This window comes from Schistocerca serialis, chromosome 9 (assembly GCF_023864345.2).
Source record: "Schistocerca serialis cubense isolate TAMUIC-IGC-003099 chromosome 9, iqSchSeri2.2, whole genome shotgun sequence".
Classification (NCBI taxonomy): Eukaryota; Metazoa; Arthropoda; class Insecta; order Orthoptera; family Acrididae; genus Schistocerca; species Schistocerca serialis.
Genome location: NC_064646.1, coordinates 411,264,064 through 411,552,421, shown reverse-complemented (window position 1 = coordinate 411,552,421; position 288,358 = coordinate 411,264,064). Strand labels below are relative to the sequence as shown.

At 39.9% G+C, this 288,358-nt stretch overlaps 1 long non-coding RNA gene across 1 annotated transcript; it reads left to right on the top strand.

Moving 5' to 3' along the window:
• The first annotated feature begins 194,597 nt into the window (after positions 1–194,597).
• On the top strand, positions 194,598–208,092 carry LOC126419871 (uncharacterized). The gene is made up of 5 exons (XR_007576015.1): positions 194,598–194,791; positions 194,902–195,099; positions 195,210–195,406; positions 195,525–195,709; positions 207,777–208,092. It is a non-coding gene; the product is annotated as an uncharacterized LOC126419871 (long non-coding RNA).
• The last annotated feature ends 80,266 nt before the right edge of the window (positions 208,093–288,358 follow it).

Here is a 288,358-nt window from a genome sequence, read left to right as displayed (position 1 = left end):
ACAACATAATCATAGCTAACACTTGGTTTAAGAATCATGAAAGAAGGTTGTATACATGGAAGAACCCTGGAAATACTAAAAGGTATCAGATAGATTATATAATGGTAAGACAGAGATTTAGGAACCAGGTTTTAAATTGTAAGACATTTCCAGGGGCAGATGTGGACTCTGACCACAATCTATTGGTTATGACCTGTAGATTAAAACTGAAGAAACTGCAAAAAGGTGGGAATTTAAGGAGATGGGACCTGGATAAACTGAAAGAACCAGAGGTTGTAGAGAGTTTCAGGGAGAGCATAAGGGAACAATTGACAGGAATGGGGGAAAGAAATACAGTAGAAGAAGAATGGGTAGCTTTGAGGGATTAAGTAGTGAAGGCAGCAGAGGATCAAGTAGGTAAAAGGACGAGGGCTAGTAGAAATCCTTGGGTAACAGAAGAAATATTGAATTTAATTGATGAAAGGAGAAAATATAAAAATGCAGTAAATGAAGCAGGCAAAAAGGAATACAAACATCTCAAAAATGATATCGACAGGAAGTGCAAAATGGCTAAGCAGGGATGGCAAGAGGACAAATGTAAGGATGTAGAGGCTTATCTCACTAGGGGTAAGATAGATACTGCCTACAGGAAAATTAAAGAGACCTTTGGAGATAAGAGAACCACTTGTATGAATATCAAGAGCTCAGATGGAAACCCAGTTCTAAGCAAAGAAGGGAAAGCAGAAAGGTGGAAGGAGTATATAGAGGGTCTATACAAGGGCGATGTACTTGAGGACAATATTATGGAAATGGAAGAGGATGTAGATGAAGATGAAATGGGAGATACGATACTGCGTGAAGAGTTTGACAGAGCACTGAAAGACCTGAGTCGAAACAAGGCCCCGGGAGTAGACAACATTCCATTGGAACTACTGACGGCCTTGGGAGAGCCAGTCCTGACAAAACTCTACCATCTGGTGTGCAAGATGTATGAAACAGGCGAAATACCCTCAGACTTCAAGAAGAATAAAGCAGGTGTTGACAGATGTGAAAATTACCGAACTATCAGTTTAATAAGCCACAGCTGCAAAATACTAACATGAATTCTTTACAGACGAATGGAAAAACTAGTAGAAGCCGACCTCGGGGAAGATCAGTTTGGATTCCGTAGAAACACTGGAACACGTGAGGCAATACTGACCTTACGACTTATCTTAGAAGAAAGATTAAGGAAAGGCAAACCTACATTTCTAGCATTTGTAGACTTAGAGAAAGCATTTGACAATGTTGACTGGAATACTCTCTTTCAAATTCTAAAGGTGGCAGGGGTAAAATACAGGGAGCGAAAGGCTATTTACAATTTGTACAGAAACAAGATGGCAGTTATAAGAGTCGAGGGACATGCAAGGGAAGCAGTGGTTGGGAAGGGAGTAAGACAGGGTTGTAGCATCTCCCTGATGTTATTCAATCTTAATATTGAGCAAGCAGTAAAGGAAACAAAAGAAAAATTCGGAGTAGGTATTAAAATCCATGGAGAAGAAATAAAAACTTTGAGGTTCGCCGATGACATTGTAATTCTGTCAGAGACAGCAAAGGACTTGGAAGAGCAGTTGAATGGAATGGACAGTGTCTTGAAAGGAGGATATAAGATGAACATCAACAAAAGCAAAACGAGGATAATGGAATGTAGTCGAATTAAATCGGGTGATGCTGAGGGAATTAGATTAGGAAATGAGACACTTAAAGTAGTAAAGGAGTTTTGCTATTTGGGGAACAAAATAACTGATGATGGTCGAAGTAGAGAGGATATAAAATGTAGACTGGCAGTGGCAAGGAAAGCGTTTCTGAAGAAGAGAAATTTGTTAACATTGAGTATAGATTTAAGTGTCAGGAAGTCATTTTGTAAAGTATTTGTATGGAGTGTAGCCATGTATGGAAGTGAAACATGGACAATAAATAGTTTGGACAAGAAGAGAATAGAAGCTTTCGAAATGTGGTGCTACAGAAGAATGCTGAAGATTAGATGGGTAGATCACATAAATAATGAGGAAGTATTGAATAGGATTTGGGGAGAAGTTTGTGGCACAACTTGACCAGAAGAAGGGATCGGTTGGTAGGACATGTTCTGAGGCATCAAGGGATCTCCAATTTAGTATTGGAGGGCAGCGTGGAGGGTAAAAATCATAGAGGGAGACCAAGAGATGAATACACTAAGCAGATTCAGAAGGATGTAGTTTGCAGTAGGTACTGGGAGATGAAGAGGCTTGCACAGGATAGAGTAGCATGGAGAGCTGCATCAAACCAGTCTCAGGACTGAAGACCACAACAACAACAACAACAATCTTGTAATCAAAATTTAGCAGATGTCTTTTAGTACCCACGTGGGTGACTTCATACTTTTTTATTATTATGAGTCAGTTACCACTTTTTACATGATATAGATGTCTTGTATAAATCATTACACATTTGGTTTTCATCAGCTGATGACCTTACTGATGGTAAATGACAGCATCAACTGCAAACAATCTAAGAGGGCTGCTCAGATTGTCTCGTACGTCATTTATGTAGATCAGGAACAGCAGAAGATCTATCACATTTCCTTGGGAAATGCCAGTTATTACTTCTGATTTACTCGATGACTTTCTGTCAGTTACTATGAACTGTTATCTTTCTGACTGGAACTCATGTACCGAGTTCACACAACGAAAGCAATACTCATTAGGCATAGAATTTGTTTAGAAGACAATTGTGAGGAATGGTGTCAAAAGCCTTCTAGAAATCTAAAATATATGTCATAAGTCTGACATCTGCTATTGATAGCACTCATTACCTCATGAGAATAAAGAGCTAATTATATTTTACAAGAACAGTATTTTCTGAATATATTGTAGCTATTTGTTAATAAGTCATGTTATTTGAGGTAATTCATAATGTTCAAACGTAGTATATGTTCCAAAATACCACTGCAGATGACTATTTTATATGCCATGCTGGATCACTCCTCTGCTAGCTAGGCTATGGAACAGCTGACAATTCTTGTTACCCTTGCTTGTACTGCTCTCACTATAACACATGCTATACAGTTGCAAATCATGGGCCTGCGATGCAAATTTTTGTTAGTGACACTGGGCGTTTTCAACCTCTATTATCATCATCTTGTGAAGTTATGATCTGAGATGTTCGTGAAGAACAACCAAAACTAGTCACTGTCCTTTAACTATGTATTGAAAATTGTGGTCTATGCGTTAAAAGATTTTACATTAAAATTTTTTATTCAGTAAATTATATTAAGACTGCCACCTCCTCCCTGACATCTAGCTTCACTAATAATTAGGTTTATTTCCAGAGTGTTTTGTTATTAGTACCTCTGAATTTCTAAAGACTTGTAACAGAGTACTTTGCTATTCAGCGTACTACTTGAGAGATCTTTTTCTCCATATTGTAATAAGAATACTTTCCAGATCACTGCAAATGGATATAATACACAATGTGTTTCACAGTACACACTGTTGACATTTTAGTTAAATAAACTCTCAGAATCTCAGGTATTAAACCAGGTGCCATCATCCAAATGGTCCAATATTTCAGGATGCTAACTGTCCATTTTCAGGTAGCCATGGCCATCCGCACCACATACTATCATCTGCCAGGAAAGCCTAAAAACACAAATGAATTCTTGCTTCTTCAGTGCCATGGTTGAACTTTAAAAAATTTAGGACGCTGTCATTTGTTCAGCAACAGGTAGAATTAACTTACTGAACAATGGTAATTGTAGTAAAAATCCAAACAATTTTATCTCTCTCTCTCTCTCTCTCTCTCTCTCTCTCTCTCTCTCTCTTTCTCTCTTTTTCTCTCTCTCTTCCCCACCCCAACCACAGCCACCTGACCACCTCTCTCTTGATACTTCCAGTTTTCCCCAGATATGATTCAGTAACCCCCATGAAACATGGAACTTGCCGTTGGTGGGGAGGCTTGCATGCCTCAGTGATGCAGATAGCCATACCGTACGTGCAACCACAATGGAACAGTATCTGTTAAGAGGCCAGACAAATGCGTGGTTCCTGAAGAGGGGCAGCAGCCTTTTCAGTAGTAGCAAGGGCAGCAGTGTGGATGATTGACTGATCTGTCCTTGTAACATCAACCAAAACAGCCTTGCTGTGCTGGTACTGTAAACAGCTGAAAGCAAGGAGAAAGTACAGTCCTAATTTTTCCAGAGGGCATGCAGCTTTACTGTGTGGTTAAATGATGACGGCATCCTATTGGGTAAAATATTCTAGAGTAAAAAAGTCTCCCATTCAGATCTCCAGGCAGGGACTACTCAAGAGGATGTCATTATCAGGAGAAACAAAACTGGCATTCTATGGATTGGAGCATGGAATGTAAGATCCCTTAATTGGGAAGGTAGGTAAGAAAATGTAAAAAGGAAAATGGATAGGTTAAAGTTAGATATAATAGGAATTAGTGAAGTTTGGTGGCTGGAGAAAAAAGACTTCAGGTTAGGTGAATACATGGTTATAAATCAAATATGGGTAATCCAGTTATATGCCAACTACCTCCACAGATGATGAAGAAATTGAAGAAATGTATGATGAGATAAAAGACATTATTCAAGTAGTTAAGGGAGATAAAAATTTAATAGTCATGGATGACTGGAATTTGACAGTAGGACAAGTTGTAGGTGAATATGGACTGAGGGTAAGGAATGAAAGAAGAAGCTGTCTAGTAGAATTTTGCACAGAGTGTAACTTAATCATTGCTAACACTTTGTTTAAGAGTCACAAAAGAAGGTTGTATATGTGGAAGAGACCTGGAGGCACTGGAAAGTGTCAGATAGATTATATAATGATAAGATAGAGATTTAGGAACCAGGTTTTAAATTGTGAGACATTTCCAGGGGCAGATGTCAACTCTGACCACAGTTTATTGGTTATAACTAAAGGTTAAAACTGAAGAGACTGCAGAAAGGTAGGAACTAGAGGTTGTATGAAGTTTCAGAGGGAGCATTAGGGAACAATTGACAAGAACAGAGGAAAGGAATACCATGAAAGAAGAATGGCTACTTTTGACAGATAAAATAGTGATGGCAGCAGAGGATGAAGTAGGTAAGAGGATGAGGGCTAGAGGTACTGAATTAAATTGATGAAAGGAGAAACTATAAAATGTAGTAAATGAAACAGGCCAAAAGGAATACAAATGTCTCTAAAATGAGATCAACAGGAAATGCTAAATGGCTAAGTGGGAATGGCTAGAGGACAAATGTAATTATGTAGAAGCATATATCACTAGGGGTAACATTGATGCTACCTATGGAGAAATTAGAGAGACCTTTAGGGAAAAGAGAACCACCTGTATGAATATCAAGAGCTCAGATGGTAAACAAGTCCTAAGCAAAAAAGGGAAAGCTGAAAAGTGGAAGAAGTACATAGAGGGTCTATACAAGGATGATGTACTTGAGGACACTATTAAGGACACAGAAGAGGACATAGATGAAGATGAGATGGGAGATATGATACTGCGTGAAGAATTTGACAGAGTACTGAAAGACCTAAGGAGAAACAAGGACCCAGGAGTGGACAGCATTCTGTTAGAACTACTGATAGCCTTGGGAGAGCCAGCCATGACCAAGCTTTTCTATCTGGTGGGCAAGATGTATGAGACAGGCGAAATACCCTCACACTTCAGGAAGAATAAAATAATTTCAATCCCAAGGAAAGCAAGTGTTGACAGGTGTGAAAATTACTGAATATCAGTTTAATAAGTCATGATTGCAAAATACTAACACAAATTCTTCACAGATGAATGGAAAAACAGTTAGAAGCCAACATAAGGGAAGATCAGTTTAGATTCCATAGAAATGTTGGAACACACAAGGCAATACTGACCCTATGACATACTTTAGAACATAAGCTAAGGAAAGCAAACTTACATTTCTAGCATTTGCTAACTTGGAGAAAGCTTTTGACAATGTTGATGAAATATACTCCCTTTCAAATTCTGAAGGTGGCAGGGGTGAAATACAGAGATCAAATGGCTATTTACAATTTGTTCAGAAATCAGATGGCAGTTATAAGAGTTGAGGAGCATGAAAACAAAATAGTGGTAGAGAAGGAGTGAGAGAGGGTTGTAGCCTATCCCTCATGTTATTCAGTCTGTATATTGAGCAAGCAGTGAAGGAAACTAAAGAAAAATTCAGAGTAGGAATTAAAATCCACGGAGAAGAAATAAAATCTTTGACGTTTACCAATGACACTGTAATTCTGTCACAGACAGAAAAGGATCTGGAAGAGCATTTGAACAAAATGGACAGTGTCTTGAAAGGAGAATGTAAGATGAACATCAGCAATAACAAAATGAGGATAATGGAATAATGTAGTTGAATTAAATCAGGTGATGCTGAGGGAATTGAATAAGGAAATGAGCCACTTAAAGTATTAGATGAGTTTTGCTATTTGTGAAGCAAAATAACTGAGGACGATCAAAGTAGAGAGGATATAAAATGTAGACTGGACATGGCAAGGAAAGCGTTCTGAAGAAGAGAAATTTGGTATAGATATAAGAGTGAGGAAGTCCTTTCTGAAAGTATTTGTATGGGGTATAGCCGTGTATGGAAGTGAAACATGGGCAATAAATAGTTTATACAAGATGAGAATAGAAGCTTTCAAAATGTAGTACTACAGAAAAATGCTGAAGGTTAGATGGGTAGATGATGTAACTAATGAAGAGGTACTGAATAGAATTGAGGATAAGAGGAATTTGTGGCACAACTTGACTAGGAGAATGGATCAGTTGGTAGGACTTGTTCTAAGGCATCAAGGTCTCCTCAATGTAGTATTGAAGGGAAGTGTGGAGGGTAAAAATCATATAGGGAGACCAAGAGATGAATATACTAAGCAGATTCAGAAGGATAGAAGGATGTAGGTTGCAGCAGTTACTTAGAGATCAAGATACTTGCACAGGATAGAGTAACATGGGGAGCCTTTAATCTCCCCCCCTGCCTCCTTCCTGATTCCAATTTATTTTCAACATTAAACAATGTCCATCAAAGTCTTTTATAATGGTTTGAGAGGAGCAAAGCTTACAATAAACTTTCTAGTTTACTTAGCTTGTCATGTTGAGTTGGCTCCAGTTGTTCTTGTCTAGGGTTCTGATTGTTGAAACTGAAAAAATCACATCAGGTCCTCAAGGTTTGTTTGAATTAAATAAATCTGAAGATTGTTGTTGCTGCTTTTTTATGTAAATATATTTTCTCATATTTTAGTATACCATACAGTATTTTTATTTTTCATGTTAACAGAGCTGGAATTACATTGTTCGCGCAAAAATACATCTGATTGCACCTCAGAGACATGTTTAGGACTCTCACACTGAGTGGAAATAAAAATATTCCAAAGGGCTTACAGTTTTTCTTATCAAATGAATTTCTATTAGTTTCTGTTACATTATTAATTTCAATTATTATATCATAAATGAATCCAGAAATAAACATACTAAACAGTACAGGATTGTGTAATTAATAATACAAATTTTAAGTGTGCCAATAATTCGTAATTTCGCATGTTTCAAAGAAAATAATTTCAACTGTACTTACAGGTTATAACATCAAAACTAAAATATTTTGTTAAGTAATTCCTTTTCTTAAATTTTATCTTGAACTATAACATATGGTATGCTACTGTGTATAAAATTATATGGAAGTTTTCAGAAAAGCAGCTGAGATATTATTGACCTGTCCAAAATTCAAAAAATAATACTTATATCAACAACTACTGTTGAGGAAAAGTATATCTACAGCAGTAGTTGCCATTACAACATCCCCCTGATATAATATGGAAATAATGTGTTTACAATATTTTGTGACCTACTGTAAGGTTTGCCAAATGGTGCGCAAAATAATGCCAAAAGGTAGAATACAGATTCTCAAAGTTAAATTCTGAAATTACAAGAAAATTTAAGGTTGAATGATCATCACTTCCCTATGAACACAAGTATAGGTTAGCTTACAAAAAACTGCAAAAGGCATCTGACAAATTTCTGCTTACAATAAACAGAGTTCTTGTTGCATACAATTTGTCTATAGTCCAAATAAGTGTGAAACCTGAGTAGTGAAATGGTAAAATTAACATATGGCGACACTTTCCAAAATTGTGTGCAAAATTCACATGAAGTTGCGCAAAACATAACAAAAATATCTACTATGCACGTTACAGTCTATACTTATGTAAGGACATAGCATTCAGATTTTCAGATCTATGGAACATTCTGTCCCATAACAAATTAAACAAAGACAAAACTACAACATTGCAACACTAAACTATAGAAATAAGTGCAGAGACAACTTGATGTACTAGAATTAAAATTTGCAAGTTTACATCTATGAAGTTACACCTTCAAAATCATCAAAAGAGAAGAAAAAATTTCAGAGTCTAAGTGTATGATGAGTGAGAGGCTCAAAAACTCTCAATGATGGGTACTGCCCAGAAAAATATACTTGATCACAAGTAGGAGTATAGCACAAAATTAATCAGCTACATAAACCAGAGTATGTAAGGATATGTTGGCTCATGAGAAGATAAAATAATGAAAAATATTAGGGCTTATGCCTACAATGTGTGGACTGACCCATGTATCCAAACCAAACCGGGTACACACCGGCAGGAATGTTACAACACTATAAAATTAATAAAGTTCATAATCATATATCAATAAGTTCAATAATATGTAAAGAATAATTAGAGGAGGCAGCTAGCCTCAATCAACAGTTGCACTGTGTGATACCACTTCTAGGCTTGATAATGTCCCCAATTCAGCACGGAAAAGAGTCAACAACTTTTCTCACTTACGGCGTGTCCAGGTGAAAGCTAAATAACTCAATCTTAGTACCACTGAAAATGCCTGGGGCTGGCTGGATAAAAAAGGTGAAACGAAGGGATCAATATCCCTGCATACCCTTGGCTCTATGGAACCTAATCCGTCAGGGGTTTCACCTGGACATGGCGTAACTGAGAAAACTTGTTGACTCTCTTCTGTGCTGAATTGAGGACATTATCAAGGCAGTATCACACAGTGTTAACATAATGTCTCCTGGGACTAGTTATCTGCCTGGTGCTCTGAAGTTCAGTTGAGCTGCACTCCACATATGTGTGTGGCTATCTCCCTTATATCATGATTGGCCTGTGACACTACACAGCTACGTTGGAAGCAATGTGCCTAGTGATTTTTGTTCTGACAATCCTGATGCCATGGTGCAATTTGTATCACAAATCTCTTCACCTTTTGTCACTTACTATATCAACACTATAGACAATACAAGGAGGGAAGAGAGTTGTAGCTGAAGGATAGTGCACCCGACTGGTCGGTGACTGTGACTGATTTTAGAATCATGTGAAGGTATACACAGTAGGAAGCACTATCAGCAGTTTCCGTCATTTTCTACAGTTTTTGTTGGAGTGAGACATGAGGCTATGTTTGAGCAGCATTTGCCAGTATTACAAGATCTGCACATTAAGGGCTGTGAAATACATTTAAGCTATTTGGAGTGTATTTTAATTAATCAGTTACATACTTTCATTGCTCGTAAAATTCAGTGTAATTTTGAAACTAGTTACGTAATGTGTAGGCAGTGAAGCCATACTTGGTCAGTCGTACACTATATAGTAAACTGAAACAGAAGAAGTTTTTCAACAATGAAACACAAAATATTTGTAAACTAGCTGAGTCCCTCTGATTTCATAACAATTTTCCCTGTCTTGAAAATGGAAATACGTTTTAACTGCCAATAGGCTCTATTTAAAATAGTTTTTGACTTGAAAATGGTTTCCGATAATACTTCTTAATTTGGTATCACTTAGTGGTTATTGGTGTACACTATAATAATAATGTAATACAAGCTATTTGTGGTGACCTTAGAAGAGTTTAATAAATTATATTACATGTCAGATCATAACAAGAGAAGTGAGCTGGATACCGTATGCAAGACAGCCTGCGTGCATCATAGAGGAGAGCTGAATGGTATATCGAGAGCAAATAATACTCCACAAAGGAGCTGCACACTATTTGCTTTTTTGAGGCTGGTCAAACACGTGAACAAGCAGAATACTTGACATCTTACCAACGGTGCAGAGGGTCATTGTCAATGGAATCGTACAGAACTTTCCACAACACGTAATGGAAGAACCTCGCGTACGATATAGAGAGACAGTCAAGAACTAAGGAGATCACATGTCATGGGAAGGTTTCAAAGGAATGATCCAGAAAGAAATTAAAGAGAGCTGTGTGCAATCAGAGTCAGTTAATAACGTTATAAAAGAGTCATGCAGCAGTGAGTAGGGAGGTTCTCAGTGTCAGTACAGAGCATTCAGGGGGCAGGGATGCTCTGTACCAGCACCGGTAAACACTTCATCAAGTGTAAGAGAAGATAGTGACAGACTCTGGTGAACACACAGCAAATATAAGTTGAGTAGCGCTGTACAACATTCATTGGAATAGTGCTGAACAGAGACACTCTCTCTCTCTCTCTGTCCCAAAAAGTTAGACTAGTGGAATTTCATCAAATACCAGGACCAAGTTATTGCTTGGTACCTGTCACTTGTACAGTGGGTGAAATGGCCTGTAAGTACTAGTGATGCAGTTCCCAGTGTTGATTAGTTAGACCGAGTGGCCAGCAGTTAGCAGACTGAGTGACAACCAAACACTTGTCTCTGAGAGAGATCCTTTCTAATAATTATTGAAAGCATCTGACATTCTGATAAGTGGTTTTGGTCCAACACCTCACTGAGCAAATGTGTTCGTTATAACAACAAATTGGTTAAAAAAGAGTAATATCTTGCCTCTGCAGCAAAAATCTCTACCAAATCCACGAGAATTATCAATCTTCTGTAACCTAGCCCCCTACAACCCAGGAGATTTTCTCCCTCTCATCTCTGCTCTAAAGGTTCATAATACAGCAAACTAACACACAATGATATTAACATTCTGATTGCACCAAGAAAGGTAAGGAACCTGTGCCAGGTTGCGATGTATTAAATTAGTACAGACAAGATTTTCTTGACTGAAAGACTATTAAATTTGAGTAGATTATTTATTCCTAGGTACATGACCATGTAGTACCTGGGAACAGATTTTCACAACTGGAGTGACCTTATTCTATGGAGTGATTTTTGTAATTTCAGAAAAAAGACTGCAACAGGCACAGGGTGAATGCCAACATACCAAAATGAAATAAGGAAATACACTGAACTTCTATTACAGTGCTGGATAGATGGGAAAATCTATAAATTGTGCCAAGGTACAACACTGTGTCTTGGATGTCTCCAGATCTGTTCCATACTGATAGCCACATGCCACACTACCTTATCATTCAGTTAGGTGAGCCAAGCCAACATGGTGCAGCCCAGTGATAAAAGTGGAGATGGGTACTATTTTCTTTTGGTTGCACTACAGTATTGCCATGATACTGCATCACGGAGATGTTGACAAGTCCTTGCAAACAATCAAAAACTTAATTGCTTAATTTTATTTGTTTTAGCTGATAATTTTCAATTTGCAACTACTGTTTGTATTAAGGGTGGCCGAATTTTTTGTGGTTCTGATTGAAACTGTATTTCATTTGTCATTTACAACTGCAGGTGACCACCTTCTAATACAAGGTTTCTTACTGTTAGCTATCTCAGAATTATCCCAAGATAGAACATTTAACTCGGTTGTGGAAGGAGCCAGATGCATTCACCAAGAAATAACATGTACAATATTTTACAAAATTTTATTTCATCAAATAGCTCTAATTAAAGTGGTCAACTTAAAAAAATAATGAGGGATAACAATTATTTCATGTTCATGATAAGCAATTCATCCATACCTGTAAAATATTTTTATTGATCAATGTCTTGCATGACAGAAGACACTAAACACTGCCATGGATTCGGGGTGTTAGCCCTACCATTAGATGTATCAGAAAATCTATCAGTAGAACAACATCATGCCCATGCCCAAAGAACTAGTAGGTGGACCATCAAATAACATCCCAAATTGTGCCTACGAAGAATTGCAGCCTGAGAAAATTCCTCTTGTCACAAAATTGTCACCAGGAATGCATGAAGCCAAATGTTGACAACAGCGCACCTGTGTGACCCATGGGGCTATGGGAAGAGTATTTCAATCTATGTTATAAATTAGTCAAATGTACGGAAACAAAGTTTAAAAAAAAATGTTTGGAATTTGAGGTCATCCCCAAGTATGTAGATGCGATGTTCAGACATTCGAAGAAACAGCAACCAGTGTATGCTAAGAGTCTGAAGGTTTGACGTTTATGTAAGGAAATCAATTAATTATACAAAAAGAAACCTTATGTCAATGTACTCTGCTTCCCGTACGCGAATGGGTCATACAAGCGCTGTGTACCTGAATTTGATTGCCTGCATTCCTGGTCGCAATTTTCCTGCAAGAGGCATTTTCCAAGGCCATGATTAAAAGTTGGGGCACTTTGCAGCCACACTTTGGGATATTATTTGGTGGTCCTCCTATAGTAGATATTTATCTACTTGTTGTATGGACATGGACATGTCCTGCTACTGCTGTATTTCAGATAGGGCTGCTGATGAAGCTAAGAGCCCAACACCATGGTAGTGTACAGTGACTTCCATCATGCAAGACTTCGATCAATAAAAATATTTTACAACTTTGACAGATTTGTTTGTCATGAACATGTTGCAGAACACTTGTGGATGTCCCAAAAATAAAAATTTATAACAGTAATTGCCCTTTAATATGTGCACAATGTAAACATTAAATTAAATACAATTCCTTTGTAAAATCTAACTGCTCATAATAGCTTCCAAATAACCTCAGATTCCAGCCTCACAAAATCACAGTGGGCTGTCTCAAACAGGTTAATTATGATACACACAGAATCTCATTCTTCAGTAATCTAAAACACATGTAAGAACCAGTTGCAATATATGTCTTAAAATGAAAGAAGTCAGTATGTGCTTTACACTACGAGGTGCATTCAAGTTCTAAGGCCTCCGATTTTTTTTCTAATTAACTACTCACCCGAAATCGATGAAACTGGCGTTACTTCTCAACGTAATCGCCCTGCAGACGTACACATTTTTCACAATGCTGACGCCATGATTCCATGGCAGCGGCAAAGGCCTTTAGGAGTCTGTTTTGACCACTGGAAAATCGCTGAGGCAATAGCAGCAAGGCTGGTGAATGTGCGGCCACGGAGAGTGTCTTTCATTGTTGGAAAAAGCCAAAAGTCACTAGGAGCCAGGTCAGGTGAGTAGGGAGCATGAGGAATCACTTCAAAGTTGTTATCACGAAGAAACTGTTGCGTAACGTTAGCTCGATGTGCGGGTGCATTGTCTTGGTGAAACAGCACACGTGCAGCCCTTCCCGGACGTTTTTGTTGCAGTGCAGGAAGGAATTTGTTCTTCAAAACATTTTCGTAGGATGCACCTGTTACCGTAGTGTCCTTTGGAACACAATGGGTAAGGATTACGCCCTCGCTGTCCCAGAACATGGACACCATCATTTTTTCAGCACTGGCGGTTACCCGAAATTTTTTTGGTGCCGGTGAATCTGTGTGCTTCCATTGAGCTGACTGGCGCTTTGTTTCTGGATTGAAAAATGGCATCCACGTCTCATCCATTGTCACAACCGACGAAAAGAAAGTCCCATTCATGCTGTCGTTGCGCATCAACATTGCTTGGCAACATGCCACACGGGCAGCCATGTGGTCGTCCGTCAGCATTCGTGGCACCGACATGGATGACACTTTTCGCATTTTCAGGTCGTCATGCAGGATTGTGTGCACAGAACCCACAGAAATGCCAACTCTGGAGGCGATCTGTTCAACAGTCATTCAGCGATCCCCCAAAACAAATCTCTCCACTTTCTCGATCATGTCGTCAGACCGGCTTGTGCGAGCCCGAGGTTGTTTCGGTTTGTTGTCACACGATGTTCTGCCTTCATTAAACTGTCGCACCCACGAACACACTTTTGACACATCCATAACTCCATCACCACGTCTCCTTCAACTGTCGATGAATTTCAATTGGTTTCACACCATGCAAATTCAGAAAACGAATGATTGCATGCTGTTCAAGTAAGGAAAACATCGCCATTTTAAGTATTTAAACAGTTCTCATTCTCGCCGCTGGCGGTAAAATTCCATCTGCTGTACGGTGCTGCCATCTCTAGGATGTATTGACAATGAATGCGGCCTCATTTTAAAACAATGCGCATGTTTCTATCTCTTTCCAGTCCGGAGAAAAAAAATCGGAGGCCTTAGAACTTGAATGCACCTCGTATAAGAAAAGGAGAACACTTTCTTAGTAATGTGATCTGAAAACCAAGTATCAGAACCAAAACATCTCTTAAATCAGATGCCCCACTGAATAAAATGCAAATCTTAACTATGACTTAAACAACAAGATTTTACCAGGCATTAAAAGATTAAAACAACTTTGTCACATCATTTCAGAAACACCTTGCTAGACTTGAATCACAGGTTAGCCAAAATCTCTTTCTTTCTGTCTCTCTCTCTAAAGGCAACAAATCACTGATCTTAACAAAGAGCAGAACTGTAAACTATATCGTCTTTCAAAACAGTTTAAAGGAGAAATGCTTAGCAAGGCAAAGAGCCTCTTCATATATGTATATTTTGTTACAAAGAGTGGACCAATGAACATCAACATTCATACACCAAACTTAACACCACCCAGCCAAAACCAAAATGCAAAAAACAGGGATTTATCTGGATATAGAACATACCACTCACAATATACAACCAAACTGAATGCTCACAAATACTTTGAGACACCTAAGGGCTAGATCAGGGTGACACTCTATTTTGGAACCTATAATCATGATTTTTTAAAAATAAAATAACAAACAGATTATATAACTTTCTTTGGACCTTTATTGTACAGCCTTAAAATTGTATAATGCATTTTTAAAGAAAACAAACTTGCACTCAGAGGACGCAGCACAACATTAGTAAAAGGTGCCCTGAATGCCACAAATTTCAACCTAGAACAAATTTTCAAAAGCTACTTTGAAACTGACATAGTATGTAATACATAGGGATATTTTTAAAAAATTTTTTTAAACTAAATGACAGCACCTTGAAATAAAAGTCAATTCTTTAAAAAAAAAGTCATTAAATGTGAACCAAAAATCAAAATTAAAAATTCTCAAATATCGTATGCACTACAGTAGAAAAAACTACTGACAAGTTACAAAAAGGTATAGTGTAATTGCATGTATATTCCATTAGTTATAGCTCCAACCAACTTGAAAAATGTTGTTTTAAAAAAAACAAGTGTTACAGTTTCAACATATCTTTTTTAATAATGAAACTGAACAAAACATCATACAAGTTGGCTTTTTTTCTGCTGATGTCGAAACAATCTCATTTTGCCAAATTATATCGATTAACTGCCATCCACTTACAAAAATCATAACTTTTTTTTTGCACTATTAGTATTACTTTTAGAACCTTTGTTATCTGTATAATTAACTTTGTTGTCATTTACAGGCACTCACATTTTACATTGTATACAAAAACAAGCAAAATGACAAGTTAAGCAGATAATAGACAAGTACGTGCTCTCAGACTTTTTACCAAAACGAACCATTTTACAAAGAAAAATCACATTGAGAACAGTATTTTAGTCGATACTAATGCCATATGTGGCACTATCTACAACTACCATGACCCCTGTTCCATCAGTAACTATTGCTGTGTTACATCAGTTGCTAAGGACTCGGATGGGCGAGACGGCCATGCAATAAATCACTGTTTTAACGTATGTTAACATTTATGATACATTTTATATGAATGAATCTTAAAAACAGACTCTCTGGGGAACATTTTAAGCAAATTGAAATTAGGCTAAAAAGAAAATTTCTACTCTTGTGTACCCCCTTAAATGAACTGAATCAGTTGCGTACTTTCATATCAAGGCTGACAAATATTTCCATATCAAACTGTAATGCTCACTGATTATTCATCTGCATGATCCTTCCATCTTCTCACTGTGAAATCCCACAGGCAATATGATGACATTCTGCCAATTTATCAGATGATATTAGCTGCACTCATTGTGCCCATTGTCCTGTAACTGAAGCAGGCAGCTCATTCAAGCGTGCGCGCACACACCTGCTCATTATCTCGATGGTGAATTAGTTGAGCCGGCAAACATAATACCTTCCAGACAATGCTCAGTTTAAACTCGAAAGTACTGCTTGAACTCCACGTCGCATGCAGATGACCTTGTGAACATCTACCATAAATGCTGCTGCCGAGCTTTAGAGGTATCACCGTGTGTCAGCTTCACATGTGAACAGTTCCCTCACTGTCCCACAAGACTCAAAGACTCACTCACCTTTGCATTCTGTGGAGGTGCCAAGACCACGAGCCAATGCACATACAGGACTTTAAAGCCTCATCACATGCCTTGCCACCCCGCCTAGAAGGCCGCTGGGGTAAACATTACCAAGCGACGCGGTCCTGATATCTTTGAATATCAGTAGTGGACAGGCTCAGTCACCACCTTTTAATACAAAACCTTTTATTTCTTTTTGTAAAGCATTCTGCACTGCACTAATCTATTCCTCGAAATACATGTTACCGCCAGAAGTTGCTTGCAGTGAACAATGCATTTTTGTCGACTACTTTCTGCAGGAAGTACCATTTTCAAGTCAACGTATGAATACATTGTAATAAAAACATCGTGGTAATTAACATTTATTTTGGTCAAGAAAATTTACATCAAGACTTTCTGTACTGTACAGAGATGAACAAAAATATGAAAATACTGAAAATACAACACATTACCACACCAGTGTCAGAAAACTGGTGGCATTCAAAAGAAATTTCCATTCATATTGCAATGGACAAACACAGGTCCTGTATGGGTATCAAGGAAATATTATAACATCCTTCCTGCAAAATTGTGGCAAATTCAGGAAATCGTTATAGCTGTGGATAGCAATCAAACTTCCTTCTCTCAAAAATCGACCCCAAAGTCTCAATAATACTGAGATCTGGTGGCTTTGAGGCAAGAGAAGTTTCATTCTCATGCTCATAAAACCAGTCCTGGACTACACAAACAGTGAGAACAGGGGCGCTGTTGTCTTGCAACACAGCATCACTCATTTTGCCATGTGATGGACCTGATCAGCTGAACGGGATTAGTTGTGCGGTCTAAGGCGCAACAGTCATGGACCTGGCGGCTGGTTCCGGCAGAGGTTCGAGTCCTCCCTCGGGCATGGGTGTGTGTGTTTGTCTGTAGGATAATTTAGGTTAAGTAGTGTGTAAGCTTAGGGACTGATGACCTTAGCAGCTAAGTCCCATAAGATTTCACACACATTTGAACATTTTTTGGACCTGATCAGCCAAACTGGTCACATAATCCATGGCAGTAACGAGACCTTGCAAAGTAATTATAGGGGTCTTGAAATACCATAATATGGCTGCTCATATCATCACCATATGCCCATCATGTTCATTCTTGGGAAGTAAACTCAGCCAAGTTGGAAAGAATGTGAAATCTGAGTCACCAGACAAAATGACATTTATCCGTTGCTCCATAATCCAGGTATTATGTCTTTGACACCAAATGTTCATGCTACGGGCATTTGCATCACTTATGAGTGGTTTTGAAATTCTAGCTTGCCCTCCAATTCCCTGCTTATGTAACTTCCATCATGTTGTTTTTATGCTGTCAGAGTTCGTGAGGGTGACATTCAGTTTTGCATTGACTTTGCAGCTGTCATCCTCTTATTTTTCTTCAAAATCCCCTTCAAAGACCACACATCATGATCACTCGCCACACACTTTTGTCCACGTTGTGACTTAGCAGAAGGCGTTTTTTCACTTTCCCTATATTCGGTACAAAATAACTTTGATACGGTGCCTCTCGAAACACCAAACACTTCACCTCCTTTGGTTATGGAAGTACCCAACATAACAGCACCAACAATGTTACCACATTTGAATTTAGTTAGCTCTGACATAATGCACCAGACTGTGAATCTTGTAATGAATGGAGGATATTGCACAGGTGCAGTTCGTGATCAAATACAGTATTGCAGTCTGCAGGCTTTACTACAATCTGCATTTGTGTTCAAATATGCATACCTTGAAGTGTTTCCATATTAAGCTCTGTACATTCTACACACCACATAGCATCAAAGGTCTGTCACAGTTGTATGATGTACATCAGTAGGAAATGTGGATGATTAGAAGACTTACAACAGTCCCAGTGATCAGACATAATACATGCTGGGCATGAGAGTGAATACCAACGTAAGATCATCACATAACAGTCTGTCAAACTGTTGTACTATTTCACTTAAGCCATACTGAAATCTTACCAAGGACTTGATTCGTCAGAAACTGTTTCTTACACAAGTGGAATAATTTTCACAGACTGTCAAAAAGGTGAAAGAATGATATGTGTGTTTGCAGTTTTTCCCAATGATACCAACATGCTACGCGCTTGCAGACCTGTACCATAAGTCATGATGTGGATGCCTTCACTTTTGTAATGTGTTACAACAGTGAAACTAAACACTTTAACAGAAATCACAGACATGAAAGATTATTTCAAAAAGATGCAGAAGCAAAGAAGTTACAAAATATATTTTAATCCAGACTCTAGTCCAGACAATTTTCATTGCCTTCACAGTAAATCCTGGTTACTCAGAAATGTAGCATCCTGTGGGATTAAAACTGGGAGGGGAGAAAGTACAGCAGTAAACATAAAAAGTTTCTGTATGGTGCATCCACTTAGTATTCGTAGTTGTCGTCCGCTAAGTACAAAAAACTCTCACTTAATGAGGTTTTCGGCCCTTCATTCATGACGATACGGTGTAAAATTATATAAGAAACACAACAGGGAGAATTGTCTCTGCATCATAGCTGTGATAAAACATAGGTACAGGCACAGTGAATATTGTAGACTGAAGAGGAATTCTATTATACTATCTGCATCATACTGCTGAACATTTTCCTAATGTGACTGAACCAGTCAGAACAGATGGTGTGCACATCCCGATCTGTGGCAGTGCTAAATGATGGCAGCACATGTTCCTCATTATCCACTCACACTGCCCACACGATTCAGAACTTTCCATGGGAAAACCAGCTGTCAGTTCACTTTAATTACATGGGGAACAAGAGTAATGTTGTTGTTGTGATCTTCAATCGAGAGACTGGTTTGATGCAGCTCTCCATGCTTCTCTATCTTGTGCAAGCTTCTTCATCTCCCAGTATGTACTGCAACCTACATCCTTCTGAATCTGTTTAGTGTATTCATCTCTTGGTCTCTCTCTATGATTTTTACCCTCCACACTGCCCTCCAGTACTAAATTGATGATCCCTTGATGCCTCAGAATACGTCCTACCAACTGATCCATTCTTCTACTCAAGTTCTTGCCACAAATTTCTCTTCTCCCCCAATACCTCCTCATTAGTTATGTGATCTACCCATCTAATCTTCAGCATTCTTCTGTAGCACCACCTTTTTAAAGCTCCTATTCTCTTCTTGTCTAAACTATTTATCATCCACATTTCACTTCCATGCATGGCTACACTCCATACAAATACGTTCTGAAACGATTTCCTGACACTTAAATCTATACTCAATGTTAACAAATTTCTCTTCTTCAGAAACACTTTCCTTTCCATTGCCAGTCTACATTTTATATCCTCCCCACCTTGACTATCATCAGTTATTTTTCTCCCCAAATAGTAAAACTCATTTACTACTTTAAGTGTCTCATTTCCTAATATAATTCCCTCAGCATCACCCGATTTAATTCGATTACATTCCATTATCCTCATTTTGCCTTTGTTGATGTTCATTTTATGTCCTCCTTTCAAGGCACTGTCCATTCTGTTCAGCTGCTCTTCCAGATCCTTTGCTGTCTCTGACAGAATTACAGTATCATCAGTGAAACTCAGAGTTTTTATTTCTTCTCCATAGATTTTAATTCCTACTCCAAATTTTTCATTTGTTTCCTTTACTGCTTGCTCAGTATACAGATTGAATAACATCAGGGATATGCTACAACCCTGTCTCACTTCCCTTCCCAACCACTGCTTCCATTTCATGCCCCTCGACTCTTATAACTGCCATCTAGTTTCTGTAAAAATTGTAAATAGCCTTTTGCTCCCTGTGTTTTACCCCTGCCACCTTCATAATTTGAAAGAGACTATTCCAGTCAACATTGTCAAAAGCTTTCCCTCAGCCTACAAATGTCAGAAATGTAGGTTTGCCTTTCCTTAATCTATTTTCTGAGATAAGTTGTAGGGTCAGTATTGCCCCACGTGTTCCAACAGTATGGCTTCTACCAGTTTCTCCATTCATCTGTAAAGAATTCATGTTAGTATTTTGCAGCCATGGCTTATTAAACGGATAGTTCAGTAATTTTCACATCTGTCAATAACTGCTTTCTTTGAGGTTGGAATTATTATATTCTTCTTGAAGTCTGAAGGTATTTCGCCTGTCTCATACATGTTGCTTACCAGATGGTAGAGGTTTGTCAGGGGTGGCTCTCCCAAGGCTATCAGTAGTTCTAATGGAATGTTGTCTACTCCCAGGGCCTTGTTTTGATTTAGGTCTTTCAGTGCTCTGTCAAATTCTTCACACAGTATCATATCTCCCATTTCATCTTCATCTACATCCTCTTCCATTTCCATAATATTGTCCTCAAGAACATCACCCTTGTATTGACCTTCTATATACTCCTTCCACCTTTCTGCTTTCCGTTCTTTGCTTAGATCTGGGTTTCCATCCGGGCTCTTGATATTCATGCAAGAGTAATAACAAAACATAAAATGTATGTGAGAGAATCTCATATTAAATCTTTATTCTGGATTTTTTGTGATATTTTCTAGACAATTGGCTCTCAAGTTTGAGACTAGACTCAAACCAACATAGCCGCTTCTAACGATAACAAAAATAAAATTTTTCACTGATCATATGAAATGGATCTATAGTTTAAAATATCATGGCAACTGATCACTTAGAATTTGCTATTGAGGTAGCATCACAAAGTCGTCAATGTGAGATTACACTTGAGATTAAAATAACATAGCATCGCAGATTTCATCAGTAAGAAAAATTGCGTTCATCAGTGTTTCAAAATTCAATAAAAGACTGCAGCAGAAACCATTAGATGGTGATGGCTTTAACACCATGAATTTTTCCGGATTTTATAAAACAATATGTAATAGAAAACTCTGATTTCTGTTTTGCAGATATTGCCTATAGTTGTGGAAAACTGAACAATCCTCCCCCCTGGCTCCTCTCTTTCAGGCGCTACCTATCAAATATAATTCAAGCTGAGGAGACAAAAGACTTTGGTGACGGAAGCTACAGGGTTTTAGTTCTCCACTAAGAATAGGTGTGTATGAATTTTAACTATATGCGTCGTCTTTATGATGTACAGGATATGAATCTGGGAGACACCGTTCTCAGTTTCAGAGTATAAGAGCTATTCCTCAGTTCCACATTTTATGAGAAACCAAGCTAGTTAATAAACTTAAAATTCTTAAAAAAGTTAAGGTTCTGAGTGTTTTGAATTCCTCTGTGGCAAGACAAGGGGTACAGTCATGTTTTCCCTTTTATTGCTTTGTACAGCCTTTCTTCACCCCCAGGTGCACCACCACTGTGTGACTCTGGATCAACATAGACCATATCTAACAACGTTACATAGAATCTATGATGGGGCATTTGGTGAGATACACGTGCTTGAAGAACTAGCCATACATTTAGCATTAAGTACCAGAGCTGGCGAGCCATCACTCTCTGCTCTTTGAAAGTTCCAACACGCTTATAATATGACGTTCCATCAGTTATTTGTATTTAATCTAGTTCCTTGAATATCAGCTGGACATGCCTTCATAGATTATGGAGCAGGAACTAGACCCTTTGAAATTCAGTCAAACAGACACCACACAAACTTAGGCATGATGGAGATGAACGTCCAAATCCAGAGATGGCATTAATAACCCCCATGGCTATTCTCTCATGGCTTTTAAAATAATTAACATTGTATTTGAATTTGACAGAGTACAACAAATATGATGTTCCACATCATGTATTTCAGTTATTTTTCAGCAACCAGACAGATTACATGCTACCATATCGTACCTCAGAAGAACTCTTTTATGCTAGCGCAAGAACGAATGATAGAGCATACAAACCAGCGAGATGCGCCAGGGGAAGACTTATTACTAGGCAATAGTGGACATCTTTCCAATCTGTCTAAGGGAATGGAATGGAACTAACATTATGCAGCATCCCATAGCACATGACCCTTTCCAGCATGAATGAGATATGCCGGTTTGTGGTGTCTGTGACATACCTGTTGCTGTGAGCAACATTTTGACAGATTCCATTCTGTATTCAGAACAAGAACACAAATTTGTCTCAATGTTATCCTACCATCTGTTTTGGGAAGCAATGAACTGAGTGTCCAATAACTCTTTTCAAGTTTTGCATCTTATCTAGTGTCCCACGTAAATAGTTAAATACAACTGATAGCTGCAATGTTTTATGGAGGAGGTGATTATTGAAACTTCTGGTTAACACAGCTTAGACACTAACTTTCCCAGGATAGCTACTATGGCACGGTGTGAAGTCCCACATGTGCACTGATCTCTCTACAGAAACATAGAGTCCTCTCTGGCAAGAGGAGTAGTTGGCACTGGGGACTACATCGAGCCATTAGTGACATCATCTTCCCAGTACGGCCGCTCCCAGGCACTGGCAAAACCACAGCCTTGCCTGTCACTTCTGTATAGTGCACTCACTTGCCAATGTGCGTGGGATCCTTTTTTGATGAGAGGGCCTGATGCCTTTGTGAGCGAACTACATGTCTTAGCTTTTTTTACAGTCCCTATTCTTGTTTTACATTTCTTTTGTAAATCCTTTAATCAAAATACTTCATACACTATTTAGCATGTGCAGGTAATACTGTATACATGTATCTCATATCATATCATATATTAAACTATAAATGCTGGCATCGCCAAATGAGATGGTGCCGTGATCAGCACATTGGACTTGCATTCTGGAGGATGACGGTCCAAATTTCCTTCGGCCATCCAGGTTTAGGCTCTCTCTCATTTCCCTAAATTGCTCCAGGAAATGCCGTGATGGTTCCTTTGAAAAGGACTTGGCTAATTTCCTTGCCATCATTTCGTGGTCCAAGCTTGTGCTCCTTCTCCAATGACCTCACTGTTGACAGGCCATTAAATTCTGATCTGCCTTCCTTTCCATTGGATTACAACAAAAACATTGGGATGGGAATGATACACTCTGATGCATCCTAAATTAAAATCCGTCATCTGCCCATGTATGTGGCAGCTGGTTTCAAGAAACAACATACAGACTTCTTACAAGAACCTTACAAATATTTTCGCACATAGAAAACTGTAAATGCTGCTAAATTTCACAGACTTATCTTGAGTGTAGTCTAGCATGCTAGTGTTGTAGAAACTCTATGGACTACACGTAAAACTTCGGCAGTTAATGCCTGCTCCTCTATGTTTTGTAAGATCATTGGATTGTTGCACCTTTTTGCCATTACTGTGTTGATAAGTCTTTGAAATTGCTTGGATCTTCTCTATCTCTTCTATCAACCCTATCTGGTATGGATCCCATACTGCTGAGCAGTATTCAAGCAGTGGGCGAACAAGCGAACTGTAACCTACTTCCTTTGTTTTCGGATTGCATTTCCTTAGGATTCTTCCAATGAATCTCAGTCTGCCATCTGCTTTACCGACGATCAATTTTATATGATCATTCCATTTTAAATCACTCCTAATGCGTACTCCCAGATAATTTATGGAATTAACTGCTTCCAGTTGCTGACCTGCTATTTTATAGCTAAATGATAAGGGATCTATCTTTCTATGTATTCGCAGTACATTACACTTGTCTACATTGAGAGATTCAATTGCCATTCCCTGCACCATGCGTCAATCCGCTGCAGATCCTCCTGTATTTCAGTACAATTTTCCTTTGTTACAACCTCTCGATACACCACAGCATCATCTGCAAAAAGCCTCAGTGAACTTCCGATGCCATCCATAAGGTCATTTTTGTATATTGTGAATAGCAACGGTCCTATGACACTCCCTTGCGGCACACCTGAATTCACTCTTACTTCGGAAGACTTCTCTCCATTGAGAATGACATGCTGCGTTCTGTTATCTAGGAACTCTTCAATCCAATCACACAATTGGTGTGATAGTCCATATGCTCTTACGTTGTTCATTAAATGACTGGGGGGAACTGTATCGAATGCCTTGTGGAAGTCAAGAAACACAGCATCTACCTGTGAACCCATGCCTATGGCCCTCTGAGTCTCGTGGGCGAATAGCGTGAGCTGGGTTTCACACGACCGTCTTTTTTGAAACCCATGCTGATTCCTACAGAGTAGATTTCTAGTCTCCAGAAAAGTCATTACACTCGAACATAGGATGTGTTCCAAAATTCCACAACTGATCGATGTTAGAGATATAGGTCTATAGTTCTATAGTTCTGCACATCTGTTCGACGTCCCTTCTTGAAAACGGGGATGACTTGCGCCCTTTTCCAATCCTTTGGAATGCTACGCTCTTCTAGAGACCTACGGTACACCGCTGCAAGAAGGGGGGCAAGTTCCTTCACGTCCTCTGTGTAAAATCGAACTGGTATCCCATCAGGTCCAGCGGCCTTTCCTCTTTTGAGCGATTTTAATTGTTTCTCTATCCCTCTGTCGTCTATTTCTATATCTACCATTTTGTCATCTGTACGACAATCTAGAGAAGGACCTACAGTGCAGTCTTCCTCTGTGAAACACCTTTGGAAAAAGACATTTAGTATTTCGGCCTTTAGTCTGTCATCCTCTGTTTCAGTACCATTTTGGTCACAGAATGTCTGGACATTTTGTTTTGATCCACCTACTGCTTTGACACAAGACCAAAATTTCTTAGGATTTTCTGCCAAGTCAGTACATAGAACTTTACTTTTGAATTCATTGAACGCCTCTCGCCATAGCCCTCATCACACTACATTTCGCTTCGCGTAATTTTTGTTTGTCTGCAAGGCTTTGGCTATGTTTATGTTTGCTGTGAAGTTCCCTTTGCTTCCGCAGCAGTTTTCTAACTTGGTTGTTGTACCACTGTGGCTCTTTTCCATCTCTTACGATCTTGCTGGGTACATACTCATCTAACGCATATTGTACGATGGTTTTGAACTTTGTCCGCTGATCCTCAACACTATCTGTACTTGAGACAAAACTTTTGTGTTGAGCCATCAGGTACAATGTAATCTGCTTTTTGTCACTTTTGCTAAACAGAAAAATCTTCCTACCTTTTTTAATATTTCCATTTACGGCTGAAATCATCGATGCTGTAACCGCTTTATGATCGCTGATTCCCTGTTCTGCGTTAACTGTTTCAAATAGTTCGGGTCTGTTTGTCACCATGAGGTCTAATATGTTATCACCACGAGTCGGTTCTCTGTTTAACTGCTCAAGTTAGTTTTCAGATATAGCACTTAAAGAAATTTCACTGGATTCTTTGTCCCTGCCACCCGTTATGAACGTTTGAGCTTCCCAGTCTATATCCCACAAATTAAAATCTCCACCCAGAACTATAACATGGTGGGGAAATCTACTCAAAATATTTTCCAAATTATCCTTCAGGTGCTCAGCTACAACAACTGTTGAGCCAGGGGGCCTATAGAGGCATCCAATTACCATGTCTGAGCCTGCTCTAACTGTGACCTTCACCCAAATCATTTCACATTTCGGATCTCCGTCAATTTCCTTCGATACTATTGCACTTCTAATCACTATAAACACGCCTCCCCCTTCACTGTCCAGCCTGTCTCTGCGGTATACATTCCAATCTGAGTTTAGGATTTCATTACTGTTTAACTATTGTGGCCCTGCAGAGACACAGAGTCCTGCCTCTCTGGCAACAGGAGGGGATTCCAGTGGGGGACTGCAATCAGCCATCAGTGCAGCTGCTCCCACGCACTGGTAAACCATGTATGGGCACTCAATTGTGTTTGAGCATGGGACCATTTTTGGGCAAGAAGGCCCATCAGTATGAGGTGCTTGTGGTTTATGGCCCTCAGTAGGCCACACTTTGGAAGAGAAAATCCGATTTGATAATGACAGGGATGTTCATAACTCAGCTTTGGGTATGCCCTTTTTATTAGCTGAGCACGCTGGTTGTGTCAACCCCTTAACATTTTCGTTCATCGATTTGACTTATTTCCAGTGTTGGGTAGGGTCATTTAACTTCAATATACAGCTGTTTTCTCCAAAATACACATTCTCATTTTAGAAGTTGTCAAATATTTCTACATGGTTGCATTTTTTCATTTCCTTCATTTGCCGGTTAATTTTCTACTCGTATGTCATGAGACCTATAATTAATTGTAATCATATAGTCTGCTGAATCAGATAAGCAACTAATGATGCTGATTCATGTCTAAAGTCTCAGTTTTCCACAAAGACAGAGGTCAACCGATGTAACTTCATGTCATTCATATAAGGAGCACGGGCTGTTGGAACCCATGTCTTGCTATGTAGACATCAGTTTCCTTAATCATAAAACCCACAAGTTTGGCCAACTTTTACAAACTCTTTGAATTTCATCCAGACTTCAGCAGCAGATGCTTTTAATAGTTCCCACAACAAAACTCAGTTTTAAAATCTGGTAGAAAATCCAAAGAGATTCTAGTCGCATTTTAAGTTCACCAATGACAATATACAATCAATACTTTCACTTTGTGATAACAATGGTAATGTTACCGATGAAAGCACCACTAAAGCTAAGTTACTAAATACAGTTTTCCAAAATTTCTTTGCCAAAGAAGATGAGGTAAATATTATAGAATTCGAATTAAGAACTGCTGCCAACATGAGTGTCTTAGAAGTAGATATCCTCGGTGTAATGAAGCAACTTAAATCATTTAATAAGTTTTCTGGTCCAGACTGTATCTCAATAAGATTTCTGCCAGAGTATGCTGATATAATAGCTCCTTACTTAACAACCATGTAAAATAGCTCACAATGCGAAAGATACATTCCTAAAAACTGGAAAGTTGTGTAGGTCACACTATTACTGAAGAAAGGAAGGAGTAATCCAATGGCTTACAGGTCCGTATCACAGACATAGATTTACAGTAGGACTCTGTAACATATACTGCATTTGAAGGTTACTGTGAGGAAAACAATCTGCTGACACACAGTGAGCACAGATTCAGAAAATACCGTTCTTGATAAACACAACTATGTCTTTATTCTCACAAAGTAATGAATGCTACCGACAGGGAATCTCAAGTGTTGTTTCCATATATCTAGATTTCCAATAGACTTTTGATACTGTTCCTCACAGGTGGCGTCTAAACAAATTGTGTCCCTATGGAGTATCGTCTCTGTTGTGTGACTGGATTTGTGAATTCCTGTCAGAAAGATTGTAGTTCAATTTAACTGATGGCAGGTCATAGTGTGAAACAGTGGTGTTTTCTGGTGTTCTCCAAGGAAGTCTCATAGGCCCTCTGCTGTTCCTAATTCTTACAAGCAGTTTAGGAGACAATCCGAGCAGCCCCTCTTGGGCTGTTTGCAGGTGATAGTGTCATTTAGTGTCTAGTAAAGTCGTCAGAAGATCAAAATCAAGTGCAGAATGGTTGAGACAAAATATCTCTACAGTGCAAAAACTAGCAATTGGCCCTAAGTAATAAAAAGTATTGACATGATTACTAAAAGAAATCAGTTAAATTTTGGTTACACTATAAAAGAGACAAAATTGAAGGCTGTCAATTTAACTAAGTACTTACAAATGACTTAAATTGTAATAATCACATAGATAATGTTGTGAGGAACAAACCAAAGACTGCATTTTATCTGCAGAGCACTTAGAGGATGCAACAGCTCTGCTAAGGAGACTGCCTAACTATGCTTGTTCATCCTCTGCTAAGAGTACTGCTGTGCAGTATAGGATCCTTACCAGATGGTATTGATGGAGGACATCAAGGAGTTCAAAGAAGAGTGGCTCCTTTTGTATTATTGCAAAATAGGGGAAAGAGTGTCATGGGTATAATATGCGAGTTGGCTTGGCAATCGTTAAAACAAAGGCATTTTTCACTGATTTGAGATCTTTTGACAAAATTTCAATCTACAACATTCTCTCCAATGTGTGAAAATATTTAGATGACACCCACCAACAGAGGGAGAAATGATCATTGTACCAAAATAAGAAAAATAGAGCTCGCATGAAAAGATTTAAGTGTTCGATTTTCCCATGCACTGTTATATAGTGAAACATTAGAGATGGCGTGTGAAAGTTGTAAACTGAACACTTTGAGCAAGTACTGAAGTGTGAATTCCAGAGTAGTCATGCATATGCAGAATATCATTTGGGGTGAATGGAGGGTTGGGTTTTTAGCAGACACCCTGGTCAGTTACTTCCTTTTTTCTGTTCATTGAAGACTGAAAGTCTTTCTTGATGCAATAGTGGAATGATGGTTGATATTTTGCGTCACTGAAACAGTAGGAGCATTGTATTCCAAATCTCAGCCTCCCCATCAGTTTCTATTCAGCTCAAAAGGAGATATTGAATGGCATTCATTCTACCTGTGGGCAAGTATCAGACTCTGAAACTGAATAAATAAATACATTTAGATTTACAGCAGGTTGACTGCTGCGACTACCATTGTTACTTTTTTAAAGAATCTGTCTGCCACATCAAACCTTTCCTCAAACTATTTCCTCAGAGGTTCTTGACAAAAATTCATTTAAAATAACTTAGCTCTGGAGAAGATGAATAAGGCTCATCCATATGGACTCGAGACTATTTTTTACACTGGATATGAAAAAAAAAAAAAAAAAAATGATATGGTGCTATCATGAAAAACTTTTAAAACAAGCAAACACAAGCCAATGTTTCTACATACATAAGCACTGCATATGAAAACTTAGCACAGTTTCTTGCTCATTTATATGGTGCTCTTGGTTTTCTCACAGCACACCGCATGTGAATCATAGCTGATTTAATTAGAGGCCTAACCTAATCAAACAATATAAACTTAATTTGGCACAGAAATATGTTGCATATCTGATTGCAAATACACTTACATGAACGGTTAGAGCACAGAGTAACACATGTTGACATTATAAGATTCTGTTCAATTTAAGTGGTTTTAATCAAATCATTGATACTCTAGACCCAGATAAGTTTCATACAAACAATGTCAATACATGTTCAATTTGCAGTTCAGCCCTTATATGACATATTGTTTATGATAGTAGTATTTTTGGTTTACCAGTAGTATAATTTAAAAAGTTTTGTAATCATTACCTATAAAGATCTAAGTCCATTAAAAATTAAAGTTTTTGCCATATCATGCAGTACTCCACTGAACTCAAGTCATCAAGATGCACAGTTTGATTTCCTCATGTACTTTATTTTTACCACTTCTGTATGTAATTTTCATAAATAATATATTGTCACTGGAAGTGACATTTCACCAGTCAGCCACATATCTATAGCTGGCTCAAACACCACAATCCTTTCAGGAATTTCAGTCCACTTCCTGTAGTAGCCTAGCTTCGTACTCAGCATCCTATAGTGATCAAGTGTATGGAACTCCACCTTGTTCCTGTGTTGGTCTTCCACACCAAGCCAGGAGGCAGTCAGGCTTCTAAACTCAAACATACTCCTTCATAACAACAAAAACCCAATTCTGTATTGTTTTAGGATTCGTGATAGTAACTCATATGATGCAGATGCTAACTTTGAGCCTCCTTTTCAAGCCAATGGGAGACAAGATTGAACCACCACTGCAAGGACTTTATCTAGGACTTATAGCATACCATCTACTAATCAAGCATGAATCTTTACACTCTAAATATGGCCAGCAATGAACTTTCAAACAGGTATTTGTTGCTATGAGTAATTTAGTAGAATGGAATACTCATCCCATGTTTGGCAACCTTCCATGTAGAATGCAGGGTGTAAATCTCTCTTTGCAGCCTGAATAATCATAATTTTTGTAATCCAGGCTTTCTAAAAATTAACACCATTTTACATCTCCTTGGTATTTATTGTGAATTTCCTCCACTCCACAACAGTAAATAACAAAACTCTCAACAACTAATATCTCTCTCCTCCTGCCTCTGCAGCTGACAGATATAAACATATTCTTAATAATCAAGTAAACAAAATAGTAATTATTGAAACAGTCAAATACAATACTTAAAGCTAAAATAATTAATTACAATAGTTCTTGCTGCAACAGTTATACATCAAACAAATTGCCAGATAGATATTCTGTGGCTGAAATTGTGAATTATTTTAATCTTTTATTTCTGACCCAATAATGCAAAATATAAAATATTGATCTTATTCTTAATTACAAATTGGCTTTTGTTAATAATGTTTTCATGAACTCCAATGTGTTGCTTGATATCCGTAAATAGTAATGATTGTTTTGGAATTTGTGATTTTCTGTACAAAATAGTGTTTTATGTTGGATACGATAACTGAAAATATATAATGATGGTTTACTTTTTAATTAAAATTCAGATGTTGTAGTTAACATTTCCTTAAGATTCAAATACATTACTTGGTATTAACGTTAAGTTGTTTCTTTATTAAATAAATAGGTTGTATCAAAATATGAAACTATGTTGTTTGTTTAAAATTTGTTCAAGAAATTACTTTCGAAGTACCACTCTGTTACTTAATTAGCTAATCAAAGCTTTACAGGTGTCATTATTGTTGCAATGATGGATATAATTTGTTGTAATACACTTACGTAAAGTATACAGTGATGTGGACATTTGGTATCAGGTCGTATGCTAATGTGTGGTGCTGTAATATTCAGTTGATGTAACTTGGTTTTTCCCAACACAGACTGAATGTGAGATTTCTATTTTGCGTCCTAATTTTAGCATGGAACTGACATTGGCACTGCTGAAATATAAATATGTTGTTGATTAACATTATTAAAAGTGCATCTTTGGTTTCGGGATTGATATACATTCTACCTGTATTCTTTCCCACTCCTCCCAAAGTGGTATTCCACCATCCACCACAGCTAGAAAATATCTTGCTCCATCATTATTCTACTTTAAATACAACCCATCTCCAAATGGATTCTGTTCCTTCAAAAAACCCAGGTGCAAGATCAGTTCTAAGTTCTTACCTAGCACATAACTTCCCATTATCTTCCCAGGCATACCTTATCCTACCTGAGGCAGAGCCACTAGTGTGGCAGTCATACACCAGCTGTACTGTAACTTTTGCACTGCCTTTGAAAAAAATTATACTCACAAAACTGCTGAGAGCTACTGATAAATAATTCATTATTTACTATCAGTTTTGACTTTCTGGTTATCTTCACATATCACATAATTAACATTTGGTAATTTTGTGGGGTGCAAATCACTGAGTGAGTCATTGCCACTGTGTAGATTAAAAACTTCTGTTCAGAACAATACTGTCATATAGAAGAAGGTGAACTTAGATGAATGATGAACTCTAACTTCTCTTAATGAAGGTTTATTCAGCACTTCCACATATAAGAGTGGGGAGAGGACTGCCTCCAGCTAGAACACATACCGTATATGTACAACTACAGAACATTCCAGTACAGTGATACTTGACATTTGTGGATACTTCTAGAATGTACTCTAACCGAATATAGAAATTAAAATGATACAGTCCAGATGAGTTATGAACTCAGCACCCTCCTTTCAGCAGTTTAGTATCATAACCACTACACCACAGTACTACTCAGCTTGTTCTGTGATATTGCTCACTCCTTAAGAGAACTGCATCTCTGTGTTACGTTGTCCTAGTCCGGGAACGAGTCATCGATACTGCACACCCCGACCTTCGATGACTGATGCTTACCCTGGCGGTGATCTTCTTAGAACTTCTTTTGCCACTCTGCTGTTCATCATGTTTCTGCTTGTTGCCTGTCACCAGAACTTTGAATTTACCCTGGGTAGCATGATCCTTGTAGGGCTTCATTTGAAGGGCCTGGACCGTATCTCTGATATTTCTTAATCTTGTGTCAGGGTCAAAATCTTCAACTTCATAAGTAACATCAGACAACTGTCTTACAACATTATAAGGTCCAAATTAGGGCCTGAGGAGCTTCTCAGAGAGACCAATCTTCTGAACCGGAGTGAAGATCCAAACGAGGTCACTAGGCTGGTAGACAACAGGGCGGTAGCTCACATCATACCTTCAGCGATCATTTTCTTGAGCCTGCAACATGCAGAGTTGAGCTAACTGCCAAGCTTCCTCAGCTCTGGTTAACACGTGGCTGATGTGGTCATCGTCCACACCATAAGATGTAATGGAAACACAGTGTCCATTGTCATAGTTGCCTCAAGCCCATGCACCAGGAAAAATGGCGTAAATCCTGTGGTGTCTTGTTTTGCGGTGTTGTAGGCAAACATCATGAAAGGTAGCACCCCCTCCCAGTTGCTCTGCTCAACATTAACAAACATTGATAGCATGTTGTCCAAGGTCTTATTAAGGCATTCAGTAAGCCCATTAGTTTGCGGATGGTAGGCAGTCATCATGTGATGATTAATGTTACTGACAGCTTATCTCTGTCACAAGATTCGATTGAAAAACTTTCCCTCGATCTGTAATTAACGACCTTGGGTCACCATGTTTTAATACAGTGTCTTCCACAATGAATTTGGCTACCTCAGATGCTTCAGCTGTTTTCACAGCTTTTGTAATGTTATAGTGTGTCAGATAATCAGTGCAAACAATAATCCATCTATTTCCACTAGCAGACGTTGGAAATCATCCAAGGAGGTCAATCCCAACATGCTGGTAAGGTGTTTCGGCTGGTGGAATTGGTATGAGTTGGCCAGATGGTTTCTGAGGAACTTCCTTTCTCCTCTGGCACTCTCTGCAATACGATACATAGTGACGGACACTCCTAAATAAATCTGGCCAGAAAAATCTCTTGCGGATTCTATCATATGTCTTAACAAATCCTAAATGTCCAGCCTCAGGTGTGTCATGGAATTTCTGTAGAACATCTGAGCACATGTGTTCAGGAACCACTGGTAGCCACCTCTTTCCAAACGGATCAAAGTTTTTCTTGCAAAGTAATCCATTAACTACCTTAAATTGTCCTTTCACATCCTCTGACTGATTTAGGGCAAGCATAATTTGAGATATATTGGCGTCCTCCTTCTGCTAAGCAGAGAGATACTGAAGTGTAGTGAGACAGTCACTATCTTCACCAAGCCTTGATGGTCTTGCACAGGGTTTCTTGAGAGGCAGTCTGCATCTTGGTGTTTTCTTCCACTTTTGTACACTGCGGTAATGTCATACTCTTGAAAACATGGTGCCAACCTGGCGAGTCGTCCTGTTCGATTCTGTCAACCAACAAAATGAATGATGGTGTGTAACAACTGTGAATGGCCTTCCATAGGGATACTGTCAAAATTTGCACATGGCCCAGATCACAGCAAGTCATTCTCTTTCTGTAGTTGAGTAGTTTCTCTCAGCTTTTGTAAGTGCCCTAGAAGTATAGGCTATAACCTTCTCTTTTCCATCCGAAATTTGCACCAGAACAACACCAAGCCCATAACCGCTGGCATCTGTGTGTAGTTCTGTAGGTGCTCTCTCATCATACAGACCAATTACAGGGTCAGTCTTCAGAGCTTTTCACAGCACATTGAAAGAATCTTGTTGAGCACCACCCCAGATAAATTTAGCATCAGCTTTTAACAACTCATGGAGTGGCCTGGCTTTGATACAAAAGTCTTTGATAAAACAATGGTAATAAGAATATAATATGAGGAAGCTTCCCACATTTCTAATACTTTTAGGAATAGGAAATTCCATTATAGATTTCACCTTTTCTGGGTCTGGCCACACCCCGTAGTTTGACACAAGATGTCCAAGTATTTTAATTTCTTTTGCTCCAAAGACAGACTTTCAGTCTGCCTTGTTGGAGACACTTACTAACAGCCCTCAGTCTTTTGATATGTTCATCACATGTCTCTGAGTACACTATAATGTCATCTAAATAACAAAGACAAATCGTCCACTTCAGGTGACGTAGAAGATTATCCATCATCCATTCAAAAGTTGCTGATGCATTACACAAACCAAATGGCATTACCTTAAACCCATACAGGCCCTCAGGGGTGATGAATGCAGTTTTCTGATGATCAGCCTCATCTACTTCAATATGCCAGTATCCCAGGTACATGTCCATGGTTGAGAAAAACTTAGCCTCCTTCAGACCATCTAGTGTATCATCAATTTGTGGAAGAGGGTAAACGTTCTTTTTAGTTATCTTATTAAGCTTCCTGTAATCAACACAAAAGCACCAACTGCCATCCTTCTTCCTGACAAGGGCCATTGGTGATGACCATGGGCTCTGCGAAGGTTGAATGAAGTCATTTTTCGTCATTTTCTCTATCTCATCGCAAATTATTTGACGTTCAGTTGCTGACACATGGTATGCTCTCTGGCTTATTGGTTGATAGTCTACAGTGCTAATCTGGCCGTTCAAACTTCTTGCATGTAATTCTTTTTTGATGCATTGTCTCAATATACTGGCACCATTTTATAAAGTCGTCTGCTGTCGAAACCTCCTTCAGGAGTAGGGCTTGATACGTGTCCTCAGCAACACCCTTCATGGTATGTGCAACCTTATCTTCCTCCTTCATTCTAGGATCCACTATTTTACACAGCTCGAAGCTGTCTTGAATGTAGGATGCAGTAGTTTCTTGTGGATGCTGTGCCCTGCACTTTAATTTATCATCAGCCTTGCCTTTCTGTCACTGTGTGTCACTGAAATACTTGCGCAGTTCCACCCGGAATACTTCGCAGCTTGTTAACTTCTCCTCATTGTTCTCATACCACTGCTTGGCAGTACCCTCCAAGTAGAAAAATACGTTAGCCAAACACACGGTGTTATCCCATTTGTTAAATTTGGCCAAACGCTCATATACCTTCAGCCACTTGTTTGGATCTTGGCCATCATCACCAGAGAACCCAGAAGGATGTCTCATGTGGTGGCACACAGTCACTGTCATTGTAATATCCTCTTCTTCTTCTGTCTCCGGTAGATTGCAATCTGTTGAATATGGCCCAAACTCAGGTTTCTCGCCACGTTAACGGTGGCTCTGTTGTGGCCTGATGGGAGCACAAGTTCCAATACCCAGCATCTCCACCAGAATAATGTCATGTAGAAGAAGGTGTAATAAAATGAATGATGGACACTTACTTCACTTAAAGAAGATTTATTCAGCACTTGCACGTACAAGAGCACAGAGTCTTTGGCCAAAACACATACGATGTAACTTACCAAATGAAAGCATTGGTATGTTGATAGAGACACTAACAAACACAAACACACACACAAAATTCAAGCTTTCACAACCCACTGTTGCTTCATCAGGAAAGAGGGAAGGAGAGGGAAAGACAAAAGGATGTGGGTTTTTAGGAAGAGAGTAAGGAGTCATTCCAATCCCGGGAGTGGAAAGACTTACCTTAGGGGGAAAAAGGGACAGGTATACACTCGCACACACACACACACATATACAGAACATTCCAGTACGATGATTCTTGACATTTGTGGATACTTCTAGAATGTACTCAAACTGAATATAGAAATTAAAATGGTATACTGCAGGTGAGTTTTGAACTCAGCACCCCCCATTCAATAGTTTAGTATAATAACCACTACACCACAGTGCAAGTCAGCTTCTTCTGCAAAAAAGTGATTAAAAGTGTTACTTGAAAGCAGACTTGTTCTGTGATAATTATAACTAGAATTCTGTAAATTCAAAGCAAGAAGCAGTAATAAGAGAACTGTGGTATTAACAGTGGTTTCTTCCCATAAAGTAGAAGCTTTCCAGCTAATCTTTAATGTTCATCTTAACCTGTGCAAGCACAAATAGAACTTAATAGTTTGATAGGTAATTTTCAATAAGTGTACAGTGTCAATTTCTCATGTACTTTTGTTGTTTATGAGCACCTCAAGTTGTTTCACAACTGTGAAAGTTTTATTTCAGTTTGATTTGATTTGATTTGATTTATTTCGTGTTCCATAGGTCAACTGTGTTGAATACACAAGGACGTGGAACGAGTCAGTTTTTTACAAATACAGTCTGATAATCTTATAGCATATACAGAAATTTGAGTACATAATTATATAAAAACTTATACAGTAAATTCTTTGGGCAGCAATATAGAAAAAGAAAATACATATTTTCTTAGAATTATTAAAACACTACAGAAAACAGATACGGAGCACACACAGATACAGATCTCAGGTTAAATAAAATTCGTAGTGGCATTATGTCAACTTATATTATATAATATTAAAATATTACAATTTATTTAGTTAAAAATTCATCTAGACTGTAAAAAGCTTTTTCTAGCAGAAATATTTTTAGTGCTTTCTTAAACTCGCTATTGTTATGAATCTTTGTCTTTATTTCGGGAGGAAGAGCATTGAAGAGTTTTGCTCCAGTGTAATGGACACCCTTTTGTGCCAAGCTCAAATTTCTGAGTTCACTGTGTATGTCATTCTTCCTCCGTGTGTTATGCTCATGATAATTACTATTTGGTTGAAATATATCTATATTTTTACAAACAAAACACATGAGAGAAAAAATATATTGGCATGTAGTTGTGTATATTTTAAGATTACGAAAACTATTTCTACAAGAGTCTCTTGGGCGCAATCTACATATAATTCTTAAAGCTCGCTTCTGTGCAATGAACACTTTCCTTGCTAATGGCTGGTTGCCCCAAAAAATAATTCCGTACTCAATGAGACAATGAAAATAGCCATAATAGGCCACTTTTGCAGTGTTAGGTTCAACACATGTAGTGACAACCCGTAAAGCATAGGTAGCAGAGCTAAGCCTCTTACAGAGATCAATAATATGTGAAGACCAGTTCATTTTCTTGTCAATGTGCACTCCAAGAAATTTTGTTGTTTCCATTCTGACTATTGGTTGATTACCACATGTCACACTTATCTCTCTCTCTTTTTCTGTTTTTGTACAGAATTGAATAAAGCTGGTCTTACTGGAATTTAATGAGAGACCATTCACCTTGAACCAATTAACCATATCTGAGAGTATGTGATTACTGAGTTCCTCAAGATTGTTGACTGTTCTACTGCTCATAAAAATTGTGGTATCATCAGCAAATAATGTAAATTTACACGGCAGGCTTGTACATGATGGTAGATCATTTATAAAAATCAGGAATAATAGTGGCCCAAGAATTGAGCCCTGGGGCACTCCACATGTAATGGAACTCCATTCAGAATCTGAGGAAGTGTCACATACTCCACCCGAGCTATTCAACACAACTTTTTGTTTTCTGTCTTGGAGGTACGACTGTAGCCAATTGCCTGCAACACCACTTATTCCTACTAATTTTGCTTTTTGCAAGAGAATCTGGTGATCAACACAGTCAAACGCTTTGGATAAATCGCAGAAGACACCAAGTGCTAGCATTTTTTCATTAAGGGTTTCTAGAACTTCATTTGCAAGTGCGTAGACTGCGTCTTCTGTTGAACGGCCCTTTTGAAAGCCAAACTGGCTTTTGCTGAGAACTCCATTCTTCATGAGATGATCAGTAATTCTTACATGTATTAGCTTTTCTAGAATTTTGGAGAAAGCTGTCAGCAAAGAGATAGGTCGATAGTTAGTTAGTTCAGCTTTATCCTCCTTTTTGAACAGGGGCTTCACAATGGCATACTTAAGTCTACTGGGAACAACACCTTTCTGAAGGGAAGCATTGAAAATATGACAGAGAATGTCCCTTATCCACACACAAGAATATTTCAATAAATTACTAGATATATTATCAACCCCTGCAGAATTCGTACTTTTTAGAGACATGATGATTTTTTGAATTCCTTCTACAGTGACAGGATTAAGGTGCATTTCTGAAATTGTGTTAGAATATACAGCTTGACAAAGAGTTACAGCTTCATCAACATCGGGCTTGCAACCAATCTGTTGAGATACTGATAGGAAGTGTTTATTAAAAATCTCAGCCACCCTTTTGGGGTTATCTATTAGGATACCTTCATATCTGATATTATTTATATCTTCTTTACTTGTTGCATCTCTTCCTGTTTCTTTTTTTACAATGCTCCAAATTGCTTTTATTTTATTATTAGAATTATCTATTTTCTTCTCATAATAAAGGGCTTTTGATTTCTGTATTAGTTTCTTCAAAATTTTACAGTATATTCTATAGTGTTCCCATTTTTCTACATCTTTACAGAATCTTATTGCAGCATAAGTTTCCCTTTTGGTTTTACATGACTGTTTTATACCTTTTGTAATCCAAGGCTTGCTTACAGAATTGGAAGCACTGTTTCTGACCCATTTCTTGGGAAATATTTCTTCAAAAAGAGCACAGAATTCATTTATAAAACAGTTAAATTTAGTATCAACATCATCATGGCTATATACTAAAGACCAATCCATTTGCTGCAACCTGTGGTTGAAAGTTCCTTTCGCCTTTTCATTAATTACTCTTATGACTTTCCATCGAGGAAATTCTTTTTTGAACAGATTAACGTCATAAATAGTGAGAATTTGTCCATCATGATCTGAAAGCCCACTTATAACCTGCCTGACAATATAATTCTGATGTCTATTTACATCTAAAAAAACGTTGTCTATCATAGTTTGGCACTCGGATGTAATTCTTGTTGGGAAATTTATTACTGAAGTCAGATTGAGTAAGTTCATCACAATCTCAAAGTCTATTTTATTCTTATTTTCTGTCAAAAAGTTTATATTAAAATCACCTAATACTACAATATCCTTCGCTTTTGAAAGTAACCATGACAGAAGGAGTTCCATTGAATGCAGAAAAGTTTTTATGTCACCTGAAGGAGCCCTGTAGACAGCCAACACTATTATTGGATAGAATGTAGTTGTTATTTCTGTGGCACATGCCTCAAATTGTTGTTCCACACAATATTTCTTGATATCTATAGCTTTGTATGCTACACTATCCTTAACATAAATTGCTACTCCACCTTTATCTTTACTTTCCCTACAGCAGTATGTTACTAAAGTATAACTTGCTATAGATGGCAAGGCACATTTATCAGTAACATGGTGCTCAGTTAAGCACAAAATCTGGGCATTATTTATACTGTCCTTTTCACTAATGTTAATAAGGAGTTGATCTATTTTGTTTAAGAGGCCCCTTATATTTTGATGAAAGAAAGAGATGCCTTCCTCTTGCTTTTTCATTCTATTAGTGCTGTTACCTGACTGAGAATCCATTGGAGTCTGCCTTGAGACAGGAGAGAGGAGACACCTGACACTACCTACTGTTGTCCCTTCTTTTTCTTCGGGCCCACACATAAAAAATCGTTGAGATGAGAAGGAGGCTCAGCATTTCTTCTGTCCAACAGCCTTCTATTTGTTGTTGTTGATGGTGGTGCTGTTTCTGACACTTCAAATGTTGGTTCTACCACTACTGCTGTGTTTCCTTGTGAACTTGGAGTCTTCTTGTTTTTGTTATTTTCGTCTAAAATAATACTTGGCTGATGAGGAACAGTAGTTCTTTTGTTGTTGAAATCGATGTCCACTGTTCTTTCTGTTAAAATTTGGTCTTTTTTTACATGTTTTGCTGATGCTGATGAAGTTTCTAATGAATTTTTTTGAAGTGTTTTCGTAATGGAGTCAGGCGATGGCAATGCAATTATCGTTTTGGTTTTGAATTTGTTTTGGTGGTTTTTTATTACCCTGGTTATCAGGCTTGTCAGATATTTTTTCCCCAAGCCATTCAGGTGAAGTCCGTGTTGCGTGTGGAATCTACGTCCAATACTGCTTATATCAACGCATTTCACGTTTTTAAAATGTTTGCAGATTTTTGCAAACTGACTGTTGGCACTTTCTATTTCCCTGTTAACACATGACCATCTTACAAGATCATAGCGATGCGGAATATTGACAAGTATTACGTTAGTGTGAGTGAGGTTCCTCAGACACTGTTTAAGATCGCGCGTTGCACTCAATGTTTCATTTTTGTAGACATCGTTTGCGCCTCCCATAAGTACAACGAAGTCTTTATCATGCAGATTTTTTGCCTCTGCGGATTCGGTCATTTTTTTAATTTCGCTAAGTGGGGCTCCCGGTTTCACTATACCACACGAAAATGTTTCAGTTGTTTCTCTTAGTTTACTAGGAAGTCCACGACCATGGCTGTCTGAAAACACAAACAGTTTCCTGTTATTGGAGTTCACAATTTGCGAATCGTTTTGTATTGTTTTACCACACACTTCGACACAATTTTTGGTCGGCACATTTATATTGACCTCCTTCACAGTTGTTTGCGTCAGTAAATTTTCTTCTCTTACCTTATTCCCCAAAGTGCCATTTTGCTTTTCCCAACGTTCATGCGAACTGTAAGTTGCATTTTCACTATCGGCGATCGAAAGTACTTGAAATGTGTTTTCGTGCACAAGGCTTGCGTAACTTTCGCAGGTTTTCCGAATTTGCACTTTGGACTTGCTGTTTTTGCACTTTACATTTGACCACTTTTCCGTAACGGACGAACTATCTCGCACAAGTTTTAGCGTGTTCAGTTCACTATTTTCTTGTTGTATTTTCGAAATGTCCGTTTTCAAACTGCCGATTATGAACTGTAAGCTCGTTATGCGTTCATTCAGTTTCTTGATTTCGTCTTTACAATTTTCACACGATTTCTTTTTTATGGCAAAATTTACGTTTTTCTGGAAGGACACTTGCTTAACTTTTACTGTAGCCGCCATCTTAATTCTTCCTACAGCATGTATAAACACAATGAAAAGAATGAATGGCCTAGTAAGCAATGACACATTCACTTCATCTGTCAACCTCAAGTAAAAGCATTTGCCTTTGTTTAAAGGTATCTTTCTTCAGCATCTAGTGTATTCTACATTGTTTTTCCATGATCTCTCTCAGCTCTGTATGTTGCATTAAGTGTTGAAAATTCCAGCACTTGCAAGTGAAATGCTACTAAGTAAACAAAATGAGTAGCAGACCAGAATCCCAAATTCCATACCCCTGATCAAAATGACACTAATAGGTTATCAACTTTATGTGACTTCACACATGAATGCATTGCTGTTACTGGGATGCATGCTGTTAGCATCGGTGTAGGGCATTAACTCTGAATGCATAACCATGTAAGAAATTTCAAAAGTCATTCAGTGCAAGACAAGCACATCTGTCTCTCAGAGAAGTGAAAGCCTTAACTAATTTCATTGTATACCACATCCAATATGACCTCTGTCTATGGCAGACACTGCATTTCTGCAAAGCCTCAGAGAAGCAGCAGTGGTGTGCATTAATAAATATCAAACAATCAATGTTTGTAAAATTGTTGATGATGCTAATTTCTGTCTCATTAAAAAAATAGTGAGCAATGAGGCTCTGAAATAATAAAAACCCATTTTGCAGAGAATAGATTCTTAATTATTATCATGGCCTCTGTGACCAGCTCTCCAATGAAACACAATTAGGTGGTTTGAATCCTGTCTATGCTGACAAGTTTCCAAAGATCAATGAGTTTTATCCAGTGAGTGTTTTGACATAAGCAATCATTGGTATCTAGTGACTCATTACAGAGTATTTTCTTTTGCATGCTGTTCCAGTTGCCTTTGTCAAATGTTCTACAATAAATACATTCACAGCAAAGCTAATGCATCTACTGTGGAAAATCTTAAAGGCTTGTAAAGAAACTGCCAAAGTTATCCTGTAGTATTTGCTGATGTCAACATGTATACATGCATTCTTGCTGTATCACCCATATGCTTTTATTGTATACTGCTCAGGTTTGTCTCATGTTTTGTTCCCAGCAACCTTAATTGTGTAAATGTAGTGACACAGTGAGATTACATTTAAAACATACAGTTGTATAATATATACCTAATATATTGGGACATGGAGTACTATTGATGAGGGGCACAATGACACAATGAAGAGCTGATCCTGCACCAATTTCTTCTTTACGTCAGCACCTATTGGTAACTATTATTTGAGGGATAGAGGTTATAGGCCTTATGACACATGTGAGAAAGGCCTGCCTTGGAGAGGACATAATGAATTCTCACTGTGCAGGAGAGCAAGAACTGATCTGAGAGTTCCTGTGGAGTAAGGCTGTGTGCCAGACCAGTACTTGAACCTGGAACTTTTGCCATTTGTGGGCAAGTGCTCTACTGACTCAGCTATGCAAGCACAACTCATGATGTCCCCTCATAGGACCATTTCCAACAGTACCTCATCTCCTACCTTCCTACATGCTATATGGATCTTGGGTGTATAGAGGCAAGAAGGCATATATGGTCAAGTTTAAAGCAGTTGGCTGCTGACAACCAGCATGCTGCACTGGCATCGCCTCCAGCGCACCATTTGGAGCCTGGCATTGTCATATCCCACTGTTATCATTTCCGCTGCCCAAAGCTTTATGACTGCTAGTTTTCAAGAAGTTAACTTTTACAAATAGGAAAATTTCGCCAGTTTCAACAAGTTTAATGTAACACTGGGTGTGTTTAAAAATAAGAACAGATTTTTACTTATTTACAGACATAAGAGAATTTACACAGTATGTGAATTAAACAAATTTTTGTTTCATGCTTGTTAAGAACTAAAAACTGACCTTCTCTCGGTTATTTTGTGAACATATTTTATCAATTTGATGTTAATACAAATAAGTACACTGGACTACACAGAGAGAAACAACCAAGGCAATACACAGTACGGTAACATAATATGGAACAACTTGCATGTGACGGTAATTGACAATCTAACAGGAGTGCAGAATTTCATTTTATCATAGACCTACGTTAAGAGACTGCATGCCTTAAGTCCAGCAACACAATCCCTACTTATGAGGCAGTTCTTTTTATGCTGCACTCCAGTCTGCACACATCACTGAATCTTGCATGACTACAATAACACTCGGAAAAGGGTCAGTGTACCAACACAGAAATAACAAACTATCTGATAAAATTAACTTTTTTGTTGAGGCCCCTTACTTGCCAATGAGGTTGACATTAAGAATGCACAACATTTATCCAAAATTGAGAACAGTACTTATCTGAATTCAGGGAGTTTGGGAGACAAACTAATGTGGATACAAAACAATCCCATTGTGTCGTATTTAGTTACTCATACATAATCCCTTTGATGTTGTGCCATGTGGCTCTTAGGAACATTTTGGACTCTGCCTTTAATAAATCACATGATTTCTTCAGAACAAAAATCACACTAACAACCTGGACTCAACCACACGGCCATCATCAACATCCTGTTACAACAATGCGCCAGTATACCAATGAAGGTCTCTACCCACTGACCGACAGTTGGTTGAGTCATGATGTATGACCTCCCATATGCTTTGTTCACTTAAACTACCTCCATCTAAGTCTGTAGATATTGCCACCAGGAAAAATAAATATTGAAACGGCAACTAAAAAGACTGCCTATGTGGATGATGTAACCAAGGCAGATTACAGTCTGAAGTAGGTCCGACATCAGCCAAGCCCCAAGACATTTTCTTCCATTCAATGGCCTGTCTGTCTTACTTAGAACATATGAGGCTGCTGTGACAGCAGACAAGCTAATTTATCAATTATTTGTCTATCAAAACTGCAGTGTCTTATATTGTTTTCTCCAGTGGATACTCTTTAGCAAAACTCACTGAAAAATTTTCGTTTCATTTTTACTGTCTTAAAATGCATTTTTCGGATGTACTATTTTTCTTTCCTTGGTTGTCCTTTCCCTGGACTCATCTGTTCACTAATTTCCAAGGGATATCTGTCCTCAGAAATTCAGTCTTACTAATTGTTTGTGCCTTAGCGAAACCTTATGTCAGCTCTCCAGAAACTTTCAGCAACTATGCTCTCCTGCCAGCCCTAATGACGTGGTGCCCTTGTCCCCCCTTCCCCCTCCCTTTCCACCCTATGCAACAATGGTAGCTTCTTGCCTTCAGGTGGTCCTACAAATTCTAATGTCAGTGCTTAGTTGAAACTGATATATCTTGAGATCTAACTCTCAAATCACAAAGCATGTTTTCACAAAACCTACTGTAATCAAATTGTATGTCCATCATCCTGTGACTGCATATACTTATCACTCTCCTTCATTATTTTAATTTATCAAGAGATTAGCTATGAGTTTGCTGAGCATGCAAAGTGGAAGATTCTACCACTGCCATGTCTCAATCTTCTCACATTGTTTTTGAAACTTCCATGAGCTCTGAATATCGGTACATGAATAACTTCTCTTTCCTTTATTTCTACATCGTGTAGGTATATTTTACTTTCTCACGTTTTCTCCTGGCCCCAACTGTTCACAGCCTTCAATTCTGGCATTTTCATTTCCTTTACCAAGTCTTACCAGTCTTTAGAACACCCCCCAACATTTAACACTATATATTTTAAGAAAACATGCACTGATAGTAACACCAGTTAATTCTAATACAACAAATTTCAGTAAGAGTATCTCTTTATGCTATGTATGTAGAGTTATCACAGTTACTTTGTCGTACCACTTAACACTTCACATCTAACTTCACCACACAGTTTCACATGCTAGTGCTGGTGTGTTAACCTATAAGATATGAGGTAAGTGATTATGCTCCTCCACCTTGAGATCTAACCCTAGGCATGGGACAAAAGAGAATATTGCTGTCCGCCATGTCTGCCATGACACCTTCTTTCTCATCAACACCATGGTCCACTTCAATTGCTACTCCAGAGCCCTCTTTCTCAAGATGTGAGCTAGGTTCATATATCTTAGAATATAAGCCTCACAATGACACCTGAATGGTACCATTTTCCACACCATGTAACAAAAGTTGTTTTCTAACTACACACAGTTTAATTTGTTATGCTGCTTTTTCCAAATATTTTCAGAATAATTTTAGTCATGACGTTAGTGATGGAAGCTTACCATTATTGCTCATTATGATTTACTCTGTCCAAGGAATACCACTCATGACTCCATAGACTTTTTTCCCTGTCCATTAATGTACTTTTTTGTTTTTCATAGACTGAAAATGATACTTTCTTGATTGCATTTGCTACACTTACTCAATCACTAGATCTTTTTATATTTACACTCCTGAGTCCACCTATTCTGGTGCTCCACACTGCTCAGTCTCTTATTTCCTTAGCCAATCACATAAAATATACAGGTCACACACCTGTCTGTGACACAAATCACTCATCTTCTTAACATCAGATCCTTGCAATCGTATATATTACACATTCCGCACTGTTACTTTAGTTCCAAGTAACATTTGTATTATATTTATTCCTCTTGTAACCTATTTTACTTAAACCATAAAAACACTGTTCATACTTGTATATCAGAGTGTTACTTCCAATGTTGTTATTTACCCAGAATTCTGTCTTGTTTTCACTTCATGTCCCCCTTGTTATTTTCTCTGTATTTCAAAACTCTATTCACACTGTTCTACTTTTGGGATTTTACGTTTATCATGATATCTTCATGACATCCTGTATCCAACCATTGACTTACTTCACATATTCTCTTGCCATTTTAATGACTTCCCCACTTCAATTGTCTATATGCACATACTGAAGATTATCAACAATATATTAAACAAAAGAGGAAGAGAATAGAACAAGGAAAGAATGCATTGTTCTACCCAGCTCAAGTTCGCACAGTCGCCTCACTGTGAAGTTTCCCATAGGGCAGGAAACCTCATACCCTTTTTAATGTGCCTCATCCACCATCCCTTCATCAACTTTCCACGGATCTGTTTCTGGTCCTCCTTCCAGAGGATAACTCTTACATCCTTTTTCTGCTTCCCTTTGATCTCCAAAACAATATAAACTTATATAACTTATATTTCATACTTCTTTTTTGGTACAACCTTTGGTCCTACTTGGAAGTTCAAAATTTCCCAGAAATGGCTCCTTTTACTAAAAAAATTGTGTTACTACTACCTTTTCCTAAGTAAACTCAGCATGAACAGGTGCTATGAAGTTCTAGTGGTACCAAAATGGGCGCCTTGTCATCCTCAGCCCACAGGCATCAATGAATATGGATGTGGAGGAGCATGTGGTCAGCACATCGCACTCCTGACCGTTAGTCAGTTTACATGACCGGAGCTGCTACTTCTCCAACAAGTAGCTCCTCAGTTAGCCTCACAAGGGCTGAATACACCCCACTTACCAACAGCGCTCAACAGACCGTCCAAGTTCTAGCTCACTCTGACAGTGTTTAACTATGCTGATCTGATGACTGCCTTTTCCTGCATGCTGATATTTTGTTAGAAAACGAATATTTGCATACTTGGAAATACACATGGTTTATTAGGTACTGGTTCAACACAAAGCACGTACAACAACAACAACATACAGAGAAACCACACACAGGTGCATATTACTAACCACTGAACATGAAATACTGACTTTAGTTATTAAAGAACACCAAAGATGTAAAATACATTAACACTCTCCCTTATTTAATAACTTGCAAAGTCTAATCTTACTACATAAATACTGATATCTAATCGAAAACAGAGGCTTTTTTAGTATATCAGCAAGTTGTTCTACAGTATCTACTTTTGCAACTATGATTTCATAAGCACTAAATAGTTCACAAACAAAGAAATGCCTTATATGAATATGCTTCATTCTTCAGTGAAACTTGGGATTCTGGGCAAGCCAGATAGCAGCTTCATTGTCAACCTCCAGAACTGGTGTTGCCTCCAATTGGTCCAATTCTGTCAGAAACTTCTTGATCCAGACAATTTCCCGAGCAGCTTCACTGGCAGCCACAACCTCAGCTTCAGTTGTGGATATGGCAGCAGAAGATTGCCTTTGACTAATCCAGGAAATAGGTGCCCCAAAGTACAAACAAAGGACACCATATGTTGAGAGCCCAGAGCCAAGATCACCTCCAATGTGGTCAGCATCACTAGAACACTCTAAAACCTGCTTCTTAGAATTTTTTTTATATAAAAGTCCATAATTTGTTGTGCCTCTCAAGTATCGTAACATTCTTTTAACTTTCACTACATCACAATCTGTTGATTTCATGATACAACACTGACAGCATATGCAATGTCAGGACGTCTCCCACACATCAGAAACATCAGTGCTCCAACAGCTTGGCTGTATGGAAATTCAGAGTTGCGAGGACTTTCTTCTGTATCATTGTCATTTATAATGGGTGTAGTTACAGCCTTGCAGTTCTTCATGTTGAAACGCTCTGGTATTTTCCTGTGTAATGAGTCTGACTTACACATACAGTTCCACGTTCTTGTTGGTCAATTTCCAGACCTAAGAAAAATGATGCAGGCACTGAAGTAATTTTAAACTCTTCTCTTAAATCACTGACAATGTCTTCAAGTTCCTGTTCACTGTGAGCTGCAATCAGACCATCATCAACATAAAGCACAAGGAATATTTTCTTACAGCCTTACGAAAAGACAAGGATCAGCTTCACTCCTCAGAAAGCCCAATTTAGTGAGATGATTACTGAACTTCTCATTCCAGCAATGCGGAGCCTGCTTCAGTCCGTATAGACTTTTCTTCAAGTGACATGCTCTCCCAGACCCATCGCCACATTCTTGAGGTTGTTGCATATAAATGGTTTCTTTTAAATCACCATAAAGAAAAGCCGTTGAAACATCAATTTGTAAAAGTTTCATGCTCTCACTTGCAGCAACACTTAGTAGTGCTCGAATGGTAGACACTCTACCTACAGGACTGAAAGTCTGGCCATAGTCAACTCCTTTCTGCTGCGAATAACCCTTAATCTCCAATCTTGCCTTGAATTTATTGACTGAGCCATCAGCATTTGTTTTGACTTTATACACCCATCTATTAGGAATGGACCTCTTTGCATATGGTAGGTCAACCACAACCCACGTTCTATTTTCTTGAAGAGCTTATATTTCAGAATCCATAGCTTCCTTCTAGAAATCGTGATGAACAAACTTCATGGCATCGCTGTCTGTTTCTGGTTCTTGGAAAGATAGTGAGAGGTTCATTACATAATCATTAAATTTTTGTGGACGTCTGAGGGTTAACCAATCACACAGACATGGTAAAGCTTCTCCACTTGTGACTTCCTGATCTTCCTCCTAAGCATCTTCATCTACATCCAAGGAACTGCCATCCTCTTCACTCTCACTATCAATGCCATTGGTCTTCAGTCTGAGGTGCTGGATCCTGATGATTGAAAACATTCACTGGAAGAGTTGAACTTTTCTCACTCTTCAGTGGCCTCTCCTTGAAGATGACATCTCGTGACCTAATGAGTTTGCACACCTCTCCACAATAAATTCTGTAACCCTCATTGTGATCATATCCAATGAGGACACCTTTCAGTGCTTTTCGGTCCATCTTCCTTCTCTGTTGTTTTGGAACATGAGCATAGCAAGTGGAGTCTATCACCTGCGGATGTTTCAATCTTGGCTTCTTTCCATACCACAATTCATATGGAGATGTTCCTGGAATACTGGAAGGACCTGTTCAGATAGAATGTAGGTTGTGGTGTTCACCATCTCCGCCCAAAGTTCCTGTGGAGTGTTTGCATGTGCATGCATTATGGCTCTGGCAGTTTCCACAACTTTGCAGTTCTCTCTTTCACTGCACCCATTTTGTTCTGGAGTGTAAGGCATTGTGAGGCGTTGAATTACACCCTCTTTGTGAAGAATCTCTTTTGCTTGTTTGTTGTCAAATTCTTTCCCATTATCACTCAGAAGTTCCTTGATGGTATGTCCAGCAGCTTTTGCTTTAGCTATTAACTGCCTTAACTTTTCTGCAACTCCAGACTTTTCTTGTATAAAATGTGTTGCCCTAAACTTTGTATAATCATCTTTGAAAAGAATAAATTACCGGTGCCCTGACACAGAAGGTACTTGAAACGGACCACATACATCAGCGTGAGTAAGTAAGCTCACCTGGTTCTGCTGTCCTCTTTCTGTTGCCAAATGGTAAACGATGAGCCTTGCCATAAATACAGCCTTCACAAAGTTCACTGTCCATTTCCACCTCAATATTTAACTCGCTACGAAGTACAGACTTCACATCGTGCTTGTATGGTTTCCAAATCTTTCGTGATAAAGCTGCAACGTATTGTCTCTGCTAGTGGTGTTAACTTCGCTGAGGGAGCTAGTTTTCACATTTCTTACAGCAAGTTTAAAAAGGCCTACAAAGCAATCACAGACAACTGCCAATCTTGTAACATTATCAATCTTAAGATGACAAATTTCTGCGCTTGATGTGAATTTACTTTCTGGACGTTTATCCTGTGCTGCAAGAACAGAGAATAAATTCTTGTGAATCTGAGGTACATACCATACATCTGTCAAGGTAATTCTGTTCCATTTTCCTCCAACTGCTGCTTCAGTGTCTATTGAGCCTTTTCCAATTGCTTCAATTATGTCCCCATTAGCTGTAGTAACTGAGTGTTTTGTTAGAAAAGGCTGAAATGTTTTGAAACAATTCCTGTCATTTGTAATATGACTTGTTGCACCATTGTCTATATACCAGTCCTCATTTCTACATTCAGAGTTCATCACAGAAGATGTCACAGAAAGAAGTAGTATATTTGTATCTGTTGTAGCTGGTTTTGGAGGTTTGCCATTTGCTGCCCACTTTCTGCACACATTAATTGTATGGTTCGGTTTCTTGCAGTAATTACATATTAATTTCTTATACTTCTTTTTCTCCATTGGATTTACTTGCTGAATGACAGCCTTGATGAGTCTGTAGTGAGGACTTCTTGTTTACTAAAATCACCCTCCTTTGTACTCAGAGCTTTTTCATGTGCACACAATTGATTTGTTAAATTATCAATTGTTCTGTCATCTCTAGATGTTAGTATCCAACTAGATATAAACGAAAAATAGTCTTCTGGTAGTGTACCTAATATTTTACAAATCAAAAACAAATAAGGCATTTCTGAATTATTTACGATATCTTTAGTAATTTCCTGTTTCAATTCACTCCACAAATTTTTCAGTTTGGAAATGTGTGTCACAATATCGTCTTCAGGAGCCTTTTTGTAACTAAAGAACTGCAAACAAAGGTTGTACATTTTGTCTTCAGAAACACCATCAAATATTTTGTGTAATTCTGTCCACACTTCACATGCTGTATTTAGACGCATTATGTTCTGCAAAGTTTTTTCTGACATATTTGTAGTCAAAACAAGTAGAGCATTGCTGTCTGCTTTGTTAAAAGTTTCTAAAGCATTTTTGTAGATCGCTCTTTGTTCAACGGTAGCACTTTCTGAAATAATACTAGGTTTCACTAACCTGCCTTCCACAAGATCAAGTGCACCAGGAATTCCTTGTAGACAAATACTTATTTTGTATTTCCAAGTGCTCCAATTTGTTTTGCCTTCCACAACTCCGATGTTGATAATTCTCATTGAATCCATCATTGGTTGCGTGTAATTAACAACTTCAAAGACTTCTTCTTGGAGATAACTTTACAAACCTTTTACACAGAGCTACGTTATTATTTTCATACAAGTGTCCTTTTAACACACACCTGGGCCCATAACCTGCTGAGATTTTGTTAGAAAACGAATATTTTCCTATTTGGAAATACACATGGAGGTACCGGTTGAACACAAAGCACATACAACAACAACAACAATATACAGAAAAACCACACACAGGTGCGTATTACCAACCACTGAACATAAAATACTGACTTTAATTATTTAGTTGTTAAAGAGCACCAAAGATGTAAAATACATTAACACTGCACGTACATTATTATACAACACCACTCGACATTTACATCACAACAATTCATATTAAAAAATCAATACCTATGATCATGTTGACACTGAGTTTCTGAATTCTCTAATGTGTGTAATTCTGTGACCACAACTTTGAACTGCAAGAGTAGTTTGAGTTCATGTTGGATCGTTTTTCCTATTCACCATTGAGCCTGGGAGTCGAAAATCACACTGCATGAGCTCGGTCCAACCTTGATGGCAGTTCATATTTGGAATCTCCATCAAATACGAATTTATAAATCATACGAATTTATAAATCATATTACTTCCGTCCGGAGGCACTCTTGCGTTTTGTAATGAACATGCTTGTTTGAATTCTCTCACTTGCAGTTCAGAAGTGCTTGCTTCCTTGCAGTCTTTTATATACTGTTCTGGAGCCTGAAGTCCCCAGACTTGCCACATCAATGAATTTTTACTTCTTATTGTTCCAGTTCCAGTCAATTGCTTTTTGTCAAACTGTCACACCATCCCTATAGTACCAGCAGTGTTTAATTCGTCACTTGTGTCATAATAATAACTGGTGTGTAAGTCAGGTGACTTTTCACACACACACTCGGTGGTGCAGGAATGTCTCCCCCACTCATCAGTGTCTCCATTCCTACCAAGTTCACTAGAACTTCCTATCAACTGCCCAACCAAGCTATTCAGCAATCTTGTTCCCTCACTGAGTGCACCTCCTTGCCACCAAGGTAATCTGTGGCAGCTGCTATCCACACTTTATTTATGTTCTTCACTCTTACTTAAAACTGTTCATCATAATGATTGATATTCTGTTGCCTGACGTGCACATCATCATAAGGGGCACCAGTCTTCCACCTTCCTGCATTTGCTGTGGTATATTTTGCACTATACTGTAAGGGCCATGAGAATATCAGACTCTTTCGAGAAAACGTTCATAATTCTCATAATTGTCATGGAGTGGTGCTACAAGTTGTCACCAAACACAGTATGGTAACAAAAGTTTTATACCCACAGCAACAACTGTACAGCCACCCCCACATCATTGCTTACAGAATGACTTCATTGTGCCCTGACCAGGTTGATACTAGTCTTCGGTCCAGAAATCTGTGAGCAGTTCTTGCTGAATTGCTGTAGACCAATATTCTTTCAAAAATTGGAGCTTGATAACTTGTAAATGATTCACCTGTCTAAAGACATCATCTTTGAACTGCTCTGCTGTAAAAGAAGCAGACAGTGAATGAGTTGTAGAAAAGGTAGTAAGAGCAACTTGACTTTCTGCAAGTTGTATTTAAGGCTGTATCCTCAAAGTCTTATGTGGATGGCCTTAGCAGCAGCTGGTTCCATGGCTAAATAAAGATGAGGACAGCAACCAGGCAACAGTCGGTTACCACTTCACAGTGGGCTAGTAGCACTTGCCCAGAAACACATGGAAGTATGACTTCTTGACATGGCTGGAAGTACGAGAAGATTGTACCGAAAGATGTTAAGCGATTAGCCAGTTTCATCCACAGCTAGTTTCACGCTCTTGGGTATTACGGTGCAACTTAATGGTATAAACAGTAACAAACACTATGAGCACATTGAAACAAACAAAAATTAACAAAATATAGGCACTAGTAACTTCACTAGGCAAAAATTACATCATATCATTACCTTTGTCAAAGTATCATTAACCACTAAGCCACATGGCAAGACTAAAATGTGAGTAAGTCCCTCATATAACTATGAAACGTAGAAACTGTAGCTTATATGTTTGAAATCTGTGGTAACAGCTAAAGAGGCGAAACTTCTAAAACATAATAATTGTTTCCAGTTTAAAATTTGTTTCAGACTTGGAAACTGACTCCTTTTGATGAACTTTTCCTTGTGATATGCACCTCCCTCTTCTCATTATGTGTAAGATCTATGTGTTTTGGCATAAAACTTGAAATTTGAGATTTCTCTCGTGTGGCATAGGCACCAACACTTAAATCAGCGCGTTTTTTTGTCCACAGGTGTGCTTGGTTGTCGTGGACAGGCCTAATGTCCCCCGTGACGGGTCAGCCAGCAGTGACTAAGTCATTAGTATTGGGGTGGACACCCACCTCCAGGCAACGGGGAAGCTCATCACCGCCGAGGATATTTTTCCTATTGTGGTGGGCATCCTCCTACTATAAGTGCAGCCAACACACTAGCAGCACCAGGTGCCGACGTCATGGACACTGACAAGACACCACCTGTTGGATGGAGACGCTGTGGCTCTGCTGCTACCACAACAGAAGCGTTACGTCATTGTGCGGCTAACATCAGTACAGTCAGTAATGTTTGCCTGGCATTTAAAACTGATTTTTGTTTACAATAAACAAATTATTTGAGCAACATGAGAATACTCATTGAGTGTAACTATTGTTGTTTAATAGTTCTCATAAAAAACCTTCACTGGGATCAGTGTAGGGCATCTGTTTTACCTTTGTACTAGAGCGTTATTTACACAATGGTACATGCATTGGCCTATTCACTTTCATTCAGCATCTTGTTTCATCAGAAATCTGTCAGCATTGTTGAACGCATTCACTGCCAACTACTTAGCCTATCTGTAGCAATGTATGTTATGCGTCACCAACCTTGCAATTTCTTCATGGCAGAACTCTCAATAGAGATCAGGTTTCCAGAGCTTCATATTTCCGAAGCTATCTTCATAGAATAACAGTCCCAGATCGAGAGATTATGCCTGAGAAAAGAAACTTATAATAGAGAAGAATTTATCTGTGGTTGTCACAGACACAGCTACAAACTAATAATCCTGACTTTTTTCCCATGGAAATCTTAACACTTAAACATCTCTCATGACATACTCTGCCTGAGAAAGGCCACACCAGTTAAGTTACCACACTGTATTCATTCGCTTAATCACAGATATTTCACATGGAAAGTCATAATAAAAAGGAAATAATTTCATGCTTGGCAGAGCGAGTGCACCAGCATACATCATTGGTTCAGGAAATAACGTGTTGCAGTCACCTGAGTGGACATCGGTCCCTATCAGCTGACTTCCATGATTGGTGGCTGGTGTCTGGTGTGACAAAGTAAACTCTAGAGCACAGTGTTTTGAGCTGGACCACAGCCAACAGCTCTTTTGCACAACATTTTTGGATCTTTTTCTATTACTAAAAGTCAGAAAGTGAAATACATCATTTTTACTCTTCCATTGTAGCAAACTGATACTTTCAGCTTACAGGGGAATGTAAACACATGTCAAGTATTGTGCATCACATAGTAGATATCGACTGCTGTACCAAAACACTATTTCTGGGAAGCTGGATCTTCCCCAATGTGGCGAGAGGTAGTAATAGGTAATGCATCCAGGAACATTGTTGAACATGATTGTTTTTGTGGTGCAGGTGTTAATGGTGGGCAAACGCATAATGTTACTTGATCAAACTGACCTCCACACCCACCTGTCGATGTTATTGCGACACTGTACTTGTTTCCCTCGTTTGCCTTTCCAGAGGTGCATTTGGCACTGGCTTCAGTTTCATTCATATATATTATTTCTCAAGTCAACATCCCTCTTCTTCAAGACATTCTTATCGTACAGAGATGAATGAGGCATCATTAGAAAATTTTGAGCTATGATAGGCAAAAGGGCATCATGGATGCCCAGCATCATACCTGTATTTTGTGAAGCTAACCTCTTACTCAGGAACAAGAGACTCGGGTTTCATATTTTCTTATTACAAATAACTTCTTATTAACTGGATAATTTGTAAACAGCCGTGTCACAGATAATAACGGTGACCACTGCAGTAGTCCATTATCTCTGCCCATCGTACAGTTGACTTTTCTAAATGAATATACGTTTCAAAACGACAAAGATATTAGTCATAGTCATCATAAATTGTGATTTACGTATTGCTGCTACGCCCCAACTTGCTTACATGAAGTAATAAATGCAATCAAAATCCCAAAATACAGTTAGAATTTATTGAGGTCTTAATGAATACCAGATAAGAAGCGAATTAAAATTGCATTCGCTGTCACTACAAGCAAATTACAGGGACAAAAGTTTAAAAACACAGGATCCTATTTACCATATCCATTCTTTACTTAGAGGCAGTAGCATGCTGCCATTTCAGGACTAACTAAACCAACTAACATTTTCGTATCCCTTAAGGAAAATCAAAAATAAAAAGTTCATGAAGCTCTAATTCTTATACGACATATCGTTTACAACGAGGTATTCTAAAGCCCTGGAAGGAATTTCGTTCAAATTTTCTGTGTGGAAATATGTAGAAAATGGTGCGTCATAAATTTATGATTATTATTTCGTTTTTTCAGTTTATTTTTAAAGATTTTTTTTTTTTAAGTTCACACAACTATTCTTATCCCAACTGCATTCTTACCCCCAATACTGTCATTATTTAAAATTATGAAAGTGCTAAAGTTTTGTACAGGGCCCCTGATGAATAATAATGTCCAGCTGCATCGAACAGCACAGTTGGAGGTTCTCTTGCAGTGAGAGGATATTTGGCGAATGGGCTGGCCTGTCCGTTCTCGTGACGTAAATCCCATCGAGCACGTGTGAGATCCATTAGGGAAATGTGTTGCAGCATATCCACATTCGCCAAGGACCATCCAACAGCAGTCAATCCTGCTGGCAGATGAATCAAACACCCTGCCACAAAAACTTATTACCAACCTTATTGTCATCAGTGGTGATCACACATTCCTTTAAGAACCATGTGCCGCCATTTGTAAACCTGGGGACCATCATGAAACGCAGACACTTTAGTGTAATTCTACTTTGAATGAAATTGTTATTTCTGTTCTTCTCATTGCACACTTGTTTCAGTGACCTTCTCCTATACAATGCAGCAATTCTTTCTATGAGTGGCCCACATTTCATTGAACCATATTACTTGGCAGAGACGTATCTAGCAAAAATTGTGAACTTTTTGTCCATAAGGTTTGCACAACAGCTATATTGCCATGATTTGATACACAAATAGCCGTGATATTGAAGATGCTGCAAAACATGATTCACAATAAGATTCTATGCAGCTATTACGTTTCTCTACTCAATCGCAATCATAAGGCCATCTGCAATTATCTACCACAACACCAAGAATAGCCCACACACAGTCATATAGTGATGATAGCTCTACGTACAAGTCCTGTTGTGAGACATGACACAGGAGTATGACATAATTTTTGTTCATCTCATCACATCTTGATCTACAGTTATTATCACCATTCAAAATTAATTTTTGTACGTAAAATACCTCCTACATGATAGTACATAATTTTATTTAGCAATGTCAGTTGAAGTCACAATAAATCATATTGCATCTCTTGAGGTAGTGTCACCTTGAGCTACACCTGCATGAATACTGTGTAAGCCACCTTTAGGTGCCTGGCAGAGGGTTCATCAAAGCACTTTCACTATTCCTCTACCATTCCACTCTGTAACAGTGAAAGGGAAAAACGAACTTAGCTGAAAAGAGATCACTGCTCTGAAAAACAGTTTTGTTTGAATGAATGGAATCATTAGTCATGTATCATGTCCATCTCTCTCTCCCATAATTTTTGATAATACCAAATGAGCTGCCCTTCTCTGAACTTTTTCAATGTCCTCTTGTCAATCCCATCTGGTAAGGGTACCATACTGCACAATCATACCCTAGCAGAGGATGGACAAGCATAATGCAGGCAATCTACTTAGTAGATCTGTTGCATCTTTTAAGTGCTCTACCAGTAAAATGAAGTCTTTGGTTTGCCGCCCCCAAAATATTATCTATGTGATCGTTCCGATTTCAGGAACATTGCAGCATAATTATGAAGAAGTCTTTGGTTTGCCGCCCCCAAAATATTATCTATGTGATCGTTCCGATTTCAGGAACATTGCAGCATAATTATGAACAACACAGGCACTTCAATATTGTAACCATCCACCGACACTTAGCAAGCGACTTTCAGTTAAAAATGTCACCCCTGTATGGCAATATACATAATTAACATACGAATGCCGGTTGTAGATGCATGGTTGACAACATATGGAAATTTGGGTCTGGCTGTGTGTGGCATAATGACAACATATGGAAATTTGGGTCTGGCTGTGGGTCACACTCAGATAGCCTAATGGTGAAGTGATCACTCCCGATAAGTGGGAAATGCTCGGGTAACCTAATGGTAAACTGACAGCTATTATTAAGACAGAAATCTGCCGCAAGTCTAAGTCCAGCACAAAAAAATTTCATTGTCACTCCATTATACAGCTAATGTTTGTCCATATTTGCAACTACAAATACATTTCATGTACTTGTCTGACTCAGTTCTGTCCTATGGTATAATCTGCAACTTGTTGAAGTTTAAATGAAAAAAAATATTATTGCCACAGAAGTTGAAATAAGAACATTTTGACAAGATGACAAGTAAATATCTTGAAGAAGCCTCTTCAGGGAGCTAAGAATTCATATACTTACATAACAGTACATGTACTCCATACTGGTATTTCTGGTTCATGGTAAAAGTGAATTTAGGGTGAATTCATAAATTCACTAACACAATTTAGAAAAAAAATGGTTCAAATGGCTCTGAGCACTATGGGACTTAACATCTGAGGTCATCAGTCCCCTAGAACCTAGAACTACTTAAACCTAACTAACCTAACGACATCACACACATCCATGCTCGAGGCAGGATTCGAACCTGTGACCGTAGTGGTTGCGCGGTCCCAGACTGAAGCGCCTAGAAACGCTCGGCCACACCGGCCAGCAACACAATTTATAATTAAATATAATTTTAATATAGATTACATACCAATTCAGAATGGAGCTTATTTATTCTGGTGCAAAAAGTTATAATTGCTTATAAATTGGCTTATGACTGGAAACTGAAAATATCCAAATATTTAAAGTCAAAATAAAAGAATTTAGTAGCCATTCTATGTGCAGTGTACTCAAGGGTACTGAGTAATATAAATTGTGTTTATGTTTGCAAATATGTAGGCAGCTGGTTGTGGTCTGCATAAAGTTGCTGAAATACTCTGGAGTGTTAAAACACCAGCTAATTAATGTATGGGAAACGTAGTTCTCCTTTTTTTTCTTTTTTCAAAATAGTTGTTTCCCTCCTAACAAAAGAAGAAGAGCATAATATTCTAATTCCAAAGAAAGCAGATGTTGATAGGTATGGATATTATCAAGCAGTACATTTAATGGGTGAAATACTAACATGAATTATTTGTCAAAGAATGAAAAAACTTGTAGAAGCTGACCTTGGGGAAGATCTGTTTGAATCCCAGACAATTGTAGGGACATGTGAGGCAATATTGACTCTGTGATATTTCTTAGAAGATAAATTAAGAAAAAGCGAACCCACTTTTACAGCATTTATAAACTTAAAGAAAGCTTTTGACACTGCTGACTGGAATAAAATTTTGACAGTAGCACAGCTAAAAAACAGGGAGCCAAAGGTTATCTACAACTTGTTCAGAAACCATATGTCGATTATGAGTCAAGGGGCATGAAAGGGAAGCGGTGGTTGAGAAGAGAGTGAGATGTGGTTGTAGCCTATCCCTGATATTGTTCAATCTGTACATTTAGTAATCAGTAAAGAAACCAAAGAAAAATTAGGAGTTGGATTAAAGACCAAGGAGAAGAAATAAAAACTTTGAGGTTTACTAGTGAGATTGTAAATCTGTCAGAGACAGCAAAGAACTTGGAAGAGCAGTTGAATAGAATGGACAGTGTCTTGAAAGGAGGTTAAAAGATGAACATTAACAAAAGCAAAACAAGGATGAGGGAATGTAGTCAGGTGATGCAGATGGAATCAGATTAGGAAATGAGGCATTTAAAGTATTACATGAGTTTTGCTGTTTGAGCAGCAAAATAACTAATGGTGGTCAAAGAGAGAGGATGTAAAAATGTGGATTGGCAGTGGCAAGAAAAGTGTTTTTAAAGAAGAGAAATTTATTAATGTTGAATATAGATTTAAATTTTAGGAAGTATTTTTCTGGAAGTATTTCTATGGAGTGTAGTTCTGTATGTATGTGGATGATAAACACTTTAGACAGGAAGAAACAGAGGCTTTTGAAATGTGGTGCTACAGAAGAATACTCAAAACTGGATGGGTAGGTCATGTAACCAATGAGGAATTACTGAATAAAATTGGAGAAAAAGAAGTTTGTGGCACTGCATGACTAGAAGAAGGTATTGGCTGATGGGACACATTCTGACACATCAAAGTATCACAAATTTAATATTAGAGGGAAGTGCGAGGGGTCCCTTTTAGAGGGAGGCCAAGAGATGAACACAGTACTCAGGTTCGAAAGTATGTAGAGTACAGTAGCTATTTAGAGATGTAGAGCCTTGTGTGAGATAGAGTAATGTGGAGAGCTGCATCAAGCCAGTCTTCAGGCTGTGTGTGGCATAATGCAGTAGATTTTCATGGTTTAACATGGACCAAGGACTGTGATGTTCCTCAGCAGGCCAGAGGCCACAGGCGATGGATTTCGGGAATTGCAACTGTCTCAATGCAAGTACATTGAACAGTGCAGCATTTTATAGACTTTTTATTTATTCTAGTACATTTTGGCACTTCTAAAGTAGTTTATATTTTAGAAAGTATGGATGATAAGACAAAGAAAATTGTGGCAGTCACTGCAGTTTGTATTCTATGTACCCATGTATTTCTTGAAAAAAAAGAAAAGAAATCACACAATACCTCTGGAATAATGGACATAACACAGTGGATAATAACCGACAATAACAAACTTAGTAGAAGCAACATTTTATTGGCAGACACGTATAATGTTGGTTTACACAACTCTTCCCCACCTTACATATTTTCTTCAAGAGGTTTACTTTTTTCTGAGGTTATTTTGGGAAATAGAGAAGGTATTTTAAATCTGTCTTGCGACTCCAGCAAAAAGCCTATTATTGTCATCAAATGTGTTTTGCTTTATTGAAGTAAAATAACATCAGTGGTCTTAACGAAACATATATACCATTTTGCTTGCTTTCTCCATCTAAAAACAGTTCATCACAAAAGATGTTGATGTTAGTACTTAACATTTTTGTTCAGAAGTTTAGAAATGCAGAAGTCCTTACATTTTTTATCAACTTACATCTGTCCTTACTCTTGAGATCAAAATTTGTCAGGGAAAAATGCAAAACCTATCTGGAAATCAGAGAAATATCAGGGAATTTCACTTGAGGAAACTTGTGGCAACCCTGGAGAGATATTAAGAAACAGTTGCCTCGATAATTCAACAGTCTACAAATGATTACAATCCACATAATTCAAACCCCCTTGGACAAAATAGGATATGGGAGGGTGATCGCTTGAGTGGGTCAGACTTCAATATAGGAGGATTCTTTTTTGAATAGATGATTAATTATGTAACATAACAATTATTTTACCATTGTCATTACACACATGCCTTGACCTTTCAGAATCATCCCCAATAACTTGGATCTTCTATCTGTCTTTAGAATGCTTAAAACAACTCACTCCAGTTTTGTAAAGCAAAACTTTACAATCCAGCAAACAGTGGTAAAATAATCAAAATTTTAAATACCCTTGTGTGGTTTGCAATGATTAGGCTCATAAATTTCAATAATACATTAAGCAAACACAGTGTTAAAATTTCTGCCCCAAGTAAGTTATCCAAAAACATCTCGTCAGAAAATACCTTCATTTACTTCCAAGTTGCAAGCATAATAGATTCAAAACCAAGAACATAATGAAACACTTAAACTAGAACACTTTGACACCAACAAACAGAATTAATTTCTTCGCCCTCCGAGGCATACCACTTGTATTGCAGTGCTCTGGAGCTTCCTTGGAGCTCAATCAACATGGCCACTGCTTTACAAGTGAAATGTTGCACAACACCACAGGATCAAAACCCAGCCCACTCCTTCACAGTCCATCATTGAGACCAGTGTTACATCAACACTGATTTAAAATCTTCTGCAACAGTGCACCGTCATGGAATAGGGCTTCCGACGATGGGGGAAGGGACCCAGGAGCGACACAATTGAGGGGGCGGACAGCTGAATTGCAGGGATGGCTTCCCACCTGCGTCCTTGAATTGCTTGTGAGGGGCAGAGGAAAATGTCCTTTGCAAAACCTGCCTGTGACGTGCACCACCATTGGGTATGCTCAGAGAAAGAGTCAGAGCAACAACTTCCATGGGCGACAGTGGCGGCATGACATCAGCCTCAGCATCCATCGACTCAGGCACCACGAAGTAACACGACAGCGATGGCAGCTGGAGGGGGGGCCATGGCGGTGACGAGAGGCACCCGCCCAGTGCCGCAGACCAGACCAGTGGTGCAGTCAGGGGCGCCAGCACCATAGGCAGGAGCAGCGGAGCCGCTGTTGGTTGAGTTGTGGGCTGTTGCAACGGAAGCTGCGGAGCATCCAATTCTGCTGGAAAAGAACCAGCAGCAAAAAACCGAGGACGTCACAAATGGATCTGGTTATGGCGTTGCTTGACAGTGCCAGAGGGACCAGAAATCACAAACAAGGCATGGCCAAGCTGACGAAGAACGCGCTCCTGCTCCCAGTGCTGCCTGACAGAGAAAACATGATAGAAAACCAAATCATGTGGCGCCCAGCCATAACAAGGCGAAGCAATCGGAGCGTGCAGCGGTGGGTGCAACACCTGCAATAGCAACCAATGTGTGCAGCCATACAGTGGTTCCACTGGGGAACAGGTGCCATGCAGCTGGGAGAGATATCAATCAAAGGAAGTCCATAGCGCAGGCTTGCAAGAACGTGTGGCACGCAACTTGTTCATCTGTGACATAAACGTATGCACAAAGTGTTCAACCTTGCCATTCAACTGGGGGTGGAATGGGGCTGAGGTCAGATGGCGAATGCCATTAGCAGCGCAGAACACTTAAAACTCAGAGGACACAAATTGCGGGCAAATGTCGGAGACAATGACTTCAGGAAGGCCCTCAATGGAAGAAATAGACGTCAAGGTCTGAATAGTACTGGCAGATGTGGTACAAGACATAGGTACAACAAAAGCAACGTTGCTGTAAGCATCAATGAGTATCAACCAGGAGGTGTCCCAAAAAGGACCCGCAAAATCAATATGCACATGCTGCCAAGGTGCAGCAGGAGTCGGCCCTGCAAAGAAGCACTGGCGGGGAGCACACTGGTTCTCTGTGCAAGAGCGACAATTAGCAAGCAAATTCTCAATTTGGTTATCAACACCGACCCAAGTGCAGTGATGATACACTAATTGCTTCGTCTGCACTATACCTCAATGACGTGCAGTAAGCACAGGATTTCCGACTGCAATGAATGAGGTACAACCACACAAGACTGATCAGTGTCAGTTCGTAACAAACTAGCACCGTGGTGTACAGACAAGTTGAGATGTTCCACAAAGTACCATTGAACAAGGGAATCACTAATCCGCATAGCAGACAGAGGCCATTGAGTTCGAATATACTGCAAAACAATCTGCAGAGAAGCATCAGCAGCTGTCATGGAAACAATGCGACGAAAATCCACTGGAAAACCATCATTGAAATCCTGCGAACCAATGAACATGCTTGGCAATTCCAAAGAATCAAACACTTTGTCAGGACGGACAGGTAGATGAGACAGAGCATTGGCCATAGGCCAAAACAAAATTTCATAATTGCAGTTTGACAAAAACAAAGACCAACGTTGCAACTTTTGTGCAGTATGGGCTGGAACTGCCTTTGACAGGTGAAACAACGATTGCAAAGGCTTATGGTCGGTGACCAAATAGAACATCATACAATAAATCGTGAAACTTGGTCACTCCATATACAATAGCTAAAGCCTCTTTCTCGATATGAGAATAGTTTTGCTGGGCAGAACTGAGCAATTTAGACGCAAAAGTGACCGGGTGATCAACAGAAGTAATATGGTGCAACAGAACTGCTCCGATGCTGTGAGAAGATGCATTGGCAGCCAAAACAACTGGTTAGTAGGGATCGGAAGGAATCAAACAGTGATCACTCAACAGAGCAGATTTGAGATTGTGGAAAGCAGCATCACAGTCTGAAGACCAAACAAAAAGAATGTTCTTACCCCGAAGGCAATGCAAAGGTGCTGCAATGTGTACTGCATTTGGTACAAACCAAACATAATATGTAATTCTACCTAACACAGACAAGTTCTTTCAAGTTCCTGGGTACTGGCAAGTCCCTAATCGCATGGAGATGTGATGGTGAGTGGTGGATACCCTGTCCGTTAATCATATGTCCTAAATACTGAATCTCGGTTTTAAAAAAATTGCACTTGTTTCTGTTACACTAGAGTCCTGCCTGCAAAAGTACAGTAAATAAGGCACGCAAATTCTGCAGATGTTCATCACGGGTGTGACCTGATATGACAATATCGTCCACATAATTGGAACAACCAGGGACACTGGTGCACAACTGCTGCAAGTACAACTGAAAAAAAGCAGGAGCTGAAGTACAACTGAACAGAAGGCAGCGAAACCTGAACTATCCAAGGTGGGTGTTGATCACAAAATATTGCCATGACTGTTTGTTGAGCGGAATTTGAAAGTATGTGTCCCGCAAGTCAATCGTGGAAAAAAATTTACCTGCACCAAGCTTAACAAAAATGTCTTCAGGGCATGATAAGGGAACTGTAGCTACCACCGTCTGGGGATTGACTGTAGACTTAAAGTCAGAACAAGTACTGAGATGACCATTTGGTTTTTTGACACACACACTATAGGCAAAGCCCATTGCAAAGCAGAAACTGGTTCAAGGACACCACTGCCTTGCAAATGCTGAAGTTTAGCAGCCACGGCGTCGCATTGTGCATGTGGTACCGGACGTGCACGCCAGAAAACAGGCATGGCATTGTCTCTAACTACAATATGCACTGCAAAGTCTGTGGCATAACCAAGGCCCTCAGAAAAGAATTCAGAAAAATCATCACATAGTGTAGCCACATTGTCTGCATGGTCACAAGCTTTGACGCAAAGTACATTGTCCTGAAATGCAAGGCCAAAAAGTTCAAATGTGTCCATGCCAAAAATGTTCGGAGCATTACTAGAGTGGAGAACATAAAAAGACACAGTTATTGTCATCGCACAATACATGGCTTGCAAACTACACACACCTAGCATTGAGATTTCCTGTTCAGGAAATGCAGTCAGTGTGGAACGCGAACGACGAAGTAGGGACAAACCAAGCAGGTCATACATTGATCAGTTGAGTATAGAAACACACACACCAGTGTCCAGCTATATACAAACAGAACGTCCACAAATGTTCAAAGCCACAAAAAGTTTATTCGCATCATGCTGAATGCGAGAGGAAGTGTCTGGCAAAACTTGTTCATGCACGCTACGAGCTGTAGAAGCATGTGAAGCAGAAGGCTGATGATGGGAACTATGATCACAGCAGTTTCCATTGCAGTGATGCCCACATGAGTCACGCGAACATGAAACATTCTGAGATTTAGTGTGTCTCTTACTACACACACCTTGCACATGTCCTTTCTTATTGCAAAAATAACACTGTGAATGACAGGATGGGCAACTGTCCTGAGGGTGGGCAAGAAAGCAATTCAGATAAGATTTCAGTTGCTTAGTGGGTGCCTGGTTGGAAAATTGTTTACTTGTGCACAAGCGGCGCGGCGTGGCTCCCTGTGCCGGGGCAGGGCGGGAGGACGTGTGTTGTGCCTCACTAACAGTACACACACCTGAGGTCATGTCGAATGTGGAAGTAGCCCTATGTAGTGTATCTTGTCTGTCTAACAAGTCTACTACTTCCTGCAAAGATGGGTTTTTAAATCTTAGGAGTTTTTCGTGGATGCGGTGACCCGCCACATTCTGCACTATAGCATCCCGAATCGTGATATTCACATAGGAGAGTCCACAGGAGCAATTAAAGTCACAGCTAACCATGAATTATTTGACTGAGTAGGACCATGCAGGAGACGGAAAAATTTGTAGAGTGCAGCCACCACATTTACACTGCTACAGAAGTGGGAGTTTAAAGCTGCTATCACTTTGGCGAAATTTTTAGTTTCTGGGAGGGTGGTGGGAAACAATTTTATGAGTGCAGGATATTACATAACACCAACATTGGCAATGAAAAAGGCAAGCTGCTCTGTACCTGGTATGTTGTATGCAGCAAGTTAAGCCTCGAGCTGGGCAATGTATTCTGGCCAACGTTCAGAGTTCGGATTGATGGCACAGAATGGCGGCACCGAAGGTATCATCTGTGGCACAGGCAGGGGCATCAGAGGTGCCAAGGCAGCTGCAGTTTGTAGTGTGACAAGTCCATTCACAGCAGCAAGCAGTGGCGTCATTTGCTGAGCCTGAAACCATACAATATCGGACAGTGAAGCCTGTTCCTGTTGCGAAGCCATCATTGACACAAAATCATTTCTTAGAGCGAAGAGTGGGACTGCACATTCACTCAGTCACACAGAGATAGCACAAAAAAGATAAAGCAGTGCCAAACAAGAAACATAGGTAAGAGGAGAAAAAAAAAAAATCCCATACTCATCGACACTTTTTTGTATCCCTCCTGGATAGGCGATGCATGGGTCTGCTCCTGTGAACTGTTTCTGTAATATAGGCTGAGAGTGAAGGAAGCGAGTAGGAGCAGGAGAGCTGAAGCACTTCGGTACTGCATGTAACTTTAACACTTTTAATAGCGTCAAAAACACAAGTAAATATCAAATGCATACATAACTTTGGACAGGGTGAGCACGTAGGTGTGAAGCCATAGTCCATGTCTAATCCTGTGAAGTTAGGATGACTGTTCTATATAATCTGAAAACTAACAAATACTCATTGCTGTCCAAACTCTAATTGAATGTAACTAATACAAAGTCTCAATAGCAAGCTAGCCCATTTGGTAGTAGATGCGATATTTCCAGCCCATCTGCTCTTGATGAAAAAGGGCCAGAAATCAAGATGGCACTCGCTGAGCTCCACAGCATCAGCCAGATGGCGCTGTGGTCAGCATAGTTAGTCTTCTCTCATAGTGCCAACTTACAAGAGCGTGCACCTATGTTGTTACGTCGTAACTATCGACGCCACATTACATAACGTCCAAAACATTGAGAATATTTGTAGTACAATACCACAACATTTCCTCATCAGTATACTAAAACTACATGATACTGTACTGTTTTGTAGACAAACATATATATTAACATAATAGAAATTTTGTAGCAAAGATGATTTATTTTATAACTGTTTTCCTTAATTTCTTGTTGACTTTTTTTAAATTTTATATGGCTTACTGTTCAGCTGAAAGCTCTTCACATGTACACTTAATTGTGAACTATGTCCACTCATTTTGAAGGCCCAAACTTTGGCTGAGGTACTGCTGTCAGTGTCCTCAGTTTCACTTTCTCTCAGCACACATATACCTGGAGAACATATCTCATACTTTGAGGTGAAGAAGACATAAGGCCACGCAGCCACCTACTTCAGTGAAGTCCTTCATCTCAAAACTGTACCAGCCTGTACAAAAGACTTGCAGTGGCAACCAGACACTGACAGCTGAACAGAGCCCAACCTACAGTTATATATGTACCCTCGAAGCTTCCACTTACAACTGAAACAATGGTGGCTGCAGAACATATTGTGGGAAGAATAATACACCTTCGTGGCAGAGAGAAACAGAAAAAAATCTGTTAAAACAGGCTTACCAATTTCCCAAAACTTGAACCTGAGGATTAAAAACAACAGGCCGGAAAAAACAGGTCCAAAACCATCAGGCTATGTGATTTTCATCCTATCTGACGGATCAGATGATGACCATGTCATGGGTGGTATCAATGTCGATGTCTGCCTTGGAGATCAGCAAGTCCTCTCACCCTCCCTCGTTGCAGACTCCCCACCAAGGAGGAATAACAATGGGAAAACAGCTAGGTGGTATCAATGTCGATGTCTGCCTTGGAGATCAGCAAGTTCCTCTCACCAACCCTCGTTGCAGACTATCCACCAAGGAGGAATAACAGTGGGAAAACAGCAGAAAAACCTCACTGCTAAGGCAGCTTTCATACTAAAGTGGAAAATCAATTGGTTTTGGGCACATGTGGTGGGTCCATGACCATTAGCTCAGGAAAGACCAAAGTGTGTAAGATTTCAACAGGTACATTTTAAGCTATATTTCACCATTGGACTACATGGTTGTGGCTACCACAAAAAATATAATCTTAGGACAGAGAAGGCTGAAGAAGGAGTGAGTATTTTCGTAAACAACACAGCCCTGAACAGAGGGTGGAGCATTCACTGCAGTAATGCAAGAGGGTGGAGCATTCACTGCAGCAATTCATTAGTGTCGTTGATTCCTCTTTGTCTTTCTGTTTGCTCTCCATCCCACATGCGCACTGCTCAGTGGAAAGTGGTTGATGACTTTTACTGGTGATCACTTCTTGCTCTAGATTCACCTTCCAGACAGAGTGGTGCCCGGAATAAAACTGGGATAACAGGTGCTATGTAAGGCAAACAGGAAAGGCGTCGAGTTTACAAAAGTCAACCAGAACTAGGTTTCTGGATGACTTTTCTAAACTGTACCCCTTTCCCTAAATCTCTCCAGTCCTTTCCCTTCACCCCTCTTTCTTCCCCTTCAACTCTTCTGCCAGAAGAAGGAGCCACTACCTCAAAAAGCTCATGAAAGTTAAATCTTTTTGTGCATGTATTTCCCTGCCACTGCTTGGAGAGTAGATTTTTTATCTGTCCATTTACATTTTAATATAATATAATCTTGACAGTAGTAATATAATATTACCTCGACCTGTGTTCTTCTTTGTTTGGAGACAACTTTGTCATCTTTTGTGCCTCCTCCATCATTGCAACAACATTTATAGCTCTCCAGTTGCCAGTAATTTTCTTAATTTATTTCACAACTGATTTTGGAGCTTAAAATTTTATCTTCAGGTGCCACCAAATAATTATCATAGCACCACCAACCAGCACCCATCTGAACAGCATCTCACACACACATGATCATGAACCCTAGCTGCTGAAGCTGACAGTCTGGATTCAGTAACCAGACTGTGGTCATATGTGTGTGAGAGTTGGATTTGTATGATTGTCTGTGTGCATGTATGTCGTCTGTTTCTGATGAAGGCCATTTTGGCTGAAAGATTACTTGCTGTCAGTCTTTTTGTTGACCAACCATGACAAATTGCAGCTACATCAACCTGCTGTCACTTTTCTTGGTTTTCGGGTCTCTCCTGACAGCATTTCACTGCCCCCTGAGAAAGTGTATAATTGGAGCAGTAATATTGACTTGTTGTGGATTATGTCAAGGGGGACAGCACCTTGAGCGAGGGCACGTTCAAGACGGACGGGGAGGGGGGGGGGGGGGGGCGGCATGAGAAACCTCGACAGGGTGAGTCAGGCGACGGTGGAGAGGTCCAAGGGCCCAGTGGCAAGGGCATGATCATAGGTAAGTTCATGTGGGGAGCATGTGGTCACTCGGCGGAGTGCATGAGACACGAGTATAGGGTGAGGTTGGAGAAGAGCTCGACAATTGGAGCTGGAAGCCACTCAATGGAGTGTGTAAGTCCAATGTGGAGGGAGTGGTTGGAGCGTTGTGAGCCACGACAGTGATTGGTGTGGTCGTGGCCTGAAGGGGGTTAGAAGAAGGCTCAACATGAGCAGGCTTAAGTCTGCTGAGAGAGACTGTAACAGCTGGATCTTTCATCTGGATGTCATAGGTGTTGGCTGAGTGCCGGAGAACTCGGTACAGGCCGGTATATGGAGGTTGGAGGGGAGCACAGACAGTGTCATCTCAGAGCATGATGTACTCGCAATTGTCCACAGATTTCAGGACGTGAACCTTAGGGCAGGAATGGCTGGTGGGCAGAGGAATATGGAGGTTGAATAAGTGGCGTCTGACGCGGTCCACAAAGGAAGGTAAGTCAGACTGAGGGAGAGAAGCAAAAGGGCTCACAAGTTCGCCAGGGAGAACAATGTTCTGGCCATATACGAACTCAGCTATTGCTGAGTAGCACAAGGGGAAGGGCCTCTGTCCATAGAGAGTTGTGGCATCGAAGAGCCGCCTTGAAAGTGCGGTGCCAGCGCTTGACTAGCCCGTTACTTTGCGGGTGATACGCTGTGGTACGGATGTGCCGGATGCCGCTAATGTTACACATCCGGTTGAACAGGGCCGACTCAAATTGTCTGCCCTGGTCAGTCGTGATGATAGCTGGACATCCGAAACGTGATAATCATGACTTGACGAAAGCTCAAGCAACAGTTTCTGCCATAATATTGGGGAGGGGAACAGCCTCGACCCAGTGAGTTGTTTGGTCGATAGACGAGAGAACATAATGAAAGCTGTTAGAGGGGGAGAGAGGGCCGACAATGTCAATATGAATATGCTGGAAACGCCCAGGAGGGATCGAAAAGGCGCCAAGGGAGGGTGAAGTGTGCTTGTGTACTTTGCAGTGTTGGCAGGTGATGCAGGAGCGTGGCCATTGCTGGCAGTCCTTGTTGTCATTTCCCCACACAAAGCGCTCCGCTACGAGGTGGGCAGATGCACGAACATTGGGGTGGGCTAAATTATGCAATGCGTTGAAGACAGCTCGACGGAACGTGGTTGGGATGAAGGGGCATAACTAGCCCGTACTGTCGTCGCACCACATCTCACCAGAAATGCCAGGGAAGGTGGTGCGGATGAAGTGTAGTGAAGAAGTAGAGTCTGAAATCGGGTTTTGTGTTTCCTCGTCAGCGGGTTGGAGGTTAGGCAGTTCACAGAATGGACGGCATCGACTCGTGAAAGGAAATCAGCAACTATATTGTCAGCACCCTTTATGTGTCTGACATCAGTGGTGAACTGGGATATGAAGTCCATGTATCTGAAGCGGCGAGGAGGCGGGTCAGCTGGCAGGTTTGCAATGGCTGCAGCCAGGGTTTTGTGGTCCGTTAAAACATAGAAAGGGCGTCCTTTAATGTCAGTCTTAAAAGGTATAATCATTTCGTAGACCATGAGCAACTCCCTGTCAAATGCGGAATATTTCCATTGTGCATTGGTGAGCTTGCACGAGAAGAACTGCAGAGGCAAAGTCTGGCCATTGATTGTCTGGCTAAGGACAGCTCCAATGACAGTATCGCTTGTGTCTGTGGTGATGAAAAGCTGTGCATTGGGATGAGGATGCGCGATGGTGCAGGCCTCGGCAAGAAGATTTTTGAGGGCAGTGAAAGAGTCAGTCATAGCTGGAGTCCATGGAACGGGCCGAGATCCAGAAGTGTTGGTGCCTGCCAAGGTGTCCGTCAGTGGAGCCTGAATCTCCACAGCCCAAGGTAGATGTTGGCGATAATAATTAACTGACCCCAGAAAGTGTAGGAGCTCTCTGAATGACGAAGGTCTCGGTAGGTTTAGTATTGTTTGCACTTTCTCAGGGGGCAGTGAAATGCTGTCGGGAGAGACCCGAAAACCAAGAAAAGTGACAGCAGGTTGATGTAGCTGCAATTTGTCCTGGTTGGTCTCGATGCCTGCTGGTGTGGGAGTGTTCATAACAGTGTGCACATGTCGAATGTTGTCCTCGACGGAGGAGCTGAACACAAGAATGTCATCAAGATATGCAAAGCAGAATTTTAGGTCGAATAGCACTTCGTTGATGAAACATTGCCAGGTCTGGGTTGCGTTTTTCAGACCAAAGGGCATGAATCAAAACTGAAATAAACCGATTGGGGTGATGATTGCTGTCTTCTTGATGTCTTCAGGTGCCATGGGGATCTGGTGGTAGGCCCATTTGCAATCAATGACAGAGAATGTGGTCGCACCTGCGAGGGAACTGGTAAAGTTGGCAATGTTGCTATGGGGTAGGTGTCCATAATTGTTCGTGCGTTTAGTCGACGGTAGTCTCTGCACATGCGCCAGAACCCGTCTTTCTTGGGTGTCATATGTATGGGCGTAGACCAGCTACTGGCAGAGGGTTCAATGATGCCAGAGGTTAGTAGTTCAGAAATATGTTTTTTAAGGTCGGAGTGGGGCTCGGGACAAAGTCAACATGGGTTACTGGAGATCGGGGGTCCTGGCATGAGGCGAAGCTTGTGAACCGCGCCGTTGGTGATGACGGAAATGTTGCCGGTGGCACCGAAGGCGGTTTGTTTACAATGTGTGGCAGGCGGGGCAGGCGAGGCGTGATCAAGGTGTTCGGAGCCACTCAGCGGATCTGACGGGAGACGAGGCAGTGAAGTGTCCCATGAGTCAACGTGACAAGATGGCCGCTGGCCCGAGGCAGTGGCACCATGGTTGGGTGAGCTCGGTAGAGGTCGTGGGCCATTAGTGAGTCCATTGCTAGGGGTGCGGCCTGTGGCAACATAGTCGCGGGCGATATGCTTGGCACGAGTGCACTGTTTGTGTTGTCAGTGGTGGTTGCATGGCGGCGCGCAGGAGCCAAAGTTGCATAGTTTGAGGTGCTGCCCACAAGGGGCGGGGTAGGGGCCGTCAGTTTGGGAACACGTGACGTTCGTTGCGCATGCGCACTTATGTCTGGCTGAGTGTCAAACGCTGCCGTGTTAGGAGGGTGTGGCCCTGCGGAACTGGCAGTACACGTTATGGCAGCCTTGATAGCACAGTTGCGAGGGTAGCGGGGGGGGGGGGGGGTAAAGGGGGTAAACCGACGGAGGCTCGATTGCTGGGATTGCAAGCAGATTCGGCGGACTTACTGACCTTGCTTTGTCCTTGCTGTAGTGTCTGTAATTCCTTTGCTGCATCAGAGATATGGAGCTGTGTTTCGTGGAGCCGGAGGGAGAGCTCAAAGTTTTCCTTGCATAGGCGAGTGACATGTTCAAGCTCGACAAGGCACATGTGGGTGGTTTCTTGTAACGTCGTCGACAGGGACGAGCATGTACAGATGAGATGAGCCCGGACCGATGTGTCAAGGGGGAGGGGGGGGGGGGGGGCGGTTGCTTGACGGAGCACAGGGGAAGTGAGTCTTGGACGGATGATGAAACACGGTGTTTCGCACTAGGTATGGTGAAAGTTTGTGGTGTTGCAAGAAGTCAATGCCCAGTATAGGTTCATCAATTTCACACACTAAAAAAGTCCACTCAAGTTTGCAGTTTATGGAGAGTGAGATGACGTGGGAAGTTGAACCCGAGCATTGTAGTTTAGTTGAATTCATGGCTTGCAGTGAAGTATGATGGGGGCAGATGTTCGACGACACTAAGGATGTAGGCAGCAGCGAAACATCGGTGCCTGTGTCCACTAGGAAAAGGTATCCCGATGAAATGTCTTTAATGTAAAGTCATCCACAATTATCTGGTCGTTCCTGGACAGAATGGAGCACCAGGGGGTGCATGTCATGTTGTGCGCAGGAGGTGGCACCTGGACCTACCTGCAATTGGCGTTTGGGAAGTAGCAGGGTAGTTTGCAGTTCCATGCCGCCTCACCAAACTGTGTCTGGAAGTAACAGTACGGGTAGTGAGGTTGCATTTCCTGTGGAAAGTTCATTGCCAGTGGCAGTGGCGGAGGTTAGGTGGCAGCGGCAGTTCAGTTGCAGGAGGGGGCGTGACCGTGGGCAGAGCCAGTGACGTCCCAGTTGCTTGTTTACTGCTTCCCGGAGCAAGTGGAATGGTCGGCTCAGTACGGCCCCAGCTGCATCCGGCCGCAGGGCGATGAGCCAGAACCTGAGACTTGTCAGGTAGGCAGTGGCTGGTGAAATAGAACAGAGATGCATCATGTAGCTTGCGGCAATTGTCATTCTATGCTCGACAGGTTCAGGAGACCTTTGAGGCAGAGCAAAGGGGATGTGAGGAAATAGTTTACCTGACCGGATGGCGAGGAGAGCTGTGTCAGAGTGTAGATCAGCGCTGACCATGGCACGCAGCCATCTCCAGAGCTGGGAAGGTTTGTCATTGCCTAGTTGCTCGACGTGGAGCACTTGCCGTATTGCTGCCTCAGTTGAGTGTGCAAGCCGACGTGGAACTGTCTTTTCGGCTAGAGTGTACCAAGTAGATGAGTCCGGGGCGTCGACCAGGTCAGCAATCTAGTCCTCCTGGTCATGCAGGTGGGTGATGAGGCACAGAAACATGGTTGACTCGTTGAGTTTGTAATGGTCGAACACTTCGTCCACAATTTTGAACCAGGTAGTTGCTCTGTCGGGATTAAATGGCAGCAGCATTGGTAAGCGTTGTAGATTTTTCGGAAGAACAGGTTGCATTGAATTTGTCGGGGCACTGCCTGAATTGAGCTGTTGTTGCTGTAGTATTCCAGGAGAGTGTGCCTCCAGGGGATGTGACGACGATGGCTGGTCACGTGGCAGCGTGAAGGTGACGCATTGTGGTTGAGCGTGATCCGTCACAATGCGGAATGCTGACATGGGTGAGACACTGTAATGTGTCAATTGTAGTTGTGGAAGCTCAAAACGTTGCGGGTGTGTTTGGATTGACGCATCATGGAAGACTGATGCAGATGAGACACCGAGATGTGCCGAGAACGGTAGTGGAAGCTCGACTGGAGCCGGCGCGGGGGTGACAGGTGAGAAAAAGTTCAAAGTTTGAGAACACGTGTTAGTCCACGGAAAGGTCGACGTATGATCAGAGCCGGGGCCACCTGTGTTGCAGGGAGGCTGCGGAGGTGCAAGCTGTCCAGAAGCACAGTGTGGGAAATGATGTCGAACGTGGGACAGAATGTGTGAATGTTCACTGTTCATAGTCACTCCACTCAAAACAGTGTGCGGATAAGGTGAATGTCGTGGCACAAAACACTGAGGCGTAGCAGTGGGACGGAGGTGGAGGTCAGTCACAGATAACAAGTTATTGTTCCTGTTGCAGGCCGAGGTATCGAAGTAGGATGGCATGTGCTGACGCTGAACCAAGGTAGGCGCGGGCGTGGTCGGATGCTGAGGAGATAGACCTGTGAACGAAGCAGTTCCGGCCACATGGCAGGTATTCATGTGGTACTGCACAGATTGCAGCATGGCAAATTGTTGTCTTGGCGGTAGTAAGTTGTCCGTCGAAGCATTTGCAGAAATTGGCACTGCACGGAGATCCATAAGAGGTAACTGCACAGTCGATGAGGGAGGGCACATGAGGTGGGAACAAAGGCGTTTGATGGCTGGAGTCATGTGCACTCCTAACCTCACCTATTGTTGCAGGCTCAAAAACGTTTGGTGAAATCGGCGGAATCATTGAGTGAAAGGCATCGCGTTGCAGTCCTGGTGGGTGTACATCACCCGCAACACGATGCATGTTGATCACAAAATCCGGCGTTAGGCGCTGGGCCGAAGTCATTGTTCAAATGCTGTGTCGATGTAATACACATGAAAATAACCGACGCGGAGCTAGCAGACACAGTAAAATGGCGAAAACAGAAGATGTTGCAACTCGGGGTCACCAGTGAGGAGGATTACCGGGTTGGTTGCACGAATAATCACACCCTTTTAGCAATAGTTCATTTATTAACCTTAACACATACAAGGATCACAAATAACTGAACTGAACATGGCAGAACAGCCAAAGAGAATGCTTAGAGTCCAAAGATGAATGCATATCGATGTTGGTGTTGATTTCATTGGTGCCACAAATAGTTTACAACACATGACCTGGGATAAAAATTATAGTGAATTAAATGCTGAAGTAAAATTTAATTTATTCCATGATAAAGTCATATAGTTGTTTGAAAACAGCTTTCCTTGTAAAATAATCAGAAAGGACATTAAACATCCAAGTAAAGAAACTTGGATTACTAGACAAATTAAAGCATAATGTGAAAGGGAAAGGGAAATGTATCTGTTGGCAAGAACAGGTAAAGATCCTGCAGTAGTTGCATACATCAAAAATCATTCCAACAACAGACATAAGCCATATGGAATGTAGTCCTATATGGAACATAGTGAAATGAGGGACAAGACAGCAGGCCACAGAACAGGATAACATCATTGTTGGTTCAAATGGAGGGTTTATACATGATCAGTCCCAGGTAGCAGGTATGTTTTTAATCTATGTATGTTTGCAGATGGGGATATTCAGCTGGAAAATAATTGTTAAAATTCATCGTGGACCTTGATCTGCACAATTCGCTTCACTACTAGTTTCAGTCAAATGAACATTATGAAGCATAAGCTGCCATAAACAGCTGGAAAGTTATACCCTAATAAGGAGTAATTTGAGTCCACCATAGTAGTGAAACAATTTCTTTTCAATAATGGCTGTGTACAATAGTTATTTTTGGAGAAGCAGAGCTCTCAACAGAAAGTAACACACTGACCTATTTACTTTATACAACATAACATCACAGGTTGACATTTTCCGTGATCTGTCTAAGATGTTTCATTGTGTAAATCACAGTATCCTCCTAGATAAAATAAGGTTTTGTGGAACTGGTAGTATCAGTCAACTGATGGATAAAAAGTTCCAACACAAAGAAATAATAACTGTAGAGTAATGAAATTTCAGGAATACACTTTTCTTGGTAACATACTTAAGTGATTATGTTGCAGGATCACAGGTTAATATAAACATGAGAAAAACCAATGCAAATGTGAAATGTTGATACACTAATAACTAACATAACTGCCAGAATGTTGAATGCAAACATGCAAATGTGCATTCATTTTGTTGTGCAGCTTCTGGATATCAGTTTGTTGAATGGAGTTCCATGTCTGTTGTACTTGGTCAGAGTCAATACAGGGATAATTAATGCTGGTTGTGGATAAAGCTGGTTGTCATCTGATTATCTCCCATAGATGCTCGATTGGAGATATACGTGGTGATTGAGCAGGCCAAGGCTACATGTCAACATTGTTTGATGTTTAGAATATTCCTATCTCCCAATTGTGGTGACAGGCACTGCACACATATGAGATTTTATTTCAGTTAACAGCACCCTGTCCAACTCTTTGCTCACTTGTTTCACAGCAGTGTTGACTCAGTGCTGGTGATGATACTGCAGGACTTCCACAAAACTCATGCTTGCGTCTGCAGTTGCTACTCATAGTCATTCATTGATTCTGTCATGAAGTACAAAGCAAGTGTATACTCAAAATCTTAGTTTTAGGCTTGGTGGGGGGCAGAAAGATAGTAAATGTTAATTTTTGGACAAATGATGAAATAGTTTTGAGATATCACAGTAAATGATTCTGGGAACACTTTCTGTTAATGAATATTCATGACATATTGTGGCATCTGTCTGCTAGGTTAGGAATGGTGCAGGTTTCATTTGTGGCGATTTTTTGTAGGCAAGAAGAGAGGGGCAACTACTCTCCCCTGCCCCTTAATGGATACATCATTGATACAAACTATTGCATACACCTGATATTTAGCCTTTCATAATCTAATATGTTTTGCTAGAATCTAGCCTCCAAGACATTCTCTTGTAACCATAATTTTCAGACCTTTAAGTGCACTTATGAGCAGATTATATTGTCACTACCAGAAAATGGATACAGTCAGGCCAGTTCACATTAACCACAGTTCTTTACTTTCCTCCAGTTGTGAAATAAACTGAGCTGCTGGGAAATGGCCTTCTGTTATTAGTTATTCAGATTTATTGGTGTACCTTCAGTGTAATTTATTTACAAAAAAGTATTACCCATAGACCATGTGGTATGAACATTTATGCATTCAGGGTGTAAATTTGCTATCACATGCTCATTAGAGGCATGAAAAACATATTTATAGTAAAAAATCGCTTTCTAAATTCAGTGAACTTAGGCATTAATCCATTGTAATCAAACCTGAATGTCTTATGGAGCAGAAACTTTAATTTTAAATAGAAAGATGGATATTGAAGAAATTTAAAAGAAAGAAGAAAGGTTATTAGGAAAATATTAGGCCCCCAATATTACTGATGGAGAAACTCATAGGCTGAGAAGTAATAAGGAAATAGAAGAATACGCAGACATAAATAGTGACATGAGAAAATGAAGATATAAATTTTATGGGCACATTAATGGAATGAGATGCACTAGGATGACAAAACAAATAGTAAAACTCAACAAAAACAGAAGTAAGGGCAAAACTGAGCAAATTAAATGGATCACTGCAATTAAGGATGATCTTAAAGTAGTCAGTATAACTCAGGCAGATGTTACAGATAGAAAAACATTCAGACAAAAGATATTCCATAGGAAAGTTTGTCAGAGGGAAATTAGAAAATGGAATGGAACACCATGGTCTGACGAAAGAAAAAGACTTCATTCTGAAAGGATGAAACAAACTTGGACACAAAGAAAGTCCAACCATCAAAAGTGACATTGATTGATTGTACCTCGCATGGTCCTATTGGGTCCATATATGAATAATAATAAATAATAATATTGCTCTTATTAATGTATACTCTTTCATCTGGCATGTTATCATACAACATGAAATTCCCAACCTGTACAGCTTGTGAGTTCAGTAAAAACACACTTATATCCTACTCACAAAAATTACCTCACTTGCATTTTAATAATTTTTCAGTACACATAGTTGAAAGATATTGTTACAAGCTACTCAAAAACTATTTTTTATACTGCATATCATTTTATCAAGTAGATTCTTCAAATTCCAGTTTCTGTGATTCTCAACACATTGTTCATTGACATTTTCTGACACAAAAAAGCCATATATATTCTGCTGGTGTCTCAAAAGGCAGCTGCTGGATTGCAGTCGCATGGCACTAACTTGTCATGGCCGAAAGTTAGTGGCACCAAAACGTTTGAACAAATTCAACTTTTAGTGACACCATTGAAATCTGATGATTTCTCTTGTAGTATTTGTGATTCACTTCAAGTAACACCACTTTAATTACATGTGGAACCCATCTTCAGCCACTGCACACATAATTTGCATTCTTCTCTTAGTTTGCAGTCCATCACTGTTTCTCCTGTGTGTCCATCTGTCAGTGCACAAGTTGTTGGATCAATTTCCTACTTTGTCTGCCAAGATTATCCTTCCTCTGAGCTCTAATGGACATCCTGTCAGGGTACTAGTGCATGGGAAAAAGGAGTTTTGAAATCTTTCAGAGCAAGCTATGATTTTTCTGATTTTATTATGGCAATCACTTCTCTGTATATAGGTGGGTACCAACAGAATATCTTCACAATTGGAGGAGAAAGTTGGTGATTGAAATTTCATGAGAAGATCCTACCACAATGAAAAATGCCCTTCTTTTAAAGATAAGCACCCCAATTCACATATCATGCCCATAGCACTCTCTCCTCTATTTTGCAATAATACAGAATCAGCTGCCCTTCTTTAATTTTTTGATGTCTTCCATGAGTCCCAGCTGAGTAGATCCCACACCACACAGCAGTTCTCCAGAATAGGACAGGCAAGCATGTGTAAACAATCTCTTTTGTAGACTTGTTGCACTTCCTAAGTGTTCTGCCAATAAACTGCTGTTCTTGGTTTGCTTTCCTCAAATGTTAAAATGTGTGTGAAATCTTGTGGGACTTAACTGCTAAGGTCATCAGTCCCTAAGCTTACACACTACTTAAACTAAATTATCCTAAGGACAAACACACACACCCATGCCCGAGGAAGGACTTGAACCTCCACCGGGACCAGCCGCACAGTCCATGACTGTAGGGCCTTAGAATGCTCGGCTAAACCCGCACAGCGGTTTGCTTTCCTTAAAACATTATCTACGTGATTTTTCCAATTTAAGTTATTTATAATTCTGATCGCTAAGTATCAGGTTGAATTTATGGTCTTTAGATTATGCTGACTTATTGTGTAACCAAACTTTAGCGGACTTCTTTTAGTACCCATGTGGATGACTTCATACTTTTTAATTATTTAGAGTCAGTTACCACATTTTACATGATATATATTGTATAAATCATTACACATTTGGTTTTCATCAGCTGAAGACCTTACCTGATGGTAAATGAAGGCTTCTTCTGCAAAAAATGTAAAAGGGCTGCTCAGATTGACTCATAAGTCATTTATGTAGATCAGGAACAGCAGGTGATGTATCACATTTCCTTGGGAAATGATAGTTATTACTTCTGTTTTACTCAATGACTTTCTGTCAGTTACTATGAACTGTTGTCTATCTGACTGGAACTCAAGAATCCAGTCACACAACTGAAGCAATACTCAATAGGCACACAATTTGTTTAGAAGTCACTTGTGAGGAATGGTGTCAAAAGCCTTCTGGAAATCTAAAATATATGTAATCAATCTGACATCTGCTGTTGATAGCACTCATTACTTCATGAGAATAAAGAGCTAATTATATTTTACAAGAACAGTGTTTTCTGAATATATTGTAGCTATATGTTAATAAGTCATGTTCTTTGAGGCAATTCATAATGTTCAAACATATTTTAAATTGGTTCTCCTCAAATGGTTTCTCACTCAATGCAAATAGAACTCATTATATGAGGTTCCGTACATGACAATGTAATCTCAATGAAATTAACATAAAATGTAGAGATCAACCAATACAGAAAGTTGAAGATACAAAATTCCTGGGTGCTTATATAGACAGCAAATGTAATTGCTCAGTTCACATTCTCCATCTATGTAAAAAAATTAGCTCAGCAACATTTGCATTATGGGTAATTTCTTCAGTGGCTGAAGTTACTCCATTAAGGTTGCCTACTTTGGCTACTTCCGCTCATTGATCTCAAATGCTATCATATTCTTGGGGAACCAACCACTTGCAAAAAAAGTTTTCACCATCCAAAAAAAAGCAATAGGAATAATATGTGAGGTCCATCAAAGACACTCTTGCAGGCACTTGTTTCAAAAGATAGGTATCCTAACAACTGCCTCACAGTACATTTTCTCCTTGCTGACCTTTGTGTGCAAAAATTATTCTATCTACCAAGACAACAGTAAATTCCATGGCTGCAACACCAGAAACAAAAACAATCAACATGTCGAAATGAAACATCTCATCTGGTACAAGAAGGAGTTTACTACTCCAGCATTAAGCTGTTCAATGCTCTCCCACTACATATCAAATGTGTTCATACAGAACTGCCAAAATTTAAACAAGTTCTCAAAGATTACCTGACAGAGAAATCTTTTTATACTGTGGATGAATATTTGAAAGAAAATGTATACCATCACTAAACTTATTGTGTCTAGAAATAGTTCAACTGATTTTATTGAGCATTTGAGCATTGTCACACTTTTTGTAGCAACAGATTGGCTGTACCTGTATTTACTCTTGTAGGCCTAATATCTGATTTAACTTCGTGCTCTTATTTATAACCTTTATTTGAAACTCCCTTTCCTGTTAAATTGTTGTTATGTTATCTAGTTGACATTGTATCTATTGCTGTAATTATAGCATATCTTACTTAAATTATGTAAAATTTGGCATTGAATTGCCCTTGTATTTATTGTAAGTTTAAATCAAAACCTGTAAAATTTGACATGTTCCATGTCCTTGTGATTGACTCACTAACTGGATCTACGGAACATGAAATAAATAAGTAAATAAACATAGTATATGTTCCAAAATCCCACTGCAGATGACTATTTTATATGCCATGCTGGATCACTCCTTTGCTAGCTAGGCTATGGAATAGCTGACAATTCTTGTTACCATTGCTTATACTGTTCTCACTATAACACATGCTAAACAGTTGCAAATCATGGGCCTGTGATTCAATATTTATTAATGACACTGGGCGTTTTCAACCTCTATTATCATCATCTTGTGAAGTTATGATCTGAAGATGGTTGTGAAGAACAACCAAAAATAATCACTGTCCTTTGACTATATATTGAAAATTGTGGCCTTTGCATTAAAAGATTTTACGTTAAAATGTTTTTGTTCAGTAAATTATATTAAGACTGCCACGTCCTCCCTGACATCCAGCTTCGCTAATAATGAGGCTTATTTCCAGAGTATTTGTACCTCTGAATTTCTAGAGACTTGTAAAAGAGTAATTTGCTATTCAGCATACTACTTGAGTGATCTTTTTCTCCATATTGTAATAAGAATACTTTACAGATCACTGCAAATGGATATAATACACACTGTGTTTCACAGTACACACTGTTGCCAATTTAGTTAAATGAACTCTCAAAATCTCAGGTATTAAGCCAGGTGGCATCATCCAAATGGTCCAATATTTCAGGAAGCTAACTTGCCATTTTCAGGTGGCCATGGCGATCAGCACCACATACTATCATCTGCCACGATAGCCTAAAAACACAAATGAGTTCTTACTTCTTCACCACAATGGTTGAACTTCAAAAATTTTAAGAGACTGTCATTTGTTCAGTAACAGATACAATTAACTTACAGAACGATGGTAATTGTAGTAAAAATCCAAACAGTTCTCTCTCTCTCTCTCTCTCTCTCTCTCTCTCTCTCTCACACACTCACTCTTTCTTCCCCACCCCAACCCGCCACCTGACCACCTCTCTCTCTTGATACTTCCAGTTTTCCCCAGATATTATTCAGTAACACCCATGAAACATGGACCTTGCCTTTGGTGGAGAGGCTTGTGAGCCTCAGTGATGCAGATAGCCGTACCATAGGTGCAACCACAATGGAAGGGTATCTGTTAAGAGGCTAAACAAATGTGTGGTTCCTGAAGAGGGGCAGCAGTCTTTTCAGTAGTTGCAAGGGCAACAGTCTGGATGATTGACTGATCTGGCCTTGTAACATCAATCAAAACGGCCTTGCTGTGCTGGTACTGTGAACAGATGAAAGCAAGGAGAAAGTACAGTCCTAATTTTTCCCGAGGGCATGCAGCTTTACTGTGTGTTTACATGATGATGGCATCCTATAGGGTAAAATATTCTGGAGGTAAAATAGTCCCCCATTTGGATCTCTGTGCAGGGACTACTCAGGAGGATGTCATTATCAGGAGAAACAAAACTGGCATTCTATGGATTGGAATGTCAGATCCCTTAATTGAGCAGGTAGGTTAGAAAATTTAAAAAGGGAAATAGACAGGTTAAATTTAGGTATAGTAGAAATTAGTGAAGTTTGGTGGCAGGAGAAACAAGACTTCTGGTCAGGTGAATACATGGTTATGAATCAAATGTGGATAATCCAGGAGTAGGTTCAATAATTAATAAAAAAAAAAAAAAAAATCGGAAAATGGATAAGATACTATGAAGAGCATGTTGAATGCATTTTTGTAGCCAAGATACACATGAAGCCCATGCCTACCACAGTAGTACAAGTTTATATGCCAACTACCTCCACAGATGATGAAGAAATTGAAGAAATGTATGATCAGATAAAAGAAATTGTTCAAAAAGTTAAGGGAGATGAAAATTTAATAGTCATGGATGACTGGAATTCGATAGCAGGAAAAGTGGTAGGTGAATATGGAATGAGGGTAAGGAATGAAAGAGGATGCTGCCTAGTAGAATTTTGCACAGAGTGTAACTTAATCATTGGTAACACTTGGTTTAAGAGTCATAAAAGAAGGTTGTATATGTGGAAGAGACCTGGAGGCACTGGAAAGTGTCAGATAGATTATATAATGGTAAGATAGAGATTTAGAAACCAGGTTTTAAATTTTGAGACATTTCCAGGGGCAGACATCAACTCTGACCACAGTTTATTGGATATTACAGAACGTTAAAACTGAAGAAACTGCAGAAAGGTAGGAGCTAGAGGTTGTATAAAGTTTCAGAGGGAGCGTTATGGAACAATTGACAGTAACAGAGAAAAGGAATACCATGGAAGAAGAACGGCTAGTTTTGAGAGATAAAATAGTGAAGGCAGTAGAGGATGAAGTAGGTGAAAGGATGAGGGCTAGAGATACTGGATTTAATTGATGAACGAAGAAACTAAATGTAATTACGTAGAAGCATACACCACTAGGGGTAACATAGATGCTACCTACAGAGAAATTAGAGAGACCTTTAGGAAAAAGGGAATCACCTGTATGAATATCAAGAGCTCAAATAGTAAACAAGTCCTAAGCAAAAAAGGGAAATCTGAAAGGTGGAAGAAGTACATAGAAGGTCTATACAAGTATGATGTACTTGAGGACAATTTTAAGAACATGGAAGAAGACATAGATGAAGATGAGATGGAAGATATGATACTGCATGAAGAAGTTGACAGAGTACTGAAAGACCTAAGTAGAAACAAGGGCCCAGGAGTAGACAACATTCCATTAGAACTACTGGTAGCCTTGGGAGTGCCAGCCATGACCAAACTCTTCTGTCTGGTGGGCAAGATGTATGAGACAGGTGAAATACCCTCACTCATACTTAAAGAAGAATAAAATTATTCCAATCCCAAGGAAAGCAATTATTGACAGGTGTGAAAATTACTGAACTATGAGTTTAATTAGTCACGATTGCAAAATACTAACACAAATTCTTCACAGATGAATGGAAAAACCTGGTAGAAGCCAACCTAAGGGACGATCAGTTTAGATTCCATAGAAATGTTGGAACACACAGGGCAATACTGACCCTATGACTTACATTCGAACATAAGCTAAGGAAAGGCAAACCTACATTTCTAGCATTTGTTGACTTAGAGAAAGCTTTTGACAATGTTGATGAATTATCCCTTTCAAATTCTGAAGGTGACAGGGGGAAAATAAAGTGCTCAAATGGCTATTTACAATTTGTTCAGAAACCAGATGGCAGTTATAAGAGTTGAGGGGCATGAAAACAAAGCAGTGGTAGAGAAGGGAGTGAGAGAGATTTGTAGCCTATCCCAGATGTTACTCAGTCTGTATATTGAGCAAGCAGTGAAGGAAACTAAAGAAAAATTCAGAGCAGGAATTAAAATCCACGGAGAAGAAATAAAAACTTTGATGTTTACCAATGACATTGTAATTCTGTCACAGACAGAAAAGAACCTGCAAGAGGAGTTGAATGAAATGGACAGTGTCTTGAAAGGAGAATGTAAGATGAACATCAACAATAGCAAAATGAGGATAATGGAATGTAGTTGAATTAAATCAGGTGATGCTGAGGGAATTAGATTTGGAAATGAGACCATTAAAGTAGTAGATGAGTTTTGCTATTTGTGAAGCAAAATAACTGAGGACGATCAAAGTCGAGAGGATATAAAATGTAGACTGGATATGGCAAGGAAAGCGATTCTGAATAAGAGAAATTTGGTATGGATGAAAGTGTGAGGAAGTCCTTTCTGAAAGTATTTGTATGGAGTGTAGCCATGTATGGAAGTAAAACATGCACCATAAATAGTTTATACAAGACGAGAATAGAAGCTTTCAAAATGTGGTGCTACAGAAAAATTCTGAAGATTAGATGGGTAGATCATGTAACTAATGAAGAGGTACTGAATAGAATTGAGGAGAAGAGGAATTTGTGGAAAAACTTGACTAGGAGAAGGGATCAGTTGGTATGACTTGTTCTGAGGAATCAAGGGCTCCTCAATTTAGTATGGAAGGGAATTGTGGAGGGTAAAAATCATATAGGGAGACCAACAGATGAATATACTAAGCAGATTCAGAAGGATGTAGGTTGCAGCGGTTACTTAGGCCGGTATTACACTATCAAATTTCTTTGTCAAAGATTTGTTCAAAGATGTGATCAAATATTCCGTCAAATATATTTGACAAAGATCTTTGACGTAGCGCTAGAAGGGGTATTACACTGTCATCAAATTTTTCGTCAAAGTTCAAGATGGCTGACAACAACCTGTTATTAACCGCAACAGTTACACGTACATCGATTGCATTCTGTGCACATACGGAAAAGAAGTGGCGGGGGGGGGGGGGGGGGGGGGGGGAGGGGAAGGAACCATACATACGAGGTTGACAGTCTTAAATTCCTGGGATTACAACTTGATAATAAATTCAGTTGGGAGAAGCACACCACAGAACTGCAGAACCGCCTTAACAAATCTGTATTTGCAATTCGAGTGTTAGCAGACATAGGCAACATAAAAATGAAAAAGCTTGCATACTTTGCCTACTTTCATTCCATAATGTCATATGGGATAATATTTTGGGGTAAATCCTCAAGTCAAACAAAAGTTTTCAGAGTCCAAAAGCGTGTAATATGTATTAATTGTGGAGTAAATTCACGGACGTCCTGCAGAAACCTCTTCAAAGAACTGGGTATACTAACTACTGCCTCGCAGTATATTTACTCCTTAATGAAATTTGTCGTAAATAATATATGTCTTTTTCCAACAAACAACTCAGTTCATACATACAATACCAGGAACAAAAATGATCTGCACAAGGACTTAAAATGACTTACTTTAGTTCAAAAAGGGGTCCACTACTGCGGAACACTCATCTTCAATAATTTGGCAAACATAAAAAATTTAGTTACAAATAAAGATCATTTTCAAAGGAACCTGAAAGACTTACTAGTGGCCAACTCCTACTCCATTGACGAAATTTTTAATAGAAACAAATGACGTATTTATTCATACTATTAGTATCGTTATTTCAGGTTTAAAAAAAATTGACATGTTCCACATCCATGAGGATCTCCTCAGCACAGATCTATGAAACGAAAAACTAATCTAATCTGGGTGAAGCCGTGGGTTTTATGACGACACGGTAAAAGCATTCAACTAAACTTGCTACGTGAGCTTACAGTGGAAGACGTCAAGTCATACATCAATTACTTAAGAATGGATGAGCATACATTTCTGTATGTGCTCAGTGAAGTGTATCCTCATATCACAAAGCACAATATTCACTTAAGAACTGCTACATCTTCAGAAGACAGGCTCACTGTAACACTCCGATTCCTTGCTACAGGAGAGGGTTATGTTTGGTTAGGTTAGGTCAGGTCAGGTCAGGTCAGGTCTCCAATCTTCTTAATCTATTTTTGTATTCAGGGTTCCTCACGTTGTAAATCGCCTCATCAGCTTCATACGTCTCTATTAATTTTATAGTTGTCAGCATACACCAATTGTATTTACCGTCAATGTTTATAAAAACACTACAGACGACAGAACAGTGCAGCGATGCTAGTGCTCCATGTGGTAACATGTCACATTGCAGTGAACAGAAGACAAGCGATTTCTTTGATCAAATCTACAGCGAGGCCCTAGATTTGATCAAATATTGGACAACATTTGACAAAGTCCCTATTACACCATCAAATATCTTTGACAAAGATATTGGACAAAGAAATTTGATAGTGTAATACCGGCCTTAGAGATCAAGATACTTGCACAGGATAGAGTAGCATGAGGAGCCTGTAATCTCCCCCCTCCTTCCTGATTCCAATTTATTGTCCACTTTAAACAATGTCCAGCAAAGTCTTTTATGAAGGTTTGAAAGGAGCAAAGCTTACAATAAACTTTATAGTGTACTTAGTGTGTAATATTGAGTTGGCTCCCATTCTTCTTGTCTGGGGGTCTGATTCTTGAAGCTGAATATTTCACAACAGGTCCTCATAGTTTGTTTGAACTAAATAAATCTTAGGATTATTGTTGCTGCATTTTTTATGGAAATATATTTTCTCATATTTTAGTATATCATACATTATTTTGATTTTTCATGTTAACAATGCTAAAATTACATTGTTCACGCAAATATACAAAAATACTTCTGATCACACCTCAGAGACATGTTTAGGACTCTCACACTGAGTGGAAATAAAAATATTCCAAAGGGCTTACAGTTTTTCTTATCAAATGAGTTTCTATTAGTTTCTGTTACATTATTAATTTCAATTATTATTTCATAAATGAATCCAGAAATAAACATAGTAAATAGTACAGGATTGTGTAATTAATAATAGAAATTTTAAGTGTGCCAATAATTTCTAATTTCAAATGTTTAAAATAATAATAATAATAATAACACGCACCAATTAAACAATCAGAGGAAAACGAAATCTTAAGACAGCCACCAGAACAAGCACAAATAGAACACAAAGTGACACAGATGTTAGATATAGAAGAAAAATTTCAGCTAACATATATAGAATACAAAGACACAAATACAGACATTAGACCATTCTTGCATAGACCACCAAATAACCCACAAGTCGAAACAACAATAAAAACTATCAACACAATCATACACAACAAAATAAATGAAAACACAACTATGGAAGAGTTACAACTACTGGTTTATATAGGAGCACTCACTACACTAAATATACACACTAGGCAGAGATCAGAACCAACCAACACACAGAAGAAACCCACAAAACCAGCATGGCAACACAGGCTACAGATCAAAATAGAAAAACTGAGAAAAGACATCAGACAGCTAACACAATTTATAAGAAATGCAATATCGGAAAAAAAACGAAAAAGGTTAGGTAAAATCTCACAACAAGAAGCGACAGAGCAATTAGTCGAAAAGAAGCAGAAATTACAAGCATTAGCCAAACGACTCAGAAGATACAAAAAAAGTGAAAATAGAAGGAAACAAAACCAAACATTCAACACAAACCAAAAGAAATTTTACCAGACAATATATAACACACACATTAAAATAAACAATCCACCAAACACAACAGACATGGAACACTTCTGGAGCAACATATGGTCAAACCCGGTACAACATAACAGGCATGCACGATGGATACAAGCAGAAACAGACACATACAAGATGATACCACAAATGCCTGAAGTGATAATTTTGCAACATGAAGTCACCCAAGCAATTAATTCTATTCACAATTGGAAAGCCCCTGGAAATGATAAAATAGCAAATTTCTGGTTAAAGAAGTTCACCTCAACACATTCACATCTAACTAAATTATTTAACAGTTACATTGCAGACCCATACACATTCCCTGATACACTCACACGGAATAACATATCTGAAACCTAAAGATCAAGCAGACACAGCGAACCCAGCTAAATATCGCCCCATAACATGCCTACCAACAATATGCAAAATATTAACTTCAGTCATTAAACAGAAATTAATGACACATACAACACAGAACAAAATTATAAATGAAGAACAAAAAGGCTGTTGCAAAGGAGCACGAGGATGTAAAGAGCAACTGATAATAGATGCAGAGGTGACATATCAAGCTAAAACTAAACAAAGGTCGCTACACTATGCATACATTGATTATCAAAAAGCTTTTGATAGTGTACCCCACTCATGGTTACTACAAATATTGGAAATATACAAAGTAGATCCTAAATTGATACAGTTCCTAAACATAGTAATGAAAAATTGGAAAACCACAGATAATATCCAAACAAATTCAAATAATATCACATCACAGCCAATACAGATTAAGCGTGGAATATACCAAGGACACTCATTAAGTCCTTTCTGGTTCTACCTTGCTCTGAACCCACTATCCAACATGCTAAATAATACAAATTATGGATACAATATTACTGGGACATACCCACACAAAATCACACATTTGCTATACATGGATGATCTAAAACTACTGGCAGCAACAAATCAACAACTCAACCAATTACTAAAGATAACAGAAGGATTCAGCAATGATATAAGTATGGCTTTTGGAACAGACAAATGTAAGAAAAATAGCATAGTCAAGGGAAAACACACTAAACAAGAAGATTACATATTGGATAACCACAGCGACTGCATAGAAGCGATGGAAAAAACGGATGCCTATAAATATCTAGGATACAGACAAAAAATAGGAATAGATAATACAAATATTAAAGAAGAACTAAAAGAAAAATATAGACAAAGACTAACAAAAATACTGAAAACAGAATTGACAGCAAGAAACAAGACAAAAGCTATAAATACTTATGCCATACCAATATTGACCTACTCATTTGGAGTAGTGAAATGGAGTAACACAGACCTAGAAGCACTCAATACACTTACACGATCACAATGCCACAAATATAGAATACATCACATACATTCAGCAACAGAAAGATTCACATTAAGCAGAAAGGAAGGAGGAAGGGGATTTATCAACATAAAAAACCTACATTATGGACAGGTAGACAATTTAAGAAAATTCTTTCTAGAACGAGCAGAAACTAGCAAAATACACAAGGCAATCATTCATATAAATACATCGGCTACACCACTGCAATTTCGTAACCACTTCTAGAACCCTTTAGATCACATAACATCAACAGATACGAAGAAAGTAAATTGGAAAAAGAAAACACTTCATGGCAAGCACCCGTATCATCTAACACAGCCACACATCGATCAAGACGCATCCAACACATGGCTAAGAAAAGGCAATATATACAGTGAGACAGAAGGATTCATGACTGCAATACAGGATCAAACAATAAACACCAGGTATTACAGCAAGCATATTATTAAAGATCCCAATACCACAACGGATAAATGCAGACTTTGTAAACAACAAATAGAAACAGTAGATCACATCACAAGCGGATGTACAATACTAGCAAATACAGAATACCCCAGAAGACATGACAATGTCGCAAAAATAATACATCAACAGCTTGCCTTACAACATAAACTTTTAAAACAACACGTTCCTACATACAAGTATACACCACAAAATGTACTGGAGAATGATGAATACAAATTATACTGGAACAGAACCATTATAACAGATGAAACAACGCCACATAACAAACCTGACATCATACTCACCAATAAAAAGAAGAAATTAACACAACTAATCGAAATATCCATACCCAATACAACAAATATACAAAAGAAAACAGGAGAAAAAATTGAAAAATACATCCAACTGGCTGAGGAAGTCAAAGACATGTGGCATCAGGATAAAGTTGACATCATACCAATTATACTATCAACTACAGGAGTCATACCACACAATATCCACCAGTACATCAATGCAATACAGCTACATCCAAACATATATATATACAACTACAGAAATCCGTAATTATTGATACATGTTCAATTACCCGAAAGTTCCTAAATGCAATATAACACATACCGCACAGTTAAAAGGAAGTGATGCCTGATCAAGGTCCGCGCCACTCCATTTTTAACCAGACTTAACGTCTGAGAAAGTGAAGGAAGATAATAATAATAATTTTAACTGTACATTCGGGACTAGTACTTACAAGTTATATCATCAAAACTGAAATATTTTATAAAGTAATACCTTTTCATAAATTTTAGCTTGAACTATAATACGGTGTGATACTGTGTATAAAATTATATGGAAGTTTTCAGAAAAGCAGCTGAGATATTATTGGCCCGTCCAAAATTCAAAAAATAATACTGATATCAACAACTACTGTTGAGAAAAAGTGTATCTACAGCAGTAGGTGCCATTACAACATGCCCCTCATATAATATGGGAACAATGTGTTTACAATATTTTGTGACCTACTGTAAGGTTTGCCAAATGGTATACAAAATGATGCCAAAAGGTAGAATACAGATTCTCAAAGTTAAATTCCAAAATTACAAGAAAATTTAAGGTTGAATGATCGTCATTTCCCTATGAACGTAAGTATAGGTTAGCTTACAAAAAACTGCAAAAGGTATATAAGGAAATACATAGCATCTGACAAATTTCTGCTTACCATAAAGTTCTTGTTGCATACAATTTGTCTATAGTCCAAATAAGTGTGAAACCAGTGTAGTGAAATGGTAAAATTAACATATGGCAACAATTTCCAAAATTGTGGACAAAATTCACATGCAGTTGCTCAAAACATAAGAAAAATATCTACTATACACGTCACAATCTATACATATATGAGGACAAAGCATTCAGATTTCCAGATCTATGGAACATTCTGTCCCAAAACAAATGATACAAAGTCAAAACTACAGCATTACAACACCAAACTAGAAATAAGTGCAGAGGCAACTTTAAGTACTAGAATTAAAAATTGCAAGTTTACATCTATAAAGTAACACCCTCAAAATAATCAAAAGAGAAGAAAAAATTTCAGAGTCTAAGTCTATGATGAGTGAGCCAACTCGAAAAACTCACAATAATGGACACTGCCCAGAAGAACATACTCTATCACAAGTATGAGTATAGCACAAAATTAATCAGCTACATAAACCAGAGTATGTAAGGGTATGATGGTTCACGAAAAGAGAAAATAATGAAAAATATTAGGACCTATGCTTGCAATATGTGGACTGACCAATGAATCCAAATCAAACCGGGTACACGCCAGCAGAAATGTTACAACACTGCAAAACGAATAAAGTTCATAATCATTTATCAATAAGTTCAATAATATATAAAGAATAATTAGAGGAAGCATCTAGCCTCAATCAACAGTTGCACTGTTGCACTGTGTGATACCGCCTCTAGACTTGATAATGTCCTCAATTCAGTACGGAAGAAAGTCAACAAGTTTTCTCACTTACGCTGTGTCCAGGTGAAACCCCTGACGGATTAGGTTCCTTAGAGCCAAAGGAATGCAGGGATATTGATCCCTACATTTTATCTTTTGATCCAGCCAGCCCCAGGCACATTTTCAGTGGTACTAAGATCAAGTTATTTAGCTTCCCCCCCCCCCTCCTCCCCCGCCTACTCACCTCCACCCCAAAGTGTGATTTCAATGTACTACATCTGCACTTGTGGTCCAGGGCTAGCGTCTTTGGTTAGTAAAAATGATTTCTCTCCCAGGTTCAAATCCCACCACTGCTTAAATTTTGACTAATAATCATCATTGAACAATGAATCTTCTTCATATGAGCCCCTCACAAACTGACCATGTTTCGAGACACCATTTACTCTGCGAATGTCGATATGGCACTCCTGCTGGAGGTGTCAGTCACCGACTTCCAAGTGCCCACCGGGTACGCCACCCATGTTGCTCATGCCTCCAACACTGGCAGCGGTGCCGCCATCCTCTTACATGATGGGCTCCCTGCACAGGATGTCGTATACCTCCCCTCCACATGGGGGATGACCCTCACTCTATTTGGCATGTGTATCATTAATATCTATGCACCACCTGACTCTAGTTGCCATCATGAGCGACATAACATGCTTCGCAGAGAAGATCACACTGTTCTTCACAGGTTCACAAGATGATGTGATGCTTGGTGGGGACTTCAAGTGAACACAAGGGTCTGCCGACCAACTCCAATGGCATTCAACTTGTGCGACTCTCTCAGTTGTCATTGATTGCCTGCAGTCTATGTTGATTTATGAATGAGAACTGTCAAATGGGACTCTCTTCTGTGCCGAATTGAGGACATTATCTTTGTGCAGGTGTTAACGAGTTGCAGGCAATTGATCCAGTAGGAGTGCAATATCAACATTTGCAGAGTAAATGGTGTCTTGGATCATGGTCAGTTTGTGAGGGGCTCATATGAACAAGATTCATTGTTCAATGCTTATTATTAATCAAAATTTAAGAAGTGGTGGGATTCAAACCTGGGAGAGAATTCGTTTTTACTAACCAAAGACTCTACCCCCGGACCACAGGTGCAGATGTAGTATGAAATCACACATGGAGGGGGGGGGGGGGGGCGGTGGCGGGGGGAGGGGGAAGCTATATAACTCGATCTTAGTACCACTGAAAATGCCTGGGGCTGTCTGGATCAAAAGGTGAAATGTAGGGATCAATATTCCTCCATTCCCTTGGCTCTACGGAACCTAATCCATCAGGGGTTTCACATGGACACGGCATAACTGAGAAAACTTGTTGACTCTCTTCTGTGCTGAATTGAGGACATTATCAAGTCTAGAGGAAGTATCACACAGTGTTAACATAATGTCTCCTGGAACTAGTTATCTGTCTGGTGCTCTGAAGTTTAGACGAGCTGCACTCTGCATAAGTGTGTGCTATCTCTCTTATATCATGAAAGGCCTGTGACACTACACAGCTACGTAGGAAGCAATGTGCCTAGCAATTTTTGTTCTGGCAATCCTGATGCCATGGTGCAATTTGTATCACAAATATCTTCACCTTTTAACACTTACTGTATCAACATTATAGACAATACAAGGAGGGAAGAGAGTTGTAGTTGGAGGATAGTGCACCTGACTGGTTGGCGACTGTGACTGATTTTAGAATCATGTGAAGGTATACGCAGTAGAAAGCACTATCAGCAGTTTCCATCATTTTCTACAGTTTCTGTTGGAGTGAGACATGAGGCTATGTGTTGGGCAGCGTTTGCCAGTATTACAAGATCTGCACATTAAGGGCTGTGAAATACATTGAAGCTATTTGGAGCATATTTTAATTATTCAGTTACGTACTTTCGTTGCTCGTAAAATTCAGTGTAATTTTGAAACTATTTACATAACGTGTGGGCAGTGAAGCCATACTTGGTCAGTCGTACACTATATAGTAAACTGAAACAGAAGGTCTTCAACAATGCAACACAAAATATCTGTAAACTAGCTGAGTCCCTCTGATTTCATAACAATTTTCCCTGTCTTGAAAATGGAAATTTGTTTTAATTGCCAATAGAATATTTAAAACAGTTTTTGACTCAAAAATGGTTTCTGGTAATACTTCTTAATTTGGTATCACTTAGTGGTTATTGGTGTACACTGTAATAATAATGTAATACAAGCTATTTGTGGTGTCCTCGGAAAAGTTTAATAAATTTTATTACATGTCAGATCATGACAACAGAAGTGAGCTGGATACCGTATGCAAGACAGCGTGTGTGCATCATAGAGGAGAGCTGAATGGTGTATCGAGAGCAAATAATACTCCTCAAAGGAGCTGCACACTATTTCCATTTTCGAGGCTGGTCAAACACATGAGCAAGCAGAACACTTGACATGTTACCAATGGTCTGGAGGGTCATTCTTAATGGAATCATACAGAACTTTCCACAACACATAATGTAAGAACCTCGAGTACGATGTAGAGAGATAGTCAAGCACTAAGGTGATCACATGTGATGGGAAGGTTGAAAGGAATGATCCAGAAAGAAATTAAAGAGGGCTTTGTGCAATCAGAGTCTATTAATAATGTTATAAAAGAGTCATGTAGCTGTGAGTGGGGAGGTTCTCAGTGTCAGTACAGAGCATCCAGGGGGCAGGGATGCTCTGCACCAGCACCCAATGGAGCTGTAAACACTTCATCTAGTGTAGAGAAGATGGTGACAGACTATGGTGGACACACAGCAAATGTAAGCTAAGTAGCACTTTACAACATTCATTGGAATAATGCTGAACAGAGACTGTCTCTCGCTTTCTCAAAAAGTTAGACTAGTGGAATTTCATCAAATACCAGGACCTAGTTATTGCTTGGTACCTGTCACTTGTACAGTGGGTGAAATGGCCTGTGAGTACCAGTGATGCAGTTTATAAAATAAATAAAATAAAATAAAATAAAATATTAATTATTTTATCTGTATGATTGTCTCTCCTATGAGTCGTCAGGTTTTAATTATTCGGTATCAGACGCTTGACAATGGCTTTTTCGTAAAGGCAATGTTACTCGTAGTTGACCATGAAATAAAACTGAAATAATCGGACTTCGTAATTAAATTGTTTCCAAAGACTGCTGCGGTAGGTGCGGACTCATAAACTAAATCTCAATATTACAATAATTTGCCAGCCATGCCAAAACATCGTACAGAGGTGATTGTCTACTAAACAAAAAAATTACACAGTTAGTTAAATCAGATATATTCAATGAATAAGCCTACAGTTCACAATCCTACTTACTTTTATAAATATAAATTCTTTTCAGAATCGAGTGCCTAGTATGGTTGCAACTCGCAGTAATTTTTTATAACTTGAAATATGGCGGTGTGCCAGACAATAAACTAAAATACGTGCTTCTCGCACCACTTCAACCAGAGCTCTCTTTTCTTAATCAAACATACGAGTAACGTAATTGTGCTTTTGTTTTATCAGCGACACAGCGCTGCAGTTGTGTGCCATAGGCTTTATTTATTTGTCACTGATTATTTATTTAATTAATATCTCGCGTTTCCGAGGAAACTCACGCTCGGCATGCAAATGTGCCTTTATATTGGCCCCTGAATTGCGAGGTGAAAGGACACACCTGCAGGCGAGCAATTCACCTAAAGGCACAAGAAAATCTAAGTTATCTACAACTATTTACATGACCTACATTATACACATTATATACAACTTTGAATGACGCGGGTGCGCCGTAAAAGTTCTTATGTTGGCAGATAGAGTGCGCGCATGTGCAGAAGCGTCTGTGTGACTGCCGTTATGTCGTACAGTTAGATCACGCGGCACAGTATTGCAGTTCATATTGTTCGTGTGCGCGCGTTTCTCAGTCGTTGCACAAAGAAAATATTCAACCAAGATTACATATGAAGACTACATTCTATGACAGGTAACTTAGTTTTAAATTTACAATATTCGTTATAACACAATACAACTTAGATTGTTGAATGTTCTTAGTTACATAGTATTGTTTTGAAATACTTCAGGGAAAAATGTCCGTATGTTTCAGGTGCGTTGCCCTATACACATCGTGTCGTTATCACAGTTCATATTCATCTGCTGCACAATAATTTTTTACAGGTTAGTATCGTCGTGGTAAAGTTTTTTGATCACAGTAACATCGTTGTATAACAACGTGATTAATACATAAGCGTGTCCATTTCCCATTTCCATTATAGTCGTTGTGATGCAGTTCGTTGTGAGTAAAAGCATTGCTTATTACAGATCAGACGTAACCCGTCGAGTAATTGGTCCACGTGCAGTTCGTTTTTTTTTACATTCCGTGGAAGCTTGGTTGCAGAACCTCGGACGGCACATAGCTGGCGTCGATCCTTGGACAGTCCAGGTAAGAGTGTCCGTCACATTTCGAGAACATTTCATTCCCTGAAGTTCCAACCAAAATTCTTCCACCCGTCGTGTTGTTTTCTGGACAGGCACTTTGTGTCCATTTAATCCAGTTAACATCTTGAAGTTGGGTACTGTAGTAATGTCACTAGACGATGCACGAATTATTCACTTCACATTTTCAGTTTTTTTTTTGCTGAATATAGCTCACCTAAATGTTCGTAGTTATTAATCAAGGAAATCGTTCATCGCGTTTACATAGGTACGATGCATAATGAATGGCATTAACCGTTTCCTTCACATAGGTTTCTGCGAAGTTGCAGAGTTAGTAATGTTCGTTAATGTCCGTGAACAGAGGTTCACTATGCAATGTCTTTTTGGCACTCGCTTTGTTCAAATCTTTACATGATACATCAGTTAAAAAAATAAGTAATTATACATACACACGTCACATATTTTCTTAGCATAAACATAATACAGTTGCACATAAACATGTTTACATCATCATTACATAGCTATAGGTTATTACGTTGTGTCACATTTGATTACATAAATTGCAGATATTTACATCCTCTTTAGCGGTTTTGCTGGGATATTATCGATGTTTTTTGTGATGTCATCTGAAATTAAGATAGGTTAGACACAACATTCATTACATCAGTAGGCAAGACCAGGCGTTTTCACTACTCAATAAATATTCAAAATAGTAAGACAGAGAAAATGTTCGATTCCTCGCGTTTTGTGCATGTGTGTAGAGTGTCTGTGTGGCCTTGACTACTGATAGATGCTTTTCGTGTTGAGAGATGTGCGTCTAATCTATTTCTCAAAGCAAAAGATCGCTTCATAGATGACGTCTGTCAGTTCGTCAGGTGTCATACCAAGTCAGTGGTACCTACAATAACAAATGTTCCGTGAAAAATTAATATGTCATTCACTGCTACGTAACCATAAATTTTACTTTAATATTCAGTCTTCTCGGTGGAGCCGCGGCGTTGAAAGAAAAGTTCTTCTGTCTTCAACTGCGACTCTGGAACGCTGAAATGAAAATTTCTATACTACTTATTATCTGTGTTGTAGCAACAGAGTTTTTCGAGTTGCTTAGCAATATTTTGATGGGTATGACTTTGACATTATTCAGTATGAAATGCTCTAAGATCTCGGTGTGCGTATAGCCCAATAATTTTGTTAGTTCTACGATGTTGTAACAGATATGCACCAGGGTGCGGTATGTTAACAATTATATAAGGTCCTTCATGTAGCAGACGCCACTTAGCATTGCGTCGTTTGAGTGCAACAGATTTATGATGAGTACGAAGTAGTACAAGCATTCCTACCTCGAATTTTTGTTTTCTTTTTATTATGTTTCTGTGATGTTTGTTTCGTATTTGTGCGTGATGTGTCAATGTAGTCAATACTTCTTTTATTTTCTGTTCAGGTGTGATTTCCTTGTCTGACAACTTAGGTAATGGTTCTATCCACTGATCGTTCTGTTTGCAATTGAACATGATCTCGTTAGGTGTGTAATTTGTATCGTAAATATTTAAGTTATTGTGTACGTCTTCGAAAAGACTTAGGTAGGACACCCAATTAGTATGTTTTGATGAAATATAGGTCCTCATGAATCGATTTAATTCTCGGAAAAGTCTCTCAGTTGCGTTACATTGTGGACTAAACCTCGAAATAAATATACTTTTAATGTTATTTTCCTTCAAGAAATTTCTCCATTTGTACCCAGAGTAGTATGCTGCATTATCTGATAGAATTGCTTTAGGTTTTCCCACGTGCGTCAGGTAATCACTTGAGAATCTTCGTATTATAGCACTTGCAGAGGCGGATTTTAAAGCATAAAGTTTAACATGTTTAGAAAATATATCATAAAAAGCTAAGATATATTTGACGCCTCCAGAGCTTGCTGGATGCGGTCCACTGATGTCAGTACACAGAATTTCCAGGGGTTTACTAGGTAAAATAGAATGTAAATCTGTTTTTGTGGATAAATTCTGAGGTTTCGATTTTTGACATATGACACATGTTTTCAGTTCCCTGTAAATTTTTCTTCTCATATTGCTAAAATAACAGTATGTACTGAGCTTCGCTAAACACTTTTTTGTTCCATAATGATCCCATACTAAGTGTGTGTGCCAAATTAAATTACGTTCAGACTCTTTGGGAATGCATACACACCAGTTAGTAGCATTTGGATGTCGGCTGTAAAATAGCACATCATTGTGTAACTTGTAATACTTAGTCAAAGGATGATTGTGTTTTTCTACCAGTAATGTTATTATTTTATACCAGTGAGGATCAGATTTTTGTAATTCAGCCATGTTTCTGCACATATCAATATAATATTGGTGATACTGCTTGTCTTGCATTAAGAGAATCCTGTAGTCATTTATATTTTCTAAGTCACTGTTGGTATCATTCATACCTTGTGGAAGTCTAGACAAAGTGTCTGCAATGGTGTTGTCCTTACCTCTTATGTACTTAATTTCAAAAGAGTAGTTCTGAAGTGTAACTACCCATCGTGATAGTCTAGGATGTACAAGTTTACAAGTTAACAAAAATGTCAGGGCCTGGCGATCGGTGTAAATTACTGTATGTTTTCCAAATAAATAATAATTGAATTTCTTGAATGCCCATACTATGGAAAGTGTTTCTAACTCAGTAGTGGAGTATGTACGCTCACATTGAGTTAGAGTGCGACTCGCAAACCCAATAATTCTTATCTGTTCCTCCTCTTTATTCTTTACAACTTGAAATAAGCAACAGCCCAAGCCAGTACGTGAAGCGTCACAAGTCATACAAAAATCTAAATTGAAATCTGGATGGCTCAATATGTTAGCATTCACTAAAGCATGTTTAATTGTATTAAAGTCATTCTGGCACTGTTCCGACCAGATCCAAACTTGATTCTTTCTGAGTAGATTTAGCAGATGTTTACTGTTCAAAAGTGGTTGTGGCAAAAAACGTCTGAAAAATGAACATAGCCCAAGGAATGATTTTAACTGCTTTTTAGTTCGAGGGCTAGGAAAGTTTCTGATAGCATCTAATTTACTGGGATCCGGACGTATGCCCTGTGAATTAATGATATGTCCTAAGTACTTTATCTCACTGCAACCAAACTTTGATTTTCTAAGATTGGCTGTGACTCCAGCTTGTGCAAATTTTTCTAAAATTCTTTGAAGTGTGTCAACGTGTTCATTCCAGGATTGTGTAGCTATCAGTATATCATCTACATAGTGTGTGACTGTGTCAACTAAATCGTCGCCAAGCACGGTATCCAGGGCTGTAATGAATACCCCAGAGCTGACATTCAGTCCAAAAGGTAGAACACAAAACTGATAGGTTCGCCCCCCGAACATAAATGCAGTATATTTCCGAGAATCAGGAGTGATACCCACCTGCCAAAACGAATTAGCGAGATCTATTGTGGAAAAATATTTTGCATCTAGAAATTTCTGTAATTGCTCTTCTAAATTTTCAGGTTTTGTGTGAACCGGTAAAATTATTTCATTAATAGCTCGTGCGTCTAACACTAACCTAATGCTTCCATTTGATTTTTTGACAACAAGTAGAGGACTACAGTAAGGTGAGGTGGATGGTTCAATGACCTTCCAGTCTAACATTTGTTTTAATTCTTGCCACACAGCAGGTCGTTGAGATAACGGTACGTTATATGTCTTATGGTAGAAGATCTTGTGAGGCTTAACTTCAATCTTGTACACATACGTGTTGATAACACCTAATCGTTTGGTAAAAACTTGTAAATATTTGGATAACACTTCCTGTAGTTTTATACGTTCATGTACACTGAGAGCTGTAGCTTCACTTATCTTATGATCAAGCAATGTTTTCAAGTCCATTAGCTCTGCGTCAGATGAGCGTGTTTGCATGTCTTGAATGTCTTTGTCAAGTACTAACTGAACCTTATACCCTGTACAGTGTTTGTCATGCTTTAGAGTTCTCCTGTCCAAATCAATAATAATTACCCTGCTTTTATCATTTAAAATACATTTACCTTTGGAGAAGTCTATAATGCAGTCCTTCTCGCTCATAATATCTATTCCTAATATGCAATTAGTCACAAGGTTTTGTACAACCAGGAATGGCCATTGTACGGTTCCATTACCTATATTAACGTTTACAAAAACTTGCTTCGTAACCCTACATGACTTATTACCTAGTGCAGTAGTTATTTTACAGTTTTGGGCAGGAAACTCAGGCACAGGTTCCAATTCACACATCTTTTTATAAAAATTAAAAGATAAAACGCTCACAGCTGCACCTGTATCTAGGATAATAGTAGTTGGAATCCCACCTACTACACCAGTAGTGGATGCTAAAACAATTTCATTTGTGTTTAAACGACATTGTGTACTGTCTTGTAAAAGTTCATCTGATATATTGTTATTGTGGTTGTATCTTATAAATAAAACAGGTAGTTTTTGTTTAGAATTACTCGGCATATCATTATTCTGTTGTTCAAGTGTGGTGTCAAATAACTGATTAACATTGAAGCCGCCCCCCAAGAATTCTTCAGCCACGACCTGGGCCAAAGTAGTGACTGTTTCTAGTTTGTTGGATTAGCATTTGTACTAGGTACTGACACAGATTGAGGTTGTGCATCAGGTGTCATTTCTATTATATTCACATTCGGATATTGCCTATTATGATCTCCAAACTTTTGCGGTTGTTGTTGCTGTTGCGCGTTATAACTTACCTGTCGGTCGTAAGGTATGCTCCAATTTTGACCTGGTGGCTGCTGTGGTAAAGCAGAGTTTGAATGAAAGTACTGATCGTTACGAGTCCAACCTTGATGCTGTCTTGGCTCGTAGTTATTATTATTTCTATTTCTGTTTGTGTTTTTGTTATTACCTTTGTATCCGTTGTTACTGTTGTAGTTATTACCGCGGTGCCTTTTGTATGGATTGCCGCATGAAATGTTATTACTGTTGTAACTATTGTTTGTATTGGAATACGCGTGTTGATTTTGATTTCCGTACTGAGACGGCATGTGAGTTTGCTGTTTTTGTTGTACCGCGTATCCAACTGTGGGCGCGCCAGAATTGTGTTGGCAAGCCTGCATGTTTTGCATACCACTAGTGTAAACATTGTGGCTGCTGTTTTGCCGCGCGAAGCGCTGATCTTCAAGTAACATGTCAACCGAATCTAAAGTTGTTAAAAAATAATCTGAATCGTCATCCGGGATATGTAGGAGTTTTTCTTTAATGTTGAAAGGCAATTTGGCCTTCAACGCATGGAGTATATCTCGCGTTGCGACCGGTTCGTCTAAAAAGTGTCCCATGTTCAAGTATTTTTCAAAATATCTGCGTAAGTTACCATTTTTACTGTTAAAAGCTTCAGGTTCTAAAATTTGTCTTCTGAGTCACTCCTGAACGGATTGCGACTACAATTTGTTCAGAAAAGCACGCTCAAACTCACTGTACGTGGTACATACGTCAGCTTGACTGTATGCCCAGACAGCTGCATCGCCTTGGATGTAACCGACAATGTATGAAATCTTTTTCCGGTCACTCCAAGTGCGTGGAAATGCGTTACTAAAAGATTTGAGAAAAATCACCGGATGAATGGTTCGTTTTTCTGGGATAAAAATCTGAAATTGCCTGTGTTTCATTAAGCTTTCGTCTTCCTTTGCATTATGATATGGATTTGTCCCACTGTAATTACTGCTATGTCCAGCTGGCGAGTAATTACGATAATGTTGCTGTGGTTTACCATGATAATAGCTTGTGTTTGTGTTTGCACATCGTGGTATGTGTTGTAGTCGTGGTGTGTTTTGTTCTTGTGTGTTTGTCATGTGCGGTATGTGTGTGTCATACTCGAATGTATATTGGTTCCTGGACTGTGCATTTTGACTGATATTTTCGTTACATTCAGACTGTGGTCGATCGGTGGATTGTCTCATGGGTGCAGTGACGGATTGTACTGCGTCACTGATCAGCTGTTTGTTATTAGTAATGTATTGCGCTACGGAGTCGTGCACAATTGTTGGTAAATTTTCACGTAAGCATCTATCAAAATGTTTGTCTTTGTTGACTACCCAATCATGAAATTCTTTATTAATATTTTGAAAATGAGCTGTGGCATCAGATTGTAAGATGTCAGTCAGGTGTTGTTCAACATTGTCAAATTTATTCTGTACGTCAGTAATTCGTTTTTCAAGGTTGTCATGTACTGAAGGATATGTTTGAATTTGTTCAGTAAGAACTTCACACGTGACATTAAGGTTTTTTACTTGTGTCTGTAAAAGTGCTACGTCAGTTGTAGTCTTTTCTTGTCTCGTATTAAGCTGGGAAAATTTAGCACTGAGTTCAGTCATCTGTTTGGTCAGTGTGGCGTCTATAAGTTCCACACGCTTACATAATGTGTCATTACCTGTCTTGAGTGCTATGAGATCAGATTTGATTCCGTCATTTTGTGTCTTTAACTGTTCATTTTGCGTCTGTAAGGTTGCCATGTTTTCGGCGTTTTGCTTCATTAGCATTTGTAACATGTCGGCAATGTTTACCGTTTGCAAGGTCTCTGCCCCCGCCGCGTCATTAGACGTGACGTCATGCATTAACATGGGCTCTGATTGAGACTTTGAAATTTTTTTGGTGGAAGGCCTATTGTCAAAATTTTCATCAACACTCGCGTCAATGTTTGATGAATCGTCACTACCGGTTGCTGTCGTAAAGTCATTTTCTAACATTTGTCTCTCGTCCGAGTCGGATTGCGTCTGAATAGTACGTCTTTGCTGTTCCATTTTTGCGTATTGTTTTCTAGTTATTACCATGCCACACGTGATATATGTTTCAAGAAAATATTTGACACTGATTTTAAAATAAAATACAGTTGAGCATGAATCGGTCGTAGCAACAATGGCTGTCTGTTAATTTAAAAATATAAACTGAATTTGAGATTATTGGTAATGGCTGCTGGCCATGTTACATGATATCGTACAGAAGTCGGCCATATTGTACACTCGTGTATTGGTATTGTTGCATACGTTATTGTTTAAGGAAAAATACTGAGAATGGAATTTATCACTGAAACTGTTATGCGGAAAAGAAACACTACAGAATCTACTGAAAAGCTAATACACTGAATTATACGTCTGGTCAAGCCTGCTAATGCAAAGATGCTGCGTCTTACCTTATTTTGCTGGAAGCTTCTTTGCGTCTTCCTGCAAAATTTTATAATTGGCAAATATCTTCTGATTTTTGTTATTTCTCATATAGTCAAGTCCAGGTCCAGAAAGTTGATTTTTCACATGAAACAAAGAGAACAATGTAACAAATGACAAAATAACAAGTCCTGTCACGGTCGCCAATATAAAATAAATAAAATAAATTAAATAAAATAAAATATTAATTATTTTATCTGTATGATTGTCTCTCCTATGAGTCGTCAGGTTTTAATTATTCGGTATCAGACGCTTGACAATGGCTTTTTCGTAAAGGCAATGTTACTCGTAGTTGACCGTGAAATAAAACTGAAATAATCGGACTTCGTAATTAAATCGTTTCCAAAGACTGCTGCGGTAGGTGCGGACTCATAAACTAAATCTCAATATTACAATAATTTGCCAGCCATGCCAAAACGTCGTACAGAGGTGATTGTCTACTAAACAAAAAAATTACGCAGTTAGTTAAATCACTTATATTCAATGAATAAGCCTACAGTTCACAATCCTACTTACTTTTATAAATATAAATTCTTTTCAGAATCGAGTGCCTAGTATGGTTGCAACTCGCAGTAATTTTTTATAACATGAAATATGGCGGTGTGCCAGACAATAAACTAAAATACGTGCTTCTCGCACCACTTCAACCAGAGCTCTCTTTTCTTAATCAAACATACGAGTAACGTAATTGTGCTTTTGTTTTATCAGCGACACAGCGCTGCAGTTGTGTGCCATAGGCTTTATTTATTTGTCACTGATTATTTATTTAATTAATATCTCGCGTTTCCGAGGAAACTCACGCTCGGCATGCAAATGTGCCTTTATAAGTTCCCAGTGTTGATTGATTAGTTAGACCGAGTGGCCAGCAGATAGCAGACTGACTGACAGCCAAACACTTGTCTCTGAGAGAGATCCTTTCTAATACTTATTGAAAGCATCTGACATTCTGATAAGTGGTTTTGGTCCAACACCTCACTGAGCAAATGTGTTCATTATATCAATAAATTTGTTAAAAAAAGAGTAATATCTTGCCTCATCAGCAAAAATTCCTACCAAATCCAAGAGAATTATCAGTCTTCTGTAACCTAGCCCCCTCCAACCAAGTAGCTTTTCTCCCTCTCATCTATGCTATAAAGATTCATAGAATAGCAAACAAACCCACAATGATATTAACATTCTGATTGTACTAAGAAAGGTACGGAACCGGTGCCAGGTTGCGATGTATTAAGTTAGTACAAACAAGATTTTCTTGACTGCAAGACTATTAAATTTGAGTAGATTATTTATTCCTTGGTACATGACCATGTAGTACCTGGGAACAGATTTTCACAACTGGAGTCACCTTATTCTCTGGAGTGATTTTTGTAATTTCAGGAAGAAGACTGCAACAGGCACAGGGTGAATGCCAACATACCAAAATGGAATAAGGAAATACATTGAACTTCTATTACATTGCTGTATAGATGGGAAAATCTATAAAGAGTGCCAAGGTACAACACTGTCCCCTGGATGTCTGCAGATCTGGTCCATACTGATAGCCACGCGCCACACTATCTTGTCATTCAGCTAGGTGAGCCAAGCCAACATGGTGCAGCCCAGTGATAAAAGTGGAGATGGGTGCTATTTTCTTTTGGTTGCACTAGAATATTGCCATGATACTGCATCAAGGAGATGCTGACAAGTCCTTGCAAACAATCAAAAACTTGCTTAATTTTATTTGTTTTAGCTGATAATTTTCACTTTGCAACTACCGTTTGTATTAAGAGTGGCTGAATTTTTTGTGGTTCTGATTGAAACTGTATTTCATTTATTACCTACAACTGCAGGTCACCTCCTTCTTATATAAGGTTTCTTACTTTTAGCTACCTCCAAATTATTCCAAGACAGAACATTTAACTTGGTTATGGAAGGAGCCAGATGCACTCACCAAGAAATAACATGTACAATATTTTACAAAATTTTATTTCATCAGATAGCTCTAATTAAAATGGCCATCTTTAAAAAATAATGAAGGATAACAATTATTTCATGTTCATGATAAGCAATTCATCTGTACCTGTAAAATATTTTTATTGATCAACGTCTTGCATGACAGAAGACACTATACACTGCCATGGATTCAGGATCTTAGCCGTACCATCAGATGTATCTGAAAATCTATCAGTAGAGCAACATCATGACTATGCTCAAAGAACTAGTATACAAACAACTACCATAGGTGGACCATCAAATAACATCCAAAATTGTGTCTTCGAAGAACCCCAACTTTCAACTGTGGCCTGAGAAAATTCCTCTTATGACAAAATTGTCACCAGGAATGCATGCAGCCAAACGTTGACAACAGCGCACCTGTGCGACCCATGGGGCTATGGAAGAGTATCTCAATCTATGTCATAAATTAGTCAAATGTATGGAAACAAAGATTAAAAACAAATGTTTGGAATTTAAGGTCATCCCAAAGTATGTAGATGTGATGTTCAGACATTCGAAGAAACAACAACCCGTATATGCTAAGAGTCTGAAGTTGTGATGTTTATGTAATGAAATCAATTAATTATACAAGAAGAAACCTTATGTCAATGTAGTCTGCTTCCCGTAGGCGCATGGGTCATACAAGCGTGCTGTTCCTGCTTCTGACTTCCTGCATTCCTGTTCCCAATCTTCCTGCAAGAGGCATTTTCCAAGGCCATGATGAAAATTTGGGGTTCTTTGCAGCCAGAGTTTGGGATGTTATTTGATGGTTCACCTATGGTAGATATTTGTCTACTTTTTGTATGGATGTGGATGTCTCCTACTACTGTTGTATTTCAGATATGGCTGCTGATGAAGCTAAGTGGCCAAAACCATGGTAGTGTATAGTGACTTCTGTCGTGCAAGACTTCGATCAATAAAACTATTTTACAACTTTGACAGATTTATTTGTCCTGAACAGGTTTCAGAACACTTGTGGATGTCCCAAAAATAAAATTTATAACAATAATTGCCCTTTAATACGTGCACAACATAAACATTAAAATAAAAAAAATTCCTTTGTAAAATCTAACTGCTCATAACAGCTTCCAAATAACCTCAGATTCCAGCCTCCCAAAATCACAGTGGGCTGTCTCAAACAGGTTAATTATGATACACACAGAATCTCATTCTTCAGTAATCTAAAACACATGTAAAAAACAGTTACAAGATACGTCTTAAAATGAAAGAAGTCAGTAAATGCTTTACACTCTAAGGAAAGGAGAACACTTTCTTAGTAATGTGATCTGAAAACCAAGTATCAGAACCAAAATATCTCTTAAATCAGATGCCCCATTGATTAAAATGGTAATCTTAACTATGACTTAAACAACAAGATTTTACCAGGCATTAAAAGATTAAAACAACTTTGTCACAACATCATTTCAGAAGCACCTTGCTTGACATGAATCACAGGTTAGCCATAATCTCTTTCTTTCTGTCTCTCTCTCTAAAGGCAACAAATCACTAATCCTAATGAAGAGCATAACTGTCACCTATATCAACTTTCAAAACAATTTAAAGGAGAAATATTTTGTTACAAAGAGTAGACCAATAAACATCAACATTAGTACCCAAAACGTAACACCACTCAGCCAAAACCAAAATGCAGAAATCAGGGAATTTCTTGGATATAGAATATACCACTCACAATATACAACAAAAATGAATGCTCACAAACACCTTGAGACTCCTAAGGGGCTAGAGCAGGGTGACTCTCTATTTTGGAACCTATATTCATGTTTTTTTTTTTAAATAAAATAAGAAACAGATTATAAAACTTTCTTTGGACCTTTCTTGTACAGACTTAAAATTGTATAATGAATTTTTAAAGAAAAAACTTACACCCAGAGGACACTGCACAACATCGATGAAAGGATCTCTGAATGCCACAAATTCCAACATAGAACAAAATTTCAAAAGCTACTTTGAAACTGACATAGTACACAATACATAGGGATATCTTTTTGAAAATTGTTTTAAACTAAATGACGGCACTCTGGAAAAAAAACCCAAATTAAAAATTAAAAATATTGCAAATATCCTATGCTCTACAGTAGAAAAAACTACTGACAAGTTACAAAAAGGTATGGTGTAATTGCATGTATATTCCACTAGTTATAGCTCCAACCAATGTGGAAAATGTTGTTTTAAAAAAACAAGTGTTTAAAGTTTCAACATATCTTTTTTAATAATGAAACTGAACAAAACTTTAATTGACAATGCTAGCACTGTACAAGTTGGTTTTCTTCCACTGATGTAGAAACAATCTCATTTTGTCACATTGTATCAATTAACTGGCATCCACTTACAAAAATCATATCTTTTTCTTTGCATCATTGGTATTACTTTTAGAACCTTTGTTATCTGTATAATTAACTTTGTCTGTCATTTCCAGGCACTCACATTTTACTTTGTATACAAAAACGAGCAAAATGACAAGTTAAGCAGACAACGGACAATTACGTGCTCTCAGACTGTTTACCAAAATGAACCATGTTACAAAGAGAAATCACATTGAGAACAGTATTTTAGTCGATAGTAATGCCAAATGTGGCACTATCTACAACTACCATGGCCCCTGTTCCGTCAGTAACTATTGCTGTGTTACATCAGTTGCACATGAGCACTCAGATGTGCGAGACGGCCATGCAATAAAATCACTGTTTTAACGTATGTTAACATTTATGATACATTTTATACGAATGAATCTTAAAAAGAGACTCTCTGGGGAACATTTTAAGCAAATTGAAATTAGGCTAAAAAGAAAATTTCTACTCTTGTGTACCCCCTTAAGTGAAATGAATCAGTTGCTTACTTTCATAACAAGGCTTACAAATATTTGTGTATCAAACAGTAACACTCACTGTTTATTGATCTGCATGATCCTTCTGTCTTCCCACTGTGAAATCCCACAGGTAATATGATGACATTGTGTCAATTTATCAGATGATACTTGCCACACTCGTTGCGCCCATTGTCCTGTAACTGAAACAGGCAGCTCATTTGAGTGTGTGCACACACACCTGCTCATTATCTCGATGGTGAATTAGTTGAGCCGTCAAGCATAACACCTTCCAGACAATGCTCAGTTTAAACTCCAAAGTACTGCTTGAACTCCACATCACATGCAGATGACCTTGTGAACATCTACCATCAATTCTGCTGCAGAGCTTTCATTAGAGGTATCACCGTGTGTCATCTTCACATGTGAACAGTTCCCCCGCTGTCCCACAAGACTCACTCACTCTTGCATACGGTGGAAGTGGCAAGACCATGAACCAATGCACATACAGGACTTTAAAGCCTCATTGCATAATGCCGCCACCGCCTGGAAGGCCGCTGGGGTAAGCATTACCAAGAGACGCGGTCCCGATATCTATGAATATCAGTAGTGGACAGGATCAGTCATCACCTTTTAATACAAAACCTTTTATTTATCTTCATAAAGCGTTCTCCACTGTACTAATCTGTTACCACCAGAAGCTTTCACTGAACAATGCTTTTTTGTCGACTACTTTCGGCAGGAAGTACCATTTTCAAGTCAACGTATGAATACATTGTAACAAAAAATCATGGTAATTAACATTTATTTCGTTAAAGAAAATTTACATCAAAACTTTCTCTACTGCCATAATACAGGGGTGAACAAAAATATGAAAACACTGAAAATACAACACATTACCAGACCAGTGTCAGAAAACCAGTGGCATATGAAAGAAACTTCCATTCATCTCAGAATGGACAAACACAGGTCCTGCATGGTTATCAAGGAAATATTATAATATCCTTCCTGCAAAACTGTGGCAAATTCAGGACATTAGTATAGCTGTGGATAGCAATCAAACTTCCTTCTCTCCAAAATAGACCCCAAAGTCTCAATAATACTGTAGTGTTGCGGAATGGTAAAGAGATGGAAACGTGGAATATTGTCAAAGTTTCGTTGCTTATGCCGAGAGCCAGAGGCAGTAGGTTAGCCAAGAGGTAAGAGGATTGCACATGTATCGGAATTTGTCGTCATGCAGGGGCAGTGGCCGGGTTACACACAACAGGCGAGAGAGAATTGCTTAGCACGCGAGTTTGTGTTAGACGGAGATTTTCGTGGAGTGTAAGACAGAGGTATAGCGTCAGCTGTACTGCATTTCATAACTTTGCGTAAGTCTGCCGTGACAACACATAACTCTGCCGCAAAGACACCTAAGGGGCCAGTACGACAGATGAATCAGCAGTATAAGTGGAATGAATGCGTTCATTACAAATGAGCATGACATCAGGATGTCGCTCGTGCTTCCTTTAAATAAGCCAGCTTTGATAGCAACAAGGCACTCGCAGTTAGACTTGCAGTTAGATGTATACTGGGTCGCTGCATAGTGCTCAGCTCGGTGATCGACATGTGATCTTTATTAAGGAGATGTTGCAGTAAGGGCAGCCCATCCAGCAGCAGACGTGAGGGGACAGTACCAGCTCTGGTCCTCTCTGCTGCTGCTGTCAATCATCAACCCAGAATTAGCAGACATCGCGGCAGACTCTCTCGCTGCCAATGCTGACCACGTCAGTGAGCCATCATCAAGATTGTGCAGGGCCTAGGCCCTGCGCATCCGCCATCTGGTACAACCGGGTGAGCCGATGACGCTGGGGGAATGCAGCCTATTCCACCCATCCACCGTTGACGAGCCACCAGGAGGAGCAGGGAAGAAGATGGGGTGGGACAGAGTGCACTCCGCACTGCGAGAATGCCTCTTGTGCCAGCCGGGCGCCGCCAGCCACGCACGGCCAAAGTAAGAGCATTCCATCGCTACGTCACAGCACGCGGCGCTGTGCTAGCAAGACTGGTGCGGCCCGGAGCTGGTGTCATCGTTCCGAGGACTCGGGGAAGGTCATTGATATCACCAAGCTCAGCCAGCCTGTGTTACATGGGCCACATTGTACTTGGCAGGAATAAAGGTGTCATGAATTAATAATGTTTCTTTCGCATTTCTGACGTGTCCACAGTCATTTCCTAGCATCCTGACAAGTGGAGAGGTCACCGCTCGGCCTCCAGCCCACCGTAGGCAACCGGGACCACCTGAGCACCTACAGATTTGGTGTCAGAAGTCCTTGCGCCCACCGCCTACAGATTTGGTATCAGAAGTGTTCGAACCATCCATTACAGCACTGGCCTACAGATCTGGTATCTGGAGTCGTCGACACCGCCGCTGCAGGACTGACACCACAGAGTTGCGGTCAGAACTGTTGACTCTATGCAGACTTGTGGTAAGTCCTGTTGTTGTTGTTGTGGTCTTCAGTCATGGGACTGGTTTAATGCAGCTCTCCATGCTACTCTATCCTGTGCAAGCTCCTTCATCTCCCAGTACCTACTGCAACCTACATCCTTCTGAATCTGCTTATTGTATTCATCTCTTGGTCTCCCTCTACGATTTTTACTCTCCACGCTGCCCTCCAATGCTAAATTTGTGATCCCTTGATGCCTCAAAACATGTCCTACCAACCGATCCCTTCTTCTAGTCAAGTTGTGCCACAAACTTCTCTTCTCCCCAATCCTATTCAATACCTCCTCATTAGTTACGTGATCTACCCACCTTATCTTCAGCATTCTTCTGTAGCACCACATTTCGAAAGCTTCTATTCTCTTCTTGTCCAAACTAGTTATCGTCAATGTTTCACTTCCATATATGGCTACACTCCATACAAATACTTTCAGAAACGAGTTCCTGACACTTAAATCTATACTCGATGTTAACAAATTTCTCTTTTTCAGAAACGATTTCCTTGCCATTGCCAGTCTACATTTTATATCCTCTCTACTTCGACCATCATCAGTTATTTTGCTCCCCAAATAGCAAAACTCCTTTACTACTTTAAGGGTCTCATTTCCTAATCTAATTCCCTCAGCATCACCCGATTTAATTTGACTACATTCCATTATCCTCGTTTTGCTTTTGTTGATGTTCATCTTATATCCTCCTTTCAAGACACTGTCCATTCCGTTCAACTGCTCTTCCAAGTCCTTTGCTGTCTCTGACAGAATTACAATGTCATCGGCGAACCTCAAAGTTTTTACTTCTTCTCCATGAATTTTAATACCTACTCCAAATTTTTCTTTTGTTTTCTTTACTGCTTGCTCAATATACAGATTGAATAACATCGGGGAGAGGCTACAACCCTGTCTCACTCCTTTCCCAACCACTGCTTCCCTTTCATGCCCTTCGACTCTTATAACTGCCATCTGGTTTCTGTGCAAATTGTAAATAGCCTTTCGCTCCCTGTATTTTACCCCTGCCACCTTCAGAATTTGAAAGAGAGTATTCCAGTTAACATTGTCAAAAGCTTTCTCTAAGTCTACAAATGCTAGAAATGTAGGTTTGCATTTTCTTAACCTTTCTTCTAAGGTAAGTCGTAAGGTTAGAATTGCCTCACGTGGTCCAACATTTCTACGGAATCCAAACTGATCTTCCCCGAGGTCAGCTTCTACCAGTTTTTCCATTCGTCTGTAAAGAATGCACGTTAGTACTTTGCAGCTGTGGTAAGTGCATGAGGTGATTTTTGTTAATAACTGTGGATGCATGTTCTTTGTTGGGAGTGCACTTTGTGAGATCTGCAGAAACAGCAAATTTATCTGAGTTTAAGGGAAACAGTTGGGAAACGTACTTGGTACCAGTCAGATGTACTGTGTGTAGTTGAATGGGGCATGGGGTGCCATGCACAAAGTTTGTACCAGTAGAATGTTCAATTTGTAGAGGGTTTGGTCATGCAGCACACAATTGTAGGGAGTGTCGCTGGGCAATAACAAGGTGGAAGGATTAATTTTATTTAGTTTTGTATTGTGAGTCTTGTTTGTCTTCTTGTGTGTAGTGCTCAACTGTGACAAGGAGTTGAGTAGCTAGTGTAGTTGTTGTTTTGAGCAGTAAATTCAGTATAGAGTAAGTTGTTGGTAATTTGCACAGATCATGCCGGAAACAAGACCTGTTAGTACTGAAGTGAGCATAGCTTACGGAGCAAGTCTCAAAATTGTTAGAAGAGAATGCGCAGCATAAGCTACGTCATGTAGAATTAATGACGCAAATGGAGCCCTTGCATTCGGCATAAGAGTCGCAAACGGGTTCAAGTGATTGCAAGTCAGTAGCAATGTCCAACCTTGCAATATATCCTTCAGTAGCTAGCCTGATCACACCTTTCTTGGGTAAAACAACGAAGAATGTCACAGCATTCATTAACGATGTTTTGGCAACAACTGCAATGAGCAATTGGTCGGACGTAATTACGTTATGTATGGCAAATTTGCAACTTGCAGGTGAAGCCAAGACGTTCGTGATGTACCATGAGACGCTTAGTAAGGTGAGCATGTTTGAAGAGTTGGCTGATGGGTTACGACTAAGATATCATAAGCAGAATAGTGCATGATTTTTTTGGGAGAAGTTAGCTAATTTGACACAGAAGGTCAATGAGACAGTGGAGTCTTTTTCAGATAGGATACGGAAAATTAATTCGCAGACCTATGAATTATTGGGTAATCCTGATGTGGATCGTGTATTACTACAAGAGGTGGAAAACAGAGCCCTCAATGTATTCCTCAGGGGAATTCCTGCAGAATTTTCTCATAGGGTTAGGACGGAGAATTCTGGGTATTTAGCTGCAGCACTGCGTATTGCAATGCATTTGCAGGAGATAGACATTGCACCAAGGGTTCGAAATGATAAACGCATCTTTGCGTCAGAGAGGAATTGTTACTGTTGTGGCAGGAAAGGTCACGTGAAGGCTCAATGCAGACAGCCGCAGTGCTATGCTTGTAAACGCTACGGTCACAAGGCGAATGAGTGTCGTAGTAAGCAGAATGGTAACGGGAATAAACAGGAAAAAGCGTTAAACGAGAACGGGAGTATTTTGTCCATCGAAAGACATTCCTGGTAAGCTGAAGTATGGTGAAAACTAGTACAGAGATGGATTGTTGCTTGATGGGTGTTGTAAGGAATAACAGATGTAAGTGTTTGATTGATACAGGGGCACATGTATCTGTTACTATTCTAGACCTCATGGGTAGGAGAAGACTAGGTACTCCTAGGTATAAATTACGTGGAGTGTAGCGAATAATGAGTTGCAATCATTGGGTACAACACAGCTCGTTTTTAAGATTGGAACTGTAGAGTTCGGAGAGCAAATGGAGGTGTTGCCAACTGTGGGACAAGGTTATTCTGTGATTCTTGGACTGGACTTCCTTGATAAACACCATGCCAAAATTAGTCTTTCACAGTGTACAGTTGAACTTAGTGGGAACTTGTTTTCAATGGGTACAACAGCTGTAATTGTTTCTACGTCGCAAGGTGCATCCGTTGCTAAGATGTCACCAATTGAACCGCGTAAAAGGGCATTAAAGATGATTACGCAAGTCAAAGAGCCTTCAGATACAGGTAAGTTAGTTTGGTTGTCAGTAGGTACCAATGTACCACAGCAGAGACTATGTTTGGTGGAGCCACTGCAGAGTGATGAAGCATTGGATGAAATGCATTGTTTTATTAGGAGGAGCGTTGCGCGCATAACGGATATAAATGGGGAACTGATGATTCCGGTCAGTGTGGATAATTTTGGGGCAGATGAAATGGATCTCCCAAAGGGTTTAGTGGTAGCAAGTATGCAAATACTCAACAATGAGGATATAGGTGAATCCCAAGGTGATTATAACGTCAAGCATACCGTCAAGGCATCTGTGCTACGTGATAAAATTCGTCATTTGGAGAATGGTGATCGGAAAGCTATGGAAGCTTTGTTATTAGAGTAATTAGATTTGTTTAATTCAGAAGGCCCATTACTAGCAACTCCTGTTACACAGCACCATATACTGACTGGTGATAGTCTGCCGGTCTATAGAAAACCATACAGGATAGCAAAACACCTACAACCACTAGTGAAAGAATTTATTAATCAACAGCTATGGGATGGTATTATAAAGAACAGTGAAAGCCCGTGGTCTGCCAACATAGTGGTAGTTCCTAAGAAGTTATTGGATGGTACTAAAAAGTATAGGTTTTGTTGCGACTATCGTTTTTTGAACGCACGAACTGTAACAGATGCGTATCCAATACCGAACATCACGGAAACATTGGATAACCTAGGTCGGTGTAAATATTTTTCGACACTAGATCTAAAGAGTGGGTACCATCAGATAGAAGTAAGTCCCAAGGATAGACCAAAGATGGCCTTTACAACAAGCCTTGGTCACTTTCAGTATCGTAGAATGCCATTTGGGTTGAAAAATGCTCCTGTCTACTTTCCAGCGTCTGTTAGATGGTGTGCTTCGGGGACTGAAACCGAAGATTGCTATGGTATACTTCGATGATATTGTTACTTTTTCACGTAATATAGAAGAGCATGTGGAACGACTGAACGAAGTATTTAGTAGGCTAAGAGCGGCACATTTTACGCTTAATGTCGAGAAATGTCAGTTTGCTCAGACACAAGTGACTTATCTTGGGCATATTATCAGTCAGGATGGGATAAGAACAGATCCTCATCTAATGTTGGCTGTGCGTGGTTTTACAGTACCACATACCACTAAACAAGTTCAGCAATATGTCGGTTTATGTAATTACTACAGATGATACGTAAAGGGGTTCGCGGAAATTGCACATCCATTAACAAGACCGCAGTTTGAAATGCAGGATGGGTTGCTTTGCAGGAAGACGAAGTGCGGACTACGTGTCGTAGTACCGGAGTGACTGAGGAAAGAAGTGTTGAAACAAGCGCACAACCATGTATTGTTGGGTCATGGTGTTAAAAGAATGACTGATAGACTGGTAGCTGAAAGGTTTTGGTGGAAGACACATCGCAATGATGTAGAGCAGTATGTGCAAAATTGTATACTGTGTGGGCAGAGAGCACATTTAAGTCCAGAAAATTCAGTTACAGAGACTACCTGAAGAAGCGGATCGTCCGTTCGCATTCATCGGATTAGACATAATCGGAGGATTTAACAAGACCCAAGCGGGTAATTGATACGTATCATTTTTCCCGATACCTGGTAATGGTAGCTATTCCAGATCAGAAGGCAAGCGCTGTTGTGCAAGCCTTAGTAAATAACTGGTTGCCGAAGTATTGTGTGCCTGATACTATAGATACAGATCAGGGTAGTAACTTTATGTCAGAGCTGATGAAGCAGTTATGCTGTTTATTGAAAGTTAAGAAATTGCGGACAAGCCCATTTCATCCTCGGTAGAATGGACGAACAGAATGGGTTCATAGGATGTTAGTTAAGATGATTAGTCATTACATAAATTCAGAACACATGGATTGGGATGTATATTTAAATCTTTTGACAAGCGCATATAATGTGAAAGTTCATACAGGAATGGGGCTCTCTCCGTATGAGGTAATTTATGGTCGGAAAATGCCATCACCATTTGATGTGCTCAACCTGCAGGTGGGTTTACAGGATGAGTCAGTGAAGAATTTCGCCAAGAAATTGAGAGAGATTTGGCAAAGGGCACGGCATGCTAATACTAAAGCTTTGGAGAAACAAGAGAGTATTGGGCAAAGAACAGGTAAACTGCTGCAATACAGAATTGGTCAGTGGGTACTGTTGGCTAATCCTTATGTTCCGAAGGGTAAAACGAAGAAGTTTTTGACAAAATATTCTGCACCGTATCAGGTAAATGAAATAGTGTCTCCAGTGAACGTAAAGTTGCAGTTACCAACCAAGTCGTCAGTAGTTCATGTGAGTAGGATTAAGCCGTTTAAGGGCACAGTGGATGCGTTATCGCAGATTTCTCTAGTAGTAACAAAGAGTGTGAGGTTACCGAAGCTAAAAGAACAGCAGAGGAATGTTCCTTAGTCACTTAGGTCTAGGGATACATAGATTAAGTGTCCTTGGGGAGGAACATGTCTTATTTATTGTTATTAGGTAATAGGGTATGTGTTGTTTTTACTTGTCATTTGTGTGTTTTAGACGTAGTAAGGAAGGGAGCGATTGACATGGCTTCCTTTTCCTTTAGGTGCCATGCCAGGATGTGGCCTGGGAAACTTTTCGTCAGTCTGGTATTGCTACACTGTTGCAGACGAGAGGTGGTGCAGGTGCAACCACTAGATAAGGGAATTTTGTTTGCAAGACAATTAGATGTGGTATTGTCAAGCCGCAGGTGGACAATTGTGTTCACATATAATATATGGGGAGTGAGGAATGATGTACGGACACTACAGGATAGGTTTACGGTGCTACAGGCGGCCACTAAGAAGGAGGGGTTGTTTCAAGAGTATCAGGAATTGAGGCTCTCATACAAAAAGCTGAGAAGGCAGCTGCAACAAGTAATGGAAGTGGTCCCGCAAACCCTTGTTCGCAGGAAACGAGGGTGGTTGGATGCAGGGGGAAAATTGCTGAAAACAGTGTTTGGAACCGTGGACGAGGAAGATATAAGGAGCTTAAATAGTACGGTGAGGGAGGTGCAGGAGTTGGCGGAGGAGACAAAGTCGAAAGTGGATTGGCACACGACACGTATAGGTAACATGGAGCAGGGGATATTGAATGTTACTAGAACAGTGCAGGAGTTGACGTCAGACCTGGAACGGTATGCAGCAAATACCAGGAAAGTGTTGAATGGGGATATAGAGGCTATACAGGCGAGATTGAGCTGAATAGACGGGAAAGTATAAGTAGCTTTACTGAGGGCATTAGCAGACAGGGTGGATGATGCGCGTGTCGAATTGGAAGCGTTATATGAAGCTATGCATCACGCAGTGCATGGGCAATTGAGTGCCCCTTTGTTAGGTCCAGATCAGTTGCTGAAGGCGTTGTTGAAAGCGCAGAAAGAATTCTCAGAAGGAGTGCGTCATGTTGTGCCTCCGGCGAAGCGGAATTTACTGTTATTGTATCTCATGTCTAAAGTGAGAGTAATTACAGATCAGGCGAGTATACATGTAGAAGTGCAAATACCAGTGATGGGTATCAATTCACAGTACCAGTGTTATACTGTACACCCGTATCCAATTAGATGGGGTGCACTTGGAAAGTGGGTGCAAGTGCAAACTCGGGAAGTGTTGCTAGTGTCAAGACGGAGGAGTGCTCATGTGGTAATGTCTACGGAAGATTTGACAGACTGTTTCAGGGGAAGTGTTTTTATTTGTCCAGCAAAGGAGGTGGCATCCCACAATCATTCATGTGAGATGCAGTTGTTCTTGGGGAATATGGGAACCTTAGAATGCGAAAAGATGATGTTACTTCCGAGATCGAAATTTCAGAAAGTTGGGGAACATTGGATTTACTCTGTGTTCGAACTAGAGACCGTAGTTGCCACTTGTTACAGAAATGGTAGAGTGACTGATATATCAAAGCTTGAATTTCAGGGCAGTGGGTTATTGATTAATGGCACTGGATGTGAAATAGTGGGGAAGCATTTTCACCTACCAGCTACTTTCATGGGTACAACAATGATTAACATGACACAGCCTACCTTGTATTATCCAGAGGAACCACCACACATATTGCCTTGCCAGAACCTAACATTTATTAATGAGTCCTTGGATCCCACAATGCTACATCCTTTAGATAGCCTGATTATCTCTGAAAAAGAGCAGATCTCAGTTAATCAACTACTGCACATGTGCAGCAATATCGGAAGAAACGTAAGCAAAACACAATTATATTTGGTGTGTCAACGACAAGCATAATCTTAGTTTTAGTGTTTATTTGTGCAACTTACTTTTATATATGGAAAAAGATGTCTCATTCTGAAATAACAACCGTACATCAAATACCTATGGGATGGATTGGGAATAGTGGAACATAATGTAAATAGATAACCAATGATAAGATTGGAATCAGTATAAGTGTAAATAGATTATTAGCAAATAAGAAAAGTTTGACAGTGTGGAAGGAGTAGTTGTAAGATACCTGTTGAGAATAAGGAAGTATGGTGTCCACAACCAGTAAGTCCAGAATTGTAAAATTCGGGACCAATTTTCTTAAAGGAGGGGGATGTGTAGTGTTGCGGAATAGTAAAGAGTTGGAAACGTGGAACATTGTCAAAGTTTCGTTGCCTATGCCGAGAGCCAGAGGCAGTAGGTTAGCTAAGAGGTAAGAGGATTGCACATGTATCGGAATGTGTCGTCACGCAGGGGCAGTGGCCGGGTTACACACAACAGGCGAGAGAGAATTGCTTAGCACGAGAGTTTGAGTTAGACAGAGATTTTCATAGAGTGTAAGACAGAGGTATAGCATCAGCTGTACTGCATTTCATAACTTTGCGTAAGTCAGCCATGAAAACAAATAACTCTGTCGCAAGAACACCTAAGGGGCCAGTACAACAGATGAATCAGCAGTATAAGTGGAACGAATGCGTTCATTACAAACGTGCATGACGTCAGTACATCGCTCATGCTTCCTTTAAATACGCCAGCTTTGATAGCAGTTAGACTTGCCATTAGATGTGCACTGTGTTGCTGCATAGCGCTCAGCTCGGTGATCAACATGTTAATCTTTATTAAGGAGATGTTGCAGTAAGGGTGGCCCATCCAGCAGCAGACGTGAGGGGACAGTACCAGCTCTGGTCCTCTCTGTTGCCACTGTCAATCATCAACCCAGGATTAGCAGACATCGCGGCAGACTCTCTCGCTGCCAATGCTGACCACATCAGTGAGCCGTCGTCGAGATTGTGCGGGGCCTAGGCCGTCACAACCGGGTGAGCCGATGACGCTGGGGGATTGCAGACCATTCCGCCCGTCCACCGCAGACGAGCCACCAGGAGGAGCAGGGAAGAAGACGGGGTGGGATAGAGTGCACTCTGCACTACGAGAATGCCTCTTGTGCCGACAGCACCGGGATTCCAACCCGGATCCTACTACGTGCTGCAGCCTGCTGTCTGCCGCCGAGCCGGCCGGCCAGCCAGGCGCTGCCAGCCACGCACGGCCGAAGTAAGGGCATTCCATAGCTACGTCACAGCACGCGGCGCTGTCCTAGCCAGGCTGGTGTGGCCCGGAGCTGGTGTCATCGCTCTGAGGGCTCGGGAAAGGTCGTTGATATCACCAAGCTCAGACAGCCTGTGTTACATGGGCCACATTGTACTCGGCAGCAATAAAGGTGTCATGAATTAATAATGTTTCTTTGGCGTTTCTGACGCGTCCACAGTCATTTCCTAGAATCCTGACAAGTGGGGAGGTCACCACTTGGCCTCCAGTCCACCGTAGGTGACCGGGACCACCGGGGCGCCTACAATACTGAGATATAGTGACTTTGGTGACAAGGGAAGTTTCATTCTCATGCTCATAAAACCAGTCCTGGACTACACGAATAGTGAGAACAGGGGACCTGGTGTCTTGCAACACAGCACTACTAGATAAGGGAATTTTGTTTGCAAGACAATTAGATGTGGTATTGTCAAGCCGCAGGTGGACAATTGTGTTCACGTATAATATATGGGGAGTGAGGAATGATGTACAGACACTACAGGATAGGTTTACGGTGCTACAGGTGGCCACGGAGAAGGAGGGGTTGTTTCAAGACATATGGAACGAGTATCTCATACAAAAAGCTGAGAAGGCAGCTGCAACAAGTAATGGAAGTGGTCCCGCAAACCCTCGTTTCCTGCGAACGATGCAGGGGGAAAATTGCTGAAAACAGTGTTTGGAACAGTGGATGAGGAAGATATAAGGAGCTTAAATAGTACGGTGAGGGAGGTGCAGGAGTTGGCGGAGGAGACAAAATCGAAAGTGGATTGGCACACGACACGTATAGATAACGTGGAGCAGGGGATATTGAATGTCACTAGAACAGTGCGGGAGTTGACATCAGACCTGGAACGGTATGCAGTAAATACCAGGAAAGTGTTGAATGGGGATATGGAGACTATACAGGCGAGATTGAGCTGAATAGACGGGAAAGTACAAGTAGCTTTATTGAGGGCATTAGCCGTGTGATGTACTTGATCAGCTATACTGTTCACATAATCCGTGGCATTAATAAGGCCTTGCAAAGTAATCATAGGGCTCTTAAAATACCATGATACGGCTGCTCATATCATCACCAAATGCCAATCATGTTTGCTCCTCAGATAAGTTGGAAAGAACGTGAAATGAGAGCCACCAGACAAAATGACATTTATCCGTTCCTCCATAATCCAGGTATTATGTCTTTGGCACCATGTGTTCCTGTTACAGGTATTTGCATCACTGATGAGTGGTTTTGAAATTCTAGCTTGCCCACTAATTCGCATGCTCTTATATTTCTTCAAAATCCTCTTCAAACACCATACATCACGATCACTCAACACACACTTTTGTCCACATTGTGACTTAGCAGAAGGCGTTTTTTCACTTTCCCTGTATTCGGTACTGAATATCTTCGATATGGTGCCTCTTGAAACACCAAACACATCACCTCTTTTGGTTTACGGAAGTACCCACCATAATAGCACCAACAATGTTCCACCATTTCAATTCATTTAGCTCTGACATAATGCACCAGGCTGTGAATCTTGTAATGAATTGAGGATATTGCACAGGTGCAAGTACCCACAATAATAGCACCAACAATGTTCCACTATTTGAATTCATTTAGCTCTGACATAATGCACCAGGCTGTGAATCTTGTAATGAATTGAGGATATTGCACAGGTGCAGTTCGTGATCAAATACAGTATTATAGTCTGCAGGCTTTACTACAATCTGCATTTGTGTTCAAATATGCATACCTCGGAGTGTTTCCATATTAAGCTCTGTACATTCTACACTTGACATAGCATCAAAGGTCTGTCACAGTTGTATGACATACATCAATAGGAGACGTGGATGATTAGAAGACTTATGACAGTCCCAGTGATCAGACATAATATATGCTGGGCATGAGAGTGAATACCAACGTAAGACCATCACGTACCCATCTGTCAAACTGTTGAACTATTTCACTTAAGCCATATTGAAATCTTACCAAGGACTTGATTCATCTGAAACTGTTTCTCACACAAGTGGAATAATTTTCACAGACTTTCAAATAGGTGAAAGAATGATGTGTGTGTTTGCAGTTTTTCCCACTGATACCAACATGCTAAGCACTTGCGGACATGTACCATAAGACATGATGTGGATGCCTCAAATTTTCTAATGTGTTACATCAGTGAAACTAAACACTTTAATAGAAGTCACACACATGAAAGATAATTTCAAAAAGATGCAGAAGCAAAGAAGTTACAAAATATATTTTAATCCAGACTCTAGTCCAGTGGAGAAAGCACAGCAGTAAACAAAAAAAGTTTCTGTATGGTGTATCCACTTAGTATTCGTAGCTGTTGTCTGCTAGGTACAAAAAAACTCTCACTTAATGAAGTTTTCGACCCTTCATTCATGAAGATATGGTGTAAAATTACATAATAAACACAAGAGAGAGAATTGTCTTCACATCGTAGCTGAGATGAAACATAGGTATAGGCACAATGAATTTTGTACACTGAAGAAGCATTCTATTATACTATCTGCATCATACTGCCGAACATTTTCCTAACGTGACTGAACCAGTCAGACGACATGCACATCCGGATCTGTGGCAGTGCTGAATGACGGCAACCCATGTTCCTCATTGTCTGCTCACACTGCCCACATGATTCAGATCTTCTGCGGGAAAACCAGCCGTCAGTTCATTTTAATTACATGGGGAACAAGAGTAATGTTGTTGTTGTGGTCTTCAGTCCAGAGACTGGCTAGATGCAGCTCTCCATGCTACTCTATCCTATGCAAGCTTCTTCATCTCCCAGTATGTACTGCAACCTACATCCTTCTGAATCTGTTTAGTGTATTCATCTCTTGGTCTCGCTCTATGATTTTTACCTACCAGGCTGTCCTCCAAAACTAAACTGGTGATCCCTAGATGCCTTAGAATATTTTCTACCAACCGATCTCTTCTTCTAGTCTAGTTCTGCCACAAATTTCTCTTCTCTCCAATTCTATCGAATAACTCCTCATTAGTTATGTGATCTACCCATCTAATCTTCAGCATTCTTCTGTAGCACCACATTTCGAAAGTTTCTATTCTCTTCTTGTCTAAACTATTTATCATCAACATTTCACTTCCATACATGGCTACAGTCCATACAAATACTTTCAGATAAGACTTCCTGACACTTAAATCTATACTCGATCTTAACAAATTTCTCTTCTTCAGAAATGCTTTCCTTTCCATTGCCAGTCTACATTTTATATCCTCTCCACTTCGACCTCATCAGTTATTTTGCTCCCCAAATAGCAAAACTCATTTACTACTTTAAGGGTCTCATTACCTAATATATTTCCCTCAGCAGCACCCGATTTAATTTGACTACGTTCCAATATCCTCATTTTGCTTTTGTTGATGCTCATTTTATATCCCCCTTTCAAGACCATTCTGTTCAGCTGCTCTTCCAGGTCCTTTCCTGTCTCTGACAGAATTACAATGTCATCGGTGAAACTCAGAGTTTTTATTTCTTCTCCATAGATTTTAATTCCTACTCCAAATTTTTCTTTTGTTTCCTTTACTGCTTGCTCAATATACAGATTGAATAACATTGGGGATAGTCTACAACTCTGTCTCACTCCCTTCCCAACCACTGCTTCCCTTTCATGCCCCTCGACTGTTATAACTGCCATCTGGTTTCTGAACAAATTGTAAATAGCCATCTGATCCCTGTATTTTACCTCTGCCACCTTCAGAATTTGAAAGGGAGTATTTCATCAAATTGTCAAAAGATTTCTCTAAGTCAACAAATGTCAGAAACATAGGTTTGCCTCTCCTTAATCTATTTTCTAAGATAAGTCATAGGGTCAGTATTGCCTCATGTGTTCCAACATTTCTATGGAATCCGAACTGATCTTCCCCGAGGTCGGCTTCTACCAGTTTTTCCATTCATCTGTAAAGAATTTGTGTTAGTATTTTGTAGCCGTGGCTTATCAAACTGATAGTTCGGTAATTTTGACATCTGTCAACACCTGCTTTGTTTGGGATTGGAATTATTGTATTCTTCTTGAAGTCTGAGGGTATTTCACCTGTCTCATACATGTTGCTCACCAGATGGTAGAGTTTTGTCAGGGGTGGCTCTCCCAAGATTATCAGTAGTTCTAATGGAATGCTGTCTACTCCCGGGGCCTTGTTTTGACTTAGGTCTTTCAGTGGTCTGTCAAACTGTTCACACAGTATCATATCTCCCATTTCATCTTCATCTACATCCTCTTCCATTTCCATAATTTTGTCCTCATGAACATTGCCCTTGCATAGACCCTCTATATACTCCTTTCACCTTTCTGCTTTCCCTTCTTTGCTTAGAACTGGGTTTCCATCTGTGTTTCTGATATTCATGCAAAAGTAATAACAGAACATAAAATGTATGTGAGAGAATATCATATTAAATCTTTATTCTGGATTTTTCATGATATTTTCTAGACAATTGGCTCTCAAGTTTGAGACTAGACTCAAACAAACGTAGTCACTTCTAACTATAACAAAAATAAACTTTTTTGCTGGTCATATGAAATTGATCTATAGTTTAAAATATCATGCTAACTGAACACTTAGAATTTGCTACTGATGTACAATCACAAAGTCGTCATTGTGAGAGTACACTTGAGATTAAAATGACATAGCGTCGGAAATTTCATCAGTAAGAACAATTGTGTTCATCAGTGTTTTGAAATTCAATAAAAGACTGCCGCAGAAACCATTAGATGGTGATGGCTTTAACACCATGAATTTTCCCGGATTTTATAAAACAATATGTAGTACAAAACTCTGGTTTCTGTTTTGCAGATATTGCCATATAGTTGTAGAAAACTGAACAATCCTCTCACCTGGCTCCTATCTTTCAGGCACTGCCTATCAAATATAATTCAAGCTGAGGAGATGAAAGACTTTGGTGATGGAAGCCACAGGGTTTTAGTTCTCCACTAAGAATAGGTGTGTATGAATTTTAACCATATGCGTCATCTTTTTAATGTACAGAATATGAGTCTGGGAGACACCATTCTCAGTTTCAAAGTATCGGTGCTGTTCCTCAGACCCACATTTTATGAGAAACAAAGCTAGTTAATAAACGTAAAATTCTCATTTAAAAAAAAATTTAAGGTTCTGAGTGTTTTGAATTCCTCTGTGGTAAGACAAGAGGTACAGTCATGTTTTCCCTCTTATTGCTTTGTAAAGCCTTTCTTCAACCCCAGGTGCACCACCACTGTGTGACTCTGGATCAACATAGACCTTATCTAACAATGTTACACAGAGTCTGTGACGGGGGATTAGGCAAGGTACACTCCTGGAAATGGAAAAAAGAACACATTGACACCGGTGTGTCAGACCCACCATACTTGCTCCGGACAGTGCGAGAGGGCTGTACAAGCAATGATCACACGCATGGCACAGCGGACACACCAGGAACCGTGGTGTTGGCCGTCGAATGGCACTAGCTGCGCAGCATTTGTGCACCGCCGCCGTCAGTGTCAGCCAGTTTGCCGTGGCATACGGAGCTCCATCGCAGTCTTTAACACTGGTAGCATGCCGCCACAGCGTGGACGTGAACCGTATGTGCAGTTGACGGACTTTGAGCGAGGGCATATAGTGGGCATGCGGGAGGCCGGGTGGACGTACCGCCGAATTGCTCAACATGTGGGGCGTGAGGTCTCCACAGTACATCGATGTTGTCGCCAGTGGTCGGCGGAAGGTGCACGTGCCCGTCGACCTGGGACCGAACCGCATTGACGCACGGATGCATGCCAAGACCGTAGGATCCTACGCGGTGCCGTAGAGGACCGCACCGCCACTTCCCAGCAAATTAGGGACACTGTTGCTCCTGGGGTATCGGCGAGGACCATTCGCAACCGTCTCCATGAAGCTGGGCTACGGTCCCGCACACCGTTAGGCCATCTTCCGCTCACGCCCCAACATCGTGCATCCCGCCTCCAGTGGTGTCGCGACAGGCGTGAATGGAGGGACGAATGGAGACGTGTCGTCTTCAGCGATGAGAGTCGCTTCTGCCTTGGTGCCAATGATGGTCGTTGCGTGTTTGGCGCCGTGCAGGTGAGCGCCACAATCAGGACTGCATACGACCGAGGCACACAGGGCCAACACCCGGCATCATGGTGTGGGGAGCGATCTCCTACACTGGCCGTACACCACTGGTGATCGTCGAGGGGACACTGAATAGTGCACGGTACATCCAAACCGTCATTGAACCCATCGTTCTACCATTCCTAGACCGGCAAGGGAACTTGCTGTTCCAACAGGACAATGCACGTCCCCATGTATCCCGTGCCACCCAACGTGCTCTAGAAGGTGTAAGTTAACTACCCTGGCCAGCAAGATCTCCGGATCTGTCCCCCATTGAGCATGTTTGGGACTGGATGAAGCGTCGTCTCACGCGGTCTGCACGTCCAGCACGAACGCTGGTCCAACTGAGGCGCCAGGTGGAAATGGCATGGCAAGCCGTTCCACAGGACTACATCCAGCATCTCTACGATCGTCTCCATGGGAGAATAGCAGCCTGCATTGCTGCGAAAGGTGGATATACACTGTACTAGTGCCGACATTGTGCATGCTCTGTTGCCTGTGTCTATGTGCTTGTGGTTCTGTCAGTGTGATCATGTGATGTATCTGACCCCAGGAATGTGTCAATAAAGTTTCCCCTTCCTGGGACAATGAATTCACGGTATTCTTATTTCAATTTCCAGGAGTGTACATGCACTTGTAGAACGAGCTATACATTTAGCATTAAGTGCCAGAGCTGGCGAGCCATCACTCTTCCCTCTATGAAAGTTCCAACACTCTTATAATATGAAGATGATCCAAAAGTTATTTGTATTTAATCTAGTTCCTCGAATATCAACTGGACATGTCTTCATAGATTATGGAGCAGGAACTAGACTCTTTCGAATTCAGTCAAACAAACACCACACAAACTTAGCCATGACTGAGATGAATGTCCAAATCCATAGATGGCATTAGTATCCCCCATGGCTATTCTCTCACAGCTTTTAAAATAATTAAGATTGTATTTGAATTTGACAGAGTACAACAAATATGATGTTCCACATTATGTATTTTAGTTATTTTTCAGCAACCAGACAGATTACGTGCTACCACTTTGCACCTCAGAAGAACACTTTTATGCTAGCATGAGAACTAATGCTTGGGCATACAAACCAGCAAGATGCACCAGGGGAAGACTTATTACTAGGCAATAGTGGACATCTAACATTATGCAGCGTCCCATAGCACATGACCCTTTGCAGCATGAATGAGATACGCCGGTTTGTGGTGTCTGTGACATACCTGTTGCTGTGAGCAACATTTTGACAGATTCCATTCTGTATTCAGAACAAGAACACAAATTTGTCTCAATGTTATCCTACCATCTGTTTTGGGAAGCAATGAACTGAGTGTCCAAAAACTCTTTCAAGTTTTGCATCTTATCTAGTGTTCCACGTAAACTGTTAAATACAACGAGATAGCTGCAATGATTTATGGAGTAGGTGATTATTGAAACTTCTGGTTAACACAGCTTAGACACTAGCTTTCCCAGGATAGCTACTAGGCACAGAGTGAAGTCCCACTACGTGCACTGATCTCTTTACAGAAACGTAGAGTCCTCTCTGTCTGGCAAGAGGAGTAGTTGGCACTGGGGACTACATCGAGCCATTAGTGACATCATCTTCCCAGTACGGCTGCTCCCAGGCACTGGCTAATCCACAGTCTTTCCTGTCACCTCTGTATAGTGCACTCACTTGCCAATGCACATGGGATCCTTTTTTCATGAGAGGGCCTGACGCCTTTGTGAGCGAACTACATGTCTTAGCTTTTTTTACAGTCCCTATTCTTGTTTTACGTTTCTTTTGTAAATCCTTTAATCAAAATACTTCATACACAATTTAGCATCTACAGGTCATACTGTATACATGTATCTCGTATCATATCATATATTAAACTATAAATGTTGGCAGCACCAAACGAGGTGATTCCATGATTAGCATACTGGACTTGCATTCTGGAGAATGACAATCCAAATTCCCTTTGGCCATCCAGGTATAGGCTCTCTGTCATTTCCCTAAATCACTCCAGGAAATGCCAAGCTGGTTCCTTTGAAAGGGCCATGGCTAATTTCCTTCCCATCATTTCGTGGTCCAAGCTTGTGCTCCTTCTCCAATGACCTCACTGTTGACAGGCCGTTAAACTCTGATCTGCCTTCCTTTCCATTGGATTACAACAAAAACATTGGGATGGGAATGATACACTCTCATGCATCCTAAATTAAAATCTGTCATCTGTCCATCCATGTGGCAGCTGGTTTCAAGAAACAACATACAGACTTCTTACAAGAACCTTACAAATATTTTCGCACATAGAAAACTGTAAATGCTGCTAAATTTCACAGACTTGTCTTGAGTGTAATCTAGTATGCTAGTGTTGTAGAAACTCTATGGACTACACGTAAAACTTTGGCAGTTAATACCTGCTCCTCTATGTTTTGTAAGATCATTTGATTGTTGCACCTTTTTGCCATTACTGTGTTGATAAGTCTCTGAAATTGTTTGGATCTTCTCTATCTCTTCTATCAACCCTATCTGGTATGGATCCCACACTGCTGAGCAGTATTCAAGCAGTGGACAAACAAGCGTACTGTAACCTACTTCCTTTGTTTTCGGATTGCATTTCCTTAGGATTCTTCCAATGAATCTCAGTCTGGCATCTGCTTTACCGACGATCAATTTTATATGATCATTCCATTTTAAATCACTCCTAATGGGTACTCCCAGATAATTTATGGAATTAACTGCTTCCAGTTGCTGACCTGCTATTTTATAGCTAAATGATAAGGGATCTATCTTTCTATGTATTCGCAGGACATTACACTTGTCTACATTGAGAGATTCAATTGCCATTCCCTGCACCATGCGTCAATTCGCTGCAGATCCTCCTGTATTTCAGTACAATTTTCCTTTGTTACAACCTCTCAATACACCACAGCATCATCGGCAAAAAACCTCAGTGAACTTCCGATGCCATCCATAAGGTCATTTTTGTATATTGTGAATAGCAACGGTCCTATGACACTCCCCTGCGGCACACCTGAAATCACTCTCACTTCGGAAGACTTCTCTCCATTGAGAATGACATGTTGCGTTCTGTTATCTAGGAACTCTTCAATCCAATCACACAATTGGTCTGATAGTCCATATGCTCTTACTTTGTTCATTAAACGACTGGGGGGAACTGTATCAAATGCCTTGTGGAAGTCAAGAAACACGGCATCTACCTGTGAACCCATGCCTGTGGCCCTCTGAGTCTCGTGGACGAATAGCGTGAGCTGGGTTTCACACGACCGTCTTTTTTGAAACCCCTGCTGATTCCTACAGAGTAGATTTCTAGTCTCCAGAAAAGTCATTATACTCGAACATAATATGTGTTCCAAAATTCCACAACTGATCGACGTTAGAGATATAGGTCTATAGTTCTGCACATCTGTTCGACGTCCCTTCTTGAAAACGGGGATGACCTGCACCCTTTTCCAATCCTTTGAAACGCTACGCTCTTCTAGAGACCTACGGTACACCGCTGCAAGAAGGGGGGCAAGTTCCTTCACGACCTCTGTGTAAAATCGAACTGGTATCCCATCAGGTCCAGCGGTCTTTCCTCTTTTGAGCGATTCTAATTGTTTCTCTATCCCTCTGTCATCTATTTCTATATCTACCATTTTGTCATCTGTACGACAATCTAGAGAAGGAACTACAGTGCAGTCTTCCTCTGTGAAACAGCTTTGGAAAAGACATTTAGTATTTCAGCCTTTAGTCTGTCATCCTCTGTTTCAGTACCATTTTGGTCACAGAGTGTCTGGACATTTTGTTTTGATCCACCTACTGCTTTGACATAAGACCAAAATTTCTTAGGATTTTCTGCCAAGTCAGTACATAGAACTTTACTTTCGAATTCATTGAACGCCTCTCGCCATAGCCCACCTCACACTACATTTCGCTTCGCGTAACTTTTGTTTGTCTGCAAGGCTTTGGCTATGTTTATGTTTGCTGTGAAGTTCCCTTTGCTTCCGCAGCAGTTTTCTAACTCGGTTGTTGTACCACGGTGGCTCTTTTCCATCTCTTACGATCTTGCTTGGCACATACTCATCTAATGCATATTGTACGATGGTTTTGAACTTTGTCCGCTGATCCTCAACACTATCTGTACTTGAGACAAAACTTTTGTTTTGAGCCATCAGGTACAATTTAATCTGCTTTTTGTCACTTTTGCTAAACAGAAAAATCTTCCTACCTTTTTTAATATTTCTATTTACGGCTGAAATCATTGATGCCGTAACCACTTTATGATCGCTGATTCCCTGTTCTGCGTTAATTGTTTCAAATAGTTCGGGTCTGTTTGTCACCAGAAGGTCTAATATGTTATCACCACAAGTCAGTTCTCTGTTTAACTGCTCAAGGTAGTTTTCAGGTATAGCACTTAAAGAAATTTCACTGGATTCTTTGTCCCTGCCACCCGTTATGAACGTTTGAGCCTCCCAGTCTATATCCCGCAAATTAAAATCTCCACCCAGAACTATAACATGGTGGGGAAATCTACTCAAAATATTTTCCAAATTATCCTTCAGGTGCTCAGCCACAACAACTGCTGAGCCAGGGGGCCTATAGAGGCATCCAATTACCATGTCTGAGCCTGCTCTAACCGTGACCTTCACCCAAATCATTTCACATTTCGGATCTCCATCAATTTCCTTCGATACTATTGCACTTCTAATCACTGTAAACACGCCTCCCCCTTCACTGTCCAGCCTGTCTCTGCGGTATACATTCCAATCTGAGTTTAGGATTTCATTACTGTTTAACTATTGTGGCGCAATGTGAATTTGCCCTGTATGCTCTGATCTCCCTGCAGAGACACAGAGTCCTGCCTCTCTGGCAACAGGAGGGGATTCCAGTGGGGGACTGCAATCAGCCATCAGTGCGGCTGCTCCCACGCACTGGTAAACCATGTATGGGCACTCAACTGTGTTTGAGCATGGGACCATTTTTGGGCAAGAAGGCCCATCAGTATGAGGTGCTTGTGGTTTATGGCCCTCAGTAGGCCACACTTTGGAAGAGAAAATCCGATTTGATAATGACAGGGATATTCATAACTCAGCTTTGGGTATGCCCTTTTTATTAACTGAGCACGCTGGTTGTGTCAACCCCTTAACATTTTTGTTCATCGATTTGACTTATTTCCAGTGTTGAGTAGGGTCATTTAACTTCAATATACAGCTGTTTTCTCCAAAATACACATTCTCATTTTAGAAGTTGTCAAATATTTCTACATGGTTGCATTTTTTCATTTCCTTCATTTGCCGGTTAATTTTCTGCTCGTATGTCATGAGACCTATAATTATTTGTAATCATATAGTCTGCTGAATCAGATAAGCAACTAATGATGCTGATTCATGTCTAAAGTCTCAGTTTTCCACAAAGACAGAGGTCAACCAATGTAACTTCATGTCATTCATATTAGGGGCACGGGCTGTTGGAACCCATGTCTTGCTATGTAGACATCAGTTTCCTTAATCATAAAACCCACAAGTTTGGCCAACTTTTACAAACTCTTTCAATTTCATCCAGACTTCAGCAGCAGATGCTTTTAATAGTTCCCACAACAAAACTCAGTTTTAAAATCTGGTAGAAAATCCAAAGAGATTCTAGTCGCATTTTAAGTTCACCAATGACAATATACAATCAATATTTTCACTTTGTGATAACAATGGTAATGTTACCGATGAAAGCACCACTAAAGCTAAGTTACTAAATACAGTTTTCCAAAATTTCTTTGCCAAAGAAGATGAGGTAAATATTCTAGAATTCGAATTAAGAACTGCTGCCAACATGAGTGTCTTAGAAGTAGATATCCTCGGTGTAATGAAGCAACTTAAATCATTTAATAAGTTTTCTGGTCCAGACTGTATCTCAATAAGATTCCTTCCAGAGTATTCTGATATAATAGCTCCTTACTTAACAACCATGTAAAATAGCTCACAACGCGAAAGATACATTCCTAAAAATTGGAAAGTTGTGTTGGTCACACTATTACTGAAGAAAGGAAGGAGTAATCCAATGGCTTACAGGTCCATATCACAGACATAGATTTACAGTAGGACTCTGTAACATATACTGCATTTGAAGGTTACTGTGAGGAAAACAATCTGCTGACACACAGTGAGCACAGATTCAGAAAATACCGTTCTTGATAAACACAACTATGTCTTTATTCTCACAAAGTAATGAATGCTACCAACAGGGAATCTCAAGTGTTGTTTCCATATATCTAGATTTCCAATAGACTTTTGATACTGTTCCTCACAGGTGACGTCTAAACAAATTGTGTCCCTATGGAGTATCGTCTCTGTTGTGTGACTGTATTTGTGAATTCCTTTCAGAAAGATTGTAGTTCAGATTAACTGATGGCAGGTCATAGTGTGAAACAGTGGTGATTTCTGGTGTTCTCCAAGGAAGTCTCATAGGCCCTCTGCTGTTCCCAATTTTTACAAGCAGTTTAGGAGACAATCCGAGTAGCCCTCTTGGGCTGTTTGCAGATGATAGTGTCATTTAGTGACTAGTAACGTCATCAGAAGACCAAAATCAAGTGCAGAATGGTAGAGACAAAATATCTCTACAGTGCAAAAACTAGCAATTGGCCCTAAGTAATAAAAAGTATTGACATGATTACTAAAAGGAATCAGTTAAATTTCGGTTACACTATAAAAGAGACAAAATTGAAGGCTGTCAATTTAACTAAGTACTTACAAATGACTTAAATTGTAATAATCACATAGATAATGTTGTGAGGAACAAACCAAAGACTGCATTTTATCTGCAGAGCACTTAGAGGATGCAACAGCTCTGCTAAGGAGACTGCCTAACTATGCTTGTTCATCCTCTGCTAAGAGTACTGCTGTGCAGTATAGGATCCTTACCAGATGGTATTGACGGAGGACATCAAGGAAGTTCAAAGAAGAGTGGCTCCTTTTGTATTATTGCAAAATAGGGAAAGAGTGTCATGGATATAATATGTGAGTTGGCTTGGCAATCATTAAAACAAAGGCATTTTTCACTGATTTGAGATCTTTTGACAAAATTTCAATCTACAACATTCTCTCCAATGTGTGAAAATATTTAGATGACACCCACCAACAGAGGGAGAAATGATCATTGTACCAAAATAAGAAAAATAGAGCTCGCATGAAAAGATTTAAGTGTTCGATTTTCCCGTGCACTGTTATATAGTGAAACATTAGAGATGGTGTGTGAAAGTTGTAAACTGAACGCTTTGAGCCAGTACTGAAGTGTGAATTCCAGAGTAGTCATGCATATGCAGAATATCATTTGGGGTGAATGGAGGGTTGGGTTTTTAGCAGACACCCTGGTCAGTTACTTCCTTTTTTCTGTTCATTGAAGACTGAAAGTCTTTCTTGATGCAATAGTGGAATGATGGTTGATATTTTGCATCACTGAAACAGTAGGAGCATTGTATTCCAAATCTCAGCCTCCCCATCAGTTTCTATTCAGCTCAAAAGGAGATATTGAATGGCATTCATTTTACCTGTGGGCAAGTATCAGACTCTGAAACTGAATAAATAAATACGTTTAGATTTACAGCAGGTTGACTGCTGCGACTAGCATTGTTACTTTTTTAAAGAATCTGTCTGCCACATCAAACCTTTCCTCAAACTATTTCCTCAGAGGTTCTTGACAAAAATTCATTAAAAATAACTTAGCTCTGGAGAAGATGAATAAGGCTCATCCATATGGACTCGAGACTGGAAATGAAAAAAAAAAAAAAAAAAAAAATGATATGGTGCTATCATGAAAAACTTTTAAAACAAGCAAACACAAGAAAATGTTTCTACATACATAAGCACTGCGTATGAAAACTTAGCACAGTTTCTTGCTCATTTATATGGTGCTCTTGGTTTTCTCACAGCACACCGCATGTGAATCATAGCTGATTTAATTAGAGGCCTAACCTAATCAAACAATATAAACTTAATTTGGCACAGAAATATGTTGCATATCTGATTGCAAATACAATTACATGAAGGGTTAGGGCACAGAGTAACACATGTTGACATTATAAGATTCTGTTCAATTTAAGTGGTTTTAATCAAATCATTGATACTCTAGACCCAGATAAGTTTCAGACAAACAATATCAATACATGTTCAATTTGCAGTTCAGCCCTTATATGACATATTGTTTATGATAGTAGTATTTTTGGTTTACCAGTAGTATAATTAAAAAAGTTTTGTAATTATTACCTATAAAGATCTAAGTCCATTAAAAATTAAAGTTTTCGCCATATCATGCAGTACTCCACTGAACTCAAGTCATCAAGATGCACAGTTTGATTTCCTCATGTACTTTACTTTTACCACTTCTGTATGTAATTTTCATAAATAATATATTGTCACTGGAAAGTGACATTTCACCAGTCAGCCACATATCTATAGCTGGCTCAAACACCACAATCCTTTCAGGAATTTCAGTCCACTTCCTGTAGTAGCCTAGCTTCGTACTCAGCATCCTATAGTGATCAAGTGTATGGAACTCCACCTTGTTCCTGTGTTGGTCTTCCACACCAAGCCAGGAGGCAATCAGGCTTATAAACTCAAACATACTCCTTCTTAACAACAAAAACCCAATTCTGTAATGTTTTAGGATTCATGATAGTAACTCATATGATGCAGATGCTAACTTTGAGCCTCCTTTTCAAGTCAATGGGAGACAAGAGTGAACCACCACTGCAAGGACTTTATCTAGGACTTATAGCATACCATCTACTAATCAAGTATGAATCTTTACACTCTAAATATGGCCAGCAATGAACTTTCAAACATGTATTTGTTGCTATGAGTAATTTAGTAGAATGGAATACTCATCCCATGTTTAGCAACCCTCCATGTAGAATGCAGGGTGTAAATCTCTCTTTGCAGCCTGAATAATCATAATTTTTGTAATCCAGGCTTTCTAAAAATTAACACCATTTTACATCTCCTTGGTATTTATTGTCAATTTCCTCCACTCCACAACAGTAAATAACAAAACTCTCAACAACTAATATCTCTCACCTCCTGCCTCTGCAGCTGACAGATATAAACATATTCTAAATAATCAAGTAAACAAAATAGTAATTATTGAAACAGTCAAATACAATACTTAAAGTTAAAAAAATTAATTACAATAGTCGTTGCTGCAACAGTTATACATCAAACAAATTGCCAGATAGATATTCTGTGGTTGAAATTGTGAATTTTGTATTTTAGAGTGTAAAATAATCTTTTATTTCTGACCCAATAATGCAAAATATAAAATATTGATCTTATTCTTAATTACAAATTGGCTTTTGTTGATAATGTTTTCATGAACTCCAATGTGTTGCTTGATATCCATAAATAGTAATGATTGTCTTGGATTTTGTGATTTTCTGTACAAAATAGTGTTTTATGTTGGATACGATAACTGAAAATATATAATGATGATTTCCTTTTTAATTAAAATTCAGATGTTGTAGTTAACATTTCCTTAAGATTCAAATACATTACTTGGTATTATCGTTAAGTTGTTTCTTTATTAAATAAATAGGTTGTATCAAAATATGAAACTATGTTGTTTGTTTAAAATTTGTTCAAGAAATTACTTTCGAAGTACCACTCTGTTACTTAATTAGCTAATCAAAGCTTTACAGGTGTCATTATTGTTGCAATGATGGATATAATTTGTTGTAATACACTTACGTAAAGTATACAGTGATGTGAGACATTTGGTATCAGGTCGTATGCTAATGTGTGGTGCTGTAATATTCAATTGATGTAACTTGGTTTTTCCCAACACAGACTGAATGTGAGATTTCTATTTTGCGTCCTAATTTTAACATGGAACTGACATTGGCACTGTTGAAATATAAATATGTTGTTGATTAACATTATTAAAAGTGCATCTTTGGTTTCGGGATTGATATACATTCTACCTGTATTCTTTCCCACTCCTCCCAAAGTGGTATTCCACCATCCACCACAGCTAAAAAATATCTTGCTCCATCATTATTCTACTTTAAATACAACCCATCTCCAAATGGATTCTGTTCCTTCAAAAAACCCAGGTGCAAGATCAGTTCTAAGTTCTTACCTAGCACATAACTTCCCATTATCTTCCAGGCGTACCTTATCCTACCTGAGGCAGAGCCACTAGTGTGGCAGTCATACACCAGCTGTACTGTAACTTTTGCGCTGCCTTTGAAAAAAATTATACTCACAAAACTGCTGAGAGCTGCTGATAAATAATTCATTATTTACTATCAGTTTTGACTTTCTGGTTATCTTCACATATCACATAATTAACATTTGGTAATTTTATGGGGTGCAAATCACTGAGTGAGTCATTGCCATTGTGTAGATTAAAAACTTCTGTTCAGAACAATACTGTCATATAGAACAAGGTGTACTTAGATGAATGATGAACTCTAACTTCACTTAATGAAGGTTTATTCAGCACTTCTACATATAAGAGTGGGGAGAGGACTGCCTCCAGCTAGAACACATACAGTATATGTACAACTACAGAACATTCCAGTACATTATTATACAAATTTTCATTCTCCTTCGATTTGGTCATGCCAAACTTCAGGATTATCCCTGACATAACATTTGTAGCAGTTAAGACTGGAATCATATGACGATACAGTTTGATACACTGCCAAATATGGTACGTGTTTTTCTGTAAATGTGACGTGTGAGGCTGTAGGGTTACCTCCACAGTGTGTCACAGGAGCGAGGAGGCATTCAAAGTTGACATACACTACAAACAGGCATTGCTCCTGGCGGTGAGCATTCTTAAACTTTTTGAATTTGTTTTCCTCAGTAGGTGTGATAGCACCTACCGAGCCATTGGAAATGCAGTCTGCTAGGTACCCCACTAATAACTTGTCTGAGGAGAAATAATTCAGACACCTTAAGAAAATACGCTTTTTATGTTACTTTTTCGACAACTGGCTGTAAAGGGGTTGAGACATGTCTTTGATCCAAACGTAGTGATAATTATCACCTTTAGAGAAGATCAGCATGTTCACATGCAGCTCACGCTCACCTGCAAATTTTGAGAAATGGAAGGGCCTGGCAACAATGTGCTTGTCTCGCTCATCTGACTTGCTTTTCTTCTCCAGGCCATAAACATGAACCAATATTCCAGTATTTTGTGCCTCAAATTTATGTATGTCCTGCATCTTGATGGGGAAATTGATACCATCAAAATTATAACACCCATGAATATTATCACCTACATGATGAGTACTGGGATACTGAGGATGATCTATGTAATTGTAATTTCTCTCACAAGCCAGGACTGATCATGCGAAACAAACCTGGTTGATTTTATTTTCAACATTATTGCATGCTCTCTTGTTAGCTATATCTTTAGGGAGCTTGATATAGCTTGATTCTCCATTTACCAGATCATAGACATCTATATGGATGTCCAGGTGTAGTATTCAGCTGAGTGCTTTAGCTGAGCCTCCAACCTCCATCTCGGAAAACCGAGCCAGTATAGCACTCAAGGTGGATTTACAAAACCACCCGGCAATTGACATGCCCCACATTTTCATTCTGAGCCCACCCTGTTGATGATGGTGTTGGGGAGGGGCCAGTCGGTATTCACCAATCCATTGGCCTTTATGCTGATTCTGACAAGGCTCATATGATGATGATGATGATGATGATGATGATGATGATGATGATGATGGAGGAGGATGCTGCAGTGTTACTAGGTCAGACTGATGGGAACAGCCAGGCTGCAGTGATGGTTCTCAATGCTGTTGTTACTGCTGCTGCTGCAGAACTGACCCAATAACTTGAGAGGTGGTGGCTCGTTGCTTGGCTCATGGACGCCAGAGCGGTGGTGTTTTGGGCAGCGGTGGCTGCAGTTCCCTCGCGGCAACTAGCGGCATCCTTATAGGTGATGCGTGCCTTACGGGGCGCCGCTTTGAGGATGAAGAAGATTTAGCCACCATTGGTATGTGTGCCACACTGTGTTGTGGCTGCGAAGACGGGACTGCTGTAAAAGAAGAAATAAAAAAATAATAGTTAAGTACATTGCTTACCGCTGCTGGCACAGTGAAAGAAAGAATACTGACGATCTCAAGGTTATAAGCAGAGTGAGTGATTACATTTTTCGCTCTGGCTGCAAGGCATTAACACCTCATCGGAAATCTCCACCACACCCTCAAAGAAGTCATCATCATCATCATCATCATCATCATTTAGCAGGGCCAGATTACATCCTCCTCTGGTTCAATGACCCTTTGTATGTCCCATTCAGGCATATCACTGTCCTTGTCAGAATCGGCATCAGGCAATTGGTTTGTCTTGCTCACAACAACAAAAAGCAAGATGCATAAATTGAAAAAAAATTATGAAGTAAGAAGATTTTGAATCACTACTGTACAAGAACAAATTACAAGGAAAATTATACTCATATGGCAATGCTAGCTGTGAACCCACCATGGATGGCTGGACGTTGAGAGTCTACCATGGTCCAGCCCCCTCCTCACACTCCAAGATAAATTCCTGGAGCTGTACTATAACAAGGAGACGGAATTAATTAAGCAAATTTAACATACACACAAAAATTTACACTCAAAATACCACTTATTTACTCAGTTGGTAATCCTGTCTCTAGAACTCTACACCTCTTGCCGCTACACTCTTCATCTTGGAGAATAAAACACACGCACACACAGAGGTGTGTGGTTGGTTGTGGATTTATATATAGACTGAGGCGACCAGTGAGAGAGCTTCATTTGGATGGGTAGATAATGAGAAGCTTTTATGGAACGTCACTATTTCCTGGAAGGGATTGATGCGACCATTGTCTCTCTTTCCAAATAACAAGAATGCTTTTATGATTAACAGTGTTTTCAAAAGCATGCACAGGCATGATGAATGCTTTTAACAGTGAGAATGTTTACTGTCTCTGAGACATGTTGAAATCAGGACGTCACGATTTCCAGGAAGGGAACACGTGATGTGCCATTAGGACCATCAGTGAGAATGCAGTTGGTATTATTCCGAGCTATTTTCGTAACCAGGTCCTGTTAGAACAAGAATTTCCATGCAGGCAAGCTCAGACATCACGAAAGCTCTTACAACAATAGCGACTGTTAACTGTTTCTGTGACACTTTACGATTTACGTGCAGGGACTGATATGTAATGGATCAGCTGCCCTGTTAGAATTGCTAGGAAGAATGTATCCTGTGTTATTCTGGGAAGCACTTCAAAAGGTTTCTATAGCACGTCAAGAGGGAGAGTTGGCTGTTATTTACATAGACATTAGATGTCAGTATGACACAGACAATCTTTTAGCTGCGCCTGCATGGGTGAACTGCTAGAGAAACATCTCACAATGATGCCTCAGTCACGGTGGCTGGGTAAACACGTATGTAGCTGGAAGTGTCTTGTATGTGGGACAGATGTCCCGTTAGGATCACTAGGAAGAATGCACCCTGTGCTATTGTGGGATATTTTCATAAACAGTTACTGAAAGCACTGCAACAGATTTCTATAGTGCATCCAGAGGGAAATTTGGCTGTTATTTACATAGACTGTCAGTGTAACCCTGACAATCTTCTAGCTGCACCTGCGAACGTGAACTGCTATGCAAACATTTCTTGCTCGGCACTGGACCTGCAGCTATGCATCAGCCACAGTGGCCAGGTAAATATGTGTTTTGACAGGAATTTTGCAAGTATCATTTATGAAAGGGATGCCAGAACCTAATGCTTGCAGGACCCGAATGGACACCAATTGGCCCATCAGCTGATGGTTACATCGTCACTTTGCAGGTCAGGCCATACTGGTGCACAAGCGCATTGGACCTCTGTAGGGAACAATTCACTGATATACTGCAGTCTAATTTCTTAACAATAGTTCGAAAGTGATTTCACGTGCAGTGAGTGGTTGCGCACTGCATTATTTTCAGCTGTTTAAGTGTTGTGAGCATGTGGGCTGAGTTCTATATACGCATTGACAATTTTATGTGTAGTGAATGTGTCTGTTGCATTATTTTGTGAACAGATCTGTAGGCTGGGCAATGCATTATTTCAACTGTTTATAATTAGTGAGCATGTCTGCAGAGCGTTTTACATGCATTACTTTGACAATCTACGAGTTGTGTGTCTGTACATCAATATACTGCATTATTTCCATGATTTATATGTATTTTGCAGCTCTGTATGCTGTGTATTGTGACCCCAAACACATCAGTGTAATAAATAAACTCCGTGAAATCCATCCCTAAATAAATTGTTCCAACTTCCCACTGAAAATAAATAAAGTACAGTCTTTCCTCTCCAGCAGCCCAGTGCAGGATGAGTCCTTTTCCCGGCAATTCCAAGGAAGAGGTGGTGGTCCAATGACTTAGGTTAGCGGAGGTAGCCCAAGTGGCCTATTTTCCTGCCAAACTTTTCCAGCAATTTTCTTAGGTACAGCATTTTATGGGGGAGAAGGGGAAGAAGGTTAGGTTAACAGAGGTAGCTCAATTGACGTACTTTTCCCACAAAAATTTGAACTTCCCACCATGATGTTATTACAATGTTGCCATATCTATCGCCACCATTTTGAATAAATTTGGCAACAATGCAGTGCAGAGGGGGGTGACGCCGCCCTTGTTCCACTACTGGTGAAGTGGTAGCAAACTATTATTGCATTTGGGGGGGGGGGGGGGGGGGGGGAGGGGAGGTGGCTAAATTTCCCGTCACATAACCACATTTAAACTTTTAAGACACTTTCTGGTGTTGTTGCTCTAGTAAGACCTCTGCTAGTTTCCAACCTCAACTTTCCTCAGCTGGAACTGGTTCTTCATCTCTCATCAAAGGGACATTAAACACCAATATTTCTTCCTGTAGTAGCGGTGTGTTTACAGCTATCATGCTTAAGTGTTGTACACTTTTCTTTCATATTAGTGTAGCATCCCACATATGTTCAAAAGTAAAATGCAGGACTGTTATATTTGTAGTTTTAGTAGCTAAATAGCACACTACAGGTGCAGACGTCATGGTATTGACTCTTGGGCAGATCTAAGAACTTTTTTCAGTGACTTTGTTGTAATGGCAACTGGAACAGTCACAGGGTTGAAGTGACGGAAACACAGTGGGACCCGCGGAGCAGCCCGCGAATAACAACACAACGGGAGAGAACAGACATGACCAATGAAGGACCTCACGACAACAACAAGAATGGACAACAGAGTCAAGAAAACCAAAAAAGACAACCACGTCCACTCGTAAAGAAAACACGAAAGTAAATACGCTGTCTAATGCGAGGCGATATGTCCTGAGACGTATGCATTGTTAGACTTGCAGGCTGAGCTTATTTTTTTTTTTTCTTTATTGAAATTTTACACCTTATACAAGGTGGGCTGGCAGCGAAACAGTACGCCGCTCTTCAGCCACAGGCAGTACAAGAGAAAACAATGGAGACACAGAATGAACATAACGTTGTTGTTGTTGTGGTCTTCAGTCCTGAGACTGGTTTGATGCAGCTCTCCATGCTACTCTATCCTGTGCAAGCTTCTTCATCTCTCAGTACTTACTGCAACCTACATCCCTCTGAATCTGTTTAGTGTATTCATCTCTTGGTCTCCCTCTATGATTTTACCCTCCACGCTGCCCTCCAATGCTAAATTTGTGATCCCTTGATGCCTCAGAACATGTCCTACCAATCGGTCCCTTCTTCTTGTCAAGTTGTGCCATAAACTCCTCTTCTCTCCAATTATATGCAATGCCTCCTCGTTAGTTATGTGATCTACCCATCTAATCTTCAGCATTCTTCTGTAGCACCACATTTCAAAAGCTTCTATTCTCTTCCTGTCCAAACTATTTATCGTCCATGTTTCACTTCCATACAAGGTCACACTCCATACAAATACTTTCAGAAACGACTTCCTGAGACTTAAATCTATACTCAATATTAACAAATTTCTCTTCTTCAGAAACGCTTTCCTTGCCATTGCCAGTCTACATTTTATATCCTCTCTACTTTGACCATCATCAGTTATTTTGCTCCTCACATAGCAAAACTCCTTTACTTCTTTAAGTGTCTCATTTCCTAATCTAATTCCCTCAGTATCACCCGACTTAAATCGACTACATTCCATTATCCTCGTTTTGCTTTTGTTGATGTTCATCTTATATCCTCCTTTCAAGACACTGTCCATTCCGTTCAACTGCTCTTCCAAGTCCTTTGTTGTCTCTGACAGAATTACAATGTCATCGGCGAACCTCAAAGTTTTTAATTCTTCTCCATGGATTTTAATACCAACTCCGAATTTTTCTTTTGTTTCCTTTACTGCTTGCTCAATATACAGATTGAATAACATCAGGGAGAGGCTACAATCATGTCTCACTCCCTTCCCTACCACTGCTTCCCTTTTGTGTCCCTGGACTCTTATAACTGCCATCTGGTTTCTGTACAAATTGTAAATAGCCTTTCGCTCCCTGTATTTTACCCCTGCCACCTTCAGAATTTGGAGTATTCCAGTCAACTTTGTCAAAAGCTTTCTCTAAGTCTACAAATGCTAGAAACATAGGTTTGCCTTTCCTTAGTCTTTCTTCTAAGATAAGTCGTAAGGTCAGTATTGCCTCACATGTTCCAATATTTCTACGAAATGCAAACTGATCTTCCTCAAGGTCGGCTTCTACCAGTTTTTCCATTCGTCTGTAAAGAATACGCATTAGTATTTTGCAGCTGTGACTTATTAAACTGATAGTTCGGTAATTTTCACATCTGTCAGCACCTGCTCTCTTTGGGATTGGAATTATTATATTCTTCTTGAAGTCTGAGGGTATTTCGCCTGTCTCATACATCTTGCTCACCAGATGGTAGAGTTTTGTCAGGACTGGATCTCCCAAGGCCATCAGTAGTTCTAATGGATTGTTGTCTACTCCCGGGGCTTTGTTTTAACTCAGGTCTTTCAGTGCTCTGTCAAACTCTTCATGCAGTATTTGTCTTCATCTAAATTCTCTTCCATTTCCAGAATATTGTCCTCAAGTATGTCGCCCTTGTATAGACCCTCTATATACTCCTTGCACCTTTCTGTTTTCCCTTCTTTGCTTAGAACTGGGTTTCCACCTGAGCTATTGATATTCATACAAGTGGTTCTCTTTTCTTCAAAGGTCTCTTTAATTTTCCTGTAAACAGTATCTATCTTACCCCTAGTGAGATAAACCTCTACATCCTTACATTTGTTCTCTAGCCATCCATCCCTGCTTAGCCATTTTGCACTTCCTGTCGATCTCATTTTTGAGACGTTTGTATTCCTTTTTGCCTGCTTCATTTACTGCATTTTTATATTTTCTCCTTTCATCAGTTAAATTCAATATTTATTCTGTTATCCAAGGATTTCTACTAGCCCTCGTCTTTTAACCTACTTGATCCTCTGCTGCCTTCACTACTTCATCCCTCAGAGCCACCCATTCTTCTTCTACTGTATTTCTTTCCACCATTTGTGACAATTGTTCCCTTATGCTCTCCCTGAAACTCTGTACAACCTCTGGTTTAATCAGTCTGTCCAGGTCCCATCTCCTTAAATTCCCACCTTTCTGCAGTTTCTTCAGTTTTAATCTACAGTTCATAACCAATAGATTGTGGTCAGAGTCCACATCTGCCCCTGGAAAATTCTTACAATGTAATACCTGGTTCCTAAATCTCTGTCTTACCATTATATAATCTATCTGATACCTTCTAGTATTTCCAGGATTCTTCCATGTGTGCAGCCTTCTTTTATGATTCCTGAACCAAGTGTTAGCTATGATTAAGTTATGCTCTGTGCAAAATTCTACCAGACGGCTTCCTCTTTCATTTATTTCCCCCAATCCATATTCACCTACTATGTTTCCTTCTCTCCCTTTTCCTACTACCGAATTCCAGTCGCCCATGACTATTAAATTTTCATCTCCCTTCACTACCTGAATAATTTCTTTTTTCTCATCATACATTTCATCAATTTCTTCATCATCTGCAGAGCTAGTTGGCATATAAACTTGTACTAGTGTAGTAGGTGTGGGCTTCATGTCTATCTTGGCCACAATAATGCATTCGCTATGCTGTTTGTAGTAGCTTACCCACACTCCTATTTTTTTATTCATTATTAAACCTACTCCTGCATTACCCTATTTGATTTTGTATTTATAACCCTGTATTCACCTGACCAAAAATCTTGTTCCTCCTGCCCACCGAACTTCACTAATTCCCACTATATCTAACTTTAACCTATCCATTTCCCTTTTTAAATTTTCTAACCTACCTGCCCGATTAAGGGAACTGACATTCCACGCTCCGATCCGTAGAATGCCAGTTTTCTTTCTCCTGATAATGACGTCCTCCAGAGTAGTCCCCGCCCGGAGATCCGAATGGGGGACTATTTTACCTCCGGAATATTTTACCCAAGAGGACGCCATCATCATTTAACCATACAGTAAAGCTGCATGCCCTCGGGAAAAATTACGGCTGTAGTTTCCCCTTGCTTTCAGCCGTTTACAGTACAGCACGGCAAGGCCATTTTGGTTAGTGTTACAAGGCCAGATCAGTCAATCATCCAGACTGTTGCACTTGCAACTACTGAAAAGGCTGCTGCCCCTCTTCAGGAACCACGTGTTTGTCTGGCCTCTCAACAGGTACCCCTCCATTGTGGTTGCACCTACGGTACAGCTATCTGTATCGCTGAGACACGCAAGCCTCCCCACCAATGGCGAGGTCCATGGTTCACATAACGTAACGGTGGACAAATAACAGTAGATGCAGTAACGAAAAAACACGAAGCCGTTCACACGCAAAGAAAAACAAAGAAACTGTTAGCACTGTACACAAACACTGATGATTAAGACAACACACGTGAATGATAGAGCATAGGTGGCGAAAAACACTGAAGCACAAACACGACGGTACACACACACAACTGATGGAGATGACCTTCAAGCGCGCTAATGTTGACGTGACATCTGCGAGTTCGGGGACCTGCCAAAAGGCGACAAAGGGAGGGGAGGGGGGAGAGTGGAGATACCAGAGGCAGAGGAGATGGGGGGGGAGGAAAGAAGGTATAGGGGGTAGGGGAAGCCTGGGGGAGGAAGGGAGGAGGGAGAGAAGAGAGAGAGGGTGTCCTAAGGAAAAAAACACAGGAAGTGGAAGGGGAGGATCAAAGTTGATAGGAGGGGTAGATGGAGGGGATGAAGGCATCATCAGGGACGGGGAGCTGGTGGAAGCCACCTAGGGAGAGGGTAAGGAGACTGGAGAGATGGAGAGCAGGTGGGATGTGGGAATACAGGCGCGGCAGCGGAGGTGGTGGGAGAGGATGGGAGAGAAAAGCGGGTGAGGGGGATCAAGTTTACGGGAGGCGTAGAGGATCCGCATCCATTTGAGGAAAAGGAGGGGGTGTGGGAACAGAATAAGGCCGTACAGGATCTGCGTGGGGGAGGGGAGACGGATGCGATAGGTGAGGCAGAGAGCAGGACGTTCAAGGATTTGAAGGGAATTGTAAAAGGTAGGAAAGGCGGAGATCCAGGCAGGGTGGGCATACATCTACATCTACATCTACGTTTATACTCCGCAAGCCACTCATAGGTGTGTGGCAGAGGGCACTTTACGTGCCACTGTCATTACCTCCCTTTCCTGTTCCAGTCGCATATTGTTTGCAGGAAGAACGACTGCTGGAAAGCCTCCGTGTGCGCTCAAATCTCTCTAATTTTACATTTGTGATCTCCTCGGGAGGTATAAGTAGGGGGGAGCAATATATTCGATACCTCATCCAGAAATGCACCCTCTCGAAACCTGGACAGCAAGCTACACTGTGATGCAGAGCGCCTCTCTTGCAGAGTCTGCCGCTTCAGTTTGCTAATCATCTCCGTAACGCTATCAGGCTTAGAAAATAACTCTGTGACGAAACGCGCCACTCTTCTTTGGATCTTCTCTCTCTCTTCTGTCAACCCGACCTGGTACGGATCCCACACTGATGAGCAATACTAAAGTATAGGTCGCACGAGTGTCTTTTAAGCCACCTCCTTTGTTGATGGACTACATTTTCTAAGGACTCTCCCAATGAATCTCAACCTGGCAGCCGCCTTACCAACAATTAATTTTATGTGATCATTCCACTTCAAATCGTTCCGCACGCATACTCCCAGATATTTTACAGAAGTAGCTGCTATCATACAATAAAGGATCCTTCTTTCTATGAATTCACAGTACATTACATTTGTCTATGTTAAGGGTCAGTTGCCACTCCCTGCACCAAGTGACTATCCGCTACAGATCTTCCTGCATTTCACTGCAATTTTCTAATGTTGCAACTTCTCTGTATACTACAGCATCATCCGCGAAAAGCCGTATGGAACTTCCAACACTATCTACTAGGTCATTTATATATATTGTGAAAAGCAATGGTCCCATAACACTCCCCGGTGGCACGCCAGATGTTACTTTAACGTCTGTAGACGTCTCTCCATTGAGAACAACATGTTGAGTTCTGTTTGCTAAAAACCCTTCAGTCCAGCCACACAGCTGGTCTGATATTCTGTAGGCTCTTACTTTGTTTAGCAGGCGACAGTGCAGAACTGTATCGAACGCCTTCCGGAAGTCAAGGAAAATGGCATCTACCTGGGAGTCTGTATCTGATATTTTCTGGGTCTCATGAACAAATAAAGCAAGTTGGGTCTCACACGATCGCTGTTTCGGGAATCCATGTTGATTCCTACAGAGTAGATTCTGGGTTTCCAGAAATGACATGATAAGTGAGCTAAAAACATTGTTCTAATATTCTACAACAGATCGATGTCAGAGATATAGGTCTATAGTTTTGCGCATCTGCTCGATGACCCTTCTTGAAGACTGGGACTACCTATGCTCTTTTCCAATCATTTGGAACCTTCAGTTCCTCTAGAGACTTGTGGTACACGGCTGTTAGAAGGGGGACAAGTTCTTTCGCGTACTCGGTGTAGAATCGAATTGGTAACCCATGAGGTCCAGTAGACTTTCCTCTGTTGAGTGATTTTAGTTGCTTTTCTGTTCCTTGGACACTTATTTCGATGTCAACCATTTTTTCGTTTGTACGAGGATTTAGAGAGGGAACTGAAGTGCGGTCTTCCTCTGTGAAACAGCTTTGGAGAAAGGTGTTTAGTATTTCAGCTTTACGCGTGTCATCCTCTGTTTCAATGCCATCATCATCCCAGAGTGTCTGGATATGCTGTTTCGAGCCACTTACTGATTCAACGCAAGACCAGAACTTCCTAGGATTTTCTGTCAAGTCGGTACATAGAATTTTACTTTCAAATCCACTGAATGCTTCACTCATAGCCCTCCTTACACTAACTTTGACATTGTTTAGCTTCTGTTTGTCTGAGAGGTTTTGGCTGTGTTTAAACTTGCAGTGAAGCTCTCTTTGCTTTCGCAGTAGTTTCCTAACTTTGTTGTTGAACCACAATGGATTTTTCCCATCCCTCACTGTTTTACTCGGCACATACCTGTCTAAAACGCATTTTATAATTGCCTTGAACTTTTTCCATAAACACTCAACATTGTCAGTATCGGAAGAGAAATTTTCATTTTGATCTGTTAGGTAGTCTGAAATCTGCCTTCTATTACTCTTGCTAAACAGATAAACCTTCCTCCCTTTGTTTATATTCCTATTTACTTCCATATTCAGGAATGCTGTAACGGCCTTATGATCACTGATTCCCTGTTCTGTGTTTACAGAGTCAAAAAGATCAGGTCTGTTTGTTATCAGTAAGTCCAAGATGTTATCTACATGAGTCGGTTCTCTGTTTAATTGCTCGAGGTAATTTTCGGACAGTGCACTCAGTATAATGTCACTTGATGCACTGTCCCTACCACCCATCCTAAACATCTGAGTGTCCCAGTCTATATCTGGTAAATTGAAATCTCCACCTAAGACTATAACATGCTGAGAAAATTTATGTGAAATGTATTCCAGATTTTCTCTCAGTTGTTCTGCCATTAATGCTTGAGTTGGGATGTCGGTAAAAGGAGCCAATTATTAACCTAGCTCAGTTATTGAGTGTAACCTCCACCCATAATAATTCACAGGAACTATCCACTTCTACTTCACTACAGGATAAACTACTACTAACAGCGACAAACACTCCACCACCAGTTGCATGCACCGTCTGTGCCTTTGTAAAAATTTCGGCAGAATTTATCTCTGGCTTCAGCCAGCTTTCCGTACCTATAACGATTTCAGCTTCAGTGCTTTCTATCAGTGCTTGAAGTTCTGGTATTTTACCAATGCAGCTTCGACGGTTTACAGTTGCAATACCGATTGCTGCTTGGTCCTTGCATGTCCTGACTTTGCCCCGCACCCTTTTAGGCTGTTGTCCTTTCTGTACTTGCCCAAGGCCATCTAACCTAAAAAACCACCCAGTCCATGCCACACAACCCCTGCTACCTGTGTAGCCACCTGCTGTGTGTAGTGGACTCCTGACCTATCCAACGGAACCCGAAACCCCACCACCCTATGGCGCAAGTCGAGGAATCTGCAGCCCACACGGTCACAGAACCGTCTCAGCCTCTGATTCAGACCCTCCACTCGGCTCTGTACCAACGGTCCGCAGTCAGTCTTGTCAACGATGCTGCAGATGGTGAGCTCTGCTTTCATCCCGCTAGTGAGACTGGCAGTCTTCACCAAATCAGATAGCCACCGGAAGCCAGAGAGGATTTCCTCTGATCCGTAGTGACACACATCATTGGTGCTGACATGAGCGACCACTTGCAGATGGGTGCACCCTGTACCCTTCATGGCATCCGGAAGGACCCTTTCCACATCTGGAGTGACTCCCCCAGTATGCACACGCAGTGCACATTGGTTTCCTTCCCCTGTCTTGCTGCCATATCCCTAAGGGGCCCCATTACGTGCCTGACGTTGGAGCTCCCAACTACCAGTAAGCCCACCCTCTGCGACCGCCTGGATCTTGCAGACTGAGGGGCAACCTCTGGAACAGGACAAGCAGCCATGTCCGGCCGGAGATCAGTATCAGCCTGAGACAGAGCCTGAAACCGGTTCGTCAGACAAACTGGAGAGGCCTTCTGTTCAGCCCTTCGGAATGTCTTTCGCCCCCTGCCACACCTCGAGACGACCTCCCACTCTACCACGGGTGAGGGGTCAGTCTCAATGTGGGCAGTATCAAGGGCAGCCACAGCCATAGTCTGATTGGGGGATGCGTGGGGCGTGCTGGCCGTCCCTGACAAACCCCCATCCGGACCCCCACAGTGATGACCATTGGCAACAGCCTCAAGCTGTGTGACCAAAGCCAACACTGCCTGAAGCTGGGAGCGAAGGGATGCCAACTCAGCCCACATATGAACACAGCAGTCACAGTCCCTATCCATGCTAAATACTGTTGTGCAAAGAGCATCTGAACTAATCTACAGAGAGCACAAACAGTTCGACACAAAATTTAAACAGTTATTAAAATACAAGACTGCCTAGCAAATGCAGTAATGCTGCTACTTGCGCACTGCTGACATACTGCTTGGCGGCAGAAGGAGATTTTACACTATTCAGGAACTAAAATGCGATGCTACAACTCTCAAATACTATAATATGCCCGAAATTTATTAAACAAAGCAAGTGCCCAAAAACTCGCAAAGAAATTAAGAATTAAACTATGTAACAAATAAGTGAGCTTAGAGTATACGACTTGCTGCTGGCAGCTGCTTATCCAACGGTGGCAGGGATCACACTGGCTGTGACCAACCGACACTGGCGTAGCAGAGGATAGGGCGGATGAGGGACTTACATGTGTGGAGGATGGTGGAGGGGCCCAGACCCCATGTGCGGCCAGAGAGGAGCTTGAGGAGACAGTCTCGTAAGCGTGTCTTGGCTTGGATTGTCCAGAGATGGGGGGTCCAGGAGAGGCGATGGTCAAGGGTGACGCCAAGGTACTTAAGGGTGGGGGTGAGGGCGATAGTATGGCCATAAATGTTGACATAGAAGTCGAGGAGACGGGAGAAAGGTGTGGTTTTGCCTACAATGATCGCCTAGGTCTTAGAAGGATTGTCCTTCAGCAACCACTGGTTGCACCAAGCAGTGAACTGGTCAAGATGGGATTGGAGAAGGTGTTGGGAGCATTGCAGGGTGGGGGCGAGGGCAAGGAAGGCGGTGTCATCGGTGTATTGGAGAAGGTGGATGGGGGGTGTAGACAGCGGCATGTCCGCTGTATACAAGAGGTATAGAAGAGGGGAAAGGACGTAACCCTGGGGCACACCGGCCGACGGGAAAAAGGTGTAAGAATCCGTGTTATGGATGGTGACGTAGGTAGGACGTTAGGAAAGAAAGGACAGACGTAGTTGATAGGAAGGGTGGAGGGTTGGAGCTTGAAGAGGAAACCGGAATGACAAACCCAGTCATAGGTGCGTTCAAGGTCAAGGGAGAGGAAGATAGTGGAGTGATGGGAGTTGAGCTGTTCATAGAGGAGATGAGTGAGGTGAAGGAAAAGGTCATCGGTAGAGAAGGATGGCCGAAAGCCACACTGGCTAATGGGAAGGAGGCGGTGGTGGCAGAGATGCTGGTGGATGCGTCGGGTAAGGATGGATTCCAGGACCTTGCTGAAGACCGAGGTAAGGCTGATGGGACAGTAGGAGGAGACAGCGGATGGCGGTTTGTTGGGTTTAAGGAACATCAGGATATGGGAGGTTTTCCACAGGTTGGGGTGGTAGCCAGTGGACATGACCACATTATGATGCCTGGCCAGGGTGGAGAGGAAGGAGGCAGGAACTTCACGAAGGTGGCGATAGGTGACACGATCGTGACCGGGAGCGGTGTTGCATTTCGTGCGGAGCGTAGTGATGATATCCTGAGTAGTGATGGGGGCATTGAGTTTATTGTGTGCAATGTTGTCCAAGTACTGGAAACCAGGAGCGAGGGGAGGGACAGAGGTGTCAGTTCGATCGTGGACATCTGGGAAGAGGAAGCAATCAAACTGGGGATCATCTGGGATGGTAAAGATATCAGAGAGGTAGGAGGCAAAGTGATTGGCCTTACTAAGGTTGTCAGGGAAGGGTTGGTTACAATGACGGTGAGGGTAGCGGGGGGGGGGGGAGTTAGATCCGGTAAGGCAATTTTAGCTCATTAAGATAATATATTGTTTATAAAATATGTTAAGGGATACACAACACAGTATATTACTTTCTTTAGAACATTACACAATATGCCATCTACACTGTCTGATGGTTTTAGCTGTTTTACTATTCGTAGGATGAGACTAGAAGAGACCTAGGTGAAGGCACAGATGTGTGTAATAGCCAGTGGTTTACAGACATTTTTGAAAAAATTTCTGATGAACTAATATCATCGACATAAAAGTTTTCTGGGTTTGGTACCACGTCATAATGTAAAACTACTGCTGCTATAGAAAAGCCAACGTTTCGGCCACGATTGCAGCGGCCTTCTTCTGGGTCTAATTGGTGCGTTCTAGCTATGCAGTGTCCTTTATATTTTGTTGTTAGTGTTCACTGCGCATGCCATTACGTCATAATTTTAAAAGGTAGTTAGTTTATTGGTCACTTAAGGAAGAAGGAGAGGGAACTTTATTTTAATAGGTTATTACGGTGGAGGGAGAAAATGAGCTCTGTTGTCTATTGGCTCTTGTGTTATGTACCATGATTGGTGGCCACTGTTGAATGAGAAGTTGGCTGCTGTTTACCAACTGGTGGACGTCGGCCGCGCGGCGGCAGTTACTCGCCGGTAGTGCTCTTGCCTCGTGTTGACAGTGCGGTCTGTTGGGCTCTGATTGCTGGCAGCCAGGATGGGGCAAGCCCGAGTCCATCCTCCCTGTTCATGTTGTCACAGTGTTTGAGTATTTTGATGGCCTCTCTGATTTTGCGTTTCATCATGATTGGCTGCTTGGCCAACACACACACTTCGCTGAATTTTATTTCTTTTCCGCAGTCATGGTAGTGTTCTGCCACTGCAGATTTGTTGTGTTGCCCTAGATGAATATAACGCTCTTGCTCCTGAATGCGCGTTGCTATTGGCCTACCAGTCTCGTGGATGTGTGCCTCTCCACATTCGCATTCCACCTTGTAAACGCCAGCAGTGTGTAATGCATCCACCTTGTCCTTGGTGGAGCCTAGCACGTCCTGGATACATCGGCGAGTCTGGTAGGCCAATAGCAACGTGCATTCGGGAGCACGAGCATTATATTTGTCTAGGACATACCATGACTGCGGTAAAGAAATAAAATTCAGCGAAGCGTGTGTGTTGGCCAAGCAGCCAATTATGACGAAACGCAATATCAGAGAGGCCACCGAAATATTCAAACACCGTAACAACATGAAGAGGGAGGATGGACTCAGGCTTGCCCCATCCTGGCTGCCAGCAATCACTGGCCAACAGACCGCACTGTCAACACGAGGCACGAGCACTAGCGGCGAGTAACTGCCGCAGCACGGCCGACGTCCACCAGTTGGTAAACAGCAGCCAACTTCTCATTCAACGGTGGCCACCAATCATGGTACATAACACAAGAGCTAATGGACAACAGAGGTCACGTTCTACCTCCACCGCAATAACCTGTTAAAATAAAGTTCCCTCTCCTTCTTCCTTTAGTGACCAATAAACTAACTACCTTTTAAAATTATGATGTAATGGCATGCGCAGTGAACACTAACAACAAAATATAAAGGACACTGTATAGCTAGAATGCACCATTAGACCCAGAAGAAGGCCGCTGCAATCGTGGCCTAAACGTTGGCTTTTCTATAGCAGCAGTAGTTTTACATTATGACGCGGTACGAAACCCAGGAAACTTTTATGTCGACTGACTCCGGCCGCGGAAGCCTACGACATTATAAACTAATATCGTGTTTCATAATAGAATTTCCTTCTTTCTCAACTGATTTAACAAAATCATTGAATTTTTGGGGACACATTAATTTTCTTGTTTCTTTCATTTTTAGCAATACCATTTATTAGTTTCCACACAGCATAGCACTTATTGGTGGAATTCTCAATACTGCTGGAATTGTGTGCATTTTTGGCTTCCACAATGGCATTTTTATACTCATTCCTATATTTAAGATAGACTGATCTGGTATGGTCATTCTTCAGACTTTTATATACATTTGCAACAGCATAATTTGGTTTTTCAAATTTGTTATTTGTTCACTATACCATGGATTTTATTTAGTTGTGCCCTCGATTTGAAGCCTTTGTCAATTATTTTGCATTTCTTTAAGAGAATGCTGTCATTAAATTGTGTCAAAAATGCTGTAAAGAACTTTTCAAATGTTAACTTTGTTGATAAATCATTATATAAGCTATAATGTGTATCACTGTAACACTGGCCAAACCAGTCTGTGTCTGCAAGGGATTCACAAAACCTGACAATTTTATAATTTGTGACAGGTCTGGTGATTACAGCTTTTGGGATATGCCTTGCAATATTACTCTTATCAGCAGAAAATTTAGTTTTACAATTTAAGGATACAGAATCATGGGCCAAGAATAGAAATACTGTCACATCACATGAGTCTTCTGTAGTTTCAAAACTGACAAAAATGTTGTCAAGTCATGCTTCTCTTGTGGGTTCATTATTGATAAGGTATAAATTGCATTGTCTTATAAGATTTTTCAGCTCAGTGACACTACATTTGTGTGTTGTTACATCAAAATCTGTATTCAGATCTCCACCCATTATAACATCACAATGCAACTATTTTGGCTTTCTAAATACATGCAACAACATGTCCAGTTTTTCTAGAAATACGCTGGTGGTACCCTTAGGTGTCTTGTATAGGGATATTACTACTAACTTAAAACTATCAACGACTATACCAGTAGCTTCAAAATTCTGTTCATCACAGAAATACTCTCGATCCACCCTACTAATGGACCAACTGAGTGACTGGTTAAAATAGATTGTTATACGACCTCTTCTATGCAGTTTTCTACAGTAACTATTTGCTGTATTATAGTTATCAAGTTTCACAACTGTAAGTTCACCAACAGTAGCCCAATGTTCACTCAAACAAAAAAATCAAATTTATTATCCAGGCCAAAAGTAGGCTACTCCCAAAAAATTCTTAATCTTTTATTCCTTGAATTTTTAGGTAGCAAATTTTAATCTCAAAATTGTTATTCCCTTCAGACTGAACCTCTTTGGTGAGAAACTACAGTATCTGTTGCACTACTTATCTACTGAGCCTCTTCATCTTGCTGCGTTCCATTAAAAAATCGTTTAGACAGAGAGGAGGCACTGTTTTCTGCTTACCCATAACAACTAACACATTTTCTTCAACTGCATTTCTGTTCCCTTCTCCTGATGGTACTGTTACTGGAGAAACTTTTTTTATGGCTTGTGTAAGGAAGGGTAAACTGGCTGGGAAAAAAGCAGGAAAGTTAAAGGAGGGAAGCATTGCCATGAGTGATAAAATACCAGTGGTTATAGGATTCATAAAAGACCCTTTTTAGGATAGGGAGGACAGAAAGAAACCAAGTTTTAAGAGAGGTTAGGATTGAGAAAAACCTTCAGTTTCAGCAAGAAACCAAAAGACATAATTCTAGCTTATTACATCAGCATAAACAGCCATCGGTTAAGAATTTTCAACAATCAGCAGAAATTTCAACTCAGTCAATGTGAAATGTCAGCTATCTTTATTGCATCAAAATATTTGAGGACTGAGAAATAAAATTAATAAATTAATTCTCTGCACAAATGAATTAGAGTTCTCAAACTCAGCTGACATAATCTGCCCCTCTGAACATCATGTGACCACTAGTATAGAACTTTTAAGTGTTACAGGATTTAGGTTAGCATCTGACTTTTGTAGAGCATAAATGGAGAAAGGAGGAGTTGCCACATTCATCAGGAACTGTCATAAATTTAAGAACATATATATTCATAAATTTTGCCTAGAACAGCATATGGAAACATGTGCAAGAGAAGTAGAATTTTGCTCAAAAATCCTTCATAATATTACGTGTATATCAAGCCCCTGCAGCTAACTTTAATCTGTTCATAAACCACCTTGACGCTGTACTGACCCATTTAAGAACCAAAAACAAAGAAATAGTGGTTGCTGGTGGCTTCAATGTAGATTTCCTTACAACCTCTTCCAATAAGAACTTATTTGAGTTAGTAACACTATCATTCAACTTCATTCCCGCTGTAAAGTTCCCCACTAGGGTAGCCAATTACTCACAAACAGCCATTGATTACATCTTTATAGAAAAGTCCAATGAACAAAATTATATTAAAAACCAATAGTCAATGGCCTCTCAGACCATGACATGCAGTTCCTTCTGCGAAGTGTTAATACTGCACAGGATATAAAATCTGTTAAATGTGAGCTCAAGATGGTAATCAATAAGTCAAAAATTGATTACTTTAGGACACTCCTCAGAGACATTCACTGGAGTGATGTTTACAGTGCTCATGGCATGAATGAAAAATATAACACTTTTGCTAATAAAGTGCTTACATTATTTGAACACTGTTTTCCCCCAAAACTAATCAAGGTTAGAGCAAAGGCTACAGAGAAGCCAATCATTACTCAAGGAATAGAGGTATCTTGTAAAACAAAAAGAAAACTGTATCTGTCAATCCAAAATAGTTCTGATGTTGATGCTATAGCACATTACAAGAACTACTGATAAATATTAAAGACTGTAATATGGACATCAAAGCAAATATATTACAAGGAAAAGATAGTCATATCAGATAACAAAATAAAGACAATATGGGATATAGTGAAGGAGGAGACTAGTAGAATCAGACATGAAGAGGGACAAATAGCATTAAGAGTAAATGATACGTTGGTGACAGATGTGTATAGTGTTGCAGAACTTTTTAACAAACATTTTATAACTATTACTGACAAGATGGGGTTGTCAGGTTCTGTAGCTGCTGCTATGGAATACTTCAGACCAGACATTTCAAATAACTTACATAATATGAATTGGACCCTCACTACCCCAGCAGAAGTAATGTCCATCATAAAGTCTTTAAAATCAAAAACTTCTAGTGGGTGTGATGATATCAACAAAGTTAATCAAAGAATGTGATTTTGAGTTAAGTAACATATTAAGCTATCTGTGTAACCAGTTGTTTATCAATGGAATATTTCCTAAATGGTTGAAATATGCTGAAGTTAAGCCTCTGTTTAAGAAGGGAGCTAAAGAAATATCATCTAATTTCCATTCAATTTCACTTTTGGCAGCATTCTCAAAAATTTTAGAAAAGCTAATGTACAATTGGCTAGATAACCATCTTACCACAATTAACATACTGTCAAGGTCACAATTTGGATTTCTAAAGGGATCTGATATTGAGAAGGCTATCTACCACTAATAGAGAAAATGTACTTAATTCATTAGACAAAAAATTACAGGCAAATGGTATATTTTGTGATCTGTCAGAGGCATTTGATTGTGTAAATCACAATATCCTCTCTAGTAAATCAGAATATTATGCTGTAACAGGAAATGCTGCAAATGGTTCAAATCTTATATATCTGGCAGGAAACAAAGGGTATTATCAGCAAAGAGACATGTATTAAGATACCAGGCATCATCCAATTGGGAACTAATAACATGTGGTGTCCCACAAGGTTTCATCTTAGAGCCCTTACTTTTTCTTGTGTATATCAATGACCTTTCATCAGTAACATTACCAGATGCCAAGTTTGTTATGTTTGCTGATGATACGAACATTGCAATAAATAGCAAATCAAGTGTAGCCTTAGAAAAATCAGCTAATAAAATATTTGTGGACATTAATCACTGGTTCCCAGCCAATTGCTTGTTACTAAACTTTGAAAAAAACACATTACATGCAATTCAGAACTTGTAAAGGATGTCCCACAAGTATATGCCTAACATACGATGACAAGCAGATAGAAGAAATGGACATGGTTGAATTCTTGGGATTACAGCTTGGTAATAAATTCAAGTAGAACGAGCACACCACAGAACTGCTGAAGCGTCTTAAGAAATCTCTATTTGCAAGGCGAATTGTGTCAGACATAGGAGATATAAAAATGAAAAAGCTGGCACACTATGCTTACTTTCATTCCATAACGTCATATGGGATTATTTTTGAGGTAATTCATCAAGCCAAGCTAAAGTTTTCCAGGCACAAAACCATGCAACAAGAGTTATATGTGGCTTGAACTCAAGAACATCATGCAGAAGCCTGTTTAAGGAACTAGGGATACTAACTACTGCTTCCCAATATATTTACTCCTTAATGAAATTTGTCATTAAAAATACATCACTTTTTCAAACCAACAGCTCAATTTTAATCTCCAGTTGGTTCATTTTCTAATGCTGCTACTGATAATGCCACTGGTGACAGTGATGCATCACATGCAAGTGCTGGTGCTGATGCCATGTTGAGTGGAGGAACTGATTTCAGTCTTACAAGACATTTATTTTAATAATGTTAATAATTTAGTAAAAAGCACAATGTTATAGCAAATTTCTAATTCATTAATTAAGTTACTTTAAATGATATCTTTCATCTCTATGGGGGGATCTGTGATGGAACATGCTATTCATTAGAAAAACATGTTTCTCCTCTTTGCCACAACAAGATGAAAAACATTCATGTAAAAACATTGTTTAAGTATCTAGAAAATCTCCACTGTGAGCACCAAGAAACTACAAGAAGGTGACCAGACAAAAACAGTCAAGGTAAAAGCTCGTTACACACACACACACACACACACACACACACACACACACACACACACACCTTTCAAATTTGAAAGAGTTCATCATTTATACAAAAGGCACGGATACTGAAGAAACTGTGGCAGTTATTGGTGGAACTTGTTCAGCTGTTGCTGGCATGAGAAGAAATCTCACAAAAAATCAATTTCTGAATCTTCTGGGCAGGATACACATTTGGAGATAATTACTGCATTCCACTGTGACTGTGACACCCACAAGTGCAAAGCCCGTAAGCAAGGTGATTTTTTTTTATATAGGAAAATTTTGACAACTGTAAAATGAAGATATTCTGTTGGTAGTTATTGCTTTATACATCAACAAAGAATATTATTGAATCATGAGAAAGGTGGAGATCAATACTCAAGAATGAGTTGAAAAGTATATAGATGATGCAGATTTGGAAGTAGGTGTTCAGTTCAGGAAGAAAGAGCAGAGGCTATCCTTCTCAAAGACCCAGATTATCAACAAAGTAAATCTTAAAGAGATGAGAGATTTAAAGTGTGTCCTGGTTAGGAAGGATTTCTCTAGGAGTCCCATAAAGATACTGGAATAATTAAACAAAGCAGGGGTGAAATGAAATGAAGTCCCATGCTTCTTTACAGAGCGTAGGGGAACGATGCGGGAGACCCGCACCGCCTTACTAGGCAAGGTCCTACTGGAGGTGGGTTGCCGTTGCCTTCCTCCGACCGTAATGGGGATGAATGATGATGATGAAAACGACTCAACAACATCCAGTCATCTCGAGGCAGGAAAAATCCCTGACCCTGCCGGGAATCGAACCCGGGACCCCGTGCTCGGGAAGCGAGAACGTTGCCGCGAGACCACGAGGGGCGGACAAAGCAGGGGTACACTGATATAATTTCTTGTCTTGAACAGTATGTATTTGAACTGATATGTTAGAGAATGGTGTTTATGGCATATTCAGTATGACAGGACTTTTAAAAAATGAATGGAATTGTGAATTCAAGAGAGGTTGGTGCCATCCATGAACACCATGTGTTCCTTAACCCTCAAGCAGTGGTGTCAGTTTTTGTTAACATCAGTGGTCACATGATTGACACTGTCACACGTTCTCTAGAGGCACAAAACATACTGCTTGCTACTGCAAAAAGTTAATGTTATTTTGATTTTTACTTACATAAATTTTAATCATTTAATTTCTAACACACATCATAATCTCACATCACACTTGGCCTACATTGATTTCGCAGTGCATACTACTTCTACAACACTAATTGTACTATATTCGGGTTATTTATTAGATTTGTTGTTGTTTGTTATTATATACACAAATTTTACTCATGCTGTTCTTCCAGATCATCCACTGTGTTACATGCACACTTTTCACACACAGTGGAAGAATACTTTCTACACACAACCATATTACACTGACAACAATGAATTATGATTATAACATTCTCTTTTCTACAACACATAATGCAGCAACTCTTCTTTTTGTTTGGAGACTCTTCCAGCTCTCAAGGTTCTTCCAATTTATAAGGTGCCAAAAATATTTTGAGGTCATCTGGAAGCGTAGGAGTGTAGGCTGGTGTAACTAAATGAGCTTCCATAAGTAGTTAAGATAGCTGTTTCAAAAATATCCTCCTTGGTTCTCTTGGGTTTCCTGCATTGAACTGAACCAATATATGGACATGGGTGCCAGCAATATTTAGTGAAGCAAACCATAAAGGCATTGTCCATTTTCTAGTTACATAAGTTACAGAGTATTTACTACACATCTGGTTAACTGTGTCAGCCCATCCCTTTATAGTGTTGTAGTACATGATAATGTGTGTAGTTTATTGGTTCCATCATCAATTGCACCTTCATGTGCTTGGAGCTAGGTAGAACGACATATTTATTTATTTATTTCTGGAACATCTGACACAATTGTGATATCCTTTTGGTATCCAAACGGTGAAGACCCTACACTCCTAAATTTCAGCAGTAGGAATTTCCTTTTCTCTCTCTCTCTCACTCTCTCTCTCTCTCTCTCTCTCTCTCTCTCTCTCTCTCTCTCTCTCTCTCTCTCTCTCTCTTCCTCTCTCTCTCTCTCCCAGAGTTCCAACACAAGTGATGTTTTTGTACAAAAGTGAAACTGTCAGTGAATAACTAGTATATTAAATATCAAAAATAATATTCTGAATATTCCAATTGGTTCCATTCACATTTTCTACAAGTCAATGCACAATATCATATGATTTGTTTGACACCTTGTAAGGGCCATCTGCTTGTGTTGCACAATATAACTCAACTGGTGCTGTGCAGAATGTTTTGGCATCGAAAATAGAATGTCAAGTCGTACTTCACTGGTTTGTTACACATGTATTGAACAAATGAACATCTTCCTCGAAAAGGTGTCAGCATCTCAACTACAGCTGCAAACTCTCCCAAACTATAGATTTCCTTACAATTTGTAACAAATTTATCCAAATATGACCTGATCACTGATAATTTATCTTTCTCAGATCTTTATGTTCTTATCACTTCTGGGGAGAAATAAGAACCATCTGTATAACATACAAGCTCTGAGAATTATCATTCCATTGCCATCATTATTCCAAAGTTCTTCAACATTTGTTTCATTTCAATCCTTCAAGCGAATCAAAGTAAGGGGTCCAACAAGAGCACAGATCTCTTTCTTTGAAGTCCCTTTTACACACCTCCCTTTAGAATAGTTGATTTGTGATACCAGGTTTCTAATATGGAAGTTGGTGTATTCCACAAGTAAATCAATCATTTATGTACTAGTAATCTTTCTGAATACTGTCAGTTCCTGCGTAATATCCTTAGCCAGCCTGTTTGGAAAAGGAAGGATTTTTATTGTTTTTCTTGAGGGCAATGTTGCTATTCTGGCTATAACACTTTCCTTGGACTGTTTAGTTTTATCATCTTTACTAACAAAAGACGCGCAAATAAAATCTACATTGTCATCACCAACATTGTCTTCTTCATGAGGTTGCATTTTATCTTCTTCAAGATGAATGTATTCATTTCCCTCCAAAGGATCTGCTTCTATTTCTAATTCACTTTTGTGATCACTAACTCATATTTGTCCTTCCTGCCTGATGGACCAGTCAAATTAAGAATGCTTGCGGTCATTGGAACATTCATTTAGAACCTTTTCAATTTCCTCTTCTGATAATCCTTTTTTGAATGGAGCCCTAAAAGTACAAGCAAAAATGAAACTCATTTTATATGGAAAGATTTCAACCCATAAAAATGGTGGTGCAAATAATTAATAGGAAAAAAAATTACTTATATTACCAATCCTGTGATTGACTTCATAGACCAAACATAGCACAGACAAAAATAAGTAGCAATTATTGCCAATGTCTTCTCGATACATCTCTGGCAACAATACAGATGGCAAACAGAGTTCCAACAGTCCAACAATGAGTAATTCGAATTCAGACCAAAACTAGGAACTCTGGTTGACTTTGCCAACTAATGTGACCACTTTTGTTTGTACTTCAGTTGTGAACATGTGTGCCTGTAAGCTGAATATTAATAAATTTCTATGTATCATTAGAAGTATAGTTTGCATTTGTGTTTTCAATATCCTATCACATGCTGTGGGAACATCAAGCAAATGAAAGCACTTCTGTGGTTATCCTGGTGACCCAGCATATGATTTAATCTTTGCTGTAACCATCTACAAGTCAATGGATTATCTCTGTGTTGTTGTTGCTTTTGTCGTCTGTATGTGTGATGCAATGCTGATGCATGAATATAATAATTATGAATTATTTATCCATAATATCATAAACAATAGCAAATTGTGATAGGTTGTGGGCTTAATCTCTGCAGTGAACTTTGTATGTCATGCTGGTAGGAATATAAAAATCGAATAAGTGTATTACCTTATGTGTCCATGTTACTTGTGTTATTTGTTATGGTTCAGGTTTCCAAAAATGTCTTCAGATGTCAGTTTGACAAAAACCATGACTCCAGTGCTAGGGAAACTAAAATAGAAAGATAATTACAATGCATGTAAGTTTGAGATGAAACTAATTCTAGTGAATGAAAAATTTTGGACCTATGTCCTGGGGCAAGTGCTGCAACACATGCTTTCATCTTCATTCTTTATTAATCATTGACCATATATACAATGTTCTTGATTTCTCATACATAATATAAATGCACTTAATTACACACACAATTATAGACATTTAGAGATGCATTTTAAATTTTAACATATGCTCACAATCTGTAAATCAAAAAATTCCTTCACATTAAAAAATTGATTTTCAGCCAACCATTTATACAATTTCCTTCGAAATACTTTACAAGACATGGACTATGCTGAGTGTGGTACTTTGTTAAGGATTCCTGTGGACCTGGCTCTGGACAAATAAGGTGTTTTTACCAATCTGTCTTGGAATATCCATTTTAATTTTTCTCCAAGTGTTGTGTTAGTCTATATCTCCTGTTATTTGAAATTATTCCTTATTTAGTTTAATGTATAGTGATGAACAATATATATACATATTAACAGAATAAACAGTGATCTCTTGGTGCAGCCCTGCACATTTCACTTAGGACTTTTTTATATCTTCAGTATATCACTTGTATATAAAGAGTCCCCCCCCATACCAGCAGTCCATATGAAATGTGAGAATGAAACAGTTCAAAATAGATTAATGTTAAATATTCTAAACTAAATCTCTCAGTATGCTCATTAGGTATGTTACCCTAGATATTCTCCTGTGGATGTAATTGATATGTTCTCCGCAGATCAGCTTGGAGTCAATATGGAATTCCAAAATTTTAACCATTCTATTTTCTATTCTGTCAGATGATGGAAAATTAAAGGCCCTGCAGTGGTTCACAGAAGTTTGGTAGAGGAGAACCATTTCCCTACAGTGTCTAATTATTCAAGTGACATATATATTTGTACCTACATCTACATGATTACTCTGCAGTTCACAATTAAATGCCTCACAGAGGATTCTTCAAGCCATCTTCAGACTATGTCCCTACCATTCCACTCTTGAACAGCGGATGGGAAAAATTAACATATAAATCTGCCTGTATGAGCTCTGATTTCTTTTATTTTACTATGATGATCATTTCTCCCTCTGAAAGTTGATTTTCCAGCAATTACTGTGTACTGTGACGTTTCTGACAAGAAATCATGAATGCAGTTACACAACTCAAGTGATAATCTGGTACTCCATACGCACACAATCTGATTAGATGTGACTTGTGAAAAATGGTGTCAAAAGCCTTCTGGATATCTAGAAATATCGAATCAGTTTGAGATCCCCTGTCAATAAAATTTGTTGTAATACTGATATTTCTTGATGAGTTGCAATTATCATTGTGTCATCAGTATGGCAGCTAATAGATTAGGAAATATTATGTGGCAAAGCATTGATTGCAATTATGGAAAAGAATGGTCCTAGAACTGATCCCTATGCTAGCCCAGTCTCAACAATTTTCACCACACAATGTCTGTGTCTCACTGAGACATATTATTTTCTGTTACTTAACTATGAAGTTATTACATTTATTACATGTGGGAAACATAACAAAGGCAAACAAAGCTTGGTATGTCCTCAAAAACCTGCTTGCTGATAAAAACAAAATTAAATGGATGAATCTTTGGAATGCTTTGTTGCACACTACATTATCCAGATCTGAAGAAAGTCTTCAAGGTTATGTAATTCTTATTTTGTATATAACCAACAAAAGTTAAGAGCATAGACAAACAAATTTACAATGAACTAATTCCATTCAGTATGCTGTGAAGCTTACCAGAAGTTTATCTACATTACCAGAGGGGCAATTATAGAGTCCAGTACAATAGATGAAAATTTCATATCATAAAAGCAGCTTTACAACGAAAAACAAGAAAATAAAAAAAATAAAATGCTTTAATTGCTGGAGGTATGGTCACTTGAAGTCTGATTGTTCCCACAACCAAGAATCATCAAAGGTCAATTCCAGATGAGAAGAAAAGTCATTGTTTTTTTTACTTGATGTGTCAGAGTTAACAGGAGTGAGTGGATCATCAATTTCAGAGCATCGTCAGATATGACTTCAAGAAAGGGATGGTTTCAAAGATTTTGTACCAGAAAATTTCAAATAAAAAATTCTGAAGAGAAGTGAAATGCTAGTGCCAATTCATCAGGTATATCTTCAATCAGCAATGATATTCCAATCTGTAGCTTAGCCACTAATTTGTTGCCAGTTTCTACTTTGATTAAGAAAGGCATAAATGTTGTTTTCAAGAAGTTGTATATAAGAGATTCAAAAGGTATGAGCTACTGTTCCTGGTTCAGAAACAAATCACATTTATAAATTAAAACATGTTGAACTGGTTTCAGATAAGCATGCTCTTCTTTGTAATCTACCCCATCCTTCCTAGCTGTTGCTATTGTTCACCAATGTGCAAAGTCTTCTCTGAAGATTTGACAGGCGTAAGATCAAAATAAACTTTTTAGTTTACTTATCTTTTCTTGTAGAGTTGACTCCAGTTGGTCTTGTCTAGGGGTCTGATTCTTGAAGCTGAAATTCTCACATTTTAGGTTCTCATGGTTCAATTGATCTAAATAATTTTGAAGATTGTTGTTACAGAATTTTTGTTTTTATGTTAATGTACTTTGTCACATTTTTGTATATAACACAGTGTTTTGAATTTTCACATCAACAAAACCAATTTTACATTGTTCATTCAAAATACAAAAACAGTCTGTTCACATAAGAGGCATGCTTACTGTTACTTCACTCTGCAGTCGTAACAATATTCGAAAGGGTTTACTATTTTTCTTGACAAATTAATTTCTATTAAGTACAATTACTATTTTATAAATGAATTCAGAAATAAATATAATAAACAGCACTAGATTGCAAAATTAATAATAAAAATTTTAAGTGTGCCAAATAATTCATAATTTTCAAATGTTTCTAAAAGAAAATAATTTTAACTGTACCTTCAGAGTTAGTAGATATTGATTGTAACATCAAAAGTAAAATAATTCCTTTCCACAGATTTTATTCTGAAATATAACATATTGTGTACAGAAGTATATGAAATTTTTCAGAAAAACAGCTGAGATAATATTGACACATCCAAAATTTGAAAAATATTACTGGTATCAACTATTACTGTTGAAGAAAAGTAATGCTAGAGGAGGATGGCCCATTACAGTCTGTTAGTAAAATTAATAACATGGAAGACTTACAGAATTCTAGACATGGCCATGCTACAGTTCATGCTAGACTTAAGTCATGTTTAGAGGGTGTAGGCACTAGGTTGGAGTGTTGTGATTTTGAACTTGTTGACAAACATAAATTAAATCATGTGTGCTTGGTAAAAAGTCTAAATTCTTATTTCCTGAGACTGGAGGGGAATGTGCATTTGAGGTGCTTGGCTTGATGCATATGGATGTATGTGGTCCCATGGAGCAAACATCACGTACTAGGGCTGAGTACATACAGGTACTAGTGAGCGATTATTCCAGGACATTGTGCCAGTTTCTCAAAAGTGAAGATCAAGCATTAGATTTTAATTTTATTTTTTTTAGTTAAAAACTTTGACAGAAAATAGGATTGATGCAAACATCAAAGCTGTTAGATTTGACAATGGCAATGAGTTTGTAAACTCTAAGTTGGATTAATTTCCAAGAGAGAGTTGGACTGAGCCTAAGATTAGTGTCCTCCATAGTCTAGAAGAAAATGGTATTATGGAAATAACTAACAGATCAGTTTTTGAGATGACACAGTGCACATTGTTTGATTATGATCTACTTAAGCACTATCAGCCACTGGCTTGCAGCACAGCTTATAACATATCATAGCATTATAGTCTGAGTTGTGATGTTTGTGGTCTTTGTCAGTAACCACATAGTATTCCAGAAGTGATATTGTATGGATAAGTCAAAAGGTGACCATGTTGTAGTCTACTCACTGGTCAATTAAATTCATAAAAGAACTGATCAGCGAATCTGCATTCCCATTCTGTTATTGTCTTTGACCAAGAAAATTCAGCTAAAAGTATCTGCATTATGCTATACTAAAAAAAGTGTTAATTACCAGAAATACTTAATATGTTGCTTATTACTTACTGCAAACCCTGACACTACAGAATTAATAATACAATCTTTAATTAATTTTGAGATAGAACTCTCAAAATATAAATATTAGTGTTTATGGGTGTTATTGTGTCGTCATCATCATCATCATTCATCCCCATTATGGTCGGAGGAAGGCAATGGCAAACCACCTCCACTAGGACCTTGCCTAGTAAGGCGGCGCGGTTCTCCCGAGTCGCTCCCCTACGCTCTGTAAAAGAAGTATGGGACTCATCATCATCATCAACGTGTAATGTACTCATTTTCTTATCTGGAGTGGCTGTTAATAGAGATGGCATACACTAGCACTTGTTTTGGCAATAAATTGAGCCTGAAGCTTCATGACTTTTTCCAAGGAGGAAATTATGCAACAAATCCCAATGAAATTATGTTTCATTCATGCCAATCCACCCAGATATGATAAGCAGACATTATGAATGACAATAACAACACTCAACACCCAATAACCATTCAAATTGTCATAAAAATTACAACAATTAAAAAGTCAAGAATTATGGGATGTTTCCAAAAGCTGCATAGCTGTATGAAGGTGCTTCATTCTTAACTACCAGTTTCCCATCACTATAGATGCATCTTCAGGTTTACCACTTGATTCACATCCTGCAATTCAGCCTTAACTTCCACACTGGATGGGTAAGCTTTGACCATCCATACTTCATAGAAGTTCTCTTGCAGCTCTTGCAAGACCAGTGCTCCTCATTTGATCCTCTTTTTTAATTGAAGCTCATTCAACCTGAGTTACTATTTATATATTTTTTCAGAAAGCTGTTCCACTATTATTACACAAAACTACATTAAAACAGGTGCATTATTACAAACTGTTATGAATGTGTGATGCTATAGAGCAGAATCAACTAGATGAATACTATAAAACCACTGAAAATGGAACTAAATGCTCATATTATACAGACGTTTCTTTTGTCTACTCATAACCATTCCTGGAAATAATAACTAAGACCAGACCATTTGATTCAGAGGCAATGATGAATATAGTTATTGCTCATGCTACAACTTGGAGTAGTGGAACATCAGATCACATCCAACACTCTTTCAGTACCTAATTGTCTAACATTCAACAACCAAGTACTAAAAGAGTTCACTGGTATAAATATTAAACACAATAGAGAGAGAGAACTGATCCTTGTGCCAACGCCATGCTGGTTGTCCTCAGTTTGATAGTGCCCTTATCAGAAAATGTTATTAACCTCCTCCAGGGACAGATGGCTGCAGATGAGTAAACTTCATGGTCTCTGCAAGTTTCTTGGTGTTTGAGCAAAAACAGATAACAAGACTTTGTTGCACACATGATTTATGTTTATATAAAACACCGTTAAATATTTAGTTATGGAATGACACAACTGTATGTCCACTAACAGATGTGCCCTGCCCATGCCAAAAACCTAGTTGAAAGTTGGGTACGATTTAAAATGCCCTATGTACCATTACAAATGCTTTTTAACCAAACTTTCCAACCTGGACAATATTTCCTCCATCAATAGGTGATGTGCCCGTGTGAAGGGGTGTCCATTTATAGCATTTATGATCCACTGAATTTGTTACCAGATTGTCATTACTGTGGTTTGATGGTTTAACTTATTACAGTATTCTGCCCACTTGAATCTTTCCTTTTCTTTAAGTTTTATTTTCACTCATGCCTGGCATGCTTTAAGGGGAATGAAGTTTTCCACTGCACTGGCTTTTTTTGTACACTTGTAACACTTCTTTGCTTTATGAAATGACTCTTTGACATTCCTCAAACCACAATGGGGCTACCTTTCATGTACTTTACGTGGCATGTGTGATGCATGGTATCAGTGTCACTACTGCCATCCCAGTGACTTGTACCAGTTCTTTGTGGTTGCCTTCGACATCTCTGGATTCAGTGTATGACATGAGTTCTTTCTCTGCCAGCTTGTGGTATTTTTCCCAATTGCCGCTTCTTATATTTCAGATTTGTGGACTATAATGTCGACAGTAATTTCTACCATACCCATACCCTATGCCTATTGGAAGTGATCTGAATCCCCAGTATCTTGCAGAACCTCTCATGTGTTGGGTGGCGTCAACTGTGGAGATACTAGGACCACATCTACTGCTGAATGGGCTTCACCTTCCTTGACATACCAGTGGCAGAACAATCATTCAGGACTTCTGAGTTATTGTCATGCATTGTATCAAGCATTAACATGCCCACCTGGTCTGTTATAATGCTTCCCCATGCTTTATTATGCTCACTGAGGTCTCTCATAATAATTACTTTGTAGGAGATATTAGCCATCAAATTACGGAAGGCATGTTTGGTGTCACTAAGTTGTGGGACTCTGTATGTAGCACAATAGACATTTCAATGTTTTTTACTTGTGATCTAATAGCAGATCTCTGAAAGAGGTCATTTCCAGTGTCTATAGTAAGTTAATTAAAGTACTAATCATTTTTTATTTTTTATACCATCTCCCCCAAATCTGTCTTCTCTGTTTATGCATACCATATTATTAAAGCAACACTTTTTTTCTAAAAGCATGTTGTTTTATTCACAATTTCAATACACCATTTTATTCCCCAATCTTTTGACTACAAAATCCTGTTTTATAATATAGTCTCTGTTCCATGTGATGGCCATAGACCATCATAATGGGAGAGGTTGTATGGCTGCATGGGAGCACTCTACTGGTCAACGTCTTAGCCAATGTCTTACTGCATCAAAAACCTCCCCATCATCCACATACTGCTTCCTGCAGACTGCATCCTTTATTCAGCCAAACAGATGGAAATCAGAAAGTGTGAGATCCGGGCTGTAGGATGGATGAGGAAGAATAGTCCAATGAAGTTTTGTGAACTCATCTTGCTTTCACAGACTTCTGTTAGGCCTCATATTGTCAGAGAAGGAGAAGTCCATTGGCATTTTAATGGTGGCAAACACATTGAAGTCGTTTCTTCAGTTTCATGAGGGTAGCAAAATACACTTTTCAGTTGATTGTTGCACCTTGAGGGAGGACATCAGGACTGGTTTAACCCATGTGGAGGCCTGGGGCTACAAAAAATGTGTGGATCCTGCTTACTTCATGTAGGCCTAATTCCTTTCTGTGAAAGTACAATAAGAAAAGTAAAAGAATACATATATTTTTATGACATCAACCATGCCATCAGGAGATGATATTATGCCTAACAGAACTTTGCAATTGCATTTTTAAAAAAATCACACAACATTACCCTATTATATAAATGCAATAAATAGAAAATGAGTATCTGAAAAATTTATTTTCCTGAATATTTTGTCCTGGCAGAGTCCTCTATCATATCCTGGAAGTCAAGAGAACTAGACACCTCATGTTCAACTGATAACAAGGGGAGAGTGAAAATGCATTCTTGTTGCACTATAACACATAATTTGTTCTTGATAAGGGCTAATTTGGAGAATCCCCTCTCAGATACACAATTCACAATTGGTTTTCAGGGTAAATTTGGTAAGAAATCATCACTTTTGGAAAAGCATCCCCAAGATCATTTTCAACCATTAATTCATAAAATTCATGTTCATCTGGGCCTTCTGCATCATATATGTCATATAAGGACATTATATATTGTATTATGAGACCAAGATGTTGGTGTGTTTGATTACATTGTTTTATTACAACAGGCCAATTTTGGCACGATTGCCACCATCAGATTATGGTCTTGATGTCCATGTGATATCACTGTCTTGGTTGCTGTCACTGTTGTATAAGTTTGCTCCCTTGACATTGGTGGAGCTATAGTAGATGTTAAACTCTAGCTGGACCAGTTATTTCTGAAATTTCCAACTATGGAAGTTTATGTCATAATGATGTTAACTGATGAAATAAAATTTCATAATTGTAAAACCTCATAAATAACTGCTCCAGTTGCAGTTTAACACCTACTGTAGCTCCACCAATGTCAAAGGAGCAAAATTATACATTAGTGACCGCAAATAAGACACCAATGTCATATGGCCATTAAGACCACCTGATGTACAATAACCTGATAATGGCAGTTATGTCAAAATAGGCCTATTGTAATAAATAATATATAATTGAACACAGCAGCTTCTTGGTCTCATAGCACAATACATAATGCCATATAGTTTGACTGCTGAAATGTTTAGCAGCTTTCTTTTAGAGAACTCTTCAAATATTCACTAAAATAAAGAATTTGGCAAGAAAAACTTTCTTCATTGAGATTACCTCAGTATTTTTCCTGAAGTTTAGACTTTTCTGTTAAGAGTTCTTTAGCTTTGTGCTTTACTATGTATTTGTTGAAGGTAGGAAAAGACTGATTACTTCGCAATACATTTCTTTTCACTTTTAAGTTTTGCTTGCAGTTTCACAGCAACTGCAATAAGTGGCACATAAAATTTATCATGTCACTAAATTATTCTGATTTTTCTCCATCAGGGACTCTTTGTATTTCGAATTTCCTTTTGTTACTATATTCTTGATATAAAAGCTCACTTGACCTGCTAGCTTGGTTTCCTTGTTCTTATTTCTCTTTCTGTTTGGCTTACATATGGACCACATACCAATTTCAATGCTTCCTGCTTTGTTCTTCTTTCTACAGTATTCTTTCATCTCCTCACTGCGTATCTTTTTCTCTTCTCAAACCGTTTTCAGGCATCTTCTTCTCCCAACTGCCTTGGAATCCTTTCATCTTAAAAATCTCTCTTTCTGTTGCATCCTTTTCACTTATGCTGTTTCTTTCCATATCTTTCCTAACTTCTTGAATCCAGCCTATCATTGACTTCTTGTCCCACATATATTTAAATATCTGTTTGGTTAACCTGTTGTTGTTCATTCTTTATAAATGCTCAAAAAATATCAATTGAATCTTCTGTAGTATTTCAGTTACATTTTCTATGTTGTGATACACTTCTTCATTACTTCTTCATTTCCATACCTCTGAATTTCTTAGCAGACCAAGTATTTTTTGAATCATTCTTCTTTCTAGGACCTCAAGTTTGTGTAACTTGTTATTTAGTATTAAACATTCACTTGTATAAATACATTTTCGTTTCACTACTGTGTTGTAGTGTTGTATTTTCAAATTTTTAGACAAATACCTTTTTCATAAATATTCCTTGTTATACCATATGCTCTCTCTGCATTTTATGTACTCTTTCTTTTGCAGCGAATTGTTCTAAGCCATTTCATTGAATAATTTTTTCCAAGTATTTGCATTTATTAACCCTCTTTATCTGTCCAAAATCTGCTACAAAGAATTCTGGAGCAGTTTTTACATTTATCATAAATTTTATTATTTCTAGAGAAGTTCTTAAACCTACTTTGTTGGCTATTTCTTCTAACAGATTGATTTGTATTTCTGCATCTGTTAGGTTTCCAGAAACAATGGCAAAATCATCTGCAAATGATAGATAGTTAATTTTAATACCTTTGTTCTTAGTCCCCAGAGTTACTGGTGACATCTTATATTCTTTTAGTTTTTGTTTCCATTCTACAACTATTTTCTCTAAGAGGCTTAGTAATATTGTTGAAAATATCTTATAACCCATTGGCTACAGATATATACCTATGGAGTTATTCAAATTATGTTTATCACCTTTCTCGTGCTTAGGATGAATAAGAGCCACATTCCAGTCTTCTGAAATCTTTTCAATTTCCCATATTTCTTCAAACATGACCTGAAGATTAGTTATAAATTTTGGTTGAGATTATTTTCTCCGTAGGCTTTGCTAGTTTTCGGAATATGTATTGTTCTTTTTATTTCTTCAGCTGTAGGCCTCTGTGTTTTTTTGAAGATCCAGGAATTCTAGTTTACACTACAGTTCTTCACAGTTCAAGAGCTGTTCAAAGTGCTTTTTTAGTATTTCACAGTTCTGGGTATTGCTTAGGGCTATTTTACCATTTTCATCTTGAGCTAATACTTGGAGCTCAATAGCCCCTTAGATCATTTTTAAACATCTTATTAATCTAATTTATCACTTTTGCGTTATAATGTACAGGGTTAGGAAACAAAATAAGATGCTTTTGAATCATTTATCACAGGACTATCTTCACATGTAGTATAAGTTACGGATCAGCAGTAAACAGTGGACAACAACCAATAATGCAATTTAGAAGGCTACAAACTAGATATGTTCTACAGTAGAACACATAATAAAAGTGGTGGTGTTGCCATCTACCCAAGAAATTATAAGTTTGTAACCACCACAGAAAAAGTGCCATGGGGGAACAATTTCTGTGTTGACAAAGGTTTCACAATGCTTAAACTCACATTTTGCACTGTTCTTTTCTATGTCATAGGTGTATATACATCCCTATCCAGAAATTATTGATGCTTTTTCTGAAATCAACTGATGGAGTTTTAAGTAAATTAATGTCAGGTAGTAGAACTGTGCATCTTGTCATACCAGGAGATCTGAACATCAACAATTTACGTGACGGTCAGGAAAGCAAACGTTTTACAGATTGCGTCCTGTCTTACAGGGCTAAAGATCTTCTTGGATTAGTATCCATCAGGATAGCTAACACACATAGTAGTTTAACTGATCATGCTATCACAAATTATGACCACATCATCTCAACAGATGTCATAAATGGTCACCTCCCAGATCATTTAGGCTGAATAATGGTGCTAAAATGTATCACCAAATTCAAACCAAGAAAAATGTATGAGCACAGGCAAATACTGTCTGCAAACAACATTGCTACACTAAGACATAATTTAAGCCAGAAATGATGGGAATCAGTTATTACTACCATTAGGATCAACAACAAACAGAACATGTCCACAGAAATTCTGACTGAGGACATAAACAGAGCCATGCCATTAAAAAAAGTGAGTGAACAGAAAAGTCAACCTTTAAAATCAAAACCTGTGCTGTTGGATTTTAAAACAAAAGATTTGAAAGAAAAAGTGGAAAACATGTATAGCTTACACAGAGTGACTAACTCAGAGTAACATAAAGAATTCTACAAGCAGTACAAATATAAATACCACAATGAAGACTGGAGCTTAAATGCAGAAAGAATCAGCCAACAGATATGAGGTTCAGATAATGGTTCAAAGACTTGCTGGTCAGTTATACATAAAATCAGAAGCAAACTAAAATTAATAATGCACAGTTAACTATGAATAATAAATATCTCTGATCCCCCACTAGTTAGCAATATTTTTAATAATTTCTTCATCGAAAATTGAAAATGATGTTTCTGTGAAACAGGAAATACAGGAAACATCTGAGTTCTGTAACAAACAGAACTGCAGTAAACCACCCTCAGTAAGCACGTATGACATTCTGTAGCTTATTGATACAAACAAAAAATCAGCAATATTAGATGAAATTTAACCATATATATTGAAGCAATGGAAACATGAACTAATGAAACCACTAGTTCATCTACTAAACTGTGTTCTAAAGGATGGGGTGTTCCCTGACAAGTTGAAAAAGCATTTACAGAACTACATACCCATTGCCCTAATCTCAACTTTCAGCAGGCTGTTAGAGAAAATAATATTAAAAAAGTCCTGGTACATTACAAAATGCTGACATATTAGGTGATTTCTAGCATGGTTTCAGAAGAGGTCAAACTACCACATCAGCAGCAGTACTATTTTCCCATAATATACTTGAAAAAATAAATGAAAAACCTTAAGCAGCAGGAGTATTCCTGGACCTCTTAAGAGCTTTTGATAGAGCACATAATGATGTGGTCTTATCAAAAACTGTGAAGAGTGGTGTCACTGGAAAACTCATGCAATTGCTAGAAATATATTCAAAGGGTAGACAGCAGTGCATGGAGATTATACACTCTAATGAAGAAATACTGGAGAGGAGAAGGTCAAGTATAAGCAAATATGTTTTTTATGTTCCACAGATCTCCATTTTAGGTCCAGTCCTATTCATATGCTATGTAAGTGATTTATCAAATTCTCTTGACAATAATCAACTGATCACTATGCATGCAGACGATACATCTGGTGTCTGCTGTGCAGACAGTGAGCCCAGCCTAGTTGAAGAGATACATTACTTTATTGAAAAGACAAGTGCTCACTTTGAAAGAGACAACCTAAATGTAAAAAAGAAAAATCTAATATTATTCACTTTAAACCAAATGGTACAAACAGACAAAATACTGTGATTGATGAAATTCTACCAACAACATTGTGAATAATCAGGTTTATGCATAGATGATTGACTTTCATGGAAGCAGCGAGCTGATTACATCTGTAAAAAATTAACACCGTCTTTATTTTTTTAAGAAGATTATCACCATATCTTAATTCTCAAACCCTAAGGACTGTGTATTTTGGATTAGTGTACCCTTTCTTGTTTTATGGACTACTACTGTAGGCTGGAAGAGGCCTAACTAATATGAAAAGGGGTTTCATACTGCAGAAGCGAGCGTTGAGGATCATCGCAAAAGTAAAACCGGGAACTTCTAGCAAATTCCTATTCATTATACACAATAGTCTCACAGTTTATGCCATTTATATACAACAACCTAGAACCTCTAATCCTAGTGAAAGAAGACACTAAGATTACAAAAAGGAACATAGATATTCCCAACTGTGAAATATGGCATAGAAAAGACTTTTGTATGGTTAACAAAAGATTTTTTGCTTTACCAGCAAAAAGCCCCTATGTCAAATATGTTTTTCATAATTTGTAAGCAAATGAAGTTAATGTATTGACAGGGGATACTTTCAAAAAGTGAGTCAAGCAATGGCTTATCCAAAAATTCCCTCATAACTTGAATTTATCATGAATTATAATTTAATAAGAAATAATGTATTCACAATGAAATTTTCAGAGTGTGCACCGATATAAACTTTCTGGCAGATTAAAACTGTGTGCTGGACCGAAACTCAAACTCAGAACTTTCGTCTTTTGCAGGCAAGTGCTGTACCATCTGAACTATCGAAGCACGACTCATGACCTGTCCTCATGGCTTTAATTCTATGAGTACCTCGTCTCCTATCTTCCAAACTTCACAGAAGCTTTCCTGCAGACCTTACAGGACTAGCACCCCTGGAAGAAAGGATACTGCGAAGACATGGCTTAGCCACAGCCTGGGGGATGTTTTCAGAACGAAATTTTCCCTCTGCATTGGAGTGTGCGCTCATATGAAACTTCCTGGCAGATTAAAACTGTGTGCTGGTCCAGTACTCGAACTTGAGATCTTTGCCTTTCGCAGGCAATGGCTCTATTGTCTGAGCAGCCCAAGCACAACTCACGACCCCCTGTGAGGATGGGTTGTGAGTTGTCCTTGGGTAACACAGATGCAGGAGAGCTTATGTAAAGTTTGGAAGGTAGGAGACGAGGTACTGGGGGAATTAAAGCTGTGTGGACTGGTTGTGAGTCATGCTTGGGTAGCTCAGATAGGCCAGCACGGTAGCTCAGCGTGTTCAGTCAGAGAGTTAGCTGCCCTCTGCAACGAAAAAAAAAGTGAATGGATCAACGATGGGTGACATACGATACCTACCCCAAACAAATGCAGTGAACAATATCAAACAAAATGAGAATTACAGGGGAAAAAAATGGTAGAGCAGTTGCCCATTAAAGGCAAAGACTCTGAGTTTGAGTCTCGATCTGGGACACAGTTTTAATCTGCTAGGAAGTTTCAGAAATAATGTAAACTAAAAGAAATTGTAATTGTAAAATCTTTATACTTAGTTGAAAATGCACATGCATGTAAAACTACGGTACATGTTATGAACAATAAATTGAAAGTTGCAGTTTAAGTTGATCAAGGTACTCAGTCTTCCCAGAATGTTTCCATTTCTTCCACTGTTTTATTCTTTCTGCAACTGCCTTTTTTACAGATTTCATTCCAGCAGGCTTTCTTCTCATTTTTGTTGATTCAAATTCATTCTTCACTGCCCTGTTGATTTCTTTAGATAATTGTTCCAATTACTCTGATTTAGCTATTTTAATTTCTTCTTGAAAATGTTTCATTGCCACGTTTGTGTCGTTTGTGATGTTGAGCCTATCTGCGTTATATTTAATCAATTTTTGCTGTCTCTTACCCTTTTTATTAGGGATAAATTTCAGTTTAATTTTAGTCAGGTAATGAACAGAGTAAAATTCCCGGTTTCTTGTTACATTTACGAGTTCTTTAACATTACTTTGAGAAATATCCACATGATCTAACTGGAACTTCTGTAGTACTAGACTTGGAGATATATATGTTTTTGCTTTACTTAGCAATTTTTTTTGAAAGTTGACATTAACTTCAACAAAAATGTTTTCCAAATTGCATGGTTTTTTTTCCTCATTAATGGGTTGGATACTCTCCTACGATTTTTAAAATAGCTTTTTGCTTTTCCTACATGTACGTTAAAATACCCCAGTAAAATCACAATATTTGATTTTGGAATTTTTTACATTTAGTCTGCCAAAAGTTGCCAGAATGCTTCTACTTAACTCAGATTTATCTTAACTGTCATCATTAAATACAGCTTGGACGTTAACAAAGATATACTGTTTATTTTTGCATTTCACTGTGAGAAGAGAGAGTGCTTCTGAATTGGATTTGAATTCTGTAACGTCATCTACTAAATTTTTATGAGTATAGAAGCTGATACGAAGTATTGGTATGCCTTTCATAATTTTTGCAGTTGGTTTACCCTTAAAAATTGTACGATTTTTGGTTTCTGTAGCAGTTTTGTCCAAAACTCGCGTTTCTTGTACTGCTGAAACTTGTATTTCGTGTTTATCTTAGGTAATTTTCAGTTCTTATTGTTTACCAGTTTTTACATTCAAGATGGCTGTAAAGATTTTCTTTTGAACTTAAGTTTGGAATGACACCAAGGTTTCTTAATGTCGTCCTTACTGCACACGTTGGGGCTTCTCAAACTCTAGGTCCCTAAGCACTGCATAAAGCAAATGGTGGATACCTCTTTTGAGTTACCAGCTGGGGTAGTGCTTACTTTTACCAGCCCTTCCATTCTGCAATTGAAATTGTATGTTGTACATGGCAGGAAATAAATTCCAAGATAAGAACAGATTGTTAGTCCAAAATGATTTCTCATGGTTTTCTCCATTAGGTTCTTCTGCTCTCTCTGCTGTTGGGAATTAGGATTCCTTTCTGCCTTTGAGACTGTTGACCGGTTTCACCTGTAACCCTAGGTGGGGGCCTCAGAGGATGCTACCATCCAGAGCCAGGTGGATTCTAGTTTTTTTATGGGGTATATTCCTCATCCTCTTCTTTCCTCATAACTTGCGAGATGAGGCCTCGGGAATGGGAATGGCAGTCGCAGAATTAGCCTGGTTTTCACGTTCATTAAAATTTTCACTAACATGGCTGAAAAATGGAATCAATGGTCGCAACACATGATACCCGCTAATTAAATTCAGTCCAGGCCATTGCAAATATTTGTTAGTTTTGTCCACTCAAGACAACATGGCATCGCAGAAGACAGCTAGTACTGCTTGCTGCCTTCAGATTTTTCAAAAGCGATTCTGCCTCATTTCTTGTCACTGCATTTTCTTGTTCTCAATAATTTCTTTAAAGAACACATAAACGGCATAGAAATTCTGTCGAATAGCTGATATTGCTTCCTCACAGCATGACCATCTAGTATCACACAATATTTTAAGTCACTCATTCTTCCTCACAAGCATGTGCCAACGGTGAGTACAAACTACAAAAAAGCCATATAGTCATTGAATAACTTGGAAAAAAAAAAAAATAAAACAGCTGTTTCTGACGATTTCTTAGCACTGTTTGGAACACCAGGTTTAACAGGTATCAACACAAGGCACATAGAAAGCTAATTAATTCAGTTCCTTTATCTTTGCACTTAAACCTGAATATTTCCCACTCGTGTTACTGGCAATGACAATCTTCTGTCCTCATACGGTACTGTATTCCCAAAAGAGATCTGGGTAAACTTTCCTAAGACTTTCTCTTGTGTGTCTGTGTTGGGAACAAAACATAAAAATCTTCCTCATAAACTCTTCCCTCGAAACAATACCTTCTACAAGGGCTAGCTGATCTTCATGTGCTGTGTCTACTGTTGAATATACAGCTAATCTTTAGAATTTTGCTGTTTGAATTTCGCCAACTATTTTACTCAATACCTTGACTCCCACAAGACCGATGAATTCTTCACGATACCGGTAGCCTTGGAAAAGTATGACTGATGGCCATGACCTTTAGAGCAACGCTCATGGATGTGTTGTTTCAAAAACGGGTCAAAATGAGCAATTAATTCAAGGAAACCTAAATAGTTACCATTATTTTTGGTCCAAAAAATTTTGTTATCACTGTGAAAAGCATATCCTCTTATTTCCAAACACTTAACTACCTCTATCACGCAGGGAAGCACTTCTTGCCAATAATTTTCCTCGGTTTAAATCGTATGCTGCAGTTCACTGTTGATATGGCACGTCTCTCATTCTTCCATGGTAGAAGCCGCGTCACTGAATTTTTGGGATGAATAGCATTGTTTTCATGAGATGTCACTTTTTCTACCTCTTTCTTCCAGACAGAAAGCCCACAGGTTGAAAATGGAGAACACATATCATCTAAGTCAATGCTGTCACTGAATAATTTACGGAAAATACAAAACACATTTCTTGTAGATTCGGAATACTACAGCCATTTCCTTTCATTTTTCTCTCCATTTAGCAGTTTTCTAAAGAACAAGGTGTTGGGTGAGTACATTTTTTGTGATTTATAGACACGTTCAGATTTACTTAGATCATCTAAATTGTTCTTAACATAGTCTAAACCATTCGCTAAAATCAATTCCACCAATGATTTTTCACGTTTTTCCATTTCGCCGAATGTTTCTCCAATGTTGGGCACTTCACTAATTCACTGTAAGTTCTGTCTCCGATTTCGATTTTATGATCGCTTAGTTCAACATTCGCTTTCATTGCCACCTCAATTACAAAATACTGCCCGACTACAATTTCAGTTTCACCGGGATCTGTAAAACACTCCTTAGCAGAAATATATACCAATGTAAAAGGTACCGGTTCAGTACAGACTTCACTAACGTTACCAGTGGGGCAATTTTTTTTCGTAAGACTATGCAGTCACTTGTGGCAGTTTCTTCATAAATGTAGCTCCTTCTTTCTGGGCTTTTCTTTTGCTCGAATTAACAATTCAACTCTCCAACAATAGACGAGGAATATAAGCAACGAACAGAAGAAGGAAAGGGCGATGGGTGAATGGTGAGTGCATCACACAAAACACAAAAGTGTTTGAAGTAACTCGCCTATTGTTAAGGTCAAAAATTCTGCTCGAATACACGCATACGGAGTTTATAAATAGATGGAACTTGTTGACATGAAAGGAATGTTGCGCAACTGCGCAGTAACTTAATTTTTCGCTGGATTTGGACTGGGTATTCTGTGACTACATGAGACTACAGAACATTTCTGTTCAACGAGAAAATATGAATCATAATTATCATGTACTAAATTCGACCTTTTGTTTTAAACTGATTTATGATAGTTTTTTAAGATGGTGGTTGTAACAAACAAAGAAATTTGTTTTATATTTTAGGGTCTTATTTTATCCCATTGTGATGGTTGTATCTTGAATGATTCTTATTAGAGAGCCAGATGAGGTAGATCAGAGTGGAGGCCCCCCGTCCACATGGAGTCCTGGGTCTAGAGCCCCCCTTTTCCCTTCCCTTAATCTGGCACTGGAGGACATAAATTAGAATAACTCATTCAGCACAGAAGACTGTAACCATGACTTTACCAGTTAAAAGTTAGACTTTGAAAGATCCGTGCCTAAAAGATGGAAAGTTGCTCAGGTCACAGGAAAGAAGTAGGAGTAATCCGACGAACTACAGACCTGTATCACTGACGTCGATTTGAAGTAGGATTTTATAACATGTACTGCATTCGAAAATCCGCCTCGGTAGCTGAGTGGACGCCGGTATGGTAGCTCAGCATGTTCGGTCAGAGGGTTTACCTCCCCTCTGTAATAAAAAAACTGAGTGAACGGATCAACGAACAAGCTGAACGAGTGTCATCGTACGTCTGCCACGAACAAATTCAACGAACAATACAGAACAAAATAAGATAACGAAAAAAAATAGTGGCCAGCGCGACCGAATGCTGTGCAAAGGGGCCCGGGTTCGATTCCCTGCTGGGTACGAGATTTTCTCCACTCAGGGCCTGGGTGTTGTGTTGTCTTCATCATCACATCATCCCTATCGACGCACAAGTCGCTGAAGTGGCGTCAAATCAAAAGACTTGCACCAGGCGACCAGTGTTCTCGACAGGAGACCCTAGCCACACGATATTTCACTTAATTTTCGTTCCAACATTATGAATTACCTCGAGAAAAACGATCTGTCAGAACAGATGCAGGAAATACCATTCTTGACAAGCACAACTAGATCTTTATTCTCTCGAAATAGTGAGTGCTATTGACAGGGAGCGTCAAGTTGTTTCTATATTCCTAGATTCCCAAATGGCTTTTGACACAGTTCCTCACAAGCTGTTTTTAAACAAATTGCGTGCCTGTAGAGTATCGTATCTGTTCTGTGACTGGATTCATCATTTACTATCACAAATATCACAATTAGTAGTAATTGATGGAAAGTGATCAAGTAAAACAGAAGTGATATCTGGGCTCACCCAAGGAGGTCTTACAGGCCATCTGCTGTTCCCTATCTATATAAAAGGATTAAGAGACAATCCCAGCAGCCCTCTTAGATTGCTTGCAGATTGTGCTTCACTTAACATCAAGTAAAGTAATCAAAGGAACAAAACTATTTGCAAAGTGATTTATACAAGATATCTGTATGCTGAAAAAAGTGGCAATTGATCCTAAATAAAGAAAAGTGTGAGGTCATCCACATGACTACCAAAATGAATCTGTTAAATTTTGGATGCACGGTGTTACTGTGAATTCAACTACGGGTCTAGGAATTGCAATTATGAAAAATTTAAATTGGAATGATCATATAGACAATGTAGTGGGGAAGGCAAACCAAAAACTGTGTTTTATTGGCAGAACACTTAGAAGACGAAACAGGTCTAGTAAAGAGGCTGCATACACTGCACCTGTCCACCCCCTGTTCGAATATTGCTTTGCAGTATTGGATCCGTACCAGATAGCACTGATGGAGGGTATTGAAAAAGTTAAAACAAGGGAACCTCATTTCGTATTATCACAAAGTAGGGGAGAGAGTGTCATGGATATGATATTCGAGAGTAGTAGGAGAAGGGTGGCGTCAGTGCATTTGGTTAATGCGGGTTGTCTAAATCAGGGGCAAGGATGCACTCAGGGGCAAACCGATTGTTCTCCTATGACTAACAGGTCATTAATCTACTGTTCTGCTAAGAGGCTCCTTCCTCTTGATTCACAGGCCCTTAACCTATTGTTTCCCGGCACCTCCACTGAGCCCTCCCCAAAAACCCTCAGGAAACACCCAACCCATCCCCTCCCCCTCGCTGATACAGGTACACTTTTAGCTCCCAGTTATTCGAATAGCCTCCTCTCATTCTTATCAATTGACTGACTACTTAATTAAATTTATCAATTAATTAACCTCTCCCCCTCTGGTAAACCCCCACATCCCTCCTTCCCCCTCTCCCTGCTCCACCCACAGCTGGAAATTGATGGCTCTGTGACGAAGAGAAACGATCTCATAACAGGAAATTCAAGGGTATATTCTTTATTTATAAGAAATTCTGTTTGCGGGGTTGGATTTCTCTTGCTCATTGTTCTCTGCTGTTTGGGAAGATGCAGGTCTTGTAGGAAGTATTTCATCAAATGCTTTCCTCATTTTTTTCCAATCGTGCAAGGAATACTGTCATGAAACACCTATGACATGTAATTACACTGGTAAAAATTTTTCAAGCGCGAAACATGAACCATCCACTGGACCACGCAGAATGCCACCGCACGCACTGCCAGGAGTCAGGGTGCACTGGCAGCCCCTGCAAACGCGGCCATCAGCTGCCGAGCCACGTGCAGGAGTCCATTCATGACCCGCAAACATGAGGCTGTGGCATCCCTTTCACACTTGACACCTGAGAAATTCCTGTCGAAACAAGTGTTTATCTAGCCACCAAAGCTGATGCATGGCTTTCATAGCTGTGGGTCCAGTACCGATCGAGATGTTTGCATAGAGGCTTACCCTCGCAGATGCAGCTAACAGGTTGTCAGTGTTACACTGACGTCACACGTCTATCTAAATAACAGCCAAGTCTCCCACTGGATGTACTCTAGAAATCTGATGCAATGTATTCAGAAAACATTTACGAAAATATCCCAGAATAACACAGGTTGCATTGTTCCTAGAGATCCTTACAGGATAGCCCACTTGTCACATGATACGATGTACTGCCTTCAACAAATATCTCAGAAATGGTAAACATTCTCACTGCTAAAAGCCTTCATCATGTCTGTGCATGGTTGCGAAAAAATCATTTATCATAAAAGCATTCTTGTTATTTGGGAAGAGAGCACTGTCAAAGAACAGATGGGAAATTCAGATGTGGATTTAAATTAATAATTAAAAATCAAATTGGACACCATTAAAACTACATCTAATAAAAATATGGAAAGAGTTGTTTTCTGTATCTAAAAGTGTATGCTAAAGTTAATAAAGATTTGGTACAAGAATATCTGCTTCTCTTGTTCGCTAATCTACCAAAAATCCTAAGATATCTCCTAAATACAATGACCCATGGGCATGTATTTCAGATTTGGAAAGTGGGTAGCTGATGACCTTGAAAAGTAGTTGAAACTAGGTAGCTGAAAGTATAGTGAGCCCCTTTTCGTACCTATATGAAGAATTTAGCTGTCAATGCAATATGGCGCCCTGTACAAAACAGGTTTGCCACTGAAAGTCTCGTCTGCAGAAGAGAATGGCAAACAGTGCTGCCACACCGGCAGTAATTTGGCGGTTGAATTCAGGAAGAGCTAACCAGAATGCTCCATTCATTCACAAGAATTCCTTTGTGCTGGGACACACTAGCCTCTACAGACTGGTTCAAACAAGATGAGGGCAAGGTATCTACTTAAAGTTCTGAGAGTAATGTGATGTCTTGTTTGTTCAAGTGTTCAAAGACAAGATGAAGCATACCATCCATCCCTGGCAGGATTGTGGCATTAGGACATCTCCACTGTAGGTCAGAGCTTCGAATTCTGTTTGTGAAATTGTTCTGAATTTCCCATCTTTGCTTAGACTGTGCTCTCTTCCCAAACAATAAGAGTGCGTTTATAATAAACAGAGATTTCGCAACTATGCACAGCTGTAATGAAGGCTTTTAGTGGTGAGAACGTTTACCATGTCTGAGACGTATTTTGAAGGCAGGGCAGCGTAACACATGATGAACAGGCTGTCCCACTAGGATCGCTAGAAAGAATGCAACTTGTGTTATTCTGGGATATTTTCATAAACAGAGGGAGACTTGGCTGTTATTTACATAGACATGTGACGTCAGTATAACACTGTCAGCCTTTTAGCTGCACCTACAAGGATGAGCCGCACCTATGAGAGCTATGCGTCAGCCATGGTGGGTATGAAAGCAATTGCTTCGACAGGGATTCCTCATGTGTCAAGTATACAAGGGCTGCCACCATCTCATGCTTGTGGGACCCAAACAGACACCTGAACATGGCCCGGCAGCTGATAGCCACATCGTTGCTTTGTGGGGCTGCCAGTACACCCTGACTCCTGGCAGTGTGTGTAGTGGCGTTGTGTGCAGTCCAGTAGACAGCACATGGTTCGTGTTTGAAAGATTTTTACCAGTATAAGTACGTGTCATAAGTGTTTGATGATGACATTCCTCGCACAATCGGAATAAGAAAAGTAAATCAATCAATGTGATTACTCCAGAATGAGATTTTCACTCTGCAGTGGAGTGTGCGCTGATATGAAACTTCATTAAAACTGTGTGCCGGACCGAGACTCGAACTCCCGAGTTCAAAACTCGGTCCGGCACACAGTTTTAATCTGCCAGGAAGTTTTAATGTGATTACTTCTTGCACAGCCTGCATCTTTCCTAACAGCAGAGTACAACAAACGAGAGAAACCCAACCGCACAAACTGAATTTTTTATAAATAAACAATATACCCTTGAATTTCCTGTTATGAGGTCCTTCCTCTCCATCGCAGAGCCACCAATTTTCAGGTAGGGGAAGGGTGGGGAGGGGGGTGGCTGGAGGGATGGGGATGTTTACCAGAGAGGTAGGATTAACTGATCAGTTTAATTAACTAGTCAATGATATTGAGAAGAATGAGAGGGGACTATTCAAATAATTCAGAGCTGCAAGTGTACCTATATCAGTGAGGGGAGGGGGTGGGTTGGAGGTTTCCTGAGGGCTCAGAGGGGAGGAGAAGGAGAGGGAGAGGTGGGGAACAATCTGTTAAGGAACTGTCAATCAAAAGGAAGGATCATGTTAGCAAAACAATAGGTTAATGACCTGTCAGTGCAACAGGTTGACCCTGAGTGCCTACTAGCCCCTGATGTAGGCAACCCACACTAACAAATTGCACAGACACGGCCCTTGGCCTACTACTTTTGAGTTGGGGTGACAACCAGTAAAACAATGGCATTTTTCATTGCAGTGAAAATTTCCCATGATATTTCAATATACTGTGTTCTGCTTCAAGTGCAAGAATATTTCGTGAACACCCACATTCATAGGGAGAAATGATCATTGTAATAAAATAAGGACGTCAGAGCTTGCACAGAAAGATTGAAATGTTCGTTTTTACCATGTACTGTTAGTGAGTGGAACGGTAGAGAAATAGTGTGAAGGAGATTCAATGAACCATCTGTCAAGCACTTCAGTGTGAATTGGAGAGCAGTTATATAGATATATATGTCGGATATCATTTGAGGTGAATAGAGGGTTAAGGTTCTAGCAAACAATGATAGTTTACTTCTTCTTTTCTGTTTAGTGAAGAAAGTGTTCCGACTCTAAATATCGTTCAGTCGACCGAACTTCAGCCTATAGTCTTCCTTCCTTGAAGCAACAATGGCAGGATAGTTGATATTGCGCATCCATGAAAGCGCTGTCCAAATAATCAACCTCCCTTATTTATTTCCATTCATCGGAAAAAGAGATACTGACTGGGATTCATTTCACATGTGGCGAAGTATTAGATGCTAAGGGGAACTGTTCCTACAAAAACTGTTGAATAAAGAAATAAAGACACTTAACCTTGAGTCCCACTGACTGCTGTGGCTTGAATTGTTACCTTGAATAAAATAAATATTTGTCTCCAAGATCAAATATTTTCCCAAACTGGTTCCTCCGAGGTTACTGACAAAAATTTATTTAAAATAACGTTTGTCTGGGGGAGATGAATAAGTCACATAAGACTCATCCCTGGGGAAACGTGATCTACATAAATGTTAATTATTTTGCCATAGGGATCTTAGGATGTAGGTAGGTGCTTAAATATAAGAATATACAGTATGCTGAACTGTTTTTGATTTTTCTCATGCACAGTATTGATGTGTCTCACATATAGGCCAACTTCTACAGCTTTTACAATTAAATTTTACCTTCATTTTCAAGTCTTCTGTTAATTACTTAAAGCCCTTAATATATGTAAACGTTTATAAATCGGAAGGGATGATGGTTAAGGTACAGCTGGAAGTGTGGTTTGAGTTTTGTACTTGACAAAACAGTTGGAGGTGTGGAAGTCCTTCCCAGTGTATGAAAAGGCGCTGACAAGAGAGGTGGCAGCCTCTTTGCTGCAGGAGCTCCTCATAACACAGACAGCAGACAGCAGAAGCAGATAGCAGGGCCGTACCAGAACAAGGCTGGCCACACAGCCTGCTCACACAGACAGTGACACAGAAACACTTGTCGCACGCACTGTAACACACTCTGACTGTCTTGTGTTTACTGCAGTATACAGTCTAATATTTAAACTTCTCATGTTTCAGGTTCCTCTGGTGGACCTGTATCGTCCTGGATCGGTAAGACCTATTTTAGCGTTTTACTTTTACTTTACATTATCCATAGATATTTCTAAGTACTTTGCCTGGTCACAGGTAAAGTACATTCCTTTTGATTACATTCCTTTCATCATCAAAATTAAATGAGTATGTGGACTTACTCTGGGGCCCCAAATCCCTGACTGTACCAGATGTCAAAGAAATGATGATATGTCCCAGGATGATGTAGGCTTCATGACTCCAGAATGTGGTTTAGGCCACTACTGGGAAGGGATATCTTCTTCACATACATTTGCAGCAATCCTTGTGTATATACAAGTGCTGTATCATACGAATTTGTCTAGTGCAGAGGGTTGTAATGAATCTGTGTAGAGTGTAGAGGTGACTTTGTGTCCTTGATGGTGAAAGAGGAAGTGACAGCAGATATCACAGCTAACTCTTTCTTCTCCAGTATCAAACAAGAGGGCAATAAACATGATGTCACAATATGACCAATGAACCACAACTGACACTTTTGTACCCAGTAATTCAACATGTCTCTGCAGAATGCCTGGGCATTGAAACCAGGGCTCAGACACATAGTCTGGTGACCAGAGAGTATGCAAGACTATGTCTGAACATCAGTCTGATGGAAACCTATGGAAACATCTCGTATCATTAGGAATTATACGGAAAAGTCATAGACTGAACGCCTACACATCCTGTTCATAGCTACAGCCGCAGAGGCTGGTTCCAAAGGCGTGTCCAAATTCTCTGAATCTTCATGTATGTAACGTCTATATAGGCAACATTTATAAAATTATTAACAACTTTTTGTCTTTTTGGCCCCGGTTTATTTTCCAGAGAAACACAAATACGTCATACATTTTTATTTGGAATGAAAAGCTCCTACGTGGAAATGAGCTATACAGATCTCTACCTGCCCTGTGGTCCTACCGCCCACTGCTGGATGGAGTGTCATTGTATCTTTAAAAAGGAATGCTTCGTCTAACAGAGAGAAGATTCTGCGAAGTCGAACTGCTACCACAACTGGAGTAGATCAGCTGGAGTTATCTCCAAGACATAGACATCTCGCTCAATGCTCTCCCAGGTGTACTTAATAGGACCAGTGTCATATGACATGAAAACTTACACAAGTGGCCTCATGTGTGTGGAGTGTTCCTCAAAGCATTTACACTTAACTGACAAAAGTAATGAATTGGACTCCTGAAACTACAAGTCAACACTGGGCGCTAAAGGTGGTGAAACAGATTTACGCACTTATAATCAAACAGTAGGTTAAGGTACTGATGGCTGGGAGAAGATGATAGTAGTGCATCAAACACCTCTTTTCATCCTGCGTACTGAACATGTGGCTTGAACAAATTTGATCACTGCCATTAGTGTGCACCAACTTATATCATGACACATTACTCCTGATGCGTATTTTCCAAGCTTATAGGGCAAATATTCTTCCGATCTCCAACACTTTGACCACTGTCGGCAATTCAGAGTACACTACACACCTCTTGATAAGATAGTTGGGACTGAGCGAGGTGGTGCTGTGGTCAGACACTGGACTTGCGTTTGACAATACAGAAGTTCCAGCTCCATCCCTCACAAACCTGTCTTGGGGTTTCTGTGATGTCCCTAAATAGCTTACGGTAAATTTCTAGATGATTCCCTCAGAAAGAAAGCAACCAGTTTCCTTACCTGTCCATCCCCATCCTTTCCCAATCCAGCCTTGTGCCCAACCTGCAGCACTCTTAGCATCAAGGGGACATAGAACCATAACATTTTTCTTGTGCCCACAGCAATTTCGGTGCTTGTTTTGTGCAGCGAGTGTAGGTACACATGTGGAGCGATGAATTGTCTGCCACAGGGATATGGCGATATGGCTGTTGGCAGGATGCTGTCGTCCAGCATTAAAATGGCTAATAGTCGCTGCATTATTATCCATCAATCCACAGTCACAAGCCACAACAGTTGACAATAACAAATTACGGTATAAATACAGTGTTCACATGTCGATGAAAGGCTGTAGAGGTAGTGATTTTTCTTGAATTGGTGCTGTGTCCTCACAACATTGGCTAAATGGTGACATATGTACTGATATCACAGATCCTATGCCATGTATGCTCTTCTGTTCAGTGTATCCCAACCATGGGTGCCAAGACGAGTGGTATGATTTATTTTGCTGTGTCCAGAGAGTAAGTTTGAATGGAGTGTCATTCTGTGGACCCAAGATGGCAGACAGCCCAGATATGTGACTGCTGTGAGTGTCACTGTGGTCGAGCTAGTATCGAGCATGTATGGTGGTATAATGAGTCAGCTGCAACTAGAGGAACCAGCAATGTCTTCCAGCACAATCACCAATTTTTATGAGGCGAATAAGCCTACAGCGAAGAACCAGCGGCCAAAATGTCATGGTGGCCAATGTGTCCATACCGTGGGGTGGACCTGAAGATGTTGGAGTTACTGAGCAGCTACATGGAGACGAATGTGCAGGTTCTGGGCAGAATTGTTCCTGAGGAACTCAAGAATTTGATGCACTACACTTCTGTCACCTGAATGTCACTACAGTCTGTGAGGGGCATGGCCGCTGTGTGGACACAACAATTTGGTGGAGTGGTTGGTGCCTGTTCACAGCCAGATGGACAGTGATCCCAGTTGAGGCAGAGAACCTGGCTTCGGCATATCAAGAGGAGCACTAACTGAGAACTTTTGCAGCTGACAGTTGCATGCTGGTGACTTTATGGTTGGTACAGTGTATCGTGTGGTATACTAGCTGTACATTGGGTACATCTGATAGCAAAAGCGTTCCACTTGCAAGTCTGTGGTTGTTGTGTGACAAGGTGTGGTTGGTTATTGATTGCACATAGAAGTGTGTGTGTGTGTGCAGTGAGTGAGAGCACTTCAGTTTGTTAACTACATGATGTGAGTCTGATTAATTGTGTTGAGCCTAAAATGTTAGCTTAAATTATGCTGTGAACATAACTCTCTTGTTGAGAGAGCTGCTGTGCAAATGAACTTTTACAGAGCATAATGTGTAGTTCATTGTGGTATTATATGGTGACAGTGTTGGTAGTAAACAAATACACAGTTTTGTGTTATGATCCTAGTTAGGTAATAGAGTGTTTTTATATTCTGTCTTTTGCTACTGAAGTTGTCTCACATATTATTACTCGTTATGTGCCAAGCATTGTAAATTTTTGTCATTGTTAGCTGTGTACGATGGTCCTAAGGTAAGGTTATTTGATGGAAGATACTTTTTATTGGTTGTTTGGAGCCCAGTGTCAGGATCTTTATAGGCTACAGAAATATCTTACTTAAGGAAACTGTATTTCTAGTCTGTTGATGTTAAACAAAATAAATTGAGTCCCACATGTACACAGCTCTCAGTCCAAACGCCACTTCATCTAAATCCTAGGCCACACATGTGACTCACTTTTTTCTTCAATAGCATGTGTCAACACAAGTAATCTGGAAGGCAAGCGTTAAAAATTCCAACCACTGTTAAGGAATGGTTTGTCAAGATATAATGCCAGCAAACAGTCCTAGAACTAGAGTGGAAGAACCTTAGCGAAACTATTCTGAGAACAAGCTAGGCCAAAGACATTCTTCAAAATTGGGCAGAGCACTAAGAGCTTTCGTTAGCTGTGCTAATCTAATGAGCATGACTCTCTTTTTTATTACCAGGGTGTCCATAGTAGTGGAAATTGTAGAAACGTTAGTCAATGTGCAGTCTGGTCATATACTGAAGCATGTTTCTCGTCCTTGCAGCAAGTCTGATGAACGGGTAGTGAAGAACGAAGATTGGTCTGGGCCACCTGCTGCACCACCACCACCACCACCAGCAGCAGCAGCAGCAGAGGAGGGTGCCGCAAGAGAGATGTCTGTGGACAGCCTGAGCCTTGTCGCTGGTAAGTGGGGCAACTTCTTGTATGCAATTTAGTAGACTCCGCTACTTCCTGCACACCTGTACCACACCCTGGAAAAGTCACAAACGTTCATGTGAGGCAAGCACTGTACTGTTTAGACCCAATCCCATGACCTAGCCTTTGCTTCAGTCTGCAGAATTTTGCCAGCGAATGCAAAAATTATGGAAACCGTTTTGAGGAACTTCAGAAGTTTCATCCAAAGTCTATGATCGTATATAGCTATAGGTCTCAGAACTCTAGTTGGCTTCATGGAGCTGTGAAGGTTCGATAGATTCTTACATTTTTCTGTGCCGAATAAGTTTAAATGTGGATGAAACATGTCATTTGACTGTAGCAAACGCTTCTGATGAGATTTCCTCGATACCTCTTTCTGAGTAAAGAACTTATTCGGCAGATGATAAAATTGTCGCAGGTTCTTTTTTTGCGCTCCGGTTTTGACCCAAGCACATAGTGAATTAAATCAGAAATGAGCTTTGGTTAATGCGATAGCAAAAGTATAGTCAACCGCCCCACATTAAGTAGCATATGATTTTTGTGCCAATCTTAATGAAGTTCTGCCACTTCAATCATTAGCAAAACAGTATTCACCATTTTCGCAAAACTACTGTTTTAAGTTCACTTTTTTTTTCTCCAGGGAGTAGTGATTGATCCATGACTAACCTACAGAAATTCATCTTTGCTGAGAGACCTGTGAACTGACTTTGAGCTTTTTAAATGCACTTTTGAAGTTTCTCCTTAGGGCATTTCGCTTCTACATTCGCAACATTGAACACCCATTTCGAAACTGGTTCTTAAGATAAAAATTCATTTCCTGCGAGATGTCTACCTTTTTTTCTTTCTTTATTTATTTCTTCCTTTATTGTATTTTGATTTCCCCCCTCCCCCCAGAAGGGGGGCAGGCTGGCAGCAGCATAATATGCCGCTCTGCAGCCTACAGATAAATTTAAAAAACATAATTAGATGATATAACAGTATAAAGAGGTGATAAAATGGTGACTGTTTAAAACTTGTACATGGCAAAAAAGTTGTGAAGAAAAATAAAAAGCAAAGAGGTCAGTGAGGCTGATTAAAACCGCTTAGGAAACAGACAGGCACAATTAAAAAACATGGTGACAGTATGGTTTCTGTTCACAACACTTTAAAAAGGGGACGCACAACACTGAACACTCACGGAAAATACTGCACTATAGAGTACAATGGCATATGGGTATGGAGTGGTGGGGGGGGGGGGGGGGGGCAAATAAGAGGGAGGGGGAAGCCAATAGAGGAAGAGGGCACAGAAAAAGGGGGGGGGGGGGTGGGGGGCGGAGCAGGGCGGGCGCGACAAAGGAGTTGGGAAGACAGTGATGTCTACCATTCCATCAAACTGTAGAATCTTAATGCAGTACTCTTCCACTGCGATATCAACAGTTAGGTCGACAGATAGTTGATAAAGCACATATTTAACAAAATCACTTCCAAACTGACTACAAATTATATTGCCTGAAAATAAATAAATTAATTAATGAAGCACCCAGAAGACTTGGCTGGATGTCAAGTGTGACTTTGTATACCTGTACACCATCGATAGTAAGTAAACGATTAGAGTGGCAGTTCTCTGTGACTGGTAGAATGGCCCACCAGAGTGCCCTAGTGTTAGAAATCTTACAGACACAGCTACATACAGGCATTGTATTAAATCCAATGGCGACATGTGAAAATTTGTGTTGGACCAGAACTCGAATCCGGATGCTCCACTTCTCTATAGCAGTTCCTCTAATCACTTAAGGCACCTGAGCACAGCTCCTGCCCTGCCCAAATTCCTACATGCCACACACTACAGATGTAGTGTCCTCTGTCCATTATCACCCATCACATGAGACGCACAAGTATTCAGACAAGTAAGTGCATCCCCACAGAAGATATTATTTTGAGGTGTCTGTTCTTTTGGACATGTTAGAAAGAACAGACACCGTACATACATACTTGCATTACTGTTGTTCATATTTAGTGTTGTTACTAGGCCTGGTAAAATTATAAGAGGCAAAACAGTGTCAACATTAAGTGATGACTGTGAAGGGCACAGAGACTCTGTGAACTGATGTGAAACAGAGTTATAGCGCCTGACAGAGATTCAAAGAGTCCTCATGGCAGGTGTAAGTTTTTGAAACATTCAGATGTGACAGTGGCCCGATGGTGGACTGCAAGGGAATATGAATGTGAATAAAATGTGTGTGAAATCTTATGGGACTTAACTACTAAGGTTATCAGTCCCTAAGCTTACACACTACTTAACCTAAATTATCCTAAGGAGAAACACACACACCCATGCCCGAGGGAGGACTCCCACCTCCACCAGGACCAGCCGCACAGTCTATAACTGCAGCGCATTAGACTGCTCGGCTAATCCTGCATGGCAGGGAATATGAGGGCAGGCATACTCATCGTCATGGTTCCAATGAAACACTTATGATTACACCACAAGGGAATTCTCCTTATTGTGCACGAAACATATTGTAACCCTTAGATATCCTTGTCTGCTATCTGAGAACAGTTAATGGACTCCCTCTACATTCTGTGTCATCCTGCAACATTGGTCAGAGACAACCAGCAGCCAGACTAGGGGATTACTATGCCATGTGTGGGCTGGCATTAACACCACAACACAAAAGGCTGCATTTGGAGTATTACCGTATGATTCTTCCAGTGTAGGGAAAAATCGGGTATCACTTCCGGTCATGGCTGGTATTGACCAAGGGAACTCTGACAGGACAATAGTATGTCACTTACATCCTGCATCTTCATATGGTGCCTTCTATGAGACAGTATCATGGCGCCATTTTTCAAGGGGACAACGATCGTCCACATGCAACATGCGTCCCTATCAGCTCTCTGTGTTATGTTTAGTTATTAGCTCTGTACCCACTAGAATATATGAGACATCAGCTCGTACGCCATCTCAATCCCAGTGAAACTATCCAGGATATCAAGGATCAGTTACATCAGCTGTGGACTAGCTAGCTTGTGTCAGGACTGGGTCAACAGTTTTATGACACAATTCTGTACTGAACCAATACATGCACCCAGTCCAGTAATCTGGCAACCCCTTAAAATTAACCCACAAGAGGTGCACTCCTTTGTCTAGAGTTGAGATATTTACGGCGAAGTCTTAGGATGCTCTTGCTCGCACTGTTTCATGGTTTTCTCTCATCGCAGGCAGCTGGGGTACACTGATTCCATCCCGGAGGGGGGAGAGGGGGTTATGGGGTGGTGGCAGGAAAGTAATCCGGCCATCCCATAAAATTAACCATGCCAGTTCTGTACTAAACACTGCCAACCCTGTGCATGATGCAGAACAAAGGCAGTCTCAAAAGAAGAAGAAGTAATTAATGAATAAAAGTGAAAAATTCATATTCATGAAAAGTCAGTTGTCAAAATGAAAAGATGTAAGGAGAGAAATGTCTTCTGAAATGTTACTTTCACTGTCAATTGATGCTGCAAGAAGTCAATTGCATTTACACATGCAAATACTTTCATTTCCAAATAAGTTCTTGTTAGTTCCCTTTCTATAAATATTCATCACAGAGGAACTAACACCACTGATAAAATTTACTGTTTTAGATACACTTCCTCCAATGGCCCGAAACAATATTTTTGTCCCTTTTTGCAGATAGGATAAATAGTCATCCTAATTGGACTAACATGGTTGAGAGTTTAGCGAAATAAGAGATTATCAGGAGCAGTCAAGAGTACGATGAGATCCAGAACATGTCATCTGTAATCGAAATAAAATGAAGCATTAAGACACAAACGGATAACATCTTCCTCTATCAGAGGACACCGCTGTAGTGGAGTCCAAGTTGCACTGTTTAACTAAAATAGAGAAATGCCCAGAAAAGGCGGAGGAGACAAAATGAAATTTCATGAGTTGAGAGGATACATGATGCTATTTCAGTGATTAACACACTGAGTCAAAATTACTTCATTTATCAGCAAGATGCTGAAATCCCTCCTGCCTGGATGCATGATCTAAATTGGTTAGAAAGGGTTTCTCCTGAGGTATCCCAACCCACAACGATTGTAATCGTACTTGATATTCTGGATACAGGAATGACGACGTCGTTGATGTTCGAACTGGTCTAAATCATGCACCATCAGGGATGGATCTAGGGATCTTGCAGGCCATAAGGGTATCTCAGTTATGCAGACAGTTCACGGATATACGTCCATCTGTAGATAGGCATTGTGCTGTTAAAAAAATGCAACATGATACTGTCACATGAGAGATAATGCATGATAGTGCAGCATGTCCATGTCAAACCAGTGTGCTATCACAGTTCAGTTAATCTCTACCAGCCATGACCTGAAATGATATCTGATAGCTCCTCTCAATATGAGACCAGGTGCAAACAAATTGTGTCTATCCAAACCAGTGGATGAATGGGACCACTCCCCATGCCGCCACCACACTCGTTGACCATAGTCGTCAGGGTAACGTAGAACAACGATTTATTGCTGAACTCAGTGCAAAGTCATTCTTGAGCAGTCTGTACTTGCCAGTCATGGCATCACTCCAGATGGATCCATTTGTGTTGTAGTGTAAACAGTAGCCTACGCATGTGTGTGTGTGTGTGTGTGTGTGTGTGTGTGTGTTCAATTTTAAACCAATGTGACATCTTGACACTGCATTATTTGACCATCCAACCCAATGGACGCCCATTGTGAGGCTACTTTCAGTCCAGTCTGGAGCTGGTAATGCTGTCTCTCATGTGTACGCAGCATATCAATGTCATTTACAGTGACAACTCAACATTTGAAGCTGTTCACGTTCCTTATATATCCTACCAGTTCTGGTACAACACCAAACATGAACACCACTAACACAGTTCGGTGGCCATTCTGTCTTAGAGAATTGCTACACAATTTTTTTAGAAATACGTGGATTCCGAATGAGATTTTCACTCTGCAGAGGAGTGTGCGCTAATATGAAACTTCAAGACTTCGAGTCTTCGTCCGGCACACAGTTTTAATCTGTCAGGAAGTTTTAAATGCATGGCTTGTGTGAACATAGACGCAGTTACATTGTTATCTGACCATGGTTTCTGGGAGTTTCACTCTTTTTTTATAAGGCAGCGGATATACGACAACTCCACATGTATACTAGGTGAACTATAGTGCAAGGTGCTTATGAAGCATTGGCACTTCTAAAATTCAAGCAATAACAATTTAAATCACATGTTTACATAACTAAGAGAGTGGGCTCACTATATCGCAATACAGAGTGTGAGATGACGTTAACCACATCGTGTTTGCCTACCAGCGACGGAAATACGGAACATGCATACTACTTCATCAGATTCTGTATGTGGGATACAAGAGACCTTCCACCATCCCGCCGCTTCTGCCTGATACCGATGTCATTGCCTTGAACCTATCATCGAGCATCCTCATTGCAGACAATATGGAAATAAGACAGTTATTCCTCAAAAAAAAAATAAACCCACTGTGATGACCTATGCAGTCAGCAACTCTGAAATTAATGTGTGTTTGTGTGTGTGTGTGTGTGTGAGATAGTGTAGTCGAGGGATGAAAATTTTCTGAACTTTCTGCAAAGATAGAACTGCTTGAATGGTGTGTTGGATGGCTGTATGACTGTCTTAACCAGCATAAAATAAAATAAAATTTACAGCAATGGAAAAAATGCTTACTATCCACTCTCCAAAACACTACAAAATTGCTCCACCACTGCGCAGCATGTAACACAAGAACTAAGCTATTTGCTGTAGATACTCACGCGACGTTTGTGTTTTGATCATAATAACATTTTACCCGATGTTTTCTACACTGTAAACTTACAGCTCTCTTGGTGTAAACAGTTGAGATTAAATTTACTGCACAGCTAACTAATCAGTTTTGTAAATTTTATTGTGTTCTTACACCAGTTTATATTTCTTACCTTTGTAAACAAGGGTGCATTTTCATGAAAGTTAATCTTTTTCTTTACAGTGCACTCAGGCATGTCAGATATACAGGAATTTGTTTTGCCCCATGTGGAGCCAGCATTCTGCTCGCTGGAGGTTGAGCGTGAGAAGTAGACTGGTTAGTATACAATCAACACTGCTGTGATATTGCATTCATAAGCTTGTTTATATTGTTTTAGCTCTGTCAATTTGGGTACATTTTGATAAACTTTATCCCTTTTGTTCGCAGTCTTCTCAAGCATGTTAGCCCGGAGTGTGCCAATTTTGGCCCCAAGGAACACCTGTTCTGCACACTCCACAATACGGCCCGCAGGGTCAGCACTACTCAGACCTGTAGGCCGGGAAGAAGCTGGATTTAGTCCAGAGCAGCAAGCATTCCGCTCACCACACGAAACGCCATTCAGACTAGAGCACAATAAGTAGGATGGTGAGTATATGATCCAGTCTGCTTGATATTTTGTACACACACTTGTTTATATTTTTTACCCCTATCGATATGGGTACATCTTGATAACATGTAACCTTTTTGTTCACAGTCTACGCATTCCTGCTGGACAGAAGAGTGACTATACTGGCCCAGAGCAGCAAGTGTTGTGCTGTCTAAACAAAACACCCTTCAGGACCAAGCACTGGTCTGGGCTGTTGGCCTGAAAGGATCTGACTATAGCGTGGAGCAGCAATAATTCTGCTCGCCATGCAAAATGGCCTTCGAAACTGACCAAAGGAGCTAAAATGGTGAGTATACAATCCAGTGTCCTGTGATAATGTCTTCTTACACTGGTTTATATTTTTCACATTGATCAACTGGGGTTTATTTTATTGAAACATAGTTCTGTTGTTCACAGTTACTCAGGCCTGTTTGCTGGCAGTGTGCTGATTTTAGCCCAAAGCAGAAACTGTTCTGAACACTTGACAAAACGGCATTCAAAGCCAACCACTACTCAGATCTATTGTCCGTGAAGAAGCTGATTTCAGCCCACAGCAGGAAGCATTCCGGTCACCAGGCAAGATGGTGTTCAGACTCGACAACAGGAAGTAAGATGGTGAGTACATGATCCAGTCTGCTTGATATTTTGTTCACACACTTGTTTATATTTTTTACCTCTAACGACGTGGGTACATTTTGATAAAAAGTAACCGTTTTTGTTCACAGTCTACTCAAGCCTGCTGGCTGGAGGGCGACTATATTGGTCCAGGGCAGCAGGTATTCTGCTCGCTAACAAAACAGCCTTCATGGCCAAGTTCTACTCAGGCCTGCTGACTAGAAAGGAGCTGAATTTGGCGCAGAGTAGCAACCATTCTGCTCACTAGATAAAACAGTCTTCAAACTTGAGCGCAAGAGATGGGACTGTGAGTACATGTTTCAGTCTGTTGTGATACTGTGTTCTTATATTCTTCTGCAATTTTACCATGATCTATAAATATACACTTTTATGAAATGTAACCAGTTTCTTCACTGTCTAATCAGGCCTACTTGGCGGCGAGGAGCATTTTGGTCCAGAACAGCAACTACCCTTCTAGCTAGACAAATTGGCCTTCGGTGTCTAGTACTACTCAGAAATGTTGGCCGGGAAGGAGCTAATTTTACCTTGCAGAAATCAGCATTCCGCACACCATGCAGAACGGCCTTCAGCCTCGAGAACAAGGAGAATGGTGAGTATATGTTCCAATCTACTACGATTTTGCGATCTTACACTTGGTTATTTATTTACCTTCATCGACAACAGTGCAGTTTGATGAAACTTAATGCTTTTATTCACAGTGTACTTAGACGTGTTGGGTGGGAAAGACTTTTTGTTGACTCCAGAGCACACACAGATTAGTGTCAACGTCTTCCCAACTATGTTGGACTATTCTTATTTCCTCCCATATCACCATTCTACATTTCTAACACTAACATGCGTTCACACATCTTAGTAAGCACCTGTAGACCATTCCGTTTTTTGTTTCTCATTGCTTAACTTTTCAGTTCGGGCTAAACCTACAGAGTTGCTCATTCACAAATTTGGTCCGTTTTTCACCACAGTTAGCGATGTTACAGATAGAAATATTTCATTACAACCTTTTCTCTCTCAGATGCCACTTTGTGAAAGCCACACTAATAGACACAAATCGTTATTTACCGGTAACTTCCGACTGTTGTTTGTGTTAGTTACCTGTGTTCTACTGATCAACAACATTCATTGAAATTTCAACTTAAACTGTAACAAAGTTGACCTTCTCTCGGTTATTTTGTGAACATAGTTTATCAATTTGATGTTAATACAAATAAATACATTGGACTGCACTGAGAGAAAGAACCAAGGCAATACACAGCACGGTAACGTATTTCGGAACAACTTGCATGTGACGGTAATCGACGATCTAACAGGAGTGCAGGATTTCATTGTCGTAGAACTACATTGAGTGACTGCGAGCCTTACGTTGGGAGAGAAACTAATGTGGATACAAAACAATCCCATTGTGTCATATTTATTTACTCGTAGATAACCTTAAAATCCCTTTGATGTTGTGCCATGTAGCTCTTAGGAAAGTTTTGGACTCTGCCTTCACACGATTTCTTCAGAACAAAAATCACACCAACAACGTAGACTCAACCACACGGCCATCTTCGACATCTTGTTACAACAATGAGCCAGTATACCAATGAAGCCCTCAACCCACTGACCGACAGTTGGTTGAGTCATGATGTATGACCTCCCATGTGCTTTGTTCACTTAAACTACCTCCATCTAAGTCTGTAGATATTGCCACCAGGAAAAATAAATATTGAAATGGCAACTAAAAAGATTGCCTATGTGATTGAATCTATTTAGTCTTATTTAATATGAAATGGACAAATAGAAAGCATATGATGTAACCATGGCGGATTACAGTCCGAAGTAGGTCCGACATCAGCCAGGTCCCAAGGCGTTTTCTTCCATTCAATGGCCTGTCTGTCTTACTTAGTACTTTTGAGGCTGCTGTGACATCAGGCAAGCCACTTTATCAATTATTTGTCTATCAAAACTGCAGTGTCCCATATTGGTTTCTCCAGTGGATACTCTTTAGCAGCACTCTCTGAAAAATTTTCACTTCATTTTTATTGTCTTAAAATGCGTTTTTCGGAAGTAGTATTTTTTTTCCTTTGTCGTCCATTCCTTGGACTCGTCCGTTCACTGATTTCCAAGGGATATCTGCCCTCAAAAATTCAGTCTTACGAATTGTTTGTGCCTTAGCGAAACCTTGTGTCAGCTCTCCGAAACTTTCTGCAACTATGCTCTCCTGCCTGCCCTAATGACATGCTGCCCTTGTTCCCCCTTCCCCCTCCCTTTCCTCCCTATGCAACAATGGTACCTTCCTCCTTTCAGGTGGTCCTACAAATTCTAATTTCAGTGCTTAGTTGAAACTGATATATCTTGAGATCTAACACTCAAATCACAAAGCATGTTTTCACAAGGCCCTCTCTAATCAAATTGTATGTACATCATCCTGTGATTGCATATACTAATCACTCTCCTTCATTATTTTAATTTATCTACGGATTAGCTATGAGTGTGCTGAGCATGCAAGAATCTACCTCTGCCATGTCTCAACCTTCTCATATTGTTTTTGAAACATTCATGAGCACTGAATATCGGTACATGATAAACTTCACTTTCCTTTATTTCTACGTCATGTAGGTATATTTCATTTTCTCACGTTTTCTGCTGCCCCCAATTGGTCACAGCATTCAATTCTGTCCTTTTCATGTCCTTTGCAAGTCTTACCAGTTTTTAGAACTCCCCCCCCACCGCCGCCCCCAACTTTTAACACTATATATTTTAAAGAAAACATGCACTGATAGTTACATCATTTTATTTGTCATGAGGATACATATATAAAATTTTTAAGTCAATTCTTATACAACAAATTTCAGTAAGAGTATCTCTTTATGCTATGTATGTAGTGTTATCACAGTTACTTTGTCGTACCACTTAACACTTCACATCTAACTTCACCACACAGTTTCACATGCTAGTGCTGGTGTGTTAACCTATAAGATATGAGGTAAGTGATTATGATCCTCCACCTTGAGATCTAACCCTAGGCATGGGACAAAAGAGAGTATTGCTGTCCACCATGTCTCCCATGACACCTTCTTCCTCATCAACACCATGGTCTACTCCAATCCCTACTCCAGAGCCATCTTTCTCTAATGTGTGATAGGTTCATAAATCTCAGAATAAAAGCCTCACAATGACACCTGAAGGCCACCATTCTCCACACCATGTAACAAAGTTTGTATTCTAACTACACACAGATTAATTTGTTACACTACTTTTTCCAAATACACTCCTGGAAATGGAAAAAAGAACACATTGACACCGGTGTGTCAGACCCACCATACACTGCGAGAGGGCTGTACAAGCAATGATCACACGCACGGCACAGCGGACACACCAGGACCCGCGGTGTTGGCCGTCGAATGGCGCTAGCTGCGCAGCATTTGTGCACCGCCGCCGTCAGTGTCAGCCAGTTTGCCGTGGCATACGGAGCTCCATCGCAGTCTTTAACACTGGTAGCATGCTGCGACAGCATGGACGTGAACCGTATGTGCAGTTGACGGACTTTGAGCGAGGGCGTATAGTGGGCATGCGGGAGGCCGGGTGGACGTACCGCCGAATTGCTCAACACGTGGGGCGTGAGGTCTCCACAGTACATCGATGTTGTCGCCAGTGGTCGGCGGAAGGTGCACGTGCCCGTCGACCTGGGACCGGACCGCAGCGACGCACGGATGCACGCCAAGACCGTAGGATCCTACGCAGTGCCGTAGGGGACCGCACCGCCACTTCCCAGCAAATTAGGGACACTGTTGCTCCTGGGGTATCGGCGAGGACCATTCGCAACCATCTCCATGAAGCTGGGCTACGGTCCCACACACCATTAGGCCATCTTCCGCTCACGCTCCAACATCATGCAGCCCGCCTCCAGTGGTGCCGCGACAGGCGTGAATGGAGGGACGAATGGAGACGTGTCGTCTTCAGCGATGAGAGTCGCTTCTGCCTTGGTGCCAATGATGGTCGTATGCGTGTTTGGCGCCGTGCAGGTGAGCGCCACAATCAGGACTGCATACGACCGAGGCACACAGGGCCAATACCCGGCATCATGGTGTGGGGAGCGATCTCCTACTCTGGCCGTACACCACTGGTGATTGTCGAGGGGACACTGAATAGTGCACGGTACATCCAAACCGTCATCGAACCCATCGTTCTACCATTCCTAGACCGGCAAGGAAACTTGCTGTTCCAACAGGACAATGCATGTCCGCATGTATCCCGTGCCACCCAACGTGCTCTAGAAGGTGTAAGTCAACTACCCTGGCCAGCAAGATCTCCGGATCTGTCCCCCATTGAGCATGTTTGGGACTGGATGAAGCGTCGTCTCACGCGGTCTGCACGTCCAGCACGAACGCTGCGCAACTGAGGCGCCAGGTGGAAATTGCATGGCAAGCCGTTCCACAGGACTACATCCAGCATCTCTACGATCGTCTCCATGGGAGAATAGCAGCCTGCATTGCTGCGAAAGGTGGATATACACTGTACTAGTGCCGACATTGTGCATGCTCTGTTGCCTGTGTCTATGTGCCTGTGGTTCTGTCAGTGTGATCATGTGATGTATCTGACCCCAGGAATGTGTCAATAAAGTTTCCCCTTCCTGGGACAATGAATTCACGGTGTTCTTATTTCAATTTCCAGGAGTGTATTTTCAGAATAATTTTAGTCATGACTTCAGTGATGGAAGCTTACCATTATTACTGATTATGATTTACTCTGTCCAAGGAATACCACTCATGACTCCATAGACTTTTCCCTGTCCATTATTGTACTTTTTTGGTTTTCGTACACTGAAAATCATACTTTCTTGATTGCATTTGCTACATTTACTAAATCATTGGACCTTTTTATATTTATACTTCTAAGTCCACCTATTCTGGTGCTCCACACTGCCCAGTCTCTTATTTCCTTAGCCAATTACATAAAATATACAGATCACACACCTGTTTGTGACACAAATCACTAATCTTCTTAACATCAGATTCTTGCCCTCGTGTATATTACACATTCCGCACTGTTACCTTAGTTCCAAGTTACAGTTCTATTATATTTATTCCTCTTGTAACCTATTTAACTTAAAACATAAAAACACTGTTCATACTTGTATATCAGAGTGTTACTTCCAATGTTGTTATTTACCCAGAATTCTGTCTTGTTTTCACTTCATGTCCCCCTTGTTATTTTCTTTGTATTTCAAAACTCTATTCACACTGTTCTACTTTTGGGATTTTACGTTTATCATGATATCTTCATGACATCCTGTATCCAACCATTGACTTACTTCACATATTCTCTAGCATTTCAATAACTTCCTCACTTCTCAGTTGTCTATATGTACATACTGAAGACTACCAACAATAGATTAAACAAAAGAGGAAGAGAATAGAACAAGGAAAGAATGCATTGTTCTACCCAGCTCAAGTACGCACAGTCGCCTCGCTGTGAAGTTTCCCATAGAGCAGCAACCCTCGTACCCTTTTTAATGTGCCTCATCTACCATCCTTTTGTCAACTTTCCACGCATCTGTTTCCGGTCCTCCTTCCAGAGGATAACTCTTACATCCTTTTTCTGCTTCCCTTTGAACTCTAAAACGATATAAACTTATATTTCATACTTCTTTTTCATTAGAACCTTTGGTCTTACTTGGAAGTTTTAAATTTCCCAGAAATGGCTCCTTTTGCTACAAAAATTATGTTACTACTGCCTTTTCCTAACTAGACTCTGCGTGAACAGGCACCATGAAGTTCTAGCGGTACCGACTGGGCACCATGTCATCCTCAGCCCACAGGCGTCACTGAATGCGGATGTGGAGGGGCATGTGGTCAGCACATCACACCACTGACCATTAGTCAGTTTACATGACTGGAGCTGCCACTTCTCCATCAAGTAGCTCCTATGTTTACCTCACAAGGGCTGAGTACACCCCACTTACCAACAGTGCTCGGCAGACCGAATGGTCACCCATTCAAGTCATAGCCCTGTCTGACAGCGTTTAACTTCGCTGATCTGATGACTGCCTTTTACTGCATGCTGAGGTTTTGTTAGAAAACGAATATTTGCATACTTGGAAATACACACGGTTTATTAGGTACTGGTTCAACACAAAGCACATACAACAACAACAACAACATACAGAGAAACCACACACAGGTGCGTATTACCAACCACTGAACATGAAATACTGACTTTAGTTATTTAGTTATTAAAGAACACCAAAGATGTGAAACACATTAACGCTCTTCCTTATTTAATAACTTGCGAAGTCTACTCTTATTACATAAATACTGATATCTAATGTAAAACAGTGGCTTTTTTAGTATATCAGCAAGTTGTTCTACAGTGTCTACTTTTGCAACTGTGATTTCATAAGCGTCGACTAGTTCATGGACAAAGAAATGCCTTATATGAATATGCTTCATTCTTCAGTGAAACTCAGGATTCTGGGCAAGCCAGATAGCAGTTTTGTTGTCAGCCTGCAGAACTGGTGTTGCCTCCAATTGGTCCATTTCTGTCAGAAGCTTCTTGATCCAGACAATTTCCCAACCAGCTTCACTGGCAGTCACAACCTCAGCTTCAGTTGTGGCTATGGCAACAGAAGATTGCCTTTGACTAATCCAGGAAATAGGTGCCCCAAAGTACAGACAAAGGACACCATATGTTGAGAGCCCAGAGCCAAGATCACCTCCAATGTGGTCAGCATCACTAGAACACTCTAAAACCTGCTTCTTAGAATTGTTTTTATATAAAAGTCCATAATTTGTCGTGTCTCTCAAGTATCGTAAGATTCGTTTAGCTTTCACTACATCACAATCTGTTGATTTCATGATACAACACTGGCAGCATATGCAATGTCAGGACGTCTCCCACACATCAGAAACATCAGTGCTCCAACAGCTTGGCTGTATGGAAATTCAGAGTTACGAGGACTTTCTTCTGTATCATTGTCATTTATAATGGGTGTAGTTACAGCCTTGCAGTTCTTCATGTTGAAACGCTCTGGTATTTTCCTGTGTAATGAGTCTGACTTACACATACAGTTCCACATTCTTGTTGGTCAATTTCCAGACCTAAGAAAAATGATGCAGGCACTGAAGTAATTTTAAACTCTACTCTTAAATCACTGACAATGTCTTCAAGTTCCTGTTCACTGTGAGCTGCAATCAGACCATCATCAACATAAAGCACAAGGAATATTTTCTTACAGCCTTACTGTCTCACGAAAAGGCAAGGATCAGCTTCACTCCTCAGAAAGCCCAATTTAGTGAGATGATTACTGAACTTCTCATTCCAGCAATGCGGAGCCTATTTCAGTCCATATTGACTTTTCTTCAAGTGACATGCTCTCCCAGACCCATCATCACATCCTTGAGGTTGTTGCATATAAATGGTTTCTTTTAAATCATCATAAAGAAAAGCAGTTGAAACATCAATTTGTAAAAGTTTCATGCTCTCACTTGCAGCAACACTTAGTAGTGCTCGAATGGTAGACACTCTAGCTACAGGACTGAAAGTCTGGCCATAGTCAACTCCTTTCTGCTGCGAATTACCCTTAATCACCAATCTTGCCTTGAATTTATTGACTGAGCCATCAGCATTTGTTTTGACTTTATACACCCATCTATTAGGAATGGACCTCTTTGCATATGGTAGGTCAACCACAACCCACGTTCTATTTTCTTGAAGAGCTTTTATTTCATAATCCATAGCTTCCTTCTAGAAATCGTGATGAACAGACTTCATGGCATCGCTGTCTGTTTCTGGTTCTTGGAAAGATAGTGAGAGGTTCATTACATAATCATTAAATTTTTGTGGAGGTCTGAGTGTTAACCAATCATGCAGACATGGTAAAGCTTCTCCACTGTTGCTTCCTGATCTTCCTCCTGAGGGTCTTCATCTACATCCGAGGAACTGCCATCCTCTTCACTCTCACTATCAATACCATTGGTCTTCAGTCTGAGGTGCTGGATCCTGATGATTGAAAACATTCACTGGAAGAGTTGAACTTTTCTCATTCTTCAGTGGCCTCTCCTCAAAGATGACATCTCATGACCTAATGAGTTTGCACACCTCTCCACAATAAATTCTGTAACCCTCATTGTGATCATATCCAATGAAGACACCTTTCAGTGCTTTTCGGTCCATGTTCCTCCTGTGTTGTTTTGGAATATGAGCATAGCAAGTGGAGCCTATCACCTGTGGATGTTTCAGTCTTGCCTTCTTTCCATACCACAATTCATATGGAGATGTTCCTGGAATACTGGAAGGCCCTGTTCAGATAGAATGTAGGTTGTGGTGTTCACCATCTCTGCCCAAAGTTCCTGTGGAATGTTTGCATGTGCATGCATTATGGCTCTGGCAGTTTCCACAACTGTGCAGTTCTCTCTTTCACTGCACCCATTTTGTTCTGGAGTGTAAGGCATTGTGAGGCGTTGAATTACACCCTCTTTGTGAAGAATCTCTTTTGCTTGCTTGTTGTCAAATTCTTTCCCATGATCACTCAGAAGTTCCTTGGTGGTATGCCCAGGAGCTTTTGCTTCAGCTATGAACTGCCTTAACTTTTCTGCAACTCCAGACTTTTCTTGTATGAAATGTGTTGCCCTAAACTTTGTATAATCATCTTCGAAAAGAATAAAATACCGGTGCCCTGACACAGAAGGTACTTGAAACGGAACACATACATCAGCGTGAATAAGCTCATCTGGTTCTGCTGTCCTCTTACTGTTGCCAAATGGTAAATGATGAGCCTTGCCATAAATACAGCCTTCACAAAGTTCACTGTCCATTTCCACCTCAATATTTAATTCGCTACAAAGTACAGACTTCACATCGCGCTTGTATAGTTTCCGAATCTTTCGTGATAAAGCTGCAGCGTATTGTCTCTGCTAGTGGTGTTAACTTCGCTGAGGGAGCTAGGTTTCACATTTCTTACAGCAAGTTTAAAAAGGCCTACAAAGCGATCACTGTCACCTACCAATCTAGAGACATTATCAATCTTAAGATGACAAATTTCTGCGCTTGATGTGAATTTACTTTCTGGACGTTTATCCTGTGCTGCAAGAACAGAGAATAAATTCTTGTGAATCTGAGGTACATACCATACATCTGTTAAGGTAATTCTGTTCCAGTTTCCTCCAACTGCTGCTTCATTGTCTATTGAACCTTTTCCAATAGCTTCAATAATGTCACCATTAGCTATAGTAACTGAGAGTTTTGTTAGAAAAGGCTGAAATGTTTTCAAACAATTCCTATCATATGTAATATGACTTGTTGCACCATTGTCTATATAGCAGTCCTCATTTCTACATTCAGAGTTCATCACAGAAGATGTCACAGAAAGAAGTAGCATATTTGTATCTGTGGTAGCTGGTTTTGGAGATTTGCCATCCACTGCCAACTTTCAGCACACTTTAATTATATGGTTGGGCTTGTTGCAGTAATTACATATTAATTTCTTTTTCTTCATTGGATTTACTTGCTGAAATGACAGACTTAATGAGTCTGTAGTGAGGGCTTCTTGTTTACTAAAATCATCTTCCTTTGTCCTCAGTGCTTTCTCTTATGCACACCATTGATTTGTCAAATTATCAATTGTTATGTCATCTCTAGACGTTCCGGTTAGCGTCCAACTAGATTTAAATGATAAATAGGCTCCTGGTAGAGTACCTAATATTTTACAAATAAAAAACAAATCAGGCATTTTTGAATTATTTACGATATCTTTAGTAATTTCCTGTTTCATTTCACTTCACAAATTTTTCAGTTTGGAAGTATGTGTCGGCAATATCGTCTTCAGGAGCCTTTTTGTAACTAAAGAACTGCAGACAAAGGTTGTAAACTTTGTCTTCAGAGACACCATCAAATATTTTGTGTAATTCTGTCCACACTTCACTCGCAGTATTTAGGCGAATTATTTTCTGCCAAGTTTTTTCCGACATATTTGCAGTCAAAACAGGAATTCCTCGTAGACAAATACTTATTATGTATTTGCAAGTGTTGCAATTTGTTTTGCCTTCCGCAACTCCGATGTTGATAATTCTCGTTGAATCCTTCGATGGTTGCGTGGAATTAACAACTTCAAAAACGTCTTCTTGTAGATAACTTTAAAAACCTTTTGCACAGAGCTACGTCATTATTTTCGTACAAGTGTCCTTTTAACACGCACCTGGGCCCATAACCCACTGGTATTTTGTTAGAAAACGAATATTGGGTATTTGTAAATACAGATGGTTTATTAGGTACCGGTTCAACACAAAGCACGTACAATATAAACAACAACTATACATATACAGAAAAACCACACGCAGGTGCGTATTACTACTGCTACTGAACATTAAATACTGTCTTTCGTTATTTAGTTGTTAAAGAGCACCAAATACGTTAACACTGTATGTACATTATTATAAAACACCACTCGACAATTGCATCACAACAACTCATATTAAAAAAATCGATACTTGTGATCATGTTAACACTGAGTTTCTGAATTCTCTAACTTGTGTAATTCTGTGACCACAACTTTGAAATGCAAGAGTAGTTTGATTTCATGTTAGACTGTTTTTGGACACCATTCCTGTAGCAACAAAAATTTGACGTTGCAGATCAGCAGTAGTACTGTGTCCATTTTGCTGGGTGAAGACACTGAAATGTGTGAACAGCTGTCAACCAATACCTCACTTTCTAAGCCACCTACTGCTCCTTTTCCAATCGGATTGACATCAGCTGAAACGGGCATCAGCTCTCTTCCACAAAACAACTCCTTTATTTTGGCTTTTTTTTTTTTTTTACCAAACTCGGTCACAGGCATCGAATTTCTGTTTTTGCTCTTCCTATGCACCAATCAGCCTGGGAGTCTAAAACACACTGCATGAGTGCTGTCCAACCTTGATGGCAGTTCATATTTGGAATCTCCATCAAATACAAATTTATAAATCATATTAGTTTCGTCCAGAGGCACTCTTGCGTTTCATAATGAACAAGCTTGTTTGAATTCTCTCGCTTGCAGTTCAGAAGTGCTTGCTTCTTTGCAGTCTTCTATATACTGTTCTGGAGCAAGAAGTCCCCACACTTCCTACATCAACGAATTTTTATTTCTTATTGTTCCTGTTCCAGTCAGTTGCTTTTTGTCAAACTGCCACACTATCCCAATAGTACCAGCATCATTTAATCCGTCAGTTATGTCATAATAATAACTGGGGTGCAAGTCAGGTGACTCTTCATACACACTCGGTGGTGCAGGAATGTCTCCCCCACTCATCAGTGTCTCCATTCCTACCAAGTTCACTAGAACTTCCCATCAGCTGCCCAACCAAGCTATTCTGCAATATTATTCCCCCACTGAGTGCACCTCCTTGCCACCAAGGTCACCTGTGGCAGCTGCTATGCACACTTTATTTATGTTCCTCACTATTACTTGCCAGTTTTCTACTTAAAACTGGTCATCAGAATGATTGCTATTCTGTTGCCTGTTGTGCACATCATCATAAGTGGCACCAGTCTTCCACCTTCCCGCAGCTGCTGTGTTATATTTTGCACTATAATGTAACGGCCATGAGAATATTAGATTCTTTCGAGAGAACGTTCATAATTCTCGTAATTGTCATGGAGTGGTGCTACAAGTTCTCACCAAACACAGAATGGTAACAAAAGTCTTATACCCACAGCAACAACTGCACAGCCACCTCCCCATCAGTACTTACAGAATGCCTCCATTGTTCCCTGACCAGATTGGTACTAGTCTTCGGTCCAGAAATGTATGAGCAGTTCTTGCTGAATTGCTGTAGACCAATATTCTTTCAAAAATTGGACCTTGAGAACTTGTAAATGATTACAGTACTTAGTTACATCATTCACCTGTCTAAAGACATCATCTTTGAATTGCTCTGCTGTAAAAGAAACAGACAGCAAATGAGTTGTAGAAAAGGTAGTAAGAGCAACTTGACTTTCCGCGAGTTGTATCCAAGGATATATCCTCAAAGTCCTTTGTGGATGGGCTTAACAGCAGCTGGTTCCATGGCTAAATAAAAATGAGGACAGCAACCAGGCAACAGTCGGTTACTGCTTCACAGTGGGCTAATAGCAACTTGTCCAGAAACACATGGAAGTATGACTTCTTGACGTGGCTGGAAGTACGAGAAGATTGTACTGAAAGATGTTGGGCGATTAGCCAGTTTCATCCATAGCTAGTTTCACATCCTTGGATGTCATGGTGCAACTTAATGGTATAAACAGTAACAAACTTTATGAGCACATTTGAAACAAACAAAAATTAACAAAATATAGGCACTAGCAACTTCACTAGGCAAAAATTTGTCAAAGTATCATTGATCACAATGCCACATGACAAGATTAAAAAGTGAGGATGTCCCTAATATAACTATAAAACCTAGAAACTGTAGCTTATACGGTTGAAATCTGTGGTAACAGCTAAGGAGGCGAAACTTCGGAAATATAATAATTGTTTCCAGTTTAATATTTGTTTCAAGCTTGGAAACTGACTCCTTTTGATGAACTGTTCCTTGTGATATGCACCTCCCTCTACTCTTTATGTGTAAGGTCTATGTGTTTTGGCATACATCTTGAAATTTGACATTTCTCTCGTGTGGCATAGACACCAGCACTTAAATCAGCGTCTTTGTTGTCCACAGGTGTGCTCGGTTGTCTTGGACAGGCCTAATGTCCCCTGTGACAGGTCAGCCAGCAGCGACAAAGTCATTATTATCGGGGTGCACACCCACCTTCCAGGCAACGGGGACAGCTCAACACCGACGATGTTTTCTTTTTCAGTTGTGGTGGGCATCTGACTACTGTAAGCGCAGCCAACACACTAGCAGCACCATGTGCCGTCGTCATGGACGCTGACAAGACACCACCTATTGGCTGGAGACGCTGTGGTACTGCTGCTATCACAACAGAAGTGTTATGACATTGTGAAGCTAACATCAGTACAGTCAGAAATGTTTGCCTGGCGTTTAAAACTGATTTTTCTTTACAATAAACAAATTATTTTAGCAACATGAGAATACTCATTGAGTGTAACTATTGTTACCTTTATACTAGAGCGTTAGTTACACAACGGTACATGCATTGGCCTATTCACTTTCATTCAGCATCTTGTTCCATCAGAAATGTAACAGCATTGTTGAATGCATTCACTGCCAACCACTTAGCCTATCTGTAGCAATTGTATGTTATGCATCACCAACCTTGCAATTTCTTCATGGCACAACTCTCAATACAGATCAAGTTTCCAGAGCTTCATGTTTCCGAAGCCATCTTCAGAGTATAAGAGACCCAGATCAAGAGATAATGCCTGAGAAAAGAAACTTATAATAGAGAAGAATTTATCTGTGGTTGTCACAGACACAGCTACAAACTAATAATCCTGACTTTTTTCCCATGGAAATCTTAACTCTTAAACATCCCTCATGACATACTCTGCCTGAGAAATGGGCACGCCAATTTAGTTACTGCACTGTGTTCATTCGTTTCGTCACATATATTTCACGTGGTAAGTCATAATAAAAAGGAAATAATTTCATGCTTGGCAGAGCGAGTGCACCAGCATACATCATTAGTTCAGGAAATGACGTGTTGCAGTCACCTGAGTGGACATTGGTCCCTATCAGCCGACTTCCATGATTGGTGGCCGGAGTCTGGTGTGACAAACTAAACTCTAGAGCACAGTGTTTTGAGCTGGACCACTCCCAACAGCTCTTTCACACAACATTTTTGTATCTTTTTCTATTACTGAAATTCAGAAAGTGAAATACATTATTTTTACTGTTCCATTGCAGCAAACTGATACTTTTAGCTAACAGGGGAATGTAAATTCATGTCAAGTATTGCGCATCACATAGTAAATATCGACTCCTGTACCAAAACACTATTTCTGGGAAGCTGTATCTTCCCCCATGTGGCGAGAGGTAGCCTAGTTATTGTTAATACATTCAGGAACATTGTCTAACATGATTGTTTTCATGGTGCAGGTGTTAATGGTAGGCAAAGGCATAATGTTACTTGATTGAACTGACCTCCGCACCCACCTGTCATCGTTATTGCGACACTGTACTTGTTTCCCTCGTTTGTCTTTCCGGAGCTGCATTTGGCACTGGCTTCAGTTTCATTTGTATGTATTATTTCACAACTCAACATCCCTCTTCAAGACATTCTAATCGCACAGAGATGAACGAGGCATCGTTAGAAAATTTTTAATTGTTTCTCATACTGCATACCGAGTTTGCGCTAAAAACTTACTGTTTGTCGAAAATTTTGAACTATCATAGGGAAAAGGGCATCATGGATGCCCGGCATCATACCTGTATTTTGTGAAGCTAACCTCTTACTCACGAACAAGAGACTCACTTTTCATACTATCTTATTACAAATAACTCCTTATTAACTAGATAATTTGTATACAGCAGTGTCACTGATAATAACGGTGACCACTGCAGTAGTCATTATCTCTGCCCGTAGTACAGGTTGACTTTTCTCAACGAATATACGTTTCAAAACGACATAGAGTAAATACTTAATACGAAACAACAAAGGTATTAGTCATTGTCAACATAAATTGTGATTTACGTATTGCTGCTACGGCTTAACGTGCTTACATGAAGTAATAAATGCAATCAAAGACCCAAAATACAGTTAGAATTTACTGAGGTCTTAGTGAATATCAGGTAAGAAGCGAATTGAAATTGCATTTGCTGTCGCTATAAGCAAGTCACAGGGACAAAAGTTTCAAAACGCAGGATCATATTTACCTTATCCATTCCTTACTTGCAGGCAGTTGTATGTAGCCATTTCAGGACTAACTAAATCAACTAACATTTTCGTATCCCTTAAGGAAAATCAAAAATAAAAAGTCCATGAAGCTCAAATTCTTATACGATGTATCGTTTACAATGAGATATTCTAACGCTCTGGAAAGATTTTCATTCAAATTTTCTTTGTGGAAATATATAGAAAAGGGTGCATCATAAAATGATGATTATTATTTCGCTTTTTTGGTTTATTTTTAAAGATCTTTTTCAGTTCACACAACTATCCTTATCCCAACTACATTCTTATCCCAAATACTGCCATTATTTAAAACTATGAAAGCGCTAAAGTTTCGTACAAGGCCCTTGATGAATAATAATGTCCAGTCGCATCGAAAAGCACTGTTGGAGGTTCTCTTGCAGTGAGAGGATATTTGGCGAATGGGCTGGCCTGTCCATTGTCGTAACGTAAACCTCATCGAACATGTGTGAAATGCATTAGGGAAACGTATTGCAGCATATCCTGCTGGTAGATTAATCAAACGCCCTGGCCTTCGACCATAGATACTAATAGACTGGGCAAGCAGTGCAGCGGCCATACACCAGACGTGGCTGCAACATAGAATCACGTGACTGTTGGCAGAACGTCGGCGGGAGTTCAAAGCAGTATTCTGATTCCTGATTGCACTTCCAGTATTTCTCAGTGGATTTCCTGCTAACTTCACCACATTAAATGTAGCTTATGTAAACATAGCTAGAAGTGATAAATTATTGCGTAACCACTGTACAAATTTAGTTTTACAGCCATTACTTCACAATGAACTTTGTGAACTGCTGAAACACTTTCGATGTTCGGCAATATATTCGCCTCGAATATTTCAGTGTTACCAATTATGAGATGTATTCTCTACTAACAATACGCGTTATGCACAGCAGAAAATGTAAATATTGCGTGTGTGTGTTTTAGTGCCTTGGTTGTAGAAAGTGTTATAGACTTCATAAATCGGCATAAACAACGAAACCTGTAACGTAAACACACGTGTTCACATCGAATGTAACGAACTCAATTGTGTCGTTCACCCACAAAACGTAAAGCAGTTTCATTTGAAAGCTCTTTTTTGGTTTAAACAGTTTGTTTCGGAGATGTATCAAATAAGATATCTACAAAATCAGTACCTACTTACATGAATACTTGTTCCACAGATCATGAATATGATACTTCGCAACGATGTGCCAGTTTAATGAAAGGTAGACCTATCATTACATGACAATTCTTCCAATCACTTATTTATACCTAAAAAATCGTCTACTGAGTAGGAGCTGTCATTCATAGATTCTTTTAGTTTGATTTTAAATGCTGGTTGGCTATCTGTCAGGCTTTTAATGCTTTTTGGTAAATGACCAAAGATTTTTGTAGCAGCATATTATTTATCCCATACATTACAGCTTATTATCTGGAAACTAACATAGGCCATACAACTACCTTTTTGCAAATGGTATTCAGTATCTGTTTCTGATATTCGTATGTTTTGTAACTGGGAAGTACAAAATAAAACTAAACTCTGATGAGAAATCAAACCCCTAACTTGTTTTTGCAAATTGTTCTCTAAAATAATACCAGCATAATTCACCCCTTTTATGTACTAAAGTCAGATTTAATCCAGGATAGCAAAAATCATCCTTTCTTCTTATGTAGTAGCAATGCACATTGCCATTGCTTTTGGAGTGGGAAGGGTTATTGGTAATAAATATCTCTCTCTCTCTCTCTCACACACACACACACACTATATATATATATATATATATATATATATATATATATATATATATATAGACACACACACACACACACATATATATATATATAATGGAAGGAAACATTCCACGTGGGAAAAATTATATATAAAAACAAAGATGAGGTGACTTACCGAACAAAAGCGCTGGCAGGTCGATAGACACACAAACAAACACAAACACACACACAAAATTCAAGCTTTCGCAACAAACTGTTGCCTCATCAGGAAAGAGGGAAGGAGAGGGGAAGACGAAAGGAAGTGGGTTTTAAAGGAGAGGGTAAGGAGTCATTCCAATCCCGGGAGCGGAAAGACTTATCTTAGGGGGAAAAAAGGACAGGTATACACTCGCACACACGCACATATCCATCCACACATACAGACACAAACAGACATATTTAAAGACAAAGAGTTTGGGCAGAGATGTCAGTCGAGGCAGAAGTGTAGAGGCAAAGAAGTTGTTGAAAGACAGGTGAGGTATGAGTGGCGGCAACTTGAAATTAGCGGAGATTGAGGCCTGGCGGATGACGAGAAGAGAGGATATACTGAAGGGCAAGTTCCCATCTCCGGAGTTCGGATAGGTTGTTGTTGGTGGGAAGTATCCAGATAACCCGGACGGTGTAACACTGTGCCAAGATGTGCTGGCTGTGCACCAAGGCATGTTTAGCCACAGGGTGATCCTCATTACCAACAAACACTGTCTGCCTGTGTCCATTCATGCGAATGGACAGTTTGTTGCTGGTCATTCCCACATAGAATGCATCACAGTGTAGGCAGGTCAGTTGGTAAATCACGTGGGTGCTTTCACACTTGGCTCTGCCTCTGATCGTGTACACCTTCCGGGTTACAGGACTGGAGTAGGTGGTGGTGGGAGGGTGCATGGGACAGGTTTTGCATCGGGGGCGGTTACAAGGATAGGAGCCAGAGGGTAGGGAAGGTGGTTTGGGGATTTCATAGGGATGAACTAACAGGTTACGAAGGTTAGGTGGACGGCGGAAAGACACTCTTGGCGGAGTGGGGAGGATTTCATGAAGGATGGATCTCATTTCAGGGCAGGATTTGAGGAAGTCGTATCCCTGCTGGAGAGCCACATTCAGAGTCTGGTCCAGTCCCGGAAAGTATCCTGTCAAAAGTGGGGCACTTTTGTGGTTCTTCTGTGGGGGATTCTGGGTTTGAGGGGACAAGGAAGTGGCTCTGGTTATTTGCTTCTGTACCAGGTCGGGAGGGTAGTTGCGGGATGCGAAAGCTGTTTTCAGGTTGTTGGTGTAATGATTCAGGGATTCCGGACTGGAGCAGATTCGTTTGCCATGAAGACCTAGGCTGTAGGGAAGGGACCGTTTGATGTGGAATGGGTGGCAGCTGTCATAATGGAGGTACTGTTGCTTGTTGGTGGGTTTGATGTGGACGGACGTGTGAAGTTGGCCATTGGACAGGTGGAGGTCAACGTCAAGGAAAGTGGCATGGGATTTGGAGTAGGACCAGGTGAAACTGATGGAACCAAAGGAGTTGAGGTTGGAGAGGAAATTCTGGAGTTCTTCTTCACTGTGAGTCCAGATCATGAAGATGTCATCAATAAATCTGTACCAAACTTTGGGTTGGCAGAATTGGGTAACCAAGAAGGCTTCCTCTAAGCGACCCATGAATAGGTTGGCGTACGAGGGGGCCATCCTGGTGCCCATGGCTGTTCCCTTTAATTGTTGGTATGTCCGGCCCTCAAAAGTGAAGAAGTTGTGGGTCAGGATGAAGCTGGCTAAGGTGATGAGGAAAGAGGTTTTAGGTAGGGTGGCAGGTGATCGGCGTGAAAGGAAATGCTCCATCGCAGCGAGGCCCTGGACGTGCGGAATATTTGTGTATAAGGACGTGGCATCAATGGTTACAAGGATGGTTTCCGGGGGTAACAGATTGGGTAAGGATCCCAGGCGTTCAAGGAAGTGGTTGGTGTCCTTGATGAAGGATGGGAGACTGCATGTAATGGGTTGAAGGTGTTGATCTACGTAGGCAGAGATACGTTCTGTGGGGGCTTGGTAACCAGCTACAATGGGGCGGCCGGGATGATTGGGTTTGTGGATTTTAGGAAGAAGGTAGAAGGTAGGGGTGCGGGGTGTCGGTGGTGTCAGGAGGTTGATGGAGTCAGGTGAAAGGTTTTGCAGGGGGCCTAAGGTTCTGAGGATTCCTTGAAGCTCCGCCTGGACATCGGGAATGGGGTTACCTTGGCAAACTTTGTATGTGGTGTTGTCTGAAAGCTGACGCAGTCCCTCAGCCACATACTCCCGACGATCAAGTACCACGGTCGTGGAACCCTTGTCCGCCGGAAGAATGACGATGGATCGGTCAGCCTTCAGATCACGGATAGCCTGGGCTTCAGCAGTGGTGATGTTGGGTGTAGGATTAAGGTTTTTTAAGAAGGATTGAGATGCAAGGCTGGAAGTCAGAAATTCCTGGAAGGTTTGGAGAGGGTGATTTTGAGGAAGAGGAGGTGGGTCCCGCTGTGACGGAGGACGGAACTGTTCCAGGCAGGGTTCAATCTGGATGGTGTCTTGAGGAGTCGGATCATTAGGAGTAGGATTAGGATCATTTTTCTTCGTGGCAAAGTGATACTTCCAGCAGAGAGTACGAGTGTAGGACAGTAAATCTTTGACGAGGGCTGTTTGGTTGAATCTGGGAGTGGGGCTGAAGGTGAGGCCTTTGGATAGGACAGAGGTTTCGGATTGGGAGAGAGGTTTGGAGGAAAGGTTAACTACTGAATTTGGGTGTTGTGGTTCCAGATTGTGTTGATCGGAATTTTGAGGTTTTGGAGGGAGTGGAGCTGGAAGTGGGAGATTGAGTAGATGGGAGAGACTGGGTTTGTGTGCAATGAGAGGAGGTTGAGGTTTGCTGGAAAGGTTGTGAAGGGTGAGTGAGTTGCCTTTCCGGAGGTGGGAAACCAGGAGATTGGATAGTTTTTTGAGGTGGAGGGTGGCATGCTGTTCTAATTTACGGTTGGCCTGTAGGAGGATGCTCTGAACAGCCGGTGTGGATGTGGGAGAGGAAAGATTAAGGACTTTTATTAAGGATAGGAGTTGACGGGTGTGTTCATTGGCTGAGTTGATGTGTAGGTGAAGGATTAGGTGGGTGAGGGCAATGGATTGTTCAGTTTGGAACTGGTATAGGGACTGATGGAAGGAAGGGTTGCAGCCAGAGATGGGAACTTTAAGTGTGAGGCCTTTGGGGGTAATGCCAAATGTCAGACAAGCCTGAGAAAATAAAATATGCGAGCGTAATCTGGCTAGGGCGAAGGCATGTTTGCGGAGGGAATGTAAATAAAACTTAATGGGGTCATTGTGGGGGTGTTGTGAGGGTGACATGGTATTAGAAGGTGGAAAGTGTAACATGAGGTGAAATGAAAATGAAAATAAAAATATATGGGGAGAGATAAAGGTGAACCGGGAAGAAAATGGAGATCTGGAATGAAAAAAGGCGAAAAGGTGTTGGTTACAGCTGGGCTATGTTGGACTTGGGTTGGTAGACAACGATGTGCATAAAGGTTAGGTGGTTGTGTTGCCGCCAAAACACGTTAAAGGACGGAGAAATTCGGGAAAATTTCGAAAACTGCGTGTAGTATATTAAAAGGAGTGGTATTGTGGTGGCAGATTATGAAAATGAGGCTAACAATTGTCTGACGAAGAAATAATGGCGTTAAAACCTGTGGGAAGCGGCTAAAAATGATCAGTGATGTGGGAAAAACGGAAATGGAAATAAAGCGAAAGTTATTAGAACTGGCCGAAATGGTTGTTTAAAAGGTGAAAGGAGCTGTTTGTGAACTAGAAACGGTGGATATTATAGCGGCGGTAGTGCTGAAAGCGGCAAAAAAAAAAATATTTTTTTGGTTATGGTTTGGAAGTGGGTTACGTATTATTGAGTATATATATAGGCGGGATAAAATAGTATAGCAGATTACGGTAAAAAGGAGAAGGTGAATACAAAGTGAAACTACTGGCAAAGACAGAAAGAGGAAAATAAGACGACAGAAAAGATTTCGAAATGCAACAGTGACAATAACAAACGTAATTGTTGGATTCAAATTAATGATATCAATATAATGGAAGGAAACATTCCACGTGGGAAAAATTATATATAAAAACAAAGATGAGGTGACTTGACATCTTGGGTTGTCGGGTGTTCTGCCGGATATCAGCGTCGTACTTGCACGATATTTCGGTCACGTAGCTCGAGACCTTCATCAGGTGCGACCTGAGACTGCTCCTCGAGTGGACCTGGTCCAGTATTTATGCCTATGGACTTCCCCCTCCACCAATGGCTGCAGGCGCTTCCTCTGTGGTCCGCGCCCATTCCCTGTGACCTGCTGGAGCGTTGCTGCTCCGTTTTCCGTCCGCTGCGGTTCTAGGTGTTCCCTCTGCGGTCCGCGCCCACCAAACCCGCTCCTGGGGGTTTCATCTACGGTCTGGGGTACCAGGCGTTCCCCCTGCGGTCCGCGCCCGCTCACCACGACCTGTTGGAGCGTTGCCGCTCCGTTTTTCATCTGCTGCGGCTCTGGATGTTCCCTCTGGGGTCCGCGCCCACCAGTACCACTTCTGGGTGTTCCATCTTCGGTCTGGTGCTCCTGGCAGTCCGTCAGGGGCTCGTTTACCATCTCCATGTCTCTGGTTCTTCTGTTTGTGTAGTGTTGCAGCTGGCCCCGTTGCTCCTTTAACAATTCCAGAGCCGGATCCCAGGCTCTGCTTAGCTGGTACCCTGTGTCACGATTCATAAGATTGTCAGCCATTTTAATCTCAATCGATTCTCTTATGACACTGTCCCAAAATCTGGGTGTTTGTGCTAGAATCTTGGTATCCTCATACTTCATGGCATGATCTAGCTCTAGACAGTGTTCAGCAATGGCTGACTTAGTCACCTGTCTTAATCTAGTGTGCCTCTGATGTTCTTTGCGCCTGATCTCCACAGTTCTTGTCGTCTGGCCAATGTAGGACATGCCACATTGACAAGGTATATTGTAAATCCCTGGTTTTCGTAACCCCAGGTCGTCTTTGACACTCCCCAGCAGTCCCCCGATCTTGTTGGATGGACAGAAAACACACTTGATATTGTGTTTACGCAGGATCCTACTGATTCTGGCAGAAATAGAGCCAGCATAGGGCAGATATGCCACCTTCCTTGCTTCACCTTGGTCTTCTTCAGGAACCTGTGGTATAGTGGCTGGTCGGAGTGCCCTCTCAATTTGTCTGTCCATGTATCCATTCTTGGAGAAAACTGTTTTGAGACGTTCTATCTCTATGGGTAGATTCTCTTGGTCTGATAGGGCACGTGCTCTGTGGACCAAAGTCTTCAGAACCCCATTCTTCTGTGCAGGGTGGTGACAACTGCTGGCCTGCAGATATAAATCAGTGTGTGTAGGTTTTCGGTACACACTGTGGCCAATTGATCCATCTGCTTTCCTCTGGACTAGTACATCCAGAAATGACAGCTGGCCATTCTTCTCCAGTTCCATGGTGAACTTGATATTAGGGTGGCATGAGTTAAGATGTTCAAGAAACTCATTGAGCCTGTCCATCCCATGTGGCCAGATGACGAAGGTGTCATCCACATACCTAAAGAAGCATGTGGGTTTAAATGTGGCTGTCTCCAATGCCCTCTCCTCAAAACTCTCCATAAACATGTTGGCAACCACAGGGGACAGTGGGCTGCCCATAGCTACACCTTCAGTTTGCTCATAATATTGGTTTCTGTACAGGAAATACGTGGATGTCAGTGTATGACTGAACAGGTCCAACAGAGCACCATCAAATTTCTCTGCAATCAGTTCTAGTGAGTCCTTCAGTGGGACCCTGGTGAACAGCGATACCACATCAAAACTAACCATGATGTCCGAATCTGTTATGTGCAGTTGCTTGAGGCGTTGCAGGAAATCTTCTGAGTTGCGGATGTGGTGAATACATTTCCCCACATATGGAGCCAGGAGACCTTTCAGGTACTTGGCTGTTGTGTACGTAGGTGCCCCAATATTACTGACAATAGGACGTAGGGGCACACCCTCCTTGTGTATTTTAGGCAGACCATACAGTCTGGGTGGCACTGGCGCTTTTTCCCGTAGTTGTCTGATGATCTTATCGGGCATCCCTGTTTCCTTCAAGAGAGCACTAGTCTTCTTGGCCACCTTGTCCGTGGGGTCACACTCCAGAATTCTGTATGCAGGGTCCTCCAGAAGTTGGCGTACTTTCTCATCATAATCCACTCGCTGCAAGATGACAGTGGAGTTCCCTTTGTCTGCTGGCAGTACCACAATGCTGTTGTCTTCCCGTAGTTTCTTGAGTGCAAGCCTCTCCTCGGTTGTGATGTTCGATTTCGGTGGCCTGGCCTTGGTGAGGGCCCTGCAGGTCTCTCGGCGGACTTCCTCTGCCACATTAGGTGGAAGTGTGGCTGCAACTTGCTCTACTGCACTGACGAAACCTGAAATGGGTACGTTTCTAGGGGTCGTGGCAAAGTTGAGACCCCTGCTCAGTACCTTTAAGGTTGTATCATCAAACTGTATGCCACTCAGATTCGTCACCGTGCGTGTCTCTTCCATCTGCTGTGCTTTCTTGCTCATGCGGTCAAACTTTGCAGATTGGCAAGATGAGGCATTCCTTCTAGCACACTCAGCTAAAGACCAGGAGGCACGGTCTACCCAATCTGTATGTGTGGATGGATATGTGCGTGTGTGCGAGTGTATACCTGTCCTTTTTTCCCCCAAAGGTAAGTCTTTCCGCTCCCGGGATTGGAATGACTCCTTACCCTCTCCCTTAAAACCCACTTCCTTTCGTCTTCCCCTCTCCTTCCCTCTTTCCTGATGAGGCAACAGTGTGTTGCGAAAGCTTGAATTTAGTGTGTATGTTTGTGTTTGTTTGTGTGTCTATCGACCTGCCAGCGCTTTTGTTCGGTAAGTCACCTCATCTTTGTTTTTTTATATATATATATATATTCTTCAAAGTGCTTCGAACAGATGCGTGTGTGCGCAGTAGGCTTGAAATCTTTTCGTTTCACTGCCTGTATCCACATCTGCCTGCGACCTTCATCCTTTGGAAACCTATACGAAAGAGAAAAAGCAGCTTTGTAGCTTACCATTTCAAGAAATATATACGATTGCAATGTACGCCTGGAAACACACACAGCACTTCAAACCGCCAATTTACGTAACTGTGGCGTTCTGGGTAAGGATATGATACACACAATAGCTTATCAGTATTCAAGAAATGCCGCTAAATTAAACAAATAATACTTACATGTGAAATTTAATGTTACTTCCCTTCACAAAACGATCGGTACAACCATAAGCACAACAGGATACCACCATTGTTCTGCCAATAGTCACGTGGTATAGCAGTAGAGATGTTGGTGCCACGAAATATACGTCATGACCAGTCTACCAATATCTATGGTCGAAGGCCCTGGCACAAAAACTTATTACCAACCTTATGGTCAGCATGGGGGGACGCAATAGGGCATGCACTGTCATCAGTGATGATCACACATTCCATTAAGAGCCATGTCCCGCCATTTGTAAACCTGGGGACCATCATGAAACACGGACACTTTAGTCTACATTCTACTTTGAATGAAATTGTTGTTTCTGGTCTTCTCATTGCGCACTTCTTTCACTGACCTCCACTACACTGTAGCAGTTCTTTATATGAGTGGCCCACATTTCATTGAACCATATTACTTGGCAGAGACACATCTCGCGAAAATTACGAACTTTTTGTCCATGATGTTTGCACAACAGCTATATTGCCATGACTTGATACACAAATAGCCAAGATATTGCAAAACATCATTCACAATAAGATTCTACGCAGCTTTTATGTTTCCCCATTCAATCGCGATCACAAGGCCATCTGCAACTATCTACCACAACACCAAGAATAGCCCATACGCAGTCATATAGTGATGATAGCTCTACGTACAATTCCTGTTGTGAGACATGACACAGGAGTATGACATAATTTTTGTTCACCTCATCGCATCTGGACCCGCAGTTATCATCACGATTCAAAATTAATTTTTGTACATAAAATACCTCCTACATGATAGTACATCATTTTATTTAGCAACATCAGTTGAAGTAACAATAAATCTCATTGCACCTCTGAGGTAGTGTCACCTTGAGCTACACCTGCATGAATACTCTGTAAGTCACCTTTAAGTGTCTTGCAGAGGGTTCATCAAAACACTTTTACTATTCCTCTACCGTTCCACTCTGTAACAGTGAATGGGAAAAACGGACTTTGCTGAAAAGATATCACTACTCTGAAAAACAGTTTTGTTTTAATGAATGGAATCATTAGTCATCTATCATGTCCATCTCTCTCTCCCCGAATTTTTGATAATACCAAATGAGCTGCCATTCTCTGAACTTTTTCAATGTCCTCTCGTCAATCCCATCTGGAAAGGGTACCATACTGCACAGTCATACCATAGCAGAGGATGGACAAGCATAATGTAGGCAATCTCCTTAGTAGACCTGTTGCACCTTCTAAGTGCTCTGCAAGTAAAATGAAGTCTTTGGTTTGCCTCCCCCAAAATATTATCTATGTGATCATTCCGATTTCAGGAACATTGCATCATAATTATGAACAACACAGGCACTGCAATATTGTAACCATCCACCGACACTTAGCACGTGGCTTTCAGTTAAAAATGTCACCCCTGTATGGCAATATACATAGTTAACATATGAATGCCAGTTGCAAATGCATGGCTGTGGGTCACACTCAGATAGCCTAATTATAAAGTAACCACTCCTAATAAGTGGGAAATCCACATTTGAGTCCTCGTAAAGCACAAATTTTCATTATTGTCATTCAGTTATACAGCTGATGGTTGTCCATGCTGTGCCTGTTCCTTTTCACATGCGTGCATGTCTAAAGGAACATGCATTGTACTTCAGAACAACAAAGCCACTACAATATTTTATTTATCCACCAATACTGGGCTAGTGACTTTCAACTAAAATATCTCTCCTGTATGGGAATATACATAACAGATGAACAAGTGCAGGTTGACGACATATGGAAGTTTGGGTCTAGCGATGGAGAATGCTTGGGTAGCCTAATGGTAAACTGACAGCTATTAATAAGCCAGAAATCTGCCGCAAGTCTAGGTCAATCAAAAAAAATTTTTCATTGTCATTCCATTATACAGCTAATGTTTGTCAATATTTGCAACTACAAATACATTTCATGTACTCAGTTCTATCCTATGGTATAATCTGCAACTTGTTGAAGTTTAAATGAAAAAATATTATTGCTACAGAAGTTGAAATAAGAACATTTTGTCAAGTTGACAAGTAAATTTCTTGAAGAAGCCTCTTCAGGGAGCTAAGAATTCATATACTTACATGTCAGTACATATAATCCATACTGGTATTTCTGGTTCATGATAAAAGTTAATTTAGGATGAATTCATAAATTCACTAACACAATATTAGAATTAAATACAATTCTTATATAGATTACATATCAATCTCTAGTATTCAGAATGGAGCTTATTTATTCTGGTGCAAAAAGTTATAATTGGTTATAAATTGACTTATGGCAAGAAAATGAAAATATTCAAATATTTACAGTCAAAATAAAAGAATGTAGTAGCTATTCTATGTGCAGTATACTCAAGGGTACTCAAGAATACGCAATAATATAAGTTGTGTTTATGTTTGCAAGTATGTAGGCAGCAGGTTGTGGTCTGCATAAAGTTGCTGAAACACTCTGTTTGAAGTGTTAAATTAAAACACTAGCTAATTAATGTATGGGAGAAGTGGTTTCTCTCCTTTTTTTTTTTTCTTTTTTCCAAATAGTCGTTTCCCTCCTAACAAAAGAAGAAGAGCATAATATTCTAATTCCAAAGAAAGTACGTGTTGATAGGTATGGATATTACCAAAAAAAAAAAAAAATGGCTCTGAGCACTATGGGACTCAACTTCTGAGGTCATCAGTCCCCTAGAACTTAGAACTACTTAAAAACTTAACTAACCTGAGGACATCACACACATCCATGCCCAAGGCAGCATTCGAACCTGCGACCATAGCGTTTGCGCGGTTCCAGACTGAAGCGCTGAGAACCGCTCGGCCACACCGGCCAACGGATATTACCAAACAGTACATTTAATAAGTGAAATATTAACATGAATTCTTTGTCGAAGAATGAAAAAAACTGGTTGAAACTAACCTTGGGGAAGATCTGTTTGAATCCCAGACAAATGTAGGAACATGTGAGGCAATATTGACTCCGTGATATTTCTTAGAAGATAGATTAAGGAAAAGCAAACCCACATTTACAGCATTTGTAAACTGAAAGAAGGCTTTTGACAATGCTGTGGAATAAAATTGTGACAGTGGCACAGCTAAAAAACAGGAATCTAAAAGTTATTTACAACTTGTTCAGAAACAATATGTCGATTATGAGTCAAAGGGTATGAAAGGGAAGCAGTGGTTGAGAAGAGAGTGAGATGGGGTTGTAGCCTATCCCTGATATTGTTCAATCTGTATATTCAGTAAGCATTGAAGAAACCAAAGAAAAATTAGGAGCAGGAATTAAAGGCCAAGGAGAAGAAATAAAAACTTTGAGGTTTGCTAGTGAGATTGTCATTCTGTCAGAGACAGCAAAGAACTTAGAAGAGCAGTTGAACAGAATGGACAGTGTCTTGAAAGTAGGTTAAAAGATGAACATTAACAAAAGCAAAACAAGTATGAGGGAATGTAGTCAGGTGATGCAAATGGAATCAGATTAGGAAATGAGGCATTTAAAGTATTATATGAGTTTTGCTGTTTGAACAGCAAAATGACTAACGATGAGCAAAGTGAGAGGATGTAAAATGTGGCTTGGCAGTGGCAAGAAAAGTGTTTCTAAAGAAGAGAAATTTATTAATGTTGAATATAGATTTAAATTTTAGGAAGTGTTTTTCTGGAAGTATTTGTATGGAGTGTAGCTCTGTATGTAAGTGGATGATAAACATTTTAGACAGGAAGAAATAGAGGCTTTTGAAATGTGGTGCTACAGAAGAATACTCAAGACTGGATTGGTAGATCATGTAACTAATGAGGAAATACTGAATAAAATTGGAGAAAAAAGAAATTTGTGGCACTACATGACTAGAAGAAGGGATTGGTTGATGGGACACATTCTGACACATCAGGGGATCACAAATTTAGTATTGGAGGGAAGTGCGAGGGGTACCTTATAGAGGGAGGCCAAGAGATGAATACAGTACTCAGCTTCAAAAGGATGTAGAGTACAGCAGCTATTTAGTGATGCAGAGCCTTCTATGAGATAGAGTAATGTGGAGAGCTGCATCAAACCAGTCGTCAGGCTGTATGTGGATTTTCATGGTTTAACCATGGACCCAGGACTTTGGTGTTCCTCAGCAGGCCAGAGACCATGGGCGATGGATTTTAGGAATTGCGACTGTCTCACTGCAAGTAAATTGAACAGTGCAGCATTTTATAGACATTTTGTTTATTCTAGTACATTTTGGCACTTCTAAAGTAGTTTATATATTAGAAAGTATGGATGATAAGAAAAAGAAAGTTGTGGCAATCGCTGCAGTTTGTATGCTATGTACTCATGTATTTCTTGATAGAAAAATCACACAATACCTGTACAATAACTGCCATAACACAGTGGATAATAACTGACAATAACAAATGTAGTAGAAGCAACATTTTATTGGCAGGCACTTATAGTGTTGGTTTACACAACTCTTCCCCACCTTACATATTTCCTTCAAGAGGCTTACGTTTTTCTGAGGCTATTTCTGGAAGTAGTGAAGGTATTTTAAATCTGTCTTGCAACTCCAGCAAAATGCCTATTTTTGTCATCAAATGTGTTTTGCTTTATTGAAATAAAGTAACATCAGTGGTCTTAATGAAACATATATACCATTTTGCTTGCTTTCTCCATCTAAAAACAGTTCATTACAAAAGATGTTGATGTTAGTACTTAACATTTTTGTTCAGAAGTTTAGAAATGCAAAAGTCCTTACATTTTTTATCAACTTACGTCTTTCCTTACTTTTGAGATCAAAATTTGTCAGGGAAAAATGCTAAAACTTATCTGGAAATCATTGAAATATCAGAGAATTTCACTTGAGGAAACTTGTGGCAACCCTGGAGAGGTATTAAGAAACAGTTGCCTTGATAATTCAACAGTCTGCAAATGATTACAATCTACATACTTCAAACCCCCTTGGACAAAAAAGGATATGGGAGGGTGATCGTTTGAGTGGGTCAGACTTCAATATGGGATTCTTTTTCGAATAGAGGATTAATTATGTAACATAACAATTATTTTACCATTGTCATTACACACATACCTTGACCTTTCAGAATCATCCCCAATAACTTGGATCTTCTATAAATCTTTAAAATGCTTAAAACACCTCACTCCAGTTTCGTAATGCAAAACTTAACAGTCCAGCAGAACAGTGGTAAAATAATCAAAATTTTAAATATCCTTGTGTGGTTTGCATGATTACGCTCATAAATTTCAATAACACATTAAGCAACCAAAAGTGTTGTAATTTCTGTCCCAAGTAAGTTATCCGAAAACATCTCTGCAGACAATACCTTCAGTTACTTCCAAGTTGCAAGCATAATACACTTCTGGAAATGGAAAAAAGAACACATTGACACCGGAGTGTCAGACCCACCATACTTGCTCCGGACACTGCGAGAGGGCTGTGCAAGCAATGATCACACGCACGGCACAGCGGACACACCAGGAACCGCGGTGTTGGCCGTCGAATGGCGCTAGCTGCGCAGCATTTGTGCACCGCCGCCGTCAGTGTCAGCCAGTTTGCCGTGGCATACGGAGCTCCATCGCAGTCTTTAACACTGGTAGCATGCCGCGACAGCGTGGACGTGAACCGTATGTGCAGTTGACGGACTTTGAGCGAGGGCGTATAGTGGGCATGCGGGAGGCCGGGTGGACGTACCGCCGAATTGCTCAACACGTGGGCGTGAGGTCTCCACAGTACATCGATGTTGTCGCCAGTGATCGGCAGAAGGTGCACGTGCCCGTCGACCTGGGACCGGACCGCAGCGACACACGGATGCACGCCAAGACCGTAGGATCCTACGCAGTGCCGTAGGGGACCGCACCGCCACTTCCCAGCAAATTAGGGACACTGTTGCTCCTGGGGTATCGGCGAGGACCATTCGCAACCGTCTCCATGAAGCTGGGCTACGGTCCCGCACACCGTTAGGCCGTCTTCTGCTCACGCCCCAACATCGTGCAGCCCGCTTCCAGTGGTGTCGCGACAGGTGTGAATGGAGGGACGAATGGAGACGTGTCGTCTTCAGCGATGAGAGTCGCTTCTGCCTTGGTGCCAATGATGGTCGTATGCGTGTTTGGCGCCGTGCAGGTGAGCGCCACAATCAGGACTGCATACGACCGAGGCACACAGGGCCAACACCCGGCATCATGGTGTGGGGAGCAATCTCCTACACTGGCCGTACACCACTGGTGATCGTCGAGGGGACACTGAATAGTGCACGGTACATCCAAACCATCATCGAACCCATCGTTCTACCATTCCTAGACCGGCAAAGTAACTTGCTGTTCCAACAGGACAATGCACGTCCCCATGTATCCCGTGCCACCCAACGTGCTCTAGAAGGTGTAAGTCAAATACCCTGGCCAGCACGATCTCCAGATCTGTCCCCCATTGAGCATGTTTGGGACTGGATGAAGCGTCGTCTCACGCGGTCTGCACGTCCAGCACGAACGCTGGTCCAACTGAGGCGCCAGGTGGAAATGGCATGGCAAGCCGTTCCACAGGACTACATCCAGCATCTCTACGATCGTCTCCATGGGAGAATAGCAGCCTGCATTGCTGCGAAAGGTGGATATACACTGTACTAGTGCCGACATTGTGCATGCTCTGTTGCCTGTGTCTATGTGCCTGTGGTTCTGTCAGTGTGATCATGTGATGTATCTGACCCCAGGAATGTGTCAATAAAGTTTCCCCTTCCTGGGACGATGAATTCACGGTGTTCTTATTTCAATTTCCAGGAGTGTAGATTCAAAAACCAAGAACATCACGAAACACTCAAACTAGAACAATTTGACTTCAACAGACATAATTAATTTCTTCACCCTCGTAGGCATACCACTTGTATTGTAGTGCTCTGGGGCTGCTTTGGAGCTCAATCAACATGGCCACTGCTTCACGGGGGGACATGTTGCACAACACCACAGGATCAAATCCAGCCCACTCCTTCACAGTCTGTCACTGAGACCAGTGTTACATCAACACCGATTTATAAACTTCTACAACAGAAAACTTACCAATTAATAATATGCCAATTGAGGATCCTCTGACTGCTGCGGTGCCAGCTTCTAGACATGTAGACTTGCTAAGGTGAGTGCAACATTGCACAACATCAGGAATGAAGGGTCAACAATGTCTTTCATTAACTGGCAATCACAGGTCAGTGACATGGTTCATATTAACCCACTTGTCTTAACCTAAACAAGCAAAACAAATGTCAAGGAATAAAGTTCATCTCCTCAGCAGAGCTGCGTGGGTACCAGATAATTCGATCAAATTGTCAGACAGTTTAACAGTCAAAAGTTGCCATAATTTAATCAGTACATCCACTCGCCAGAAAAGGAATTTCAAACAACAACACTTCACAGCAGCTCATGTTGTGCCTTTGCCTGATGGAAACATTTACACCGACTGGCCCATTAGTCAAATGTACTCTGCTCCCCTCCCACTATACTGGTGTTGGCTGACCACACTGTTTTGATCAGCGCCCTCTCTCCATAGCTATCAGACCTCCAAGAGAGATTGCAGCTCAACAATTCACATTGCTCTAAAAGCCTGCTGCTTGTGTACCCACTCTGGGCCAAGCACATAGTCTTTGGACCTGCGATACACTCATTGGAAAATTGATACAGCTTTATCAGTAACACATAGTGAAACTTTACATTTTGTATATCGCCTGGATAGGCAGTGTGTGGATCTGCTCCTATGAACTGCTTCTGTAATATAGGCCGAGAGGGAACTAATACAAAGTCTCAATACCAAGCTAGCCCACTTTTTATTAGAAGCAGTATTTCCAGACCATCTGCTCTTGATGAAATGGGCCAGAAATCAAGATGGCACTCACTGAGCCCCACAGTGTCGGCCAGAGGGCTCTGTGGTCGGTCTAGTTAGTCTTCTCTTGTAGTGCCAACTTACGAGAGTGTGCACCTGCATTGTGGCATTGTAACTATCAATGCCACACCCCTCCCCCCTGAAACAGTGAACCGTCATGGAATAGGGCTTCTGACAGTGGGGTAAGGGACCCAGGGGTGGCAGAATTGAGGGGGCGGACAACTGAATTGCAGGGACGGCTGCCCACCTGCGTCCCCGAATTGCTTGCGAGGGGGAGAGGAAAATGCCCCTTGCGAAACCTGCCTGGGACGCGCACCGTCACTGGGTATGCTCAGACAAAGAGTCGAAGCAACAACCTCCATGGACGACAGTGTCGGCGTCATGTCAGCCTCGGCATCCATTGGCCCAGGCACCGTGGAGGAACACGTCAGCAATGGCAGCTGGAGAGGTGGGGCCATGGCGGTGACAGGTGGCACCCATCTGGCACAGTAGACCGGACCGTTGGCGCAGTCAGGGGCGCACGCAACTTAGGCACAAGCGACAGAGATGCCATCAGTTGAGTCATGGGCTGTGGCAGGAGAAGCTGCAAAACATCCAATTCTGCCAGAAAAGAACCAGCAGCAAAAAACCAAGGACGTCACAAACAGATCTGGTTTTGGTGTCGCTTGACAGTGCCAGAGGGACCAGAAATCACAAACAAGACACGGCCAAGCTGGCGAAGAATGCGCCCCTGCTCCCAGTGCTGCCTGACAGAGAAAACACAATAGAAAACCAAATAATGTGGCGCCCAGCCATAACAAGGCAAAGCAAAGGGAGCTTCCAGCGGCGGGTGCAACACCTGCAATAGCAACCGATGTGTGCAGCCATGTAGCAGTTGCACTGGGGAATGGGTGCCACACAGCTGGGAGCGTTTGCGAGAGTGTGTAGCATGCAGCTTGTTCATCTGCAACTTAAATGTATGCACAAACTGTTCAGCCTTGCCGTTCAAATGGGGGTGGACCGGGGCTGAGGTCAGATGGCGAATGCCATTAGCAGTGCAGAACACTTAAAACTCAGAGGACACAAACTGGGGGGCCATTGTCAGACACAATGACTTCAGGAAGGCCCTCAATGCAAAAAATAGACATCAAGGTCTGAATAGTACTGGCAGATGTGGTACAAGAGATAGGTACAACAAAAGGAAAGTTGCTGTAAGCATCAATGACTAGCAACCAGTGGGTGCCCCAGAAAGGAGCCGCAAAATCAATATGCACATGCTGCCAAGGTGCAGTAGGAGTCGGTCATGTGAAGAAGCACTGGCAAGGAGCAAATTGTATCAATACTGACCCAAGTGCAGTGACAACGCACTAATTGCTTCGTCCTCATTATTCCCCAATGACATGCAGTAAGAGGAGGATTTCCGACTGCAATGAATGAGGTATAACCACACAAGACTGATCAGTGTCAGGTCGTAACAAAATAACATCTTGGTGTACAGACAAGTTGAGATGTTGCGCAAAGTAATGTCGAACAAGGGAATCACTAATCCGCATAGCAGACAGAGGCCATTGAGTTTGAATGTACTGCTAAGAAGCGTCAGCGGTTGTCGCAGAAGCAATGCAACAAAAATCCATCGGAAAACCATCATTGAAATCCTTGTCTTGCGAATCAATGAACGTGCATGGCAATTCGGTAGAATCAAACACTTCGTCAGGACCGATAGGTAGATGAGACAAAGCATTGGCTGTAGGCCAAAACAAAATTTCATAATTGTAGTTAGACAAAAACAAAGACCAACGTTGCAACTGTTGTGCAGTATGGGCTGGAACTGGCTTTGACAGGTGAAACAACAACGTCAAAGGCTTATGGTTGGTGACCAAATAGAACTTGGGACCGTACAATAAATCATGAAACTTAATCACTCCATATACAATAGCTAAAGCCTCTTTCTCAATTTGAGAATAGTTTTGCTGGGCAGAATTGAGCAATTTAGACGCAAAAGCGACCGGGCACTCGACAGAAGTAATGCGGTGGGACAGAATTGCCCTGATGCCATGAGAAGATGCATTGACAGCCAAAACATCTGGTTTGCAGTGATCAGAAGGAATCAAACAGTGATCACTCAGCAGAGCAGATTTGAGGTTGTTGAAAGCAGCATCACAATCTGAAGACCAAACAAAAAGAATGTTCTTAAACCGAAGGCACTGCATTTGGTATAAACCAAACATAATATGTGAATCTGCCTAACACAGACTGAAGTTCTTTCAAGTTCCTGGGTGTTGGCAAGTCCCTAATCGGATGGAGATGTGATGGTGAGGGGTGGATACCCTGTCCGTTAATCATATGCCCTAAATACCGAATCTCAGTTTGAAAATATTTGTACTTGTCTCTGTTACACTTGAATCCTGCCTGCAAAAGTACAGTAAATAAAGCCCCAAATTCTGCAGATGTTTGTCAGGGGTGTGACCTGATACCACAATATCATCCATATAATTGGAACAACCAACACACAACTGCTGCAAGCAAGACTGAAAAATAGCAGGAGCCGAAGCACAACTGAATGGAAGGTGGAGAAACTTGAACAATCCAAGGTGGGTGTTGATCATAAAATATCGCCACGACTGTTCGTTGAGTGGAATTTGAAAGTATGCATCCCGCAAGTCAATCTTGAAAAATAATATACTCGCACCAAGCTTAACAAAAATGTCTTCAGGATGTGATAAGGGAAATGTAGCTCCCACTATCTGGGGATTGACTGTAGACAACGTCAGCACAAATACTGAGACGACCATTTGGTTTTTTCACACACACTATAGACAAAGCCCATTGCAAAGCAGAAACAGGTCCAATGACACCACTGTCTTGCAAACGCTGAAGTTCAGCAGCCACGGCGTCGCACTGTGCATGTGGTACCAGGTGTGCGCGCCGGAAAAAAGCCATGGCATTGTCTCTAACTACAATATGCGCTGCAAAGTCCTTGGCATAACCAAGGCCCTCAGAAAAGAGTTCAGCAAAATCATCCCATAATGTGGCCACACTGTCTGCATGGCCACAAGCATTGTCGCAAAGTACATTGTCCTGAACTGCGAGGTCAAAATGTTCAAATGCGTCCATGCCAAAAATGTTCGGAGCATAACTAGAGTGGAGCACAGTTACCGTCATCACACTATATATGGCTTGCAAACTATACACGCCTAGCATTGAAATTTCCTGTCCAGGAAATGCAGTCAGCATGGAATGCGAACATCGAAGTGGGGACAAACCAAGCATGTCGTAAGTTGATCTGTTGAGTAAAGAAACAGACTCACAAATGTCCAACTGCACACGAACAGAATTTCCACAAATGTTCAAAGTCACAAAAAGTTTATTCGCATTGCGCTGAATGCAAGAGGAAGCGTCTGGCAAAGCTTATTCATGCACACTACAAGCTGTAAAAGCATGTGAAGCAGAAGGCCTTGAAGAAATGGCATTAATGTCCATAGGCTGATGATGGGAACTATGATCATGGCAGTTTCCATTGTGGTGACCCCCACTCGAGTCACGCCAATGTGAAACAGTCTGAGAATTAGAGTGCCTCTTACTACACACAGCTTGCACATGTCCTTTAATACTGTGCATGACAGGATGGGCAACTGTCCTGTGGTTGGGCATGAAAGCAATTCGGAGAAGATTTCAGTTGCTTAGTGGGTGCCTGGTTGAAAAATTGTTTACTTGCATGCGAGCGGTGCAGCGTAGCTCCGTGTGCTTGGGCAGGGCTGGAGGACACGTGTTGTGCCTCGCTAACAGTACACACACCCAAGGTCACGTCGAATGTGGAAGTAGCCATACATAATGTATCTTGTCTGTCTAGCAAGTGTACTACTCACAGCAAAGACGGGTTTTTAAATCTTAGGAGTTGTTTGTGGATGCAGTTATCCACCACATTCTGCGTTGTAGCATCTCGAATCATGATATCCACATAGGAGAGTCCACAGGAGCAATTAAAGTCACAATCAGATGTTAGGTCAGCTAACCACAAATTATATGACTGAGTAGGACCATGCAGGAGACAGAAAAATTTGTAGCATGCAGCCACCACATTTACACTGTCACAGAAGTGGGAGTTTAAAGCTGCTATCACTTTGGCAAAAGTTTTATTTTCTGAGCGGGTGGTGGGAAACAATTTTATGAGCACAGGGTATAACACAACTCTGACATTAGCAATGAAAAAGGCAAGCTGCTCTGTACCTGGTATGTTGTATGCGGTGAACTGAGCCTCAAGCTGGGCAGTGTATTCTGGCCAGCATTCAGAGTCCAGATTGAAGGCACGGAATGGCAGCACAGTATGCGTCATCTGTGGCACAGGCGGGGCATCAGAGATGCCGAGGCAGCTGCAATTCGTAGTGTGACAAGTCTATTCTCATCAGCAAGCAGTGGTGTCATTTGCTGAGCCTGAAACCATACAATATCGAACAGTGAAGCCTGTTCCTGTTGTGAAGCCATCGTTGACACAAAATGATTTCTTAGAGGGAATGGTGGGAGTGCACATGCACTCAGTCACACGGAGACAGCACAAAAAAGATAAAGCAGTACCAAACAAAAACATAGGTAAAAGGAGAAAAAAGAAACGATCCCATCCTCTTCGCCAATTTTTTGTATACTGCTTGGATAGGCAGTGTGTGAGTCTACTCCTGTGAACTGCTTCTGTAATATAGGCTGAGAGTGAAGAAGCAAGTAGGAGCAGGAGAGGTGAAGCACTTTGGTACTGCATGTAACTTTAGCACTTTTAATAGAGTCAAAAACACAAGTAAATATTGAATTCATACATAACTTTGGACAGGATGAGCACATAGGTGTGAAGACATCTAATCCTGTGAAGTTAGGATGACTGTTTTGCATAATCTCAAAACTAACAAATACTTGTTGCTGTCCAGACTCTAACTGAACATAACTAATACAAAGCCTCAATAGCAAACTAGCCCACTCGGTAGCAGAAGCGATATTTCCAGGCTGTCTGCTCTTGATGAAAAACAGCCAGAAATCAAGACAGCCCTCGCTGAGCACCACAGCTTCAGCCAGAGTGCGCTGTTGTCGGCATAGTTAGTCTCCCCTCGTAGTGCCAACTTACGAGAGCATACACTTACGTTGTGGCATCATAACTATCCACGCCACGTTACATAACATCCAAAACATTGAGAATATGTGTAGTACAATACCACACTAATTTCATCATCAGTATTCTAAAACTACAGAGGTACTGTTCAGTTTTGTAGACAAACATATATATTGAGGTAATAGAAATTTTGAAGCAAATGTGATTTATTTTACAACTATTTTTCCTTAAATTCTTGCTGACTTTTTTAAAAATTTTATATGGCTCACTGTCCAGCTGAAATCTCTTTAAATCTACACATCATTGTGCACTCTGTCCACTCATTTTGAAGTCCCAGAGTTTGGCTGTGGTACTGCTGTCAGTGTCGTCAGTTGCACTTTTTCTCAGCACATACATATATGGAGAAATACATAAAACATCCTGTTTTAGTAAAGCAATGCAGCTTACTTCTAAGCCTTTACGAAATGATTAAAATCCAATTATGTATCAAATACAAGATTTCAGTTGTATATAAAAGCTTTTTACAAAATAATGAAGAAAAACTAAACTCTGTCTAAATATGTTGTGGAAGACCCAACACTACCAACCAACCACACCACTCATAAGACTGATGACACAACTTTAAACACAGCACCCATTCTACCTCATCAGGGTTCCCTCTCCTTCCTTTCCTCATATTTCTCTTCACCCCTTTTTTCCTTTTCCACCCTCCTTTACCTAACCCACCCCCTCTTCCACCTGCACATTTTAGCCTCAACGATACCGCCATCTCGTCCCCACCCCTTCTCATTTCCCAACAACCACTCCTATCTCATCGATACCACGCACATGTCTTTCATCCTTATGCCACTGTGCTCCTGTCCTCCTCCATGCCCAACCTCTTCCTCTTCACCAATCGCCTGTTCCACCAATCCTGTGAAGGGCACCATAGTGTGAAGGACAAGATATTTCAAAACATTGTGGAAGCTGTTCTTCAAGTCTCTTTCATTTAAACTAAAAATTACTGGTTTTATTAAACTTTACTCATTGTTTTTGGAAATTACGGTTTTATTATGATCGTTTCTGTCAGAACACCCACATTTACTTCATATACAGTAATTGGCCAATTATCAGAACATACTTTCATTCTGTGCATGATTACATGAAACTGCTAGTACCAAAGATATAAATAGGAAATTTTCAACATCATAGAAAATAAACTATGTAGTAGTATTTAGTTTACATTAATATTTCATTCAGTTTATTATGTAAAGTGCCATAAATTACACATACAGTACCAAACATTACCTAGACACACATAGATATTTTACCATATTGTAATCATATTTCCCTTTATGTAGTTGACTTTATTATTTGCTTATGCCTGTGTTTTCATTAATTACTTTTCCTAAGAAACCTTGTCAACTGAAAGAGTGTATTGGCAAACACAAAATAGTATGAAGACTGGATAATGTTACAGATCCTCATTGTCTCTATTGCATACAATATAACTCATATTTACCATATTTTGTCACTTTATTTATGTCACAGCATTTTGTTGATTCCTTACTCCGTTGCCATTGATACATTGCTACATCATCATATAATCATTTAATGATAAAAATCCATGCTGTGTTCCTTTTTTACAAAACTGACTATACAAAATCACATGCTTCTCATTGTCCTAGTTTAGGTAACACTTTTATTTCATCCCAAAATTATTTATTCTAGCATGAATGGCAAGGTACTGATATATAGCTATGAACACTGACATATTGTGATAAACTGATTTTATTTCTGTCAGAACAATAGTAAATTTACTGTTGCAGCTGCTGCAGTAGCCACCAGAAAGATCGCGGGAGGCGCACATCGGCACGGCGCGTCACGGACGGTAGTTGCCGCAAATAGAGTCCCGTCCACCAGAGGGCATACGAGAATTTGGCCGCGACCTCTGCCAGCGGAACAACAAGAACAACTCAGGCAGCACGGGCCGGGCCCAGTGAGTTCACATCGGGAATGCCTATGAGACAGTTCCCGGTCTACTCAGATGTGCGACGTAAAACGTGAACCGTGTTACTACAGAATTGGGGCGTGTCGATGTGCGCCTCCCGTGATCTTTCTGGTGGCTACTGCAGCTGCTATATTATTTGCTGATTGCACACTCAACTTCAGACAGTAAAATCAAAGATATCTTGCCATTATTTTCCCAAATCTCATCAATATTACTAATCGCCCAAACATATATAAGACAATTTTGCATCACATTTTTTCTGAAATAACTTTTAAACATCATTTGCTTCCATCTTCTGATATCTTATTTGTATACTCACGATTTAGAAATTCTGTCATGTAATGTAGGCTGTGTACAGTGCTTATAATTGTGTTATTCAACAAATGACTAAGCATCCTTCAGGACAGAAACTTATACAGTGGTAAAGAAGTAGAAGATGGATGACCAAAACTGAGAGAGAATTCTAGGACAGAAAAGATGTAGATGTTGGATAACCATCCTGGAACAGAACCGTAGGACAAGAAAGATGTAGATGATGGGTGACCAAGCTGGGACAGAATGCCAAGACAGGAAAGATGTAGAAATGAGTGGACCAGGAAGCAAAGAATCATTACACCAAGGTAGGGAAGGATTACTACAACATAGTTTATTCACTAATTTACAGTAAACCCCTATTTAATTACTTTAATCATTGTCCAAAGAGTTTTCAATTTGGCAGCTGACACCACTTTACGTGGGGTCAACAATGATGATATGTGCAAGGTTGGAGTCCCTTGCAGCACAGAACTATAAATTGTGTTACCTCTACCTGAAAATGTGACATCTTGTTACTGGTGAAGAGACAATAAACATTTCATGTCTCTTTGTAGTCACAAGAAAATAGTGAAAGGTATCAGGTTCGAATCCCTGGCACACAAAAATCATTTGTATTGTCATTTCAGGTTCCAGTATCATGCTATTGGTGAACATACTTAATATCTGACACCTGATCAATTCATATAGGTACTGAGTTTTACTCCTTGTCCATCACCACAACTTCACTTCATGGGGTTACGCACTTGTGTGTTGCACTTTATTACATACCTTCTGGGGTTATTTCTCAGGCCCAGTGAAAGCGTCATGTGGTTGCCGGTGGAGTGTGAAATGTATTGTCATTTATCTCCAAGTCTGGACATTTAGCCTCGTAAACCAATACTGGTGAACACTTCAATAGTGTATGCATCTTAATTGCCTAGTCGAGTCTCAATCAGACATGCAAGCTTTGTTTGGTTAACAGTGGGTTCAAATTCGTATCACGAATGACAACTCATGTCATTTAAAGAGGAGGATAAGACTTCTGAAGTGTCACATATTCTAATGAAGTTTAATTTAAAAACGTTAGGGACTGTCTCATCTATAATAACTTGTTTTCTCTCACCATACAGTGAAGATGCTGAGTCGAAGATAGGCATGACAAAAGGACTGTCACAATATAAGCTTTTGGCGAACAAGGCGCTTGTCGAAAACAGATAACACACACACACACACACACACACACACACACACACACACACACACACACAAAAATGCAACTCTCACAGACGTGACTACAGCCTCTGGCAGCTGAAGCCACACATATTGTTACGTTCCACCATGGATTTTCTATTGTTTGATACTTGTTTTCTAATATTTATTGTCTTGTGGTATTATTTGTGGTATTATTTTACATCTGGACTGACTGCCGTAATGAGCAGTGGTATCCAGTGGTCTCTTGTGGTAGTTGCTGTGTATAGTCAGGTGGCTAAACCCCACAGGATTTCAGCATTCAGAGGAGCTGCAACATAGCTGTGTTACATTGGTTGTATTCAGTAGTGGCCCACTATTTTTGCTGTCAAGTGTACATCATGTTAAGTGCAGCTTTAAATGTCAACACATCACACCACCATGGTTTGCAAAGGTCAGGTTACATGCGGAACATGTGGTTCAGCTGCCCATGAATGATGTCCTAAATGAATACCCCACACATGTGTGTAAATTACCATTCATTTTGGAGGAAGCAAAGTGGTAATCCAAGAAGAGCACAGAATCCAGGAGATAAAGTTTACCAATGCTTCTCTTACTTTGAAGTGAAGAAGACATAGGGCCACACAGCCACCTACTTCAGTGAAGTTATTCATCTCAAAACTATACCAGCCTGTACAAAAGACTTGTAGTGGCAACCAGACACTAACAGCTGAACAGAGCCAAACCTACACTTATATATGTACCCTTGAACTTTCCACTTACAACTGGAGCAATGGTGGCTGCAGGACATATTGTTGGGAAGAATAATACACCTTCATGTCAGAGAGAAACAGAAAAAAAAATCTGTTAAAACAGCCTTACCAATGTCCCAAAACTTGAACCTGAGGATGAAAAACAACAGGCTAGAAAAAACAGGTCCAAAACCATCAGTCCATGCGATCTTCATCCTATCTGATGAATCAGATGATGACCATGTTATAGGTGGTATCAATGTTGATGTCTGCCTTGGAGATCAGCAAGTTCCTCTCACCCTACCTTGTTGCAGACTCCCCACCAAGGAGGAATAACAATGGGAAAACAGCAGAAAAACCTCACTTCTAAGGCGGCTTTCATACTACAATGGATAATCAACTGGCTTTGGGCACATGTGGTGGGTCTATGACTATTAAATCAGGGAAGATCAAAGTGTGTAATTTTTCAGCAGATACATTTTAAGCTATATGACACCCTTGGACTACATGGTTGTGGCTACCACAAAAAAATATGTCCTTATGACAGAGAAGGCTGAAGAAGGAGTGACTATTCTCATAAACAACACAGCCCTAAACAGAAGGTGGAGCATTCAATGCAGCAGTGCATTAGTGTCGTTCATTCTTCTTTATCTTTCTGTGTGCTCTCCATCCCACATGCCCACTGCTCAGTGGAAAATGGTTGATGACTTTTACTGGTGATCACTTCTTGATCTAGATTCACCTTCCACACAGAGTGGTGCCCAGAATAAAACTGGCATTACCGGTGCTCCGTAAGGCAAACACGAAAGGGGTACAGTTTACAAAAGTCACCCAGAACTAGATTTCTGGATGACATTTCTAAACTGTACCCCTTTCCATTAATCTCTCCAGTCCTTTCCCTTCACTCCTCTTTCTTCCCCTTCAACTCTTCTGCCAGAAGGAGGAGCCACTGGCTCCAAAAGCTTGATAAATTGACTGACCTAGAAAGCTATGCACAATGGGTCAAAATCATGCAAAGCAAAATCCCTGTGGTTATTAGTGTCAGTGAGGTGTTGTTTTAGGTTAGCAAAAGATTCAGGCAACCTGTTGTGAAGGAACTTACTAGTATTCTACAATATTGTAGAATATTACATTGGTGTCACATGTGTCTTCATTCATAATGTATAAAATATTCTACCAAGAACTCTCAGAACAGTCCATCAATGCAAATGTTTAACAATGCATAGAAAAATAATGTTAGCTCCCTTCATCAGGACATTAGAGGACTGAGTAATAAGGTAAAAAGGATCTTCATCTCCTTCATAAAGTTAGTGAGAGCTGAGTTTTGTGCCTATCTGAACACTAAATGACATCACAGTTAAAGCAGTTATATATAAAGGTTGCACTCTGGCGTCTTACTTATGTAGAACTAATGTGCATGAAGGTTAAGGTTCTACATAATTATATAAACACAGAACACAAGTGCAAAAACATTGAAATAAGTAGATTCTATAGAAATCAACATGTAGAAGTGAGTGCTTGTTCAATAATACTGAATAATAGTTCAGCCTTAATTGTAACTGTATACAGATTTGTACTGGGCAATTTTGATCTGTTTGTGGGGCATATGGATTCCTTATCATGCTATCTATGAGACAACAAGAAGCAGTTAACAGTCTGTGGTTATTTCAATGTGCATTTTGCGAATATAGAAAAAGACATCTGGACACCTTATTTGGTATTCATAGTTTGATATGTTGTTGTTGTTGTTGTTGTGGTCTTCAGTCCTGAGACTGGTTTGATGCAGCTCTCCATGCTACTCTATCCTGTGCAAGTTTCTTCATCTCCCAGTACCTACTGCAACCTACATCGTTCTGAATCTGCTTAGTGTATTCATCTCTTGGCCTGGAAATGTCTTAGAATTTAAAACCTGGTTCTTAAATCTCTGTCTTACCATTATATAATCTACCTGATACCTTTTAGTATCTCCAGGATTCTTCCATGTATACAACCTTCTTTTATGATCCTTGAACCAAGTGCTAGCTATGACAGTTTGATGCTGTCATTTTGGAAATTTTATTATTGATATCATCACAGTTTGATATCAATAATTAAATTTCCAAAATGACAGCATAAAGACAGTAGAATAATGTTCAATAATTGATCATGTTTTCTTTGATGAAGCTCAAAGCTAGAAAATAACTGTACACTCTATGATCATGATGCACAGTTAGTTAAGATATACATGGTAGTGGCTTACCGTTTATTCTCCTCAGTTTAAATCAGTTAGAATATTTAATGATTCTGAGACAACAAATTTTAAGAATAGTTTACAACACATGACCTGGGAAAAAATTTATAGTGAATTAAATGGTGAAATAAAATTTAATTTATTCCATGATAAAGTCATATTGTTGTTTGAAAACAGCTTTCCTCATAAAATAATCAAAAAGGACATTAAACATCCAAGTAAAGAAACATGGATCACTATCTGGTTTAAAGCATAATGTGAAAGGCAAAGAGAAGTGTATCTGTTGGCAAGAACAGGTAAAGATCCTGCAGTAGTTGCATACTCCAGAAATGACTCAAAATGACTAAGAGAGTCATTTGAAAACCAGTAAATGTTCACCTTACATCAAAAATCATTGCAACAATAGACATAATCCATATTGAATGTAGTCCTATATGGAACGTAGTGAAATGAGGGACAGGACAGCATCATTGTTGATTCAAATGGAGGGGCTATACATGATCAGTCCTAGGTAGCAGGTATGTTTTTAATCTACGTATGTTTGCAGATGGGGATATTCAGCTGGAAAATAATTGTTAAAATTCATCGTGGACCTTCATCTGCACAATTTGCTTCACTACTAGTTTCGGTCAAATAAACGTTATGGAGCATAAGCTGCCATAAACAGCTGGAAAGTTATACCCTAATAGGAGTAATTTGCTCTTTTGAGCCCACCATAGTAGTGAAACAATTTCTTTTCAATAATGGCTGTGTACAATAGTTTTCATGGAGAAGCAAAGCTCACAACAGCAACTAACACACTGACCGATGTACATTATACTACATAACATCACAGGTTGGCATTTTGCATGACCTGTCTAAGCTGTTTGATTGTGTAAATCACAATATCCTCCTAGATAAAATGAGGTTTTGTAGAACTGGCAGTAACAGTCAACTGATGAATAAAAAGTTCCAACACCAAGAAATAATAACTGTTGAGTAATGAAATTTCAGGAACACATTTTTTCTAGATAACATATTTAAGTGATTAATGTTGAAAAATCTCTGGTTAATGTAAACATGAGAAAAACCATTGCAAATGTGAAATGTTGGTACATTAATAACTGATGTAACTGCCAGAATGTTGAATGCAAACATGCATTCATTTTGTTGTGCAGGTACTGGATATGAGTTTGTGGAGTGGAGTTCCATGTCTGTTGCACTTGGTCAGAGTCAATACAGGGATAAATAATGCTGGTTGTGGATAAAGCTGGTTGTCATCTGATGATTTCCCATACATGCTCGATTGGAGATGTACATGGTGAGTGAGCAGGCCAAGGCTACAAGTCAGCATTGTTTGATGTTCAGAATATTCCTATCTCCCAACTGTGGTGACAGGCACTGGACTCACATGAGATTTTATTTCAGTTAGCAGAACACTGTTCTATTCTGTGCTCACTTGTTTCACAGCAGTGTTGACTCAGTGCTGGTCATGATGCTGCAGGACTTCCACAAAACTCATGCTTGCGTATGCAGTTGCTACTCATAGTCATTCATTGATTCTGTCATGAAGTGCAAAGCAAGTGTATACTCAAAATCTGAGTTTCAGGTCTGGTGGGAGGGGGGGGGGGGGGGCAGAAAGATAGTAGATGTTAACTTTTTGGACAAATGATGAAATAGTTTTGAGATATCACAGTAAATGATTCTGGGTGCACTTTCTCTTAATGAATATTCACAACATGTTGTGGCATCTGTCTGCTTGGTTAGGAATGGTGCAAGTTTGATTTGTGGTGATTTTTTGTAGGCAAGAAGAGAGGGGCAACTACCTTCCCCTGCCCCTTAATGGCTACATCTTTGATACAAAGTATTGCATACACCTGATATTTAGCCTTTCTTAATCTAATATGTTTAGCTTGAATCTAGCCTTCAAGACGTTCTTTTGTAACCATAATTTTCAGCCCTTTAAGTGCTCTTATGACCAGATTATATTGTCACTGCCAGAAACTGAATACAGTCAGGCGAGTTTACATTAACCACAGTTATTTACTTTCCTCCACTTGCGAAATGAACTGAGCTGCTGGGAAATGGCCTTCTGTTATTAGTTATTCAGTTTTATTGGTGTATCTTCAATGCAATTTATTTTCAAAAAAGTATTACCCATAGACCATATGGTATGAACATTTATGCATTCAGGGCATAAATTTGCTATACATGCTCATTTGAGGCATGAAAAACATATTTATAATAAAAAATCGCTTTCTAAATTCAGTGAACTTAGGCTTTTAACCACTGTAATCAAATCTAAGTGTCTTATGGATCAGAAACTTTAATTTTAAATGGAAAGAGGGATACTGAAGAAATTCAAAAGAAAGAAATTTCATGAGTAGATCCTGACACAGTGAACACCCTTCTTTTAATGATAACCACCCCAGTTGACATACGTCAATAGCACTCTCTCCGCTATTTTGCAATAATACAAACTCAGCTGCCCTTCTTGAATTTTTTTGATGTCTTCCACCAGTCCCAGCTGATGTAGATCCCACACCACACAGCAGTACCCCAGAAGAGGACAGGCAAGCATGTGTAAGCAGTCTCGTACACCTGTTGCACTTCCTAAGTGTTCTGCCAATAAACTGCTGCAGTTCTTGGTTTGCTCTCTTCTCAACATTGTCTATGTGATTGTTCAAATTTAAGTTATTTGTAATTGTGATCTCTAAGTATTTAGTTGAATTTATGGTCTTTAGATTTCTGTGACTTATCGTGTAATCAAAATTTAGCAGATGTCTTTTAGTACCCATGTGGATGACTTCATACTTTTTTATTATTTTGAGTCAGTTACCACTTTTTACATGATATAGATGTCTTGTATAAATCATTACACATTTGGTTTTCATCAGCTGATGACCTTACATGATGGTAAATGACAGCATCATCTGCAAACAATCTAAGAGGGCTGCTCAGATTGTCTCGTACGTCATTTATGTAGATCAGGAACAGCAGAAGGTCTATCACATTTCCTTGGGAAATGCCAGTTATTACTTCTGATTTACTCGATGACTTTCTGTCAGTTACTATGAACTGTTATCTTTCTGACTGGAACTCATGAACCAAGTTCACACAACAAAAGCAATACTCATTACGCATAGAATTTGTTTAGAAAACAATTGTGAGGAATGGTGTCAAAAGCCTTCTAGAAATCTAAAATATATGTAATAAGTCTGACATCTGCTGTTGATAGCACTCATTACCTCATGAGAATAAAGAGCTAATTGTATTTTACAAGAACAGTATTTTCTGAATATATTGTAGCTATTTGTTAATAAGTCATGTTATTTGAGGTAATTCATAATGTTCAGACGTAGTATATGTTCCAAAATACCACTGCAGATGACTATTTTATATGCCATGCTGGATCACTCCTCTGCTAGCTAGGCTATGGAACAGCTGACAATTCTTGTTACCCTTGCTTGTACTGCTCTCACTATAACACATGCTATACAGTGGCAAATCATGGGCCTGCGATGCAAATTTTTGTTAGTGACACTGGGCGTTTTCAACCTCTATTATCATCATCTTGTGAAGTTATGATCTGAAGATGTTCGTGAAGAACAACCAAAAATAATCACTGTCCTTTAACTATGTATTGAAAATTGTGGTCTATGCATTAAAAGATATTACATTAAAATTTTTTGTTCAGTAAATTATATTAAGACTGCCACCTCCTCCCTGACATCTAGCTTCACTAATAATTAGGTTTATTTCCAGAGTGTTTTGTTATTAGTACCTCTGAATTTCTAAAGACTTGTAACAGAGTAATTTGCTATTTAGCATACTACTTGAGAGATCTTTTTCTCCATATTGTAATAAGAATACTTTACAGATCACTGCAAATGGATATAATACACAATGTGTTTCACAGTACACACTGTTGACATTTTAGTTAAATAAACTCTCAGAATCTCAGGTATTAAACCTGGTGCCATCATCCAAATGGTCCAACATTTCAGGATGCTAACTGTCCATTTTCAGGTGGCCATGGCCATCCGCACCACATACTATCATCTGCCAGGAAAGCCTAAAAACACAAATGAATTCTTGCTTCTTCAGTGCCATGGTTGACCTTTAAAAAATTTAGGACACTGTCATTTGTTCAGCAACAGGTAGAATTAACTTACTGAATGATGGTAATTGTAGTAAAAATCCAAACAATTTTATCTCTCTCTCTCTCTCTCTCTCTCTCTCTCTGTCTCTCTCTCTCTCTCTCTCTCTGTCTCTCTCTCTCTCTCTCTCTCTCTCTCTTTCTCTCTATCTCTCTCTCTCTCTCTTTTTCTCTCTCTCTTTCTCTCACTCTCTTCCCCACCCCAACCCGCCACCTGACCACCTCTCTCTCTTGATACTTCCAGTTTTCCCCAAATATTATTCAGTAACACCCATGAAACATCGACCTTGCCTTTGGTGGAGAGGCTTGTGTGCCTCAGTGATCCAGATAGCCGTACCGTAGGTGCAACCACAATGGAAGGGTATCTGTTAAGAGGCCAAACAAATGTGTGGTTCCTGAAGAGGGGCAGCAGCCTTTTCAGTAGTTGCAAGGGCAACAGTCTGGATGATTGACTGATCTGGCCATGTAACATAAATCAAAACGGCCTTGCTGTGCTGGTACTGTGAACAGCTGAAACCAAGGGGAAACTACAGTCCTAATTTTTCCCGAGCTTTACTGTGTGGTTACATGATGATGGCATCCTATTTAAAAAAGACTTCAGGTCAGGTGAATACGTGGTTATAAATCAAATATGGGTAATCCAGCGGTATGCCAACTACATCCACAGATGATGAAGAAATTGAAGAAATGTATGATGAGATAAAAGACATTATTCAAATAGTTAAGGGAGATAAAAATTTAATAGTCATGGATGACTGGAATTTGACAGTAGGACAAGTTGTAGGTGAATATGGACTGAGGGTAAGGAATGAAAGAAGAAGCTGTCTAGTAGAATTTTGCACAGAGTGTAACTTAATCATTGCTAACACTTTGTTTAAGAGTCACAAAAGAAGGTTGTATATGTGGAGGAGACCTGGAGGCACTGGAAAGTGTCAGATAGATTATATAATGGTAAGATAGAGATTTAGGAACCTGGTTTTAAATTGTGAGACATTTCCAGGGGCAGACGTCAACTCTGACCACAGTTTATTGGTTATGACTAAAGGTTAAAACTGAAGAGACTGCAGAAAGGTAGGAACTAGAGGTTGTATGAAGTTTCAGAGGGAGCGTTAGGGAACAATTGACAAGAACAGAGGAAAGGAATACCATGCAAGAAGAATGGCTACTTTTGACAGACAAAATAGTGATGGCAGCAGAGGATGAAGTAGGTAAGAGGATGAGGACTAGAGGTACTGAATTTAATTGATGAAAGGAGAAACTATAAAACGTAATAAATGAAACAGGCCAAAAGGAATACCAATGTCTCTAAAATGAGATCAACAGGAAATGCTAAATGGCTAAGTGGGAATGGCTAGAGGACAAATGTAATTATGTAGAAGCATATATCACTAGGGGTAACATATGTGCTACCTATGGAGAATTTAGAGAGACCTTTAGGGAAAAGTGAACCACCTGTATGAATATCAAGAGCTCAGATGGTAAACAAGTCCTAAACAAAAAAGGGAAAACTGAAAGGTGGAAGAAGTACATAGAGGGTCCATACAAGGATGATGTACTTGAGGACACTATTAAGGACACAGAAGAGGACATAGATGAAGATGAGATGGGAGATATGATACTGCGTGAAGAATTTGACAAAGTACTGAAAGATCTAAGGAGAAACAAGGACCCAGGAGTGGACAACATTCTGTTAGAACTACTGATAGCCTTGGGAGAGCCAGCCATGACCAAGCTTTTCTATCTGGTGGGCAAGATGTATGAGACAGGCGAAATACCCTCACACTTCAGGAAGAATAAAATAATTCCAATCCCAAGGAAAGCAAGTGTTGGCAGGTGTGAAAATTACTGAATATCAGTTTAATAAGTCATGATTGCAAAATACTAACACAAATTCTTCACAGATGAATGGAAAAACAGTTAGAAGCCAACATCAGGGAAGATCAGTTTAGATTCCATAGAAATGTTGGAACACACAAGGCAATACTGACCCTATGACATACTTTAGAACATAAGCTAAGGAAAGCAAACCTACATTTCTAGCATTTGCTAACTTGGAGAAAGCTTTTGACAATGTTGATGAAATATACTCCCTTTCAAATTCTGAAGGTGGCAGGGGTGAAATACAGGGATCAAATGGCTATTTACAATTTGTTCAGAAACCAGATGGCAGTTATAAGAGTTGAGGAGCATGAAAACAAGATAGTGGTAGAGAAGGGAGTGAGAGAGGGTTGTAGCCTATTCCTCATGTTATTCAGTCTGTATATTGAGCAAGCAGTGAAGAAAACTAAAGAAAAATTCAGAGTAGGAATTAAAATCCATGGAGAAGAAATAAAATCTTTGACGTTTACCAATGACACTGTAATTCTGTCACAGACAGAAAAGGATCTGGAAGAGCATTTGAACAAAATGGACAGTGTCTTGAAAGGAGAATGTAAGATGAACATCAGCAATAACAAAATGAGGATAATGGAATGTAGTTGAATTAAATCAGGTGATGCTGAGGGAATTGAATAAAGAAATGAGCCACTTAAAGTATTAGATGAATTTTGCTATTTGTGAAGCAAAATAACTGAGGACGATCAAAGTAGAGAGGATATAAAATGTAGACTGGACATGGCAAGGAAAGCATTTTTGAAGAAGAGAAATTTGGTATAGATATAAAAGTGAGGAAGTCCTTTCTGTAAGTATTTGTATGGGGTGTAGCCGTGTATGGAAGTGAAACATGGGCAATAAATAGTTTATACAAGATGAGAATAGAAGCTTTCAAAATGTAGTGCTACAGAAAAATGCTGAAGGTTAGATGGGTAGATCATGTAACTAATGAAGAGGTACTGAATAGAATTGAGGATAAGAGGAATTTGTGTCACAACTTGACTAGGAGAAGGGATCAGTTGGTAGGACTTGTTCTAAGGCATCAAGGTCTCCTCAATGTAGTATTGAAGGGAAGTGTGGAGGGTAAAAATCATATAGGGAGCCCAAGAGATGAATATACTAAGCAGATTCAGAAGGATAGAAGGATGTAGGTTGCAGCAGTTACTTAGAGATCAAGATACTTGCACAGGATAGAGTAGCATGGGGAGCCTTTAATCTCCCCCCCTGCCTCCTTCCTGATTCCAATTTATTTTCCACATTAAACAATGTCCATCAAAGTCTTTTATGATGGTTTGAGAGGAGCAAAACTTACAATAAACTTTCTAGTTGGCTCCAGTTGTTCTTGTCTAGGGTTCTGATTGTTGAAACTGAAAAAATCACATCAGGTCCTCAAGGTTTGTTTGAATTAAATAAATCTGATGATTGTTGTTGCTGCTTTTTTATGCAAATATATTTTCTCATATTTTAGTATACCATACAGTATTTTTATTTTTCATGTTAACAAAGCTGGAATTACATTGTTCACGCAAAAATACATCTGATCGCACCTCAGAGACATATTTAGGACTCTCACACTGAGTGGAAATAAAAATATTCTTAAGGGCTTACAGTTTTTCTTATCAAATGAATTTCTATTAGTTTCTGTTACATTATTAATTTCAATCATTATATCATAAATGAATCCAGAAATAAACATACTAAACAGTACAGGATTGTGTAATTAATAATACAAATTTTAAGTGTGCCAATAATTCGTAATTTCGCATGTTTCAAAGAAAATAATTTTAACTGTACTTACAGGTTATAACATCAAAACTAAAATATTTTGTTAAGTAATTCCTTTTCTTAAATTTTATCTTCAACTATAACATATGGTATGCTACTGTGTATAAAATTATATGGAAGTTTTCAGAAAAGCAGCTGAGATATTATTGACCTGTCCAAAATTCAAAAAATAAAACTTCAATCAACAACTACTGTTGAGGAAAAGTATATCTACAGCAGTAGTTGCCATTACAACATCCCCCTCATATAATATGGAAATAATGTGTTTACAGTATTTTGTGACCTACTGTAAGGTTTGCCAAATGGTGCACAAAATAATGCCAAAGGTAGAATACAGATTCTCAAAGTTAAATTCCGAAATTACAAGAAAATTTAAGGTTGAATGGTCATCACTTCCCTATGAACACAAGTATAGGTTAGCTTACAAAAAACTGCAAAAGGCATCTGACAAATTTATGCTTACAATAAACAGAGTTCTTGTTGCATACAATTTGTCTATAGTCCAAACAAGTGTGAAACCTGAGTAGTGAAATGGTAAAATTAACATATGGCGACAATTTCCAAAATTGTGGGCAAAATTCACATGAAGTTGCGCAAAACATAACAAAAATATCTACTATGCACGTCACAATCTATACTTATGTAAGGACATAGCATTCAGATTGTCAGATCTATGGAACATTCTGTTCCATAACAAATTAAACAAAGTCAAAACTACAACATTGCAACACTAAACTATAGAAATAAGTGCAGAGACAACTTGATGTACTAGAATTAAAAATTGCAAGTTTACATCTATGAAGTTACACCTTCAAATTCATCAAAAGAGAAGAAAAAATTACAGAGTCTAAGTGTATGATGAGTGAGCCAGCTCAAAAACTCTCAATGATGGGTACTGCCCAGAAGAATATACTTGATCACAAGTAGGAGCATAGCACAAAATTAATCAGGTACATAAACCAGAGTATGTAAGGATATGTTAGCTCATGAGAAGAGAAAATAATGAAAAATATTAGGGCTTATGCTTACAATGTGTGGACTGACCCATGTATCCAAACCAAACCAGGTACACACCGGCAGAAATGTTACAACACTATAAAATGAATAAAGTTCATAATCATATATCAATAAGTTCAATAATATGTAAAGAATAATTAGAGGAGGCACTGTTGCACTGTGTGATACCACTTCTAGGCTTGATAATGTCCCCAATTCAGCACGGAAAAGGGTCAACAAGTTTTTTCACTTACGGCATGTCCAGGTGAAAGCTAAATAACTCAATCTTAGTACCACTGAAAATGCCTGGGGCTGGCTGGATAAAAAAGGTGAAACGAAGGGATCAATATCCCTGCATACCCTTGGCTCTATGGAACCTAATCCGTCAGGGGTTTCACCTGGACATGGCATAACTGAGAAAACTTGTTGACTCTCTTCTGTGCTGAATTGAGGACATTATCAAGTCTAGAGGCAGTATCACATAGTGTTAACATAATGTCTCCTGGGACTAGTTATCTGCCTGGTGGTCTGAAGTTCAGTTGAGCTGCACTCCACATATGTGTGTGGCTATCTCCCTTAAATCGTGATTAGCCTGTGACACTACACAGCTACGTTGGAAGCAATGTGCCTAGTGATTTTTGTTCTGACAATCCTGATGCCATGGTGCAATTTGTATCACAAATTTCTTCACCTTTTGTCACTTACTATATCAACACTATAGACAATACAAGGAGGGAAGAGAGTTGTAGCTGAAGGATAGTACACCTGACTGGTCGGTGACTGTGACTGATTTTAGAATCATGTGAAGGTATACACAGTAGGAAGCACTATCAGCAGTTTCCGTCATTTTCTACAGTTTTTGTTGGAGTGAGACATGAGGCTATGTTTGAGCAGAATTTGCCAGTATTACAGGATCTGCACATTAAGGGCTTTGAAATACATTTAAGCTATTTGGAGTGTATTTTAATTATTCAGTTACATACTTTCATTGCTCGTAAAATTCAGTGTAATTTTGAAACTAGTTACGTAATGTGTAGGCAGTGAAGCCATACTTGGTCAGTCGTACACTATATAGTAAACTGAATCAGAAGAAGTTTTTCAACAATGAAACACAAAATATTTGTAAACTAGCTGAGCCCCTCTGATTTCATAACAATTTTCCCTGTCTTGAAAATGGAAATACATTTTAACTGCCAATAGGCCCTATTTAAAATAGTTTTTGACTTGAAAATAGTTTCCAATAATACTTCTTAATTTGGTATCACTTAGTGGTTATTGGTGTACACTATAATAATAATAATGTAATACGAGCTATTTGTGGTGTCCTCGGAAAAGTTTAATAAATTATATTACATGTCAGATCATGACAACAGAAGTGAGCTGGATACCGTATGCAAGACAGCCTGTGTGCATCATAGAGGAGAGCTGAATGGTATATCGAGAGCAAATAATACTCCACAAAGGAGCTGCACACTATTTGCTTTTTTGAGGCTGGTCAAACACGTGAACAAGCAGAATACTTGACATCTTACCAACGGTGCAGAGGGTCATTGTCAATGGAATCATACAGAACTTTCCACAACATGTAATGGAAGAACCTCGCGTACGATATAGAGAGACAGTCAAGAACTAAGGAGATCACATGTCATGGGAAGGTTTCAAAGGAATGATCCAGAAAGAAATTAAAGAGAGCTGTGTGCAATCAGAGTCAATTAATAACGTTATAAAAGAGTCCTGCAGCAGTGAGTAGGGAGGTTCTCAGTGTCAGTACAGAGCATTCAGGGGGCAGGGATGCTCTGTACCAGCACCGGTAAACACTTCATCAAGTGTAAGAGAAGATAGTGACAGACTCTGGTGAACACACAGCAAATATAAGTTGAGTAGCGCTGTACAACATTCATTGGAATAGTGCTGAACAGAGACACTCTCTCTCTCTCTCTGTCCCAAAAAGTTAGACTAGTGGAATTTCATCAAATACCAGGACCAAGTTATTGCTTGGTACCTGTCACTTGTACAGTGGGTGAAATGGCCTGTAAGTACTAGTGATGCAGTTCCCAGTGTTGATTAGTTAGACCGAGTGGCCAGCAGTTAGCAGACTGAGTGACAACCAAACACTTGTCTCTGAGAGAGATCCTTTCTAATAATTACTGAAAGCATCTGAACCTCTGATAAGTGGTTTTGGTCCAACACCTCACTGAGCAAATGTGTTTGTTATAACAATAAATTGGTTAAAAAAGAGTAATATCTTGCCTCTGCAGCAAAAATCTCTACCAAATCCACGAGAATTATCAGTCTTCTGTAACCTAGCCCCCTACAACCAAGGAGATTTTCTCCCTCTCATCTGTGCTCTAAAGGTTCATAATACAGCAAACTAACCCACAATGATATTAACATTCTGATTGCACCAAGAAAGGTAAGGAACCAGTGCCAGGTTGCGATGTCTTAAATTAGTACAGACAAGATTTTCTTGACTGCAAGACTATTTAGCGAGAAGAAAATCAGAATATGTATCTCTCAGAAATACGTCAATCCCTGAATCCCTACTCCAGAAACTGTCCTAGTTACCACTCTAACAACCATGGAGAATGCATATATGCATTCTGTTATTTCAAAGAATAAACGCGCTAGAAAATACTTTGGCGTCGTCTAGCTGTCGCCGCATATGTTACGAGAAAATCAGATCAGATACTTTTCCAAAGTGAATGAATGTGGATGGTTTGATTGACAATGATTAATTGGTGCGTGGTAGAGGGTATTTTTTGTGGTGACGTTACAATGCCCCTCGCAGCGAGCGAAGTTTGTGAGCCTAATTTTGATTTAACGAACACACTTCGCGAGCTATCTATTAGTGTGGGTAACCCGGAAGTGATGAGTGTCAGTCCTCCGACTGAAAAAGATTAATTATGTTTAAGACAGACAAAGAAAATAAACATTGGAAACAGAAGAAATGAAGAGACAGGTACCGTGGCTGTATTGCTTTTACGTGCATCAAGGTGTTATGTTTGCTGTGCACAACCAAGGAAGATGATCTTTCATGAGACTGTTATCAGGGTCTACCCATTCGGTAACTTTCTTAAGCAGGGAAACCTTGGAAAACCTCTTAAGCCTAGACCCCCAGCCTATGGTACATAGAAGATAGGAAAGCCTACAGAAGAGAAAAAATAATTTTGAAGTTGATCTCTAAAGGAAAGATAGGGATCGATTTATATAACGATTTGGAGAAGAGTGATTTGTGCCTCTAGCAAAAAAAATTTACAATAAATAACTCAAGTTTCTTTTTTTTACAATCTTGTTCCCAGGACAATATCTTGCGATGCTGAAACTCCCCCGGATCTTGTATGTCCCCGACGTCCACATTTGTAGTCTGTCTTCTACGCGGCCCACAATGGGAAGAGTAGAAGGAACAGGGATCCCAGATTTCACATGCAACAATCATTCCAAAAGAATTAGCAATGACCGAAAGGGAAACTCTTCCTGTAAAAGAACTGGTTAGGTTCCACCGTCCGAGATCCTCCTTTTTGAAAACAAAATCCCTATGGCTTCATGCATCCTTTTTCTTACGATGTACTGCAAGGAATTTAGCCATTGACTTAAAGTTTCCATTTATCCATTGACTAATGCTGTTGCCAAAAACATCATAATAATTACTCTAGTTTGAATTTTCTTTTGGACTTCGCATCACCATTTGTGCTTGTAAGTCCAAAAATTCTGACACATTTCTGTCAATGATTTTTTCTTCGTAATTTAAAGGATTCGTGCAACTTGCAGTAGATTTTGGATTCAAATCATCGAATAATGGAAAGTGTGGTTCATTTTATACAAAGACATAATCCATCATTTCCTTGAAAAGTCATATCATTTATCTATACTCATAAAAATTTTATCCTAAATACCTATATTTCTCTGCTTGATTGCTGTAATGTAAAAGTTATTAGTAGTGAGGAATGTGGATTCACTTCTTTCATTTATCTCTAATTCATCCGGCATTCATACATGCACATATATGGAAATGGATTTTCACACAAAATTCCAAAGTGAATAAGACCCATTAAATAACTACTAACTCTATGAATATTACTTTCTTTTGACATTCAACAATAAATCAAGAACTCTTAACGTCTAATTATGACACTTTTTTGAAGTTCAGCATCAATCAGTTTCCCCTCACGTTTGATGCGAGTCTCTTACAAAGCATATCTGTGTCGTCTATATCGATTCTAACTCTCGCGCCTGCGTCAATTGTTTTGCGCAGGAAATTATCTTTTCGGCATTAACCGTCACTCATGATTCACTGCCTAAATGCATCACTTCACACGTTTACACATCTAAGCGTGCACTTGAAATTATATATGAACATTCACTGGGAACCTCTTTTGAATATGCAGCATCATTTTCGGAAAACATTTCTTTCTTCTTGAAGGTCATTCAGATCCTTTATAAATCTTGATGACATTAGCAATGCTAAAGTTCCATGTTTACCCAAACACAGGTGAAGCCTATCTCCACTGTCTTCTTTGCAGCACTCGATAGTAATACTCAGTCACTATTTCTACAATCTGTGTCACTGATTAATTATTTCAGTTTAAAGTTTTCTAACACTAAACACACAGTTTATTTTTATGTTTTTTCAAGTGTTCATCTCTGTCACTCGCAACACCATTCCTCCCTATCTTCTAATCTTCATTAAATTTTTTCAAGTCGTTATGGGAAAATAACCCTTTAATTTTGTTATATCCCGGGTATGCTAACAGATAAGCCCCAGGGTTCGGAATTTGTAGAATGATGTATGGGCCAGTATATAATAACTCCCATTTCTTTATACTCTTCTTTATTAAGGATGATTTGGTATGTCTTTTGACTAGTACCTTCTCTCCGACGTGGTACGCCTGTACCCTTTTTATTAATTTGTCATATTGTTGTTTTCTCTGATCGGCCTTTTGTGTCATATTTATGATGGCTTGCCTTATTTTTTCTTCCCAAGGCATCTCAGTTTCCTGAGTTTTGGGCATATGTTCAGTCCAGAAGTTTTCTTCTTTTGCCTCAAACATCAATTCATGAGGTGTATATCCAGTGGAGGAGTGGGGCATGTCGTTGTATATCTGTTCAAATTCTTCCACATAATTTGCCCACGCAGTCTGCTTATTATGGCAATAGGTCCTCATAAATCGATTGAACTCTCTAAAAATTCTCTCAACCAAATTGCCTTGTGGGTGGTAAAATGATGTTAGTATGTGTTTCACACCGACTTGAGACAAAGCCTGTTTCCATCGGAGTCCCGTGAATATCTTAGCATTGTCTGTCATTATCGCCTTAGGTATACCAACATGTGGAAGATAATCCCTTATCAATCTTAATACAATTACTTTGGCTGCAGCCGCCTTTATCGGGTAAAGCTTTACGTATTTCGTACACACATCGAGAAATGCCAACACATATCTAACACCTCCTCTTGAAGTAGGTAACGGTCTACACAGATCGCACGAAATTAATTCTTTTGGTTCTCGGACTAATATAGAGCATAATGGGTGCTTACTCCCTTTTGAATCCGGCTTTGCTTTTTGACAGATTATGCATTTCTTCAAGACCTCATGCACTCTGCGCTTTATGCTGGGAAAATAACAGTCACACTTATCTTGTTTGCACATTTTGTCGCACCGAAATGTCCCCAGGTTAAATGGGTGAGCCATACGAGTTTCTCTATTTGTGCCTCAGGTACACAAACACACCATCGGATGTTGTTTGGCCTTCCACAGCGGAAAAATAATACGCCATTTACCAGCTTGTAATAATTTGCCATCTGATCCGAAGGTTGCTGTTGTAACCTTTGAATGACACTTCCCCATTGAGCATCTCTTTTCTGTAACTGTGCCATATGCGCACACAAATTGACGTAGTACATCTTATATGGATTTTCCTGCAGCAGCAATACAGGGAATTCTGAGTTATTATTTACCTCAATCTCTTTGGTCAAACCCTGTGGTGACCTTGATAGAGCATCAGCAATAATGTTTTGCTGTCCTGAGACATGCACGATCTTAAATTGGTATTGTTGCAGAGCGAGAGTCCATCTAACCAGTCTGGGGTGTAACAGTTTACACGTTTGTAAAAACATTAATGATTGATGATCACAATATATGATAGTCTTTGACCCATATAGGTAATAATGAAATTTTTTAAATCCCCAAATGACCGCAAGAGCCTCTAATTCTGTCGTCGTGTAAGTTCGTTCACAGTTGGACAAAACACGACTAGCAAATGCAATAGGACAGAAGGTGAGTTTTCCATTTATCTTGCGTACTTGGAAAAGGCACGCTCCAATACCCACATTCGAAGAATCTGTTGACAAGTAAAATTCTTCTTGCATGTCCGGATGGTACAAAAGCGGTGCATTTACTAATTGCTTCTTTATCTCTTTGAATGCTTCTTGACACTTTAATGCCCAGAGCCAGGGCACATCCTTCTTCAACAGATTATTTAGAGCCGCTGTGTTCATCGCCTGATTTGTTATGAATCTTCTAAAAAATGAGGCAAGGCCCATAAACCCTTTTAATTGCCTCCTATTCCTGGGTGTTGGAAACTTACTAATCGCAATTAGCTTCTCCTTGGTTGGTAAAATTCCCTTTGCGTCAATTATATGCCCCAGGAACTTGATTCTGTTTACTGCAAAATGGGATTTCTGTAGGTTAGCAGTTATTCCCATGGTTTTGAACACGTCCAACACTCGGTTCAGTAAGGTAATATGCTCCTCCCAAGTTTTCGATGCAATAAGCAAATCATCAACAAACACTGTTATCCTGCTTCTGAGTTCTCGGCCTAGTGCATAATCTAGAGCTGCTATAAAGATTCCGGCACTAATGTTGAGTCCAAAAGGAACTACAGTAAATTGGTAACTTCTTCCAGAATAAATGAAAGCCGTATACTTCCTTGATGACTCATCCAGCTTGACTTGCCAATAAGAGCTCCGCAAATCAATGCTCGTCAAATATTGAGCATCCTGGAACCGTTGTATAAGTTTGTCTATGTTTTCCGGATGTGTTCTCACTGGAATTGTGATTTTATTTATTTCTCTGGCATCGAGTACCAGTCTAACCGTCCCATTTGCTTTTGGCACGACTAACAATGGGGAGCAGTATGGGCTTGTAGAGGGTTCGATCAAACCCCATTTCAACATGCGATCTATTTCCTTTTGAACTTGAGCCTTTAACCTCCAGGGAACAGGATAGAAAGTTCTACAATACGTTTCGTGCGGCTTAATGTAGAGACGGCATATGTATCCCTTAATAACTCCTGGCCTTTCATCAAAAACGTTTACATATGTTAATAATAATTCATTGAGCTGCTTCTTCTGATCTTCGATAATGCAGTCGGATTCATTTGACTTTTCAAACACTACTTGACCGAAATATTCTTTGACTTGGAACTCATTAATTACATGCTCTTTCGAATTTTGGGCCGTCCTGATTACTTGCACACTGATCTCACAATTATATTTTCTCGTAAGGCTTTTTTTTCTCAATTTCTTGTTTATTAACATTCAACCAAATTTTTCCTGTTTTAAAATCTATTCTGCATCCCTATTGACGTAGGCTGTCAACTCCGATAATGCAATCTACCACCAAATTTTTCACAACAAGGAATGTGCTTAATATTGCTACATTTCCGACTTCCACACCAAGTAGTGACTGCACCTTTACATTAGCCGATCGAGCCCCAATGGCACCTATTATTCTGCAAGTGGTACTCGTCTTATATTTCTGATCCTGTTGAATAGTGCCTCCAAAATAACATTTGTGGTTGCAGCTGTGTCTAAAACCGCCACTATGGGTACGGTCTCCATAATGACTTGCACTTCGGCTACTGCCACCTGTTCCTTATCCTCATCTTGTGGTTCTAAGTCCTCAGTCAGTTCATCTTCCAGTAATCATCCATCATTATACGTTAACATGGGTACACATATCCTGTTACCCCTCAACCAATTGTTGACCGCTCCTCCGGGGCACGAGTGGGTCCTTACAAGTTTGTTGGATTTTGATTTGTCTGCTGGTTGACATCATCCGTCACTTCGGTAATTACCGGTTGATTCATAGACGTCCGTCCCCACTGATGTTGGCTATTTGAATTCATTCCTCCCGGTTTATCCCACTTCCTATTATCGTTATTATTCCAAGCTTGGGGTCTGAAATTTCTTTCGTTCCCCCACACGGGATTGTATCTTTTCCCGTTCCTGTTGTTCCTTGAATGGCCCCTCACAAGACCATTGCTGGGATTACTATTGAGATTTTGAGGGGTTTCTCCATTACTTAACAATCTCTGTTCATTCCTTCTAAGTGTCGATTGATCGCCATTGGCATAACACATACTTCCACCTTGCCTACCGTTTGGCGGAGGTTCTATCTCCCTATATTGGAATCTGTTATTATGGACTTTCTGGTTGTTCTCTTCGATAATATCTATATGGTCTAATGTCGTGAGGAACAACTCCAAGTCTTTGTCATTGCCATAAATCAATTGATTCCGGATGCTAGTTGGTAGTCTTGCCTTCAGTATGTTTATTATGTCTGGCAAAGGCATAGGTCTGTCCCAGTATCTTGTTTTATTTATATATTTTTCAAAATACTTTCTAAGGCTTCCTTTCGAAAAGGAGAAAGGGTCTGGGTAGAGCACCTCCTGCCTTAGGCGCTCCTGTACCCCTTCTGATCAGAACTTTGCTAAAAACGCCTTCTCAAAATCGTCATATGTCGAGCAAACAGAAGTCATGTCCGAGGCCCAGATTGCCCCCGAACGTTGTATATATCCTGTAACAAAATTGATCTTCTGCCACTCCGACCAATTTCTGGGTAACACGCCTCTGAAACTTCGAATAAAAACAATTGGATGGACCCCACTTTTGTCAGGGTTAAAAATCTGGAATTGCCGATGCTTTATCATTTTTTCTTCGGCATGGCAAAGACTTTCGTAATCTCCGTTAGATAAGACTTCACGCGAACAGCCAGCTTGTGGCAATTTAATGTTTGAATTACTTCCACAAGTTGGTATTGTGTGCGAATGGGTAGTAACGGGCTCTATAGTCGCTGCCAACTTCTGCTGCTGCCCTGTATTCATTTGTTCTGAGCTTTGTTGTGAAGCGCGCATCGACTCTTCTATCGTTTGTTTCCAATGCTCCAAATCAGCACCTAACTGGTGTCGCACCTCCTCAAGTCCTTTCGCAAGCAAATTCTCTTCCTGTTTGCCAGATAAACTCTGGAATGCTGCCTTAACATTTTGCTCAACGTTTTCACACATTAGCCTTTTGTTTTCTAATGTGATTTCGGATAATTTACCCGTTAATACATTAATTTGGTGGTCTATAACTTCTTGACGCTCTGTCAGATGTTCAACGCTTTCCTTTAGGTTAGCCTGTGTACGTGCCAATTCAGGAAGTTGCGCAATTGCACATGACATGGCGTCTTGCTTTTGTATTAATTGCGGAACCATTTCCACTTGTTCCCGTACAGTATCTATCTTAATAGCCACATACTCCTTCATTTCGACACGTACGCGGTGAGTAGATTCCTCACATTGTACTTTCACCAATTCTAATTGTGCAGTTAATTTTCGTTCCGTCTCTTCGGCCTGATCTTTGAGTTCCTTAGTCTTCGCCTCTATCCGCTGCTCTAATTCGGAAAAACTGTCTTGTAACTGCTGCTTAATCTCAGTCTGGACTAATTTCATTTCTTCTTGTGTTTGAGTGACTGTCACTAATTGTGCTTTAATATCGGTTTGCAGATTTTCCTGCCCTTCAGTAACTGAGGCTAATTTCGTATTCAAATCATTTTGCCCTTCAGTAACTGAGGCTAATTTCGTATTCAAATCATTTTGCCCTTCCGTAACTGAGGCCAATTTCATGTTAATGTCGGTTTTCAGATTTTCCTGCCCTTCAGTAACTGAGGCTAATTTCGTATTCAAATAATTTTGCCCTTCAGTAACTGAGGCTAATTTCACGTTAATATCGGTTTTCAAAGTATTCATGCTCTCGGTTATCATCTGCATCTGTCTCATGATAATTACCAATGGATCTAATCCCTGCTGTGTACTTGCTGTTACACCTCCAGCTGTGTCTACAGGGCGTTCTATTGCGCTATCTGTAGCCATCGGTCCTACAACACTTCTTACTACATCATTATTATCAGTGCTAACAGCTGAAGGCTGTTGCGTGCTGCTTTGCTCTGCTTGACTCATCCTAAACATTGCCCTAGTTAAAACCATATAAACATTCTACAGTCACTATACGTAACTCCCTTCTACTGTCACTATATGTAACTCCGTTCACACATAAGTACTTCTGTGTCTACCTTCTTAATGTACATATACAGATAAATGCAACTGGGACAGGTCAATGAAAATACATCTAACATGAACAGAGTTAATCAATGTTCAAAAATCCAATAATACTAAAGAAAAAAGTGTATACTTCAACTATACTAGCAAGCTATAATAATAAAAGTATAGATCTGGCCTTTTCTCTGCGCCCAGCGTCCTGTCTTTCAGATTTATTTGTAGATCCAATTATATCACATGCGAGTCTTTCCTCTCTTTTCCAAGCATCAGTTAGGTTAGCTTGTCGTAGTTGACATGAAACAGAGAACAAAATTATTTTAGCAACGTCCAAAAACGTGTCCTGTCACGGATTGGCCATTTTAACAAGCTAATAATATTAAGTTGTCTCTTCCTCTATGAATAGATGATGAATGCAGTTAGCCGCTAACTTTGTGTAATGTCTTGTCTGTATAGACGTATATCTGTTGTCTTTAAGACCCTTTCACCTTCACACATAAATCTATACAGTAATGTAAGGGCCTCCCGTGTCTTGGCTGATCCGTGAAACGACAGGCAAAAAGTTATACTAATGGACGATTATTAATATTATCTCTATTTTCATTCGCTCTCTCTCTTTCTCTCCTTTATCTATCTACAGTTTTTATTATAATATTTTATTATGTGAAATCAGCCAAATAGGATCTTTAGTGGAGTCCTTCGTCTTGGTAATCAGCGGCTGGCTTGCTGTAAAAGATCTTTACATTTATTATTACTGTTAAACACTGTATTCAGTCAGGAGAATCAATCGTGTGGACAATTTGTGCCTTTTATGAAAGATTGCGAATTCCAGATGTGTACGAAGCCTTTTTGGACGATTTAACACAGACTCAGTGATTGCCGGCTCTCTTTGACACAGCTGAAACTTCCTCACTAATTACAGGGCCAACGTGATCATCAAATGGTTCAGAAAAAAACTCATTCGTTCATTCACTCCGGAACAAAAAGTCACAAACCTTATTTATGAAGGAAATTGTGTATTAAATCCATCTCCATTACATGTCCAGATCTCCGGTGATTCCTCATCTTAATTATTTTCCGTTTACACTCTCTTTCTATTCAAACAAACCGCTATTGGCACACAAGTTAATTCTCTCGATTTAGCGAGAAGAAAATCAGAATATGTATCTCTCAGAAATACGTCAATCCCTGAATCCCTACTCCAGAAGCTGTCCTAGTTACCACACTAACAACCATGGAGAATGCATATATGCATTCTGTTATTTCAAAGAATAAATGCGCTAGAAAATACTTTGGCGTCGTCTAGCTGTCGCCGCATATGTTACGAGAAAATCAGATCAGATACTTTTCCAAAGTGAATGAATGTGGATGGTTTGATTGACAATGATTAATTGGTGCGTGGTAGAGGGTATTTTCTGTGGGGACGTTACAGCAGCTCATTCAAGCGTGCGCGCACACACCTGCTCATTATCTTGATGGTGAATTAGTTGAGCTGGCAAGCATAACACCTTCCAGACAATGCTCAGTTTAAACTCGAAAGTACTGCTTGAACTCCACGTCACATGCAGATGACCTTGTGAACATCTACCATAAATGCTGCTGCCGAGCTTTCGTTAGAGGTATCACCGTGTGTCAGCTTCACATGTGAACAGTTTCCTCGCTGTCCCACAAGACTCACTCACCTTTGCATTCCGTGGAGGTGCCAAGACCACGAGCCAATGCACATACAGGACTTTAAAGCCTCATCACATGCCTGGCCACCGCCTAGAAGGCCGCTGGGGTAAACGTTACCAAGCGACGCGGTCCTGATATCTTTGAATATCAGTAGTGGACAGGCTCAGTCACCACCTTTTAATACAAAACCTTTTATTTCTTTTTGTAAAGCATTCTCCACTGCACTAATCTATTCCTAGAAATACATGTTACCGCCAGAAGTTGCTTTCAGTGAACAATGCATTTTTGTCGACTACTTTCTGCAGGAAGTACCATTTTCAAGTCAACATATGAATACATTGTAATAAAAACATCGTGGTAATTAACATTTATTTTGGTCAAGAAAATTTACATCAAGACTTTCTGTACTGTACAGAGGTGAACAAAAATATGAAAATACTGAAAATACAACACATTACCACACCAGTGTCAGAAAACTGGTGGCATTCGAAAGAAATTTCCATTCATATTGCAATGGACAAACACAGGTCCTGTATGGATATCAAGGAAATATTATAACATCCTTCCTGCAAAATTGTGGCAAATTCAGGAAATCGTTATAGCTGTGGATAGCAATCAAACTTCCTTCTCTCAAAAATCGACCCCAAAGTCTCAATAATACTGAGATCTGGTGGCTTTGGTGGCAAGAGAAGTTTCATTCTCATGCTCATAAAACCAGTCCTGGACTACACAAACAGTGAGAACAGGGGCGCTGTTGTCTTGCAACACAGCATCACTCATTTTACCATGTGATGGACCTGATCAGCTGAATGGGATTAGTTGTGTGGTCTAAGGCGCTACAGTCATGGACCTTGCAGCTGGTTCCGGTGGAGGTTCGAGTCCTCGCTCGGGCATGGGTGTGTGTGTTTGTCTGTAGGATAATTTAGGTTAAGTAGTGTGTAAGCTTAGGGACTGATGACCTTAGCAGTTAAGTCCCATAAGATTTCACACACATTTGAACATTTTTTGGACCTGATCGGCCAAACTGGTCACATAATCCATGACAGTAACGAGACCTTGCAAAGTAATTATAGGGCTCTTGAAATACCATAATATGGCTGCTCATATCATCACCATATGCCCATCATGTTCACTCTTGGGAAGTAAACTCAGCCAAGTTGGAAAGAATGTGAAATCTGAGTCACCAGACAAAATGACATTTATCCGTTGCTCCATAATCGACGTATTATGTCTTTGACACCAAATGTTCATGCTACGGGCATTTGCATCACTTATGAGTGGTTTTGAAATTCTAGCTTGCCCTCCAATTCCCTGCTTATGTAACTTCCATCATGTTGTTTTTATGCTGTCAGAGTTCGTGAGGGTGACATTCAGTTTTGCACTGACTTTGCAGCTGTCATCCTCTTACTTTTCTTCAAAATCCCCTTCAAAGACCACACATCATGATCACTCGACACACACTTATGTCCATGCTGTGACTTAGCAGAAGGCGTTTTTTCACTTTCCCTGTATTCGGTACAAAATATCTTCGATACGGTGCCTCTCGAAACACCAAACACTTCACCTCCTTTGGTTATGGAAGTACCCAACATAACAGCACCAACAATGTTACCACATTTGAATTTAGTTAGCTCTGACATAATGCACCAGACTGTGAATCTTGTAACGAATGGAGGATATTGCACAGGTGCAGTTCGTGATCAAATACAGTATAGCAGTCTTCAGGCTTTACTACAATCTGCATTTGTGTTCAAATATGCATACCTCGCAGTGTTTCCATATTAAGCTCTGTACATTCTACACGCCACATAGCATCAAAGGGCTGTCAAAGTTGTATGATGTACATCAGTAGGAAACGTGGATGATTAGAAGACTTACAACAGTCCCAGTGATCAGACATAATACATGCTGGGCATGAGAGTGAATACCAACGTAAGATCATCACATAACAGTCTGTCAAACTATTGTACTATTTCACTTAAGCCATACTGAAATCTTACCAAGGACTTGATTCGTCAGAAACTGTTTCTCACACAAGTGGAATAATTTTCACAGACTGTCAAAAAGGTGAAAGAATGATATGTGTGTTTGCAGTTTTCCCAATGATACCAACATGCTACGCGCTTGCAGACCTGTACCATAAGTCGTGATGTGGATGCCTTCAATTTTGTAATGTGTTACAACAGTGAAACTAAACACTTTAACAGAAATCACAGACATGAAAGATTATTTCAAAAAGATGCAGAAGCAAAGAAGTTACAAAATATATTTTAATCCAGACTCTAGTCCAGACAATTTTCATTGCCTTCACAGTAAATCCTGGTTACTCAGAAATGTAGCATCCTGTGGGATTAAAACTGGGAGGGGAGAAAGTACAGCAGTAAATATAAAAAGTTTCTGTATGGTGCATCCACTTAGTATTCATAGTTGTCGTCCACTAAGTACAAAAAACTCTCACTTAATGAGGTTTTCGACCCTTCATTCATGACGATACCATGTAAAATTATATAAGAAACACAACAGGGAGAATTGTCTCTGCATCATAGCTGTGACGAAACATAGGTACAGGCACAGTGAATCTTGTAGACTGAAGAAGAATTCTATTATACTATCTGCATCATACTGCTGAACATTTTCCTAATGTGACTGAACCAGTCAGAACAGACGGTGTGCGCATCCCGATCTGTGGCAGTGCTAAATGAAGGCAGTACATGTTCCTCATTATCCACTCACACTGCCCACATGAATCAGAACTTTCCATGGGAAAACCAGCCGTCAGTTCACTTTAATTACATGGGGAACAAGAGTAATGTTGTTGTTGTGGTCTTCAATCGAGAGACTGGTTTGATGCAGCTCTCCATGCTTCTCTATCTTGTGCAAGCTTCTTCATCTCCCAGTATGTACTGCAACCTACATCCTTCTGAATCTGTTTAGTGTATTCATCTCTTGGTCTCCCTCTATGATTTTTACCCTCCACACTGCTCTCCAATACTAAATTGGTGATCCCTTGATGCCTCAGAACATGTCTTACCAACCGATCCCTTCTTCTGGTCAAGTTGTGCCACAAATTTCTCTTCTCCCCCATCCTATTCAATACTTCCTCATTAGTTATGTGATCTACCCATCTAATCTTCAGCATTCTTCTGTAGCACCACATTTCAGAAGCTTCTATTCTCTTCTTGTCCTACCAACTGATCCATTCTTCTACTCAAGTTCTTGCCACAAATTTCTCTTCTCCCCCAATACCTCCTCATTAGTTATGTGATCTACCCATCTAATCTTCAGCATTCTTCTGTAGCACCACCTTTTTAAAGCTTCTATTCTCTTTTTGTCCAAACTATTTATCATAAACTATTTATCATCCACATTTCACTTCCATGCAGGGCCACACTCCATACAAATATGTTCAGAAACGATTTCCTGACACTTAAATCTATACTCAGTGTTAACAAATTTCTCTTCTTCAGAAACACTTTCCTTTCCATTGCCAGTCTACATTTTATATCCTCCCCACCTTGACTATCATCAGTTATTTTGCTCCCCAAATAGTAAAACTCATTTACTACTTTAAGTGTCTCATTTCCTAATATAATTCCCTCAGCATCACCCGATTTAATTCGATTACATTCCATTATCCTCGTTTTGCCTTTGTTGATGTTCATTTTATGTCCATTCTGTTCAGCTGCTCTTCCAGATCCTTTGCTGTCTCTGACAGAATTACAGTATCATCGGTGAAACTCAGAGTTTTTATTTCTTCTCCATAGATTTTAATTCCTACTCCAAATTTTTCATTTGTTTCCTTTACTGCTTGCTCAGTATACAGATTGAATAACATCAGGGATATGCTACAACCCTGTCTCACTTCCCTTCCCAACCACTGCTTCCATTTCATGCCCCTCGACTCTTATAACTGCCATCTAGTTTCTGTAAAAATTGTAAATAGCCTTTTGCTCCCTGTGATTTACCCCTGCCACCTTCAGAATTTGAAAGAGACTATTCCAGTCAACATTGTCAAAAGCTTTCCCTCAGCCTACAAATGTCAGAAATGTAGGTTTGCCTTTCCTTAACCTATTTTCTGAGATAAGTTCTAGGGTCAGTATTGCCCCACGTGTTCCAACAGTATGGCTTCTACCAGTTTCTCCATTCATCTATAAAGAATTCATGTTAGTATTTTGCAGCCATGGCTTATTAAACGGATAGTTCAGTAATTTTCACATCTGTCAATAACTGCTTTCTTTGAGATTGGAATTATTATATTCTTCTTGAAGTCTGAAGGTATTTCGCCTGTCTCATACATGTTGCTTACCAGATGGTAGAGGTTTGTCAGGGGTGGCTCTCCCAAGGCTATCAGTAGTTCTAATGGAATGTTGTCTGTTCCCAGGGCCTTGTTTTTATTTAGGTCTTTCAGTGCTCTGTCAAATTCTTCACATAGTATCATATCTCCCATTTCCTCTTCATCTACATCCTCTTCCATTTCCATAATATTGTCCTGAAGAACATCACCCTTGTATAGACCTTCTATATACTCCTTCCACCTTTCTGCTTTCCGTTCTTTGCATAGATCTGGGTTTCCATCTGGGCTCTTGATATTCATGCAAGAGTAATAACAAAACATAAAATGTATGTGAGAGAATCTCATATTAAATCTTTATTCTGGATTTTTTGTGATATTTTCTAGACAATTGGCTCTCAAGTTTGAGACTAGACTCAAACCAACATAGCCACTTCTAATGATAACAAAAATAAAATTTTTCGCTTATCATATGAAATGGATCTATAGTTTAAAATATCGTGGCAACTGATCACTTAGAATTTGCTATTGAGGTACCATCACAAAGTCGTCAATGTGAGATTACACTTGAGATTAAAATAACATAGCATCGCAGATTTTATCAGTAAGAAAAATTGCGTTCATCAGTGTTTCAAAATTCAATAAAAGACTGCAGCAGAAACCATTAAATGGTGATGGCTTTAACACCATGAATTTTTCCGGATTTTATAAAACAATATGTAATAGAAAACTCTGATTTCTGTTTTGCAGATATTGCCATATAGTTGTGGAAAACTGAAGAATCCTCCCCCCTGGCTCCTCTCTTTCAGGCACTACCTATCAAATATAATTCAAGCTGAGGAGACAAAAGACTGTGGTGACGGAAGCTAGAGGGTTTTAGTTCTCCACTAAGAATAGGTGTGTATGAATTTTAACCATCTGCGTCATCTTTATAATGTACAGGATATGAGTCTGGGAGACACCGTTCTCAGTTTCAGAGTATAAGAGCTATTCCTCAGTCCCACCTTTTATGAGAAACCAAGCTAGTTAATAAACTTAAAATTCTTAAAAAAAATTAAGGTTCTGAGTGTTTTGAATTCCTCTGTGGCAAGACAAGGGGTACAGTCATGTTTTCCCTTTTATTGCTTTGTACAGCCTTTCTTCAACCCCAGGTGCACCACCACTGTGTGACTCTGGATCAACATAGACCATATCTAACAACGTTACATAGAATCTATGATGGGGCATTTGGTGAGATACACGTGCTTGAAGAACTAGCCATACAGTTAGCATTAAGTACCAGAGCTGGCGAGCCATCACTCTCTGCTCTTTGAAAGTTCCAACACGCTTATAATATGACGTTCCATCAGTTATTTGTTCCTTGAATATCAGCTGGACATGCCTTCATATATTATGGAGCAGGAACTAGACCCTTTCGAATTCAGTCAAACAGACACCACACAAACTTAGGCATGATGGAGATGAACGTCCAAATCCAGAGATGGCATTAATAACCCCCATGGCTATTCTCTCATGGCTTTTAAAATAATTAACATTGTATTTGAATTTGACAGAGTACAACAAATATGATGTTCCACATCATGTATTTCAGTTATTTTTCAGCAACCAGACAGATTACATGCTACCATATCGTACCTCAGAAGAACACTTTAATGCTAGCGCAAGAACGAATGATAGGGCATACAAACCAGCGAGATGCACCAGGGGAAGACTTGTTACTAGGCAATAGTGGACATCTTTCCAATCTGTCTAAGAGAATGGAATGGAACTAACATTATGCAGCGTCCCATAGCGCATGACCCTTTCCAGCATGAATGAGATATGCCGGTTTGTGGTGTCTGTGACATACCTGTTGCTGTGAGCAACATTTTGACAGTTTACATTCTGTATTCAGAATAAGAACACAAATTTGTCTCAATGTTATCCTACCATCTGTTTTGGGAAGCAATGAACTGAGTGTCCAATAACTCTTTTCAAGTTTTGCATCTTATCTAGTGTCCCACGTAAATAGTTAAATACAACTGATAGCTGCAATGTTTTATGGAGTAAGTGATTATTGAAACTTCTGGTTAACACAGCTTAGACACTAGCTTTCCCAGGATAGCTACTAGGCACAGAGTGAAGTCCCACTACGTGCACTGATCTCTTTACAGAAACGTAGAGTCCTCTCTGTCTGGCAAGAGGAGTAGCTGGCACTGGGGACTACATCGAGCCATTAGTGACATCATATTCCCAGCACGGCTGCTCCCAGGCACTGGCTAAACCACATTCTTGCCTGTCACCTCTGTATAGTGCACTCACTTGTCAATGCACATGGGATTCTTTTTTCATGAGAGGGCCTCACGCCTTTGTGAGCGAACTACATGTCTTAGCTTTTTTTACAGTCCCTATTCTTGTTTTACGTTTCTTTTGTAAATCCTTTAATCAAAATACTTCATACACTATTTAGCATGTGCAGGTAATACTGTATACATGTATCTCATATCATATCATATATTAAACTATAAATGCTGGCAGCGCCAAATGAGGTGGTGCCGTGATTAGCACATTGGACTTGCATTCTGGAGGATGACGGTCCAAATTTCCTTCGGCCATCCAGGTTTTGGCTCTCTCTCATTTCCCTAAATTGCTCCAGGAAATCCCGGGATGGTTCCTTTGAAAAGGACTTGGCTAATTTCCTTGCCATCATTTCGCGGTCCAAGCTTGTGCTCCTTCTCCAATGACCTCACTGTTGACAGGCCATTAAACTCTGATCTGCCTTCCTTTCCATTCGATTACAACAAAAACATTGGGATGGGAATGATACACTCTCATGCATCCTAAATTAAAATCTGTCATCTGTCCATGCATGTGGCAGCTGGTTTCAAGAAACACCATACAGACTTCTTACAAGAACCTTACAAATATTTTTGCACATAGAAAACTGTAAATGCTGCTAAATTTCACAGACTTGTCTTGAGTGTAATCTACACTCCTGGAAATGGAAAAAAGAACACATTGACACCGGTGTGTCAGACCCACCATACTTGCTCCGGACACTGCGAGAGGGCTGTACAAGCAATGATCACACGCACGGCACAGCGGACACACCAGGAACCGCGGTGTTGGCCGTCGAATGGCGCTAGCTGCGCAGCATTTGTGCACCGCCGCCGTCAGTGTCAGCCAGTTTGCCGTGGCATACGGAGCTCCATCGCAGTCTTTAACACTGGTAGCATGCCGCGACAGCGTGGACGTGAACCGTATGTGCAGTTGACGGACTTTGAGCGAGGGCGTATAGTGGGCATGCGGGAGGCCGGGTGGACGTACCGCCGAATTGCTCAACACGTGGGGCGTGAGGTCTCCACAGTACATCGATGTTGTCGCCAATGGTCGGCGGAAGGTGCACGTGCCCATCGACCTGGGACCGGACCGCAGCGACGCACGGATGCACGCCAAGACCGTAGGATCCTACGCAGTGCCGTAGGGGACCGCACCGCCACTTCCCAGCAAATTAGGGACACTGTTGCTCCTGGGGTATCGGCGAGGACCATTCGCAACCGTCTCCATGAAGCTGGGCTACGGTCCCGCACACCGTTAGGCCGTCATCCGCTCGCGCCCCAACATCGTGCAGCCCGCCTCCAGTGGTGTCGCGACAGGCGTGAATGGAGGGACGAATGGAGACGTGTCGTCTTCAGCGATGAGAGTCGCTTCTGCCTTGGTGCCAATGATGGTCGTATGCGTGTTTGGCGCCGTGCAGGTGAGCGCCACAATCAGGACTGCATACGACCGAGGCACACAGGGCCAACACCCGGCATCATGGTGTGGGGAGCGATCTCCTACACCGGCCGTACACCACTGGTGATCGTCGAGGGGACACTGAATAGTGCACGGTACATCCAAACCGTCATCGAACCCATCGTTCTACCATTCCTAGACCGGCTAGGGAACTTGCTGTTCCAACAGGACAATGCACGTCCGCATGTATCCCGTGCCACCCAACGTGCTCTAGAAGGTGTAAGTCAACTACCCTGGCCAGCAAGATCTCCGGATCTGTCCCACATTGAGCATGTTTGGGACTGGATGAAGCGTCGTCTCACGCGGTCTGCACGTCCAGCACGAACGCTGGTCCAACTGAGGCACCAGGTGGAAATGGCATGGCAAGCCGTTCCACAGGACTACATCCAGCATCTCTACGATCGTCTCCATGGGAGAATAGCAGCCTGCATTGCTGCGAAAGGTGGATATACACTGTACTAGTGACGACATTGTGCATGCTCTGTTGCCTGTGTCTATGTGCCTGTTGTTCTGTCAGTGTGATCATGTGATACATCTGACCCCAGGAATGTGTCAATAAAGTTTCCCCTTCCTGGGACAATGAATTCACGGTGTTCTTATTTCAATTTCCAGGAGTGTAGTATGCTAGTGTTGTAGAAACTCTATGGACTACACGTAAAACTTTGGCAGTTAATGCCTGCTCCTCTATGTTTTGTAAGATCATTTGATTGTTGCACCTTTTTGCCATTACTGTGTTGATAAGTCTTTGAAATTGCTTGGATCTTCTCTATCTCTTCTATCAACCCTATCTGGTATGGATCCCACACTGCTGAGCAGTATTCAAGCAGTGGGTGAACAAGCATACTGTAACCTACTTCCTTTGTTTTCGGATTGCATTTCCTTAGGATTCTTCCAATGAATCTCAGTCTGGCATCTGCTTTACCGACGATCAATTTTATATGATCATTCCATTTTAAATCACTCCTAACGGATACTCCCAGATAATTTATGGAATTAACTGCTTCCAGTTGCTGACCTGCTATTTTATAGCTAAATGCTAAGGGATCTATCTTTCTATGTATTCGCAGGACATTACACTTGTCTACATTGAGAGATTCAATTGCCATTCCCTGCACCATGCATCAATTCGCTGCAGATCCTCCTGTATTTCAGTACAATTTTCCTTTGTTACAACCTCTCGATACACCACAGCATCATCTGTAAAAAACCTCAGTGAACTTCCGATGCCATCCATAAGGTCATTTTTGTATATTGTGAATAGCAACGGTCCTATGACACTCCCCTGCGGCACACCTGAAATCACTCTCACTTCGGAAGACTTCTCTCCATTGAGAATGACATGCTGCGTTCTGTTATCTAGGAACTTTTCAATCCAATCACACAATTGGTCTGATAGTCCATATGCTCTTACTTTGTTCATTAAACGACTGGGGGGAACTGTATCGAATGCCTTGTGGAAGTCAAGAAACACGGCATCTACCTGTGAACCCATGCCTACGGCCCTCTGAGTCTCGTGGACGAATAGCGTGAGCTGGGTTTCACACGACCATCTTTTTTGAAACCCATGCTGATTCCTACAGAGTAGATTTCTAGTCTCCAGAAAAGTCATTATACTCGAACATAATATGTGTTCCAAAATTCCACAACTGATCGACGTTGGAAATATAGGTCTATAGTTCTGCACATCTGTTCGACGTCCCTTCTTGAAAACGCTACGCTCTTCTAGAGACGTACGGTACACCGCTGCAAGAAGGGGGGCAAGTTCCTTCACGACCTCTGTGTAAAATAGAACTGGTATCCCATCAGGTCCAGCGGCCTTTCCTCTTTTGAGCAATTCTAATTGTTTCTCTATCCCTCTGTCGTCTATTTCTATATCTACCATTTTGTCATCTATATGACAATCTAGAGAAGGAACTACAGTGCAGTCTTCCTCTGTGAAACACCTTTGGAAAAAGACATTTAGTATTTTGGCCTTTAGTCTGTCATCCTCTGTTTCAGTACCATTTTGGTCACAGAGTGTCTGGACATTTTGTTTTGATCCACCTACTGCTTTGACATAAGACCAAAATTTCTTAGGATTTTCTGCCAAGTCAGTACATAGAACTTTACTTTCGAATTAATTGAACGCCTCTCGCCATAGCCCACCTCACACTACATTTCGCTTCGCGTAATTTTTGTTTGTCTGCAAGGCTTTGGCTATGTTTATGTTTGCTGTGAAGTTCCCTTTGCTTCCGCAGCAGTTTTCTAACTCGGTTGTTGTACCACGGTGGCTCTTTTCCATCTCTTACGATCTTGCTTGGCACATACTCATCTAATGCATATTGTATGATGGTTTTGAACTTTGTCCGCTGATCCTCAACACTATCTGTACTTGAGACAAAACTTTTGTGTTGAGCCATCAGGTACAATTTAATCTGCTTTTTGTCACTTTTGCTAAACAGAAAAATCTTCCTACCTTTTTTAATATTTCTATTTACGGCTGTAATCATCGATGCCGTAACCGCTTTATGATCGCTGATTCCCTGTTCTGCGTTAATTGTTTCAAATAGTTTGGGTCTGTTTGTCACCAGAAGGTCTAATATGTTATCACCACAAGTCAGTTCTCTGTTTAACTGCTCAAGGTAGTTTTCAGATATAGCACTGGATTCTTTGTCCCTGCCACCCGTTATGAACGTTTGAGCCTCCCAGTCTATATCCCGCAAATTAAAATCTCCACCCAGAACAATAACATGGTGGGGAAATCTACTCAAAATATTTTCCAAATTATCCTTCAGGTGCTCAGCCACAACAACTGCTGAGCCAGGGGGCCAATAGAGGCATCCAATTACCATGTCTGAGCCTACTCTAACCGTGACCTTCACCCAAATCATTTCACATTTCGGATCTCCATCAATCTCCTTCGATACTATTGCACTTCTAATCACTATAAACACGCCTCCCCCTTCACTGTCCAGCCTGTCTCTGTGGTATACATTCCAATCTGAGTTTAGGATTTCATTACTGTTTAACTATTGTGGCACAATGTGAATTTGCCCTGTATGCACTGATCTTCCTGCAGTGACACAGAGTCCTGCCTCTCTGGCAACAGGAGGGAATTCCAGTGGGGGACTGCAATCAGCCATCAGTGCGGCTGCTCCCACGCACTGGTAAACCACGTATGGGCACTCAACTGTGTTTGAGCATGGGACCATTTTTGGGCAAGAAGGCCCATCAGTATGAGGTGCTTGTGGTTTATGGCCCTCAGTAGGCCACACTTTGGAAGAGAAAATCCGATTTGATAATGACAGGGATGTTCATAACTCTGCTTTGGGTATGCCCTTTTTATTAACTGAGCACGCTGGTTGTGTCGACCCCTTAACATTTTTGTTCATCGATTTGACTTATTTCCAGTGTTGGGTAGGGTCATTTAACTTCAATATACAGCTGTTTTCTCCAAAATACACATTCTCATTTTAGAAGTTGTCAAATATTTCTACATGGTTGCATTTTTTCATTTCCTTCATTTGCCGGTTAATTTTCTGCTCGTATGTCATGAGACCTATAATTAATTGTAATCATATAGTCTGCTGAATCAGATAAGCAACTAATGATGCTGATTCATGTCTAAAGTCTCAGTTTTCCACAAAGACAGAGGTCAACCGATGTAACTTCATGTCATTCATATTAGGGGCACGGGCTGTTGGAACCCATGTCTTGCTATGTAGACATCAGTTTCCTTAATCATAAAACCCACAAGTTTGGCCAACTTTTACAAACTCTTTGAATTTCATCCAGACTACAGCAGCAGATGCTGTTAATAGTTCCCACAACAAAACTCAGTTTTAAAATCTGGTAGAAAATCCAAAGACATTCTAGTCGCATTTTAAGTTCACCAATGACAATATACAATCAATACTTTCACTTTGTGATAACAATGGTAATGTTACCGATGAAAGCACCACTAAAGCTAAGTTACTAAATACAGTTTTCCAAAATTTCTTTGCCAAAGAAGATGAGGTTAATATTCTAGAATTCGAATTAAGAACTGCTGCCAACATGAGTGTCTTAGAAGTAGATATCCTCGGTGTAACGAAGCAACTTAAATTATTTAATAAGTTATCTGGTCCAGAATGTATCGCAATAAGATTCCTTCCAGAGTATGCTGATATAATAGCTCCTTACTTAACAACCATGTAAAATAGCTCACAACGCGAAAGATACATTCCTAAAAATTGGAAAGTTGTGTAGGTCACACTATTACTGAAGAAAGGAAAGAGTAATCCAATGGCTTACAGGTCCATATCACAGACATAGATATACAGTAGGACTCTGTAACATATACTACATTTGAAGGTTACTGTGAGGAAAACAATCTGCTGACACACAGTGAGCACAGATTCAGAAAATACCATTCTTGATAAACACAACTATGTCTTTATTCTCACAAAGTAATGAATGCTACCAACAGGGAATCTCAAGTGTTGTTTCCATATATCTAGATTTCCAATAGACTTTTGATACTGTTCCTCACAGGTGGCGTCTAAACAAATTGTGTCCCTATGGAGTATCGTCTCTGTTGTGTGACTGGATTTGTGAATTCCTGTCAGAAAGATTGTAGTTCAGATTAACTGATGGCAGGTCATAGTGTGAAACAGTGGTGATTTCTGGTGTTCTCCAAGGAAGTCTCATAGGCCCTCTGCTGTTCCCAATTTTTACAAGCAGTTTAGGAGACAATCCGAGTAGCCCTCTTGGGCTGTTTGCAGATGATAGTGTCATTTAGTGTCTAGTAAAGTCATCAGAAGACCAAAATCAAGTGCAGAATGGTTGTGACAAAATATCTCTACAGTGCAAAAACTAGCAATTGGCCCTAAGTAATAAAAAGTATTGACATGATTACTAAAAGGAATCAGTTAAATTTCGATTACACTATAAAAGAGACAAAATTGAAGGCTGTCAATTTAACTAAGTACTTACAAATGACTTAAATTGTAATGATCACATAGATAATGTTGTGAGGAACAAACCAAAGACTGCATTTTATCTGCAGAGCACTTAGAGGATGCAACAGCTCTGCTAAGGGGACTGCCTAACTACGCATGTTCATCCTCTGCTAAGAGTACTGCTGTGCAGTATAGGATCCTTACCAGATGGTATTGATGGAGGACATCAAGGAAGTTCAAAGAAGAGTGGCTCCTTTTGTATTATTGCAAAATAGGGAAAGAGTGTCATGGATATAATATGCGAGTTGGCTTGGCAATCATTAAAACAAAGGCATTTTTCACTGATTTGAGATCTTTTGACAAAATTTCAATCTACAACATTCTCTCCAATGTGTGAAAATATTTAGATGACACCCACCAACAGAGGGAGAAATGATCATTGTACCAAAATAAGAAAAATAGAGCTCGCATGAAAAGATTTAAGTGTTCGATTTTCCCGTGCACTGTTATATAGTGAAACATTAGAGATGGCGTGTGAAAGTTGTAAACTGAACGCTTTGAGCCAGTACTGAAGTGTGAATTCCAGAGTAGTCATGCATATGCAGAATATCATTTGGGGTGAATGGAGGGTTGGGTTTTTAGCAGACACCCTGGTCAGTTACTTCCTTTTTTCTGTTCATTGAAGACTGAAAGTCTTTCTTGATGCAATAGTGGAATGATGGTTGATATTTTGCATCACTGAAACAGTAGGAGCATTGTATTCCAAATCTCAGCCTCCCCATCAGTTTCTATTCAGCTCAAAAGGAGATATTGAATGGCATTCATTTTACCTGTGGGCAAGTATCAGACTCTGAAACTGAATAAATAAATACATTTAGATTTACAGCAGGTTGACTGCTGCGACTAGCATTGTTACTTTTTTAAAGAATCTGTCTGCCACATCAAACCTTTCCTCAAACTATTTCCTCAGAGGTTCTTGACAAAAATTCATTAAAAATAACTTAGCTCTAGAGGAGATGAATAAGGCTCATCCATATGGACTCGAGACTGGAAATGAAAAAAAAAAAAATGATACGGTGCTATCATGAAAAACTTTTAAAACAAGCAAACACAAGAAAATGTTTCTACATACATAAGCACTGTGTATGAAAACTTAGCACAGTTTCTTGCTCATTTATATGGTGCTCTTGGTTTTCTCACAGCACACCGCATGTGAATCATAGCTGATTTAATTAGAGGCCTAACCTAATCAAACAATATAAACTTAATTTGGCACAGAAATATGTTGCATATCTGATTGCAAATACACTTACATGAAGGGTTAGGGCACAGAGTAACACATGTTGACATTATAAGATTCTGTTCAATTTAAGTGGTTTTAATCAAATCATTGATACTCTAGACCCAGATAAGTTTCAGACAAACAATATCAATACATGTTCAATTTGCAGTTCAGCCCTTATATGACATATTGTTTATGATAGTAGTATTTTTGGTTTACCAGTAGTATAATTTAAAAAGTTTTGTAATCATTACCTATAAAGATCTAAGTCCATTAAAAATTAAAGTTTTCACCATATCATGCAGTACTCCACTGAACTCAAGTCATCAAGATGCAAGGTTTGATTTCCTCATGTACTTTACTTTTACCACTTCTGTATGTAATTTTCATAAATAATATATTGAAACTGGAAAGTGATATTTCACCAGTCAGCCACATATCTATAGCTGGCTCAAACACCACAATCCTTTCAGGAATTTCAGTCCACTTCCTGTAGTAGCCTAGCTTCGTACTCAGCATCCTATAGTGATCAAGTGTATGAAACTCCACCTTGTTCCTGTGTTGGTCTTCCACACCAAGCCAGGAGGCAATCAGGCTTATAAACTCAAACATACTCCTTCATAACAACAAAAACCCAATTCTGTAATGTTTTAGGATTCGTGATAGTAACTCATATGATGCAGATGCTAACTTTGAGCCTCCTTTTCAAGTCAATGGGAGACAAGAGTGAACCACCACTGCAAGGACTTTATCTAGGACTTATAGCATACCGTCTACTAATCAAGCATGAATCTTTACACTCTAAATATGGCCAGCAATGAACTTTCATACAAGTATTTGTTGCTATGAGTAATTTAGTAGAATAGAATACTCATCCTATGTTTAGCAACCCTCCATGTAGAATGCAGGGTGTAAATCTCTCTTTGCAGCCTGAATAATCATAATTTTTGTAATCCAGGCTTTCTAAAAATTAACACCATTTTACATCTCCTTGGTATTTATTGTGAATTTCCTCCACTCCACAACAGTAAATAACAACTCCTGCCTCTGCAGCTGACAGATATAAACATATTCTTAATAATCAAGTAAACAAAATAGTAATTATTGAAACAGTCCAATACAATACTTAAAGTTAAAAAAATTAATTACAATAATTCTTGCTGCAACAGTTATACATCAAACAAATTGCCAGATAGATTTTCTGTGGCTGAAATTGTGTATTTTGTATTTTAGAGTGTAAAATAATCTTTTATTTCTGACCCAATAATGCAAAATATAAAATATTGATCTTATTCTTAATTACAAATTGGCTTTTGTTGATAATGTTTTCATGAACTCCAATGTGTTGCCTTGGATTTTGTGATTTTCTGTACAAAATAGTGTTTTATGTTGGATACGATAACTGAAAATATATAATGATGATTTCCTTTTTAATTAAAATTCAGATGTTGTAGTTAACATTTCCTTAAGATTCAAATACATTACTTGGTATTATCCTTAAGCTGTTTCTTTATTAAATAAATAGGTTGTATCAAAATATGAAACTATGTTGTTTGTTTAAAATTTGTTCAAGAAATTACTTTCGAAGTACCACTCTGTTACTTAATTAGCTTATGAAAGCTTTACAGGTGTCATTATCATTGCAATGATGGATATAATTTGTTGTAATACACTTACATAAAGTATACAGTAATGTGAGACATTTGGTATCAGGTCGTATGCTAATGTGTGGTGCTGTAATATTCAGTTGATGTAACTTGGTTTTTCCCAACACAGACTGAATGTGAGATTTCTATTTTGCGTCCTAATTTTAACATGGAACTGACATTGGCACTGTTGAAATATAAATATGTTGTTGATTAACATTATTAAAAGTGCATCTTTGGTTTCGGGATTGATATACATTCTACCTGTATTCTTTCCCACTCCTCCCAAAGTGGTATTCCACCATCCACCACACCTAGAAAATATCTTGCTCCATCATTATTCTACTTTAAATACAACCCATCTCCAAATGGATTCTGTTCCTTCAAAAAACCCAGGTGCAAGATCAGTTCTAAGTTCTTACCTAGCACATAACTTCCCATTATCTTCCCAGGCGTACCTTATTCTACCTGAGGCAGAGCCACTAGTGTGGCAGTCATACACCAGCTGTACTGTAACTTTTGCACTGCCTTTGAAAAAAATTATACTCACAAAACTGCTGAGAGCTGCTGATAAATAATTCATTATTTACTATCAGTTTTGACTTTCTGGTTATTAACATTTGGTAATTTTATGGGGTGCAAATCACTGAGTGAGTCATTGCCACTGTGTAGATTAAAAACTTCTGTTCAGAACAATACTGTCATATAGAAGAAGGTGTACTTAGATGAATGATGAACTCTAACTTCACTTAATGAAGGTTTATTCAGCACTTCTACATATAAGAGTGGGGAGAGGACTGCCTCCAGCTAGAACACATACAGTATATGTACAACTACAGAACATTCCAGTACAGTGATACTTGACATTTGTGGATACTTCTAGAATGTACTCTAACCGAATATAGAAATTAAAGTGGTACAATCCAGATGAGTTATGAACTCAGCACCCTCCTTTCAACAATTTAGTATCATAACCACTACACCACAGTACTACTCAGCTTGTTCTGTGATATTGCTCCCTCCTTAAGAGAACTGCATCTCTGTGTTACGTTGTCCTAGTCCGGGAACGAGTCATCGATACTGCACACCCTGACCCTCGATGACTGATGCTTACCCTGGCGGTGATCTTCTTAGAACTTCTTTTGCCACTCTGCTGTTCATCATGTTTCTGCTTGTTGCCTTTCACCAGAACTTTGAATTTACCCTGGGTAGCATGATCCTTGTAGGGCTTCATTTGAAGGGCCTGGACCGTATCTCTGATCTTTCTTAATCTTGCGTTGGGGTCAAAATCTTCAACTTCATAAGTAACATCAGACAACTGTCTTACAACATTATAAGGTCCAAATTAGGGCCTGAGGAGCTTCTCAGAGGGACCAACCTTCTGAACCAGAGTGAAGATCCAAACGAGGTCACCAGGCTGGTAGACAACAGGGCGGTAGCTCACATCATACCTTCAGCGATCATTTTCTTGAGCCTGCAACATGCAGAGTTGAGCTAACTGCCAAGCTTCCTCAGCTCTGGTAAACACCTGGCTGATGTGGTCATCATCCACACCATAAGATGTAATGGAAACACAATGTCCATTGTCATAGTCGCCTCACTCCCATGCACCAGGAAAAATGGCGTAAATCCTTTGGTGTCTTGTTTTGCGGTGTTGTAGGCAAACATCACGAAAGGTAGCACCCCCTCCCAGCTGCTCTGCTCAACATTAACAAACATTGATAGCATGTTGTCCAAGGTCTTATTAAGGCATTCAGTAAGCCCATTAGTTTGCGGATGGTAGGCAGTCATCATGTGATGATTAATGTTACTGACGGCTTATCTCTGTCACAAGATTCGATTGAAAAACTTTCCCTCGATCTGTAATTAACGACCTTGGGTCACCATGTTTTAATACAGTGTCTTCCACAATGAATTTGGCTACCTCGGATGCTTCAGCTGTTTTCACAGCTTTTGTAATGTTATAGTGTGTCAGATAATCAGTGCAAACAATAATCCATCTATTTCCACTAGCAGACGTTGGAAATCATCCAAGGAGGTCAATCCCAACATGCTGGTAAGGTGTTTCGGCTGGTGGAATTGGTATGAGTTGGCCAGATGGTTTCTGAGGAACTTCCTTTCTCCTCTGGCACTCTCTGCAATACGATACATAGTGACGGACACTCCTAAATAAACCTGGCCAGAAAAATCTCTTGCGGATTCTATCGAATGTCTTAACAAATCCTAAATGTCCAGCCTCAGGTGTGTCATGGAATTTCTGTAGAACATCTGAGCACATGTGTTCAGTTTTCTGATGATCAGCCTCATCTACTTCAATATGCCAGTATCGGGGGTACATGTACATGGTTGAGAAAAACTTAGCCTCCTTCAGACCATCTAGTGTATCATCAATTTGTGGAAGAGGGTAAACGTTCTTTTTAGTTATCTTATTAAGCTTCCTGTAATCAACACAAAAGCACCAACTGCCATCCTTCTTCCTGACAAGGGCCACTGGTGATGACCATGGGCTCTGCGAAGGTTGAATGAAGTCATTTTTCGTCATTTTCTCTATCTCATCGCAAATTATTTGACGTTCAGTTGCTGACACACGGTATGCTCTCTGGCTTATTAGTTGATAGTCTACAGTGCTAATCTGGCCGTTCAAACTTCTTGCATGTAATTCTTTTTTGATGCATTGTCTCAATATACTGGCACTATTTTATAAAGTCGTCTGCTGTCGAAACCTCCTTCAGGAGTAGGGCTTGATACATGTCCTCAGCAACACCCTTCATGATATGTGCAACCTTATCTTCCTCCTTCATTCTAGGATCCACTATTTTACACAGCTTGAAGCTGTCTTGAATGTAGGATGCAGTAGTTTCTTGTGGATGCTGTGCCCTGCACTTTAATTTATCATCAGCCTTGCCTTTCTGTCACTGTGTGTCACTGAAATACTTGCGCAGTTCCACCTGGAATACTTTGCAGCTTGTTAACTTCTCCTCGTTGTTCTCATACCACTGCTTGGCAGTATCCTCCAAGTAGAAAAATACGTTAGCCAAACACACAGTGTTATCCCATTTGTTAAATTTGGCCAAATGCTCATATACCTTCAGCCACTTGTTTGGATCTTGTCCATCGTCACCAGAGAACCCAGAAGGATGTCTCATGTGGTGGCACACAGTCGCTGTCATTGTAATATCCTCTTCTTCTTCTGTCTCCGGTAGATTGCAATCTGTTGAATATGGCCCAAACTCAGGTTTCTCGCCACATTAACGGTGGCTCTGTTGTGGCCTGATGGGAGCAACTGTGTCGTCACAAGTTCCAATACCCAGCATCTCCACCAGAATAATGTCATGTAGAAGAAGGTGTACTTAGATGAATGATGGACACTTACTTCACTTAAAGAAGATTTATTCAGCACTTGCACGTACAAGAGCACAGAGCCTTTGGCCAAAACACATACAATGTAACTTACCAAATGAAAGCATTGGTATGTTGATAGAGACACTAACAAACACAAACACACACACAAAATTCAAGCTTTCGCAACCCACGGTTGCTTGATCAGGAAAGAGGGAAGGAGAGGGAAAGACAAAAGGATGTGGGTTTTAAGGAAGAGGGTAAGGAGTCATTCCAATCCCGGGAGCGGAAAGACTTACCTTAGGGGGAAAAAGGGACAGGTATACACTCGCACACACACACATATATAGAACATTCCAGTACAATGATTCTTGACATTTGTGGATACTTCTAGAATGTACTCAAACTGAATATAGAAATTAAAATGGTATACTGCAGGTGAGTTTTGAACTCAGCACCCCCCATTCAATAGTTTAGTATAATAACCACTACACCACAGTGCAAGTCAGCTTCTTCTGCGAAAAAGTGATTAAAAGTATTACTTGAAAGCAGACTTGTTCTGTGATAATTATAACTAGAATTCTGTAAATTCAAAGCAAGAAGCAGTAATAAGAGAACTGTGGTATTAACAATGGTTTCTTCCCATAAAGTAGAAGCTTTCCAGCTAATCTTTAATGTTCATCTTAACCTGTGCAAGCACAAATAGAACTTAATGATTTGATAGGTAATTTTCAATAAGTGTGCAGTGTCAATTTCTCATCTACTTTTGTTGTTTATGAGCACCTCAAGTTGTTTCACAACTTTGAAAGTTTTATTTCAATACAGCAAGTATAAACACAATGAAAAGAATGAATGGCCTAGTAAACAATGACACATTCACTTCATCTGTCAACCTCAAGTAAAAGCATTTGCCTTTGTTCAAAGGTATCTTTCTTCAGCATCTAGTGTATCCTATATTGTTTTTCCGTGATCTCTCTCAGCTCTGTATGTTGCATTAAGTGTTGGAAATTCCAGCAGTTGCAAGTGAAATGCTACTAAGTAAACAAAATGAGTAGCAGACCAGAATCCCAAATTCCATGCCCCTGATGAAAATGTCACTAATAGGTTATCAACTTTATGTGACTTCACACATGAATGCATTGCTGTTACTGGGATGCATGCTGTTAGCATCGGTGTAGGGCATTAACTCTGAATGCATAACCATGTAAGAGATTTCAAAAGTCATTCAGTGCAAGACAAGCACATCTGTCTCTCAGAGAAGTGAAAGCCTTAACTAATTTCATTGTATACCACATCCAATATGACCTCTGTCTATGGCAGACACTGCATTTCTGCAAAGCCTCAGAGAAGCAACAGTGGTGTGCATTAATAAAAATCAAACAATCAATGTTTGTAAAATTGTTGATGATGCTAATTTCTGTCTCATTAAAAAAATAGTGAGCAATGATGCTCTGAAATAATAAAAACCCATTTTGCAGAGAATAGATTCTTAATTATTATCATGGCCTCTGTGACCAGCTCTCCAATGAAACACAATTAGGTGGTTTGAATCCTGTCTATGCTGACAAGTTTCCAAAGATCAATGAGTTTTATCCAGTGAGTGTTTTGATATAAGCAATCATTGGTATCTAGTGACTCATTACAGAGTATTTTCTTTTGCATGCTGTTCCAGTTGCCTTTGTCAAATATTCTACAATAAATACATTCACAGCAAAACTAATGCATCTACTGTGGAAAATCTTAAAGGCTTGTAAAGAAACTGCCAAAGTTGTCCTGTAGTATTTGCTGATGTCAACATGCATAAATGCATTCTTGCTGTATCACCCATATGCTTTTATTGTATACTGCTCAGGTTTGTCTCATGTTTTGTTCCCAGCAACCTTAATTGTGTAAATGTAGTGACACAGTGAGATTACATTTAAAACATACAGTTGAATAATATGTACCTCATATATTGGGACATGGAGTACTATTGATGAGGGGCACAATGACACAATGAAGAGCTGATCCTGCACCAATTTCTTCTTTACGTCAGCACCTATTGGTAACTATTATTTGAGGGATAGATGTTATAGGCCTTATGACACATGTGAGAATGGCCTGCCTTGGAGAGGACATAATGAATTCTCACTGTGCAGGAGAGCAAGAACTGATCTGAGAGTTCCTGTGGAGTAAGGCTGTGTGCCAGACCAGTACGTGAACCTGGAACTTTTGTCATTTGTGGGCAAGTGCTCTACTGACTCAGCTATGCAAGCACAACTCATGATGGCCCCTCATAGGTCCATTTCCAACAGTACCTCATCTCCTACCTTCCTACATGCTATCTCAGAACACCATATTACAGAAGGAATTGAAATGTTACATATAGACAGTTATAGCCTTGCCACCTACTACTGTAGAGATAGCATGAGAAAAGGTGGAGTAGTAATTTTCATTAAGAATAATTTAACTTTTAGATCTGTAGATGTAAGGAAATATTGCAGTGACCAACAGTTTGAAGTGTGTGCAATAGAAGTGACATTAAACAGTTCCAAATTAATAGTAGTTACAGTGTACAGGGCACCAGGAACCAATTTCACAGTCTTTATGGTTCAGTTAGAATTGTTACTATCAACCTTATTTTCTAAAAATAATGACATTATCTTACTTGGGGACTTTAATGTCAACTTCGCAATGGAATGCAACAACAAAGTAGAGCTCCAGAATTTGCTGAGTTTCTACAATCTTATATCAGTGGTTGACTTTCCTACTAGGATCACACCTGACTGTCAATCTCTGATAGACAATATATTTTTAGATGTAAATTTATACCAGAACTTCACTGTCACTGCAATAGTAAATGGCATATCAGACCATGATGGACAGCTCCTCACTCTACATGACTACAAACCTGTCAAGAAAGCAGTCCCATCCTGGAAGGCAATCAGACTTATGAACAAAGAGACCCTGGAATTTTTTAACCATAAGCTGCAGCATGAAGATTGGAATTCAGTTCGCAGAGTAGATGATGTTGATACAAAGTTCAACATATTCATAAATGAATTCCTATCCCACTTTGAAGAAGCTTTTCCTAAAAAGTTTGTTAGGAACAATATTTCCTCGTCCTTAAAGAAGCCATGGATCACAAAGGGTATTCGAGTGTCATGTAAATATAAGAGAGAACTTTATGTTGCAATCAGAGGGTCAAGGGACAGAAAATTAATCAGCCATTATAACATGTATTGTAAAATCCTAAAGAAAGTTATTCAGACATCAAAAGCACTGTATTATGTAAAAGAAATTGATAACTCCAATAATAAAATGATGACTGTCTGGCAAATAGTTAACAAGGAGACAGGGAACAATAAAAAAAGAGCTGTAGAAAACTTCATAATCAAACATGAAGGGAATTTTGTTCAAAATCCTGAGATCATAGCTGAAATCTTTAATAAACACTTCCTGTCAGTGTCTGAGCAAATAGGCTGCAAGGGTTCTGTGAATGATGCCCTGACCTTTTTGCGAAATGCTTTCCCTAACAAAATCATCCAAATGCATATTAGACCTGTTACAGTATCAGAAATTGAAAGAACAATTGCCTCCATGAAAACCAAGAACTCCTGTGGAGTAGACAATATTTCTAGCAAATTGTTAAAGCAGTGTTGTACTTCTGTAAGCAATATACTGTGTCATATTTTCAATGCCTCTTTGCAGCAAGGAATTGTTCTGATAGACTAAAGTATGCTATCGTGAAGCCTCTCTTTAAGAAAGGGGAGAAAACTGATGTTAAAAATTTCAGACCAATATCTCTCCTGACTGTGTTTTCAAAGGTACTAGAAAAGCTCATGTATTCTAGAATTTTAGAACACCTACATAAATTCAATATTCTCAGCAAACATCAGTTTGGTTTCTGGAAAGGTCTGTCAACTGAACAAGCAATATATGCTTTTATAGATAAGGTTTTGGAATCTCTAAATGAGAAAATGGTGACAACAGGGTTATTTTGTGATTTATGTAAAGCCTTTGACACTGTGAACCACCAAATACTGTTACTGAAGGCAGACCATCTAGGAATAAGTGGTGTAGCAAATAACTGGCGTCAGTCATACCTGACAGAGAGGAAACAGAAAGTAGTCTTAGATAAGTCAGACAATTTGTGTGGTGGAATGATTTCATCGGAATGGAGAGACATAAATTGTGGAGTTCCACAGGGCTCTATTCTTGGTCCTTTACTGTTCCTGTTATTTATAAATGATTTACCTTATTCTTCAATGATTCAGTGCAATTTTACCATCTTTGCAGATGATACTAACATAATGGTTAATGGTCTTAATTGTGAAAATGTTCAAGAGTCTGTTAATACTATTCTTATAGATTTAATGAAATGGTTTACTGCAAATGGTCTTTCACTTAACCTGAGTAAGACTAATTATATTCAGTTCACCCCAACTGCCAAAACTGAGGAAGAAATGACTGTTAAATATGCCACACAGGTCATAGAAAGAGTGGAAGTAACAAAGTTTCTAGGCGTGAAGATTGACTGTAGAGTAAACTGGTCCCATCACATTTTAGATCTTTACAAGAGACTCAGCTCTTCAGTTTTTGCAATGCGAATCATCTCTGTCAGTGCAAACTTAAGCATTAAAAAAGCTGCATACTATGGTTACTTCCATTCTTTGATGGCATATGGAATTATTTTCTGGGGAAATCAACCTCTTGCAAAGAAAATATTCATTGCTCAGAAGCATGTTGTAAGAGTGATGTCTGGTGTAGATCCTAGATGCAGCTGCAGAAGCCTATTCCGGAATCTGGGAATTCTTACAACTACTTCTCAATATATATACTCACTTATGTGTTTCATAAGTAAAAACACTGATTTATACAAATGTAACAGTGAATACCATCAGTATAACACAAGGAGGAAACATGATTTCCACACTGAAAGTAAAAATTTGAAGATTGTGCAGAAGGGTGTACAGTCCTCTGGTATAAAGATATTTAATGCTCTTCCTCCAGAAATCAAATGTGAAAATGCCAACAAATCTACATTTAAAGAGCTTCTGAGGCAATTTCTTTTAGCCACGTCATTTTACAGTTTGGAAGAGTTTATGAAACACAGTGAGAAACGGCCTTAACATAAGATGTATTATCACATAAATTGAACATTAAGCTGAACATTCTTGTCACATATGTAACTCTTTTAGTGTTAACTGCTTATATTTAACAGTCTGGGTTATATGACCTTTCAGGTTTAATTTACTTTGTTTTATACCTGTAATCTGTAGGTCTAAGGATTCTCATTCCATTATATTGTGTTATGGATCATTGTAGTGGTTAAGAAACTTTATATTCTTTACCTGTAAACATAGTGTACTAGTACTTGTCATTGACAATGTAAAAATTGACACACACTACATCCATGCGAAATTGTCACAGTTGGATCCATGGTGTAAGAAATAAATAAATAAATAAATAAATAAATATGGATCTTGGGTGTATAGAGGCAAGAAGGCATATATGGTCAAGTTTAAAGCAGTTGGCTGCTGACAACTAGCATGCTGCACTGGTATCGCCTCCAGCGCACCATTTGGAGCTTGGCATTGTCATATCCCACTGTTATCATTTCCGCTGCCCAAAGCTTTATGACTGCTAGTTTTCAAGAAGTTAACTTTTACAAACAGGAAAATATCACCAGTTTCAACAAGTTTAATGTAACACTGGGTGTGTTTAAAAATAAGAACAAATTTTTACTTATTTACAGACATAAGAGAATTTACACAGTATGTGAATTAAACAAATTTTTGTTTCATGCTTGTTAAGAACTAAAAACTGACCTTCTCTCGGTTATTTTGTGAACATATTTTATCAATTTGATGTTAATATAAATAAGTACACTGGACTGCACAGAGAGAAACAACCAAGACAATGCACAGTACGGTAACATAATATGGAACAACTTGCATGTGACGGTAATTGACAATCTAACAGGAGTGCAGAATTTCATTTTATCATAGACCTACGTTAAGAGACTGCATGCCTTAAGTCCAGCAACACAATCCCTACCTATGAGGCAGTTCTTTTTATGCTGCACTCCAGTCTGCACACATCACTGAATCTTGCATGACTACAATAACACTCGGAAAAGGGTCAGTGTACCAACACAGAAAGAACAGACTATCTGATAAAATCAACTATTTTGTTGAGGCCCCTTACTTGCCAATGAGGTTGACATTAAGAATGCACAACATTTATGCAAAATTGAGAACAGTACTTATCTGAATTCAGGGAGTTTGGGAGACAAACTAATGTGGATACAAAACAATCCCATTGTGTCGTATTTAGTTACTCATAGATAACCTTAAAATCCCTTTGATGTTGTGCCATGTGGCTCTTAGGAAAGTTTTGGACTCTGCCTTTAATAAAATCACATGATTTCTTCAGAACAAAAATCACACTAACAACCTGGACTCAACCACACGGCCATCATCAACATCCTGTTACAACAATGAGCCAGTATACCAATGAAGGTCTCAACCCACTGACCGACAGTTGGTTGAGTCATGATGTATGGCCTCCCATATGCTTTGTTCGCTTAAACTACCTCCATCTAAGTCTGTAGATATTGCCACCAGGAAAAATAAACATTGAAATGGCAACTAAAATGACTGCCTATGTGGATGATGTAACCAAGGCAGATTACAGTCTGAAGTAGGTCCGACATCAGCCAAGCCCCAAGACATTTTCTTCCATTCAATGGCCTGTCTGTCTTACTTAGAACATATGAGGCTGCTGTGACAGCAGACAAGCTAATTTATCAGTTATTTGTCTATCAAAACTGCAGCGTCCTATATTGTTTTCTCCAGTGGATACTCTTTAGCCCGCATCTCGTGGTCGTGCGGTAGCGTTCTCGCTTCCCACGCCCGGGATCCCGGGATCGATTCCCGGCGGGGTCAGGGATTTTCTCTGCCTCGTGATGGCTGGGTGTTGTGTGATGTCCTTAGGTTAGTTAGGTTTAAGTAGTTCTAAGTTCTAGGGGACTGATGACCATAGATGTTAAGTCACATAGTGCTCAGAGCCATTTGATACTCTTTAGCAAAACTCTCTGAAAAATTTTCGTTTCATTTTTACTGTCTTAAAATGCATTTTTCGGACGTACTATTTTTCTTTTCTTGATTGTCCTTTCCTTGGACTCATCTGTTCACTAATTTCCAAGGGATATCTGTCCTCAGAAATTCAGTCTTATTAATTGTTTGTGCCTTAGCGAAACCTTATGTCAGCTCTCCAGAAACTTTCAGCAACTATGCTCTCCTGCTAGCTCTAATGACGTGGTGCCCTTGTCCCCCCTTCCCCCTCCCTTTCCTCCCTATGCAACAATGGTAGCTTCTTGCCTTCAGGTGGTCCTACAAATTCTAATGTCAGTGCTTAGTTGAAACTGATATATCTTGAGATCTAACTCTCAAATCACAAAGCATGTTTTCACAAAACTTACTGTAATCAAACTGTATGCCCATCATCCTGTGACTGCATATACTTATCAATCTCCTTCATTATTTTATTTTATCGAGAGATTAGCTATGAGTTTGCTGAGCATGCAAAGTGAAAGAATCTACCACTGCCATGTCTCAATCTTCTCACATTGTTTTTGAAACCTCCATGAGCTCTGAATATCGGTACATGATTAACTTCTCTTTCCTTTATTTCTACATCACGTAGGTATATTTTACTTTCTCACATTTTCTCCTGGCCCCAACTGTTCACAGCCTTCAATTCTGGCATTTTCATTTCCTTTACCAAGTCTTACCAGTTTTTAGAACACCCCCCAACATTTAACACTATATATCTTAAGAAAACATGCACTGATAGTAACACCAGTTAATTCCAATACAACATATTTCAGTAAGAGTATCTCTTTATGCTATGTATGTAGTGTTATCACAGTAACTTTGTCGTACCACTTAACACTTCGCATCTAACTTCACCACCCAGTTTCACATGCTAGTGTTGGTGTGTTAACCTATAAGATATGAGGTAAGTGATTATGATCCTCCACCTTGAGATGTAACCCTAGGCATGGGACAAAAGAGAGTATTGCTGTCCGCCATGTCTGCCATGACACCTTCTTTCTCATCAACACCATGGTCCACTTCAATTGCTACTCCAGAGCCCTCTTTCTCAAGATGTGAGCTAGGTTCATATATCTCAGAATATAAGCCTCACAATGACACCTGAATGGTACCATTTTCCACACCATGTAACAGAGGTTGTTTTCTAACTACACACAGATTAATTTGTTATGCTGCTTTTTCCAAATACTTTCAGAATAATTTTAGTCATGACTTTAGTGATGGAAGCTTACCATTATTGCTCATTATGATTTACTCTGTCCAAGGAATACCACTCATGACTCCATAGACTTTTTTCCCTGTCCTTTAATGTACTTTTTTGTTTTTCATAGACTGAAAATGATACTTTCTTGATTGCATTTGCTACATTTACTCAATCACTGGATCTTTTTATATTTACACTCCTGAGTCCACCTATTCTGGTGCTCCACACTGCTCAGTCTCTTATTTCCTTAGCCAATCACATAAATTATACAGGTCACACACCTGTCTGTGACACAAATCACTCATCTTCTTAACATCAGATCCTTGCAATCGTATATATTACACATTCCGCACTGTTACTTTAGTTCCAAGTAACATTTGTATTATATTTATTCTTCTTGTAACCTATTTTACTTAAACCATAAAAACACTGTTCATACTTGTATATCAGAGTGTTACTTCCAATGTTGTGATTTACCCAGAATTTTGTCTTGTTTTCACTTCATGTCCCCCTTGTTATTTTCTCTGGATTTCAAAACTCTATTCACACTGTTCTACTTTTGGGATTTTACGTTTATCGTGATATCTTCATGACATCCTGTATCCAACCATTGACTTACTTCACATATTCTCTTGCCATTTTAATGACTTCCCCACTTCAATTGTCTATATGCACATACTGAAGATTATCAACAATATATTAAACAAAAGAGGAAGAGAATAGAACAAGGAAAGAATGCATTGTTCTACCCAGCTCAAGTATGCACAGTCCCCTCGCTGTGAAGTTTCCCATAGAGCAGGAAACCTCATACCCTTTTTAATGTGCCTCATCCACCATCCCTTGATCAACTTTCCACGGATCTGTTTCTGGTCCTCCTTCCAGAGGATAACTCTTACATCCTTTTTCTGCTTCCCTTTGAACTCCAAAACAATATAAACCTATATAACTTATATTTCATACTTCTTTTTCGGTACAACCTTTGGTCCTACTTGGAAGTTCAAAATTTTCCCAGAAATGGCTCCTTTTACTAAAAAAATTGTGTTACTACTGCCTTTTCCTAAGTAAAATCAGCATGAACAGGTGCTATGAAGTTCTAGTGGTACCAAAATGGGCGCCTTGTCATCCTCAGCCCACACGCATCAATGAATATGGATGTGGAGGAGCATGTGGTCAGCACATCGCACTCCTGACCGTTAGTCAGTTTACATGACCGGAGCTGCTACTTCTCCAACAAGTAGCTCCTCAGTTTGCCTCACAAGGGCTGAGTACACCCCACTTACCAACAGCGCTCAACAGACTGTCCAAGTTCTAGCTCACTCTGACAGTGTTTAACTACGCTGATCTGATGACTGCCTTTTCCTGCATGCTGATATTTTGTTAGAAAACGAATATTTGCATACTTGGAAATACACATGGTTTATTAGTTACTGGTTCAACACAAAGCACGTACACCAACAACAACATACAGAGAAACCACACACAGGTGCATATTACTAACCACTGAACATGAAATACTGACTTTAGTTATTAAAGAACACCAAAGATGTAAAATACATTAACACTCTCCCTTATTTAATAACTTGCAAAGTCTAATCTTATTACATAAATACTGATATCTAATCGAAAACAGAGGCTTTTTTAGTATATCAGCAAGTTGTTCTACAGTATCTACTTTTGCAACTATGA